General features: G+C 40.3%; 6 protein-coding genes across 14 annotated transcripts; 2 read left to right on the top strand and 4 right to left on the bottom strand.

Annotated features, from left to right (window-relative positions):
* Window positions 1-92,006: 92,006 nt before the first annotated feature.
* irf8 (interferon regulatory factor 8) lies at window positions 92,007-96,131 on the bottom strand. Its single transcript, XM_077589287.1, has 10 exons — window positions 95,982-96,131; window positions 95,443-95,919; window positions 95,174-95,359; window positions 94,743-94,926; window positions 94,526-94,623; window positions 94,395-94,452; window positions 94,100-94,147; window positions 92,691-93,080; window positions 92,497-92,612; window positions 92,007-92,417 (listed from the first exon to the last, which is right to left on the bottom strand). Exons 3-10 carry the CDS (start codon window positions 95,342-95,344, stop codon window positions 92,226-92,228), a joined length of 1,257 nt encoding a protein of 418 aa, XP_077445413.1. The 5' UTR covers window positions 95,345-95,359; window positions 95,443-95,919; window positions 95,982-96,131; the 3' UTR covers window positions 92,007-92,225.
* Window positions 95,957-103,590, bottom strand: dusp22a (dual specificity phosphatase 22a). Of its 4 annotated transcripts, none has more exons than XR_013297376.1 (8): window positions 103,319-103,583; window positions 102,253-102,360; window positions 101,937-102,019; window positions 101,213-101,262; window positions 98,268-98,342; window positions 97,990-98,161; window positions 96,935-97,202; window positions 95,957-96,291 (listed from the first exon to the last, which is right to left on the bottom strand). XR_013297376.1 is itself a non-coding variant. In XM_077589329.1 (8 exons), the coding sequence occupies exons 2-8, from the start codon at window positions 103,337-103,339 to the stop codon at window positions 97,020-97,022; spliced, it is 618 nt and encodes a 205-aa protein (XP_077445455.1). In that variant the 5' UTR covers window positions 103,340-103,374; window positions 103,517-103,590; the 3' UTR covers window positions 96,353-97,019. The 4 variants fall into 4 exon arrangements, 3 of the variants coding, with proteins under 3 accessions (XP_077445455.1, XP_077445437.1, XP_077445447.1); XM_077589329.1 differs by lacking the exon at window positions 95,957-96,291 and having other exon boundaries at window positions 96,353-97,202; window positions 102,253-102,286; window positions 103,319-103,374; window positions 103,517-103,590; XM_077589311.1 differs by lacking the exon at window positions 95,957-96,291 and having other exon boundaries at window positions 96,353-97,202; window positions 103,319-103,374; window positions 103,517-103,559.
* Window positions 103,591-103,998: 408 nt separating this feature from the next.
* cox4i1 (cytochrome c oxidase subunit 4I1) lies at window positions 103,999-110,652 on the bottom strand. 2 transcript variants are annotated; one of them, XM_077589375.1, is made up of 5 exons: window positions 110,433-110,652; window positions 105,218-105,294; window positions 104,629-104,793; window positions 104,406-104,537; window positions 103,999-104,314 (listed from the first exon to the last, which is right to left on the bottom strand). In XM_077589375.1, exons 2-5 carry the CDS (start codon window positions 105,291-105,293, stop codon window positions 104,178-104,180), a joined length of 510 nt encoding a protein of 169 aa, XP_077445501.1. In that variant the 5' UTR covers window position 105,294; window positions 110,433-110,652; the 3' UTR covers window positions 103,999-104,177. The 2 variants fall into 2 exon arrangements, with proteins under 2 accessions (XP_077445501.1, XP_077445494.1); XM_077589368.1 differs by lacking the exon at window positions 110,433-110,652 and adding an exon at window positions 105,996-106,094.
* Window positions 106,484-109,507, top strand: emc8 (ER membrane protein complex subunit 8). The gene is made up of 5 exons (XM_077589341.1): window positions 106,484-107,027; window positions 107,121-107,197; window positions 107,713-107,782; window positions 107,956-108,050; window positions 108,126-109,507. Exons 1-5 carry the CDS (start codon window positions 106,818-106,820, stop codon window positions 108,283-108,285), a joined length of 612 nt encoding a protein of 203 aa, XP_077445467.1. The 5' UTR covers window positions 106,484-106,817; the 3' UTR covers window positions 108,286-109,507.
* gins2 (GINS complex subunit 2) lies at window positions 110,153-112,058 on the top strand. Its single transcript, XM_077589354.1, has 5 exons — window positions 110,153-110,366; window positions 110,446-110,560; window positions 110,940-111,039; window positions 111,113-111,239; window positions 111,503-112,058. Exons 1-5 carry the CDS (start codon window positions 110,277-110,279, stop codon window positions 111,629-111,631), a joined length of 561 nt encoding a protein of 186 aa, XP_077445480.1. The 5' UTR covers window positions 110,153-110,276; the 3' UTR covers window positions 111,632-112,058.
* A 137-nt stretch (window positions 112,059-112,195) lies between these two features.
* Window positions 112,196-247,470, bottom strand: gse1b (Gse1 coiled-coil protein b). Of its 5 annotated transcripts, XM_077589239.1 has the most exons (17): window positions 244,756-247,469; window positions 213,326-213,464; window positions 134,595-134,792; window positions 128,924-129,132; window positions 124,770-124,933; window positions 124,474-124,677; window positions 123,440-123,607; window positions 122,779-123,140; window positions 122,369-122,699; window positions 120,687-121,297; window positions 119,371-119,483; window positions 119,029-119,293; window positions 117,832-117,945; window positions 117,012-117,392; window positions 115,604-115,951; window positions 115,140-115,243; window positions 112,196-114,031 (listed from the first exon to the last, which is right to left on the bottom strand). In XM_077589239.1, the coding sequence occupies exons 1-17, from the start codon at window positions 247,069-247,071 to the stop codon at window positions 113,891-113,893; spliced, it is 6,168 nt and encodes a 2,055-aa protein (XP_077445365.1). In that variant the 5' UTR covers window positions 247,072-247,469; the 3' UTR covers window positions 112,196-113,890. The 5 variants fall into 5 exon arrangements, with proteins under 5 accessions (XP_077445365.1, XP_077445374.1, XP_077445382.1 ...); XM_077589248.1 differs by lacking the exon at window positions 117,832-117,945 and having other exon boundaries at window positions 244,756-247,470; XM_077589256.1 differs by lacking the exons at window positions 213,326-213,464; window positions 244,756-247,469 and adding an exon at window positions 165,693-166,341.
* Between the last annotated feature and the right edge of the window lie 337 nt (window positions 247,471-247,807).

Here is a 247,807-nt window from a genome sequence, read left to right as displayed (position 1 = left end):
TTTCCCCACTGTTACTCGGAATACCCTAATAGTTTTGTAATTTATGTGTTACCTGATGAGATGACTAATTATCAGGAAGCCATTCTGTTCTTGTCACACTCGACTGATGCCATTTCAATCCCCAAACACTTCATTGAATGAACTCGACCGTATCAAATAGCGATTAACTTCCTCCAATCAATCTTTCCATCAGCTTTTGAGTCTGCGGGTTGCTTGGAGTAAGTATGCTAATTGTAAGACAATACTGGCTTGTCTCATCTTGGCTGGGATCCCCCGCGTGAGCCTCCTAAAGTAAGATCCTCTTCCTCACCGGGCTACCACCAAATCCAGAGCACAACAATGTTGTTGGCTCGTGGAAAAGCATACCGTGGCTTGAAGCGCGACAGGGGCTTAACATTTGGCTTGTTTTGTCTCTGGATAATTAATGGCTGTTTGTAAGTGCACGTAAAAATTGGGGTATTATCGACGTTGGTGCCACGAAGGTGATTGATTCCGATTGTGGTTGACTCCCGTCTCATGCACTTCAACAAATCACAGCCTGAGGTCTGGCCAGCCCCACACTGCACTTTGTCTGCGTCTCCCCCACATGACCCCCACAAAGATCCTGAGTGGACCCAGTGTAGGACGTCACTCAAGAGCTGCATTCACATGCAAATCATTTTACCTACATTTCTCGGGGAAACAAGATGATTTCTTCACACTTTGTTTCTTTTTCTGCCACTTTCTTGAAGTGCGCATGACAACAAATGCTGCAACTAAAGTCCAAGAGTGTGTTTTTGTGATAATCTCGTCGAACGTGGCCACCAGCAGTGCCGCCTGACCCAGGGGCTCAGGTGATAAGACCTCCATAACTCTACTTCATCCCTGCCGCTCATTATCTCCCTCCATCCCAGATTTACTTTGAGCCTAGAGGCTGTTTGCAAGACCGTCTTCCCCTCTCACATCCGCAGCCCTATTTGCCCCGGAGATTAGTTTGGAGACACGCAGGCTCAGTTGAACTAACCCCAGACACTTGACAACCTATTTCTGCGGGGGAAAGGGTTAAACATTTATTTTGACGTCACATAAATGAGAAAGAATTGAATTCGAACGTGTAATTGAGCGGTAAGTGACTTTTAATTCCAAAGTAATTTAAAAAGGAATTGAATCCGATTTTGAAACATAAACAGATGCTAGGCTATGTGTAGTTTCTTTAGCTGCGCTTGGGAAGTGAGGCTTTTTGGAGATCATCTTTGGAAAATATAGAATCACAAGTTTTCATCTTTCCTTGAGCTGATGACATTTTGCAGCATGTTGAAAGTAAAATGGGCAAATCTTGGTAGATTTGACTTGTTTTAAGGCAGTCGGTAACAAAGGTTTAAACCACTTCCTGACATTGTCTATTCATTTATTTTTCCGTGCCGCTTAACCTCAACAATGTGATGCATTTTTAAGTATCATATATGTTTTTATGGCTCTAATAGAATGTGGAATGTAAAAAAAAAAACACTGCTCTAAATTACACTGTTTCATAACTATCATTTTTTGTACGTCTCACAGTTACATTGTAATGTTGTTAATGCTTGATTTCTGAAAATCAATAGCCCTGCCAAAGGAGATGGACCCCACACAGCGTTGAGCTTTTCCTGTTAACCCCCCCCAGCCCACCCCCTTCTTAACCATCCACTGAATTACTGGCGAACCCCCAAAAGACAGCACTCAAAATCTTGGTTAAAACATAGACATCCTGTCATTTTTTCCCCCTTCCTGTTCAGCGAACACCAATGAGGGTCTCTCAGTACTAGTTATAAAATAAATTATAATCTCGCCAACAATTACCACATTTACTCATTTGTCCCAATTAATGATAGGCGGCAGGAGAGTGGGTGTAATGTGCATATTTCTTCTTTTAAATTCTCAACTGACTCTTAACTTTGGGGTCAAAGATCGGCTTAACACAACAGCTATGACAAGATAAGCACCTGTTTCTCTCTAGGAAAGTTATCCTATTACCTTCAATATGTAAACCTCTTAAAGGACCTGTACACATATGTGTAAACACTCACGTAAATACTGAAAAACACCCGGCCTGCTGCTGTCTCAGGGAAAACTCAAGCAAAGTCGACACAACCCGTCTTCGTAAGGTCGCGAGCCACTCCAAGTCACCTAAAAGTACGCTTCTCAATAAAGGCCACAGTTTGGAGCTTGATGGTTTGTTTGTGCGGAGACCTTTCCGTTGTCTATCATCGACTCGTTCAGGGTACTTACCGCACTTTGCTGGTCAAGTGAAGCATCTTATGTAAAAGATACTGGCATATCAGTTGAAGCATTTTTTTTCTGGATATGGCATTTTAAACTGAAGGGGAAAAAATCCCTTCCGACAAAACACAACAAATTTAGAACCTTGCCTGATTGGTTGTTTTGATATTGGTCCTATTGGCAGTGTAGCGTGTGATTGTGTGTTTGTGCCTCTGTTTCTCTTATGTAAGGTATTTAGACAACTGCAAACCATACTGGGCCTACAATCGCCAGAAAAAAAATTAGTCTGTTCAAGTGCTAACCAATTGCTAGTCAACTTATAATTTTTTTTTTAGGAAGGCAATCAGCTAGTTAGAGGCCTCACGTTCAACCCAGTTCTCTCGTCAGACTACTGCTCTGCTTTTTAAAAAAAAAATCACAATAGTATTTAACATACCTACCTTAAGAGCAATGTCACATTTGATAAAAATTTGGAAGAGTTTTCTGAGTGTGAGTCTTGGTGAAAGATTATTATATTTTTCTCAATTAAGTTTGCCAAAACCCCTAAAGCTAGATTCAAGAAAATGTCAAGCATGTCTTTGAAGCCATCTGTGGATCTTTTCAACTTTGATTGCTGTTTTTTTTTTGATTTTTTTTTTAATGACACCGATCATTTGATGCCACTGATTTCCTTTCCCAATCCTGGCTGTGACTTTCCCATACTTTTATTTGTCAACTTTCCACCTCGTATGGCATTTCTGCAAATAATTCTCATCCTCCTGTGGGATTTGCTACTGAGGCTCTGCTCCTCGTGTGCGGTATCCTCCTACGTGAGCAACTGTTTGCATCTCACAGGCATCGCTGCTAATCCATACATGAGTAAAAGGTCAGATTGCTCATGAGAGCATGCGTGCATGAGTCCCGCCACACCATTCGATGTTAATTAGGTCTGGAGATGTTGCAGGCGAGCATGTGATTAAACGCAGTAGCTTGAAAGTGAGGCTTCACAGAGACGTGAGGAAGCACTCGCGAAAGCCATGTGTGTGTGTGTGTGTGCGTGAGCCGTCACTCCTGGCCCGGGTGGAATGCTCCCCGCATGTTGTGGCCTTTCACTGAGCTTTATTAATCACCCTCCACAAGGCCTGATTTCTTGGCCTCCCGATCTGCAACCGTGGCCTTGACACAGGAGCGCGCTGTCCAAGAGCTCGGAGTCGGCACGCTTTTCTTTCCCACTGCATGTGGTTTCGCATGCGTGTCAGTGCAGGGGAAGGAAAAAAGAATTGACTGGTGCGGTTGATGGCAAGCGGGACCGAGGGGGAGGAGAGCGGGAGGGGTACCGAACTGGCAGAGCCGATAAGACGGGTCAGTCCAAATGAATGGGGGTCAGGGCTGGAGTGGTTTCAGACCCAGCCTGGCTAAGAAAGTCCCTGCAGGGCGCTCAGGGTCACTGAGTCACACAGACGGGGTGTGTGGACGTGCATTGTTTGGAGCTAGCCCGACCTGAAATGTGGCATCTCACACGGAAAGTATTTTCTCACAATTGTCCCTAAGAAAATGCCCATCCAGCTTTCATGGAACAACATTTTTAGCATGCAGGTTAGCTGTGGGTTTTAGGTGAATATGAAGATGGGCTTAATCAGGCAATTGATGCATATTGTGAAACGAATCATCATGCCTGTGAAGTAGTGCTAAGTGATAAATTTGTTAACTTTTTAATTTTTGGAATGTAAAAAATCAATAAGTTCTATACATTACTGTTAGGAAATGCGTATAATTTTTAACCTGAGCAATCCGGTCCGCATAATAAATATAACATAAATTTTCCTTCTATTACACTTAAGGGCTTTGTCGAAATTGACCTAAGAAGTTCAACTCCCGAGTGAATGTGGTTGTGGTAGGGCCCCTAAATGACGAGCCTTGAGCTGAGCCTTTCCCACCGGCTCGCTTGTCTGACATGAATGAACTGTAACTAGCGGCTTCGGCATTGATGAATAACTACGTGAACTTGCAAGACGCGTTGAATTTTGACGCTTCAAATGTACTAAGTCACAGTAATATGCTTCAATTTTGAGTCATTCGATGCATCAGTTGTTGTGGATTATTGAGTTGCGACTTTGCAATATCCGTAAAAAGAAAATTGTTATCCAACGAATCAATATCATATTATCATAATCAGTGATTTACACTCCTACCATTGCACTTATCTGCATCATACATGCTCCACAATGTGGGTGATCAATTTCATTTTCTTCAGGCAGGACTCTTTTCCCAGGCAAATTGTTCCTTGGAGAGCCACTGATTGTAGTTTCCACTTTCAGGACAGCTCAGCGACAAATACGTATGTTCATTGTCAGACCGTGTTTCTTTTTGCCTTTTACAAAGTGCTAAGTGTGCAGCTGGAACTCTAATCCTAAATGTCACACACTTAAAAATAAATAAAAAATCAAATTTCAACTTCATTTTTCCCCCTTCTTTGTATGTAAGTCAATGTTAATCGATAGTGGTAAGGTTGTAGTCCCAGTCATCGTGTCCGCAAAATCTGCACTCATGCGAAGTCTGTCAGAGCAATGAAATTTTGAAGCTTTAGTATAATATAAAATAAACGCGATAATCCTTTTTCCACATCAACGTTCAATGTTTTACCTATTTAATCGAGCTGATCTATTATTGTGCACAGGACTGTTGTCAATTTTCTCCTGTGAATAAACATTCATCAAGCCACTTTTCTGACTCGCAGGATTCCTGTAAATTTAGGAATGCTCACTTCTGACTTTCCAACTTGAATAGCATTGAATTGATTGGGGCACTTGTTCACATTTTGATTGGTAACGCTCCCTACTCCTCCACCGAGATTGCTCTTTTCGCCCAATCATAAATTGTGGCATAACAATGTCAGTTCAAGATTCTCAGTTTTCAGATGACGATATTTTGCAATTTTAGCAATGCATGTTTTGTTTTCTCTTACCAAGATTTTTGGCTGAGGATTCTTGTTATTGGCATTTGTGACCGTGTGATGTAGAAATGGTTTGTCTTGGCTGCTACTCTGCAGCTATTGGCGACAGATGTTCGCAGTGTGTGTTTCCCAATCAATTAAAGCATTAGTAATTCAAATCAATCCCAAATGATTGCACACGGTGCAGTGATGAACATACACGCGTTCACCTTTCTTTTCTTCTCACTTGAATTGTCTCTATCACCTCTTCACTCGTCCAGCGTTATCCGCATTGCTCCCTCCCGTTCATTGCGTTGATTACTCACTCCAGATTCCCCCGCCATGCATCAAACTGACGATGCATGTGTGAAATGTGGAAAAATTGACCATTCTGAGCAGCACGTTAAAATCCGATCCTCACTGACGGCCATTTGACGCTTGCAGCATTTCCAAGAGTTTTTTTTCTGGAGTGGGGTGTCCTTTTTTTCTTACAGCAGCTGCACTATACTGTATATTCCAAAGTCATTGAATACAAATACATATTTGGTGAGTGGTATGCCATTTATTGGGTTACAATCACATCTTCCAACCCCTTACGCAGCCCACCCACTCACACATGTTCAGGCCCCAAACATCCTGTTGGCGCGAATACTAACTCATCATGTGTACAAACAAATGTCTCAAAGAGGCAGCACATGCTTCGTCCAATGACACCCACCTGCATAGGTCTCTTCCTGACCTACTGAGATTTAGCTAATTTCAGTCTGCAGTGATGCAAGAGTCAATCTTAGCAAAATGCATGAAGGTCTAAAGTTTAGAACCTCAGCATTTTATCACGAACCTGAATTGCCTTCCTTCAATTGCAAGTATCTAACTGCATTTCTGTAAATTTTTGCACAACTTGCTCTTCACTAACAAAGCACTGATTGGAAAAATTAAAAACAGGTGTTTGATTCAGGAATCAACCCGTAAATTTCCTGCTTCATTTTGAGTTGTTCCGTCCTCTTCATCCACGCCTTACACATTTGGACACCAGGAGATCTAGATAAAACCTCATTTTCTCCATGCCAATAATTTTAATAAAAGAACCCCATGACGACAAACAGGCATCAAGATAAAACTTCATTTTCTCAATGCCAATCTTTTTAATTAAAGAACCCCATGACGACAAACCGGCATCAAATTAGGGTTGCTGTTGTGAAGCTCCAATAGGAAGTCAGTGAAGTGTCAAGCAGGATGCAGGAAAATTAAAAAAATAAATGAATAATGGACACAGGAAATCTATTTACGTTTTTAGGGGATTTTGTTACATGGATCCTGTTTTCGTATATTGGAACAGCCAAATGCATATCAGTGTTTTGTAACCTAAAATTTTTGTATTTGGAGGCATTTGTAACTGGTTGGACCCCACATTTGAACCCCCAACCTGAGAACTTCAAAGAAAATCTGCTAACCAAGTGCTGGGCTCCCTAATTCTTAACATCAAATTGTAAAAAGTGGTCATGAACTGAGAAATGCTTGCGTCCATTACAGCATTTTGTCTTGTGTTCTTTCTCTATATTTTATCAACTTTATTGTGAATCGCCTGTCGGTGGACAGGCTGAACTTGGCTGCCATATCATTGGACATTTTTCCGTGTCAGGCCACAGGAGTCAGTACAGCAGAGCCAGCTGCTGAGGCTCATAGCCCAGTCTCTAATTAAAACAGTGGAAAATGAGATAACTCGGCAGATCCATCACGGCCGCCGTTGGCTGTCAGAGCGCTCGGGGGCTGCCACCCACCGTATGTTTACATCAGGGCCACTCGGCCTCTATGCTCTCAGGGTGTTTTTAGAGTCCCGGCCTGATTTCTCTAATGGGCCGAGAGGTTTTTTTAGCCTCCTTCCACCCTTGCTTTGCTGCAAACCTCTCCTCGCTCCCACTACCCCCTCGCATTCAAGTGTTCTTGATGGAGTTGACAGAGCCATGAGGTGGCGGCACCCCCATCGCCTGCCTCTATTTCCCACCCACTCCGGCTAGTTAGGCCTTCATTTATTAGGCACTAATGGAAGCTGGGAGTGCTGTGATGTCATGCAATGGTGCATAGAGGACGTTTTTTTTCTTCATTTTTGTCCTCTTCCTTGTGTTAATCTGCAGCTTTTGCCAGCAGTTTTTTTGCTTCTGTTTATTGCGTTTGCTTAATGTTTGGCTTGAAGACTGGCCAGTTAGGTTGTTATTAACGTTTTGCGCTGAGCACAAAAGCCTGACTATCAAGCGGCCCCGTTGCAAGGTCGTCTGCAGAGTGCGATGGTGGCCATGGAGATCTTTAGCATACCAGGATCAGCAATCATATATGGACAGAGAATTGGAACATGTCTCTGCTGCCTTGCCGGTGTTATATGAACTATTTTGACAGCTGCCTTTTTCAAAAAAAGAGCATAAAACTGGCAGCGTGATTAGTTTCAGGGAAAAGCAGTGTTCATTTTTACTGGATAATAGTGGCATGTTCAGCAAATCTCTTTCGAGCACCCATGCCAGCCCCACTAATGATCTTAAGGCCTCTTCCACAACTTTTGCCAGGACAGGGGAGAGGAATCTGGCCTGTAGCTCCGTTTCCTCACCATTTTAAGAGAACAGAAGCTTTTATACTGGAAGGAATGTGGAGGTATAGAGTTGAAGGACTCTGCGGAGGAAAGTTGGCACTTTAAAACTTGGGGGTTCTTGCTCTTTCCCATTTTCAACAGGTACTTTTTAACTCATCCACCAGCTCTCCGGAAAGGGAGAAGGAAATTGTTGCTTTATTAACTGCTTCTAACAAACAAATGATCAAAAGCTCCATAGATTGAAGGTGCGGCCCGGTGAGGGGAGTGGGTCGAGGGTTCGAACCTCACTGTGTGGAGTTTGCATGTTCTTCCTGGGCTTGCGTGGGTTTTCTCTGGGTACTCTGGTTTCCTCCTCTATCCCCAAAACATGCAGGGTAGGCTGGTTGAACACTCTAAATTGCACTTGGGTTTGAGTGTAAGCGTGAATAGTTGTCCATCTCTTTGTGCCCTGCAATTGGCTGGCCACCAATTTAGGGTGTTCCGTGCCTGGTGCCCATAGTTAGCTGGGATAGGCTCCATATGTAAATGACAATGTATGTTTCAAAATATGTGTCTGTAGGGGTGTTTTAAAGGTGAATGTGTTTTTCTGCACATGCAGAAGAGTATGGGCCTTAGTGAATAGGGGGTATGCGTATGTGTGTGTATGTATGTGTGTCTGTTTGAGGTGTCCAGCAGGCCACCCAGCAGCAAAGCTCATTAGTTTCAGTAACACATGACTTCATGTTATCACCACACAAAGACCATTGATCAAACTGCAGCACACGCTGATGACAAAGACCACAAATGTGATACTTTGTTCTGTAATGGGATCCGTGTTTTTGTTCTCATTGCAGTGGCATGCACACCCAAAGCGTCATTTCAAAATCAAGCAGGGATCATTACAAGCGCCCTCTCGCCCATTCCGCTCTCCATTCCTCCCTCCCTCCCGCAGGGGTAGCTAATACATTTTCAGATGTCAGCAGATGTCAAATGACTCCACAATTAGGCCAATGAGCCTCACTTCACTACTACATGGTGGGCTTTTGCCAAATAAGAGACTGGTGGATCAAGCTTTTCATTCCTATTAAATGACTAGTCATCCATCACATTGAAAGCCCCCTCAGCCCTCCTCTCACTCCTTGTCGTAGGTGCTCTCCTTGCTGGCTCACTTTTGGGCTGACCTGATTTGCTCTTTTTCAGCACCCCGCCACTCCTTGATTCTATGCCCTCATCACTCAGGCAGCATAAAAAAAAGTCTGAATGAGAGCGAACAGGAGAGTAAACAGTGCATCGAGATCAAGAGCCTTTTACACCCGCTGTAAATATTTGCAAAAATGTGGTTGGAACACGTGGAACACACATGAAGAACATGAGTGACCCTGTCCAAATTTCTGCACATGTGGAGCCACACAAATATGTATCTATACACTAATCAGTGGCATTCATGTTGACTTTGGGGTGTTTTCTTTAGCAGTGTGGCCACACTCCCACCTCTAGTGTCAAAGTACTGGCTTCACTAACTTTCAGGTACAGTGGTTCTAAACACACCTTTTAGTAAGACTACTACAACATACTTATCTGGCATTAACGAGAGGCCATTAATATGGTCCCAGAAGTGTCTTGGCTTCTCGTAAGTTTAACGCACATCACTTGCGCGAAAATTTGTCAAAGATGCATGTATTTTGGTCTCCTTTTTTGTACCAGAATCCTATAATTTGCAAAGAAATGTGTGGACTAATAATATCAACTGGACATGTACACAAAAAGCTTCTGTTTTGCTGACACTTTCATTAAATAATAGATAATGCACTAATGCACACTGGAAACTTTAACGCAGTATAATGCCTCAATTTCACTTCCTATGCTATAACTTAAGGTCATTTGAGGTACACTGTTATAGTTAACCCGAACATGTTTACATTTGTGTCACAGTTCAATTTCTCACATTACCTTAACAATTATACACAGGTTAATAGTTTTATAGCTGTGACTGTTTGACCCTTGACTAGATTTCCCGTTTCCCTCCCCCATCAACTTAATCGGGGAAAATTGTTTCCAGTTTCCCATAATTTTTTTTGACCTTGGATGTTCTACTATACTTAATACCAAATGTAATGACAACTTGCCAATGAAAACATCCCAGTCTTTCTTTCTTTTTTTTAAATCAGACATTTCCAGAGGAAGAGATGATTTTACAATCCTCAATATATACGTATGTACGTACTGTACATATACTATGTACTGTATATATACATTTGGTAGTGAAGTAAGCTGTTATTCTTGAGGGGCTGCTTGAACAATGTCTTGATTATTGCATTACTGCCATATTTTTTGGACCAAAAAAACATCCAATGTGCATATCATATCATCTTTAGAGCTTACATCAGCTGGTCCAGTCTTGACTCAGCGCTCTAACACAGCTGGTTTCAGTCTGAACCCCCCTTACCCCCGCTGCCCTAATTGCTGATAAACACGTTGCGATACGTCTAGGTTGTGATGGATGGACAGGTGAGGAGATGCTGTCACCGAGGGTGTGATAGCTCTTGAAAGCAGTTGGGTGTTGACAGGGAGATAAAGTCTCCATGATGGATCACTTGACAATCTCGCCCAGTCTGACATGGGCTGTACATTTCTGCGAGTAGGAAGGTGATGAGGTCAACAAATCAATTTGTTTCAGCATAGAGCTCTTTTGCACCAAAGGTGGGGATGATATCTCAAGGTTTTTTTCTTCGTCGAATGGCTCTAGAGGAATGTGTGGCTTGATTCTGAAATCATAATTTCCAGGAAGGCTTTCTAAAGGCTTTGACCTAAGTGATGTTATAATGGACACCACAAGCAGTGGTGGCCTTTCTGAAACTCTTGCATATTATCGGGTAAAATACTTCTAGATTTAAAAAATGTCTCCTCACAGCAATTGTATCTACTTCTTGGAAATATAGCATTTTTGTGACTTTTCTCTGCTATTTCACATCATGAAAATGAAATGAAAGTTTTTTTTTTTTCAAGTTAGATTCTTTCTGGTGAAATGTGTTTTAGACAAAGCTTCCCTATTCCCTTAATGTGACATTGTTTCCTTTGTGTGAAATTATATAAGTCGTGAAACTCTGAGCTGTGCAATTCTACTAATTTGCCACAGCATCGGTGCAGAACAAAGCTCCCACACCAGTGTTGCCTTAAAAGGAGGGAACAAGAGACAGACAACATGTTCTCTTTGCTGTCCTCCCTGCCCCATCCACCGCAGTGGCACATTGTGATTTTAAATGGTCATGTATAATATCAAGCTGCATATTCTTGTCTTTTTAAAGTCCGTGAGAGCCTTCCTAAATGAGGGCCAGACAATATTTCTTACTAATAATGTATCTAACATCTGAGTAAATAATTCTTTCACATAATTTATTTCTGGCTAGCCTCAGAATAAAATTAAACCGGGTCACACTTGCTGTAACTCCACCACTAGCACAATATTTGTATTGAAATTACCTTTATTTTGCTAGGTAACCTGTTACTTATTTACTTGGAAAAAAAACTCAGTACTTTATAAAGGAAGAGGTTAAGACTACTCTAACAGGGTGCATTGTGGCCAAATGTTAAGGGATTGACTTTCTGTCGTAGAGAAACATGATGAACATGAGTTGACTCTTGTTCAGAAACTAAAGGGATCTTGAAAGGGCCATCAATAGCCTCTCAGTTCAACCTCCCCACAGGCTGCGTGTTTGAGGCTTCCAATACGCACTGTAATGCAGGGTAATTGAGTGGAGACCAGATAAGGAAACTGGCTGATGCGCTGCCATGGACAGAGAGACGACGACGGGGGATTAGGGATGCTTGTTGTTGTCGGGGTCATTTTGACTGCTCTCCCTGGGTTGGCAAAGGAATGTCTGCAGCAACAAAACACAGTTTATTGCCTCCATTCGCTCAACTCAGACTTCCTTTAAATGAGCATAGTTTGCTGGTACAAAAAAAGTTTTCTTAGTTGTAAAATAAGATTTTAGAATGACATTGGCACAGTTTCTTGGTGGGCATATCAAGGCTTGTAACTTTGTGCACTTTTCGAAACGATCGAGAGATTTTTTTTCAATGGAAAAAAAGTTGTTGCTCTTTATAATTGTGTGTGGCCTTTTTGATATAATATTAGATTTATATTTTTTGCTGAGTGGTTCGTTGCAGTGGTCGCCAATATGAGTTGTTGCCTGAAATGGAAGTTATTGTTAATGTCAACAAATCCTCATCCCAGTTTTTGCTTTTTCCTCATTATTTGTCATTGCAGTCCTGTTATTACATTTTGCATGTGGGTTAAAAATAATCTGTTTTCCCTGTAAAAATGAATGGATTCGTTTCTAATCTGTGATTTGAACTATGACACACATTCACATTATTTATGGGCTATATATTTGAAAGCTATAAAGATCAACCTGATGTTGCCTAGACTTAAACAACGGGGTGAGACAGTAGCGGCATAGGTGTCGCTACGTTTGACAAATGTGCAGCAACGCTTCACGATGATTTAGCATCACGGCTCAGATGGACGGCAGACTTTGGCAACTGTATTTCTATTCTGAAAATGTGTTTCTTCCATGTGCCACTTAACTCCAAAGCAGAATTTTACTTTCTACTTAACACCAAATAATTGTCACATCAATTCCTGTTTCCCTAAGCTTGTCTGTACTCGGACGCTTAATAGCATTGAATTGTTGCTTTTGTATCCAGCTGCTCCTTTTATCAGCTGTCATCACTTTCGTGAGTGTCGCTGCCAAATAATTATTTGGCTCTGCTATTCCAGGGCCAGAACGCCGTGATTTTATGTACTATTCTTGGGAGCTTCATCAGTAGCGTTCAAGGCTGTGACGTCACCTTGTCGGCAGCTGTTGACATCCTTCCTCAGTTGTCACGCCCACTTGCTTTGCTTGGCAAAATGCTGAGTAATACCTTAATGCTGCTCAGGATTAAGTGCACGTTCAGCCTCCTCCATTCTTGTAAAATTGGAGAAAAATACTGCGAAACCACTAAGGTCAATGTATTTGAGGATGCCAGATGAATTTGTTGTGATTTTGAGTCACACTTTTCCATCAGAAAAGATTTTTTTTCTAGCATGACTGAAAATGCTAAAACTTTTTAAATATTTAATAGCACCTGTATTGTTTTTCTGATGATTCTTGCTACAAATGTTTTTTTTTTTTTTTAAACGGCAATACATTTTAGCCACTCGAATCTTTCGACTATCAAGCGCCAATACCCTCTTAATTAGATTTAACTAACTTTCACAATGTTGACTGAGCGTTTTTTGTTTTTTTGTCTGTTTAATGGAAGCTGGTTTACAAAATGTTTTATCCAGCATTTTATTGTTTATGCATTAACCACCAAAATGTCAGTATAACGGCACCAATGGTTGGTGGTCTACGTGGTTCCTATTCTTAGAGATTCTTTAATATTCCAAATGACCGATTAGTCGTAATTAATATAATAATAGGGCGTAACTGAAGCTATAAGGTCTTTGTTGTGATACAGTCACACGGTGAGATTGGAGGAAAGGGCTAATGAACCCTAGGGTCCAGTGCTGGCCAACTAATGGTCCAGTTTTATCATCGTACAACTTCCTGTAGCCTCCTCTCCTGGGAAGGCCTGCTGGAAGACTGCTGATAAAAACCCTGGCTGTGGTTCACATGCCTCTGGGAATGAGAAAGGGAGAGAGAGAGAGGGCAGGAACAATTTGGTGAGAGAAAAGGAGTAGGTGAAAGACTGTTTAATAGTTACAGAATCACTGATGGGATTTTCTATTTTGTTGTAGCCATGTAAATGTTGTACGGTAGCAAATAAAGTGAGCCAGAGAGGGGAGGGAGGATGGTTATTTTGGTGTTTTGGGGCCCCCAGATGACAGTATAAGTCCAGTCAGAGGATCGGCATGCTGGACACCGGGCACGACAAAGCATGGGAGCAAGGACCAAGAAGAAGAGCAATTATACTCACAGAGCTTAAGAGGATCCCAGGGTACCACGTTGGCTTCGCATGCTGGGAAACATGAGCACTGACGCAAAAAGAAAGGAGTAAAGTTGGAAGTGCTGGAAACTAAATGTGAGAAATGTGTCAAAGGAGAAACACTGGAAATTCACTGGAGATTAAATACTCAGGAAAAAAAACAATTACAAATATCAATGATTAGCCAATTCAGACAAAATTGAACTTGACTGGTACAGTGTTGCCCCAAGGCCTGTTAACAAAATTGACTAGCATGCAGCTTTTTTTGATTTTTATTTTGAGTTAGCAGGCTACTTTCTGCTGCGATTGGCTGGCAACCAATTTAGGGTGTATGCCGCCTACCGCCTGTTGTTGGCTGGGATAGGCTTGAGCAATTTCACAACACGTGAGGATAGGCAGCAAGGAAAAGGAATGAATGAATGAAAGGCTACCTGCTTCATGGAGGAAGATGTTAGCAGTCATTTCGAAATTTAACGCTGGGCAAAATATGAAAATGAATCCTCAAAATCACATTGCATGATTTTCAAACTTTTTTTTAAATTCCACCTCATAGCTTCAGATAGGGACAGTATACTTTTCGGTCACCGATGCGGGTTTGACAACTGGAGCACAAAAACGTTTGAGCATCTGTTTTAATAATGAAGAAGCAAAACTGGATTTTCCAAACAGCATTTTAACAAATTAAAAAGCTTATGGGTGAGTGTCTTATTGGCAAGATTTCACTCGCCACTCAGGGCAAAAAAATCCACAGAGTGACGGGTCGTTTTTGGATTTATTCATAGCTCCAGTCACCACTGTGCTTGGGACACCAATGATATGGAAATATTTAAGACAATATATCATATGTATTCTATAGGCAACGCCAATTCAACCCAGTTTTTAAAAATCCAAAGCACTAGCACAGCACATTCAAACATTTTGTTAAGGGAACATTCAAAAATGATAAGTCGCTTTCATCACAATGATGAACTCTAAAGCATTGACCAAATATTGCACAGCCCTAAAGTTGGTGGTTCAAGCATAATTACTTTGAATAAACACATAAAATGGAATTCAAAGATCATGGGCGTTTTATGACTTTTCATGGCATACAGTACAAAGTTTGTTTTAGAAGTTCTTCTATTGATGTAGAGAGGGAGCCTTTGAATGTCTCCTGTGGATCGCAGAACAACATGAATAGAAGTTTTCGTATTGGGAAATGTTCTCACGTGTCTCAGGGAGTTCTGGGTTTCTTTTAAGATGATATATTCTGATACCGTCCATCATATTTGTCTGCGGCATTATAATTCAGTGTTATCACATTCACATGACTGTTTTACGCCATTAATAAACCATAACTTACAGGCCTGTTTCATTCCTTCAAATTAATGTGGAGGACATTTTAAGTACTGCTATATTTGTGCCAGTTACAGTAAACTGATGATCTATACTCCATTTATTTTTCTGTTTGATCAGAACTACAACTACTTTTTAATCATGGTTTTAGCCCTTATTTGTTGAGAGATACCCTACGTAGGCATGAAATAGCCACTTATAATCCTGCCAATGACAAAGGGCAGTATATTCCATGTGAAATATGACAATATATTTGCAGAACTCGCAGGTTTTTAGCTGCCACTATAAATCTTTCCTGGTCATGTTTTTATTTCTTCCAGGATGTTAAAAAGGCTTAAAGATCTCATATGTTTAAAAGCTGCTTACTATGTAGCCTAAAGTACTCCAGTAAAAAGTACAGCTATGTTGTACGTAAAGTCTTGCAATTTCACAAACAATGCGATATAAAACATTAATGTCTTGGGTGGGTAAAATTTTTGAGGATGTAAAAAAAAAAAATTCTGTCCAAAAGCAAATAAATCTTTGTGCTGTCTTTGGAGTTGTACATCAAAAATAGCAGGTTGCAGTAACCTCGTTTTTTTTGTATGCAAGTGATTTTTATTTTTTTCCAAGAATGGCGTAAGCAGAGGGCCCTCAGCGATGCTGTCTGCCTGCGTGGGCGGGGCTGACGCACAATGTTGAATGAATTCCATTAGAGCCTAAATTACCTTTAATAATACAACAACAGGCAATTAGTGAGGCGCCGTTAGCATGGTACCGAGGTGTTTGCTCGTGCGTGTGGCACAGGCCAAGCATATGGTTCGGCTCACGGCGAGCCCGCCGTTATAAAGCTAACATTGTCATGACTGATGTATGGTGGCGTGGTCGTGAGCTCTGAAAGATCCATTTGTCTTCTCAATTAAAACTGAGAGGGGGAAGACAGGAACGGGATATGGGGGCAGGGAGGTTGCCGTGGTAGGATTCTACCCCCTGTGCGGTCCGCACTTAGGAACATGTGGCGGGGGCCGAAGTCAACCCGTGTGTGTGTTTGTACGAGACTGAACAAGTGTGTGTCAGACCGTTGGATACTGGCCAGATGAAGCCTGGGAGTTGTTTTGGCAGTTTCTTCTTTCTTTAATTTTTTTTTTCGTTTTATTTTTTTAACCTAAAAATGTCCCCCGGCCCACATTAGCCTCCCCCTATCTTTTCCTCACCATATTTGCCATTTTGCCATGCAGTCAGGAATCTCTTCCCCGGGGCAGAGACCACTTTAATGTGGGAAGCCCGGCAAAGGCAATCAGAGACCCAGACTCTTCTACGCCACGCGTACATGCACACGCACACAAAAACACTCACCAACACACTGACATAAAAACACACTGTTATCAGACTACATGAAATGGCGTGTTGTTCTATATGCAACAATTGCACTCAAAAATATGCACACAAACACAAAAAAAATATAACCAAGCAGTTACTTATACACACAGGCAAGAAAAATCAAAAACACACACATTCCTTTTCTGACTTGATCACATGGCGTATATGTTCTCTACACTTAAACACACACAATGCTTATCTGACTTGATCACATGGCGTATATGTTCTCTACACACACACTCGCACTACAACAGGAAAACACGCAAACACACTTTTTATCTGACTTGACGACATAGCGTGTATGTTCTCCATTTCCCTCCTCCACCTCAGTGTCTCACCATCAAGTAACACAGATAAGCCCTAATTAGGGAAAGAGAAGAGGGCAATTTTTTTTAGGCTTAAAAATCAGCAAATCAGTATTCATCCATTAGGGCATCGTTCTTCAATAATTATTCTATCTACAAAGACATTCTTTGATGCTTGTCAGCTCATCCGGTTCATATGTGCTGTTTTTTTCCCCCCTCTTCTCCCTATCTGACTTTATCAGCGGAATTAACCTAAGCACCACACCACTTAGAATGGCTTATTTATAGACCCTTGTTTTTTTCTTTTTTTTTCTTCTGATGACGCAATTTTGGAATTTTACTGTGATTAAATTCACCTATGCCCCAATGGTGTCAATCATCTAAACAATGAAAATGGGCTTAAATGGGCAATGGCCAATTGGAAGATATTAGGGAGCCATTTTTCACAGCTATATTTAAATGAATCAAAACACACATTGATGATTGTATTTCTATCTTGCACACATTTACGGGTCTTGCCAACACTGTATTGTTCTCCAACTTTTCGGGCTCTCCAACAGCTGCTAATTGGGCCTCCTCTCATTATGCTGTACATCCTGGATGGCACAGTGCTGTTGGTATGCGCTGAAATCCAATCTCACTTCTAAGAGGCGTAGAGGAAGCTTACTGTATGCTCAGTGTGTGATGCTTTTTAATTCAAGGTCTCATCCAATTCCTCGCTGCACATGTGCTAGAACATCTGGAGCGTGCCTTCACTTTCCCTTAGTGTGAGTCTTGGCCACTCAACGTAATATATAGTTTAGGATGGATAAAATAGTAGCAGCAGTAATACCGGGTGTAAAAGGATATGATGAAAGCACTTGAGGTTTACGGATTTCTCATGTGAAATATCAATTTGCGATCAAGTTTCGTTGAGCTCTATTTCCATATTTTGTCCTTGGATTTTTGTTTCAAACAAAAGAAATAACATTTTAGAAGACCAAGTGTAAGTACAAGTTGTCGCCTGAATCTGAAAAGTATACTGTCAGAACGGCTATTTTTTTTACATTTAAATTAGGTTGTATTAAAGGTGGGGAGTAAAGAGTTACATTTACTCCATCATATTTACTTTAGTATCCTTCACATGAATTCTCAATCATTGTAGTTTTTAAATGTAACACTTATTTATTTAAGAGCCTGTATGCAGATTTAAATCCTTAATAAGTGCGGTATATAATCTACTACTTTCTTATAATTTATATCTTGAAAATGTAACATCCTGAAACCTCCTAGTTTTCTTCGTAGTGCGGATTGGCTTTTTTATTTATTTATTTCAAACACAATATTTGGCTAAAATTATGCAGGAAAAAAAGAGTCACAGGGATTTTTTTCTTCTTGTCAGTCAATATACTTTGCTTTTTTCTATTTTAAATTTTGTCCATTAACGTTTTGATGTAAATTTTTATTTTCATTGAGATATTAGAAAACTGTTATTCAAATAGAATACATGAAATATATTCTATATTGCTAACCAGATTCACAGATATTGTGATCATTGAAAATCTTTTAGTTGTTAAATTCCATTTAGTCAAAGTTAAATATTTTCAACTCCTCCTTGATTCCCTTATTTTCACTTGTGCCTATTTTTATATCTTTTTGGAGTACATTTTTTTCAATAATTAGATTAAGATACTCAAATGTGTACATTTGATTTTTGGCATTTTTATATTTTCGAGTGCTAGCCCACTGAAATTGTTTATGACACGTCCAAATCTGCAGCAATGAAATTGGACAGGAACAAATATAAAGACAGCCTATTTTGATTTCAATCAACTCCTTGACGGAAGGGATACGTTGCACTCGCCATTCTGTCAAAGCGTAAGGGAACACCCCGCGCTTTGACGTGGCTTTAGAGCCAACTTCCTTGAACGAGCCTCTGGCCACACTTGCCTTTTATATTTATTGTGAAAATGTCTAATAACTTAAACCAGTGGTTTATGGAGGAAATGGTTTGAACGTGCTCCTAGTGCGTGAAACGCAATCCTTTCCAGCATTTATGGAAATGTGAGGCTCGGAGTGAGCGCAAAGCAAACTGAGGCTGCTCTAATAGTGTGGTGCACACTAATGAAATCAGCGACCAGGCCGGCCTCATGAATGAGGTCCATGCATTGGCTGCGTCCTCACCCAAGTGGTCTCCTCAATTGGACGCTGTTGCGCTGGTGGGGAGAAGAAGAGGCCTCATGGTCTCGTTGGGCTAAAAGGATTGGAGGCCTATCTGGGAATCAGCTACACTTTGGGATTTTAGAGGCACCATATTTCCTATCCTGTATGACTACAGAGGCAACTGTAGAGTGCTGTTCTAAGAGGTGAAACTTTATCTGGATGAGACACAGGAACGATTTTTTTTGTGGTCTTAAAGCAACCGTGTCAAAATGCAACTATTAGTTTCGTCTTACCACCATGTGTTGGTCCAACAAATTACAGTTTAAGTGAACCTGCAGAACCCGCTACAATAAATTGCTTACTTTTTGAATGAAAAGAGAGAATTGCAAATGGCGCAGGATTTTTTTCGAAATCATAATGTTCTTGATTTCTTGTGGTGTCTGTTGACGGATTTTTATTGAATGTGCAAATTACTACAAATGCATCATTGTGAGCTTTTTAGTTGTCTGCTGGTTGTGGTGGTTCTCTGAAACAAAAATCAGAAGGGATCGATCTGTGTTTCCTAATCCTTTATCAAGCCATGAAGAAGTCAGCATTTTACACAAGCCAAATTTCATGTGTCATCACCAGTCAAAAATGGCAGAAAGAATTATTTAAACAAAACGGCAACACAACTGATGGTGGAGGGCACATGTGTCAAAGTGGCGGCCCGTGGGCCAAATCTGGCCCGCCGCATCATTTTGTTTGGCCCGGGAAAGTAAATCATGAGTGCCGACTTTCTGTTTTAGGATCAAATTAAAATGAAGAGTATAGATGTATATTAAATGTCCTGATTTTCCCCCTTTTAAATCAATAATTGTATTTTTTTCATTTTTTTCTGTTTTTAGTTCAAAAATCATTTTGTAAAATCTAAAAATATATAAAAAAAAGCTAAAATAAACATTGTTTTGGATGTATGAAAAACTGAATATTCAGGGCTTTTAATCCAGTTCTTTTAATCCATTTATTAAAAAAAATAAATCTAAATATTATATCTAAAATGCTCCGGCCCCCGTGAAATCAAGTTGACGGTAAAGCGGCCCGCGAACCAATCCGAGTCTGACACACTTGGGTAGGGGTTTGCTTGACTTTAGTGCGGGCGAGCGTGGTATCGATTCCCGCTTGGTATTGGTATGATTGGGCCTGAGAATGATTCTCCGACTCTGTGCTGCCTATGGCGGACTGGCATATGGAAAATGAATGAAAGAATGAAAAAAAAAAAAACAGCCAGTGGTTCGTTACACAGGTTTATTATTCCTCCTGCCATCTACTGGAATATTTCAATGTTCTGCCTGTCACCATATTTCAATGGGATGGATTGATTTTCAGTGAAAATTTTGTTCAATTATCGTGACAAACAATTATCTCTCACAACTCACCAGAATTCAGTTGTTTCATAACATTTGTAGAACAATTGTTCTTTTAAAAAGGCATAATTGAAATCAATACTTGCACAGTGTAGAAAAATCAATAGTGAACCTTGATTGGTTAACTTATTGGTCAACCATTTACTCTTATACAATTGTACTATTTGCTTGGTATTTTTTGTGTATGTTTATCAATTGAGGACTCTGACTCTCTCAGGCAAAGGAACTGGCAATGTAAAGACATCCACACTCCCCTAGAGACAGAGAAACTAAGGAAGCTCTGGGTTAATTAGATTTGTCCTACAACGGAGCAAAGCACGTTCCACTTCAAATATTTATGGATCACACGTCAGGAAAACAGAAATTCGAGACCTTTTTGGGCTCCGACTAGCGGGACTCCACGTCTTGCACACGCACGTAAAGCACATGTGCAAGCCAAAAAGTACTTGCGTAGTCAACAAAGAGATTTTATTGTGTTTTAATCTGGTGAATGGGTGATGCTGCTTTTCTCGCTTGAGTTGTTAGCGATCAGGATTGCAATTCCATTTGGATATCTTGAATATATTAAAACACTGTTGCTTCAAAAATAAACATAAGGATACCGCTTGCATTTACCGTACATAGTTTACTACAGAATCTAAATGACATATGTTACATGATTTTGGTTGACGCTCTTTTGTATGTACAATATAAAGTTTAATGAAGGATAAAATTGGTTAGATTAGACAGGAAATGTAATTAATGAGTGAACATGCCCTAATAAGACTCTTGGTGTTAGAAATTATGTGCAATGTTTTTACAAATGTTGTCGAATGATGATGATAGAACAGAAGAAGAAATCTAGTGCGCCCAGGAAAAATAGAATGATATCTATATATGACTGTGTATAATATACCGAATACTGTTGTGTATTATTCCCATACCTTCTGTCCTCTACATTCCTGAAACCTTTATGTTCTAGGTAATATTATATATTTTGTTAGGTGGAAGCTTAAATTGAGGCGTGAGAGGTTGAATGGTTCAAAGAATATAACACACGATGCAGACAGTCACAAGATGAAAGCCAAAGAGTAAATTAAGTCTTATGCCAGTTTTAAAAAATTACAGGGGCAAGTAGCAGCATTAAAGCTAATGAATTAAATATTATGAAAAAGACTACCTTGGAATGCATAATCAGTGAGTATTTCTGATTTTATTCACTTTGATCTTTTTAGTTGGAAAAAAAACCCAATATGAATTTGTACATATATATTGAATTGAATCCTTTTATCATAATTATACCAGTATGACTTTTAAAGCTTTCATGAAGTCACTTGCCCTGTAAATTGATTGGTTCATTGAAAAAAAAAGTACACTAATGAAGTTAATTTGTGTACAGAGCACAAGGTTCAAGTAAATCACACTTCAAAGATGTAAGGAAAAATTTGCCTATGCAGAAAAGCTTAAATATATCGGCACACATGACTTGCATGAAAAACACAATTGCCGGTCATCAACTTGCACTTGTAACTCTTAACTCTATAAAGTTGATTTGTGAATGGCAGCACGAGTTGCTGAACTCTACTGCATGACGGATCACAGAACAATCCGGAGTCCCCGTGAACCCATCCTGCACCTTCCGGCAACACACTCTGGTTACTGTTCCCCAGACTTTTGCCGTAACCCTCCACGCACAAACCCACGCACACACACGGCCGGCCGCACATCCTTAAATAGCCCTGTCAAGGCGTTCCTGCTTGCCTCTTTGGCCAGGAGAGCCACAGCGAAGCAAAACATTAAATGAGACGTCAGACAAAGGGAACAAATAAATAAATGCGAACAGCGGATAAAAGGACGGGCAAGCAAGGGGTAAAAACGAGGGCGACACGGGGGAAAAAGTGACGAGACAGAGCAGCGTTGAAGTCAGCCAGGCGCATGTTTGCAGCCTGAGAACAGGCCTGTCCCACTATCTCTAGTCGGTCCTTTACAGCTCTACAAGGCCTGGGAGACGTTTTATAGTAGCAATCACTCAGATCCCCTTGGCTTTTATTCCATCTCTGGATTCCACAGTATTCCATTTCACTTTCTATTAATAGATGAAGGAGAAATGTGGACACGGCAGCAATTATCGAGCTCCTTTTTAAGGTAGCTCACAATTGTTTTGCCCCAGGACAAGTGCAATATTGTCCAAGGTGTTGGCGTATTGGGGTGACACTGACCTTGTGTGTTTTGTAAAAGCTTTTTCTACCCGATATTGAGTGACATAACAGCTCTTTTGTACCGTGGTGAGATCTGATGTGGACTCCAGTGTTATGCTGCCATTTGATCTGCAGAATGAATGTTGTTTCTGTCCCAGAGGGGGGGCTGCCTTTCACTGAGTCTGCTGTGTCTGCTCAAGACCACACAGCCAAAAAGCTCAGGACCCCGGGACCCCGAATCATTAGATATAAGGACGCTGCGAGTCTGCCCACCCTCGTTCCTCTCTTCACACGACCGTTTTAGCGCAATCATGTGCTGCCAGCTGACAGACAGATGCATCAATTATGAGCATTTAGTGCAGCAGATATGTGAAAATATGTGAAAGGCCAACAGACACGTTAAAGTGTGTCTGACTGATGACCTGGTCATTGAATCTGTGTGTGTGTGTGTGCGTTTGTGTGTGTGTATATGTGTGCGTGTCAGAGAGAAAAAGATGTAGAGAGATATAAGCAGGCCGACATGGTCCTTATTAGAAAAACGTTTTAGTTTGTTAATCCAGTGTTGAATGTTAAAGTCTGTGCTGGGAAGAAACTAAATATTTTTTGGGAAAATCATTCAGATAATGATATAGTTAAAAAAAAATCAATTTAAACTAGTAATAGTGGCCAACCCAAAGAACCTTATAGGATGTCAACGCCCTCTAGAGGGTTTTGTCCGCAAGACTTTTAGTGCATTCATGACTGTTTGCCTGTGAATAAATAAATTGTAAATGATTTACGTCATCAGTATTTGACTGCATTTTCGTTTATTTATTATAGGTGGAATTATAGATTTAAAAATCGTAATGATTGGATTTCTCTTAAATGGGAAAAGTGTACCGTCAGGACTGGAATGTAGGTCCCAATGATCCCCCTGATAAAATATTTAGCTCGTCCATTGCCACCAAATTGGGCAACTTTAATTACCTAGTAGGCCCACAAATTAGGCAAAAATGATTTAGATTTTAATACTAAAATGGAAAAAAAGTGTACATAACATTATACAGTGTGAAAATTGAACAACCTGACTAAATACCGGAATACTTTAAAGCAAACCGTTTTACAGTGCTTATTTTTGTCAAAATGATATTCATAAAAAATGTGTAGTAATTCAAATGTTTTTTATTATTCTGTAAGCAGCACATATGTGTCACAGCTCTAATGTGGGTGCTATTTTGAGCGCAGACTGTAATGGTTTCATGCGTCATGTGTTGGTCATAAACCGTGCAAATCGTCTTGGTTGTGAACAAAACTAACTGAGAAATGGAAAATAGAAGCCACAGTGAAATCTCAGGGATGTTCCTCCACCCTATGATATTAGTTTGGAAGTCTAGAGGGATAAAATCCAAATATCATAAATCTTATAAATATTTGAATTGAATGCTTTTATTGTCATTATACAAGTATAATGAGATTTCAAGCTTTCACCTCGTAATGCACAAATAACAGCAACAAACAAATAAATAATTAAAGAAATAACAATATAAATATAAAACATTGAGACATATGGTAGGTAGACATTGACTACACTAGACAGCAAAACACAAAAAAATATTAAGAGTTTAATTGTATAGCTAAGACTCAGCCAAGGCCTGGAAAAATTCCACACTGTAAATCAACCTTTATTAATCTTCAACATTTAAATTAAAGCAGGAGTATTTTTATTTAATATTTATGAGGGCATGTTATCTTAGGTGTACCGGTTCTCCCCTGATTTATACAGGATGCATTAAATAATGAATTACATGTTACATAAAACAAAAATATTATTTCCACGTGTATTAAAAAAAGAGAACCATAATCAAGCTGTTTTTAATTATTTCATACTAAATACTCCCATGTGTTTTGTAGACACAGAAAATTGATACCGCTTAGATTTTCTGTTTTACTATTAACGTACAAACTAGCTAGTAGTTTGTGATATTTTCGTTGACATCAACCAGTCGTATCCAGATGACTCCTGTTTGTTGTTGGCCAAGGAGTCACAGGCTGCCAGTCGCTCTTCCGAAAAGGAACCTCAGGACAAGTTGGGGGGGATGTCTGGGTAGAAGGGAAGTGGCCTACGTGCAAGTCTCATAAAGGACTGATTTCCAATCTCCTGTTCCATTAAACAATAGAACAATCTGAGCCAAAATCCTTCAATCTCATTTCACTATTGAATGTCAGACTTCTGTGTTGCAAAGCATGTGCATCTTTTTTAAACCCTGAATTGCTTTGCCTTTAATTGATCCCTTGTTAAAATCCGTAAGGTGTTTAACGCATTGGCTCATTGACGGCTCCAGATGTCTAATCTTTTTTTTTTTTTGAATGGGAGAGGCTGGCAGAGATCATTCACAGTCAAAATGGATTGGACATCTAATGCCGTTAAGGGCACTGAAACATGAGCCTTCATAGCCAGTCCTCCCAGTTTCAATGAATTGGATGTCTGTTATTGTTAATGGAAAGCAATGAGTTAAGTTAATAATGGTCATCCATTTTCTTTACTGCGTATCAGTGTTAGGGTGTCATAGGGTTAGACTTGACTGATTTTGGCTAATAGATATGGATTTTCTTTGAACAGGTCTTCAGCCAATACAGCACACACGTCGGATTGAGAAACAACCAATCACACTGGCATCAAATATTAATAATAAATATATTTAAAAACGTATCACAAGAATTCCTGATATCAATCTTAAGTTTAGATTGTTTGCAAAAGCTGGTAATTATGCATTAAAAATATGAAATTCCAACTGTAATTACTATGCCAAATCAACATGAATTTTACTAAAATACACAACAGTTAGGAAATTGACTCCTACTTGTATTTATTAAATTTATTTTTTATTTTTTATCGGTTGATCAGTAGCAGCGTGTCTTGCCGTCGTGATTGCAGTCCTATTGTATTTCAACTACGTCTCAAAACTATATGTGCATTTTCCCCCTGCGTTGTGTTAGTATACGTTCATGCGTGAGAACCTCCCCTCAGTCTGAACAGGGCATGACCCCCATCCTGTCACCCGTCGGGGACCCAGACACTCTTGTGGCAAGCCAGGAAGGAGCCTGCATTCAACTTCCCTGGTACCTGACAGCCATATTTCACTTCTCTGTGTGACCTTGACCAACTCCTTGGCAGAAGATAACAAGCGTTCAGCTATACGTCTGAAAAACGCTGTTTCCACAATGCACGCCTCAAAACACTTGGCAAAACCCTGACCCCGACTTCGTCTGACTTTGGAGAGTGGTGCCCTTCCCCTCAAATGTTCATCCATGACCTCCTCTCTTAGCCACTTGTACCCCAGGTGACCCCCAACCTCCTGCCCAGACACTGAACCCTCCTCGTGTCCTTGCCAAGTGTGACCCCGACCCAAAAAATGCACGTCTGTTGCACTCACGATAATTTTCTCAAGCTACAACTATGCCAACGTCAGCGTCGACCTCATAGTTCAATTATAATGATTATTATTTCGAACAAAAAGGCCTGTAGCATTTCAACGTGCATGCAAAGTACCACCGAATCTTGCACTTCTTGCTCATCTTCTGAAAAACACATTCTAGGTAAGCTGCCCACCTTGTGACAAGGACACAGGATGGATTGCAGAGCCATGTGTTGGATGGAAGAATGCAGGCCGTACCATTATGAGATAAAGGCCAGCGGGGGAGAGATCCAGCCCCGGCTACCTGTCATTCGTTATCACAAATGCGGTATTAAATGTAGAGATAAGCGATGAAAGGGGAGGGAGGCAGGTTGCTGATAGGCCAAAGGGTGTGTGTTGGAAGCGGGCAGATGGCGCTGTCCGGCATGGCTCGGCCCGATCCAGCCGACAGCTGCGCGAGAACCCCATCCAAGGTGTGCTCGGACTCCGGAGCCAGACCTGGTTGCTTCGCACCATGCCGTGAGGAGGGAAAATACTGACCTTGTGCTGAAATTGGGTGTTCGGTGTGGACGGGACGCGGGGTAGCGGCTTGACTGGTGGCAGTAGGGAGTAATTGTGATTGAGAGCATTACGTACTCCTCACTCCACCCATGTGAATGTCAAACACACACACGCACGCACACACACACACATGCACACACGCGTGCTGCCTCTCCCATGGGTCATTCTGACACTGTCCAGATAAAGCAAGAGACGGATGATTCGAGGGAGAGAGAGAAAAGGAGAGCGTGTGTTTGGGCGGGTACATTTATTTTTGTTTAGCTTTTAATGTGTTAATGTGTTTGCCATCTCATTTCAGTTTATGTTTTAGGACAAGGCAGTGTTTAATGTATTACAGTAAAACCTCTTGGGTGAAACGCGATCTGTCAGGGACAGTCGTCGACCCCTTCCGAAACCTCGACTTCCGAATTTTGTTCCCATAGGAAATAATGGAAATGTATTCCTGGGTCAAATTGTTCCACTGAGACTCATAAAACCAAGATGAACTGTATTATAATTTAGTTACATTTCATCGTTTTTAATAATGTGAGTTTGCTCACGTCTGAAAATTTTGTATGACTAATCCATGTTTTTGAGGGCCATCCCACAAAATCTGTGCCGTTTGCGTACATAGGAAATCAAATGTTTAAACATTAAGTGAGCTTCATTTTTTTACTCCTTTCAAGCAAAATGTCCTGCACCTTTATGATTTTCTATTTATTAGATATAATTTTAAAGAGTTTGAAGTACCTTGACGCAAGAGAAATACATTTAACTCTTCTTGCTTATTAACCTTTAATTTTACCTCATGAAATCATTTCAGTCCTTTGTTTTATATATATATATATATATATATATATATATATATATATATATATATATATATATATAAATATAAATTTCTGTAAAGTTATTAGTTGGGATGTCACCATCATTAGGCTTATTTCAGATCCTCATCAGAATTACTTTTCAATTCTGACTAAATGTAATTTGTTCATTTAGAAAGAATAACTTTTGTTATGGAATAAATGTAATGTGCTTGGCAACAACATGCCATTATCTAATTTATGCTAAAACCTAATTTCTTGTTATTTTTAGTCCTGGTAAGCAAATATAAAGTTGGTGAAGAATAAAGTAGTGAAAGATCAGCCAGAATGAGTTGGACATCTATTGCCATCAATTGCCTTGAATTTGCTAAACAAGTAAGTACTTAAACAACAAGAAGCAAATGACAGCAATTTGGTGGAATGGCCACTTTTTTTTGGTTGTTGATTGATTCAAAAACAAAAAAACACCAAAGAAATCACATCCTTTGATTACCTTTACTCAACATAGTGATATTTTAATTTAAAGGTGTATATTTCCCCAGAATTCCATTTAGGTTTTCAAGCGGCTCCACCATTATTTTGATTGTATGTCTTAAATCTCTGGGGAAAAGCAACTCTATCCAAGAGCAGTGATTAAACAACAATTCAACTTGTTCAGTGCGGCTGCACATCCAGTCGGGGTATTTTGTCGTACAAACCACAAACATAAAACGCATTTTTGAAATATGCTTATATATGCCACAACTTGTAATTTTAGTTTGCAATGTCCCAGCTGACTCTGTCAAGAGGGCAATTTATGACCGTATGACAGTGGACGAGTAGCATACTTTGGAATCTTTTCAGGCTTAAAGAATTTGATTACTGCACCACAACTGTCAGTTTTGCGCTCGGAATGACTGGGCGACTCATGCGTCATCCACAAAGAGGCGACCATCTCCGTACCAGTCTGTTGTTTTACTATTCTAACCGGCGATGCTCCGCCCTGACCTGCAGCATGCTTTTGCCCACAGGGGAGCCTTGTTGATGGGGCGTGTGTTAGCGTGCGTAGGCCCCTGAGCCTCGGCCCTTGTGTGGTCCGCCTCCACGAGTATGTGTGTGGTCTTCCCGGCCCCCGGCTCATCTGTCCGAGGCCTGCTAACGGCCTGCCCAATGACCACGGCTGTTTACTTTACTTCTGTCTGCACCAACTGAACTCTGATCGCCCGCTTCCTCCAGCTGGGCCGAATCAGACCCCAGCTCAGAGTTTCAGCAGCCCGTGGAGAGCCCCCAGAGTCGAGGACATGACGGGACATTGGGTTGGGTGCGGGTGGATTAAGACACCTTCAAGACCCTCCGCCATGTTCCCTCTTAGCCTCCTTTTCATCTCCTGTTGACCACACCCTGGCATATGGTCTCCATGTTGAGATGATCTTGTCAGAGGCCTGGTCTCGTTTGAGTAGGATCATCATGTAATTGCTCAACAAGGGCAAACTACGCAATGGGGGCCTTCAAATTTTCTTCTTTCGACTCGTAGTGCAAAATCACAAAATTGTCTTTCCCCACTGAATTGATGACAAAATAATTTGTAACAAAAATAGAGCCCTACAGTATTATAAATACTACAAAAAGCCTTGTGTTGGCGATAACCCTTGGGGCTGTGTTTGAGACACAGGAGTCATCGTCATTGAGCAGAAATCCATAGTACGTTTGCATGCTAGCAACAGCCAAGTTGTCTTTTTTTGGATTCCTAAATCCTTTTCACATTGAACCTCAGTGTTTGCCAGGTCGGAATACTGTAATTTGTTTCCCCATTTCTTTCACAACAATACTGGGGTCACAGAAAGACTTGATAATCACACCACTTTACTTGCATCCATCATTACCAAAAATAAGTAATACTTTAGTTTTAATATACAGTACATGGAAAAACATTTATACTTTATAGAGACATCTGTTCAGTGGACATTTTGAAATGACACTGTAGGAAGTGCACATATGTTGTCTGGATGTGAAAACCGCTGGCAACAAAGTGAAGCACTTCCGATCTTTGCATTAAGAATTTGCTGTTAATCCACAACTGAGTTTCTTCCTATTCGTAGCCTAGCCTTGTATTTATTAATTTACATTTTTACAGTGAAGGTCAAGAAGTTAAGCGTCCAAGCGCGCCACATCACACAGTGCGTATTATCCTACATAAATCCACTGAGTAATGAGGCGGAGATGGCAGCATACCCGCTGCCCCTCCTCCGCTGTCCCTGCCCCGGGTAATTCCTCTCATTGAGGACGTACTATGTGTGTGCGTGTGTGTATTTGACTTCAGGTCCTAGTTTGGGATGGGGGAGACGAGGCAAGGGGGGGAATTTGAGGGAGGCTGGTAGTGTTTAAGACCTGTGTTTGGCCAGGGAAACCAGGAGAGGCCCTCTGGGGTCACCCTGTACCGCTTTACAAATTGAGGGCTGTGCCGGCAGGCGCCAGGGCAGGCTAGAATGAGCGAGCAGACTGACCTTTGACCACATCCCAGCCCTAGCGCAGGAGCCCCGGTAACCTAGGAGAGGGGACCGCTGACCTCCGGGGGTCACATATCTCCTCTTCCTCCACCAAAGCTGCAGGGGATTCAGAGTTCTCCCAGCACCCATCCTGCAGAAATTAGATTTAACGCAGACCATTGCAAAAATAAACAGCGTATTTATGCTTGAAATTGTCCTGAAGACCATGAAGTTGGATAAAATGACGCTCTGCGTAAGTCTGACACCAGGTTTTATTGACAAAGCGTGGGGAGTGGATGACCAGTATTTTGCTCAATAAGTAAAATACAAATGATGGAACTTTTGCATTTTGTGTTATTAAATGCATTGGAAAGGTGGAGTCCAAAATATTTATATTCTTTGTCTCAAGTCCTCTCTTCAAAATGTTCTCACTGTGTTTCATGCACGTGCGCTCTTACAATCAAACATTCTTGTTATCCATAATAAGGAAAACAGGAGTGGTAAATTCCACCACTCAGTAGGCTGATTGTGTGAATTTTTCTGGTACGCTCGTCACCAAAGCTTGGCCTCCCTCGTCGTGCGGCCCATCCACTGCTTCTTATTAGTAATTGCAACAGGAAGTGTGATCACCATGGTTCAAGGACTCCCTAATTCTATCACGGAGCAGGAGAAAGTTCCAGGGGTGGACGAGAAGGCCAAACGTGACGAGAGGCAATGTGAGAAAGGCTGGAAAGGCTTCAGTTGAGTGGCCCGGGAGTGAAAATGTGTGGCTAGTTTGTTGGACTCTGAAGGCTGCTTGTCACGCTCCATTAGGAACAGAAACACGCTCATATTCATGTCAGACGAAATCAACGTCCAGTGTGGTGGGAACAGTCGCAATCCTGTGAGGCCCATGAATGCTACTGACATTTTTATTGCGAGCGTATTGTCCCAGCATGACTGCAGTCATTCTGCTTGCTGAAAACAGGGTTGGTGTTAAAGTTGACATACACATAGTAGTTAAACTACCAACATGGTAGTTTTACTACATTTAAATTATTGGTTGCCAGTGATGACATTAGATATCCATCTTGACTCTTTAGGGGATGCCAGTCAAAATAAATTGGACGTCTCTCTCTCAATGGCACTGCGATATAATTAATCAATGCCAAGTATCGAATAAAAAATGAATTGGACGTCAATCGCCTTCATACTTTCTACTCACAGGATACAAGCCGACATGTACTAATTTAATAGAGTAGGATTCCATCAGTCACACTGAATAGTACTTATCCTTTTTTTACAATGAATTTAAAATACATTAGTGATGAATTTACTGTCTACCTTGCTATTTAAATCATCAGTTGTCAGTGACAGTGTGCGTCTAAATGTTTTTCTTCATGTAAACTCTGTGATTGGGGACCAGTCAAGTGCGCAATGCGCCATTTGTACATTGAAATTAACTACAGATAGGCCCCCTCTCACTCTCAACAAGATAAGTGGTAGAGAAAGTTGATGGACGGAACAGTTCCAGGTCCAAAATGTCCCTTTACGGTAACTGAACAGCCGATATTTTAAGTGGGATTTTGACATTCCTACCAGTCATTTCCACACCACTTTGTCATACTACAGTGGAAATAAAAAAATAATTAAATCCTGGCTTCAACTCCAACAGCAAACTATCTTGTATTAACAGCCCACAAGTTGGACACTTCACATTAATCCCAATATGGTTAATACGACGGTTTTTAATGATTAATGAACAGAAAATCAACACATGACAGTGACCCACATTGAACCCTGTTGATGCTAAAAGCCAGGATAGATTCCATCTGACGAGGATGGCTAATTCGAAGAAGAGACTCAAGTGCCAGGTGTGCTGTCTCATGGAGTGGAGTCCGATGTTTGGATAAGATGCGTGTGGCCAACAACTCCCGACACTCATGAAACAGAAAGGCCGTGGGCTGGTGCGAATTTCCTGCACAGGTCTCGGAGCATGTCCGCATGCACGGTTAAACCTCACCACTGGAAACGTACGCTTTCCCATCACGTCACTCTCCTGGGCGGTTGCGTTTGCCCGTGGCTGACGACAAAAAGCCAGCAGCGAGAGGTGTTAACCTGGAAGACTTGGGTGGCGAACCTTACGCTGTTAAACTGACCCAGCAGCTCCACATTCGTATCTCTTGTACGTGTTTGGGTTTTGTTTATTCATGTATATGCAGGCCAAGTATGTACATATGCTAAATCTCCCACCAGTGGAGGTCCTATAAATGTTCCAATTAAATTTTAGACAAGCCGGAAGAGGACACTGAGGGTTGTAGACATTTTTTTCCCCTACTCAGATGGTGCGTATCAGTGGTAGAGCAGTCATTCCCCAACCCAGACGAAGCTTGTCCAATTCCCCACCCTGGTGACTGTCAAAATAGCCTTGAGAAAGATATTGAACCTTACGTTGCTCCTGAAGGTGTGTCATCATAGGTTAATGACGAAATTGTCTCAAGACACAGGCATGAAGTTGAAAAGGTGTAGTACGAGTATAAGTCAAATTACCATTCATTAGAATACATCAGACTTCAAAATGGTGCACTACAAAAGTCATTTTAGTTTGTGCAGTTTTACTGTGTAATTGTATATCTCCATTTAACCAGTGCATTTTATTTATATTTCTTTCTAAATCTATCCTGCCTAATGGTGGCATTCTCTTTAAGTCATGGATACTTTGGTTAACTTTGATAGTGTCTTGACCTAAATGTAATATTAGAGCAAAGTCAGAAATGCTATCTGGACTTAAACTATTTCCTTCCTCTTAACAATTTGTTCCTATCACCCACTTCCTGCTTGCTCTCAGCCTTCATTTCAACTGGCTCTAACTTAGATACATGATACCATATCTCAATTATGATCCTGCAATTTAGATTATTGTGCTGCACAGTACAGTGCCGTCTCTTGGGTGAAGGGAGTCGTAAAATCTTCTGATCTGACCTGAGCAGTTCACAGCAAGCAGACATCCCTGTTGACCTTTTATTTCCAGTCAGCACATCCCAGTTCAAATGGATTTCACATTTATCACCATCAATGATGCCAATGAGGTAGTTCTACCTTGACATTCAATAATTTTTGCCTCACACTAACAACTGTAGTTTAATCATAGAAATTGTTAAAATCAATTCCATAATTCTACCTACATGACTATTTGTGGTGTTTACTCTTCTGACTTTTTTTTTCTATTAAGCCTGTTCATTTTAGACACTGAGAATGGGAATCTGAGTGTCTTCATGGGCTGGAGTGTTTTAATGTGCCACATGGGAGTTTGGTGTAGTCCCATTGTGGTTCTTTATATTTTGCTGTTTATGAGGGGGGAAAGCAGAGGTTTTTGAAGGGCAGAGAAACTACTGCCTTGTTTCACTAATATATTTTTAAATACATCTGGAGTGTAATTTGTTCTTCTTAATGCCATAATACTAGTTTTCTGGCCTACTGAGTTTGCACATTAAGGAAGAAGCTGATTTGCACTTAGTTGGAAGTTCCCCTCAAAATGTTGGCAAAGGAGTTCCTTGCTTCTCAATAACTCCCACTTTGTGTTCCAATCTTTGGTTTCTGATTGAAATGTGCTGCAATACATTTGACTCTAATCATAGAGTCCACATATTGGTTTGATTTGTGTAGATGACGCTCTAATGACCAAACACTCTCAGGGTTAGTCAGTGAGTGTGAGTCGACAGCTACATTTTGGGCCTCCAAACCACACAGGTTGCAGAATATGTATGCTTGCTTGTTCCAAATGTGTGGATGCAATAAAAACAAGAATCGTTCCATAATAACTTCAAATCACGTGTTTAAATTTACCAGGATAAAAGTTCCAGAGAAGCTCACCACTTTCATGAAAGAGTTAAGAGAATACATGATGACGTGCGATGGCATCCAACTGAGCATGCGCCAAAATATGTCAACAAAGATTCACCTACAAAGAGCAAATGCATTGTATTGAAATGAATGATCTCAAACTAATTTGAATCCTGATCCCTGTTCAGTGACTGCTCATGGATGTGTGAGGCGTGCCCTGCAGCAGGAGGAGCCTGCGTTCTGACATGGACCCAGCTGGATTTACAGTCCACTAATGTCCTGGCAGTGAAGACACCCCAGCTGCTTCCACAGCACAAATGAGCAGACTGCGGCACCGCCCACAAAGTAAAGGTCAGTGGTTCAGCTCAAGTTTAGCTTTGAGCTAACTGGAATTAAAAAAAAAAAATCATAACTGCTCAAACTCCTCAAAAGGCTCCATCAGATAGTATATTTATCATCAAGTGTTGCACAAAAATGTCTCTCCACACATTGTGCGACGCCTGCTTGACTATGGGAATTTAAAAGTCTCACAGTAATAACAAGCTTTGCTAGAGTTCCATGCCACCCACTGACGTTGTGCCCGTTTCAATTTAAGGAACTTTGGGGGAGAAAAAAAAACATGTCCCAGTCCGTTGTGGTCTTGGCTTTGGACACGGTGGTGGTTATATTGTGGTCTTATAGGTCATGCGTGTGTAAGCAAACAATGGAGATGGATGGATAGAATATATACGGCCCAGCAATGTACAAAATTTAAGGAATTGGTATGAAATGTTACCAGTCACTCACAGAGACCCTTACGGTTCAGGCTCTTGCTTACCTTGAAGATTTGGTGTTGTTTATTTATTTATTTATTTTGTCTTTTGTCTTTTCACTGCCAACTTTCTCAAAATACCTTGTATAGTGATTTCAGTGATTTGTTTCTAAGTTTGAAGAAAACATGAAAAGAATGAGAAATATGTATTTCTAAATTAAGGAGATACAGTACGGTGCTAAACATTTTTTCACTATCTGAAATTTCCTGATGTTGGGCCATAGAACAATTGTCAAACCTTTGCATCCTTTTTACATTAGAATTTCATATCAGTTCAATTCAGTGATTGTCTGATGGAATGCAATCAGCTGGCATGGACACTTTTAGAGCGCCTCGTTGTCAGCCGTGAGAGCATAAGGGAAGAAGAGCAGAGGAGAAAGGTCTGATGTAGATTTCTAGTAGTTTTGAAGTGACACATGTTGTGATTCTGCATTATATATATACCATGTATGACTGTTTTTGAAGATATGTCTTAGAGTCCTATCCAGCAAATACATTGGACGTATTGGATGAATTTTATTGTCGGCAGTGAAAAACCCTTGTGAGCAGGTTCATACCCCAGGAGAATATGAACCATAAATGGTATTTTTTTGGAGCATCACTAGGACTGTGACTGAAATACAACAGAACCATTCTGGCGTAGCGTTGCGGGCTATCGTTTTGCTGGATATAAATTCAAACAGCTTAAAACAATAACAGAGCAATGGCACTAGAGCGCAGACACTTGTTGCAGGAATGAAAAGGTCTAAAAAATGTTAAGTATTGCAGATACGAGAAGAAGGTCAGATTGTGTAAGCTAAAGTGAAATAAGCAGCAGGTCTGCTGTGTGGCCAAGCAGCAGTGAGGGAGTTTAAACAGATAATACGTCTTTCTTTTTGGGCGTGCGCACACACACACGCACGTAAGCACAAGCCTCTCATAGTAAAAGTGTTTATCCCAGTCCAGCCATGCGGCTATAAAACATGGTCACTGTCAGCGCCCGGGCTGTCAGTGAACTCCTGTTTACCTGACAAAGTACGTAGTCCGACCTGGGTAGCGTTGTTGGATCAACGGCCCCCTCCGCTGGAGGGCCTGGAGAGCTTTGCCTGATGGGCCGATGTGTGACAACGCGTGTTTATGCATTAGCCAGCTGAACTGGGGCTAAAGTGACAGTGAGGGTGATCCATGGACCAATCTTGGTCTCACACAGATAAATAAATGCAGAGCCAAATGCAGTAACACTAATTTAAAGGGCTTTCGGAGCACAAATGACTTTGTCGTCTAAGAGCCTATATGGAATGGTGTCCATAACAAAGTTGTTAATTTTGCGGTACTTCATCCTCTGTCACTTAGAGTGAGCCGAGGGTTTGACCTCAAGCACAAAACGCGTTAAATTATTTTACACAGTAAGTTCAATTACTCTAAAAAATATTTACTTTTTTTTTTCAAAATACACACTACCTTCTTTCCTGTCTGTTTAATATATCAAGAGCCATTTCAACATTTTGGCCAATCAGAAGCAATTAAAAAAAATATAACATATAAATGCACATCAAGGAAATTAGAACTGTAGTTACATCTCATTATAAATCAAATTATGAGGAGTGATATGATATTGATTCTTTGGACAATGATACGATTTTTCCAGTTGATTCCAGTTCGCATTTGAGTCATATTTATTGGATATTCATTTGTGTTTTGAAGTATAATTTGTGTGTATAAAAAGTGATGCATCCCAGGACTTGTAATCTTGTTACCATCTCTGGTGTGGGCATGGCTTTAACTTCTCGCCCTTTGGACAATAATTGAGGCCACAAAATGATGACGTCGGCAGTGTTGTGCATGTGTCGCCACATATTATTACTGTGCGCGTGCATTGTGAAGCTGCTGTTTATATGATTCAATGATTCATGTCGTCCAGGTGCTCTCCTTAGCAGAAATGATTCCGTGGCTTTTTCAGTTCGCTCACACATTTTCCTCTCCTGGCTCGGGCGCCACTATATTTACAGAGTTGGACAAGCCATGGCGCTCAACCCTTGACCGCCATTTACTCGTAAATGATGCTACTTCATGGAAAAGAGACCGCGTGAGCGCGGGCAAACGAGATGTGGGTGGGAAGAATTGGAAGAGGCTAGGGTGGCAAATAAAAGAAAGCAAGGTGCGTTACGAGGGTGTGACTGTACGCCTAAGAAGGAAGGAGTCGATGAAAGACGCCGCGGTCGACGTTCAGACAGCGTTCAGCTTTTTATTAACCCCATCTCCACAGGTCTAGACAGGAAAGGCTGGACCCGACCTGCATGCGGCAACTGCCCCGTAGGGGGAGGCCGATTTCTGGATCTGTGTTCAGCGTGTCCCTCAGACGAGCAAGGGAGTGTTTATTTTTTAACATGGCTGATGCGAGGTCCAACGTGTGTGCGCACAGACTATGCTTTAATATGGTCAGTGTGGCTTTTCACATTGACTGGACATCTTTGTGGCCACATATGTTGCTGACTCCGCAGATTAGAAAAAGACTGGAGGTGCAGGGGTCAAAAGAAGGTCAATAAAAGATCCAATGGGACTCAGTGGAATGTGTGCTAGTGCCAAAGTTAACTGCTTGGTTGTTTGGTCCAACCACTGTGGTGAGCGAGTTTTTGCAATATACATTGATTGAAATCGATTGATGGATTGGTTAAGAAACAATTAAGTCATATTTGGAATTGATAATAATGCAAAATATTGATCAAAGTTGTTTTATGTTTGCCGTTTTGTCAAATAATGGTTTTGATTCAAATGTCTACGATTGCCCAAAGTTGGCTGGGATAGGCTGCAGCACCTCCCGTGACCCTTGAGTGCCTAAGTGGAGTGGAAATTGAATGAATGCTCTCTCATAGCAACATAATGATGAAAAACGTCAAAGTTGTTTTGTGGGATTTATTGCTTTCGGTGAAATGCCACTGGTTTTGTTAAGTGTATTTAATATCCTAGGTCGAAAGCCCTTCAATCGATTCAAATTGAAATCGCTTGGTAGTCTTTGCAATGTTGTCTCATCATCCAAAGATTATATTATTAGTTGACGTTACTTCTCCTAACATGGAGAACAATATGACGATATAAATTTCATATTCTTCAGAGTAGGGAATTCTTCCCATTCTGACAGCAAAATTTAAAATATTCATTTCCATATTTCTATCCAAATCTCACCAAGTACCTTCTAGCCACCCACCAAGGTACATGGAGCTCAGTTGTTTAAAATAGATTTTTTTGTGTGTGCAATCCTCCTACTGGAAATCCAAACTCACCTGAGTAACTACCTTGTGAAATTATAATATTTCATTTAATTTATTTTAAAACGAATGGACATTTCTGTTAGTCTTCATGAAGAATCTAGGGGATAGGTTAGAGAACTTTTTTGGGGAAAAAAAGAATCTTACTAATTCCAATGGGAGCCAAGTGGAAAACATGTATAATTCACTGATATGTGAGGAACATTGCGTAACTGTTGGCAGTGGGGAAAACAGTGGTGTAATCGTTGGCGTTTAACACCAATGTCTCACTCCCACCCTGCATCAGCTTGATTATGCACCTGTGTTTTAGACATTTTACTGGAATATCAAAGTGTTTTAGGGTTGTTTTCCTTGGACTCGGTTTTATTAGGTCCAAAAATTGTCCATCATGCTATCTTGAAACGTACAAAATGTGAGGGAAAAAAGCATTTAAGTGTTGAGCTGTAATTCAATGCTGTGTGCTCATCTTTTTTCAGCACCCATGAATGCTAACTGTCTACGCCTTGCAAAAACAGCTCAATCAATTGTAGTTTTTTATTTATTACAATTTTTTCCCCCAAAATTGATCCATCAATTAATTATTCTTTTTTTTCCCCCCAAAACATTATTTGTATAATTTTTTTTATTGCTCATCGTAAAATACTGAAAGGCGCTAAACATTGTCCCTGGGCTGCAAGATTAAAAAAAAATATAGAAAAAAAAATCCTAATTCATTCATGAAAGTGTTCATACGTGCACCATTTTTGGAAATACAAAACAACAACCTATAATGTTCTTAATGAATTTTACTGCAACCGTTATTTTATGTTGCTGAAGTAGCCATTTAAAGGAAACTTCCCGGCAATGATGTGAATCTACTCCTAAAGTTGAATTTCCTAAAGATGAATTATCACAAACAAGATTCATTGATCAAAATCATATTAAAAAATCTGCTATCGCCAAAATCTGGCCCGAAAAGCACAACGCTGAGCATGCCAAACCAAGTGGTACTGACTTCCTCCTTGTAAAATAAATATGATGTAGAACAGATGTGGGTTATTAGTGGTGTGTGTTTTAATTGCCGGGGAGGAAGATTGGATCTGATTTCGGATGGAGATATCCTCGGAGATGAGAAACACTTTTACACACATGCTGCAATCAGTGACTCAGTAACACATATTTCACTGGCTCTTTTATTTATTCAGAGGCTGAATGGAACCACTAAGACGAGTTGACTTACTGGCTGACTGACTGGTCAGGCCAACCGTGCAATATTTCAGTATTGCTTTGTGTTTTGAGATGCAAGCTTTTGTTTGGACGATTTTTGCCTTTTAAGCCATGGACATTTGAACATAGACATTGGAAATCTCGTAGTCAGACCATAGTACTGCAACACGGCATACATACATATTTATCTGTAATTAAGTAAATTACAAAAGCATACTAGGATGGGTGTTGTAATACATTCTATAATTTGGGGGGCATGAAATGGGTAAATGTATTTTCTTTTTCTTTTTTTCAACACGGACAGAGTTTCAGGATTATATATTGATGAGAAAGTAATGTCGCAGATCAACTTCTGGTTTGCAGTTGTTTATAAGGGAAAAAAATGCCTGTCCACATGAAGCCATCCTATCGAAGCTTGACTATGCCCTTTGTGTTGGTAATCACTCTGCGTCGAGGAAACGAGTTTATTTTTTGCCATTACAGTTTTCACCACATGCACTTAAAGACAAATAAATGCTGCAACTGAACTCCAATGGTCTTCATTTGTGGTTTAACTGAATGTCACCGACATTCTCTCTTGAAAACACTACAACTTCCCTTTGCCATAAATCCAGGGCATTATGTATAAAAAACTAAATTGGCGGAACAGCAGTCTTTCCACCAATACTGTAACATTTAGTTACATTAGGCCATATATTTTTTTTGTTCCGCACCTAATAAAAATCTTCCCATCAAACTGCAGGGAAGCTTTAGCATCACGGTGGCGAGACCTCTCTCTCGGTGGTCCTCTCGCAGGGAAAGTCGGAGCTAAAAAAATAAACTGTTTCTGGCATTGAGGGTGGGCGATGCCACTCTGCAGCAAGGGGACGGTGGTCTCTGGTGAGTGTTACTGAACTGTCACTTTACCCCCTCCCTCCCATTGCTCCCCATCAGCGTCCCTCTGGAGAGGGTTGACCTAATGGGACATGTGGAGTTAGATTCCCGAACATTCCGGGCATTCCCGGTCAACGGCAGGTACGCACGCGCCTGAGCCCGGGTTCACGTGCACGCCTTAAGCATTCGACACTCGCTTCTAGTGTGGCAGGACGTCATTTGGTGTGTCGGATTAAACAAGACACACAGCTAAACCACGCCAGGTTCACTCAACAAGGGTCGACCTGCACCCTGCAACAGGCTCTCATCCTCCTTTTGTGAAAGAATAAGTGAAAGAAAACAGCTGGCTAATGTTTTAGAGCAGCAGCCCTTAGTGGACTCGGCATGGCCTGACACAGTTCATTTTGTGACGGAGCACTGATTACAACGATAGGCCAGGAATCATAACGTCTGCTCCCTGTACGTTCATAGCAGCAGAGTGTGAAACTACTTTGTGAACTCATCCTCTCTCACTGCTCTCTTGCCTTATTACTATATATCCAAGTGTAATTAGCTAAAATAGTTAGCTAATTCCATTGCGATTTAAGACAGATATCAGCCCCAGATTTAGGATTTGTCCTCTTTGTATCCAAGGATAGACCTTTCTCCTTAAAAAAAGAAATGTAATCCCGTTACATAACCTTTTTTTTCGGCGTGATAAAAGCTGAAATAAGCATCTGGACTTGCTTTGCATGAAACCTCATCTTATTAGCACTGATGAAGTTAACCTTCTGAACCCTCCACTCAATTGCAACACAAACCAAATGTGCATTAAGCGCAAAGCTCTCCCAGAAAAAATTGGTTTCATTCAAGAAACTCCGAGAAATCAAACTCCATCACCAGAAGAGCGTGATGCTGGTTTTCCCCGTTTCTCCTTATTCACCCGATCTAATCTCACCCCGTTTTGGCTTGTAGTGGTAAATGAATGTTGGCATACTACACTTACAAGTGTTCAACATTTTGAAGGCTTCGTGTAGAGGGCCATAACTGAATTGCCTGAGTGGTGTGTGTGTACTAAACGCACAAACAAACACACGCACACACACTATCTTCTCTTACTTTGGCTCTCTCCTGCATGCTAAACGTTATCCTTTGGGCTCCTAATTGTCTGTAATTTGCTCGTTGAAAGAATCCCCAGCTTGTCTGGAGCAGTGACGCATGGTAACCTGAGAAATCCTGCAGGGGAGGAAGAGTGGGGATTGGAGGAAGGAGTGGAAGTCAATTAAGAGGAGAGTGAAAAGGAATGGAAGGAACAGGGGCGCTGGTTGAAAGATTCTATTGAACATTTCGTAAATGGATGTCTAATTTGTATATAAGACTCTTATATTGAATTTCTTATCAATAATGAATGTACAAAATAGACACCAGTATATTACCCCTTGATTTTCTTTCCAATCATCCCCACTTACTCTTTAGTCTGTTATTTTTTTGTCTTTCAGTCTTTTTTCATTTACTGTTAGCGTGATTATCCTTTCATTTTACTTGACTCTTTCTCCACATCAATTATCCCTGATTGCGCTAATAATACCCTTGACTCACCCTTAACCTGGTTGACCTACCCTTGACTTACCTTTCCTGTAACCCTGTCTCCCCTAAACCTTACCCGTCAGCTTACCCTTAACTTTTATTGGATGCACCCTCATACCTGTCAACCTCTGCCGATAACTGCCCTTATAAATGATTACAGATTCCCCTTACAAACCCCCAAAAAAACTTACAAACACCGTACGAGTCGTACGGTGTTTGTAAGGTTATTTGGGGGTTTGTAAGGGGAATCTGTAATCATTTATAAGGGCAGTTATCGGCAGAGGTTGACAGGTATGCACCCTTAACCCTCTATAGGGCACTCATTTAACTCAATGGCTGCCATCGACGGCACCAGAGGTCCAATCCCTTTTCACTGGGAGAGGCTGGCGACCAATCATCGAACGACACTCCAATGCTAAGATGCCATCCATTCATTTTCTCTACTGCTTATCCTTAATAGGGTTGCGGGGGCCCTTGCGTTTGACTTTAAACCCAGATTTAACCTCGCTTTGACCTCCTCTCCTGGTCACTTACGATACCGAGTCTCCACCCTAAAATTCTATTCGAGTCACCAGAACACCACTGCATTCACAGATTTACATCCCACAAGCTGAGAAATACGCGGCGCTCACACACACCCGAGCATACAAAAAGTGTTGTGCTCGGAGCATCGTGCGGTCACGAGGACAGGATGTAAGGTCTTGATTGTTTGCTTTGATTTCCTGTGGTGAGGGATGATGAGCGCCTGCCAGGAGTCTCCGCTCACTTGACTCTCCTTGCCAATTCCGATGCTTCCCAGCGTGCCGCGGCGAGGGGAACACAAAGCCAGACGCGCACGTTTCCCAGCGTTCCTAAATCCCGACCGCACGACCCGACTAAACCCTGTCCTCGCGTCACCCACCGATGCTGCGAACGATTCACTGGCAGCACCGGCAACCTGTTTCAGTGTACAGTTGATTGCTTTGTGGTTCCGCTGAGCCGCTTCAGGAGGGGGTCAACATCCTCATGTTTGACAGTTGGAATCACGAGCAAATTGTGTCATTTCCTACTTCTTCTTGTGCTTACTCCATCAGATACGTGTGCTCGTGTGTCTGAGTCAGCAAACTGCCTTCCATTTCATTATATTCGCCTTTCGAGACAAGTGCACATATTGTAGAAGCTGATTCATTGCATTCCAGCAGTTTGCCATTTTTTTTCTTTAATTTTTGATCACATCTTGCCCCACTGTGGTGCGGAGCTGCTCTGCAGTTTATATCTGCTTGTCTGCCTCTTTTCTTTCCTTCGCCTAAGTAGGACCACCCAGAAGAACCGCCAAGATTTCCCCCTCTTACTTTCCACCACGCTCTCCATTGAGTTCTTGTCTTTCCCCGTGTCCTTTCTCCCCCATTTTCTTTGTAACACTATTCGCCGAATTGCTCGGGATGGTGTTTTGCCTCTCTAATTACGGAACGCAATTATATTCAATGATCAACACATGGAAGATTAATCAGCCGTCATGAAATTCACGTGTAACAAATAAACAGAAAAACAGAACAAAGTGGGGATCTCACGGGTGTTCTGTCGAGGTGCTTTGTGGCTAATTATACAACTATTCATCTGTCTAACAGGCATTTCTGCACATGAAAGGTGGACTTTGTGCTAAAAATGGATTCAGAACACAGATACTAACAAATCTCACATGCTTGGAGATATATCAGGAGCTAAGAATGCATTTATCTCGAGGCCCAGTGGTGTCAAAAATACGGCCCGCGGGACGGACGCCGCACACTAAGGGCGGTTCGATCTGACCTGCGGGGTTGTTCCGGGCTGAAAGGCAATTTGTAGCTCATTCCTACTGTACTGTACAGAATCAAATGCTTTTATTTTTTTCTTTTCCTATCCGCCGTCACATTCGTTCTTTCGACCGCTGCAGTCAAAATGGTGCCATCAATGGGTTGTCATTGATGAGTTATCAAGGAACCATAAAAGGAAGTAACCTGTAAATGCCCAAAAATCTATAGAACGCAACCCACAAAAAAAGAAATCCCCCCAAAGTCATTATTAGGAAATTATCCAAAAATCTTTACAAAAATTGACCTGTAAGTATCCCAAAATGAAAAAGGAGTGACACAAAATTAACTCATTACCTGCCACTGACAAAATAGATGTCTCCTTTCACTTAAACTGGCAGTGGATGCTTATTTTTCAATGCCATTGAGGCTAGTAAAATCTCCAAAACACTTGCAGAAAATATGTAATGTAAAAAAAAGGAATCAGTTTTTTGTCCAATGGAAATAAAGGGCTTCTGATTCTAATGTTAGGTGCACTCGTTGACACATAGTTGACTCTCAATTGTCATTTTTCGGTGATTTGGGCGGGTGCTGGGGTGGCAGTGTCGACTTGGCTGGGGCGGACCCTCGTGGTATTCGGTCCTCTCCTGTCTTAACACACCAGGCTCTGTTTACATTTTGGGTTCATGGACTCTGTAGATGGAGATACCGCTCATATTTTTCTGGGCTCTCCTTTTCTCTTGGGGTCTGGGAGGTGGGCACACGGGGCATAATTATAGTGAAAACCTCTGCTCTGCACTTGGCAGAAATTCAGAGTTTAATGGTGATACATTTTTGGTTTTGTTTTGAAGTGACCAAGATGTAACATTGACATCAGCAAGTTCAACCTTCTGTTTTGGTTATTTATTCTTTTTTTACCGTTGATTTACTGGAATTGCACACCCAACTGCAGTCGTATCGCCCTATGCATCATGCAGCAGACGCATGGCCACAATCTTATATTAGTGTTAGAGAGTGGGCTGAGTAGCCACTGCCAATACAAACAAAGAGATATTTTGTTTGGACATGCTTCCAAGACTGATAGGGCAGTCGTTCAGGCGACTTGATTGGGCTTGACTGAACTGGCACACGTCTGGCTTGCTGTTCTCTTGTCATGTCAATGTTATAATGTTTGATGGGTTGATTTATCACTCAAGTTTGTAAACCATATTTTTAATCACATTGTAAGTCATTGAATAGTTTTTTTTAAACAAAATCAATTCAGTGGAACAACATAATAAATATCTATGCTAAACATTAGGTACTTAATCCCATTATATTGTGTAAATGTAATTTAAAGGAGAGTAAGTCAGCAATAAATTACTGCAATATCCAGTAAAAAAACCAACCCCAGTTGAATGCATTTTGAAGTCATTATTTCATTTTTTTATTTTTTCATTTAAGAGAGATTTCAGAGTATCATTAATTTGAATATAACTGCATGTAGTATGTGTGTGTTTGATATGTGGCTATATAAAAAGAAAATGCGAGGACAGAAATGTTAAATTTGAGTGCCTATGATTATTTTTAGTACATTCAACTGGACACAATCATAATTTAACTTTAACTGTTTTTCTTCTTTAAAAAAAACACAAAGTCAAACGATAAAAGTGATCCTTGAATATCCAATTATTTTAATAAAACGAATCTGAGGCATAATGATGTATCTTGAAAGGTTAACACATCCAAGGCAATCTAATCAGCCTTTCGGATAAAAGAGGTCCAAGAGGAGCTCCTTAATTGCTCGTTTGTTGTGGAACTCCAAGCACTCAGCAGCGCTAACTGGCCCCAGTCTTTGCCCCTGAGCTCTCCCCTCCTCCTGACTAACTGTGAGCACACACGCACATGCCCACACAGTAGATGTTTACTTGCAATCATGGCATTTAGTTACAATAATTTATTTCCTCGCGTACATGACATGGAAAATCCAAATTACTGCCATCCCTGAACCTCAGAGCCAAGTCAGACATTTTGTAGTACGGTTGATTGAGTTACAGTTGACATGGTAACACATAGCAGCTTGTATAGGTGAATTGGCTGAGAGGCTCCCAACTCAGGATTTGGGTGCGATGTAGCATAGTATATATATGTGTATATATATATGTATATATATATATATATACATATACATATACACACATACATATATATATATATATATATATATATATATATATATATATATATATATATATATATATATATGTGTATGTGTGTGTGTGTGTGTGTGTGTGTATATGTATATGTATATATATGTATATGTGTGTATATATATGTATATATGTATGTATATGTACATATGCATGTATGTACATGTAACAAAACGTTTCCTATTTCTATTTTATTCCTATTTTCTATTCTATTTGTACAATGAAAAACTCATCCCTGGTGTGTCAACACATGCGCAAAAAAGGTTTGGGACAAGACTCCGGCGTGTATTCACTGGGTCACAGGGTTAACACAAGCCAATTACCAAAATAGTTAAGGAGGAGACAGGAAACACAATATTTACCAGATGACTGCCAGAGTGATGCAACACACACAAACACAGACAAATGCACACACACCTCCAGTTTTATTTTTTGACCTTTGCCTAGCCGCTCTCCACATTTTGATGGATTCACGCGTACGATTCTCAGAATGTCAATTTTCGGGCTGCATTTTTAAGACTGTCAGCCCAAACTCCATCCTTGCGCAGGGAGACAATGTTCATGCTCCATTTTGATGTTTTGACAGAGCCGATAAGTCTAAAGGTCCGTGTATCTGATATGTTTATATTGGGGATGTTTGCTATGACCCTGGCGTGTGGCTACGGGACGTTGCGGGAGGTCGCAAAGTTTCCTGTTTATCACATCTTCCCCCATGAATGTCAAACAGTTTACCTAACAAGGTACTCTGTGTCTCCTTTTTGTCACATACTCACACACGCAAAAAGTGCACTAATGTCATATACTACACTAAAATCCAATTTGACATACACTGAAAGTTCGGTTTGTGTGTTTTGTTGCGTTAAAGTCTGATAGTTGAGTTGAGTTTTTCCAAGTAGGAGGAACGTTGTCATCAATGAAAGAGCTGTTTGGATTCATTTAAATGGAATTGATTATCGTTATTGCCTTTTTGTTTTTGTTTGCTGTCAAAACATTCAATCGCCTTGATGTAGGAATTGCTGTTTGTGCTTTACGTGTGTCAACAATAGTAGTATTATCATAGTTGATGTCTTTGTTTCCAAGGACCAGCAATAAAAACAATGACATTAAGAAGCTTTTCTTGAACTCTGTTTTTCCTTGTCTTGGTTACATCTCGCTCTTGGCTTTTTACTGTCTTGTAAAGCATGCAAAAGCTGCACTATGTAACCTGAGAGAGAGAGAGAGAGCGTGTAACAGTGATGGAGGGGAGGGGGTTGTGGAGGGTTTTGGATTTGGGAGGAAGAAGAGGGTAAGCAGAAAGTATGCACGTGAAAGCTTGGAGGAGGTGATGGTAATTTGCAAGCTCCGTTTTAGAGACTTAGAGGATCTGTCATCTATCTGATATCTTCCATGACTGCAAAAGCCTCGATGGGTGGTTTGGCATGTGTGTATGTGTGTGTGTGTTGGGGGGACCCTATAAATTGCTAATTCTATTGCAACACACGTGGAATATACGTATGATTCTCTGAAAACTTCTCCAAAATTGTGGTTTTGTCAATAGTAATTTTTCCGCAAAAATTAGTTATAAAAAAGTTTTTTTTTAACAGTTGTCAAATGTCGTATTGTACGCTGCTCAGAATCTTTAGAAAAATATTTTTATTTTATTTTTGCCTGCCATCGATTCACATTGATTTCTTTACAATTACATGTGGCTGGTTTCCTAACTACCAGACTCTTTTTGTAGTTCCAGGTATGTGGTGGGCAAATATTATTAAAGTTTTATACAGTACAACACTCTTGTACATTTTCCTATCAAAACACTTGAAACAATCGTTTACTGTTGGAACAAATCACATATCTCAATGCATGACTTTTTACTGAAAAGCAAAGTATATTGCCTTCAACGACTTACTGCTAATTTTGTGCTAAAATTCATCCACCTACTATTGTCATTTTTATTCAGTACAGTATGGCTAAAAAAAACCAGTTCACAGCACAGTGGCTTCTGGGTTTACTTTAGATGTATTTTATTGTGTGCTCAATTTGGATGAAGTGACCCTTGATGCAACAATTCAAGGTTTGTTTAATAATAATGGTGAGCTGCGTGTCGCCCTCGGGGCCTCTGATAGCCATAACGGAGCGTATGCTCATCTTCATTCGACATCCTACTTGACGCTGGCTGCAGCCCCAGGCACGCAGAGCCAAGCAAGTGTGGGTGCAGGAGGTCAGAAATGTCCAAAAACATATGGACTCCATTGAGATTTAGTCTTAGAAGTCAAACATAGACACATGTCTTCTACACTTTTTATAATTGTTTTTACCTTTTGCCAAACAGGGCTATTTCTCTGTGATGGATAAACGTATTGAATCTCGTGTGTGTGTGTGTGTGTGTGTGTGTGTGAGCGGTGCAGGTTTCCATGCACTTAAAAGAGGCGGCGGCTAGGGAGCGAATGACACAGCCGATGAATGGAAGAGTGTGGGTGGTCTTCTCCGAGCCGAGCCCATGGACGTGGAAGTCAACTGTTAAAGGCCGCAGGAGTAGCTTGAGTGAAATCACAATATCGCCAAATGAGTAACCTACGTGCTGTAGAGCGGTGGTGGAGTTGGGGTGCAGAGGGTCTACTCCCCTCTACAAAGCGCTTCTTTCACAAGGGGAAACATACATATGTTGGCCGTTGCGCTTAATAAACTTTCAATAGATTTAAATTGCCAAAGAGGTTTGAAGTCAACTGACGAGAGTCTGCGTCTCAACCGTGGAGTGGTCTCACTATTCCGTATCTCCTGCCTGAATCGTTGTCAACTTGAAATGATTCACAATGGTCTTCAATTACTCATTTAGGTATTTATTGATTTTCATGAAGCCCCAAGCAAATGATGCCTAATCTAAAAGGTGTATTAAAAATTCTCATGTAATAACACTCAGTTTTTTGAAAACCATATCAAATAGGTTTTAATGGTAGTAAAAATAATTATACATTTTATTATTTTATTTTAAGTCACTTTCAAGACACACAAGGACAGTACACAAATAAAACCAGACAAATAAAAATCAAAACATTTAATAAATGATTCAATTGAGTTCCACTATTCCAGATGTTTTAATATTAAACAACAAATATTTAACTATCTCAGAAGGGCACACATAATATTGTATAATACTCCTAATTTAGTGTATGGTTTCCAGCAAAACTAAGGTTAATCATATTTTTAAAAGTGGGCAAAATGTGTAATATTTCAAGCTGGATTTATTTAGTCATGATAGATTTGAGTCTTTTCTAATTAGAATTTGTAAATGGCAGAATAGATAAACCAGCATCATTTGAAATCCTTTATTTTCCTCACACAACATATCATTCTACCACCTGCGCCGATTAATTTCATGCCATACCTTAAAAGCAAAGCTAATTACCCAAATAATTAATCGCACAATTTCTCCCTTTTTTAAGCGTATCAAATTATTGATTGATCATGATTTCAGTATGTTGGTGATGTGGCAATAGTATGCAGTATTTGACTGTATGATATCGGCATACTAAATAATAATATAAGCTAGTATAGAAACTTGAAGGATGCAAAAACATTGTTTTTGTTCATAACAGCTTTAGGTAACTAACAGCTGATGAAGGAAATGTGTTCATTTAGTGTTCCCAAAGTTGTAACATTCTGCGTTTAGTTTACCTTTTTCAATATGTTTTCCCAAATATTAACAAATTCACCACCTGCATTCCTGACCAGCGGGGGAAATCAGATTAAGATGTTGAATGTTAAACTTGATTGAATTCTCTGTCTACGTTGCTCTCATCTTCACTTTGCGTTCACGAAGACTCGTCTCGTGTAACAAATTAGACAGCAGCAGACAGTCTCACTCCGTTGCATTTTCCTTCACTTTCTTTAGCGTGCTTTGCTAGGACAGGCTTCACTCTCTCAGTCTGTCTGTCTCTGTGGATTTCCTGTGGCCTCAGGGCTCCTATGTGCACCTCTCTCCAGGGACCCAGCTTGTCTTCCACGCGCGCACACACACACGCACGCACACATAATCAGCACAGTGTCTCTGGGGCCACATTGATAAAGATCTCTAGCCTGGTCCACTACTTCCCATTTGGGCTCAGAATGCAAAAGATGTTGCCAGTAACACGATTTAGTTTGTGTGTATGCGCGCTTGCACGCCTCCCTCTGAAAGTTTATCTTCGGCGAATGGACATTTCTTCATGTAAAGGACGGCGAAGGTCAGAGCCGTGGAGGCTTTTGCCCTCTAAAAGCTGGATAAAGAGGGCAGAAGCTTTTTTAGCTGCAGGGCTTCAGCCGTTGACAATATTTTCCAGATGGGCTTCGTTTGCCCCCTCACTCCACCAATACACACGACACTTTCCTCTACTGAGGATATCGTACGTGCATGCACGCCTACGCACAAAAAGAAAAAGAATATTTCACTCATTTTCATGCATCTTTTTTCTAAAGGTTTAACTGTTAAACTGTCTGTCCTGTTAAACTTTAACAGGACAGACAGGATAGCCTATTATAGTGCTTTTTGTACAAAATCGGTATTAGCAGACTTTATGGACATGGTCATATTTGTATGATGAATTAATTCTTATGCTGCATTGTGGCTATTTATTTAAATTCACTGATTGTATTCATAATTTCGTTCAACTTTTATCATGCAAAACTTTTATGAATCTGTCCAAGTGTCTAGATTTCCGAGTGATCACGTCTTTTTAGGGTTGTCCTCAATCCAATCACGTGATCGGAAATTAGGCCTGATCAGGTTATTGTCAAATGATCGGAATCAGGTAGAAAAAAAGTTGAATTATAAAAACGTATTCATTCACATTTTTAAGTATTAACTTGTTGGCTGCAAATGACGGTGGGCGGCGTCCAATCCATTTTGACTTAGAGGGCTGACAGCAATTGAACAACCTCAGTCAAATTAAATTGAATGTCTCTCGCCATCAATGGCAGTGAAACATGATCACTTTTTTATGGCAGTTACCGATATAAGATAACAAAACAAGTCTTAAATAGTCCTAATACAAATATATATGTAGCATGTTTTATAATATTTGTATTGTTGTATTTACTCTTGAAACTTTCCTTGTAGAAAAAAGAAAATGTCCAGCGACAGCAAAATAATGTATACTTTAAAAGTACATTGTTTAAACATGCAACGTAATTTTTTAGTGCAATTGATTTTTAAAGAAGGGATTTGTGATTATTTTTGTCATGGATTTGTGTAATCTCAAAGCCCCTGTGTCCATCAGAAAGAAAATGTCTCGATAGTCAGCCATATGTCACTCAAAACACAATATTATGCTTTTAAAGACAATATTTGATACGACTCACACATATTAGGATCATATTTTGCTCATAGTGTTGTGGCTGGTTGGTGTTATTTGACTGGAAAGCTTAATGCTTGGCTAAGTTCCCATTTCCCTGCACTCCTGAATGCGGCATAAAATCCTCTCCATCATCAAGCATATCATTGAGGCGCACTTACAATGTGTGTTGTGCAGCAGAAGATCCTTCCCATGCGACGGTGTTGACGCACAAAGAGTCAGTGTTCGCGGGCCTCCGGTGTGACGAGCTGTGACGGGGCGGTGTGAAGCTGCCACAGAAATAGATTGGGGTCACAGGCAACAGCGTGCATGGAGGTTCAGCCTGCGCTTTCTTAGTAATGTGTGTGTGTGTGAGAGTGTATAGGGTGGAGGTGTGGGGAAGCGAGCGTGTGTCCATACCTCTGTATTTTTGGAAACCACATGGCAAAGACAGTATGCGTGCTTGCACACACGCACTGACGGCGTAGCATCAGTGAGTGTGGGTATCCGCTAAACGCGTACCCACCCACAAACCGCCACTATGGACAAACATATTCCACATACACACGCTGGTCTTCTCCAGCCACACGCCCATATGTACTTGCTAAACTGCCCACGGTATCGGGTTTAACCCTCTCCCTTCCCACCCTCAACCTCAAGTTCATCATCACTTAGCGATGACGACATGCGAGCGTGTGTAATTACCAAACGTTAACAGCCTCGCTATGTTTACCTCAATGATACACAATCTGGAGGAATGTCAAACAAGCAGTGTGAGTAAATAATACGTCTTCCAGGTGGCGCTATTGATCACTGGGTCTCGCCTACGCCACCTCAACTCAGCAAGACCCCAGGATCGATTGATACCATCATTAGGCGGCTGATTTTGGCCCACAACCTCACACAAACCCTGTTTGTTATTGTGAGAAATGTATTGGTCCACTGGGGTATATACTTGGCCTTGCTGATAAAAAGGCAGCAGTCCCTTTGACAAAAGGGAAATTAAAAGTGATGGGAGAAGGGGAAATTTGAGATGAAATAGGTTACTGAGGATAATCTATCATATAAAATTTCACTCATCAATGTACAGTACAACTGTTGGTAATAAGGGTAGTTTAAAATTTTCAGCAACATGAAAAAAACCCCAAGCAAATCCAGTACAAAATTGCATTATTTAAAAGTTCTATCATGGAGAAAAAACAATCCACAACGGAAGTCATAATTGATGTATCAGTCATTTCTTTTTGTAATAGCAGGCACACTTATTGAGGCTATACTGCTACCGCCTTAAATATTCAAAGTAACTTAGCCCAGTGTGAAAATGTAATTGTGCCTTGTTTAATCTATAATCAATTAACTGCGGTCAACGTTGGTTAGAAAGCTGAGTTCATTTTCTTTGACCACGCCCAAGCCTGATTACCTCCAGCTCTGTTCAAACAATACATCATTATAATAGAACCTGATTGACGAATTAAGCTCGCCAAAAGAGCTCGAAAATCAAAATACCACAATTCAAAGAAACTCAAGAATGGAGACATAATGCAATTAACATCCATCATTCTGGAAAGGGTTACAAAGCTATTTCTAAAGTTTTACGATTCCAGTGAATCAGGATGTGAGCCATTATCCTGAAATGGAGAAAACATGGATTAAGTGGTGAAACAAAAACGACCCCTAGAGCACTGCGATGATTCATCCAGTAGGTCACAGAAAAACGCAGGACAATATCTGAAAAACAGGCCTCCCTTTCCACTATTGAGGTTGACTCAACAATAGGGAAAAGACTGGGTGAAAATTGTATCTAAGATGAAAACTACTGTGACTTAAAAAAAAAAAAAAAAAATTAAAAAAAAAAAAAATATATATATATACATATACATACATACATACACGAAGGCTTGTCTTAATTTTGAAACCCCCACAATCCAATCCCAAGGAATTTTGAGGAACTATTGAATAGGCCTAATGCAAAGATTTATCTTCTAGTAAGTTTGTCATATCTCTCATAAACGTAGCACAACGTTTTAGAAGATAACAGTCAAAAAAGTGGACATTATCAAGTCTGGAACCGCTTGCTTTGATGGAACCATGAAATCTGAAGGCATGATTTTTAGGATGAAGCGCACAGGATTTTTTGGAGGACATCAATGCAAAATCTTAAACACGGACAATCTTAGAAGGCCAATCCTAGTCGGAAATCCTTCAGAAATCCTGAATTAAGATGTTTCTTTAAGGCAGAGTGAGCCCAAATATGCAATGTGAAAGACACCCTTGTCTGTTATAGAAAATGTTTTGATTACAGTGACTGCGGTTGTGGTGGCCCAACCAGTCACAATAGGGTGCAATAGCTTTTTCACACAGAGCTCAGAAAAAAAACACCAAAATCAATTTTATGTTTACTTGGTTTATCCTTAAATGTTTACATTTGTTCGTGACCTTAACCATAGTGTGGAAACTAGCTCGCCCCCTCCAAAAACAACAATATTTTTTCAGCACTCCGAATGACCAAGATTATACTCCAACCCTTTATTATGCAATGTTTGATGCAATATTTCCCCAAATATTCCCACTCCAAATTGTACGACCTCTGGGCCATTTTGCTTCGGAGGATCCACTGTACAAACAAAGATGTATTTGCGTACTGTGGCCCGACTCGAAAAACATCTGTTTTCCATGAGTCTCTGAGCTGGCTGGGAGCAGCCAAGTACATCACAGAGGGTATTAGGGGTAATTTACTTATTAGAGAAAAAAGACTCAATCTCAGGAGCTGTGATTGTAAATGGAGAAGGAGCTTATCTGGACGACTATCAGTCTTCCTGCAGGCAGGCAAGAGGCGGCTGTTTAACGCAGATGCACACGCGTGTGCATTTTATTGAATACAAATAAACACAAAGCAAACGTACGTCCGTAAGCTCGCGCCACACGACTGCGTTACGTTTAATTGTGCTCACAAATGGCTCCTCTGCCAAATCTTACATTCAATTTGGCACCAGAGGGCAAATGAGAGAAAGTTGTCAAATTTGAAACTATGTAAACAGAGGAAATGCTTGAAATTTCCTCAAAATGTGCCCGCTCTAATAGATGCCGTGCTTCAATTATATAGTCAGCAGGTATGTCATCTACTTAAGCAAATAAATGCCTCTCCCTAAATACACGGCTTTTACCCTCGGGGACAATAAAGTAACAGGTGCTGTCAGGAGGTAGCTATAATTACAAATAGCCACATTTCCACAAGGTGCTGTTCGGTTCACTTAATGTGGGCACGCTTCGATATGCTACACCCTAATTTGGTCAGCGTCTCCACCACGGCTGTGTGGTTGATGGCAGATTAGCATGGCAGAAAGCTTGACTTCCATAAATAGGAGTGACATCTGAACAGCTGGCCTGTAACTGGGTCTCATCACCCCCAAAAGTTACAATTTACTATTGAACTTCATTTTCATTGTGCAAGGCATTGCATACATTTTTGTTGTTAACCTAAGAAAAGAACATGGTAGGCTGTCACTCAATACGTTTCATATAAGATGCTTACTACATTCAACTACAGTACATAATGTGATTTATTATGATATAAATGTCTATTTTAAAGGGTACTCGGACTCGTTTGGTCGCCCGGACGTTTGGTCGCCGGACGTTTGGTCGCCGGACGTTTGGTCGCCGGACGTTTGGTCGCCGGACGTTTAGTCGCCAGACGTTTGACAACATGACAGAGTTTACTGTTGAAACCAGCTCTCAAAATTATATTCATGAGAGAGAGAGAGTTTAATATCTAAATATCTACTGTCCGGGCGACCAAACGTCCGGGCGACCATTTCAAAGTGCGTCATATTTGACCACAACAAGCAAGAAACCAGATGAGGAGCATTAATATTTGCAAAAAAAATCAAAATCACATTAAAATCACTCCCTTTTCTGATCTATGTCTAATAATATACTGCTACTGTCTTTAATCTCATTCATCACATTAACACTCATTTCTTATCCATTGCGTCACCTTTCATTTCTTAGCTTTCTGTCTTAAAATGTTGCGTGGCTCCATTTTCAGGGATGCGCTCATTGTTAGTGTCTGAAATAAAGTTGCGCTATCTATCTGCCTGAGTGATGACCTGTGCGTGTGTGGCATTAGTCACGACCAACCTGCGTCACTCCGCAGACGACTGCCGGCAATTTTGTGCAAGAGCGGCACTGCGGGGGCTAGGAAATGGAATCCAAATGGATACATTTGGGGAAAAAATGCTGCATCATCACGGCTCTAATCTTACAGCCAGTAATCCACCCACTCCTACAATCATCCTCAATCTTCCCTGAACTTTTCTTGAATAGATCCCCTACTCTGATCGTTGTCTTCCACTGATCTATGACTCTGGTTTACTCCCCTGCAGAAAAAGCTGTCGCCTCGACGACCGGCCTTCGGCACCAGTCGTGCGTGATTCAACTGAAATAATATCCCTGGAATAGAATAGGCTATACAGTGGCTAGTTATCATTTCAAAATTATCATTACTGGACCACCCACTTTTAGAGATTCTGGTCAAGTCAGGGCACTTTTTTAACTCATTGGCTGCCATTTTTGGCACCACACGTCCAATGCTCTTTGACTGGTAAGCGATCATTCAGCTGTCTAGCGGCGTCAATGACACTCAAACATGAGTATCCTCAGTTTAAATGAATTGCACCTCTGTCGACGTCAACGGCAGGCAATGAGTTGAAAAGCATAAAATTCCCACATGACCAGTATGTATCGATGCACGCTAGTTAAGAGTGTACACGGTCGATTGGTCGCCAGTCTTTTGGTTGCCGATCTTTTGGTCGCCGGTCTTTTGGTCGTCCGGAAGTTAAGTGATAATTACCATTTAAATCGTCGCTCAAATTCCCTAAATACAAACTGCGAATTACTATTTAGTCATACTTAATGCCATAGTAATTATTAGGCTAAAGAAAAGCTCCACATTTCCCAGACTTTTATTGTTTTTTGTTGGAGAACTTGTTAAGACCCTGACTGACGTAGCTTCTTAAAGGGACAACGCATGTACATACAAACTCTAATACACACACGTCGGCGCAGCGAAACTGCTCATGGCCACTGTTGGCTTTTATTGATGCGTAGACTGTGTTGTTTTACTTTGTTTTGTCGCCGGTCTTTTGGTCATCGGTCTTTTGGTCGCCTGTTGTCGCGGTCGGGGCGACCAAAAGACCGCGACCAAAAGACCGGCGACCAATCGACCGCACACGAGTTAAGAGCATGCAGGACAACATTGTGATGTGTGAGTGTCAGTGGGTGAAAAATGGGAGGTCGTTGGATTATGGAGGAGAGTTTTTCGCACCTAATCCTATGATTGATACAATCAGTTGGGTGGTCCGAGAGAAGTGCAATGGGTGATGTTTGTCTGATCTGACGCTTCTCTTTTGATCCCTCCTGACTCATTGATGGACGCACACACACCAAAACACTGACCTGATAAAGCATGTTACAATACACCCACGTTAAATTCCTACCATCACTTAGGTTGTGTGTGTGTGTTTGTGCAGAAAAGAATGTGTGTCTGTTATGTTGCATTATATGTGAGAGTGAATGCGTGAGTCGGGGTGTTTGAGTGAGAGAGAGGGACCGGTGAGTGAGTTTATGAAGGGAGCTTTCTGTCTGTTCTGTGTCAGGTTGACTTTACCACAGTGATCTGGCTCATTACCTCCCCATCCAGAACTCTGAAATGTTTGTTTCTAGTCCTCTATCAATGAAAAAGACCTCCTAAAATCAATAGTGGTCATCATACAAGTAGGCAGACTTGTGATTAGTACATTTCCAAACTTTAGGAGAATGCCACACACGCCAGTATTTGCACACTTGGCGAAGATGGTATTTCCTAGAAGTGTCCAACAGCGACCGGTCCATGTCAGGGTCCAAGGAGATGCTCCAACCGCTGCTGTCTGTGTGGCCTTCTTTGTTGTCACGTCAGGGCGCTGCTCCCTTTTCCAGTTCAAACCGCAGTGTGTCATGGCCACAGAAATAGGTCTCTGTTTACATCACCTTTGAGTCACCCCCGGGCTTATTTTCAAAGATGTTCTGTGGCAAATTTGGTGGAAAAATGTTTCTTTTCCTTTGGCTTGAGGAAAAGAAATGTGAGGTGTGAGTAAAATCTCATTGACGAGGGCGTGACATCACTGTTAAATCTGGGTTACAGTTGAATAAGTTGAAAGAAGAGCTATTTTACTGACTTTATGCCACGAATTGTTTTTAATCAAACGGGTCATGGTGATGTTGTCCTCCTGAGTGAGGGTGCCACTCGGTTTATTACACAGTGTAGGGCGCCGTGCTCAGGATATAACTGGCATTGCAGAAGTTAGTAAACCAATTTTACACGGACAAAATACATGCATTTCAATAAAATAGCTGTATGTCTTAATAAAGATGAGTTACGATATATATTGTTATGCTTGTATGTTAAATCTCTGTAGTAAAAAAAACGTTGGCCAAACATTAAATCCACAATATTTATCTGGCAGTTATCTCTATATTCTTAAATTTCCTGGAAATCTGTCAACTTTACATAAAAAAAAATGAAAATGTTTTCCTGTATTAATGTTATATGTAATGCAATTTGTCTGTAATCAATTTCAACCTTTATGTGACCAATATGGCCTTTTCAAACCAACAAAAACAACATTTTTGTCATCCGTCTAATTCACTATTTGTATATTTTGTTTTTAAATGCAGCAAAAAGCCAAAGAGTCAATAATTTTGAAAAAGCCAAATAAATAATGCTTTATATATTTTAGGTTAATATTTGAATATTTAGGAATACTACACAAATTGAATACATAACATAAAAACTCGTTTCAGATGGTCAATTTACGCTCTTCAGCAAAATGTCCGAGGTTTCTCCAACAAGTTGATGGGTGGCTGATAAGACAACTGGGGGTCAAATCGGAGTGGTCATCGCCTCTCCACTCAGTGTGCGCCACCATAAATCACACGATAGTGTCTGGGTGCTGTCAAGCCTGCCTTATACCCGCTAAGGTTAAACCAACAGCGGCCAAAGCAGTGTAGGGAGGGTGCCAGACATAAACGGAGCTTTGTCTTGTTCAATTTCACTGTCGGGCAGTTGCGTTAGGGAAGGAAGACTCTTCTACCGAACTGACATTGTATTCCAGATGCTGTCATATTTTAGTGCTGCATCCATTTTTACTACACTGCTCTGTCTTTCCTCACCTTTTGTCTTTAACTTAGAAAGTGCTGGGCAAGTGGGCTAAAGATAGAAGCTCTCCAAGGCGTCGTCTGTCTTTTGGTGACACTATTGTAATCAGGAGCAAAAAGATCCTATCCATACAGACCGGACTCGAAAGACTCGCTCGCGCAAATCGTCCTGAGTTGTTTGGATCGTGGCCAGGCGCGGAAGACGTGAGCGCAAACAGCAAAAGGCTCGCACTTGGTCTAATGTGGGAGCGCAGACAATGCATTTGTACAATAGTGCCTGCAGAGTGCTGTTGGGTAACATGATTAACATGCCATGACTTCTTGTGGGCCACCTATGCGTTTATGTTAAGTCAAGAGTGTCAAACTCGGGTTGGTTCGCGGGCCGCATTAACGTCAACTCCATTTCATGTGGGCCGGACCATTTTAGATCTAATATCTAGATTTTTAAAAATTGGATTAAAAGAACTGGATCAAAAGCCCTAAATAGTCCGTTTTTATAGATCTAAAGCAATGTTTATTTGAGCTGTATTTTATTAGTATTAGAAAATGTCTTTTAATCATGTTTTTTTAATTTCAAATGGAACAAAAAATATTTTTTTAAGTCGAAAACTGAAAATATTTGTATATTTAAACTAAAAACACAAAAGAAAAAAATTGGATTAAATAAATTGCAATGATTGATTTCAAAAAGGGGGAAATCAGGAAATGTAATATACATCTATAATCATTTGAATTTGATCCTAAAACAGAAAGTCGGCACTCATGATTTACTTTCTCGGGCCGTACAAAATGATGCAGCGGGCCAGATTTGGCCCCCGGGCTGCCACTTTGACACCTGTGTGTTAAGTAGAACATGTTGAGACTTTAAAATTGTATTGTTGTTGCCAAAGCTGCAAACTGCAAAGATTACATTTAAATACGAATCTGCTAGGTGTATTGAATATAATGTGACTGCTGATTTGAGATTGGATGTTTGTCAACAAGCTCCTTTAAAGAAAAGTTAACACATTCAAAAGGTGCCAGTTTTATGTAATCATGTACTGTAGTCACTAAATATTTGGAAATTGGCACAATTTTCATTATTTCAGCTCTGTTCCACAACACAATGGCTTTGAAATGAAATAACTAAGGGCAGACTTGGACCTTTGAAAACCAAGGGTGATAGATTCTCTCCCTCATCGTGAGTCTCATAACAAGGAGACCAGAAACATCTCAAAGTGCCAGTGCAGTTGTCGAACACGTAGATGCATTGTTTGGGGTGGAAGAACTATGAAATGGTACCAAAAAAAACAGCACAATTTGAGTGGCAAACTCATTTCATACATGTAATATTACATTTGTGCATCCATTTTAATTTTCGCACATGGTTACCATTTCATGGGACTTATTGCTTAACACTCCGGGCTTGTGTGGGTTTTCTTTGGGCTACTCCGGTTTCCTCCCACATCCCCAAAACATGCTTGGTAGGCTGCTTGAACACTTTAACATAGGTATGAGTGTGAGCATGAATGGTTGTCCGTGTCCTCGTGCCCTGCGATTGGCTGGCCACCAATTCAGAGTGTCCTAGTGGCCATAGTTAGCTGGGATAGGCTCCAGCACCCCCCTGCGACTCCCCTGATATTGCCTAACACTAAAAAAAGATTGATTTTGACACCTTTTGTTGTAGCCCCACATATACACACAAAAAGGGCTCAAACAAAAACTAGGGGGATTTTTCCCAACACTTTGCTGTGTGTCGCTACACGCGCATGCAAATGTGGAATTGATGCTGCAGATTTTTCAAACTTTATAACTTGCCCAGGTTGTGCCTCTCCGCATGCCGCTATCAATGGCTGGCATCAGTTGGCTTGCAGCACATCATCGCCAACTGCCCTTTTATTACAGGAAATGCCATGAGCAATGAGAGCACCAATCGGCCCCCTCTGACCGTTTTCGATGACGCGATGGAGGTGGTGGGTTGCGGTCCCTGTGAAAACCAGTCGCGTTTTCAACCCTCTGAATGAGGATGTTCTTGCAACACAAGACTATCTTTGCTGCCTGTGACATCTTTAAAAGGCTCGTCAAGCATTGCATTTCATTGAATTTAAGACATCGGCGCATTTATGGTTGCTTTTATCTTGAAGAAAAGCTGTTGTGGGCGAGGTTACAATCAAGAGGGGGTAACCTTAACCCTGGGATTTTTGTGAGTAAAATGCATGTGCGTGTGGTCCTGCCGGAGTGATAGATTTGTGGAAGGAGGAGCGTGAGGCGAGGCCCGGTAAACAGTGCTACATGCATGTAGGAGGTCTGGGGGCAGACCAAAGCCAGAGCTGTCAGGATTCCAGACAGAGATATAGACAGATCCAATGCCTCCACAAACAACCTTCCCATCTAGCAGCCATGTTTAACCCCTTCAGGGACAGTGGTCACCGGCTTACAATAGACTATGTATTGTAGTAGATAGTAAAAGACGGAAATGTAACATTAAATATATTACATTTATTGAAAACACCTATTGATGGCAAAAGATCACTCCCAGTTAAAAGGAGCGCACAAGTGTTGCCATCAATGGCAGTCTAAGAGTTAAGTGTGCGTGCCCGAGCAATTTGTAAAACAAAAAATGAAAAGTTGAATATAATCTGTCTGTCTACTTTTTCAATTTATTTATACGTTTGACCAAAACATGGGAGGAAAAAAATGGCCATTATAAAATACATGTGGGCAATACAAATTCTACAATTGGATGTCATATGTGGACCAAAAATGTAATTGATACATTCAAGAAAAAAAAGAAGTTAAAAAAAAAAAATTATATATATATATATATATATATATATATATATATATATATAAATATATATATATGTGTATTTTTATATATATATATATATATATATATATATATATATATATATATATATATATATATATATATATATCTCCATCCAAATATGACATCCAATTGTAGAATTTTTGTTGCCCACATGTATTTTATTTTATATATATTTTTCCCATTTTTTGGTCAAACGTATAAATAAATTAGAATATGTATATATAATCATAATTCGTGCACAAAAGGGCACTGTTAATCAAATTCTCCCTTTTAATGAAAATATAAATGCTTAGTTATAACAAGAACTGCCATTACTTCAACAGAATACTCATTGTGTTTGGAGCAAGGATGGATATGTTTGTGAGTATACAGTATTTGAGGTGTGACTGTCACTTTGTGTGGATAGTTAAGATCTATGTGTGCCTGTGAAGGTGGAAGTCACCCCTATAGTGACCCTCTTCAGGCACAGGGGTCAAACATTGTTCAGGAGGATGCAGACAAGCAGGCTGATGGATGACCATTCCCAGTGTTTCCCTGGCTTCAGCGCTACTCCGGAAATCGTAATTCACCCCTGGGGAGAGGCTGAAGGCGGCCCGGGTCCTCTGCTCCACACAATTTACGCCAGAATTCAGAAGTTGATGAGAAAGTTGTGAGCTCTAAGTGGTATTACAAAGGTGGAGTAAATCTTGGGGTGCAGCTGTATCCCTCCCTCACCAGTTTTCCGAGGCATGTAGAGGGCGGTTATAATAAATGGATTTTTGTGACGTTATTTCTAGTGTTAGTACGGTGATGGATAAAGATAACTGTGTCGTTTAGAGGTCTAAAATAAATATCGGTCACTAAAGAAGTTGGATTTTAGACTGTACATGTTATCAGTACAGTAGAAACATCTGTGTTGAAGTCAATTGAGGAGTTTCACTCACACAGTGTTTTACTGCCATCTTGTGGCGTCTTGGGCAATTGCAAAACCGGTTTAGAAATATTGGTCCTTGTGCTCCCTGAATTTTGGGAAGACATTGTGTTGTTGTTTCTTACAAAGTCTGGGGTAGAATAGTATTTCACACAATAACACTTCATGTCTACACGCCCTTGTTTCAAATGGTAGGTTTTGTGAGAAAAGAGGAAAGCAAAATGATTACATGATTACAAAGGTTTCTCCAACATTGATGTTACCTATTGTTCTTAATCTTTTTTGAAAGGGGAGGGAGGTATTAATGCCATTTAAAAAAATAAAAAAAGAGTGCACGCCCACTTACAGTATAGTGAATATTTGTTTTACTTGAAGCCATTCATAATTTTCTACTACACGTAGACATAAATTAGTACATGAATATATAGACACTGTTTTTAGGTGGTGTGAGACGGGGTGCAAGTGACCTGCTGATGACTGTGTGTGAGGGTATTCCTGCATGATGAGAATGTGTGAAAGTTTTGGGTGTTTCTGCAAAAATTTTGAGGGGCGACTTCCTCCAGGAAAAAGCTTGAACCTTTGCCCTGAGGTCATACTGTGTATTTGCTGTGTTTTGCAACATCAAAATATATCTCAAAATAAATTTTCATGTGAGGAGAAGAAAAAAAACACTTCCACTCTCACGGTAAACATAGCAGAAAGGTACTCTCACATCCCCAAACATTTGGGGAACTTTCTCAATTCTGCACACTAAATAACCCAAATCCCACTTTCTCACAGGCTTTTTGGGGGGTCATTATGTAAAAAAAAAACACTCATGGCACATCCTGTATTATTCCAAACACACAGAATGAATAAATATTTGTTAGTCACATTTCAATAAATTATGAGTAATTCTTTTGTTTCATTTTGTGGAATACTTTTCTTCCTCTGGCTAAAATCAACATGGATAAATATCTTTGTGGTTTTATCTGCCAGCTTGCCTTCAACCTCTCCTGTGACCTTCCCTTAATTCCCTCCACTGAGACTCTTACATGTGCTTCCAGCAACAATCTCTTCATAATTTATTTTTTCCTGTTTGCTTCTTCTTTGTGCTCAGCTGTAATTGTTGAAACAACTGCGATGCTTGACTGAAGAGTACACTTGTTAATTTGCTGTAATACCTGAGCTCTTTTGGTATGAGGATTTATTCATGCATTTTTCTTACATAAATAAGAGCCATATATTTTGTAAATACAGTGCATATTCATCACATTTCTGTGTTTATTTGAAGTCTTTTCAGGTTTGTGTGTAACATTTTCTGATCCAGAAACGAGATCTGTAGATAAAGACTAGTTTGACGCAACCCCCGGGCTTTAAATGCACCAGAAATTGCAAATAAACCATTTACTCACTAAGCACATAATTAGATCAAATCTGCTTTGTAATTTGAGGGAATTGAATTCTGGATTCCATGTTTATTTGCACAAATTCAGCAGGCATGCCCTAAGCCAGGGGTCGGGAACCTTTTTGACGAAGAGAGCCATAAACAATTCATATTTTCTAATGTTATTCCTTGAGAGCCATACTCCGAATTTAAAAGTCAAAATACATGGAAATGGATGTATTTTATTTTAGTAATTTCACCACTTTTAAAGTGGTAAAAAAAGAATACTTTTGACAACATTCTTATGCAGTTGCTAATCAATGAGAGTATGCATTCTAGCAGTTTAATGCAAAAAAGAAGACTAAAGCAGCACTGGACGTAGTATCTCAGTTCGGTCACCAGCGGGTTCCATATTTTAGCTAACAGGTTAGCGAAGAGCCAGATGCATCCATCGAAAGAGCCACATGTGGCTCCCGAGCCATAGGTTCCCTACCCCTGCCCTAAGCTGTGTAAATTTATCTCAATATTATTCACAATTGTTTCAATGTATTTATCAGAACACAAATGAACCTAGAATGCATTTTAAAGGCACAAGGCCTGTCAGGTAGCTTCCCATGTTGTTTTCGGTGGTGTGTACAATATTATTTGGATATTGTCCTCAGTTATTCGTGAATGGATCACAATGGAATTTGTTAGGCATGAGAATATACGCCAAATTTTTTTTAATTTTATTTTTTGGGTGAGGGCTAATTAATTAATTCTGGGCTTAAGTTAGCACTTATGTGAACTCTTTGTCGTGGCCTTCAGCCTGTAGATAAAAGTAGTGCTTGTTGGAAATGTCTCTCCTCTAAAATGATAATCATAGATGACCATAAATCTTTTCAACTCAATTTCGTTGCACCTTCACGCACTCTGATTTCTATTCTATTCTGAACTAGAAATGAGATCTTGATTTTATTTGCTTGGTGACATTTTACTTGGTTGTGTGCAACGTAAATATTACTCATGTAATCTGTCTTCTAAATGTGAAGAAACAACACTAACCGTTGACTTCCCTTGGGAAATTTATTTTTAGTCTAAAACAGTGTATATGATAATATACATGTAAATATGTACTGTTATTTTGAATATTGGATTTTTTTTTTGAGATGTATACATGTGCGAGGTGGTATATTCGAGGTATTCTTGTTTTTTTTCCCCATAATCTGCAGCTAGATGGAGACAGAAATGTTTATATGTCGTAATGAGTAATTCTAGCTGGTTTAAAAAAAGCCCTGTATTGTGTGATGAAATCTGATAAAAACATTTAGTCTTATTCGTACATGGTTGAATAAATTGGACAGCACTAATCTTTATTCTCATTATCCTTTAATCTTTTTGTGCTTACTCTGCTGTATTCTTCCGTCACCCCAGATGGAAACACGAGGTATTTCCCCTGAAGTACAATATTTGACTGCAAAATATCATGGTTAACCAGTCAAATACTATCCGCCTCAGTGATCGGTGCAAGTAACATGCAAAACACAAAGCAAAAGCGTTGAACAAAAATAGCGTTCACAAGACCGCAGCAGTTACACCTGCACAATTGTTTCCAAATCATTCCCCACTCATCCCTTAGAGAGATGCAAAACAGTAGAAATAACCTCAAATCTGCAGTTATTTTCCAAATAACTGAGGTTAACCACAGACATTTGAACTAATGTTCCTTTATAGAGTCAAATTCCAAATCGTGAGGGTTCAATTTTAAAGGGGGAAGTACGTACTATCCCCGCCACTTTCTGTCCAGATCTGTGGTTGGCAGTCACGGCCACTTCTCACCTTCACATGCGCTGGAGTCATTTTAGAGCCTCTTTAAATAATCTCCATCCCAGCAGCACCTGCATTCGTGCCAGCCGGCGTGCCGCTTGTTGCTCAGAAAGAGGTTGTGTAATCGACGTGACTAACGCTGTCGGTCTAACGTTGTAGTCAGACCAGCAGGGTTCTTCAAACCACAAACATCCTGTTCCTCAATCAACAGATTTACATGCAGTCGCTCACACATTACACAAACAACAATACAGTACATATTCATTATTAAATTAGGATTAAATTGTGCCCTGCAGCATAACCATTATTCCAGATGTGAATACATAATAGAAACTTGATTTATTTATAGTATATCTCATTTACTCCCTGTTCAAGTCCTGTTTACTCTAAATTTACAAATGCAATATCACTTGGTGGCACGGCCTAAAAAATACAATATAGATTCCAGGTATCAAGTGTCCACAAAAAAAAAACTATCTGTTAAATAACGGTAAATTTGTTCTTGGTTTTCATTTGTTTATATGAAGAACATGTTTACAGTTGAATTTTAAACACCTAGAAGATAAAGCGGTTCAGAAAATAAGATAAGATAAAATTTCCTCATCCTTGCGCTGCCAATCCTGAAAAACAAAGTTTTAACTGCAAAAAAGAAAAAATAGGCAAACAAATTCTCATTGACTAATTCAAATTTGAGAACACCGAGCCGTGATTTTTTTTCTTCCCAGTCTTCCCCGGGACGTTCATGCCCACCCGGCCGGGTCTTCCCCGATAATGTCAGCATCTCCTTCCTTCCTTCGCACTCAGTTTTGTTTCAGTTGAATGTGAAACCAGTCTTGAATTTTACAAAGCTCAGCAGTACTTTAGTTCCAATCATATTTGAAAATACTGTGATGTCATACAACATACTAAATACCATGAAGGCCTATATTCAGATTCTAGTGATCCTTATGAGAGTGATATCACCAAATTAAATACAACTCATGTATTCACATGTTTTAAAGTATTTTTTATCATAACAAAATGAGAAAAAAATAAGCAAACAAGAAACATAATAATGCAATGTAAAGCAACTTTGAGTGCCCTGAAAAGAGCCATATTAATGCACTGCATAATTCTTATTATTATTATGATTTAAAAAAATCCAAATTATATATGAATACAAGTTGCCAATGTGAATTTATTTATTTAGAATAATTCAACACAACATATTTCAAAGTGCTTTACATCACAGGAAAGTAAAAAAAAAAGTCATATTTATCGCAATTACATTATTGAGACAAAAACAAGTGAAAAAAGAAATAGAACTTAAAGATAAATGAAGAGCAGAATTTAGGATAGAAAATGACAATCACACTCCCATCTGACTGAGTTTTCCAAGTTTGAATTCAGATGTTTTCTGTTTCACTTATCATGAGTCTGCAAAGGGCAGGAGTTGTCCATCGCATGTCTACGTGTCTGTTCCTCTTTTTGGAGGAGAAGTTGTTCATCTTCCTGGCCTCCTTCCTGTCCACATCAGATCAGGCGGTCAAGGATCTCGCTGGAGTGCAGCAACTGACGCAACGTCCCACCCGCTGATTGGCCGCCACTGGACCAATCCTTGCTCCTTTCCTCCCTTCACCTTTTGTCAGTTACAGCCGATTCTGGCCCCCTGTGGACACTTGATACCTAGAATCTAATGTGAGATTTATACAAGAAGAGGGAGGGCTGACAGAGATTGACCATTTTCTGAGCCGTGGGAGTCATGAACTCTCGATGTCTATCGCCATCAAAAAACATTTACAATTTTCAAAATCTATCTAGTCCTTCGAAAGTGTACACTTAACATACCTGTCAACCTCTGCCGATAACTGCCATTATAAATGATTACGATTCCCCTTACAAACCCCCCAAAAACCTTACAAACACCGTACGAGTTTTTTGGGGGTTTGTAAGGGGAATCATAATCATTTATAAGGGCAGTTATCGGCAGAGGTTGACAGGTATGACTTAAGATAAAAGTTAACAAAATCAACTCCATTTTCATTCATTCCAAATGGCAAATTCTATTTGCCACTACAAAACAAATCCATCGGTTGAGGGTTCCAAACTAGGGTTTCACGCGACAAATTAGGTTTTGGTTTCAAACCGAGGTTTCAATTTATGGGTTAGGGACTGTAAACTAGGGTTAAAACAAAGGATACCATTCAAACTTTCGGATTAATAACCCAGCTCACATTTTCGTAGTACAATTTGACTGAGGAAATATTTTTGGGAGTAAAACCCCGTTTTCCATAGTTTTTGATCTTTTGCGGATTTTGCATTTTCGGGAAATACTGCATGCTTGCTACTCTTTTACCGAAGAGGTACTTTTAAGCGAGAACAAATCTAGGTTTGAACCGAAACCAATAAGAGGATATGAAGCTTGATAGGTGTTTTTGCGTGTTTGGTTGGCCTTCTCCTACGTTCCAGGATGTGGGATCTTTGTCCACCTGCGTTGGTTGTACTCTCTCCCACTTCCTCTCTACTTATCTATTCTAATCTTAGCCACACTTATTCTCCAGCAGTCCCCCTGACGGAAAGCCCACCTTGTGACAAAACGTGTCCCACATAAGAACTTTGAACACTGAAAAGAATCCACGTTCTGCCTGGCCGTGTTCTGCATCAGAATTTGATGAATCTGAGTCTGAACCAGGACTTTCTGAAATATATTAATAATTTGAGGAAATTCAAGAAAAACCTAGTGTTATAAAACAGAAACCAGCTTTTGAGATGCTGCCAGAATAACATACGTTTAACTGCAGTCTTCGAAAGCCCCTATCCAGAATTTCCTATCCTATCCTCAAGGACCGGAGATGGGCACTGATATAAAGTAATACTGTGAGAGATAAATATTATTTGGAATCATATCTTGTGAAACTTTTATTTTGAAAGACAGCAATATACTTTCACGCAAACCAAATACTGCCACTTGACAAAGTGGCACTTTGGCTGCCTAAATGTTGCAAACACTTCATCCCCATGCTGTTCTATACAAAATACGAACAATATTTCCTGGTGAATGAATGTATTTTTTTCCACAATTGATTCATTGAAGGGCCTTTTCCCTGTGAGATGAAATGATTCTCTCAAGTAGTTTGACATTTCACGGAGCAGATGGTCACGGATGGCAACGTGAGCTGTGTTGGTCGCCATTCTCTAATGGTAAATTGCGGGAAGCCTCAGACGCCACAAAGAGCTGTTGCAACACATAGACAACCACACTGCAGACACTGGACGTGAGCACAAAAGACACGCCGTTAGCAGAAACGCATCCTTCTCTTCATGCTGCATTCAGAAATACGGTGTACGAACATATGATTTCATTGGGATCTGATATCAAAATGTGTATTGAATAAACACAGGCCTGCATTTTGCGTGTACATTGTAGAAATCCAGTCTCAAATGTGAGCTGTGGGCGGTGGGGTTTGTTTGCTTCCTGTGACAACGTCTAAATAATGTTCCTGTTCTGTAGAATTGAGAAAAAAACTCCTCTGCACACAGACATTTATAAAGAATGTGAAAGTGTGGCCTTTCCAAGTGATTTCTTTTTCAGGTACAAAATAAATTAGAAATAGCAGATTGGACGAATACTTACTAATGATTATTGACACTTTTCTGCAATATCAATATAGATTGCAATCAGGTTTTGCATGTTTCTCCTTCATAGGTCAAATACGGAACAAACATGAATATTGAATCTGCACTGATTTAAAACATGATATAATATAAAATCAAGAGTGCAATTCATTGACAGCTGTGGTCTTTGGCAATACTATATGATATAGCAACAATGTGGACTCACTTGAATGTTTTTTCTGCTTTCAGGAGACGGAACCCTGCAAAATGAGCATCTTCACAAGCTGCACGTATTGGAGAGTTTTATCAAGGAGTGTTTGTGTTTCCACCCGGTGATGGATTTCACCATGCGCCGCACCCTGTCTGACGACATCGTCGACGGCTACAGGGTCTCCAAGGGGACCAATATCATTCTCAACACCGGCCGCATCCATCGCACCCAGCTCTTGAGAAGAATGTAAGTAAGGCATTCGGGGCGGGAACCTCCATTAACCGATGTATAATGACCACTATCTTACGATGCGGCGATACGACAATTATGGATACGAAAAAACCGCAAAGACCGCAAAGTGTCAAAAATTGGGGAATACTGTGAAAAAATATTTCTGCAGTAGTCCCCCAACTTTTGCTGCGACCCGCACATTTTTTTCAGGGTCAATTTTTTTGTTCTAGGTCATTTGGGTCTCAAGGTCATATTTTGTATAGTTTATAACAAGGGTGTCAGACTCGGGTTGGTCCGCCGGCCGCGTTAACGTCAACTCAATTTCATGTGGGCCGGACCATTTTAGATATAATATTTAGATTTTTTAAAATAAATGGATTAAAAGAACTGGATTAAAAGCCCTGAATATTCAGTTTTTTATAGATCTAAAACAATGTTTATTTTAGCTTTATTTCATCTTTTTTTTTATTTTACAAAATGATTTTTTAACTAAAAACACAGAAAAAAATGATTAAAAAATTACAATTATTGATTTAAAAGGGGGAAAATCAGGAAATTTAATATACATCTATACTCTTAATTTTAATTTGATCCTTAAAAGAGAAAGTCGGCACTCATGATTTACTTTCCGGGGCCACACAAAATGATGCGGCGGACCAGATTTGGCCCCCGGGCCGCCACTTTGACTCATGTGCTCTACAGGATAATGGCGGCCGAAGGTACCGTACTGAATGTTATATACATGTGCATGACCCGGGACTCGCACATTCACACATTCACGCTCATACTTCAAAAGTAAATAAATATTACTAAACATCTTCTTTCTCACACGCTAAACAGTGTATATTGCAAACCACAAACTCAACCGGCCTCTACAACAACCAGCATACCTTGAAACACAGGGAGAAATAATCACAATAGTGATTTGTTGTTGCTTCCTCAATGCAGCTTTACTGATATGAAGAAAATCTCCCGTGGTTCAAGCTATGTGCATCAAGGCATCAATAATCGAATACCGATATACATCCAGTCAAAACTAGTGGTATACACATCAAGGCATCAATAACCGAATATCGATATACATCCAATCCAAACTAGTTGCACATCCCCAAAATGCGATCGATAATGGGGTATAATTTAAACACTTTAGCATGTCACATATACATGGTCGTTTTTTTTAAAGAAAAAAAGCCTTACTATACATGGTCATTATTTAAAGAAAAAAAGCCTTACTATACATGGTCGTTTTTTAAGAAATAAAGCCTTACTATACATGGTCGTTTTTTTTAAGAAAAAAAGCCTTACTATATATACTATGTCGTTTTTCAAGAAAAAAAGACTTACAATACTATGTCATTTTTAAGAAACAAAGCCTTACTATACTATGTTGTTTTTTTAAAGAAAAAAACGTTACTATATTATGTCGTTTTTTAAGAAAAAAGCCTTACTATACTATCTTGTTTTTTTAAGAAAAAGCCTCACTATACTATGTCGTCTTTTTATTTATTTATGAAAAAGACTTACTATACTATGTTGTTTTTTAAAGAAAAAAGTCTTACTATACTATGTTGTTTTTAAAGAAAAAAACCTTACTATACTATGTCATTTTTCAAGAAAAAAGCCTTACTATACATGGTCATTTTTTAAAGAAAAAAGCCTTACTATACTATGTCGTTTTTTTAAGAAAAAACCCTTACTCTAATATGTCGTTTTTTGAGAAAAAAGCCTTACTATACTATGTCATTTTTTAAAGAAAAAAGCCTTACTATACATGGTCGTTTTTTTTAAGAAAAAAAGCCTTACTATACTACTTTGTCGTTTTTTAAAGAAAAAAGCTTTACTATACTATGCTTATTTTTAAAGAAAAAAGCCTTACTGAACTATGTCTTTTTTAAAGAAAAAAGCCTTACTATACTATGTCATTTTTTAAAGAAAAAAGCCTTACTATACTAGGTAGTTTTTTAAAGAAAAAAGCCTTACTATACTAGGTAGTTTTTTAAAGAAAAAAGCCTTACTATACAATGTAGTTTTTTTTAAAGAAAAAAGCCTTACTATACTATGTCATTATTTAAGAAATAAAGCCTTACTATATATACTATGTCGTTTTTAAAGAAAAAAGCCTTACTATACTATGTCGTTTTTTAAAGAAAAAAGCCTTACTATACATGGCCATTTTTTAAGAAAAAAGCCTTACTTTACTATGTCATTTTTTAAAGAAAAAAGCCTTACTATACATGGCCGTTTTTTAAGAAAAAAGCCTTACTATACTACTACGTCGTTTTTTTAAGAAAAAAACCTTACTACACTGTCTTTTTTTAAGAAAAAAGCCTTACTATACTATGTCGTTTTTCAAGAAACAAAGCCTTACTATACTGTCATTTTTAAAAGAAAAAAGGCTTACTATACTATGTAGTTTTTTAAAGAAAAAAGCCTTACTATACTGTGTAGTTTTTTTAAAGAAAAAAGCCTTACTTTACATGTTCGTTTTTTAGGAAAAAGCCTTACTATACTATGTCGTTTTTAAAGAAAAAAGCCTTTCTATACTATGTCGTTTTTTAAGAAAAAAACCTTACTATACTATGTCGTTTTTTAAGAAAAAAAAGCCTTACTATACATGGTCATTTTTTAAAGAAAAAAGCCTTACTATACTATGTCGTTTTTTAAAGAAAAAAAGCCTTACTATACTATGTCATTTTTTAAAGAAAAAAGCCTTACTATACATGGTCGTTTTTTTTAAAGAAAAAAACCCTTACTATACTACTATGTCGTTTTTTAAAGAAAAAAGCCTTACTATACTGTGTCTTTTTTAAAGAAAAAAGCCTTACTATACTAGGTAGTTTTTTAAAGAAAAAAGCCTTACTATACTATGTAGTTTTTTTTTAAAGAAAAAAGCCTAACTATACTGTGTCATTTTTTAAGAAAAAAGCGTTACTATACTATGTTGTTTTTTTAAAGCAAAAAGCCTTACTATACTATGTCACTTTTTAACAAAAAAGCCTTACTATACTATGTCGTTTTTAAAGAAAAAAGCCTTACTATACTATGTCGTTTTTAAAGAAAAAAGCCTTTCTATACTATGTCATTTTTTAAAGAAAAAAGCCTTACTATATACTGTCGTTTTTTAAGAAAAAAAAGCCTTACTTTACTGTCGTTTTTAAAGAAAAAAGCCTTACTATACTATGTCGTTATCTAAGAAATAAAGTCTTACTATATATACTATTTTGTTTTTAAGAAAAAAGCCTTACTATACTATGTCATTTTTTAAAGAAAAAAAGCCTTACTATAAATGGTCGTTTTTTTTAACAAAAAATCTTTATTATATTATGTCATTTTTAAAGAAAAAAGCTTTACTATACATGGTCGTTTTTTAAGAAAAAAAAGCCTTACTATACATGGTCGTTTTTTTAAGAAAAAAGCTTTATTATACTATGTTTTTTTTTAAAGAAAAAAGCCTTACTAGACTGTCATTTTTTAAAGAAAAAAGCCTTACTATACTAGGTAGTTTTTTTAAAGAAAAAAGCCTTACTATACTATGTAGTTTTTTTAAGAAAAAAGCCTTACTATACTATGTCGTTTTTTAAGAAAAAAAGCCTTACTTTACTATGACGTTTTTAAAGAAAAAAGCCTTACTATACTATGTCGTTATCTAAGAAATAAAGCCTTACTATATATACTATTTTGTTTTTAAGAAAAAAAAAGCCTTACTATACTATGTCATTTTTTAAGAAAAAAGCCTTACTATACTATGTTGTTTTTTAAGAAAAAAGCCTTACTATACTATGTTGTTTTTTAAGAAAAAAGCCTTACTATACTATGTCGTTTTTTTTTAAAGAAAAAAGCCTTACTATACTATGTAGTTATTTTAAGAAAAAAAGCCTTACTTTACATGGTCCCTTTTTTAGGAAAAAGCCTTACTATATACTATGTCGTTTTTTAAGAAAAAAAGCCTTACTATACATGGTCGTTTTTTAAGAAAAAAGCTTTATTATACTGTCGTTTTTTTAAATAAAAAAGCCTTACTATACTATGTCGTTTTTTTAAGAAACAAAGCCTTACTACATACACATGGTCGTTTTTTAAGAAAAAAGCCTTACTATACTATGTCGTTTTTCAAGAAAAAAAAGCCTTACTATACTATGTCGTTTTTTTAAGAAAAAAACTTTACTATACTATGTTGTTTTTTAAGAAACAAAGCCTTACTATACATGGTCGTTTTTTTAAGAAAAAAGCGATATTATACTATGTCGTTTTTTAAGAAAAAAGCCTTACTATACTATGTCGTTTTTTAAGAAACAAAGCCTTACTATACTATGTTGTTTTTTTAAGAAAAAAACGTTACTATATTATGTCGTTTTTTAAAAAAAAAAGCCTTACTATACTGTCATTTTTAAAGAAAAAAGCCTTACTATACATGGTCGTTTTTTAAGAAAAAAAGCCTTACTATACATGGTCGTTTTTTTAAGAAAAAAGCTTTAATATACTATGTCATTTTTTTAAAGAAAAAAGCCTTACTATACTATGTCTTGTTTTAAAGAAAAAAGCCTTACTATACTATGTCATTTTTTAAAGAAAAAAGCCTTACTATACTATGTCATTTTTTAAAGAAAAAAGCCTTACTATACTACTATGTTGTTTTTTTAAGAAAAAAGCCTTACTATACTATGTAGTTTTTTAAAAGAAAAAACTCTTACTTTACATGGTCATTTTTTTTTAGGAAAAAGCCTTACTATATTTTTTTACTATGTCGTTTTTTAAAGAAAAAACCCTTACTATACTATGTCGTTTTTAAAGAAAAAAGCCTTACTATATTATGCCTTTTTTTTAAAGAAAAAAGTCTCACTATACTATGTCATTTTTTAAAGAAAAAAGCCTTGCTACACATGGTCGTTTTTTTAAGAAAAAAAGCTTTATTATACTATGTCATTTTTTAAAGAAAAAAGCCTTACTATACATGGCCGTTTTTTAAGAAAAAAAAGCCTTACTATACATGGTCGTTTTTTTAAGAAAAAAGCTTTATTATACTATGTCATTTTTTAAAGAAAAAAGCCTTACTATACATGGTCGTTTTTTTAAGAAAAAAGCTTTATTATACTATGTCATTTTTTAAAGAAAAAAGCCTTACTATACTATGTCATTTTTAAAGAAAAAAGCCTTACTATACTATGTTGTTATCTAAGAAATAAAGCCTTACTATATATACTATTTTGTTTTTAAGAAAAAAGCCTTACTATACTATGTCATTTTTTAAGAAAAAAGCCTTACTATACTATGTTGTTTTTTTAAGAAAAAAGCCTTACTATACTATGTCGTTTTTTTAAAGAAAAAAGCCTTACTATACTATGTAGTTATTTTAAGAAAAAAAGCCTTACTTTACATGGTCGTTTTTTTAGGAAAAAGCTTTATTATACTGTCGTTTTTTTTAAGAAAAAAGCTTTACTATACTATGTTGTTTTGTGGAATACTTTTCTTCCTCTGGCTACTATACTACTACTATATGTCGTTTTTTAAGAAAAAAAGCCTTACTATACTATGTCGTTTTTTAAAGAAAAAAGCCTTACTATACTATGTCGTTTTTTACGAAAAAAAGCCTTACTATACTATGTCGTTTTTTTAGAAAAAAGCCTTACTATACTATGTCGTTTTTAAAGAAAAAAAGTCTTACTATACTATGTTGTTTTTTAAAGAAAAAACCCTTATTATACTATGTCGCTTTTTAAGACAAAAAGCCTTACTATACTATGTCGTTTTTTTTAATAGAAAAAAGCCTTATTATACTATGTCGCTTTTTAAGACAAAAAGCCTTACTATACTATGTCGCTTTTTTAAGAAAAAAAGCCTTACTATACTATGTCGTTTTTTAAGGAAAAAGCCTTACTATACTATGTCGTTTTTTAAGAAAAAAAAGCCTTACTATACTATGTCGTTTTTTAAGAAAAAAAAGCCTTACTATACTATGTAGTTTTTTTTTACAAAAAAAGCCTTACTATACTATGTCGTTTTTTAAGAAAAAAAGCCTTACTATACTATGTCGTTTTTTAAACAAAAAAGCCTTACTATACTATGTCGTTTTTTACGAAAAAAGCCTTACTATATTATGTCGTTTTCTAAAGAAAAAAGCCTTACTATACTATGTCATTTTTTTAGAAAAAAAGCCTTACTATACTATGTCGTTTTTTTAGAAAAAAGCCTTACTATACTATGTCGTTTTTTAAAGAAAAAAGCCTTACTATACTATGTCGTTTTCTAAAGAAAAAAGCCTTACTATACTATGTCGTTTTTTAGAAAAAAGCCTTACTATACTATGTCGTTTTTTAAGAAAAAAAGCCTTACTATACTATGTCGTTTTTTTAGAAAAAAGCCTTACTATACTATGTCGTTTTTTAAAGAAAAAAGCCTTACTATACTATGTCGTTTTCTAAAGAAAAAAGCCTTATTATACTATGTCGCTTTTTAAGACAAAAAGCCTTACTATACTATGTCGTTTTTTTTAATAGAAAAAAGCCTTATTATACTATGTCGCTTTTTAAGACAAAAAGCCCTACTATACTATGTCGCTTTTTTAAGAAAAAAAGCCTTACTATACTATGTCGTTTTTTAAGGAAAAAGCCTTACTATACTATGTCGTTTTTTAAGGAAAAAAAGCCTTACTATACTATGTCGTTTTTTAGAAAAAAGCCTTACTATACTATGTCATTTTTTTAGAAAAAAGCCTTACTATACTATGTCGTTTTTTTAGAAAAAAGCCTTACTATACTATGTCGTTTTTAAAGAAAAAAAGTCTTACTATACTATGTTGTTTTTTAAAGAAAAAAGCCTTATTATACTATGTCGCTTTTTAAGAAAAAAAGCCTTAATATACTATGTCGTTTTTTAGAAAAAAGCCTTACTATACTATGTCGTTTTTTAAGAAAAAAAGCCTTACTATACTATGTCGTTTTTTTAGAAAAAAGCCTTACTATACTATGTCGTTTTCTAAAGAAAAAAGCCTTACTATACTATGTCGTTTTTTAGAAAAAAGCCTTACTATACTATGTCATTTTTTTAGAAAAAAGCCTTACTATACTATGTCGTTTTTTTAGAAAAAAGCCTTACTATACTATGTCGTTTTTAAAGAAAAAAAGTCTTACTATACTATGTTGTTTTTTAAAGAAAAAAGCCTTATTATACTATGTCGCTTTTTAAGACAAAAAGCCTTACTATACTATGTCGTTTTTTAAAGAAAAAAGCCTTACTATACTATGTCGATTTTACGAAAAAAAGCCTTACTATATAATGTCGTTTTTTAAATAAAAAAATCCTTACTATACTATGTCGTTTTTTTAAGGAAAAAGCCTTACTATACTATGTCGTTTTTTAAGAAAAAAAAGCCTTACTAAACTATGTCGTTTTTTAAGAAAAAAGCCCTACTATACTATGTCGTTTTTTAAGAAAAAAAAAGCCTTACTATACTATGTAGTTTTTTTACAAAAAAAAGCCTTACTATACTATGTCGTTTTTCAAGAAAAAAAGCCTTACTATACTATGTCGTTTTTTAAAGAAAAAAGCCTTACTATACTATGTCGTTTTTTACGAAAAAAAGCCTTACTATACTATGTCGTTTTTAAAGAAAAAAAGTCTTACTATACTATGTTGTTTTTTAAAGAAAAAAGCCTTATTATACTATGTCGCTTTTTAAGACAAAAAGCCTTACTATACTATGTCGTTTTTTTTAATAGAAAAAAGCCTTATTATACTATGTCGCTTTTTAAGACAAAAAGCCTTACTATACTATGTCGCTTTTTTAAGAAAAAAAGCCTTACTATACTATGTCGTTTTTTAAGGAAAAAGCCTTACTATACTATGTCGTTTTTTAAGAAAAAAAAGCCTTACTATATTATGTCATTTTTTAAAGAAAAAAGCCTTACTATACTATGTCGTTTTCTAAAGAAAAAAGCCTTACTATACTATGTTATTTTTTTTAGAAAAAAGCCTTACTATACTATGTCGTTTTTTAAGAAAAAAAGCCTTACTATACTATGTCGTTTTTTAAACAAAAAAGCCTTACTATACTATGTCGTTTTTTACGAAAAAAGCCTTACTATATTATGTCATTTTTTAAAGAAAAAAGCCTTACTATACTATGTCGTTTTCTAAAGAAAAAAGCCTTACTATACTATGTTATTTTTTTTAGAAAAAAGCCTTACTATACTATGTCGTTTTTTAAGAAAAAAAGCCTTACTATACTATGTCGTTTTTTAAGTAAAAAAGCCTTACTATACTATGTCGTTTTTTAAAGAAAAAAGCCTTACTATACTATGTCGTTTTTTAAGAAAAAAAGCCTTACTATACTATGTCGTTTTTTTTAAGAAAAAAGCCTTACTATACTATGTCGTTTTCTAAAGAAAAAAGCCTTACTATACTATGTCATTTTTTTTGAAAAAAAGCCTTACTATACTATGTCGTTTTTTTAGAAAAAAGCCTTACAATACTATGTCGTTTTTTAAAGAAAAAAGCCTTACTATACTATGTCGTTTTCTAAAGAAAAAAGCCTTACTATACTATGTCGTTTTTTAGAAAAAAGCCTTACTATACTATGTCGTTTTTTAAGAAAAAAAGCCTTACTATACTATGTCGTTTTTTTAGAAAAAAGCCTTACTATACTATGTCGTTTTTTAAAGAAAAAAGCCTTACTATACTATGTCGTTTTCTAAAGAAAAAAGCCTTACTATACTATGTCGTTTTTTAGAAAAAAGCCTTACTATACTATGTCATTTTTTTAGAAAAAAGCCTTACTATACTATGTCGTTTTTTTAGAAAAAAGCCTTACTATACTATGTCGTTTTTAAAGAAAAAAAGTCTTACTATACTATGTTGTTTTTTAAAGAAAAAAGCCTTATTATACTATGTCGCTTTTTAAGACAAAAAGCCTTACTATACTATGTCGTTTTTTAAAGAAAAAAGCCTTACTATACTATGTCGATTTTACGAAAAAAAGCCTTACTATATAATGTCGTTTTTTAAATAAAAAAAGCCTTACTATACTATGTCGTTTTTTTAAGGAAAAAGCCTTACTATACTATGTCGTTTTTTAAGAAAAAAAGCCTTACTAAACTATGTCGTTTTTTAAGAAAAAAGCCCTACTATACTATGTCGTTTTTTAAGAAAAAAAGCCTTACTATACTATGTAGTTTTTTTTACAAAAAAAAGCCTTACTATACTATGTTGTTTTTTAAAGAAAAAAGCCTTATTATACTATGTCGCTTTTTAAGACAAAAAGCCTTACTATACTATGTCGATTTTACGAAAAAAAGCCTTACTATATAATGTCGTTTTTTAAATTAAAAAAGCCTTACTATACTATGTCGTTTTTTTAGAAAAAAAGCCTTACTAAACTATGTCGTTTTTTAAGAAAAAAGCCCTACTATACTATGTCGTTTTTTAAGAAAAAAAAAGCCTTACTATACTATGTAGTTTTTTTACAAAAAAAAACCTTACTATACTATGTCGTTTTTTAAGAAAAAAAGCCTTACTATACTATGTCGTTTTTTAAAGAAAAAAGCCTTACTATACTATGTCGTTTTTTACGAAAAAAAGCCTTACTATACTATGTCGTTTTTTTAGAAAAAAGCCTTACTATACTATGTCGTTTTTAAAGAAAAAAAGTCTTACTATACTATGTTGTTTTTTAAAGAAAAAAGCCTTATTATACTATGTCGCTTTTTAAGACAAAAAGCCTTACTATACTATGTCGTTTTTTTTAATAGAAAAAAGCCTTATTATACTATGTCGCTTTTTAAGACAAAAAGCCCTACTATACTATGTCGCTTTTTTAAGAAAAAAAGCCTTACTATACTATGTCGTTTTTTAAGGAAAAAGCCTTACTATACTATGTCGTTTTTTAAGGAAAAAAAGCCTTACTATACTATGTCGTTTTTTAAGAAAAAAAAGCCTTACTATACTATGTCGTTTTTTAAGAAAAAAAGCCTTACTATACTATGTAGTTTTTTTTACAAAAAAAGCCTTACTATACTATGTCGTTTTTTACGAAAAAAGCCTTACTATATTATGTCATTTTTTAAAGAAAAAAGCCTTACTATACTATGTCGTTTTCTAAAGAAAAAAGCCTTACTATACTATGTTATTTTTTTTAGAAAAAAGCCTTACTATACTATGTCGTTTTTTAAGAAAAAAAGCCTTACTATACTATGTCGTTTTTTAAGAAAAAAAGCCTTGCTATACTATGTCGTTTTCTAAAGAAAAAAGCCTTACTATACTATGTCATTTTTTTAGAAAAAAAGCCTTACTATACTATGTCGTTTTTTTAGAAAAAAGCCTTACTATACTATGTCGTTTTTTTAAAGAAAAAAGCCTTACTATACTATGTCGTTTTCTAAAGAAAAAAGCCTTACTATACTATGTCGTTTTTTGGAAAAAAGCCTTACTATACTATGTCGTTTTTTAAGAAAAAAAGCCTTACTATACTATGTCGTTTTTTTAGAAAAAAGCCTTACTATACTATGTCGTTTTTTTAAGGAAAAAGCCTTACTATACTATGTTGTTTTTTTAAATAAAAAAAGCCTGACTATACTATGTCGTTTCTAAAGAAAAAAGCCTTACTATACTATGTCATTTTTTTTAGAAAAAAGCCTTACTATACTATGTCGTTTTTTAAAAAAAAGCCTTACTATACTATGTCGTTTTTAAAGAAAAAAAGTCTTACTATACTATGTTGTTTTTTAAAGAAAAAAGCCTTATTATACTATGTCGCTTTTTAAGACAAAAAGCCTTACTATACTATGTCGCTTTTTTAAGAAAAAAAGCCTTTTTATACTATGTCGTTTTTTAAGAAAAAAAGCCTTACTATACTATGTCGTTTTTTAAAGAAAAAAGCCTTACTATACTATGTCGTTTTTTAATGAAAAAAGCCTTACTATACTATGTCGATTTTACGAAAAAAAGCCTTACTATATAATGTCGTTTTTTAAATAAAAAAAGCCTTACTATACTATGTCGTTTTTTTAAGGAAAAAGCCTTACTATACTATGTCGTTTTTTAAGAAAAAAAGCCTTACTAAACTATGTCGTTTTTTAAGAAAAAAGCCCTACTATACTATGTCGTTTTTTAAGAAAAAAAAGCCTTACTATACTATGTAGTTTTTTTACAAAAAAAAGCCTTACTATACTATGTCGTTTTTTAAGAAAAAAAGCCTTACTATACTATGTCGTTTTTTAAAGAAAAAAGCCTTACTATACTATGTCGTTTTTTACGAAAAAAAGCCTTACTATACTATGTCGTTTTTTTAGAAAAAAGCCTTACTATACTATGTCGTTTTTAAAGAAAAAAAGTCTTACTATACTATGTTGTTTTTTAAAGAAAAAAGCCTTATTATACTATGTCGCTTTTTAAGACAAAAAGCCTTACTATACTATGTCGTTTTTTAAAGAAAAAAGCCTTACTATACTATGTCGATTTTACGAAAAAAAGCCTTACTATATAATGTCGTTTTTTAAATAAAAAAATCCTTACTATACTATGTCGTTTTTTTAAGGAAAAAGCCTTACTATACTATGTCGTTTTTTAAGAAAAAAAGCCTTACTAAACTATGTCGTTTTTTAAGAAAAAAGCCCTACTATACTATGTCGTTTTTTAAGAAAAAAAAAGCCTTACTATACTATGTAGTTTTTTTACAAAAAAAAGCCTTACTATACTATGTCGTTTTTCAAGAAAAAAAGCCTTACTATACTATGTCGTTTTTTAAAGAAAAAAGCCTTACTATGTCGTTTTTTACGAAAAAAAGCCTTACTATACTATGTCGTTTTTTAAGAAAAAAAAGCCTTACTTTACTGTCGTTTTTAAAGAAAAAAGCCTTACTATACTATGTCGTTATCTAAGAAATAAAGTCTTACTATATATACTATTTTGTTTTTAAGAAAAAAGCCTTACTATACTATGTCATTTTTTAAAGAAAAAAAGCCTTACTATAAATGGTCGTTTTTTTTAACAAAAAATCTTTATTATATTATGTCATTTTTAAAGAAAAAAGCTTTACTATACATGGTCGTTTTTTAAGAAAAAAAAGCCTTACTATACATGGTCGTTTTTTTAAGAAAAAAGCTTTATTATACTATGTTTTTTTTTAAAGAAAAAAGCCTTACTAGACTGTCATTTTTTAAAGAAAAAAGCCTTACTATACTAGGTAGTTTTTTTAAAGAAAAAAGCCTTACTATACTATGTAGTTTTTTTAAGAAAAAAGCCTTACTATACTATGTCGTTTTTTAAGAAAAAAAGCCTTACTTTACTATGACGTTTTTAAAGAAAAAAGCCTTACTATACTATGTCGTTATCTAAGAAATAAAGCCTTACTATATATACTATTTTGTTTTTTAAAGAAAAAAGCCTTATTATACTATGTCGCTTTTTAAGACAAAAAGCCTTACTATACTATGTCGTTTTTTTTAATAGAAAAAAGCCTTATTATACTATGTCGCTTTTTAAGACAAAAAGCCTTACTATACTATGTCGCTTTTTTAAGAAAAAAAGCCTTACTATACTATGTCGTTTTTTAAGGAAAAAGCCTTACTATACTATGTCGTTTTTGAAGAAAAAAAAGCCTTACTATACTATGTCGTTTTTTAAGAAAAAAAAGCCTTACTATACTATGTAGTTTTTTTTACAAAAAAAGCCTTACTATACTATGTCGTTTTTTAAGAAAAAAAGCCTTACTATACTATGTCGTTTTTTAAACAAAAAAGCCTTACTATACTATGTCGTTTTTTACGAAAAAAGCCTTACTATATTATGTCATTTTTTAAAGAAAAAAGCCTTACTATACTATGTCGTTTTCTAAAGAAAAAAGCCTTACTATACTATGTTATTTTTTTTAGAAAAAAGCCTTACTATACTATGTCGTTTTTTAAGAAAAAAAGCCTTACTATACTATGTCGTTTTTTAAGAAAAAAAGCCTTGCTATACTATGTCGTTTTCTAAAGAAAAAAGCCTTACTATACTATGTCATTTTTTTAGAAAAAAAGCCTTACTATACTATGTCGTTTTTTTAGAAAAAAGCCTTACTATACTATGTCGTTTTTTAAAGAAAAAAGCCTTACTATACTATGTCGTTTTTAAAGAAAAAAAGTCTTACTATACTATGTTGTTTTTTAAAGAAAAAAGCCTTATTATACTATGTCGCTTTTTAAGACAAAAAGCCTTACTATACTATGTCGTTTTTTAAAGAAAAAAGCCTTACTATACTATGTCGATTTTACGAAAAAAAGCCTTACTATATAATGTCGTTTTTTAAATAAAAAAAGCCTTACTATACTATGTCGTTTTTTTAAGGAAAAAGCCTTACTATACTATGTCGTTTTTTAAGAAAAAAAGCCTTACTAAACTATGTCGTTTTTTAAGAAAAAAGCCCTACTATACTATGTCGTTTTTTAAGAAAAAAAAGCCTTACTATACTATGTAGTTTTTTTACAAAAAAAAGCCTTACTATACTATGTCGTTTTTTAAGAAAAAAAGCCTTACTATACTATGTCGTTTTTTAAAGAAAAAAGCCTTACTATACTATGTCGTTTTTTACGAAAAAAAGCCTTACTATACTATGTCGTTTTTTTTAGAAAAAAGCCTTACTATACTATGTCGTTTTTAAAGAAAAAAAGTCTTACTATACTATGTTGTTTTTTAAAGAAAAAAGCCTTATTATACTATGTCGCTTTTTAAGACAAAAAGCCTTACTATACTATGTCGATTTTACGAAAAAAAGCCTTACTATATAATGTCGTTTTTTAAATAAAAAAAGCCTTACTATACTATGTCGTTTTTTTAGAAAAAAAGCCTTACTAAACTATGTCGTTTTTTAAGAAAAAAGCCCTACTATACTATGTCGTTTTTTAAGAAAAAAAAAGCCTTACTATACTATGTAGTTTTTTTACAAAAAAAAACCTTACTATACTATGTCGTTTTTTAAGAAAAAAAGCCTTACTATACTATGTCGTTTTTTAAAGAAAAAAGCCTTACTATACTATGTCGTTTTTTACGAAAAAAAGCCTTACTATACTATGTCGTTTTTTTAGAAAAAAGCCTTACTATACTATGTCGTTTTTAAAGAAAAAAAGTCTTACTATACTATGTTGTTTTTTAAAGAAAAAAGCCTTATTGTACTATGTCGCTTTTTAAGACAAAAAGCCTTACTATACTATGTCGTTTTTTTAATAGAAAAAAGCCTTATTATACTATGTCGCTTTTTAAGACAAAAAGCCTTACTATACTATGTCGTTTTTTAAGGAAAAAGCCTTACTATACTATGTCGTTTTTTAAGGAAAAAAAGCCTTACTATACTATGTCGTTTTTTAAGAAAAAAAAGCCTTACTATACTATGTCGTTTTTTAAGAAAAAAAGCCTTACTATACTATGTAGTTTTTTTTACAAAAAAAGCCTTACTATACTATGTCGTTTTTTACGAAAAAAGCCTTACTATATTATGTCATTTTTTAAAGAAAAAAGCCTTACTATACTATGTCGTTTTCTAAAGAAAAAAGCCTTACTATACTATGTCGTTTTCTAAAGAAAAAAGCCTTACTATACTATGTTATTTTTTTTTTGAAAAAAGCCTTACTATACTATGTCGTTTTTTAAGAAAAAAAGCCTTACTATACTATGTCGTTTTTTAAGAAAAAAAGCCTTGCTATACTTTGTCGTTTTCTAAAGAAAAAAGCCTTACTATACTATGTCATTTTTTTAGAAAAAAAGCCTTACTATACTATGTCGTTTTTTTAGAAAAAAGCCTTACTATACTATGTCGTTTTTTAAAGAAAAAAGCCTTACTATACTATGTCGTTTTCTAAAGAAAAAAGCCTTACTATACTATGTCGTTTTTTAGAAAAAAGCCTTACTATACTATGTCGTTTTTTAAGAAAAAAAGCCTTACTATACTATGTCGTTTTTTTAGAAAAAAGCCTTACTATACTATGTCGTTTTTTTAAGGAAAAAGCCTTACTATACTATGTTGTTTTTTTAAATAAAAAAAGCCTGACTATACTATGTCGTTTCTAAAGAAAAAAGCCTTACTATACTATGTCATTTTTTTTAGAAAAAAGCCTTACTATACTATGTCGTTTTTTAAAAAAAAAGCCTTACTATACTATGTCGTTTTTAAAGAAAAAAAGTCTTACTATACTATGTTGTTTTTTAAAGAAAAAAGCCTTATTATACTATGTCGCTTTTTAAGACAAAAAGCCTTACTATACTGTCGCTTTTTTAAGAAAAAAAGCCTTTTTATACTATGTCGTTTTTTAAGAAAAAAAGCCTTACTATACTATGTCGTTTTTTAAAGAAAAAAGCCTTACTATACTATGTCGTTTTTTAAAGAAAAAAGCCTTACTATACTATGTCGATTTTACGAAAAAAAGCCTTACTATATAATGTCGTTTTTTAAATAAAAAAAAGCCTTACTATACTATGTCGTTTTTTAAGAAAAAAAGGCTTACTAAACTATGTCGTTTTTTTAAGAAAAAAGCCCTACTATACTATGTCGTTTTTTAAGAAAAAAAAGCCTTACTATACTATGTAGTTTTTTTACAAAAAAAAGCCTTACTATACTATGTCGTTTTTTAAGAAAAAAAGCCTTACTATACTATGTCGTTTTTTAAAGAAAAAAGCCTTACTATACTATGTCGTTTTTTACGAAAAAAAGCCTTACTATACTATGTCGTTTTTTTAGAAAAAAGCCTTACTATACTATGTCGTTTTTAAAGAAAAAAAGTCTTACTATACTATGTTGTTTTTTAAAGAAAAAAGCCTTATTATACTATGTCGCTTTTTAAGACAAAAAGCCTTACTATACTATGTCGTTTTTTAAAGAAAAAAGCCTTACTATACTATGTCGATTTTACGAAAAAAAGCCTTACTATATAATGTCGTTTTTTAAATAAAAAAATCCTTACTATACTATGTCGTTTTTTTAAGGAAAAGCCTTACTATACTATGTCGTTTTTTAAGAAAAAAAGCCTTACTAAACTATGTCGTTTTTTAAGAAAAAAGCCCTACTATACTATGTCGTTTTTTAAGAAAAAAAAAGCCTTACTATACTATGTAGTTTTTTTACCAAAAAAAGCCTTACTATACTATGTCGTTTTTCAAGAAAAAAAGCCTTACTATACTATGTCGTTTTTTAAAGAAAAAAGCCTTACTATACTATGTCGTTTTTTACGAAAAAAAGCCTTACTATACTATGTCGTTTTTAAAGAAAAAAAGTCTTACTATACTATGTTGTTTTTTAAAGAAAAAAGCCTTATTATACTATGTCGCTTTTTAAGACAAAAAGCCTTACTATACTATGTCGTTTTTTTTAATAGAAAAAAGCCTTATTATACTATGTCGCTTTTTAAGACAAAAAGCCTTACTATACTATGTCGCTTTTTTAAGAAAAAAAGCCTTACTATACTATGTCGTTTTTTAAGGAAAAAGCCTTACTATACTATGTCGTTTTTTAAGAAAAAAAAGCCTTACTATACTATGTCGTTTTTTAAGAAAAAAAAGCCTTACTATACTATGTAGTTTTTTTTACAAAAAAAGCCTTACTATACTATGTCGTTTTTTACGAAAAAAGCCTTACTATATTATGTCATTTTTTAAAGAAAAAAGCCTTACTATACTATGTCGTTTTCTAAAGAAAAAAGCCTTACTATACTATGTTATTTTTTTTAGAAAAAAGCCTTACTATACTATGTCGTTTTTTAAGAAAAAAAGCCTTACTATACTATGTCGTTTTTTAAGAAAAAAAGCCTTGCTATACTATGTCGTTTTCTAAAGAAAAAAGCCTTACTATACTATGTCGTTTTTTTGGAAAAAAGCCTTACTATACTATGTCGTTTTTTAAAGAAAAAAGCCTTACTATACTATGTCGTTTTCTAAAGAAAAAAGCCTTACTATACTATGTCGTTTTTTAGAAAAAAGCCTTACTATACTATGTCGTTTTTTAAGAAAAAAAGCCTTACTATACTATGTCGTTTTTTTAGAAAAAAGCCTTACTATACTATGTCGTTTTTTTAAGGAAAAAGCCTTACTATACTATGTTGTTTTTTTAAATAAAAAAAGCCTGACTATACTATGTCGTTTCTAAAGAAAAAAGCCTTACTATACTATGTCATTTTTTTTAGAAAAAAGCCTTACTATACTATGTCGTTTTCTAAAGAAAAAAGCCTTACTATACTATGTCGTTTTTTAGAAAAAAGCCTTACTATACTATGTCATTTTTTTAGAAAAAAGCCTTACTATACTATGTCGTTTTTTTAGAAAAAAGCCTTACTATACTATGTGGTTTTTAAAGAAAAAAAGTCTTACTATACTATGTTGTTTTTTAAAGAAAAAAGCCTTATTATACTATGTCGCTTTTTAAGACAAAAAGCCTTACTATACTATGTCGTTTTTTAAAGAAAAAAGCCTTACTATACTATGTCGATTTTACGAAAAAAAGCCTTACTATATAATGTCGTTTTTTAAATAAAAAAAGCCTTACTATACTATGTCGTTTTTTTAAGGAAAAAGCCTTACTATACTATGTCGTTTTTTAAGAAAAAAAGCCTTACTAAACTATGTCGTTTTTTAAGAAAAAAGCCCTACTATACTATGTCGTTTTTTAAGAAAAAAAAAGCCTTACTATACTATGTAGTTTTTTTACAAAAAAAAGCCTTACTATACTATGTCGTTTTTTAAGAAAAAAAGCCTTACTATACTATGTCGTTTTTTAAAGAAAAAACCCTTACTATACTATGTCGTTTTTTACGAAAAAAAGCCTTACTATACTATGTCCTTTTTTTTAGAAAAAAGCCTTACTATACTATGTCGTTTTTAAAGAAAAAAAGTCTTACTATACTATGTTGTTTTTTAAAGAAAAAAGCCTTATTATACTATGTCGCTTTTTAAGACAAAAAGCCTTACTATACTATGTCGATTTTACGAAAAAAAGCCTTACTATATAATGTCGTTTTTTAAATAAAAAAAGCCTTACTATACTATGTCGTTTTTTTAGAAAAAAAGCCTTACTAAACTATGTCGTTTTTTAAGAAAAAAGCCCTACTATACTATGTCGTTTTTTAAGAAAAAAAAAGCCTTACTATACTATGTAGTTTTTTTACAAAAAAAAACCTTACTATACTATGTCGTTTTTTACGAAAAAAAGCCTTACTATACTATGTCGTTTTTTTAGAAAAAAGCCTTACTATACTATGTCGTTTTTAAAGAAAAAAAGTCTTACTATACTATGTTGTTTTTTAAAGAAAAAAGCCTTATTATACTATGTCTCTTTTTAAGACAAAAAGCCTTACTATACTATGTCGTTTTTTTTAATAGAAAAAAGCCTTATTATACTATGTCGCTTTTTAAGACAAAAAGCCTTACTATACTATGTCGCTTTTTTAAGAAAAAAAGCCTTACTATACTATGTCGTTTTTTAAGGAAAAAGCCTTACTATACTATGTCGTTTTTTAAGGAAAAAAAGCCTTACTATACTATGTCGTTTTTTAAGAAAAAAAAGCCTTACTATACTATGTCGTTTTTTAAGAAAAAAAGCCTTACTATACTATGTAGTTTTTTTTACAAAAAAAGCCTTACTATACTATGTCGTTTTTTACGAAAAAAGCCTTACTATATTATGTCATTTTTTAAAGAAAAAAGCCTTCCTATACTATGTCGTTTTCTAAAGAAAAAAGCCTTACTATACTATGTTATTTTTTTTAGAAAAAAGCCTTACTATACTATGTCGTTTTTTAAGAAAAAAAGCCTTACTATACTATGTCGTTTTTTAAGAAAAAAAGCCTTGCTATACTATGTCGTTTTCTAAAGAAAAAAGCCTTACTATACTATGTCATTTTTTTAGAAAAAAAGCCTTACTATACTATGTCGTTTTTTTAGAAAAAAGCCTTACTATACTATGTCGTTTTTTAAAGAAAAAAGCCTTACTATACTATGTCGTTTTCTAAAGAAAAAAGCCTTACTATACTATGTCGTTTTTTAGAAAAAAGCCTTACTATACTATGTCGTTTTTTAAGAAAAAAAGCCTTACTATACTATGTCGTTTTTTTAGAAAAAAGCCTTACTATACTATGTCGTTTTTTTAAGGAAAAAGCCTTACTATACTATGTTGTTTTTTTAAATAAAAAAAGCCTGACTATACTATGTCGTTTCTAAAGAAAAAAGCCTTACTATACTATGTCATTTTTTTTAGAAAAAAGCCTTACTATACTATGTCGTTTTTTTAAAAAAAAGCCTTACTATACTATGTCGTTTTTAAAGAAAAAAAGTCTTACTATACTATGTTGTTTTTTAAAGAAAAAAGCCTTATTATACTATGTTGCTTTTTAAGACAAAAAGCCTTACTATACTATGTCGCTTTTTTAAGAAAAAAAGCCTTTTTATACTATGTCGTTTTTTAAGAAAAAAAGCCTTACTATACTATGTCGTTTTTTAAAGAAAAAAGCCTTACTATACTATGTCGTTTTTTAAAGAAAAAAGCCTTACTATACTATGTCGATTTTACGAAAAAAAGCCTTACTATATAATGTCGTTTTTTAAATAAAAAAAGCCTTAATATACTATGTCGTTTTTTTAAGGAAAAAGCCTTACTATACTATGTCGTTTTTTAAGACAAAAAGCCTTACTATACTATGTCGTTTTTTTTAATAGAAAAAAGCCTTATTATACTATGTCGCTTTTTAAGACAAAAAGCCTTACTATACTATGTCGCTTTTTTAAGAAAAAAAGCCTTACTATACTATGTCGTTTTTTAAGGAAAAAGCCTTACTATACTATGTCGTTTTTTAAGAAAAAAAAGCCTTACTATACTATGTCGTTTTTTAAGAAAAAAAAGCCTTACTATACTATGTAGTTTTTTTTACAAAAAAAGCCTTACTATACTATGTCGTTTTTTAAGAAAAAAAGCCTTACTATACTATGTCGTTTTTTAAACAAAAAAGCCTTACTATACTATGTCGTTTTTTACGAAAAAAGCCTTACTATATTATGTCGTTTTCTAAAGAAAAAAGCCTTACTATACTATGTCATTTTTTTAGAAAAAAAGCCTTACTATACTATGTCGTTTTTTTTAGAAAAAAGCCTTACTATACTATGTCGTTTTTTAAAGAAAAAAGCCTTACTATACTATGTCGTTTTCTAAAGAAAAAAGCCTTACTATACTATGTTGTTTTTTAGAAAAAAGCCTTCCTATACTATGTCGTTTTTTAAGAAAAAAAGCCTTACTATACTATGTCGTTTTTTTAGAAAAAAGCCTTACTATACTATGTCGTTTTTTAAAGAAAAAAGCCTTACTATACTATGTCGTTTTCTAAAGAAAAAAGCCTTACTATACTATGTCGTTTTTTAGAAAAAAGCCTTACTATACTATGTCATTTTTTTAGAAAAAAGCCTTACTATACTATGTCGTTTTTTTAGAAAAAAGCCTTACTATACTATGTCGTTTTTAAAGAAAAAAAGTCTTACTATACTATGTTGTTTTTTAAAGAAAAAAGCCTTATTATACTATGTCGCTTTTTAAGACAAAAAGCCTTACTATACTATGTCGTTTTTTAAAGAAAAAAGCCTTACTATACTATGTCGTTTTCTAAAGAAAAAAGCCTTACTATACTATGTCGTTTTTTAGAAAAAAGCCTTACTATACTATGTCATTTTTTTAGAAAAAAGCCTTACTATACTATGTCGTTTTTTTAGAAAAAAGCCTTACTATACTATGTCGTTTTTAAAGAAAAAAAGTCTTACTATACTATGTTGTTTTTTAAAGAAAAAAGCCTTATTATACTATGTCGCTTTTTAAGACAAAAAGCCTTACTATACTATGTCGTTTTTTTTTTAATAGAAAAAAGCCTTATTATACTATGTCGCTTTTTAAGACAAAAAGCCTTACTATACTATGTCGTTTTTTTTTAATAGAAAAAAGCCTTATTATACTATGTCGCTTTTTAAGACAAAAAGCCTTACTATACTATGTCGCTTTTTTAAGAAAAAAAGCCTTACTATACTATGTCGTTTTTTAAGGAAAAAGCCTTACTATACTATGTCGTTTTTTAAGAAAAAAAAGCCTTACTATACTATGTCGTTTTTTAAGAAAAAAAAGCCTTACTATACTATGTCGTTTTTTAAGAAAAAAAGCCTTACTATACTATGTAGTTTTTTTTACAAAAAAAGCCTTACTATACTATGTCGTTTTTTAAACAAAAAAGCCTTACTATACTATGTCGTTTTTTACGAAAAAAGCCTTACTATATTATGTCATTTTTTAAAGAAAAAAGCCTTACTATACTATGTCGTTTTCTAAAAAAAAAAGCCTTACTATACTATGTTATTTTTTTTAGAAAAAAGCCTTACTATACTATGTCGTTTTTTAAGAAAAAAAGCCTTACTATACTATGTCGTTTTCTAAAGAAAAAAGCCTTACTATACTATGTCATTTTTTTAGAAAAAAAGCCTTACTATACTATGTCGTTTTTTTAGAAAAAAAGCCTTACTATACTATGTCGTTTTTTAAAGAAAAAAGCCTTACTATACTATGTCGTTTTCTGAAGAAAAAAGCCTTACTATACTATGTCGTTTTTTAAGAAAAAAAGCCTTACTATACTATGTCGTTTTTTTAGAAAAAAGCCTTACTATACTATGTCGTTTTTTAAGGAAAAAGCCTTACTATACTATGTTGTTTTTTTAAATAAAAAAAGCCTGACTATACTATGTCGTTTCTAAAGAAAAAAGCCTTACTATACTATGTCATTTTTTTTTAGAAAAAAGCCTTACTATACTATGTCGTTTTTTTAAAAAAAAGCCTTACTATACTATGTCGTTTTTAAAGAAAAAAAGTCTTACTATACTATGTTGTTTTTTAAAGAAAAAAGCCTTATTATACTATGTCGCTTTTTAAGACAAAAAGCCTTACTATACTATGTCGCTTTTTTAAGAAAAAAAGCCTTTTTATACTATGTCGTTTTTTAAGAAAAAAAGCCTTACTATACTATGTCGTTTTTTAAAGAAAAAAGCCTTACTATACTATGTCGTTTTTTAAAGAAAAAAGCCTTACTATACTATGTTGTTTTTTACGAAAAAAAGCCTTACTATATAATGTCGTTTTTTAAATAAAAAAAGCCTTACTATACTATGTCGTTTTTTAAGAAAAAAAGCCTTACTAAACTATGTTGTTTTTTTAATAAAAGAGCCCTACTATACTATGTCGTTTTTTAAGAAAAAAAAAGCCTTACTATACTATGTAGTTTTTTTACAAAAAAAAGCCTTACTATACTATGTCGTTTTTAAAGAAAAAAGCCTTACTATACTATGTCATTTTTTAAGAAAAAAGCCTTACTATACTATGTCGTTTTTTAAGTAAAAAGCCTTACTATACTGTGTCGTTTTTTAAAGAAAAAAGCCTTACTATACAATGTCGTTTTTTAAGAAAAAAGCCTTACTATACTATGTCGTTTTTTAAAGAAAAAAGCCTTACTATATTATGTCGTTTTTTAAGAAAAAAAAGCCTTACTATACTATGTCGTTTTTCAAGAAAAGAAGCCTTACTATACTATGTCGTTTTTTAAGAAAAAAAAGCCTTACTATACTATGTCGTTTTTTAAGAAAAAAAAGCCTTACTATACTATGTCGTTTTTTAAAGAAAAAAGCCTTACTATACTATGTCGTTTTTTAAAGAAAAAAGCCTTACTATACTATGTCGTTTTTTAAAGAAAAAAGCCTTACTATACTATGTCGTTTTTTAAAGAAAAAAGCCTTACTCTACAATGTCGTTTTTTAAAGAAAAAAGCCTTACTTTACATGGTCATTTTTTTAAAGAAAAAAGCCTTACTATACTATGTCGTTTTTTTGGAAAAAAGCCTTACTATACTATGTCGTTTTTTAAAGAAAAAAGCCTTACTATACTATGTCGTTTTCTAAAGAAAAAAGCCTTACTATACTATGTCGTTTTTTAGAAAAAAGCCTTACTATACTATGTCGTTTTTTAAGAAAAAAAGCCTTACTATACTATGTCGTTTTTTTAAAGAAAAAAGCCTTACTATACTATGTCGTTTTTTTAAGAAAAAAACTTTACTATACTATGTTGTTTTTTAAGAAACAAAGCCTTACTATACATGGTCATTTTTTAAAGAAAAAAGCATTATTATACTACGTAGTTTTTAAGAGGAAAAAAAAAGCCTTACTATACTATGTCATATTTTAAGAAACAAAGCCTTAATATACATGGTCGTTTTTTAAGAAACAAAGCATTATTATACATGGTCGTTTTTTAAGAAAAAAGCCATACTATACTATGTCGTAGCTGCCACATTTTTTGTTGGGACTGTGCATAGCCCAATTGCTGTTTTTTCTAAATGTGGTTCCATTTATCCATGATACTTAAACCATTAATGCTTGAATTTACATTTACATTTTTACATACACCAAAAAGTAATCAAAATAAATGGAAATGGAGAAATGCAACAACAACAACAACAACAACATTTAAATGCCAAAAATATGTTTTAATTAAAAAAAATAGAGATTATTGACTTAAGTGAAATAAAACTTCACCGAGGGCCAGTTTAAAGTTGCTTATTGTATATAATACAAAAAAAAGCAAGTGTACAAAACTGAGGACATTTTAAATTTGTAAAGAAGCTCAGTCTGGAGGGAATAGAAAGAGCTTTTACAAACAGTTGCACGTTTGCTTTTGCTGACCCTCAGGCAGTAATGGGCATGTTTTCTCTATAACAAGCAGATCTCTGCGGAGAGCTGTAGCTGCACAGGTCCCGGTAGATGTTGGCCATCTGCTCGGCTGTGACGTCGTCGCACATCTCCATGTTGGCGCAGCACGGCTGAGAGCGCCGTAGATTCACCGCCTCCAGCAGCTGCTGACACTTCACCACCGTGATCTGCCTCAATACAGAGCATCAAGTGATTACGTTGGAGCAAAGTTGAAAAAGAAAAGCTCGCCGTGGATTATTTTCTCACCTGCACGATGATCAGCTTGTTCTTGGCGGCATTGAGATCATGGAGCTCCTCTCCAAAACACAAGGTCACCGTGGGATCAGGAGCTGGAAGCTGACCTTCCTGGTGCAGTTGCAGTGCTGCAGGACAAATTGTGGTGGTTTAGATGATATTTTTGGAGGGAGTTTCCAGAAAAAAAAAATGTAAAAAGGCCTCACCGTGAAGAAATTTCCCAGTGTCAAAAATCTTCACCACAGAGTCCCTCTCCAGTTTACAAGGCACCGGGCTATAATGCGAGTCGGCCAGCCCGCTCCAGAAGACTCTGCTCTGGCAAAGCCTCTTGATGAAAATGCCCTCCTGATTAGCCCTGAGCAGAAGCCCACGCTCCAAGTGGCCCAGGAGCTTTTGGGTAACGTGGCGCTGCCGTTCGAACTCGATGACTTCGGCAGGGGGGAAGTAAACGCTCTGCATGCTGTCCGAGCTGTAAGGGGTCCCACGCCCGAGGTGCTGCTGGGCCGGGGAGATGCGACAGCCTTCGGGATGAGTCACCAACGTGTTGTTCATCAACTTCCCTCCGTAGTAGAAGAAGATCATCATTTGGGAGAATGCTAGAAGATACAAGTATACCACAATGGGAATGTAAAAGAACAGCTAGTCATTGGACCAAAAAAATAGACAAGTGGCTCAACAATTAAAAAAGGAATCCATTTTGGACTACTTAAGTTATTGGCTATCCATTGATGGTAAGAGAAGAACCAGAGTTGCTTCAAAAATGAACAGTTTTTGCCTCAAGTAACTTTGGCGCAATACAAAAAAAACATATACTGTATGTCAACAATGTTTCTACATTTTAAAAGACTTTTTTAAAAATTAATAAACTCATAGGCTGCTACTGACAGTAATAGGTCAATACCAGAGCCAAGTGGATAACGCAAGAGTCCACAAAACCTACCCACACCACAAAGTTATTTATGTGTTGCTGACAACTATGGACGTGGGCAGCAAATTGTGCTAGGCCGTTTCTTGTAAATGCCCACAGTTAAAAGAAGGACACTGCCGTAGTAGGCGGAGCCTGTTGAGATTTTCTAATCAAGGCGACCAGTAATAAATTGTCACGACAATTCACAGCAATAAACTGGGCAAGGGAAACAGGAGGGGCTATCATTAATTAACATCTTACCTTTTTTTCTAAGTATTTGTCACTTAGTTAATAATTTGAAGTACACCCCTTTAAATATATTTCCAACTAATTTTAAATTTGGACATATCTAGCAAGGAATGAGTTAAGGTGAAACCTATTCAAAAAGAGGCTAAATGCTTCTTAGCAGTTTAAGGTGCCTGCGGACAGAAGCACGCTCAAAAACAAATTCAAGATGCAAGTCTTGAAGTGAGAGTTTCTCAGTTGAGAGATTTTTGTAAATCAAAAAATAGGTTTAAAATCTTGGGGGGAATCCTAAAGTGCACCTGTTCATAATACGCATCTTGGTTATGCCACACTTCAGAGCTCAAGAAAGGAGAAGTCCTCAATAACACATAAAAAGATAGATTTGCGAACAATATTTGAGTGATATAGTAACTTTACATTCACATGCAAGTACATTTGTGGAAATGAACACAAAATGATTACCTGAGCCATAAGTGCCAGAAGGTAAGGGATCCTGATGCAGTGAGAAGACTGTAAAAAAACAAACAAAAAACAAATAAATAAAAATGAAAGCTGTGAACACACTAATGGCTTTTAAACATGGTCTTGTGTCATTATGTTGCATCATCCTCAGATTTTTTTATACAACAACAGCTTTATCATCTTAGTCAGCAAAGTTCAACAGGATGTTAGTCAATTCTTCCATTGGAGACTTTGACTGTGCAGCTCACCAACAGCAGAAAAGCGCATTTGCCATTTATTTTCTAGTTTTTCTTACCGTTGGTACTCGTCTGTGGCCAATACTCGGGACTTGTCTGAATCCTGCAACCTTCTTCCTGCATGAGCAATGATAAATATCAACAAAGTAGTACTAACCATGACAACCACAACGACAAGAATGAGCTTGACCTCTTTAATCAGTCCCTCTATGTCTGGAGGACTGCAGTCCAAATCCAAGTTACCAGAGCTGCCGATAGTACCCGCTGACACCATGGAGCTTTTTCCTTCTGTACAACAATGGAAGAATACCCTTAATAATCTACGTTTTGACATTTCAGATGATGAATAATAACATGAGGAAATTTGACAACCATTTCACGATGTTCGAACTTGGCGACAAACTCACGTTTTTGTTCGTCGTCGGGTACGATTCGGTAAACTTTATAAGGCTCCGAGATGTCCAACTGGGAGCGTTCGGTCACCTCCTCGAAATCTGGACTTTTATTGAGTGCGCAACGCAGCCTGGTCTTCCAAGTGGCGGGTTCGGCCTTGTCGCCCTCCTTGAACTTGCCTTTAAACACGGCCCATGCCTGTAGTAAGTGGACAGCCAAAAATGTATTCCAGTTGAATACTACAGCATTGAATTGATGTTTTCTCCATAATTCCCATTAACGGCGATACACGTCAAATGATTCGTCTGTCACCAACAATGGGATTGAATGAGATTTTCCACATGGCCATGTAGAGTGAAAGATCACACTACTACTATGATGACGTGTATTTCCCATATAATTCTATTAGAATAAAATCTGTTGAAATTGTAGTGAAAGTACCGACCTTGAAAATGGATGCGTCTATTTCTTGATTGTAATCCTGTTTCCCCGCGTGTTTCCATGGAATTCGGAACATAATTCGGTTTCCATCCTCCCACAGGAGGCCCGCATACTGTCCACTCTGGATCTGCTCAATCAGCCACTGCTTGAGTCTGCGACCTCCCGAGTTCGACATCGTAAAATGTACTTGCTACGCAAAAAGTGGAATTGAAAAAAAATAGTTATTTGAAAGAAAATCAAAATAGAACGAAAAGCCAAAGTAAAGGCACTTACGAGTCAACGTTGAGACGTTCATAAATGTTTGCTCGGTCCTCAAACGTTCTTGTCAAGTTTATGTTGTGAATGGTCGTGACGGAGTTGACGTCACGAGGATTCCACCAATCGCCGTTGACTTGTCTCGACAGGCTCCGCCTACTACTACTGTAGTCCTTCTTTTAAATGTGGGCATTTACAAGAAATTGCTGCCCACGTCAAAAGTTGTCAGTCACACGCATCTTGTGGCGTGGGGATTTTCTTGTGTGTGGACCCCAGCATTACCCACTCTGCTCTGGTAATTTAGCTATAGGATTGAGCCATTTCCTTAGTTGGGGGCAGGTGAGGTCCTGGCAATTTCCCGTTTGGGTAAACGGAGATTGAGATGTTAAAATTCATTTAAACACTGTATCCCACGGGAAACTGAATTAGATGAGACAAGTAGCACACTATCAGTTTGGGGAATATGTAGAAATAGAATTCTCTTTCATGGGGATCCTGAAAAGTGAAAGAAAACATGAATATTCAGGAGAGCTAAGGTTAAAATGAAGTTTACTTACCAAAAACCAAGACAGCAGCACACAGAGTCAACACAAGCCCATTGGAAACAATAACCACCAACACGAATTACCTAAATCAACCGAGCAGCAGCAACACTTTAAATGCACATTTACAATCATTTGATTGTGTTAACGACGACCACCAAATAACACCCATAACTCTGCATCCATGCCGTTTACATTGGACAGGAGGCCCAAAGACAGCTTTACCTCGAAATACAAACAAATCAGGGCCAATCAAGGCAATACATGAAGCCCACAACCTGGAAACTCGCCGACCAATCAGCCACACGGTGCATTTAGGGACATCCTGTAAAAATAAAGATCCATACATCAACTCTGCTTTCAGAGATTGAGTTTACACACTTAGAGTAGGCGAAGACATTTAATCACTCGTCTATTAGGATGCGACAGTCGTTTCTGACCACCATAAAAAAAATTCCAACTCTCTACGACGATGCACGGTTTGGACAAACATAGTCTGAGAATCTTATAATATCCATCCATCCATAAATTACGCTTTATACGATTTTAAGAAAAACACAAATACAAAATTGTGCAATTAAAATGCTTGGCATGTATACTGTACCAATAAAATCCCAAGTAAATCATCTGCAAACACTAAAAATATTCATCAGAGCTTCATTCGATTCAGGAAGATGATTGTTTGGCCTTTAAAGATCCTTCATTAAAACTTTGAATTGTATAGTCAATAACACCGTTTATACATGAATTAAATGAACATGTTTATTTTCACCTTATTCTTTGACATCAAATCACTTAAAATCGATGTAGTCGGAGGTCTATAAGGCAAATGTTTAAGGCAGCTGAGCATATGACATTAAAATGGAAGCACAGGTGACGTCATCATGGCTAAGGTGCTGAGGTTTCCAGAGTAAGGTCTCTGAGAGGAGATGGTGAGGTGCAAGGACTGAGGTAAGACGAAGCCCTACCTGAATCGACCCATTACGAGAGGAGTAGCATGAAGTATAAATTAAGTATTTGGGGTGTTGATTTGCTGCTAGACTTGAGGGGCTTTCAGCTACTGCCATCGGGGTCAGCTGGAAGCGAGCACAGGTCTGTGTCCCGTTTTATCCGGCGGTGGTCTCCGGCTTCGTTCTGATGCTCCTGTTGCTCCGTAAACTGCTTCAATAGGGTGGCCACGTGCTCCTGGTCCTTAAACGGATTGGCTTGGAAACTGGACTCCAGCCACGCCCGGTACTGTGGGTATATTGGGGTAACTCAACATTCCTTCAATTTCAATTAACACGGAGAGAATCACCACTTTGTCTTACGTCACTGCATCCTTTCATCATATGTCAAATGATTGTTTCATGTTTTAGAGTTTTACAGTGGTGGATGTGTTAACCTTCCTTGATTGTCAAGTCAAGATTTTCACTTCCTTAAACATTACACAATTACAAATTACTGGTGAGTTTTAAGTCATTTGAAGTTTTGCTTTCAATGTTTCAATTCTTTCAACATGTGCATGGCAATTAAAACTGTTACTAGGAACTTTGTAAACTGCCTGTCAGGAGAATAAAGAATTTATGATAGCAACTGTTTGAAAGATTTGAGGTTTTTTTTGTCCTAGAACAGGCTTTTACACATAACTTCTGCGGCAGAGCCCTACGTGAGAAATAGATTCATCTTATTTCCGAAGGTATTTTTCCAAACCCGCCTCAGCCTTTGCCCTTTTAAAAATTCTCTCACAAAATTCTGTTTTATAAATGCATTCACTCTCGATTTTTCAAAAACAAATACAGTGGTTCCTCTATTTATGAGATTATTTGGTTCCAGAACTTGTTTTGTAAATAGGTTTTTTTCATAAGAAGGGCAGCATTTTACATTGAATTAATGACCTGAAAAATTTGTGAGTTGAAGCTTTTGTAAGTAAAGGCACCACTGTCGACGCAAACATGCTGTTTTTTAAAGTATAATTAAGTGACGTCATTCGGCTCTGCCGAAAGAAGTGGTCGCACTGGTAAACATCTTGTATAGTATATACCTCTGAGACTTGTGTTGTCTGGTACTCCTGCAGCTGCTCTTGGAAGCCACAGTTGGGTCCGACAAAAGAGCGGACGGCCTTGACTGCTGTGAGACACTCATCCCAGCTGTAGTGGGTGACGGTCATCAAGTAAGCGACTACCATGGTTGTACTGCGCGACACACCTGCAAGACTGAATGGTTGAGAAAATGAAGTGTCATGTTTCAGGATTTATCTCAATTTGACCTGCAACTATTAAGACCTAACACCAGAGCTAAATCACGTCAATGATGGCGTACCAGTGAACAAGACACGCTCCACCATTCAGGCGACATTCGTGGATGAACTGGATGCATTCTTTAAAATGTTGCAACCTGTAAAATAAACCCAAATAATTGAATTAATCATTTACACTGGACAACACCTTATTTTGTTTGTTTGAGGTCTGACAGCTATTTTTAAAAGGGACACATTGCACTTTGTATATATGACCATCTAAAAAAACATAAAATAGAATATAGATAAAATGTCTGCCCCTATGTCGGGTAGCGACTTCTTGCAAATACAGGCTTTTAAGCCATGTTTACACGATGACATTCTAAAAAAACGGCACAAGTGGCGTTTTGATACTTTAATTTCAGGATCCAAAACTGTTTTCTGTTCCCTCTTATGTCAGGTATTTGTGACTATAGATGTTTTCTTTCAAAAAATGAAATATTTAATACAAAATTCAATGGAAAGACAAGGCTGCAATGTTTTTAAGACTATTATGATTTTCTGAAACGTATGTCTAGTTGTGTGCATACAGTGGACAAAAAAAGCACTTTTTAAAATTGTTGCCTTGTGTTATAATCAAAAGTGCTCCTATTGTACATTAAATCAGGAAGTGGCCGCAATTGACAGGTAGTATCCTACCATATAATATCATCAAGCTAAAAATAGATGACCAATTAAAGGAATTGAGAAAAAGCAATCTTGAACTGAAACTACAAAAACTAGGCTCAAACTTGGTGTTTTCAGATTGTAAAACTGGGATACGCCAAACACATAATGACTTAAAGATAGTCAAACTCTTATTAACGGAGACACTATTTTGCCATAGATAATTGTCCCGACTCGGCTTGGGAAATACTGCTGGAACAGTGTGGTAGACCAGAGAGCACAACAAAACAATGGAAGTATATTTTGCTGTGTTCCATGTATAAAACAACAACTTAATTAATTCTCACCCGTGTGGAAAAAAAAGGAACCACAAGCCTCAAATGTTTTGGAAAAATAGTGAAGTTAACTAAAGACACAGACTAATGGGTTCTTGTTGTGGATGATGATCCCCCTTACGGAGAGTCTGGTAACACTGATAGTGTTTCACAGAATCAAGAAGTAGGTGGCTGATATAGCAGACTCTTGGGACCAGCTGCTGGTTACTCAACAGCAGGCAAAGTAACAGTCGCCGGCTAAAATAAACTTCTTCCGCAGACCCAAAGTCCACTTCAGAACTTGTCACCTCAGCACTTTGTTGTGTCTTCCCAGCATCGAGACTTCCGCTGATCTTGTTTAATATGCAGAAATGTATCTTGTGACAGAGAATTTTGGTTAAACTGGCTGAATCTGGTAAAAATCCTCAAAACAACTCAAGATCTGACGATAGTGCTGAATTAAAATATCCTAGGAAAAATCTCACACTAATGTGGAGTGCACTCATTCATTTCAAATGAACGAGGATTTTTACCAGACAAATGATTTGTAGTCTTTTGTCCCCCGCATCAGAGCTAAAGTGGAGTGGAATTTTTATTATACCAACCAAAGGGTTCCATAAATTTAAGGGGATATGTCTAGAAATAGTGATGTCTCAGCATCTGTATCAGGACCTAACACAGCTATTTGGTCACAATTTCCAATCCGATCCAGTATTAATGTGTTTTAAGCACCATTGTGATTTTTCTGTGCAGTAATTCAAACCATTAGACAAACTTTTCTTTCGTAACTAATGATATCAACGGAGCATTCTGTAATATTTGTAAACAGAGCATTTCTTGAGGAAGTATGGATACAAATACATTTTAAATACAAAAAAAGGATTTGATGAGCTAATCATTTTTTTTCAGGTGTGGTAGAGGAGGGAGATATGGAAAATAGAGCGGATAGTTGCTCTCGAGGACCGGAGTTGGCCACCCCTGCTCTAGTGTGGAATTTACGGTTTTGACACTATTTGCTGGTTGGTGGGGCGGCAGTTAGCTTTGCCAAGCGCATCAGTCAGAGTCGATATTGTGACAGAGAGGGGATCATTAAAGCATTGGGTGGTCAAAGGCAACAGCCAGATGTCACTGGGGTTTCCTTCCTCTGCTGCCTGAGGGAAGGTGCGTGATTGCAACATTGTAAGGAGGTCACACCTATCCAGGCTACTCAGCAGCATCTATCCAAGCTACAAATCCTTATTTCTTTTCTACTGACAGAATCATCATAATATTTTTGTGCATAAAATACGACATTTACCAGCGCATTTTTCATTGTACAGTTCTGAGCAGCCGTCAAACAGGATTTGCACATTTAGAAGACGCTCAAGAGCCAAAATGAGTCATGCTTGAGTGTCGTGCACAGAAGCTATGCCGAGAGGAACTCTTCATAACTTTTTAACACTCATTTTATATCATATTAAGCACTAATTTTAGGAATCTGTTGTGACAGCGTGGGAAAGAAAAATTAGCTTTCTGGAAATACTCTCAGATAGTACGAGGTGATGTCAAATTGTGTCAAAACTTCTATCTTGCTATTATGTTTGAAGTGATTAGAGAGTAAGTTAATTTAAAAAATCGTTTTAAAAATTACATTGACTTTTTTTAATAAAACCAAAAATCTTTTTTTTTTTAAATTTACAAAAGGGTATTTCAGTTTTTATTTATTTTAAATGTATTTTTATTTACATTTGCTCATTACGCTGTGAGTCATGGGACTACAGAAACGGTGGAGGACTAGCTCATGAAGATTTCAACACCAAGAAAATGACTCGTGGAATCAACCCATCAAGTATCGTTCATAAAAACCAATCAAAAAACAAAATTATACTGGATTACTACAAAATGACTGATTTCCCCATCCATATTATGGGTGATCAAATGTGGCTAATTGAAAAAGGTTTTCACAATATATAATCTTTCCTTCAATCATCGAGTTTTCAAATGTCAGGATATTTTAAACTTTATGAAAATGTCATAAAGTTGAAGGTTGCCTGAGGTATGATACTTACAAGTTCTGGGAGGAAGCATCAGCTGCATGAATACAAAGGTAGGTCTTGTCCTGCAAATCATTACCAAATAAAAAATACTAATCAGAGCAAATATTGCAAAGCCCACAGTAAGTTTTGTAAAAGAAATATTGCATTTCGTTATTTATCACGCGTGTTCCTTGCAGAATACTCTTTTACAACTACTTTTACTACAATTCAAAAACATAGTCATCTGAATGTGTCAATAAAAATGGAACATGAATAAGTTTAATTTAAGTTTGCGGGATTTAATAATGGCATGACTTTTGCTCTTCATAAAATACAAGTTAAAAAGGTCAACCGTCTAACCCCAAGGCCACTTTTGCACCAATTATAACTCATCACTTCCCTCTGCTGACCAACAAAAGACATCACATTTTTAAATACATGATAGAAAACATTCACCCATTAATTTTCCGTTCTGCTTATCCCAGTCAACTACGGACCCCAGGAGGGGGACACCCTGAATTGGTGACCAGCCAATCGCAGGGCACAAAGACACGGACAACTATTCATCCTCACACTTATACCTGCATGTTCAACTAGCCTAGCATGCATGTTTTTGGGATGTGGGAGGAAACCGAAGTACCCGGAGAAAACCCATGCAAGCCCAGGGAGAACTTGCAAATTCCAGTCCATTACAAAATCAGATCTGGGTGTATTTGGTTAATAAGGTGAGAGTTGGCAGTTCTTCTCTCGCACTAACCTCAAATACAGGTCTGGCATTGTTATACACAGAGAGGATGTGGGTGATGCCATTCTCTGACAAGCTCTGCCGGTTTTCTGCATCTGAGCAAAAGACAGAAAAGTGAAGGCGCTCCTTTACTGATAGATCATCGTGTAATAATAAAAGTTCATGTAGAATTGTAATTCCATTGAATGAATTCATCGTGCTGAGAAGATATATACCAAGCAAGATACCACTGTTCTGTTTGTCATGTAAAAAAATATATAAAAAATCACAGCAAAAACAGGACAATAAAATGAAGTGTGGCAATAACAAAACAAGGACATTTCCTTACCTCTTATATTCCCAAGGTAAAGGCCGTCAACGACCTGTGAAGCAAATGTCACAGACATGTTATACTCCTCTTCGTGTCTACATGATAGTTAGGCTTCGTACAGTTCCCCTAAAAAGGAACACATGTCCTGAGGTCAGTCTGATCGGATTTGAGGCTTAAAGCTTAAGAAAACATCGCGAGAAAGGCAACATTCGCCTCAAGGACATACAAGGCCTGAAGCACTGAAGCGATATTCCCAAGAACAAGTGATGAGAGTAAAGAATTTTTTACTCCAATACAGTAGCTCTCCTATTTAAATTACGCCCATAAAACTTAGCTCCCCAAATACCAATAAGATCACGGATATTCAAGTTCCGTGGAAAAGTAAGCAAAGTCATCTAAAAAAAGGAAGGGCAAATTATCACCTATTTTGAAAAAAAAATATTGAGGGGGAAATGCATAAGGATTAAAGATAATAGAAACTTGGAAAGATTAAAAGCAAATAGAAAAATCGGCTATGCTAAAGTACAGGAACATGATGTCAAATATATTTATTTGTTCCCCATTTGAGTCATCGTTCAAAGGTCAGGTGAGTCTAGAATTTGACATTTGGTGGGTTCGATCCACAGAAAGGAGTATTACATGGAGATGTTGGTCAAAGTGAGGGGGCTTGGAGTTGAATGTGCAATGAATACCATTTAATATAGTTGCGCTACATGTTTCAAATAGACTTTTCATTTTACAAATAGTTTTAAATGCAGTTTGCCGTGGTAAGAAAAAGTTTGGCTAGATAAGCCCTGTTTGTACTTAAGAATACACTAAAATTGATTGACTTTGAATACAAATTCTACATGGTAATTATGGAACATTTAGTGTTCCCTTGCAGTTCCATCTCAACTGTTCCTTAGCTATTTTTTGTTTATTTTCCAGAGGCAAACCCAATACACATATTTAGAATGTCATGCAACGTTATCAAAAATAACACGGCATGGACTAGGGCGGGCGTAAACTGCTCAAATCTGTCGTGATTCCCAACAGGAGTAAAAAGAGTGTTTTCCATAGCCACATGAAAACAGCTTTAACCTACCTTATTCATTCCATTGCCCATGAGTGCTAAGTCGTTCTGTTTACCGTGAAAATGATCTGAGGAAGGAAAGGTCTCTTAACACGGACTGTGGCTACAAAACACGAGGCGAGGCTACACTTTGACTTATTAAACTGCATTTACATATGAACAGTGCGATTGAATTACAGAAGCTAAAAAAATAAAGAATGTGTTACAGACATGCATCCAACAATTCCAACTTCCAACATGTATTGCCGTCTTCCGGATTGTTTTGACGTCACTATTTCATCCGGTAAGTGACGTCATATTAAGCGACGTTTCTACGACTTAAAAAAAACCCGCGATCATCGTTAATCGTATCCCTGTCTAAAAACTCTCAATTTCAGATTGATTTCAGGTCCTCTATATTGTTAAGAAAAAATATTTACCAATGTTAAAATATTGAAATTTTTGCAGGAATCTAAGGATAATAAACACTGCACGGCAGTCCAATTTCTCAGAAGTGGAAATAAACGTGTCGAGACCAAAACAATGGGTCTAGGGACAGTTGATGGATGACTGTACTGTGTAAAGTCATCTATATGGAAAATGTAAGTATGTTATCTTAAGCATCTATGTAATAAACACTGCAGTCTAAAGTCCATTGGCAGATTTAAGAGTCTGTATTTTTATCGCACATGCATCTTCAGACAGACACAAGGTAGGTTCAGAACTTTTTTTTTAATTTCTGGAATTTACAATAAACTTAAGAGGAAGAGGTCTTCCACATGGAGCACACCGAGGTAACAAGGATGGCTGAGAAATACAGTATTGCGGGCATTCTAGGAATTTTCAGTTGGTGCTTTTATTGTCAAATGTGTGACATGGTCCGCTTAGTATTTTACTTCTTCCATTGCTTGTTTTCGTAGTCCCAGTTTGATGAGAAGCCTTCCACTGGGTTAATTCTCATGTCTAGCATCCTCTGCAGCTCCTTCTCCTTGTACTCAGGTTCAAATGTGTGAGGAACTGGTCCATACACTGAAAATGTTCCCAAAAAACATGCTTGTCAGCAATGCACTTATGATACATTTCATCTTATAATCAAAGCAAGAACATGAACTCAACTTACCAAACTTCCTCTGCCAGAGCACCACCAAACCAGTGACACCAAAGAAGAAAAGCGCACCACCCACCACAGACTTCCACTCAGAAGATTTCTGGTTCATCTCTGCAAAGCTCTGCTTGAAGCTGATGCGGTACACTAAATCAAAAGCCATTGGATAAAAAGTTAGTATGCATTATTGCAATACTAGTTTATCGTCACATCTTTGCTCGGTAAATCAAAATATTACATGCAATCTTCTCCTCATCGGAGAGAGCGGCCCACGAGCCTTTCTCCTTCTCCTTTAGTGACTCCTGCTCTGCACTCAAGCTTTGCACATAGCTGATATCTGGAAGTGGGTTCTCCCTCCTGTCAAAGTAGGCAGGGAGCGTGTAGCTCTCCACTTTGGCGACACCTGTCACCGATATAAAAATAAAATAAAATAAAGACCGCTCCTGATATGGTCCATTTTACATCGGATAATGAGTTGCAACATTTAAAACGTTCTGTTTTATGTCAAAATATTACAACAATTGACAACTTTTTCCCTTCTATCTTTTTTGAATTAGCAAAACAGATCTGCAAAAAATTAAAACACAATCAGTAGTTTCCAATGTAAACAAAAGTGGCACACTTTTTGTCTAATTAGATTGTCTTGTTGAACCATCTGAAGATTTTGAATTTGGACTTAGGTGTGTGTAGATTATCCGTCATCCATTTTATGATATTCTGCAATTGTATAATTGAGGCACAGGGTGTTGTTTGTTGCTGTTTTTTCTTGCTGAATTCTGAAAGTAAAATATCAATGGCAAAATAAGACATTATTGTTTAATAATCACCATGACCACCGCGTAAGCAGACAGCTGTGGAAATGGCACGTTTGCCAACAACACTCAGGGCTCTGGTTGCCAACATTCTGTGGAATAAAAATAACAATAAAAAAATCATTAGCCTGAAATATTTAAAAAAGAAACCTGATCAAACATCTAAAACAGACCACAAATCACAACATGGGTTGTAGAGGGGAAACACCCAATCATTAAATGGCCTTTAATGTCAATTTTCGAGAAAATTTAAATATGACAAGATAAATTACAAGGCAAAATCTCGTTTACAATGATATTCAAATGGATAGAAAGGCAGTCTATTTTACATAATATCGCACCTATGTTCTACCTCGGGTATTACAGTTAAATCGTTGTGAAAACATTAATTGCTTGACATTTATTTAATTTGAGCTCTTGACCGTGATACTCGGCTAACGTTAGCATTAGCCGCAGACGCAAGGTCAAAGCGCCCGGCTTCATTCACGAATATCAATATTGTTACGGATTGTTCGTAACTCGGTTTCGCTTGTGAGAATCTTGGTCCTGCAATATTTCTGATCACGCGAAAAACACGCATACTTCTTCAATCGTGGCGTGGATTCGGTACCATAAGCGAATAAGCTCGTGCTAGCTTCGCTAGACGACCAAAGTCAATCGTAGATGTGAACTAACAAGCACAATGGGAGGATTAGTGCGTCCCTTTTAAAGGGAGGCATCTAACCAAACTTAGCACAATGAATGGGAATGTGAACGGAAGACCTCCAAGAAAGATGCAATTCAAGGCGCTTACTGTGTTTTCCTTGCTGTCGTCCACCGATGGATCTCAAAGGGAGTGCAGCAGGCCGGAAGGACTTAGTTGGCCTCGTACTGTTTACGACGGAGATTGACGCTTGATGGTAGAGTCCATATACATCACATTATATGGCAACTAGATGCATAATGCGCTTTCTGAGCTCACTGGGGCATCCGTATCTCTGTTTAGCCATATTCTGGCATAAACGTTCGCTAAACATTATCAAAAGAGAGGACACTTTGAAATATCTATACATTTCTCAAACGATATTTAAACGGGTCAGATTTTCATAAACGTGATATATGTAACAAAGTAACCGCTTATTTAAGATAATTATTAATACAATTTTAACACCCAGCCTGAATCGTAGACTTGTTAATACGTTTTTTTTATTTATAAATAAAAGTTTAAAAATCTGTCGAATATTCCTCAACTTACTTTGTGTTCGTTGTACGGGGACCCACAGGCGCGGACTGCTGTTCTAAAACAACTGACGCCGCCGACTCCTACTTTCCAAATCTAGGCTCTCTGTATGTAATATCTAAGGAAGCAACATTCTGGTTTACGACAGCGCCGGCTCAGATTCAGGAGCAGTCAGCAGTGTGCCCGAGAGAAGTAAGATTAAGTTGACACTCAACGCCTCTAGCTGAATTTAGACGTTCATTTTTCAAGATATGAACGAAAGAAATTAAAATGTTACACTTACTCGTATGAAAACTTAGCGTTCACCCGACTGTGTGATTTGAGCGTGCTGACATGCGGCAGTAGCTAACTTGCCCCGAGTAGTTTGACGTCAACCTGCCCAATTCCTTAACCAAAATGCCTATTCAACTGACAAGTCAGGCTTACTGTAAAATGCTCCTGCACGCCGCCAAGTACCCGCACAGTGCCGTCAACGGCTTGCTGGTCGCCGAGAAAAACAAGGAGAGAAAGAAGGACCACCATGAGCCCGTTTTGTGTGTGGACTGCGTGCCGCTCTTCCATGGCACTCTGGCGCTTGCGCCAATGTTAGAAGTTGCTTTAAATCTGGTGAGTACTTCCAATGGCAAACGATTTGGCTCAAACTCCCCAATAATTGAGTTTCTACGATAGCAAAAACTAAACTGCCTGTGTTCCTTACAGATTGACACTTGGTGTAAAGAAAACAATTACGTCATTTCCGGATACTATCAAGCCAATGAGCGTACAAAAGATACAAGGTATTGAGACGTCCCTGTAGTTCTGGGTGAGATTTCCAAAAGCACAGTATATTCTGTATTGTCAACATCATTAAATTCCAAAATATATTACAAAAAATGGCAGCCCAGTAGAAAAAGGGGTTAGCGTGTCGACCTCAGTTTGGAGATCGAGGGTTCAGTCCCAGGTTTGGCCCTTACTGTGTAGAGTTTGCATGTTCTCCCTGGGTTTGCGTGGGTTATCTCTCGGTACTGGGTACATCCCCCAAAACATGCATGGTAAGGCGGGTTGAGCACTCTTGTACCTTGCGATTGACTGACCACCAAATCAGGGTGTCCCCCGTCTGGTGCCTGAAGTCGGCTGGGATGGGCTCCAGCACCCCCAGAAAATAAATACATTATAAAAGATATATTGAACTCAACTCTACAGTGCTGACACATCGCAATCACGTCGCTAACATATTTCCTAGGAACTCTGTTTTATGTCATTTTTCAAACACGTCAAGTACTTTTGTAGTTTTTCCAAATGTTTTTTTCAGGCCCAACCAAGTTGCGGAAAAAGTGGCAGCAAGGATCGCTGAATGCTTCAGTGAAGCTGCAATTGTTATGGTACGAATGTTATTTTGGATTTATTATTTTACGCTGATTGAGATCCGAGCCAAAACAGGTTGGACGTCAATCACCATCAATGGCAATGATTGAGTTAATCTTTTATTTTTCTCACCCAAATCTGGCATTTATCCAGACTTTTTTTAACATGCATTTCGATCCGTTGTTTTCAGGTGGACAGCAGCAGATTAAAAATGAGTTGCCGTGAGCCCATTGTGCTTCTTTATGATCATCATGAAAATAAATGGAAAAGCAGAGATGTCACTCTGTAAGTGTCACATTTGGAGCGCTCAAATCATATTACGGTCTAAATAACACTCTGCCTGTTCGTCCACGTTTTCAGTGACTCCTTTGAGGACTGGGGGGAAGCGCAGAAGATTACATCAGCTTTACTGGAGGGAAGGTCCTACGAGAACTTGATGGACTTTGACAATCACCTCGACGACCTCAGGAATGATTGGACCAATCCGGTCATCAACAAGTCAGTTCTGGATCTGTGTTAAGACCATCCGATCTAAGGCGTACGGATGTTGCTTCCATAGCTACTTGTTGCACCGGAGCTCAACGGTGTCCTGGTTCCATCTGGAGTTCTGGTACTGTCCAGAATTCTGAGAACACTGACCTAAAATCGGCCAAATGAGCTCAAGGGCATGCACCTGATGTGTAATTTGAGCAGATATAGCAAACCTAATGTGAATCGATGCATTTTTTTTTTCCACGTGAATGCTGTTTTTATTTCAAATAAACATAGAAAATATTTGGTCAAATGTCTTAACATATGTATGAAGTAATCATACTGGTGCCTTGGGATAAGAACCGAATTCATTCCGTGACTGTGCTCACAACTCAACATTTCGTAATGGGATTAGCAAAAATAGCACTCCATTAATATAAATTTTATAGAAAGATAATCGTGACAAATTAAATAGAATGGAAATATTTTTTGGGGCTCAACATTTGTTGCTCATTTTATGTTGTAAGAAATATTGCTGACATGTCACAGGAAACTGTCGGCCTTTTTGCGAGGCAATGTTTTGCTTAAATACACATTTAATTTGACAATACACCTCATTTGGGAGTTGCAATAAACATCTTAAGGCTCTTTTTGAAGAACTGTTGGCTGTTTGCTAAGTTGAGTGTGCCACCATCATTTTAAAAGCTAAAAATGAGTTTAACAAGCTCATACAAAAAACACTGTCATATCTCAAGGCACCATTTTAAATTATTTGAATTTTGGGATTATACTGAGATATGTTTAACAATATAGATTTGCTCCATTGTTTTAATACACCCATATTTTTTCTTTAATAATCCTCTATTCTTTAGTAGAAGCACCAGCAATGATATACTTTGATAGTTTTAACTTAGTATTTTAAATTATTCTAAACATAACATTGCTGACTTACTTTTTTCGTGCCTCATTTGTTTGCCTTTTGTTTCAGTATTTTGTTTAATTCATCTTTCTCAAAATCATAAATCTATACTGTATGATTGGTAATATGTTTGAAAATACTGTTTGTCAGCAGTGGCCTGTAACGAGTCATTTGTCAACATGACATTTTTACAGATTTTTGAACCGAATTTACTTTTTGTAATAGCCTCTATGGTCCATGTCGAGCGCTGCAAAGAAGCTAATCAACTAATTCGCGTCAGCCTCAAGGGAACATTAAAAATTTGTAACTTGCTTTGATTTGTGTGGATTAAAATAATAAATAATTGCTTCTATTTCATGTGAGTTAACATTTTCTTTATTACTATAATAATGATTATAAATATTTCACGCAGACATAATTGTTTTAATCTACATGCTATGGTAATATTAAACTGATTAATTCTCAAATTTCAGCTGAATAATTGCATATTTTTATGAGAGCATAGAACATCAATTGTTAATTTAACTCCAAATGAGGACTTGATAATTGAATTAAAAGAACAAAAATAAAATATTTATCAAAATAAAATTACAGTATTGTCTGTTTTGTTAGTCAATAGTACTCGAAAGTATAATTCCAAAGCAAATGTAGAGAAATAGAAAGAAAAAAGAAAATTTGTTTACTATTAAGATAGTCATATCTTGTAAAACACTGACATCTGGTGGTGTCTCATAAACATTAATAAACGCCGCCTTGAGTAATTGAACCCCGCTTCCCCCACGTTAAGTATGGCCTATGTGACGGATACTTAATACAAGTAAAACTTTTATTCGCCAATTATATTTTAAAATATTGAATTCAAGTAAATAGAATTGCGCCCCACTTGGCCACATCCAAAATGGTCGCAAGGATGACGTGGATCAACACATTCTGTGCTTGGTTTGGATTGGTGGAAACGTTTCTCACGTCAACACGCACAGGCACCGTTTGGCCAATCACGGGTCTTTCTGATCCCGGGCTTCTATTTTGCCCTCTCTTCAACGCGCCAAATTCTTGCTAGCTTGCTGTGTCGTGCGACTAAAGTTTGCGGATGCATTTCTTCATCGCGTAAACAAACAACAATGGATCCTTCGGAGGTGGAGTTTCTCGCCGAGAAAGAGTTGGTGAAAATAATACCCAATTTTAATCTGGACAAGTTGTATCTGATCGGGGTGAGTGCGTCGGTTCTATTTGTATTGGTTGGACTGTATATTGTATATAATGAAAATGATAAATACCTTCTCTTAACAGGGGGATCTTGGACCTTTTAATCCCGGCCTCCCGTTGGATGTCCCCGTGTGGTTGGCCCTTAATCTCAAACAGAGACAGAAATGTAGAGTAGTTCCACCGGACTGGATGGACGTTGGTAAGATGACGACATTTGGCCATGTTGAGACAAGAGATGCACTTTACATTAGACCAGGGGTCTCCAACTCCGGTCCTCGAGGGCCCCTATCCAGTCTGTTGTACATATCTCCCTCCTCTACCACTCCTGAATCAAATGATCAACTCATCAGCAAGATGCCCAGTAGCTTGAGCGCATTCCTGATTATTTGATTCAGGTGTGTTGGTGGAGGGAGACATGGAAAACAGACTGGATCAGGGTCCTTGAGGATCGGAGTTGGAGACGCCTGCATTTGACAAATGTCACAAATATTGTATTTACTGAAATGACTGATTTTCCTTTTCTCAGCTGCTTTGTTCACTGGACTCACTATGTATTTTTTCACGTTTTGATGTTGCAGAGAAACTTGAGGAGATGCGAGAACTTGAGAGGAGTGAGGCCGCCTTCACGCCAGTTCCCAGTCCGTACTACATGGAGCTGACCAAACTGCTGCTCAACCAGTGAGTCGGCGAAGAATCAACTCTGAACATATTCATTTAAACAACACTGCTTTGTTGTTGTTGTTGTGTACAGCGCATCTGACAACATCCCTAAAGCCGACGAGATCCGCACGCTGATCAAAGACATCTGGGACACACGAATTGCCAAACTCCGCCTTTCTGCTGACAGCTTCATCAGTCAGCAGGAAGCGCATGCCAAGGTCAGGGCGTCAAAAATTAATTTTTGCTGCACATCTACTAACACAGCGACAGCAGAATCTCTAACCATTAATGATGCTTTGAGATGCCACATACAATCTGCTTTTCTTTTTTTTTAAATTGAACTCCAAAAACAACTTCTCACAGAAAAGCAGATTTCCACAAAACTAGAGAACGGGAAAGAAGGCTGTTAGGGACCCCCAGTTTGGTATTGTCATGAAACAGAATTGTCGCTCAGTGGGATCATTCCGCATTTTTTCTGCAGCTGGACAACCTGACCCTGATGGAGATTAACACCATTCGAGGGTTTCTCCTGGATTCACTCAACTGCATGTACAAGCTGCGCTCCAATCTGCAGCCGGGATCCAATAAAGGACAGTTTACAGATTATTGAAGAAGCGTGTCGCCATTCTCCAATCAATAATTACGTAATGTCTGGATTTCTGTGTTGGGATTATGACCCCTGAACGTCACCTTCAGACTTTCAATGGCCTTTCCCCATGTATCTAGTTGGCTCTTTTTTAGATTTACATAAACTGCATAAAGAAAGATGTGTGCTCACATGTTGTAAATAGTCCTTTCCATGAGATTTTTGTGAAATTGGCAGCACCCCTGCGCGGTGTAGTTTGTCGACACCTTTTTAAAAATGCTTAATGTTTTTTGTTCAATTTTTTTTATAAATACCAAATATTTAACAAATGGCTCAATCTTTTTTTAAAGGGAATGATCGTAATGCTGTTACGAAAAACACTCATTTTTTTGTGATTGAGCTGGATCCACTCACAAAAGTACACAACTATGATATTAAAAATTGAAGCAAATGTTTGAGGTTAGCCCATAATTTTGAAAACAAAGAAAATATAGTACTCACATTTCACAGGGGCGTCGTATCCGTTCAAGTAGTTTCTGTGGAATGAATCACGAAATGTTAAAATTAGAAGAGATTAAGAAATCAGAACATTTTTGAAATATTTTATTTTCTTTTTTTGTCTGAAATCACAGCCATATATTCATAAATACCTAATTACTACATTCAACAAAGAATATATTACATTACAATGGATTCAAATGAACAATTTTTCGAAAACAGGATTTCACAGCATCTAGACATCCTCCGCTGAGTAATGGCGCTCTGGCGTGGCCGTGCGTGGACGGTGAAAGATGAGGCGGGGCCTAGGCCGGCACGCTCACCCGGCCTTCCAATCAACAGGCTGAGATGCTGCCGACTTTTAGTTAGTTTTTCTCTCGGCAAAATGAAGGGACGTGATACATTTGAGCTACAGTTTGATCGATGACGGTCCAAAATAAACGAGGCACTTCTTCATATGCTGATAATGAACGAGACAGTGTTGTGCTTCCGTTTGAATGATTTTCCTTCCGCATGTTTTCCAGATTTGAGAGTGAAATTCCATGCAGGTGATTGGTCGCCACAAGTCCGAGAGTAGAGCCTCGGGCTAAGGCTGTAAACAGATTGGTAATTGTGTCATCTTCGTGTTTGTTGGCAACGGCTTGGATAATTAGGGCCCATCCTTGGACCTGCCGTAAGGGACAAGACGAGAATTTGTAGGCTTTTTAGAGCTTATTTCCATTCTGCATGTTTTTTTTTTTTTTTGGCTGAATCATTTAAATTTGAATGTATCGTTTGGCACTCGGCCCCCCGTGGTCGTGTATATAAAAGGCGTGGATCTGGCGAAGGCCTGTCGCTTGATGCTATTTGATGTGTGAGGAGGAGTCTTCGGGAAGCGGCAACATTGGCTGGCAACTTTACTTCATGTCTATTAAAAAATCAAAAATAAAATCAAGTCAAGCCAGTCAAGTAACAAAATGGGTGGTGTGCGCACTCCAGCGGGAGGCAAACATTGTGTAAAGTAAGCAGGGGAGGGGCTGAAATGGACGTCACGCTACGCTGTGAGTAAAAGGTGAAAAGGGAGGGAAGGACTTGACCCAATCCGGCGTTTTCTCTCTTGTCAGAAAAAGCTGTTCTGGCCAGCAGCAGTACAAACACTAAAAGCAAGGCTGTCTTTTGTAAACCCCAAAAAAGCATAAACATATCTTAAAAAAATGGCAGGCATTTTTGTCTTTTAAAAGAACAATGATTAAAATAATAAAATTACAAAATTCTTTTAAGTCTCCGTTCGTATTATGTACAATATAAGGCTGAAGCACCTTTTAAAATTCTTATTCTCAAATTTTCTCTCGAAATAAAACATTTCCTTAATTATTTCCCCAAAAATGTGCATTTCAACATTCCGTCCGAATTCCAAGATGTCTTTGTCTTTGTAACACAGTACCAACAGGTAGTTCTTCAGCTATTATTCTTAAGTGCACGTCCATTGGGAACGCCGCCGTGACGTCACTTACTGACTGGCCACGAGCGTTCCTCTGGACTTTTGGAGTGTCTCTTCTCCCTCGTTGGCAGGATTGTCTGTAATTGGGTGGCGGTGAAGAAGAAGACTAAGAAGAAAGGCGTGAGAAACGTAGGACTCCTTCTTCTCAGTGGCCATGTTGGCACACGCTGCCCTTACTTTGCTGTTCTATCAGCCTGGTTCTCCATCGTGCAGCCAAGTGGATTAGGAAAATCTACTGTCAGTCTGAGAGAAGAATTATCTGGGGGATGGGGGGCATCTGATGTCTTTATTTATTTATTTTGGGGTCACCTTGGAGGGTAGCCCTTGTAATGACCACCTCTGGGCCAGTGTGTCTGTGGCAGAGTCAAACACTTCCTGAAGTGCTCCAGCTCTGCTTGCAGCTTCTCCCTTTCCACCGCCAATTTTTGCCTCTGAGACATTAGATCCTGCAGGAACAGGAGACGCCATTTACATACAATGCTGACATGAACTTTTATCAAGAATCACGTGTGAAAATATCATCGCAATCTCGTTGGCGACAACAGACGTTCAATCTCTTCATCGTGGCAGCGCCTCCCATTCCAAAACGGAGTTAATGACACTGTGCAACATGACTTTTGCTGATGTAGCTCTAACAGTTGTATTTTAAAAAGAGTATATTTAAATTAAACGTTCGCGGTGGAATTCAAAACTGCTTTAAGTTTTTCTCCATCATGTCAAGTTATGAAAAATACTATACCCAACAGATATAGCATCTGTATGTTTTATAGAAGAAGAAAAAACAGACATGACTGCAATGTTTAACTATAGTGTTTTTGCAAAGCTACTGTTGTTACTTTGTATAATTGTGCACAAGTATCATACTTTCTAGTCTACGAGGCACGCATGACGAGAACCATACAAAATCTTACAAGAAAATACGATTTGTTCATTTAAAATGTATTGGAATGTAAGACGCGGGTGTACAGATTGTATTAGACCAAGGGTGTCAGACTCGGGTTGGTTCGCGGGCCGCTTTAACGTCAACTTGATTTCACGTGGGCCGGACCATTTTAGATATAATATTTAGATTTTTTTTAAATAAATGGATTAAAAGAACTGGATTAAAACACCTGAATATTCAGTTTTTTTATAGATCCATAACAATGTTTATTTTAGCTTTTATATATATATATATATATATATATATATATATATATATATATATATATATTTAGATTTTACAAAATGATTTTTGAACTAAAAACAGAAAAAAAAGATTAAAAAATTACAATTATTGATTTAAAAGGGGCAAAATCAGGAAATTTAATATACATCTATACTCTTCATTTCAATTTGATCCTAAAACAGAAAGTCGGCACTCATGATTTACTTTTCCAGGCCACACAAAATGATGCGGCGGGCCAGATTTGGCCCCCGGGCCACCACTTTGACATTGGTATTAGATTACTAGGGTATCCTCTGTGTGTTTTCAGTCTGGCATAGTGCAAATAGCCCTTGACATTCTGGAATGATCCAGGACTTGATCATTGAGTGAAGGTGCGTGTATCTTACCCCCATAGTATGCGAGAGCTGTTCAGCAGTGAGACTGAGGTTGTAGTTCTGAGCTTCTAGTCTTCGACATTGGTTCTGCAACACGTGTCGCTCAAGACTTTGTTCTAGCAAAAAAAAAAAAACTAATCAATAATCACAGCTGCAGATGATTGCATGCCGTTTGGACAGCTATCAACAGGGAACGGAAATAAGCGCTTTTTTTTTTACAGTACCATGTACAGCTGACTGCCATTTCGGGTCGGTCAACCAATGGTTGGAAAGTAAATCTCAGTATGTATTGCACGGCATGGCGTTGTTTTTTTAGCACTCTCTGATGACGTTATTTTAGAGCTAAACAATGTAGAATCAATATTGGTGCAACATTATTTAGCATTGAACTAAAGCGAGCACTGATCAAAATCCGGAATAAAATACAGAACAAACAACTACTGAGGCAAAGAGCCTAAAAGAGAATACATACGTACCTTCGACATATTCCTGATAAGCTTCAAATATGGATTCAATCCCTTGCCACTTGGAAGCTGGCGCCGCCCCTTCCTCCCCCTCCTCTTCTTCATCGTCCTCCTCCTCCGAGGCGGACGGGTCCTCCCTCGTCCCTGAAGTGTCGCGGCGGAGCGGTGCGGAGAAGTGCTGGCCGTTGGGCTGGGGGTGCCCGTGCGAGTGCGCCAACACCAGGGCTGGCGGATGCGTGCTGGAGTGCGACTGGGAGTGCGGGCGAGGCGGCCTGCCTGGGGCGCTCTGGAGTTCGGGGATGTTGTAATGAACGGACGACTCCTGCAGGGGAGATGTCGCCGACATCCCGGTAGCCCCGCCTGAAAAGCAGAATGACAGGGTTTTGAACTTCAGAAGGAATGAGGGGACTGAGCAAAATGAGACTTTTCATGACTTTAGCGAGTTAAAGTCCACTACTTTTCAAAGATGAATGTGAGAGAACACCATGATACTTGTCATAATCTCTCACAACCGAACGTCCCTTATCGAAATTAAAGCGCTCGTCAGTAATGTGAGCTCTGGGAAATAATGATAGGAATCTTTAAAAGGAATGTTCTCTTGATTCGAATGAAAGACACATTCACTGAAAGTCTTTCACAGACATCAAGACAGTTGATAGAAGCCCGAGGAAAAGAAAATGCCAATTATTGGACGACTTTGTAAGATGAGTTGAAGTACTCAGACTGTAAATGGAGCATCAAAGTGAATATATGATGCATACCTTCATTTCTGACCCATGGTTCAACACCTGATTAGTTGTACTATTCTATAATTGTGCTCACATAATATGATCTATTTTTGTCAAAATACCTTGGATTTCATATCTCCCCCTCCACCATTATCGTGTCTTTTATAAAGCATTCAAAAACACAAAATTTGATTTTTAGGATGTATACTAGTGGGGAAGAAAATGTAAATGTGAGCAGGAAATGACTGCCCAATATGGAGGATGACATTTAATGCCAGTACTAGTTTAGCCAATCAAATGCGAGTGCTAATGCATGTGAAAAAAATGACATCACAAAATCGCAATGCTCATGAGCAGTGTCATTTTTGTGTTTAAACATTGCTTCCTCCATTATCGGAAGTCTATGAAATTTGCCATTTATTTCAATAATCTTTCACATGAAGGTCATTGATGCTAAAGTGTTGTCTGTCCCTTTACATGATTTCTTTCTGTTATGATCTGTACGACCATGCAACGTCAACATCGTCCCATGAACAAAGCTATGTGAACCTGGAATATGTAAGTTATTTTTTTGCTTTTTAACGCATTCACTGTGATAAAATGTCCAATCAATTCAAAGCAGAGGGTGTAATCGCTGATGGCAGCTAAAAGTAGTTTAGGGACTGACTTTAAAAAAAAATCCCACTGCTTACCTTTGTGTTTCTGCAGCGCTTTCTGAGTGGACTGTAGCACCGATTCATGGAACTGCTGGGCAAATTCCTCCGGGGTGAAGCTATCCCAGGGTTTGGTGCGTCCGTTCACACTGTGGCCGCCCTCCTTGGCCTGTAACGGGAGCGGGGGCCGCAAGCTGTTCAGCAGGCTGGAATTCCGCTTGGAGATCGGGGTGTCAGGAGGCCCCCGGGCCTTGTCTGGGTAGACAGCTGGAGAAGGAGGATCCTTTGGTCTTAGCGTGTCCCCGAGGGGTTTTGGATGGCCGTTAGGGGACGGGGACAACGGGCGGTGTGAGGAGGGGCTGTGCGGCCTGATGCTGTGGTGGTCTTCTGATTCTGAGGTGGGCTGGGAACATGCCGAGTCTGGAATAAAGCAATATTTCAGGTCACAATCCGTAACTTTCATCCGTTATTTTTGTATCGTTCTCGCGTCTACTTGGAGCCCAGCTGTTGAAATATCGACTTCAATAGTTGCCAGTCTCAATCATAAGATAATTTTCATTTTTAGTTTCGGGCCCTGGTCAAAATAATACACTAGTATTCCTCTATCATTTTTTTTCTTCTTTTGCTTATGGGGATTTTTAAAAAAAAATGCTGTGATTTATGTTCGGGGGGAAAATGCATTAAGTCAGTGCTTCTCAAATAGTGGGGTGGGCTGCTGCTTGAATTTTTTTCAGCAAAAACATGGCAAATATTCTTCCTGGGTAGGGCACAACAGAAAATAATTGAGAAGCTCTGCATTAAGTGAATAAAGTTACTCATGTGACACTTAAGGAATAAGGAAGTGCTTCACGAGTCTCACCGGAGAGTTGCGCCGGAGGACTTTTGCACAGCGGATGAGGGGCATGTCTGATGGTATCCAAGGTTACGCTCTTCTCTTTAATGGCTTGAAGCAGCTCTACTGCCCTTTCATTATCTACCAGATGAGAAAAGTCAAGAATAAAATACCTGAATTTCACAAGCCCCTATTTTCATCCACCCATTCCTTGCCACTGGCGACAATTAGTGCTTGCTAACATAGAAAAAAAATCTACATATTACGCCATGTGTCATTTATATCAAGAAAACGATATGCCATTATTTACTGTATTTTAAATTTGATGAAATAAGTTATGAGAGAAATGTTATTCATAATCACGTTTGTCTTTAGTGGCTGATACTTTCTCAAAGTGGTGGTAGCGGCTACAGTTTACTTTCAATAACTTAATAACTCAATAACTAATAATCCTGCACGATGGCGATACTAGGCCTAAACTGTTTAGCGGTTAATATTTGACCAGAAAATACCCATAAGTGTATAAGAAGTAATCCCACGTAATTTCTTCAGAAACGTCCTTTGTCTAATATATGGCGGTTGTTACAATACAGGGGGCCCATTGGACGAGTGGTTAGCGCGTCCGGCAATTCCCGCGACCCTTGTGAGGATAAGAGGTACGGAAAAGGAATGGATAGTTACAATACACGCTCTAACAGCAACAAAGTAGTCTTTGGAACAGGTGAATGGTCACTTGCAGTCACCCTTATTTCAAATTGATCAGCTTGCTTAGGTCTATAGAATGCTTGTATTTTCAAGGAATACAGTCCTCCCTCCACTTAAACTAAGGAAGAAGGACATTATGCATGCAACTTAAATACGCTGTTAATGATACAGGAAATTGAGGGTGAGATGGCGACATCTGGAGTCAACACGTTAATGAGAGACGCCTGCATGTAAAGCAGACTGCGCTCAACTGAAGTGAAGCGTCAGCGAGCTACAGCGCCCGCTGAGAACCACTACAATGCCGAGAGAGCTAATGAGCAAGAGATGCTTCTGCTTTGCTCGGTTGGAATGAGTTGTAACACGGATATGAGTCACTGATGAAGATGTCAGCCTGGAGTGTAAAAGGGCGCCGGGTCGATGCTGCGAGGTTTAACATAACAGTGCTTAACACACGAGGGGAGTGGATGCACAATTACCACGCCAGGGATCAAACATTCTACAAATCCTGCAGTCTCTTGCCTCGTCTCTGCTGAAGGGTGACGTGGGAAAGGCGGAACATGGTGAGGAAGCGCTTCTTTTCCTCCAGCTCCGGCGCTCGGTCCATTTCCTCGGGGGTGAAGCGCGTGCTGAGTTGCGGGGGAGGAGGAGTGCGTTTGGACTGCGAGGCAGTTGGCGAGGGGCTGCGCTCCCTGAGCATCCTCCGCCGTTTTCTTCTCTTCTGCTGCACCAGCTCCTCCCGCCGGCCCCGAGTGGTTAGGCTAAACATTCCCAGGAAGTCCAATTTCTGGACAAAAATCGCATTCGGAAAAAAAATGTTACTGGCAGGTCAGCACCACTTGTTTGCGCTGCTATGTGTTTTACCTCTGTGGAATCATCAAGTTTGAGTGGGGGCTGCTCTACTACCCTTCGAAGATGAGCCCTAACCTCCTCCTCATCACTTTCGTCATATGAGTCATCCAGCTCATAGTAGTAACCTGTAGAAAAAAACAAAATGTCACAAAAGGTACTAAACAAAACTCAAATATTTTCACTAGGTGTGTAACAAAACTATTACATCGCTTGGTTAAAGCATAATCAAATCGAAATTGCCTTTGTGTATGGAAATCTGCGTGCATACGGAGACACGAGTGCACGAATGATGTAGTATGCATGCTCAGTGTGTAGGTGGCAGCACCACTGAAACTTGATGGCTGAAGGTAACTCTTCTCGTGTTCTAGAGCAGGGGTGTCAGACTCGGGTTGGTTCGCGGGCCGCTTTAACGTCAACTTGATTTCACGTGGGCCGGACCATTTTAGATATAATATTTGGATTTTTTTTATTTTTTATAAATGGATTAAAAGAACTGGATTAAAAACCCTGAATATTCAGTTTTTAATAGATCTAAAACAATGTTTATTTTAGCTTTTTAAAATATATTTTTAGATTTTACAAAATGATTTTTGAACTAAAAACACAGAAAAAATGATTTCAAAATCACAATTATTGATTTAAAAGAGGGAAAATCTGGAAATTTAATATACATCTATACTCCATTTTAATTTGATCCTAAAACAGAAAGTCATCACTCATGATTTACTTTCCCGGGCCACACAAAATGATGCGGCGGGCCAGATTTGGCCCCTGGGCCACCACTTTGACACATGTTCTAGAGTATACAATATGGACATTTTTGCTTCTTTGTTAGATTCCTCCCAATTAGGCTATTTTCAAACACTCGTGGCGGGAATGAAATGACTTGGACGGATTGATCAAATTCGGTCCACTTTTCAGAAAATATTTTAGGGGGTGGAAGGTATAGTTTGGGCTGCTTTTTATTGATCTGAGAAGGTTTTATGGTGTGATTTCGCTGGAGACTTTTCCGATCTGGCAATCCTGGAGCCATCTGCCACCAAAACAAATGTTTGTGTTTTCAACCGTTTAGATGGCGATGACAGGATGGAACGCTGCCGAAATTTCCACTCTGGAACGAGCGCTCAGATTTTTGCGTTTTCAGCCCCTCAATACGCCGTCTAAACAATATGGACATCTGGGAAAGTTTATTGCACTTTCCCCTTGTTATCGTTGTCGTGCAAACTCCCCCTAGCTTACAAGTTCAGACAAAGCGAATTCGAAATATAAGGAAATCTAAGACCCACCAGACAAAATTCAATATGTCCATTTAAGATGCTGATGAGTACCTTTCTCCTTGGCCTCCCTCTTTCTCTTCTCTTCCAAGTCCAGTTTACTGATTGGCCTTCTGTGCTGCTGAAGAAGCTCATCATAGATGAGCATTGTGTCTGGCGCCGTGTCCTGTCCCGCACTGGACCCAGACAACATGGCGACTGCTTGTCCGTGGCGACCGTGCCCTTGGCTGCTCTTCAGTCCAGCGTTGCTTTTGATGGCCCCTTCTAATTCATACTGGCTGGTCAGGGACATGGACGCTCGTTGCTGGCTGAAGAAAGAGTGGGTGGACTTTTCCAGATCGGCAAGGAATGTACTGGGCTCCTGCAGGCCAGGCAGGCCTCTGGGTTGGAGATACTTCTCCATTACTCCACTGTCTCTCCTCCTGGCCCCGTCCTCATATTTGGAGGAGCCGTGCGGTAGGCGACTGAGGTCGTAGTGTCCCATCCCCGAGGGATCGTGGGTGCGTCGGGACTCCGAGGGTGTCTCGATGAGAGAAGCTGGGTTCCACAGCGTTGTGGGAGGTGGAGGGTGATGTTCACGTGGGGGTTGAGAGGGTTTGGGGGAGATGAGAGGCGGAGGTGCGCCCAGGTGGGAATGGAGGCTTCCTGGTTCGTGGTTATTTGGTCTGTGAATATATCATGGAACATTGTTTAGAAAAAATGCTTTCTAAAAGTATAGGCATATTGTGAAGTACTGCTGCTTCACAATATTGAAGCTGCTGCAGACATGTATTCAGATGCTGCAGATTATTTCTGTACTTTTTGTCTGTTTGTGTGAAAAATGTGCTTTATCTACACTATGTAGCCTAAAGTATAATTCAGTGATTATAACATTCTATTAGTGATAGTAGACGGGATCTATCCCTGCTGTGCAACTAACTCGTTCAGCATCAATGCCAACAGTCTCTTAGACACACAAACAACGTCGGCAGTGGAACAAAGGAGAGGAAGTAGGAGGCTTATGTTGTGCAAGGTTGACAGGATTAGTCAAGAATCTGCCTTTGTGTAGCTTAGCCGTCCCACCCGCTGCCTGTCTGAAACCCTCCCAAGCAGAACTCATGAAACAACAGTTATCAGGACCCTACTTTGCACTCTGCATCATCGCCTAAACATAGCTGTCAGTCTTACCTCTGTGTCGGACACAGAAACTGGCGTGGACAGAAATAGAGTCAATGTGATTCTTCTGACAGTGTTGATCTTTTTCCAGTTCTGTCTGAAAACAACCTTCTGAAGCCCGCCAGTCTTAGAGACTGCAAAACACTAGCAACAGTGTCCCGAGCAAGGGCCTGACGCACACAAATCTGAGTAGCAGCTACACATAATCATTTGACAAATTCCTAAATTATTATTCAGGGGATAAAAATGACTCAGCCATTTTTTTAACCAAAACTAATTGTTCTAATTGTTAAAAACAGTTGCAAGTCACTAATAAATTCAGCCCCCAGTGTTAGCATTGGTAGGCTGATGGCTGCTGACTTTATGAATTATTTAACCTCAACCGTAACCCAGACTTAACACAGTGGCTCCTATTGACGACAATAGATGGCCAAGCCAATTAAGTCATTTGTCTACCAACGTATAGCGGCACTGAAACGTCATTCACTGCTAGTTAAACTGATTCAGTGTCTATCACCATCAATGGGAGCCAACCATTTAACGTGGCTGACTATTGTTACACTGAAATCAGTCCTCCTCACCTGTGCAAGTCTGTTCTATGTTCTGGTGCGTCAGGAGTCCGTCCCAAGTCCAGGTGCTGATCCAGAACCTGCTGGCGAAATTCCGACACCTGGTACTGGCGATCGGCTTTCTCTTGCCGCAGCTTACGTTGCCTTGCCAACCACCTCTCCTCTTCATTGTTCCTGGGAGCCATGATTGAGGTTGGGAGACCTGTCCCCAGAGCGCTGGGCCCCATGAAGAGGCTGTGGCCTGAGATTAGACCTGGGACTGGATGATGCGATTGTACAATTGCAGAATGGAGTCCAGGTGGGACCGGTTTTGGAGCTGGAAGAGGGGTCTCTTTGGTTTTATCTGGAGGGAGCAGAAAGATCAGTGTCTATATGGGGGAAGGTTTAATAGCTACAATAACCGTGGCAACATTGAGACATACCAGCCCGATTAGGGGTCAGTCTCTCTGGCTTGGGTCGGTCCTCCTGCCCTCTCATGGCATGGAGCTCTGCCAGGTAGTGGTTCTCTATAGCCTTAGAGGCTTGGATTTCTTTCTCTCTCAGCGCTCTCTCCTTTTGTCGCTCCAGTTCTTTTTCCCTTTCCCTCTCCTCTCGCTCTCTTTCTCGCTCTCTTTCCCGTTCTCGTTCTCTTTCGCGTTCCCGCTCTCGTTCCCTCTCCAGCTCTCGCTCCCTCTCGCGCTCCCGTTCTTTTTCTCGCTCAGCCTCCCGCTCCCGTTCCTTCTCCCGCTCCCGTTCTCGTTCTCGCTCTCTCTCGCGTTGCCGCAGCTCATCCTCCAGCTGAAGCCTTGAGGGAAAAGTAGACGGATTTGTTACCAATCTTGCAATTTACGCCATAAGATTTTACACGATGGTGAGCATAAAGGAAAATGCTACTATCTACACTGGAATGAAATTACATAAAATAAATAAATACACATAGGTAGCAGTTAATATTTGAAAAATGGTAGATTTTCTTAAATTTGTTGGCTTGCATCTGAAATATGTGGCTCCCAATTTGTGATTTTCCTTTCTTAATTGTCACAAAAAAGTGAGCGTTATGCTCGAAAATGGACATGCCAGTGTATTAAATCAGGGTAACATTACCTCTCAGACTGCAGTGCTGAAAGTGAAGGGTGTGTGAAGTCCCCAGGATAGCGGACCCCTGATAAGTGCATATGGACTGCCGATGGATGCATAGGGGGTAAAGCTCCCCCTGCTGGTAGCGGATAGAAAGGTGACCTCAAAGCGGAGAGGCAGAATGGGTCATCCATCCTGGGAGATGAGCGTTGCATGACAAAAAAATAGTATCAGTCTGGAAGAGCACACCACTCACAGTCATTAACCTTTGTGCCTCTGTCTCCTCAAAGAAGAAACAGAGTGTCTTCCATCTCTCAAGAAAGCCGCAGCAGTGACCGTCAACTAGCCTCAATCACTGCATAACAGCCGTCACAGACCGTGTTATACTACAAATGTGTGTTGCTTGTGTATATCGGCGACATTCACAGCTCATCCCCTCATTAAAGCCATTATGGCGTAGTACGTGATGGCTGCTGCACTTCTCTGATGTTGCAAGGCTGACAGGAGAAAGGAGGGGGCGCGGTTTATGTGAAGGCCTGAAGCAAGAAGGGCCCGACAACATACGCACTTCTAGCGCGCAGTCATACATAATGTAGCATCAAAATGATCCCATTTAGGGGGAAAAATCTGCTGCTGGTATTTTCCGAATGACCACTACTGACTGCTCTTGGAAAGATGGACACTACGTTAAAACTTCAAAGAAATGAAGTTTCCCTTGAAATGGATGTAATAATTTGCCTTGTAATACATTGAAACTTCAAAGAAATGTAGTTTCCCATAAAAGAGGTATAATCATTAGACATTTATTGTTTATTTTGGCGCTTTCAAGGTATATACTCCATAATTAGACATTTACACAATAATGTATTCTTTATCCTCTGCCAAAACAACTTTATTATTGCAGCCATCTGAATAAGTGTGTATAGCTCCATCTCTGTATTAATAAACCCTTTGAGTGTGGAGGGTGGCCATGGAAGAAATTATATTTGTATGTCTAAGTATTACTTGGCCTGTATGAGTTTGATTTTATTCCACGTCTCCCCCAAAAAAGTATGAAATACCTGTATGGGGTGAAGGAAGGGTGGGGCAGGTAGCTGGGATGGTAGTACGCAGCGGCAGCAGCAGCTGCAGTGGCGGGGTCGAGGCCCAATGGCAAAGAGGGCATGCGGAGGGCATCCTCAGTTGTGGCATAGGGCCGGAAACCACGGAGGTACTCTTCTGGTACTGGACCAGGCGGCACGGCATTAGACAACTGTCTGGGGAGGCTTTTTGAAAAAACAAAGGATGGAAATGAAGTTCATTCAGTGTTGGGGAAATTGTAACCGTTTGGGTAAATTCAATGCAGAGCAACACTCACTTGAGCGGCTGGAAACGTGAATCCTGCATTACAGCACCAGGGGGGAGACCAAAGGCGTATGGGTTTCCCAGGAGGTGGGCCGGGACCGAGGGGCCTTTTTCCTGGGGGAGTGTCCCCTCTGGACCTAGGCGTTCCCTGCTGGCCCCACGAGGCCCGGAATCAGCCTGGGGGAGAGAGGCAACGAGAGAGTCATTGTGTGAGCAGACATGTGACCGACACGCTTGTCAGTGTTGATGGAGCCCATCCCGTGAGGGGAAAAGAGCAATGTTTAGAATTCAGAAGCATCTCTCTCTCTCTCAAACGCCCAACACCTCAACATCATACAGCCGTTCCCTACAAATAAAAAACCCTTCACAATTGCTCGTAGATTACATTTTGTTGAATGAAAGAGTACATAGTCGGACCCAGATGAGACCAAAAGCCCACCATATCAAGCAAAAAAGAGCATTGCTCAGAAAGTAGTACTAATGTACTGCAGCAACACAAGAACAAGAACTTCCTGGATTGTGTGTTGTGTATACAGCTTACCGCACAAAAACATCCAGAGGGAAGGCAGCATGCAAAGAGAAACATTGTCGCTGCCTGTGTTTCTTGTCAATCACACATCTCTGTCACCTCCCTCTCATGCCTTTGGTAACACGCTTGGACTAACTTCTCCAATTCCACAACAAACACACACACACACACACACAGGAGTGCGAGCACACAGACACTATTTCTGAGCTACAAAGACACCCTGCTGTGGGAGTGGGAGTGCGCTTTCTGAAAGCTTTGGTTTCTCTTTGGCAACAAATGCAATTTCTTGAACAGAGAAGCCTGCAACCTTTGTAAGTTGTACAAGGAACCCATTTACGGGGGGTAGAGTGAGCACAGAAACAGCTAACTCACAAAAAATTATTCTTGGATAGTAATGACAATGGGAGAGGCAAAGATTGTTCTTGCCCCAGCTGAATTAACCTCTGGTCCAGGCAGGATTAGAGAAGAACCTCGCAACTACTCAAGTCTAACTGTCACTGATGAAGACAAATCCAATTTAGTGAGACATTACGCTCGCTATGTTTCTGCAACAAGTGACCCAAGCTGATGTGCAACATTCATCTTCAAATGCCCCCTACTGTTTGGTACTCACATCATTTTTAATCTCTTAGATCCATATTTACATAGTTTCACAAAACTGGAAGCTGCTTCAGTATCTCTAATATGTTTTTTTTCTTTTCTTTGTATTCTACAAGGTGAGAGGTATTTAGGTATTTATGTGCATGTATGTTTATTTATATGTATAATTTGGTGGTTATTTGAATGATCACCATACACACAATGAGGAATTATTATCGCAACTAAACAAACAATTTAGTTCAGTGAAACGACAATCCAACGCTGTTGAACATAAATTCCTGATGAATTTGGATCTTAGTTCATTTGAATGAAAATTGTGTTAACCAATATTCTGATTATACAATGTGTTGCGTGACATGGTTTTCATAATGATGGCAGTGACTCAGTAACTGGTGGTTTGTGCAATGCCCAGAAGATGATTACCAGTACGAATCAAGTGTTCCTTCCACCCAATTTCACAGAAATCCCATCATAAGAGAATGCAACAAAGCACTGAGGTGCACCTGCTCTTCTGTGATTGCCTTAACACCAGCACTGCACATCCTTGTTACGTTTCATCAAAACAACTAAAGCGCATATTAAATGAGAATATTTAAGCATGGTGATCAGGTCCTATGAAATGATCTCATATTTGCACAAACAAAATGGAGAATTTTGCAGTGCTCGATGTTCTCACTTCTACTCCGGGTCTCCCAGATGCGACCCCATAAATATAAACACATCCAATCTAGTTGAACTGTGATGGTAGGCAGTAAATGATCATGTTTCAGTGTCATCAACTGCGATAGATGTCCGAACTATTACAACTGTGACAGCTGGCGGTGAATGATCACTGCCACTCTCCCGGTCAAAATAGACTGCATGTCTATCACCATCAATGGCAGGCAACGAGTTAACAACCGAATAAGAAGCTGCTTCAATGCCATTTAGAGAGAAACCTTGATTCACCCAGGCATTATTACACACATAGAGACATTACACTTTGACCTTTGACATCTCTTTTTAACAGCAGCTTGTCACGCATGCACGCATACATACAAGTGCAGTCTCCAAGACACCATCCATTTACAGCCATCTTCCTTAGAGTGAGCCAGGCTCTGTAACCTTCAGCGGCGAGGAGACCCTGCACATTGTAGAGTGCTCGTTTACGCCTCTCAGATGGAGCACCGACTCTAAATTGCCAATTAAAAAGCAATTACTGGCCGCAGCGGGAGCAGAATCCTGCAGTCATTAAAGCAAAATGCCAACGCACCAAACCCTTATTCCATCACAGCCTTGGCCATTACCCCCGCTGGATGAAGAACTGCCTCATCTCGGGGACATTGAATAGAAAGGAGGGCACATATTGTATGTTAACACAGCAACAAAAAAGCTATTATTAGAGACTGTCAAGGGTTTTAGAGATAACAACATGGCCTCCATGCTCACTATTTCTTTGAAATGAGTCTCTGCCCTGGCCTTGTGACTCTCTGACCACAAGGGTCTTTGTGCTCACTGAAGTGGCATGGCCGCCAGACAGTGCTGTGACGCGATCTTTCGCACCCCGGGTGTTTCACTGGCCGGACCCCAGATCGTTATATTCACCAATTGCTCCAACTGCTTCATTATTCTGCTCCACAAAGCTTCTCAAGCCCCCACGAACCCGGTGAATGCCCTTTTAAATTCTAGCTTGACCTTTTTCCTACACAAGCATAAGCACACAAACATGAAAGGGAACTCTTTTATTGCCATTGACAGTGATAGACGCCCAGTCAGAACCGTACTCGGTTTTTGTATTAGTTTTATTTATTTCAATGAATTTATTTGAATCGTTTTATCATTTTTTCACATGCATATTTCTTTTCTTTGAAAATTGGGTAGTATTAATGATCGTGGAACAAATTATGCTAATTCAATGTAACATATGTCTACTTACAAAAAAAATTCAAGTTGAAAGCACTTAGGAGACGAATTAATTCTATAAGTAGAGGGACTAATTTACTTAAATTCAAGTCCTATTTACTTAGAAAGCTGAGTTCAAAACCTTAATTAGTTTTTCTTCGAAACGTGAAGAGGTAGTACGTAAAGTCTGTTGACTTGAAAGTTGTAGTTTGACCATATTTTAACGGTGGATTTACAAAAGCAAAAGTTTTTTTTGTTTTAACTTGGTGACGTAGTAATATTAATTTTGGCATCCAAATCCAATCTCTAAATGACTCTTGAACTACGCACTACGTTATTTTGCAAAAAGCCAATCACTAAAATGAGTGAATATAAGGGGGGAGTCTCGGCAAGAGTACAATGGCCTGAATACGCTCACAAATTTCAAGTTGACCTCCTCGCTGACTGTTTACTATGCCCTAATGCCTCTCGCCCTATCCCTTCAGATCTATCAAACAAAGTGTCCAGGCCAGTTTGTGCACTCTGCCAGGCAAGTGCTGTCCATAACCGTGTGCTTGGCCTCTACCATTAGCCCTGAGCCGAGATAAGAAGGCTTAGAGCAAGGCCATAATCCATAATCCACTCCTTATCAAAGCAAGCAGCTCTCCCAAACCTCCCTCCCTCTTTCTAATGCACTACTACATAACAGCAACTGTGCGTCAGGACTCATGAGGTGGAGGATCCACTTGACTGCGTGGGTGAGCAAGGTGGGACACATAGTGTAGATGGAGGGGGCTGAGGAGTGAAATCCTTTTGGACTATGCAGGAGTTACTCCAAGGGCAAGACGGTTAAGTATGGAGTCTGTGTTTTGGGGCAGAGGGCATTTTTTAAGGTCATGGACTCAAGCCGGATGCGAGAGGTGAATAAAGGTGGCAAGAGGGTGTCGTAAACTCCTTGAGACACTTATTGCTTAACGAACGCTATGTCAAATGTACAAGTATGTAAATAAATAAATATGTACTTTATGAGACTGTCTGCAGGTACACTAACTGGCAAGATAAAGAACAAACACTCCAATGCTAGTTAGACACAAGGAGAGGTCTAAAAATAGAACAGCTTTCGTCATGGGTTCTTTTTGCCGCATGGGTTTTAATTTATTTATTTATTTATTTTTTACCTGGCGTCCCTCGCTCCTCCAGAGGCCGTTGCTAGTCTTGGTTGGAGCAATGGTGACGACAGGTGGAGTGTTTGGCACACTGTGGCCTGCTGGGGGAACCAGGACAGGCCCTGGACCGAGAGGTCCCCTCTTGGGCGTACTGACTGGAGAACTGTGGTTGGTAGCTGGCGAAGACACCGGGGATGATTCACTGCTGATGGAGGAGGCAGCTGGGAAATGACAGGGAAGAGAAATTAGTGGAGTAAGGATTATGTTAGTGTTTGCACTAGAGTAAGTGGTTATTAGTCATAAATAGATAGCAAAAGTGTGATATACAAATCACATTTAGATTTTTAAAGATTCTTTCGCTCGTGGAATTTATTAATCCCTGGCAACATGCCTAAATTCCAACATCCAACAAAAGATGCCATTAATCATGGTTTATCCAAGCAGGTGTAAATAATTCGGCCCATTTGTTGATTGAAGTTGCTTGAAAACATCATAACAGAAAGTACAAACAGTTATGTGAAAGGGTTTAATTAGGAGTTTGGGGCTGTTGTTTTGTTGTATTTCTGGCAGTCACATGCTTGTCATTTTGAAGAGAATGCAATTTCTTGGAAAGTCCAGATCAAAGTGTGGAAAAACACAGAACTTTTTCAGAACTGTCTTTGATACAATTAATCCAATTAAGAATACATAGTACAGTTTTCCACTTTCCAGATTCATAAGTCAATAAATTTAAAATGCTAATCAAATACTAAAATAAACGGCATTGTAGCACTACAAGAGCAACAGAAACCAGACTAAATAGGCCGGCTGTATGCCCCCTCCCTCTATTATAAAGTGATAGCGATTAGGATGAACAGCACTATGAGAGTCAAGAGTGCACAACGGAAACTCAAGAGACCCACTTATAAAAAAGTGTGTGTGTGTGTGTGTGTGTGTACATAGGTATGCAATTCTGCTACATACTCTCACACAAAACACACAGCAGGTGGTTAGGAGGTGGCCCAATGAGCTTCTCTGCTGCACTGAGGCTTGTGCCACATTAACAAAACCCTCCAGGGACAGCCTGTAGCTCGGGGTCACAGGCTGGTCACATGCCTCACTTTCCTCACTTCACACTTACTCTCTTTGTACTCTTAAAGCCCCCAAATGATACGCTCTCAAATTCACACATCACAGCAGTTTCAGTTCCGAGAGCACACATACTATTTACTGCATCTGTCTGTTTGCCGATAACTTTTAATCCTCACAAGAGTGCCCCACTATCTTCATTCTTTCTTCTATAATCTTGATCGGCGGTTCGCCTGGGTTCAACAAAAGAGCAGCATTACGCAGACCAACTTGGTGAAAGCCATTTCAACGTAAAGATGAGCACAAAAGTGAATCCTTCAGCAGATAGTGTGAGCTTCTATGAACTGGTAGAGCAGATGCACAAAAGAAAGACAGCCGAAACCACAGGCTACTTTCAGGTCTACTTCCTTCGTACCATCAGAACGAAAAGTCTGGCCATTTCTTCCTAGCAACAGTTACCGCGGTAACGGAACAGACAACATCCTCTCATGTTGGGCGCGGTCAGGGAAATGACTGATTTTAACATCTCATTCTGACTAGTGATATAAATAATGGAAGGAATCAATAATGCCAGTAAGGCAACGGTGCAGAAATCTGAAAATCTATAGTACAAAGAGAGGTGGGGTTGGGATGTGTTCTTGGCAAGCAGACTGAGGTGAGAAATGAGCAGGGGGGGAAATGACAGGGGTGGTAACTGAGGTTGAAAAAATAAAGCCAGAGTGCAAAGGAGGTGTGAGGTAACGCAAAAGTGGAGCAGAAAGATAAAACGTGGAGCCCTGTGTTGGTGTGCGTATCTCGTCTACACAAAGGCAATTAGTAACGTAATCCTCCCCTCTCACCTCGGAGAGCCATTACTTTCCCTTACAAGACTTGGCCAATCAATAGCTGCCCACTCAGCCTGGGCAATGAAGGTACTCTTAATACAGCTCTTGTGTCACAGCCTATTCACCGACCACACATATGCACACTCACAATAATCTACAAGGATGGGGGAACAAATGAAGCTGGAAGGAGAGAAGAGGCAGAGATGAGCGGAGGGGAGCACTGATCACAATGATACTGTACTGCTAAGCAACAGACCTCCACTCCATTTATCTCTCCCGTCTGTCTGCCCCAAGCCTTCCTCTCATCTCCTCTGTTGCCTCCTCCTTTTTTGTGTTAAAGCAGAAAAGATTGGCAAGGAGGCAGAGGAGCCCTAAATAATTAAGTGATGGGAAACCAAGAAAAAAACTGGTAATTGGATAAAAGAATATCCAACCCTAAAACAACAATATATATAGACAAAATATTGCTGCCACTCATTTGACAATCAACATGATGACTAGCAACCCACTGCCATTTTCCAATAACCAATATAGAGTAAATGATCACCGCCACTCCCAGTCAAAACATATTGAACATTTCACACCATGAATGACACTAAAACATCAGCATTGACTATCAGTCCTCCCAGTTAAGATGAATTGGATTCATATTGCCATTAATAGCCGCCAATATTCTAAAATACATTCCTGTAGTTCAGGGAAAAAAAGGCAGAGGTTTTAGTTGGTTTGATAGGCAACCGTTTATACATGAACACTGTGCTTGCATTGAAAAAAAAATAGTAATGTTCTTAAGGATTCAGTTACATGGTAGTAGATGTATATATTTGAAAAATAACTAAATAAATACATTTGTATGAACATTGAATTCTGTAAATGTAGAGAGAATCTGGGTACCACTGGTGGTACTTGGACAACTGTTAAGAAAACACATTGTACCTTATAATGGTAGACGTGTACACCAGTCAATTTAATAATTTTTGGGAAAAACAACAGAACATTTTCAAATTATCTTCCCTGTAACTCGTGAAAGCACAGTTGTACAAACTTATTTGTAAGAATAACCTTGGCTATGTAACGCTGAGTAACAAGCTTTAAATACGTGATGTTGTTTGTGTTATGTTTGGTGTGAAGAGATTTATCATTTTGGAAAAAGATTTGACCCTTATCAGTATTTTGGCTCTAAAATGAATATACAAATCACATCTAAAGAAGCCAAGTGGAGTGGGAGAGAATTAGTGATTAGACAATGTGAGCACGGAGTCCTAGACTGTTTGATTTAGTATGTGAAGCTTCTTTCTGGATGGTGTCCTCCATTCCAACTCTCTGCTTTCCAAGACTTCCTCCACACTTGACCGCTCAAGCTGAGCCACACATGCGTGCACACATAAATGACAAACAACAAAACAAGCTGTTGTCATGGGCTATGTTCCCCGTGGAAGCTTTTTCCTTCATCCATTGACCTCATCTCATTTCAACAGAGAAAAAAAGGTTGATGATTCATGCAGTGTAGTAGGAATTGTTCCAGGGAAGGAAAAAGCAAAAATTAGGGGTAAACCAAGGAAATTCTGTCTTTTGCTGACTGTACAAAGTGTACATTGCTGTTAAATGCAGCATCAAAATCAAATCCAGTTATGTCATCTAAGGGAGGTTTGGCAGTAAAGTGGGCGGTAATATGGTGTCAAATGGGATAGTTTGTGAGTGTGTCAGTGACAGTCACAGCCTGAAGGCTTTTGCCTTGAAGATACATGCACAACACAGGCAGGCTGTGCAAGCTCCAGGCAGGCTCCAGATGGAGAGGTCACAGACACGCTGCCTCACTGTCCCAGCATGCTCCTAAAAAGGAGGAGAGCCTCCGGACACATGCGTAAAGACACGCATTTTACAAACACTTCCACAATTTGACAAAGATCTCAGGTTTCCCCAAATCAGCTAATTACCTTTGAAATCTTTTTTTTCCTCTCGCACTCGGCTATCTGTGTACCTTTGTTCTTTCTGCAGTCACTCCATTTTCAAGAAGGGCATAACCGTTTGGTAAAAAACCATTGATGAAATTCTGATGATGAATCTACAAGCGTGTGAGGGGGAAACAACTGCGAGGATTAAACGCAAATCTGCCTAATTAATCATATATCAGCGGGCTGAGATTTTTAAGGCGGCGTGTTATCATTGCTGCGTGTGAGTACCACCCCAGCCCCCCCACTCTGATGCTCATTATCCATCACCTCCTCTCTTCAGCACAACACTCAGTACACGGAACTATTCATTATGTTTGCCACAGACAAATGGCAATTCCTATGTCTGGCTTTGCATGTGAGCTCATAAACAGCGTCGGTGATCGCATTACTCAAACCGCGCTAATTCCTTCAGGCCACGGGACGGTGAGTCACACCATCCCATATACAGTATGCTGTAAAAGTCATTTTAACCACAGCAGGAGAAATTGAGTCCAGGCAGATCGTGAAAAGATGACAGGCTGCAGCTTGCTTGCAAGGTTGGAAAGACAACTATTTGTGTGTGTGCGTGTGTTGGGGGGGTGTAAATACAATCTTAGAAGGCACAGCCGTAGCTAGAGTTCTAGGGGTGAGAGGCCTGTACCCACCCTAGGGTCATGGCACAGAACACAAGCAGAGTGGCCCCTGATGAACTGATGGCTGACTCACAAGCAAATCACATCCTAGACCAGCCAGGCGGCACAGTCAGCAGGACGTAAAAATAGCAAACCAGCTTTTCTGTGCTTTTAATAAAATAAAGGTGCACCAGCAATTATCTTGTGTTTTTAACCTTGACAAAGAATAGAACTCTTGACCCTGACATTGACATATTCTCATATCGTGGCAGTATGGGAAGAATACAAAAAGCAAGTCACAGCAATAAAAACAACAACAACAACAACAACAAATAAAAACGCAAACACTAAAGAAAATCCTGACAGGAATAGCTTTTGGAAGAGGATTTCTACTTCGGAGATAGACAGAAGTAGAAAGTAATAGAGCATGCATGCTGGTTTGCGGGCATGAAGTGAGATGAAGGGGAGGAGGTGGTGATGAGAGCTGAGTCCTCTCTCTATCAGCAGTTAATAAATCATTTGCAGGGGAGCAATATGTCTAGGGACATCCAGGATGCAGATTTAAGATCCAGAGTAAGGATGGATAGAATGCTAGCTGGGGTTTCACACATGATAGGTACGGTATGGACACGCACATACACATACGGCCTCTCTTAAGCCCATAAATAAAGATGGCAAGGAATAAAGTCACTAAGCAGTTAGGCTGTAAAGTAAGTTCCAAAGGGCTAAGATTAACAATAAGGTTGGGAAAAAATACTGGCATTGCAATATGTACATATATACCTCTCATGGTATATAAGCTGTCATTCTGTATTCAAACCGCAACGTTGTCAAGATATCGATACTTAGCTATGCAATGCTCAAGTATGTCATCTTGCGCACTTGACGACAACTTGTGTGAGCTGTGGATTGTTCACTGAGAGCCTCATCAAGATCAACGAGACAAGTTGTTGAAAAAAATCTTGATCCTGTGAGCCAAAGTATGGAACACGTGCTGGCTGGCTGGCTGTGTCCTTTTAAATGTGTATTAAAAAAAGAAAAATGGAGCTGACTGATGAAGCTGGGTGTCATATTTGAGTTTTGCCAGCAGAGACTATTGTTTATTATTTATAGCAATGGTGGGAGTTGCAATCAATACGAAAAACCAAGAGAAACTGAGGGAACATGGGAAATAAAGTAGGACCAATGCAAAAACTAACTCGAACTTCTTGTGTTATGATTTTACCTCTTGGTTCTTCCGCCTGTTTTGCCAATTTTCGGAGGGCTGCAGCGAATCCGGAATGAGCCGACTGGGCAGCTGGGCTTCCATTGGCTACGATGGCGCCATTAAGAGGCGACGGGGTGAGAGGGCTGACCGTCGCCGTTGTACGGGTTGCTGTGGAAATCATTCCTATGGATGGCGACTTTGGCTCATGGCTCATGCCTGTAAATAAAAAGAAGAAAAAGAATAATTGCATTATTCAAAAGAGCTTTGAGGGAAAACTGTCAACTTTTTAGAGGATAATGAGTTACATTCACTCATTTATAACTTAAATAGGTGACAATATTGATATCATTTAAATCAGCTCCAACTTTCTTTGATCAAGATCTACTTTTCAACCTCCCGATACACTTTTTTCCAGGGCACTGACAAAGTGATCCCTCACTACTTTATACGCGAAAAAATGTTTCTTGCACCCTGACAGTATGGTGCTGAGTTTCAGTGACAGCTGGCGCTGATGGGGATTAGTGGTGTGAGGGGCAGAGGCCATTCATTGTATAGCTTGAGGTCAAAGTTTGGAGGTTACGAGGGCAGGTCAACCTTCCCAGCCGCGAACGTAAAAGTCTGGGTGCATGTCTGCTTGAGGTCAAAAGGTGAGACCATAGACAACACTGGAACGGCGACTGCTGCGACACAAGTTAAGTAACTGCGGTACCTAGCGTGTCGACTGTGAATATAATCACAGGTCAAGCGCTCATTAGATTTAGCCCAAGAGCAAAATGGAAAAGGTTGAGATCTTGTAGAAAAGAGTGGTAGAGGAATGAAGGGTTGGCTGCGGTTCTTTTCTTACTGTGTGTGTGCGCGTGTGTGAGTGTGCGTGTGCGTGTATGTGAGTGTGCGTGTGTGTGTTTGTGTTGAAAGGTGACACCGCGTTGACAGCCCTTCAGTCAGTGGAATCCCTAAATGCCAGGAGGGCGTGTGATAGCCTTACATGCTCTGACAATACACACACATTCACATGCATGCCCGACTCATGTTCATATTAGTATGGTTTATGGTTTTCATAAAATGAGCACCCAAAAGAATGACCTACTGACACAACAAAAATGTCAAGAACTTAGTTGTATGAATGGGCTTTATATCTGAGTTTACCCTGCAGGCTGAGTGTGCTAAAAATAGATTATATCCCACCGGAGGGAAGCGGCACGGCACCCCGCATGTGTCTGACACATACACAGCAGTGGATTCATGCATGAGAAAGAGAGAATAACATTTCCAACGGCTCACAGATAGTCCTGCCTGTAACCCTTCAGTTACCCGGTGCACTCCACGTGAACCCGGTGCACAATTAATAATGAAGTCAACAATGACTACCGGCTGAACAATACACACTGCGCCATTAGAAGGGCTGCCGGGTCCTCTAATGCTACTTAGTTAAGTCTCTTCCTGACAGAGAAATTCTAAAAAGGCAGAAAAAGTCAGTTAAACGGGAAAATCAAAGTCAGATGGAATATTTGTCAACTGTACAAATGAATAGACACAAAAAAACACAGAAGGCTGTACTAGGGCGACCGCACACATGAAGCCACATGGTGAAAGGAGACGGACGAGCATAAAGCTTGACAAACAAACAGACAAGCATACATCCGGAGGTCTGGCCCCGGTTCCTGTCACCTCCACTCATCGCAAACCCCCCTCCCTCTCCAAAATGCAAAGAGAAAGAAAGTGTAGTAGTAGTTCCTTACTGCACAAAGGAGCGGAAGCGCCTGGATCCCCCATGTCTGCATCTTCACATTTAGCCCACACAAGCGCGCACCGGCGGCCACTGAGAGGACGCACACCATCTTCCCGCTCGCGTCTCTTGCTCCCTCACGCCTCCGATCTATCGCCACTCGACCGCCCGTCCGGGTTGCTCTCCCACCGCCTGCCTCCCCGTCTTTGGTACTGCCCCTCACAAAGACCCTTCGGAGCTTATCTAACAAAGCAACGCACAGCACGCGCTCGCGCTGCCTATCTCTCCCCTCCGTGTCCTCGCTCTCTCCCTCTGAGTGAGAAAACAGAAATTCTTAGCCTAGCAGCTGCTGCGATGTCACATGACCTCAACCCCCCCGCGTCGCTGTCCCCCCAACCCACACAGACATAAACCTCCCTCCTTCACACTCTCCCTCCTCTTCCTCCACCCCTCAACCTATAATTCCTAAACCATTTGTAGATAACAGACACAGGCATGCATGGCTTGCCAAGGTAAGCTGGGGGAGGGGGACAGCGGGAGAAGATGCTCAGCCGCTTGCCACGCCTGACCCCTTTGCCGTGCGCGTATCTATTGATGCAAATCCAGAACTATGGGTTGTTCGATTCCCTTTCCTCCTTGGCACAAAAAAGGCATGTTGTGGCCTGTAACGAGCCCTCAAGCATTGAGGAACCATGGTGTTAGGAACTCTGCCCACAATGAGAGATCTAAATTAAGATTACTTTATAGGCATAATTGGTGCGTCGTAGCTAATTTGACAGCACAAAAAACAATGGAAACCAAGGAAAAGGGGATTTCCTTCAACTAAACTGAGATATGTTCTTGTTATGGGGATAATACTAGTGGAGTTTTTTGGGGAAAAGTACAAGAAAAGCTTCTGCCCTGCTCTCACTGCAAGTCTGTGAATAGGTCATTTTCTGTGACTTCCTGCTGTCTCTTCTTTTTTCCCTCAGAAAAGCTAGAGATGGTGGGTAACAGAGATGACAGCAGAAAGGCACTACCTTTGGGGCAGAGCTGCAGCAAAATGGAGGTGAGCACTGATCCAAAGGCCACCTAAAGGGCTCCTCTGTTCCTTAGGACATGCTCTTGCTCTATCTCCTCATCATCATACACCTCAGCTGTTCTTATCATGAGGACACCACAATCATAGATTTGACTCAGTTATATACTGTCAAAACAATCCAATATCCCAATGATTTGATCTTCAAACTCTTCATGAATCGATGAGGTCATTGCTGTGAAGACCATTAGCACCTTTTGCATCAGGTTTATCTTTTTCTGTGACATGAACACTATGACTGATGCTTATTTTACAAAACTAATTAAAAAAATAGAACTACCATGCAAAATTATGGTACCCAAACCCTGTCCAGTAATACACCAAGTGTGGCGGCTCTTGAAATGTGCAGCAGATGGCGTCATCTCCCAGTTAACTGGTAAATAGCCTTGCTTTTTTTAAATCCAGCTACATGCAAGACAGGAGGGAAGACACTGTGTGCCAGATAACACACAAGCGTCCAAGAAGATGTGGATACGTAATGCTTTGCGAATGGCACTTAACCTCAACAGTTGCACTGGCAATCTAATTATTAAAGAGGAATCTTTTACAAACCTAGTGTCCTTGTAGTTTAACATCCTCAGGGAAAACAAAAGTCTGAAAAATGGAATTTACTGTACATAATGATCCACACATGAATACATGCATGATCTAGACAGATTGACTACTATATGACATATAGTAAACACACAGTTTTAACATTGCCAGAGTAAACCAGATCACTAACCCTCTTCATCATATAAACACACAGTTGCACCTTTTAGCGGTTAGAATACAGATGACAGTATTCTCTCCATCACTCACAAAATAAATCCTCTTTGCTCCGGTCAGCGTGGAGATAATGCCATGGCAGCTTTGGAGAATGGTTAATCTTTAACCAGAAAGGGATTTGCCTATCAGCTTGTTAAAACTAGCGGCGGTAACCCAACGGACAGATCCATCCGTCTACCAACTAGTCTCTGCCAAGTTGAACAAAGTGACACTGGGAAAGGATCGCCGCCTCCAACTGTGAAAGCACCGCTCAGTTCAGTTTTAACAAGCTTGGCATACTTCGGTTTTAGCATCCGTCTCATTCTGGTCACACAAATATGACTGCAATTCACCGACTTCCCACATTTGGCAAGGAAGGTAGCGAAACACGTTTTCAAATCGAGCCATTGTACAACAATCTTAGTGTTTGTTGACTTCCCCACTGTATTCGTGGAACAAACGCACTATGTGCACTGTACTAGTTTTTCCAGTCATTTGCTTGAGGCGTTTGAATATTAGAGACTCTAGTTAATGATGTGAACTTTTCCAACTTGTCTTTGTTTGTGGAAGAGGTTTAACTACACAAGTTTTAATGTTTTTGTGTAACCATGGAACATTTTGTGACAGCAAGTTCAAAAAGAATGTTCAGGTCCAACAATTTGATAACTATTGAAAGGGGGGAAAAGAGTAGGGTAAGGCACAACCTCCATTCTCGAATAGATTCGCTTCCTGTCCTGATGAAATTAGCCAGCGTTAAGTAGCTCAGCCTCTCATAAGGGAGGGATTTTGGAGTTAGTGTGATGAGAGCATGTCATCCGTACCTAACAGCTTTGTTAGCTTTACAGACAAGGCTATCCAAGGGGCATGGGCATGTAAGAACACGTCTTACTTTAAAAACATGGGTGTCATAGAGGAATATAAGTGAGGTGGTCAATGTAATCATAAACAATGAGAAAAGGGTACTACTGCCTTCTGAAATAAGAATAAAGAGATTGTATGATTTTGCCCCCTCCATGTACCAAACTGAATTTGAAATAAAACACAACTTACAATACTTGAGTCAAGCGAGGACTTTGACATTATTGCTGGAAGGTTGTAAGAGTAAAAGTAAAGTAAGTGAATCAGATTTGAATTTGGGATTTGAAGGGACATGGAAAAACAATAATCACATCAGACTTTGTGAGTGTCAAATTATAGTAACGAATCTTAGAATATTGTTGGATCTATATCAATATATTTACTGGTTAAGTAAAATCACAACGGATTCTATCAAAATGGTCAAATACCTCAAGTTTTCTATTTTTTAAGGCGTAATGTGACCAGTCGTGCTAAATGTACATATTTACGTAAAATAGTAAGTGTTGTATTATAATGACGGGAGGCCCTTAAATTGGATCTTGTCAGACGCCGCAATGCGTATTGTTTTCCAACTGCTATAGTTTATCACTCACTCCCTCACAAAAAGGCAGGATAAACCTGCTCTGGGGGTTCCGGGTTTGTTTGACTTCAAAGATGAGATGTCAGGGCAATCTAGCCTCTAGCACGAAAAAACGGATGTGCCTGTTTGCGTGCTAGCAAATGCGCACACACCTGCAAGCACATGCACGCCACCTCATTTGCATGATGGCAAAGGCCAAGAAATCATATCAAGGAAATCCTGCAGCAGTAGCTTCTTGGCTGACGAGCTGAAGCGAGAGAAGGGAGACAATGAGAAACAAGAAAGGGAGGCGCAAAAGAATCAGGAAGCGAGCATTGCCTGTGTGAGGGCAGTCATTATACAGCAGGCCTCCATTATGCATGCTACAGCTAACAGAGTACATCTCCCTCTGACCTCACTTTCTCACTCTTTAGCACTTGCAGTCAAAGACCTACACACATACACCACCACGCACATTCCACAAAGGCAATATGTAAGGAAGGTTTAAGTGTGTTCGTGTTCTCATTGTTCAACCCTCACCTCTTCTCTTGCGCTGATCTAGTCACACTGCACACATCACACTACCACAACCACCACCACCACCACAGCCACCACTTCAACCTGCCTGCCAAGCGGCTTTCAACAAAAACGCACATTTCAAAAGACCAGCCGGCAATTCTTCTCTCGCATCACCTTCCTCTCCACAGAGAACCGGTGTCTTGGGTGGAGCCACGAACTCAGGTGATTTATTTTTCCTCCTCCCGACATCTGACTCACCCACCCCGACAGCGCCATTTCCTCTGTCTGTTAATTACATGCTGGCTGTGGAAGAGGTTGCTGCGTGTGTTTGTGAGCGTGCATGTCATTGAGGAGTGTGTGGCTATGTTCTCAAAGACACCAGCGTGGGTGCGTGACAGCACAGTCTGGTTACGCTTGACAACGCCGCTTAGGGTGCAAGCACACATATGCAGGCGCACGCAGTACCACGCGCACATTAGAGCCTTCTGTCTTCTCTGGCTCACATGGTCCAAGTCCCAGGAGTCAGGCTGCTGTCTGCGCTCTCTCGGCAACTTCTCGCTGAGGGGGACGCGGCCCCCGCTGCTCCCCTAATGAGGGGGCCAGCTTCAGCACCAGCCCAGCTGTTCGACTGAGAGGAAGCAGGGAGTCCACTCCTGACTCATCCGTCCTCGCCGTCATCATCTACACCGCAACAAGGCGCCCCTGACCTTGTCTCTTAAGCACCTGCTGGAGTGAGGCAGGAGAAGGTGGCAGTGCAACAAGACGTGACAGATGTTGAGCATGTGAACTCAAACGCCTAAATGGAAGCAAACAAGTCGAACAGAAGCATGCCGTTGAGCATAGTTCAGTTCATGTTTGATGCATCTGTGATCCTCTACACATAGGCTGCGACACGTTAAAAGGAGCAGTCACAATTTGAGTATTTTTACAGTTAGCGGATATTTCACTCTCCAACTCCACACCTGAAGTGAAGTGTGAAATAAATTAAAAAATTGAATACATTAAGTCATTCAAATGCTTGAATGTTGTAGAATGTTGTTCGCCTGAAATAAAAATGCCTCCACCTTTTTCATCCTGGGAAAATAAACAGGTGGTGGCACAAGGTGGTTGTAATTTTGTCATGACACACGACCCCATTAAAGAGATGATACCCTACAATTTCAATTTGTTAACTCTACCGTATCTGTAAGACACATTTCTAGTAAATTCTAATAATATAATATCGCATCATTAATTATGTGAGATGTGATTAATGAATTTTATTTTTAAAATGCAAAAATTCTTCTAACCGCTTGATCTTTAATAAATTTGCTTCATTAATGTTTTAACAATTATGCTAAAGACATTTTGGTTAAAATCTCACACACACATCCCACACTTTTATGTTCTCTTTAATGCTCAAGGTGTGATAAAAGTGCAATAGAAAATGTATAATAAATTCAATAGCATGACCTTCATGTCTTTAATGAATAGCGACACATGATATAGTCATTGAGAAATGGAATGAAGGACCACATTATCGCCAGGCTTTAGTTTAAATATGAGCAGTGATGAATAAAAGAACAGCTCTACCTGTGCAAACAGCAGCCAGATAAGACAAACAGGCAATACGGTGAACACGGAAAGTTTGTGTGCGTGTTGAGTCAAACACACAATATGACAGTCAGCTGATTTAGCTGATGTCACAAGGGGCTGGGGTGTATATGTGTGTGTGTTTCAAGTGGCAAACTGACAACCCATGTTCAGGCAAGATAGAGGCAGAAACAGCCAGGGGCGAAGGATAAAATGATGGCGTGATAGCAGTAGAAAAGGTCTTTGTTAAAAAAAAAAAAAAAAAAAAGCAATGTGCAGCGCAATGTTAGGTTCGACAAACGAGTAAAAAAATGTGCGTACACAAGTGGTATATAAGTTATGTAGTGAGCACGATCACATTAATAATAGGGAATGAGAAATCGGTGAGGGCAGGTAGTCAAGGATGGGTCACTGTTGAGTGTGTATCATTCCCTTATCTAGTGTGCTCATGTTGCTTACCCTGTTTGTTGAGCCACTGCTTATCAGCCCCCACGGCACGACAAAAGCCGGCTAACACAAACCAACCAATATCTACAGGTATCTAAATGCTTTGGTGTTGTGAATAGAGCAAGAAAAAAACTGGGTCTGCCTTAAGTAGTGGGGAAATTTGGCCTGTGGCTTTCTGTAAAAAAAATAATACTAATCCTTTAAAAAAAAAAGGAGTTTCAGTAACGCTGCAAAAACACAAGGTAAAGTGTGACAAACAAATGAAGGTTCCATTCTTAACTGCCTCGCAAGCAAATATTAACCACACCCTGCCCACATATGGACGAGTGAGTTTTGTTACGTGAAGTCACACAAGGACACATGTCCGTGACAGGGGGTCTATAAAGGAAGCACACGGAGGCCAGTAAACAAGCAGGGATGGACAACACTGGGAAATGTAAAACACAAAGCTGTATTTTTTTAAAGAACGGAAAGTGTCGGTTGTCTTGCGGTCTTGTTTGTCTCTAAATCTTATGACTTGCTTGTACAACCATTTCATTCAAGCGGGTAAAGCCACCAAACAATACCCAAAATGGCTCAAAATCCCAGACAGAGACAAAACCTAGAGAGAGGCGAACAAAAATGGTGACATGAGGGGAAAGAGTAGTGCGTTTTGGCCAAGCAAAACCTTCATTTCCTAAACATCCTATAGTGGTTTCTCCATTATTCCACAGGCAGACCACATAGCAACGCTGCCCTGACAGACAAAACGAGTGGTTTGCATGGGGAACCTTCTGCATACTATCTCAGGACAATGTTTTGAGATGCTAGTCAAATGGGATCTTCTCCCAGTAAAATAAATGCCGTCCTCTCCATTGAGGAACTATGCAAAGCCATGCAAAAGGCCATCTTTTCCTCTCGCTCACTTTACAGTCAATGCTATTCAAAGCCATCAATGGGTGCCGTTGATAAGGAAATGCAAAGTCAGTCACCTTTGACTCCATGGTTCCTTGTGTAAACACTACAGGGCGATGCTTGGGACTGTGCTAATCACTCTCTAAACAGCACCAGGTGCTGTCACCACAGACAAACTGTCACCGACACCCTCCTAAAAGCAGCTGCCGTCTTGCCCCCAGACACTTACCACCTTACCACATTGCAGGCTAGCTCAACGCCACAAACTGCACAAAAGGCTTCAGAAAAAAACACGGACGGTGTTAAGGAACGTCTTCAACGAATTTGAAATGCCACGTCAGGAGCGGGAAAAGCCAGCTTTTCATGCATCGCATCATCCACTTATAGTGCAGAAATCTGAGGAGAAATCCCAGACAGACAATATTTTTTCCCCTTTTATAAATGAGCACATTTACATACACTTAAAACTGAACAATAAAAACAAGACAAATGTTTGGAAACCAATGTCAGCATTTCAGTCTCATTCGCGGGCTATATCTTGCTATTCATGCTAGACTCTATGCAATTTGTATGCTTGGTCTTTGTTTCTGCTAAATTAAAAAGAATAACCCTCCCTATAATGCGACTTAAGGTCTGAAAAATACAATATTCCATCTTCGCTCAGAAAAAACCTAAAGTCACTAAAGTGACTAAAGCTTCAAATGCACATTTTATCTTACCTGATAATAATGATTGATAGTGAATGTATACACAACAATATATTGAATTAAGTCTGTTTTTTATTAAGTCACTATGTGAAAAAAAGGTCAGTGCACTTGATAACCAAGGTAGCACTGCACAGTTAGAGGTGTCAGAAACCAGACTAATATCACAAAACATATGTCTCAAATCCAACTGTAAGCTACAGCTTTTCCACTTCAAAATAATCCGATAAGATTTGAACAAACCTTTCTGACCTACTCTGTAACACCTTCACGTACAGGTACAATTTGTCAGGAATCTACCTCAGCTCTGTGACTTTAATGACCTTGATGGCATCCACATCTTCAAAAGGAGTGTCCTTGATTTTGGAAACGCGTATAAACAGCTACACTGAGACAGGCCAAGTCGGGTAGCAAGGTTTCTCCCGCACATTGATGTTCTTGGCCAGAAACTGTCGGATTCTCCACACATTGCCCACAACCCAATTTCCGGCCACAATTCTCCCTACCCCTTGCTCACAAAACACGGCAAAATGCAGATGAGCTAACTCACAACAAATTAAAACTCAGGAGATTGGGTTTGTAACATTGTGTGAAACCTGTTTCGGTACTTTTCCAATACACCTTGTCTGTCAGTTCAACAATAAAAATGATTAGTCAACAGTATCAAACTCACTTTGTTTTGGGGGCCACATTCCTGCCAACTTGATCTCATGTGGGGCGGACCGGTTTATTTTTGGCCATAAAAAGGTAACTTAATGGCACTGAAAGATAAGTATCCACAGTCATTTTAAGTGAATTTGACCTATATCCTTGACAAAGGGCAGTGAGTTAATTTTGAAACACTTCTTGATCATTTCAGGGTACTTAAAGGTCACTTCCTGTAAATTTTGGATCATTTTCTAATGAATTTGGGGAAATTTCTAGGCTGGTTCCTGTATGACGGATTTTTGCCCATTTTCAGGTTGCTTCCTGTCAGTTTTTCGGTATTTTAAGGTTCCTTGTTAACCCATTGGCTGAAAGAACAAATATGGCATTAGTTCAGAAAATGAGTTTTACAAATTTGATTTTTAGAGCGCCTGTGTCAAAAACATTTAATAAAATCATTTAATTTTCTATGTAGAGGATGAATGACCTACATTGCCACAAAGACAGTCAGAACATCCCTGTGGGCCAGATTGGACCACAGGCAGGCCGCTTCTGGCCCGCGGGCCTTATGCTTGGCACCTCTACTTACTAGACAGTAGTACGCCAGTGATGCAACAGCAGTGCGTATTTGCCTGCTGTGTGTTGCCAACCGCACTTGAGGAGAAAAAAAGCGTGCACGAGGTCCCGATGAGTGGCATGCGCGCGCCCCAAGAAGCAGCTGTTGAGCGTGCCCGCGCTTCAAGTGAAGTGAAGGCGCGCCCGTGGGAAGTGATTCAACACGCTCCACCTGCCGTGGGCGGACATACGTGCACACACTAAACACACGTCAACAAACAGGGTCATATCCTTCACTCCAAGGCACCCAATGGATCTTAACAACATGCATTTCCAGACGAGCACGCACAATTACATGAGCTTGAAACGAGCCAGTGTCGTGGAAAAGCTATACACATACTTTACTTCACATTAAAGGATCATTCAGTAAAAGCAAGGCGCGCGGTTGTGTTTTGCATAATAATCGCAAAAAGCCCTGCGGTCATTTGAAGTTAATTCGGGTGGCTGTGACGGAGGGGGGTATGGGGGTCATCCCTTCAGGCTAACCTGCTTTTAAAAGACAATTGTCTGGAAAGGAGCACGAGAACTAAAGGCTTCAGTTGCAATGGCTTTTGCTTCCCCTTCCGCACTTCTCGCAAAGAATGAGCGCTCGACGACGGTTGAAAGGGAAGGAAATTTAAAAAAAAAAGATTACTGCCGTTTGCTCGATGTCCTCCAGACTTCCTTTTACTACCCCTCGCCGCATGTTCGTTGAAGGCAAACAACATGCCCAAACATCCCCCTGAAAGGGCTTCCAAACACAGCAAGGTTTTTGCACTCACCGTAAACAGCGAGAACGGGCTAATTCCGGGGTTAACAATTTACAAACTTCCTGCCGTCGATGGCAGCGGAAACGCGGATACATCCATCCGTCGAATAGTCCGACTTTTGTTGTAACGCAGGAAGCTCCAGCGAGGAGCGGAGAGGAAGAAGAGAAGCTGGCCGGCTGCTGGGAGCCGAGCCGAGCCGGGCGCCGGTGGGTGGGGCTTCCTCGCAGGCGGGGGGGCGGACAGACGGACAGACAAGCTCAAGGGGGCGGGGTCATAAGCACCTGCTCCCCCGAAGCCACGCCCTCGGGACCAAAACACTGACCTCGCCCTGCGCCCCCTCCTACATGGAGTCAAGAAAGTAGCGACCACTTCTTAAACCACACACTTCTTGCTAGCAAAGTGCACAATTATTGGGGAAGTCACTACTTTTGTTCAATTATTTTACGTCAAAAAAGAAGGGTGACCCGGCGACCGAGTGGTTAGCACATCGGCCTCACAGTTCTGGTCTGTCCTCACTGCGTGGAGTTTGCGTGTTCTCCTTGGGTATGCGTGGGTTTTCTCCGGGTACTCCGGTTTCCTACGACATCCAAAAACATGCAGGTAGGCTGGTTGAACGCTCTAAATTGCCCTGTAGGTACGTGTGTGATTGTGAATGGCTGTCCTTTCTCCCCTTGTGCATTAAGGGTGTCCACTCCCTGGTGCCCGAAGTTAGGTGAGAAAGGCTCAGCACCCCCTGCGACCCTTGTGAGGATAAGCGGTTCAGAAAATGAATCAATGAATTAAATCAAAATTAATTACAACTTCAATGACTGAAAACAATATACTCAGGTTATTGCCCCGAAAATACTGTAAAGTAGATTTTCTTTCTAATTCCATAGAAATTAACTCATAACCTGTCATTGACAAGCTAGACATCCAATTCATTTAAAATGGGAAACATGGTTGAGAATATTCATCTTTCGATGTCATTCACAGCACAAGATGAGGAATCATTATGACTGGGAGTCCCAGTCAAAATGGATTGGACGCCTAGCGCCATCAATGGCAGTCAATGAGATAAAAGTGTCCTCTGAAGGGTGAATCCACAGTACTGTAAACGTATCATATTCAAATAAAGCCCACAGCATCACCTTTTATGGCTCAAAAGCAAATAGTATATCTACTTCCAACTTTCTTGCTAAACAGGTTTGTTCTTTCCATTTGGGCACACAATATGTACCGAAAAGCCACATTTTAAATTTGGTGAAAGTTAAACATACAGTATATAGTTGTATATTTAGAAACAAATGAAAAAATTCAACTTGCAGGGATTTGACTACTTTTTTAACACAGTATCTATAAGTGTGCAATAATTTCCCATGAAATCTGTCTTCAAATTCAAGGAGTGAAATATTTGAAGTACAAGCAAATGCAACTATATTATCACCTTTTCATATTATGAAATGGTTCTCAGTCATAATCCATGTTGTTCATAACAGTTGTTGTTGTTGTTATTTATTTATTATTCCTATTTTGTACATTATATCAATCCGAGAAAATCCTCATCTAATCTTGTAAATCTCTCAAAACATCTGAAAGCACCGAGATAATGGGAATGATGACTTAAACCAGATTAACTATTGAAATCACGTCTATTTGAAATAAGCAACAGCTGCCAGGTAAATGATATTTTTGTCAAGATAGTCAATCAATTACGGTGTAATAAACACACAGCAAGGAGAGGTAATACGTGAATTGTCCACAGGGGGACAGGCATTAACCAGGAGCACATATTGAATGCCTCAAACGACAAGCTTCATAAAACCTCACAACTCCTTCCTGGTTCATCAATGGTCTTACTGTGGATTAGATAGCATCGGGTCCACAGTTTGTGCAATCAAAGCCACTCTTGTAAGCGCTAAAGACGGACTGTTCTCCCAAAGCCAGGGATGGATATTTGGATTAGATAGGCAAGGTCTCAGTAGGAAGTAGGTGGAAGCTTTTTAAATGGCAGTGGATTCATTGTTAAGTAGAAATTGTGGGGCTCATTCTACAGCCTGCATGACACTCGTTAGTTAGAAGTAAAGATAGCTGACTGGAAAAAAATATAATACTAATTCAAATTCTTCAAGTAAAAATTGTGGGGCTCGTTCTACAGCCTGCATGACACTAGTTAGTTAGAAGTAAAGATAGCCGACTGGAAAAAATATAATACTAATTCAAATTCTTCAAGTAAAATAGGACAGATTACTTAGCCCGTTAACTGCCATTTTACGGCGATAGATGTCCAATCCATTTGAAAAGGGAGGTTGGGAATGACAATGGCAGTCAACGAGTCAAGAAAAAATACCACTTAACCCATAATAAGTCAAAAATATTTTGACAAAGTACATTTTGAATCGTTTTTTTTAGGTAATAAAAGTAAAAAGTCTTCCTAAAAATAAAAGCACAAACACGTGAAAACTCTACTTAAAAATAGGTACTACTTTTACTTGACTGCATCCCACCACTGACCCCAGCTAATGTAGGTGCTTTAGATGTCATGACCTTACTCTAAAATGTGTGTAAGGACGCACTTGTGCAGTGTGTTCTAATGACTGTGTGTCTTGTCTTTCATCCAAGTGCTAGTGTGTCCCTCACCTCTATTTGACCTGCCTGCCAGTGAGAGCGAGCAGGTACGATGCGGCAGAGAGACCTCCGTCTCTGATCTGCTTCGTGCCGTCTGTGCGCACGCTCCCACTTGGACAGCTTTCCCCACACTGACAGAGCCTCCTTCTGTTAATTTAGTCACACAGGCTCGTGTCAAAATGTCTTTTACTTAGTAATTAGTTTAATTTTGTCCTGCCCCTTCCCCATTCGCCACCAATAAGCTTTAGCAGTTGAGTAATTTCTGGTGATTAGTGTTTGCTTCAAGTGATAAATTGAGACTCATTTCACACTGCTACCACAAATGTATACTATTTCTGTCCACATTTTTTATCTTTGCATTGTATACGTGTAGCTAATGTTGTGGCCACCACCTTCAATTTTTTGCCTAGCCGACCCCCAACGTGATTACCTTCTATCGACCCTACTAACATCCTTCTTTAGTGCTGCAGCCTTTACCCTCACCCCAACTCCCCCCACCCGACTCTCCCCAGCAGCAGACCTGGCCCAAGGCATCGTTTGCTTAATTTAATAAAGGGGCTTAAGCTTTTGAGAGGCTTTTGAAGGATCTCGCTGCTGTTACATTCATTACAATCTATCAGGCACAGGAGACAGAGACAGTATGGCAGTGGAAGAGCAGGTTGAAAGAGCGAAGGCTGCAAAAAATAATTGTGCTAATTATTACATTTATGCCTATTTGTCCTGATATTATGGCAGCTCCCCCTACTCAGGATGCCTCAATTCACCTCCTTGAACTCCCTAATGCAACAACTTGATTATGGGGTTGACAAGTGGCAGCTCTTTTAGCCCTCCCCCGTGGGAGATTGGCTGAAAAATGAATATATGATAGTCTAGTATATAAAAGAAGTCACGCTTGTGGATTTTCATCAGCCATCCTCCCATCAGGCTTTCATCCAGATTATTCCACATCCAAATCAGAAAACAAGATTCACACCATTGGCTGCACAATATAATGCCGTCCAGTACACAACCTGCATCAAACAAGGGTAATAATAATTTCCAGTACCATTGGATTCATTCCACATATGTATTAGTGTGGTTGTAGTCCAGTATTGTTGAACTACACTGCATCAAATTGAGGGATGTTTTTCATATTTTCGTTAGCTTACAGCCATGAAAGAAACTTATAGTTGAGAATGCAGTGCATTTCCACGTTCAACTGCGACCGTGGTAATTTTTTTAAAAAAATGAATAGCTCTCCGACAATGTCAATCTTAACAGTGTTATATTTCTAATGGCACATATCCTGCTACAGCCTGTGGCTTTTATGTGTGTATGTAAATGAATATTTACCCAGCTACGGCTGGATGACTGGCTAGGCCACTGTGTGCTCCACGTTCTTCCCTGGCAGCTAATAGAGGTAATTAACATGCTGATGAGAAGTTGAACCAACAGCAGGGGAGGAGCCCGGCAATGTGACAGGTTAAACAAGGATGTGGTGGGAGAAAAGAAAGCCTTGTGTTTTTTTTTCCACCTCCGTGAAGAAGGACTGCCTTTCATCTCCAGTGTGTATAAAAATACACGCCAGGAATTTTGTGGGTCTAGCGAGATAATCTGCTTTAAATCTATTTGACATCACAGGAAAGTTGCATCTTAACTGCTGTCCCATCTATGTAATCATATACAGTAGGGTTGCCACAAAAGATTATTTTGATAATAAAATAAGCATTTTTTTTAGATTAGTCGACTAATTAGTTCATTTATAAGTCACCTTAGTTACTGTTTATATTACAGAAATCAGGAAACTGCTTTAAAATTAACTACATTTAAAATAGATTACAATAATATATTATAATTAAATTAAAAAATAAAATAAACTTGTAAGAATCTTTACAAAGTGCTGACCGGCATCCATCACCCTGAATTGCAGCAAATGAGTCTAGAAGCTAAAAAGCGTATTTTGATTATTATGATGTGTATACCATGTCTCTTAACGTTTGACTAGCAAAATAATTGGTTGTTGATTTGACCACTGATTACCATATTTTGCTGTTTAATATACCTTCCCATTTAATATACCCGGGTATATTAAACGGCAGGGGTACATTAAATGGCGCACAAATGGGAAGGTACGATCCACTATGCACTCTTTATGCCGTGACGGGTGCATCAACGTTTTGCACACTAAAACTACTTACTGCTCAGGTTAAAACTACTGACTGCTGAATAAAGTCTGACTTGGAATTTTAATGAACTTAATATCTATAATTATGCCCCCAAGAACACCATACAAATCTTGCCAAAAAAGCTGAGTTGCCATTTAATATACCCGGGTATATTAAACAGCAGGGGTATATTAAATGGCGCACAAACGGGAGGCTCAAAAACGCAAAAAATCATTTAATATACCCGGGTATATTAAACGGCAAAATACGATAGTTGTAAGTATACAGATAACATACAGATCTGAGATAACAATCTAAGCTTTGTGGATGAGACGTGGCTAAACAAAAGGAATAGGGAGGAAATGTATAGCTTGAACGTTTTTAGCTCTGATCCCTCCTGTCTACCCGCGTGGATTTGTGTGTGCAATAGGGGGAGTGTGGCGAGGCCTATTCACAGACATGGTGGTAATAGGCTGGGGGGAGCCAGGATGTGTCTGAGCCACTGACCTGCCCATTAGCTCTCTCCACTCCGTTAAGCCCTCACATCGATCACCCAGCCGCACATCATTGATCTGAAAAAACAGGCACACGAGCACTACACACTCTCTGCCTCTTGGTCATTGCGTCTGTGCGTGTGAGGGTAGGGGAGAAAGTAAAGATACTTTATACCTTTAGTTTTATATCTATGGATGATACAAATATGCTCGTAATGCCACTCACAAAAGGGATGAAGGGGGTATTTTAAAAAGCATGTTGTAACGTTCTCTAATTATTTAAAGGCATTCCAGCCTCAGCTGTGACAAAATGATCAATGTGTGCTCCTTTATTAGACATGTTGGTGGATGTTAATTGTTAGCTGTCAGTGTGAAGACTTCAAGTTCGGTGGCAGTCTTTTAACTTTGCTTGCGATTACACAACAGGAATGATCACACACTTACAGACTTTGGCGCTGCCTCCATATGAGTTTAGACATTTTATTGTACTCATTGCTGGTTCAGATTAAGGAAATGAAGGACGAAGCTCAGCGAATGAGAATACAGGTATAAAGAAGGGAATGATAATGAAGACAGGAGCGAACCAGATGGAGAAGCCGATGCAGACCGATCAACACAGCAGATGTGAATACCTACTTCTTTTAAAAGGATCTGTTTCCCTAAGCTATTGGTGTTATTTTTGCATATGTATCACTTTAAAAAGAGCTTCCAAATACAAGTAAAAAAAAATCTGTGTCCAAGTTATGAAGCCTCAAGCCTTGGAAATCATCTAATTGAAAGTCAAAATGATCAGGAAGTTTTTGTCAGTACAACTAATGATGAATGGCATTTTTTAAATACATTGCAAACAATTAAAAAAAACATTTATCATGTCTGCCTTCTAAGCACATCATGGAACATTCACACACCTCTCTAACAAGCAAAAAGATGGTGCAAGCCAAACCAATTATCTTTGTAATTATGAATTAACTGCAAAGCAAATTCTGCCCCCACACACTGTTAGTTCTCCAAATTGAGCTGATGAGTGGGGGTTACTCAAATCTAAACAAAATCATTTAGAAAAGACCTCCTCATGTGCCCACTCGAATGATCCGGCGATGAAAGTTACGAGCATGCGACTGTGCACTGCTTTTCTGGGTTGCCACACATCGCAATACAGCACTGTGTGCGGAGGAAATGCGCAGTTATAAGACACAGCGGAAGGGGTGTGTGTTGATGAGCCAGTGTGAGTTCAAGCCCATGCTAATAGGGTAATTGCATTGATTCCCATTTAGCGGCACCCTCTGATGTTATTTACAGCATTTAACCTAATGAAAAAAGGCCTTCCGCTCCTTTCTCAGCTCACTTTTTTTCAAGCTGTGACATGCCACTAAACAATTATCTCAAACATTCTGTACCTTTTCACAACTGGAAAAACTACTGCATATACATATTTTATCCAGTGGTGCATACAAGGCACTCATTGTTTCAGGTATCACATGTCCCTGTTGTATCAGGCCTGTTGGCAGAGGCAATGAGCTTGTTTGAAGTGGCCATGTTTATCTGATGAGCCGTACATGTCAGTTGTAGATGTCAAGAAGGAATTTGTTTATAGACGTTAGAGGGGTCAAATGTCAAAGAAAGTCATTGATTGATAAAGACTGCTTTCATTTTATCAGCTTCATTTACCATGTTTTTTCCCCTATAACCCGCTACTTTTTCCTCTCTAGTTGGACCCTGCAGCTTTAATTTAGAAGTGGCGTATTTACTGATTTTTGGGGAGCAAGTAACATCATTCATTCATTCATTTAGACCAACCTGGATTTGAACCCAAGACCTCCCTTGTTAGGCCAACGCGCAAACCACTCATCAACCGGGCCACCCGAACATCATTAATTCATGCAAAATTCTTCATTCATCCAATTTCGGCATCTCGACCCATCTTGATGTCATTACCACTTGGGGTGCGTTCAAAGTCTCCATCAGCTAGCACAAGTGCTCCATTATAACAGCACTCGAGGTCCTGTGTATTTGCAGCTGGTAGCACTACATTATCAAAAGAATCCTAGCCAGAGATAGCATTCCCCTGGTTATTCCCCTAGTAATTTCCAGGTACGTGATGACTTGTCAAGCAAAGAGCATTGGCGCGACTACATAACAACTAATTATGGCTAACGATGAATTCTAGGCCTAATTCAAAAGGAACTTGTCCATGACATGGCTCTCGGCTATTAAAAACAGTGTCTTAAGTGAGAAAAAGATTCATCACCGTGAGGTCTTAACAGCATTTATCTATCCATCTTATTCCTAAAAATATTTAAAATGAAAAACATTTTACCTGTAAAATACAAAGCAGCTACTAGGGTATGAGAGTCAATAGGATGAATCCAATTAATCTTCCAATGTCCTTTTTTTAAATGTGTACTCCTGCTTTTCATATATTATAGTATATGACTATTTCAGGGAGAGGGAGTGTAGGATTTATCACCATGCAGAGGACAGGTGTTGTAATAGCGCTACATTAATGTGGTGCTCACGTCCATAACACAGACACACTTCATCAGGCTCATCATCACTACTCTGCACACATCAAGTACAGTGCCAAGCATTTTGGTAAACAGGAAAGCACAATGGAAGGTCTGACTGGTTCATAAAGTAAATGACAAAAAGCAATCGGACACCTGGCCAGTACAAAAATAGAGAGCAAAAGAAAAAGGTCAGGACTTCAGTTCTTTCAAAGTACATTTACCAAAGCATTCCTATGTAGGGGCCACCAATTCAGGGTGTACCCCGCCTCCCCCCGATGTCAGCTTGGATAGGCTTAAGCACCCCCTGCGACCGTTGTGAGGATAAGTGGTTCAGAAAATGAATGAATGAATGTCTATGTAGCCTTAGCGATGTTTAACTAAGGAACATTGCTTTTGTCAATTATTGCTATGCATTTGGTAACTTAATCTTCACATATGATTCTCTCATTCTATTCAAGGGCTGTGTGGGTGATTTAGTGGCTTGTTATAACAGTGGAGAGTACATTTGTGTGTAAATGTGTGTAACAGTGTATGGAATGGAGCATATGTCATTTGGGTTTATTCAACAAGCGGCCTCTTAGAATTCAGATTATCACAAACTTTAGCAAACTCCACTAGAGTGCCTTGAAGTAGAAGTGAATCAACTTTTCAAGACAAGTCAAGTTTAATGGTGACTTTAATAAAGGCTTCAACCTATTTAATCCTTCTTCAGAAAAGTAGTGTGGAGTATGCTTATTTAATGGGGACATACATTAACACAATCTATTGATCAGCTACACACCATATGCAACATGAGTAGCGTTCTTAAGTATAGGCGAATGGAAAAAAGAAAAACAAAGCCAGTAGACTAAACTATTCATCAAACCCAATTGTAAAACATTGGAGGAATGTGGATGATGGAAAGTCTTATGATTAACAAGTGACAAGTGCTGTTATTAACTTTTGTGTTCTAAAAAGACCGGAAACTGCGGCAACATCCATCATTTTGTCGCAATAAGAAGTGAATGCTCTGGCCCGATTAAGTTCACAACTTAAGAATACTACAGAAGCAGAGGTGCTTCTATTACATTCCACAGAATACCCATTTAGAATGGTATGTCCAGCAGTTAGAACATAATATTAGACAAACAACAGCAAAAATCAGTTACACAGGAATTATTATTTTTTCTTTTTTTCCATTAAAGTATGATGATCACATAAAGCCAGGCAGCGTGACCTAGCCACTGTACTCTCTAATGACCTCTATTGTTTGTTGAAAAGGACAACAGTTTAATATTTTGCAAAGGTATAACACTTGAAATCCCATCTGTTGAGGCGGTAGCACATTTGAGTATCCTTTTTTGCCATTGGAAATCTTCACCAAGTAATGCTGAGGAGACACTCAAAAAGATCAACTAAGTGGGGACTAGTTTAAAACGAGCGAAAACCGAGACGAGTTAAGGATGAAAGAATGAGACTATATTTGTGAAAGATCAATCCCAATTTTCTATCCTCCCGTTAGCTGTCTTCACCTCAAACTGCCAATTCATCCGTCTTTTAATAACTGTCATCTTGCTCCTAAAACATTTTCTTTGGAGAACTGAGACATGATACATCAGGTGTTTGGTAACACTCTTTACATTCCAAAGCAACATAAGCTATGGCTATGAACATTAGAAACACATTCCCAAGCCAAGAACACACTTCTCACTCCTCCAACACACTTTGCCTGCATGCAGATGGTGCATGCTCAAAGCCAGCGGGGCAGCACTGTGCATGTCGGTAATGTGTGTGTGTGTGTGTGTGTGTGTGTGTGTGTGTGTGTGTGTGTGTGTGTGTGTATGTGCGCGTGTGTGTGTGTGTGGATGTGTCCGTATCCGTGGCACGTGTGAATCGAGGCGAGTGTGTAGCTGTGTACAGTATGTGAATGCTCAAGGTTTCACCTGGGGGTACGTGAAAATGAACACAAGCAAATTTTACTGCTTTCATTTTCATTTTGCTGGTAACAAGACCATCTGCTAACCATCCTGCTCTGCACGGAAAGCAGATTAAAAAAAGGGAAAAGAAATATAAGGCTGCGCAGCAATTATGGCCACAGTCCTTTACTGTTTTCCTCCCAATGTGCAGCACCATGTCTGCGGTCCCTGCTACACAGTGAGGGGGAGAGGTAACACCTCAAGGCTACGGAGCTGCTACCAGCCTTGAAAGTGCTCCGGATCCCCTATCTTGCCCTCTGCGGTGCTCATTATAAAAGAGGGGAGCCAGATCAGAGGAGTACAGGACAGCCCAAGGAATTGCATCGGGAGTCAAGGCTAACATGGAAGACCTATCGATGCCCTTTAACACTTTAGCTATAGAACATCGTCCTAAACAGCTGCCAAATGCCTCTATCTCTCTTTAAGACTAACTAAATCTTTTAATTATGCGTTGATGTTTCATCAATGTAAAATGTCATCTATGGTTCAAGCATTGGGTGATGTTCCATTTTGTGGAATTTCAATGAGACAAGCAAGTTCACACTCCTAACAAGGGACAAGTTTAGTGATCGACCAGATGTTTTTTGGGCAATTGGGAGGAAATCAGCGTACTCAGAGAAAAGCAACTGAGGCATGGAGAGAACATGCATATACACCCAGGAAAGTCGGAGTCCACCGGGTATTGAACCCTCAATCTCAGTACTGTGAGGTATGTAACGGTCCCAGTTCATATAATAGTTATATATAAAAACATGCAATAAATGATCAAATATAAAACTTCCTTAGATGGCGTTACAGCCCTTCCCAAAACTTTCGATGTACAGTAGCATTTAATTCATTCTGGGTTTCACATACAAAAACACTCAATTTATACAATCTTCCATTGGAGTAAATAAAAATGTGGTATAATACAGTACATTGGAAGACACAAATTACAAAGAGTTTCAATACCGAACGATTCGGTAAACTGCAGTAATATTAGTTATTTCTCCCAGAGGATAAACAATATATTCCCCATCGTAAAAAAAAATCAATTGCTTTAGAGCAATATAAAGCTACCACGTACAGTAGATATTCAATAGTCCGTGTCATTTTGCATTGTTTTCACATTAGGGAACTAGACATTCCAGATTTTAATATACAATTCTCTCTGTCTTATGTTTAGTTTTTATGAAAGCCGCTAGCCTTTTTATTTAGTATTGAGACACTATCATCCTGCTGAATGGTGAGGTGTCTCAAAACCTTTCATCCTGGGTGTATGTCACAGTCCTATATTAAATAGAAATGGACAGTTGCGGCATCTAAATGTTTTATTTTCTCCCTCTAAACTTGTGAAATCTAGCTGCTGCGCATTTTACCCATCTGAAATTACGGTCATTTGAATTCGATGCCACCATCTACAAAAAAAAAGAATAAATAAATCATAAGTGAAAGTACTACCTCAAGTTCTGATTCGTGAGTAACAAACAGAAACACAGATCGAGTCATTCCTGACGTTTCATGCTTGGTAATGGATAACAACTCAAAACACAAATAAAATATTGAAGATAGAAACAATGTTTTATGTAGCGTACATGTCTCACGTGCATGGTTTACTTGTGTGTTTGGGTCTCCTGTGTGATGTTACAAATTCTCTCTGGCAGCTGCCTAACGAGGGCAATGGCTTTTGGCTCCTGCATCTGTTCGTGCTGTGTCGTGCAGCCAACAACACCTAAACACGCTCATTAGAAAATGCTGAAACTACGCAACAAACATATCCTGTACATGCACCAACCCGCAGTTCACTTTGCATATGTGCTTACTTAGGACTTTTGATGCACGTGTTTGGCTGTATCATTGCTAGGAGATGAGTGAGCACATCCATACCTGTGAGCATGGATGTGCAGAGCCTACACAACTGTCTGATACGATTAAATTCCTCGTTATTTTTTTTTTTTACACTTCATCTTTAGGGACTGTTTCCAAGAGACCACACTGTGTATCAGTCGCCCCTCATCTCCTCCTCCCCCCCTTCGTCGACAGGTGCACGCTCCAGTGGCAGCCAAAATGCCACCGTGCCTCCCCCCCACACCCATGCCCGCCTCTGCTTTGCCAGCGTGCCTCTGACAGCTACTCGCTGACAAGATTCAGCTAGCCAGTCCTATGCAAATCTGCTCCTGACTTGCAGCAATCAACCTCCTTCACTCAACACCCGTTTTCCTCCTGATTTCATCCGTCACGTGTTTGTCATCAGTTTGATTCAGCGCCCAAAAAGCTTACTCCTCGCTCGCCTTAGCCTTTCCTCAGTCCTCTGACCTTCATCGGCTGCTCTCCCTACTCTGAAGTGGCCCCGAATCCTGTTTTCAAACCTCCCTTGACATGATGCAGAGAGAGAGCGGTGCAGACAGAGCCAGGAGCCAGGCCACATCAATCAGCACCAGAGTGCGGCGCGACTGTGTGTCAGATCAATGCATCATCCTTCAACCGGTTCTACTATGAGATTTATATTAGACCTCACTGCGTGTGTTGGATAGGGGCATGTTTTTCCCACAAGTCATGTCATGCGTGAGGAGGAAAAGCGTATGTTTGTCTACTCACTTAAGGTTACCAATACAAACGTTTCAGGTCTTGCAGTTTTAAGTCTGAGTTTGATATATTTGGCATTCCTGTGACCATTGACCCACATGTTCATGCTCTGACATGTAAATAGTCATGAAAACAAAGAAACTGCAGAAAAACTCACTAAGAGGCCCAGCATATTGCGCCTTTGCATACACGCTGGTAATACAAACACATAAATAAAAGAACACGACCAGAGTTATGAGCATGTGGGAAGAAATAGCATCAAAACCTTTGGCCCTATTGCTTTTTCTGTGTTCAAAAAATCCTCAACATAGGCAAAGACAAACACTTTGGGATTAGATTTATACAACGCTATGGCTCCGGTGCTATTTGTTTAGTGGTAACGTTAAGGCTTAAGCACATAGAATGATGGATCTGTAAGCCTGTGCTGTCTTCTCATTACTCCTCCTCCTCCTGAGGAAGCCATCTGACCAACTCCGAGCCATCTATTCAGGCCACAGCCATCATCTATCATCCATCACAGCTCCACGCTTCACACGTGTACACATAAACTGTACAGGGCCTATTTTAACACTGTCTTTTGAGGCCATCACTGATCACATGGCAACTTCGAAGAGGTGCAGACAGTCGGAAGATTTATGGAAGGTGTTAAAAAGGAAGAGTGAGAGGCAAGGAGATGCTTCTTTGGCTCTCTTCCTATTCTTTAAGAGGATGTGATGAGCTCTTGCCATTCCATTAATCTGCCTCCAATGATTAATTTCCATATCTTGTGTGCAGCAAGGCGGCAACTGGGCCCATAGGGGGATTACCAACAAACACAAACTCACTTGGACATACACAAGAAGCAAAAGCCTTGATGTAAAAAAAGAAAAAGACGGATGTGATTAATTCAGCACTCAGGATGCGGCCTCTGACCCTGCTCGCTTGTACTGTGCGTTAAATATAACACTCCATGCAGGAATCTGCTACCCCACTGGCCATTTGCACTTCTCACTGACACCCGGAGGTCATCCGCGTTTCATTCTTAACCTCTTCAACACCCATACAAGCGAGCTGAGAGAAGCTCCACGGCACAGGTATTTACAACCTCATTTGCAGCACTTTGCTTGCCTCCGTGAACCCTGCAGATGAGTAATAGGGAGGGAGACAGGGAGCGGGGCGCCTGCCACTCCACATGCAGCTTTAACACATGACAAACTGCATGGATAGGAGAATTTCAGCAACATCGCAAAGAAAGATTCATAACATTTCTTGTCTTAATCTTGCTTGGCTAAACTCCAAATCCCAATGACTAATGATTGGAAGGCTGTCAGATTAAAAGGCCTTCCCCACCCACCACACACACAACAAACATGCACGCAAACTCTACTCGCCGAATTAAAAAAAAGGAGAAAAAAAAGACAGAGCGGGTGGAAGCGAGCTGTATCCAAATCCCTATTACCCTCTCATTGGGTGGTACATCCCTTTTTGCCCTCCTCTTCCTCATAAATCTTCACCTCTTAATTACCCCGAGAAACGAGGGAGGATTACTGAGCTTCCACTGCTAACCTCATTTATCTTTTTTTTTGTGCGCTCGTTTCTCAGCACATTTATCTGGTGATAAAAGGGCATTACGGCTCAAAAGTGTTTTAATTTATTTATTAATTTTTTTGAATATATATGTGTATCTCTCTCTCTCTCACACTCATACCAATGCACAACAACCTTGCTAATCAAAATGGCTTCACCACCTTAAACCAATACAACATAAATGCAGTATTACACTGATTCACAATTGATTTACTATACTAAACAGCTGGTGGGTTGCTCATAAGCCAATGGCCATCTAAATGTTAAACCACAAGCCATCTCACTGCACATAAACGGAACATAATATCAAATGCATGTGCATGCATGTCTGAGTGCACACGAACCCAGAGCCATCAGATGCAGACAGGGTTTAATTAGAATTCTCTGTAGTCTAATTTTATTAGTGGAGGCAATAGAAGATGAAGGCAATTATAGCAAAGCAATCTTTGCTGTTGGAACAATATATCAGGCGAGAGGTGACAACACACATGAACAGGCAGAAACACACACACATGCTCGTCAGTTTTTGCGTTTCAAATGAGGTTCATGTAAGTTTACAGTCATTTCATGCAAAAGGGTGGAAGAGGGTGTCTGGAACAAGAGTCAATTGCTTGACACATGACTTGTTTCGCGACCTACTGTGGCACATAAACATGAGCTTTCCAACAAATCTGACATGTATCAATCACAGCAGCAGTCAACCGTTAATATTGTTAATAATGTTGTGTATTTGCACAATATTGCATGTGTATGTTGTGAATTACTGTTTGTCAATGCCAAGGTTTTCCAATCAGAGTATGAAATATGTTTGGACAATTCCACCATATAAAATTATTGAAGTAAAATCTTGAAATAAGAGAGAAAAGACACAGCTTTTATTGACAAGTATTATATCTGGCGCTTCACTGAAAACAGACGCTTATTGCACATGGTCAAAGTGAGATGACGCCTCCTTGATGTTATGATAGTGTAAGAAACACATGTTTATATATTTCAAATAATTTAATATTAAACTCTAACCTGAGAAATGTTCACTCTAATATCAAAATATTGTGCAAATTCCCACCTCAGTTATTCAAGCAATCTACTATAATAACATGAAGGTATAGATACAGTAGAAGACAGTGGGGTTTGTAGTTCTACCGTACATCCCCGGTGTGACACTTGAATCAAGCAAATGCGTAAGTGAGTGAGTGAGAGAGGGAGAAAAAGAGAGAGAGAGATAAAAGCTTGTGTGTCACTGGAGCTCTCCGACATGGCCGGTGGCTCGCATCCAGGCGAGAGTGCAGGCCGCAGGTGTGCAGGTTAGGGTTTAACAGCTCTGGGTTTACGAGGTGGCTAACGGGGGCAGCCGGTGAGACGCGGCACCTACAACCTTTACGGCCGTGACCGGAGAGGTGCCACCTGCGGACTGGCGTGGAACAGATGCCGCACACGGCTCGGGTCAGAGCTTTTATAGAGGGAGCGGGAGAGAGTAGGTGAGGGAGCCAGCAGTCTATCATTGTGACTGCTTTACTGCCACTACTGCCATCTAATGACAGAGCTGTCAGGGGGGCATGGAGTGGAAGGAATGGCGGGACGGATGGCGGGCCCGTGGAGTGGAGGGGGAGTAAAATAGATAAATGGAAACAATGATAGAGCGTACAAGGGGATAAAAGCATGGAGAAGGGAGGAGAAAGATGGCGAGAAAAGAGGGCGGTTGCATGGCATGCATTCACACACATATACAGAGCTTTTCAGGATTGATCCAGCTTCAGCACATAAGTAGGAGGAAGGAGATTGGGCTTCATAATCATTACAACACTGCAGAGATAATCTTTCCTAACGCAGTATGGACTCGGCTCTTCCAGTCAATGAATTGACAGGAACGACATGTCTGCCAATTTGAAAAATCCTTGACATACATTATCTTTCACTCCCTCCTAACAAGCTCTCAGTAATCACAATTAGCTTGTGCTAATGTGGAGCTCAACCTCCTTGCACACATATTGATCATCTCAACATGGAATCGGCGTTGGTCTCAGATTGATGGAAAATTGGAATAATGCACAATAAAAACTACAATAAAATAAGCAGGCGCAGTCTAGCATTTCATTTCCAAATATCATATCAAGTCAAAGAGGGCAAAGCATCTATTGAGGAAAATGCTTTCATGATTTATTGACGGTAATAAAAACTATGAAATACTAAAACCTAACTCTATTTTTTTTTAGTTTTATTCTGTTTGAAAATATATATTTCTGGGATAAATAATTACAGTCACCTACACTTTTGGATCGTCCCGTGGGGGGTCACGACAGCGAATTAACTTTTTCCATTTCACCCTGTCCTTTGCATCATCATTTTTTGCATCATTTCACGTCCTCCATCACTACATCCATGTATCTTCTCTTCAGTCGACCTTTAGCCGCTTTCCCTTGCAGTTCCACCCTCAATATCCTTCTACCGATATAATCTCTATCTCTCCTCTGGACATGCCCAAACCATCGAAGTCTGGTCTCTCTGACCTTGTCTCTAAAACGCCTAACCTTCACTGTCACTCTTATTGTTTCATGTCTAATTCTATCCAACCTGTTCACGCCAAAGGAGAACTTCAGCATCTTTATCTCAGCTGCTTCTAGTGTCTTTTCCTCAGGGAGGATAGAAAATAAGATAAAAAAATAATGTAATCCTAAAAGTGTTTAAAGCAAAACAAAAGACTATGACTTTCCATAACATTAGCCCTAAGGTTAGAGAGCAATTAGGGAGTTAGCTGCAATTCAGCTAATAGATGAATTTGTGTTGTGTTCATCATGGATTTGAAAAAAAAAAAAAAAAATAAAAAAAATAAATATATATATATATATATATATATATATGCATGTATATATATGTATGTGTATATACATATATGTATGTATATGTGTATATATATATATATATATATATATATATATATATATATATATATATATATATATATATATATATATATATTTATATATATATATATATATATAAAATAACCTGAGATATATATTTTGTTTCACTTTCCTTTGGACGATACTGGACTATACATAGAATCGTTGATACAAACAAAGAGTGACTTTAATCATTGATAAAAACACACAATATTAGTCTTTTCCTTGATTAAGTTAAGTGAAATTTGGTGGCAGTAAACAGTTTCATATGACTTTGTTCATCTCACCTGTTTTGTTGAAGCCAAGCAGCGCACGGAAATAAACGATTTTTTAAAATTCACCTATTCAACATAACAATGCATCAACCTCCAACAGGGAAACTAAAATTGATATTCATCCAATGTTTTGACAGGCCTGAAAGCAATCCAAAATATAAAAAAAATACTCCCCACTAAAATAGCAAACATTTAATGGCATGATCACCTACCTGGATTCTATACCATGCATCACCAGTATGTAGGATGCTTATTGTATTTCATGAACCAGCAGGTGTACTTTATCTTCCATATATCTTCACAACACACACAAAACAAAGCCCACACAGGATTTCATGTGAAATCACACCTTCATAGGGAGATGAATCAAGGGAGCAAGATGAGGCGGACAAGAACAGGATAACAGTAAGGAGTGAAAAGAAGAGTACAGTGAGGGAGTGACCGTGAGCCTCCATTTTGAAGTGGCTGCTCCCTGCCTGTGTGTACCTTCACTGGGATGTGAAGTTCAAGTGCTTCCTCTTGCCACCGTTATCTCCACGTCGCTTTCTGTTATACGCTCTTAATTTCTCTGTCCTCTCCCCCACCCTTTCAACCCAGACACCCCCACTCCGGGCCCATTAGTCTTTATTTAACCCCACTTTTTTTGCTGTTGTTGTCAAATAATCATGGGGAACTAGCATGTGTCTGACATGGTCTCCAAGGCAACGGCGGTTAAGACGGCAAAGCAGGCAGGGGCTCATTCAGTGGCTGAATAAGAGAGGGGGAGGGGGAAGAAGTAACCTGCAGTGCTTGAGTGCGTGCACACACACACATGCACACACACACACACAAAACCAGAGGTGAAAGGTGGTTACACACAACCTCTCCAGTGATGGCCACTGTTACAGCCCAAATCTTTTGTCCCCAAGTCTGAGTGACTTCTGAGTGTCTGATTTGCTTCTCCTCTTTTAATTTCTATCTCAGTTCTGTCCTTCTGACGTCTCGTCATCCTTGTCCCATCCATCACCTCAGGTTGAAAGAGAACACTGGGGCCAAAGGCTCTGACACAACCACCTTCCTCCTAAATACCATCCCTTGATACACATCCACTCAATCCTAGCCTTTCTGTCTTTATTTCTCACACTGCAGGAGCTCGGCTGCCTTTTACCAGCCCATCTCCATCACAAAACATTTCTTCTGAACACGGCATCCTGGTGAGGTAGAAGTGGGAGATGTGAGGGTGGGAAGCATGATGGAACAAGTCACTGTTTAGGTGCATTAGATCCGCTATAGTTAGTGTATGTCTAACCAAAGAGCGAAAACGATGTTAAAATTTGATGCGGACATTTATGGAATGTGACTCAGTGCCTCATCCAAGAAAGTCTTGTGCTCTTTTTGTTATTAGCAGGTTTAACACAGTAGTTATGTGGTTCAAGGAAGAAACCATTTATCTATCTTATGCCACTCTGGAAAACTGGGCAAATTAATTAACCAGGGTTGCGCTAAAAAATTGATTCTTTTTACATTGAACACAGAGTCTCTTACATGAAGAAAGAAATAGATCAACGTCAACCTTCCTACTGTAAAAACGGCTTTAATGTTATTTTATTATTAACGTTGCTTGCCCTAGAGGCGTTCAATCTAGAATTTGAATAGTAGGGGGCTTCTTCAATAATTAATTTTCTTTTAAAATGAAAATGTAATTTGTAAAAAAAAAAATAGAATGAAAAAGTAAAACTGCTTAAAACATAAAAAGTAAAAAAATATATGCTCTCAGATACTTGTAAAAATTGTATTTTAAATGTTTTGTAAACATTTTTAAAAATAGAAAAACAAGTGAAAAGCCGTAAATGTATTTTTAAAATGTATGTAATTAAAATTATCAATTTAAAAATTTTCTAAAAGAATGGGGCATGTAACAGATAAATGGAACTAAAACATGATTATTTAATGCCTGCAGGAGATATGGGTAAATGAAGAAAGAAGGTGTACAATTTGGGTCTCTGACAAATGTTTTTCTTTGCAGGCAAGAAAAGCAAAACCCATCCCTTTAAAGTTGTTACATGTTAAACTGTGGCATCTATTTCCTGTAAAGAATTAAGCACAAAGTAACAACGTAAAGCAATTCATTAAATTGTACAATAGTGATCATGTCTGCAATGAGCGCTCCGCATGAGGTGACCACTGGTTGTAGTGTGTCATATAGGATGTGGGACCAAGGTGTAGCAGTACTCATATGATTACCTGCTGACTAAATTGCATTCATGATTAATTTTTGCCTGAGAGTCAATCAAGCATTCCCATTTAAATTGGGAGCCGCCTTCACTCATGAAAGCCCCTTTTAACCAAAGCATTTTTGAAAATGCCTCCCATTCACATTGAGACAAACAACAACTGTAACCTTGCGTTTAAGGTGAAAGTAACAACAAGCCTAGTGTGATACATGAATTTTTAAAAGAAGCAAACATGGCCTGAAAAGTTCAACCCCCCCCATCACGCCTCCACCCCTCGTGTCTCTCTTGGTTATCCTCTCTACAATCAGTGCTCAGCGGGCCGTGAGACGCACTTAAGCTCCGACCGGCGGTAACCTCACGCCACCCGAGTCCTCGTTCATCTCCGCACTACCCGCCACACACACGCGCACACCCAGGCGCTCGCACTTACACGCTTCAAGCCACAAGCACGTCTCTGCAAACAGACACCAACAAAGCTTTCCATTTGTCAAATAGAGCCGACGCCACCACTTAAGTGTCCGGTTTACCTGGCGACTGGCGTGCTCTTAAAAGGGCTGAGAGCTTAACAAGGCGCAGTGAGAGCTGCTGTCACAGGGCATTACCCCGCGCGCATCTCAGGTTGCAACCTCAGGAACGGCATCACAAAAGACAAGTGTCTCCTCAGATGTAGTCCAAATCTACCCTCCGGTGCGCCCCTCTCCGGGAGGACACTGCCACCCAACAACACGTGAAGATGTGCAAGAATATTTGCCTGTAAAAAATTGTTCATTTCCTTACCTGGCAAGTAGTAAAGTGGCGCTTTTAGTCCAAACATGGTTGCTACGTAGGCTTCTCGCCCCGTCCCGGATGACTCGATATGGACAGGAGGAGGGGGAGGGGGGGCCGTGCCCTCGGCGGTCACCCAGAAACAAGGCTCTGTGTGGGGGCACACCGGGGTGGGACTCAGCCTGTCATCCCTGCTTTCTGGTCCTCGCTAACCAAGCATGAGGCTGGGACCGCCCAGCGAGCTAAGACAGACAGGCGCACACACTCGCACAAACGCACACAATCACACAGACGGATGCACACAAAGCGGTGCAAAGGGCAACTCCTGCTCTCGACCTCTCTCGCTCTCACTCCCCGGGGGCGAAGGGTCACACACTTGCTGTCTGTTTGCGAGCCGAGCAGCAGCAGGAAATGCGCTTTGCACAAACCTCTATCTGACACACATTCTCACACACTGACACACACGCAGACGGGACAAGCGGATAATTTTTGGTGGGCAAAAAAAGATAGCAGTCCTGTGCCAAATTGAGTCGAAAAAGAGGCAGCAGGGAATATAAAATACAGATTGGGTAAATCCTGCAGACTGGAGCGACGGCAGATTCCGACGGGACTGTCTTTTATCCCGCTATCCAAGAAAGATGATCAGAAGAGAGTGCACTGCTTCCTCTCCCTCCCTCTGTCTCTGTCTCTTTCTCTCTCTCTGTCTCTCTCTCTCTTTCTCTCTCTCTCTCTCTCTCTGTCTTTCACCCTCCCTCTCTTTCCCTGCTGATTCGGAGAGAAGGAGGTGGAGGAGAGGAGGGCAGAGTGAACTCCCTCCAGGCTACAACACAGCCAGATAGCGTGGGGAGCGTGCGTGCGTGCGTGTCCATGCACGCGCAAAAAAAATGAAGGGGGAGTATGGTTCGAGCTAGACAAGACACATGAGGTGCGGGTGCAGATGAGAGGAAAATGTTGCCCATTGCTGATCCACTACCCCGAGGACGTGGGTCTATGTGTGTGTGTCTGTGTTCACAGTTCAACTCCAAGTCTGGGTGACGGCTGATTGGACAGCCCCGGTGACAGCGAGGGGGCGCCGACTATCAAGGGAGCATCTGTTCACACTGTAACAGACAGAGGAGGGAAAGCGGCATCCAACTCCGAGCGCGCAAGGAAGCAGAAACGTTCGTAAAAGGGAAATGGAAGATCTCCGCCTCAGTCCTCCTTTAAAATGAGTATCATGGTCCAAGATTGAAGAAGTAATGTGTGGTTCCACACGTGTCAATCCAGGAGAGTGGGCATTCACCACCAGCCTGGCTTCTTTTACCCTCTCTTTCTTTTCTCCATCCATGTAAAACACGCACACCTTCTCTAAAATGTTATGCTCTGCTGGTGAGACCTACGGGTAAAGAGTTATCTGCCTTGTCAAAGTCTAAATCAGCAGGAGAGGGGCAAGAAAGAGAAGATGAGGACGAGAGGGGGGGGAAGAATGATACAGCGCGGAGAGGGTCTACAAGGACAGTTTGCCCTGGGGGTTGATTTGCTCTCAAATCCACTCGATGAAACGCTCAGTGGGGGAGAAAGAGTAGGAGGCGGTAGGGGGTTATTGGCAAGAGTGTCATACAGAAGGGAGCTGGACTAAGGGGGTCTATGCCTTTAGGAGAACTCAAATGGCATAAAGGAACACCATAAAATGAATCATAGAATTAGTGCACACAAGGAAGACTGTAATTGTCTGAAAGACAAAACATCGCTTATGGTGGGATTGCTGGTTTGGGTGTTGCTTGAAGAAAGACACCAAGTGGACTGGGAGGGAAAGGCATGGATTAAGAAGTGGAGGGAGGTGGGTGGTGGACCTTCTGGGAACATAGCCCTTTTATTAATACAAAGACAGTAAATCATTGACTGTTTAATTAAGACAAGTACATATACGCAGAGCATAGATGTCTATTCAGCTAGATAATCATGCTGTATATATGTATAAATACCCACACACACATCAACTATTAATGCAATATTTTTCAGGTTTCCAAGTGGGATAGAGCAGCAATTATTAAACCATCATATGGGGATCATAGCCTAAAATCTGGATCATGGAAGGAAATGAATATGTCTGCAGTGATTTACACTCTCATTTTGTGATAGACAGACACAAGCAGTATATACTTTAACTATAATTATTATTTTCTTTTTAAAATTCTCACAGAACACGGACAATTATGGCTAATTATGAATATTTTCAAAACAAGCTATACAAAAAACACTCCAAAGTAATCACATGTTGATTTGGAATAATTCCCAAATGGTCACAAAATGGGACTCTTAACTGCCAGTGTTCATATTTGCCATCTGGCTGCCCTCCTGCCTAACTCAGTACATGTAAATGTCATGTCATTAAAAGCCACATTTATTGCTACGGTTGGATCACTTGACTGTTTGCAGGAATTTCTCTTGCGAAGACTGTATTTTAAAATAAGCATAGTTTATTATAAGTGTATCTGGTCATGATCACACACATTCTCTCTCTTCTTCTCTCTTTCTCCCTTTTTGAGAGTAAAACCTCCCTAAGGACCGAAGCAGAGTGTGTCTGAAAACGTTACGATCAGAAAATAACAGGGAGACGACACAGAGGAGTGGACAAGAACAAAAATAAAAGTGAAAAGTGCCAGCAAAAAAGCAACTCCACCAACTCAAAGACGGAGGGATACTCTTCTTATTATCAAGATGGAAATTACTCTAATGATATTCGTAGAAGTCATAGGGCAAGGCTATGATTCAAATAATTCCATTTAATATGTGTTGTAACTCTTGGTGAAGTCAGGTGCAGAATTACCTACAAAAAAACGGATGTCTCGACATTTACCATTCATAAACACATTGAAAAATATGGTGGAAGTGACAAACAACTATAAACTGTATATATATCCCCATATTACCCAATGAATTAAAATAATGTCCAGGTAGCCAAAATATCTATTATTTTACACACTAAATGTAGAAAAAAGTGGAAAAGAAGTAATACCTTGCCTATGTTGATCAAGAATCACTTCTGCTTTAGTATTTTACTCACTTCTTTCCGTATGCTAATCACAGCCCAGTACGGAGAATTAATTTGCAAATGTGCCATTACCCATCAGGCAAGGCAGCAATAACCCTGCAATTACACTACTCTAGCCTGACCAGCTGAGCACCAGGCACATTTTGGCACATGCATGCACACACAGGACATTTTTGAAAACCGACACAGACACCAACGTGCTTTGAGCAATATTACATTTTGCTTAACAACAATTTAAAAAATGTTTTAACCCCATAACAACAAAAACAAGCATCTGTGAAGCGAGGGGTCACAGTGAAATGCGTAACAATCATGTGGAGGAGGATGGGAAAAAATGAAGTCAGATTCCACGCTTCATATTACAGATAATAAACTTCATAATATAAGGTGTTTAGGATAGATTTTGTAATTAAGTAGACTGGACAAACCACCAAAAAAGAAACAGAGAGGTTCTTATATCATTTGCTCATTTTCTCTAACAGGTATCAGAGCAGTGTCAATCAAAACAGAGTTATGAACACAGTGGCTACCATTGACAGTGATGGACACTTAAAATTGTTGAATATAACAATTTCTCGTGTATAAGCCGCCTCCTGATTCACAATTTTCAGCTCCACAATTTTTTTCTTGAATTTCATTAATTGACGTAAAAATAAATTTTGTTTAGCGTTTTATCTGTTTATCTTTTCTCTATTTTGAAATAAAAGACCATATCGTCCGCATTGTCTTGCATAATGGCGTCATGGTGCCATGACGTTATGGTCTTATAACTTGCAGTTTCGTGCATGTTGTGTTTTTATGCTAATAAGCCATACCTTTGATTCAGTCATCATTTTTTGTCCGACAAAAGCGGCTTATATGAAAGTAAATACGGTGTGTGTATATATATATATATATATATATATATATATATATATATATATATATATATATATATATATTCTGCAGGTTGAACTTTTTCTGCTTTCACCGTTGTTCACTGAGATACTAGATACATTCCCCTTGTAGTGGACATTTTTGTGGTTAGGGAAGGGAGGGTCTGCCTCACTTAGTACAGCACAAAAGAAGGTGTAATTGGTTATTAATTAGCTTCAGGAATTGTGTGGCCCCTCCTTGTCTTTATGAGAAAAGATCGTGAAAAATGTTTAAATGGTGACAGGATGCCAGCTATCTGTTTTTCCCACCTTTATCATTCTCAAGTGACAATACCGCTTCACACACCTCTTAGTAATTTTTTGCCAAGTAGCCGCAAGTGTCACACATTTAAGACATGCCAGCCATGCTCCTCACACACTTGTTCAACAAGCACACAAATAGTCTGCCTTACTTGAACCAGCAGTAAGCCTGATATTACACACGATAGGAAAATATAGTGATATTTAAGATCACTAATGTGGATGATCTGGGGTCTCGTGGCAGCAACAGGACTCAGTTTTGAACAGGTTTTAAAAGCTACAGGTACTACATTCTGCCTCACACTGTGTGACACATTGAAAATGGCAGACATCTATCTGAATAAACTCATTAAAATTGATGATTTCTGAAGTGTGAAAATATTCTCCGGAGTTGCTCTTGATGGCATCTTCAGGAGCCTCTTGCCACTTGCATGTTGTGCTTTGAGTCCCCATTTTAATATTCACGAATCAAGCCTGCACTCTCCCTCTCCTCCTGCTCGCTCCACTGCTGTCACACCTGATTCAGAATGGATTTCCCTTTTAAATGTCTGTGAGCCGTTATTGTGGCTGACACACACCAACACACACACCCGCGCCCAAATACTTCTATGTGGGGTGGGGGTGGGGCTGGCCAGAGCTGCCAAAGTGATGTGCCGTCATACCATAACAACCCTCCCAGAATGCCTTGTGGCGCACCTGCTTTCAAACATTGACAACACAAGCGTCGCCACTGCCGAGCCGAGGGAACACATCAACGCAACGCATCTCGGCTCTGATGAGGCTTTTTATAGTCACTCAGCCCTTACCTGCATCTCCCAACTCTTCATGTGTCGCCCTATCAAACGCGCAAGATTTGCTGCCTCTCACCGAGCCCCGTTGTTAGGAGTAAAGTGCATATAGTCAGAGACCAAGGATAGAACCAGAAAAGGAGTACCGTGCTCATTAACAGCATTGCTTAATCGATTAAAAAAAACGTCTGTGCATGCACACGGTGTGCTGGTACAGTGGCCAGACATCCTGATTTATGCAGGACAGTCTTTCATTTACGTTATCCCTCACACAGTATGCTACAAAGCCCGCTTCGAGTTGCACATGAACGTAACACACTTCATTGTAGTCACGAGTGTTTGCTGCATTGAGAGCTGCTACAGGTAGGCATGTTAAGCACTATCGGTTGTGGTTTAACTATTTATTTTTATATGCCCCTGATATATATTTTCCTAATTCTCTATTAAGTTCTATTAAGAAATGAGATCTATATTTTGTTTTGGACATTAAATGCTATAAATTATTTGCATGGATGCACTCCACTTTTCCAAAGGAAAAACATATCGTCAACAACATCAGAATATCGACTATATCCAAATTAACTCTGGGGGTCTGTGTCCTGGTTTTTGTTTCAACTGATCCACCACAGACCCTTTAACCAATGACGTTTCTGCTTGAACAAGCAGCACGTGACTACAATCCCTACAAAAACATCAGAGTGGTGAAAAGGTGTTGTCTTATTTGGTTAGAATGAAATCCTCCATCCACTGCAGCCTTTTGTGGAATACTTTGGAGACTACTGGCCTAATCCAGGAAATATATATATGTATATATATTTTTTTATAAATAAAAGTCCTGCAATTAACAATTTGTCCTCGGATCCTTGCAATATTGTGTGCACAATTGAAATGCTGCCATTTTTCTTTCCTCACTAAATGCCACGGTGTCCCCCTTTTTGGTGTTATACAAATGGCCACCCTATAGGCAGGTGAGCGGTACACAAATGCACCAAAAGAATCCCATTTCATGGGAACATTGCATATACACACACTCACACAGGAACAGCATCTTAATATTTAATTTGATGGATCCCTGCTTAAAGCCTACGTAACACACAGAGCTGCTGGCAGTGTTTTCTACTTGACTCTGTGACATTTCCTCATTGGCTCGTTTGTCTCAATTAACTCTGCTGATTGGACAGAGGTGGTTAGCACCATCCACTCACACATGAGCAGCAGGAGGAGGCGAGAGAGAACAAGTGAGCCAGTTAGATTATAGTCTGACCTGCCTGAGGCGTGTTGTGAATCATACAACCGCGCGAGGCCGCAAACAAGCGCCGGTCTGGCCGCGCGCCAATGGAACGCACACGTTGCGCCGCACGCACTCACGCACAAACAAAAGCGCCGAAGAGCAGCTGAGGGGTCGTCGGAGCGTCGGCACCGAGGGCGACGCCGCGAGGCACGATCTGACCTTCTCTGCTCGGAACCCGTGAGGACGTTGTGCGTGTGCGACGAAGGGAGTAAACGTACCACGAGAAGTGTGCGCACGCGCGTGTGTGTGTCTGTGTGTGTGTGTGTTGCCCTCTGTCGGGCCTCTGCTGTGTTCAGTAAGTGAGGCGTGCTGATGCTGCGTGTGCTCAGGTTTCACGCATCAGCACGCCGTCCAAGAGACTTAACCGAGGTCACGGATTGTCGAACTCCCCCTCCGCATGATTCAACCCGCCCCTCCACTATATCACTAAATGCTTTACCTTTAGCACCTTATCTTTACCCTCCCCCTCACATGCCACCCCTCTCTTTCTCTCCTTATCCCGCTGCCACTCCTTCCTCCCGAGGACTGCATCATGCTCGGTCTTTTAGTGTCTTTCATGTCTTTTACCTGTCAACAGAGGAGCGAATATGCAAGCAGCTCACCAACAAAGGAAAAACACCTTCCTGTCATCTTAGCAAATGCTGTGTGGAGGAAGGGCGCCAGGAAGGAGAGCGACAGTGAGAGAGCCAGATAAGATAGTGAAGAAGGGAGGAAAACCAGGAAGAAAGAATCACTGCGCTGTAAAGCCGTGGTGGCCGAGTATGCAGAAAAAAATCTGAGGAGGCATAATGTGATTGATTGAATCGGAAGAATCTAAATGCCATCAGCTAGACTCTTGGGTCGATACCAAAGGTTGTGGATCAACATCAGCTATCTTTCAGATTGCAGATCATGCTTTGGATTCACTCCCCAAAATAACTACTACAACCACAATCAATTGAAAAACATGGAATACATTTTGAAGTTATACTCCAGACGTGTCCAAGATAGAATTTTGTAGTGTTTTACAATTTTCAAATATTGCGTTCTAATCTAAGGGCCCTTTTTTTTAAAATCAGCCAGTACATCACTTGTATTAGATTGGCGCTGGTGTTTCATGCAGGGAGCTGCAGTATCCGATACTACTCGGATGGCATTGAAGATGCACCAAATACCAATTAAAAGCACAGTAAAAAGGGGGATATGAAATATCTAACTTTAACTTGTGAGACGGACGATGGCAATCCTCTTTTGTCCTCTAGCTTTAGCCAACTGGAAAATATTCAGCAGCCCTACCACAGCATTACCAGTACCACACAAATCATATGGGATAAATCCATAATCCGTGCAATCCAATAGGTGACTTTCTGTAACATGCCCACTGTGTTTGTGTGAATAAATCCTTTTGCTGGCGCTAATCTGCTGGTAACACTTCCCTTCTCCCCCATGGCCTTGCCTTTGCATAATTCTGGGTTATCTAATGTGTTAGCCTAGTAGCGCCCTAAAGTCCAAAATTGGGAGCGACAATCTCAGAACAATGTCCATTGATGAAACTCAAAGAGGTTTGATTGGATATATAATCTCCGCTTCACATTCTGTCTGTTTTCTTAACCACTTAGATCACGGTCTATACTTCAGAGTGGCATTTGATTCGAGGTTTGAGGGCTTTGCTTTTAGTTTCCAGTGACAAAAGAATAATGCATAGACTAGATGCTGCTTCAACACAAAATATGAATGTCAGCCATTACTTTTAAAGTCATTTTTCCCACTCCAAGGCAGGGTCTCAAACCGATTCCAACAAGTGCTTATTTTTATCCCAACAGATCTAGCACAGACATTTTAACCAATGACATTTCTGCTTAAACAAAAAGCACCTGTCTACCATCAACCAATTGCACTTATAAGACACATAACATTTCTAAGACAGATTAGTGAAAAGGTGCCCTCTTGCTTCGGTTCGTTGTGTATGTATTGTTTGACTAAATGGCAAGGCGGCCAATTGTGATTGTGAGGCAAATTGTAAGAGACCCAAAACAATTTGCTGAAATTCCAAAGTGGTTCTATGTTATCTGCAGTATACTAAACTATTGAACTAAGCTTAGAAACTTTTAAAAATGAAAGGTTAGACATGAAGAAATGAAAAAAAGGTTATGCCTTCCTGCTTCTTTTAAGTGTCACAACTTACTCACAAGATTTGGGAGTAGTTAAAAGCCACAAATCACTATTGCTATGGTTATTTATGTCCCATCATTGAAGTCACCTGACATCACGGCTATTCATTGTACAGAGTGTCTTGGTTCACCACCACAAAGACTCAAGAGCCTTTCAAGAATACCTCCTTTCTGTCTTTTTCCGCACACAAATCGGTTCAGCAGCCGTATAAATCTCATCTCGCTGGGGATAAATGCTCGATTTGCATCATTTTAGTATGACACAAAACCTGAATATAATCCTGAGTTTCAGTACAAAAAAACCCAAACTATGTTCTGTCTAAGTGTCAGTGTGCAGGAAGGCTCACATGCTTTTGAACTTGTACATTGTCTAGTTTACGATAGTTAATGTGTCTGGATCATTTGGTTACGAGAGCAAAGGAGCCTTGCCTTGGCCCTATGATGTGAGGAAAAGTATGAATGGGGACAAAAAGAGCAAAAAAGAGCAAGGGATTGGTAGGAACTGGGAAAGCTTCAAACGGAACTGCCACAATGGCGCTGCTAGAACTTGGTCACCGTGGGAACTGGCCCTCTATAATTTGAAGGAAACGACAACTCGCCTGTCCAATATGTCGCTTTAATTGCAGCCCACAAGCCCATGATTCAAATTTAACTTACTTACATGAAGATGCATGTTTTCCAGGTGTTCTGGCCGCTTCCCACTTTCCCAAAAGATGCACACTACCATGTCAACTGAGATCGGCTCTAGTAGGGCACCCACAAGCAAAATCAGGACAATCCGTAAAGAATGGGTAGACCAGCAAAAATGTAAAATCGTAACATTTATGCTCCTAATTGAGTTTTCGAATGTAGGCTAGAAATGCACTCATACACAGTGGTTTGGTTGTTAAATAGCATTGTGACAAAGAGCTCATGCTGTTAGAAACAATTACATCATGCTTCACAACTGCTTTTTCTGACAAACGTTTGGTGTTGAAAATGTCAAACATAATGGCACATAGTCGTTTGTAAGTAAAGCTCCATGCAACCCTTAAGTAGAGACATTTTGGCCCTAACATTTGACACAGTGCAATAAAAATAGTAATTTACTCTTTTTATTTTACTATATTAATCATTCAGTGAATGCAATTTTAGATGTTCACACTTTTGTTCCGTTAACACAATATTTATTTATTTATTTACTAATTTATTACCTATTTATTTATGTCTACAATGTCTTTTCCTGTGTCTGTGTTCTCGCCTTCTTACTACTGCGACAGTAAATTTCCCGAGTACGGGATGAATAAAGTTTATCTAATCTAATCTTTATATCAGACAACACTATGGTAAATATGTTATTATAAGCTGTTGTTGTGCTGCATTTTTGTTTGTGTTATTCTTTCATTACTATATTAGTATTGGTAGCAAAAAAGTTTCCCTATTTTATTGTTGTTGTTTTTTGTTTGTTTTTTTACAATATTACTAGGAATGAAATGAATAATTTACTAGCATTTTTGTGAGGCAATTTTATGATGGCACACTACAACCTGGCAATACTGAATAGCATTGCAAAATATGATAAAATGAAGGCTGGTCTGTTTTGGGAGAGTTTTTTTTTATTTTTTATAACAAAATTAGCTCCATCAATCTCACTGACTGCTATTAGAAAGCTCTGCAGTTTGTCTACCTGTTTGTGTGTGTCTGCTGTCCCAACAGACTAAGCAACAGAACCATCTGACTGCATGATTCAGGTGATTTGTGCTCAAGTGTGTGGTTGTGCGCTTGATAGATTCCCTGTCAGACTAAACAAACCAGATGAATCAATGGAAAAGAGAGGACAAACACTTCTGTGGGTGATGACAGTATCAGGATTTACACAAAACATATTGATTGCATCCCCAATTAGGATGATAGCCAATCATGCACGTGTGTGTGATAAAAGATCACACAGGATAAGTGCCACAATTCTTTGATTTTCAGTTCTTCTTGTGATGTCACAAAACGGATTACTAGAACCTGCTGAAGACCATACAGTTGCCATAAATCAAACATGATGGGTATTTGCGTGTGTCCCTGCAAGGAAGGGAACCTAACAGGGAGATAGATGACGGATGGCTAGGCTTTTTCAAGAGCCAATGTGAGCTGGTTTTCTGCCTCCTCTGCTCGGATAGATAACAAACACAGTGGCACCTTGATGATGCTGATGGTCACGTTGCAGATAAGCTCCACATAGATGATCCCTCAGCTGTCACACAGCAGCAGGTGAAATGGACATCGCAGTTCTGACATGGCTAGTGACTTCCACGTGCAGCGAGGGTTATATTGGAGAGGGGGCTTCCACTTAAAGTGGAGCATGGAGAGTAGGCGGGGGCAGTGGAAGTGACCAGAAGAGAGAGCAATTACCTCGGTACACTCAAGGTGCTCGAAATGATCTGTGACCTGTCCAAAGTACTCCAGCTAGCAGGGAGAGGTGACACGCATAGAAAATGTACGAGATGAAGAGGAGCCAAGGTTGCAAAGGCCCATTTCCCGTCGCCACCGGGGTCACGCTCGAGGGCTAAGGCAAGTGCGAGACGGAACGTTAAGGTGGAATAACGGTGGGATAATCTTGTCTGAGCTGCAGCGAAAGAGGGCAGGGGGCTTGTTGGAAGAAAATGAAAGAGGAGCCAGAGCAGAAAAGTAGAGCCACGGGCCAGAATGGCAACCAAGATATACACATGAACGCAAGTCGCTCGGAAAGCTTCCAGTGAGAGCCAGACATAGACAGAGAGAGGGAGAGAGGGGACTATAGAGCAGATGCAGCCTTCTACAGTGGACCTTGAGAATAGAGCACATTTTGATTCAGGAGGCCATCTGACAATCACTTTTAAAATGCATTAGGAATACTGAAAGTAGTCTATTCAATGTAGCTCATAAAGTAAATAAACTAGTAAATAAAATAGTCTAAGAACCATAATGAGACCATAACGGAATTCATTCGCAGCATCAAATTGCATGACTCGAACATTTGCTCTGCTTTCTGCTGTGTCAAGGTCCGATTTATGAAACATGTACCACTTGACACAAATTGACCTTAAAAGATTGGCAGTTAAGTATAGTTTTCTTATGAATTTGGAGATTCTGCAACTGCTTGGAGCTATTGGAGGGGACTCAAGGCCAACACACAATACGGAAATCAAAAAATATTTGCTTATCACTGAAAGGTCTGTACACAGATGCTTTGTAATGATATAATATAGCTAAGTTTAATGTTCACATATGCAAGGGTTAGTTTCGCATATTGGACAAAAATAAGGCAAAGAGCATTGTTGTTTTTGGCCACTATGAAAGTGCCAACATTTTGTTAATGGCCCTTTTAGCTCTTTGATGTTACAATCCTCCTGACACGGGAAATATTTTGTCGACAAGACAAGATTGATATCGAAGCTATTTTGAGTAGACTAACGTGAGTTAAGATTTCTTCAAAAACCACGTCTTTTATTCCATGTTTACAGTGTAATTTTAAAATTGAAACTAACGTGCAATCAATAGAAGCTGAAATTACACTTTCAGCATATGTGACCCTTCAGATCATAACAAGGGTGGAACTGATTTCAATTTCCTACCTTAATGTCTTGAAAAAGTACTTTGACAGAGAGTGAGGTTATAATTCCATGAAAAGAGAGAAACAGCCCAAGAAATCAGGTTCAGATCACGACGGTCACGTCAAATTCCTACAAGAAGCTTTGCATTCGATGCAGTTGATGATGTCATTCTTTAATCCATCGTGTTGTAAACAACACAGTTTGTTTTCATACTAATGCTGAACGTCTGAGTGATTACAATGTTTTTCTGCAGGCCCAGAAAATCAGTGAAACCTCCTGATACAAGTTTTATCTTGTTAGAAGATAACAACCTAACTTTTAAAATATTATTTGTAAGCTCAAATATTTTGATTCTGTTTTTTGTGCACCATTGAAAGATGTGCCAAAACATACATTTTCCTCAAAATTAGAGGTTCCAAGCTGGCAACATTAAGATGGTTGTCACTTAATAATTTCCTACTAATTACATGACTTGTAAATTTTTCCATACAACTGTAAAGGTGTGTGTGTGTGTTTATTTCACTATGAGATACTGACTGGTTTTCTGATCCCGTAGTACTATAAAACTGTTATTATTATGTTTAAGAGCCAATTTCATGAGACAATCCACTTTTACCTTCCAGACGATAGAGCCACAAATAATCATTGGTGTCCAAATGCCCTTGTGCTGACTCACCTACACGTTGTTTGCACCGCAAGTGCAAATTGAGAGAGTATCAAGTTCCAAGAGTGTCATGGAGAAAGTAAACCTGGAGTTTCTGGTCGGATACAAAGGTGCCAATTTGCACAGCATCACTTCAGAATAAGAACCCTGCAGGGTTTTGCAGCTGGTACAGGACATATGTTATGTTGTGTACTTTATCTCAGCGTGAATGTTTCTGATATAATTTGCACAAACCAAGGAAAGGGACCTTGTTAGTACACTTGGAGGGAGAACAAAGGGTGACTCTAGCTTGCCCTGTAAACAAATGTAATGTACAACATACACATGCTTTCCCAAAAATTATTTAATATGTAAAGGGTAGACAAAGTTAAACACTGTTTAGGCACTTTTTCATGACAAACTATTGCTGACAAATCTGTCAAAGTATGTGTAAAATGTGGAGCTATATGCAGTAGTAATACACAGCTAACTTCAATGCTTCCATTGTGTTAAGTACCCTTGACTGTCAGTTTGTCATGCTCGGTGAAAAATATATTTATTTAAAAATCAGAAAACCTTAGCAAGCCAGCTTTTGAACAGTCATTTGGCAATGAATACAATATTAGGATAATATTGCATGTAAATGGTGGCGTTACCATGCCAACTCATTATAGATGAGGTACTTAGAAGTATTGATGTCAAATCTTTATAGAAGGCATCGAGTCCACTGAACTGTTAAATACATACAAACATCTATCCTAGTTAGGCAAGGGGTTATTGATGAATGCTCTCACAAAGCCAAGGTCTTGGCCATGAATAACAAAACAGCGGAAAGCAGAGCTTTCATACATTACCAGTCTCAGATACAACATGAAGGGTGGTTTGCATTAAAGAACCCTAAGATTGTCTCTCCTCCCTACAAAAACATACCCACAGTACACTTACATCAAACTACACAGCTACATTCATTAGTGATGCCACGCTAATAAAAAAACATGAGCAAACAGAGACCTTTTACTGAACTTCATGTTGATCGAGGACACAAAAGGTCCTGTGCGTGTGACAGACTGCCGCTTCCAGCTATGACCTCAGAGGTGGAGTTCAGAGGTCAAACCGAAGGCTCTAAATCTGCTGCCACTGGTAACATCCACAGCAGACAGCAGACAGCAACAGGCTCTTTTGGCCTTTGACCATTTAGCTCACTCTCGAGGAAATCGTGCCATGCACCAGAACCAAAACTGCTAAACAATTTTAAGCTTCAAATTGATTGTTTGCCAGCACTGGTGGAAGAGTGGTTTTCAAGTCCGCTACACAGTTATGAGATCAAGGATTTACTCTTGCCACCCTGTGAGGAGTTTGCATGTTCTCCACGTGCTTGCGTGGGATTTCTCAGGGGACTCCCACTTCCCAAAAACATGCACGTTAATTGTACGTGGGTGGCTGGATACAAGTTCAGGTTATACCCCACATATGCTCTTAGTTTGGGACGTGAAAGTTCAGAAGAAGGGGAAAAAATATATAAATTTTTTCTCTGTCTCTTTGGAGTTCAGCTCTGAACAGATTTAAAAAAGAGGGTGCCTCAATACAATTTAGATTGATAACCACTAGAGTGGTGGTCCAAACATAAAGGCTCTAGTAGTAGGCTTGCCTCCTACACAAAGAAGTAATTAATCACCCTTGTAACATTTATTTGTAAAGGATCATATTGTACAGAAGGAAACATCCTTAGCCTATGTCAAAAATAATATTTATATATACGCAAACAGTATATGTGTACATGTATGGTGTAGAGAGGGAAAACTGATAGTAAATTTCAATGTGTTCATTTTAATGTGGTATAAATGCTCAAATGATTCATTGGAAAAGGTTTTGTGAAACACAGGGATGAATCCACCGCAACTTGTAATGAACTGAGGAATGAGCAATCAGATTTTAGTTTAGAGCCCGAAATAATAAAACACTTGTGAGAAATGCCATCTCTCACTTGTCTGATTGTCCTTGATGATTGCATCTTCATGCTCCCAGCAAGTGCACAAGGACATGCAGGATCTCTCTGCTTTTGTAATGACTCTTTTCTTGTCATGCCCCAGTGCCGCAGATCGTTCTTGATTGGAGTTATTATGTGATGGGGTGTCATCTGAGTGCAAGCGGGCATGTGAATGAATAAACCTCCTTGTCATGCAAGCACACATACACTCACTTGCTCGGCCAAGCTTGATCATCAGCGGCGAGCTTTTTCATTATTTAATCAGAAGCACTCTTTGCAGTTGCTAAATTATTCATCTTTAATGTTCACACAATCCCTCGCCAAAAGGGAGCGCCGGCTTTTTAGAAAAGCCAGAACTTCTCAACACAGCAAAGCCCACTCTCGCTCTATTCGGGATGGGCAGAGAAATTACAAGCAAACTAGGGAGGTTAATTAACTGATGTGTTAAACATGCACCATGTCATATTCAGACTAGAGGGTCTCTCAGGCAAATTGATGCGAGGCCACAAAAACAGTCATTGTTTGCTCTGACTACCATCGTGGAAATATAGCATCAAGCATCAGAACGTCGAAATAATTGGCAACTTAAAGTGAGCACTACAAATGAACAGCAAAGTGAAATTAAAATGGGCTTTCAAAATAAAAATAAGGGTATATTCCCTTTCATTTGCCATCATTACGCCCCAATTCAAGCACGTTCTTCACATTCCAGCTAAGGAATTATAAAAGTGTTAAAAGTAATTATTAAAGTGAGGTATGTTTATGCTCCCTCCCTCTTGTAGTAGGTGAAAGACTGAAAACTTGCAATTTGGTTGTATTTAACTTGTATTTTACTCATTTACTGCCATTGATCATTAATTATTTTAACTGCGATGGCTGGCATTGAATGATCCAGTTTCAGAGACATTGTTAGCAATAGATGGGGCAAATATATGGCAACTCTGGTTCGCGCATCACTGTATAAGTTAAGGAGTGTTTCCTTTGAAAAGTAGTTTAAGTGCATTATATGAAAGCAAAAAGGCAGTTAAAATGTAATAATGAAGAAAGCAGATGGACAGGCAATCAGACAGACTGAGGGAAGCAGAGACATATTGGCTCGGTGGTTGCCCCAGTCTGACCGTCTCTTCTCCCGATCTGGAGGACCAGAAGCACAAATTGCCCTTGCTTGCACTCCTCCTCCAAAGGTACAAATGACACCCAACCTTCATCCCACACACAAAGTGCAAAGGACCCACATGGATGCACTACATTCTCCACCGCAGAGGAGACGCTCTCTGCAGGGGTGCGGTGACTCTTCCAAGGACCAGACAGGTGGTGGAAGCTGAATGGGCATCTGAATGCCAACCCACTGCCAGAGGGGCTCGGTGCCAATTGGCCCACATGAGTTAACCGGCACACTCCCTCAATGTGGAGCACAGAGCACACAAACAGATACCATAACCGCCTACACATACACATAATTCATCTATTCATGGGGACACTTCATCACTGCATGCTGGACCTTTACGTTAACCTCTTGGCTGATCTCACTGTGAGTCCAGTACTAGACCAAACTGAACACATTTACTTGTGCTGGAATAAATCTCCACGTGTTATATTGGGCATTCATGGATGGATATTTTCAGAGGTTATGCAGGTAAATGCAAAAGTACAATACTACACGCAAGCGCACATAGAATTATAAGAAGTGATAGTGTGGGACAGCATACATTTTAATTCTATGTCCTGAAGATCGTTTAAAGTGGTTTTCAATCATCCTCCTTGAAAATCACATTTACACGCTGTCAGTCTCAGCTTTTTCTAATATGCAAATTTATGAATGTAATTTCCCTCCTTTATTTAGATCACACGGGATTCCGAACGATAAGGCAGAACACAAAATAATACGGCAGTGAGGCTCAAATACATCACATTCATACCCATTTTCCTTTAGAGTTGATATCTATAAAAACAAAAGGATTTGCTATACTAGTTCATTGTTCATTAATACTACAGAGAAAGAGCGTTTTTTGACCTGGAAAGATAGATATGTCAATGTTCCTTTTAATTTACTAGTAGTCATGTAAGACAAAAAATAAATAAATGATTTTTTTTTTAAACATTCCTTTGCGTGAACCTAAAGAGTTTCATGGCAGACAATGTGAGTGCCATTATTTTCAGTTCTTTTCTATCTAAGCTCAACTTACTACTATACTGCTAATAATGAATGGCTTTTTTGTCAAACTACAAGGAAAAAGAAACACTCGCTGCACTTATTTTCCCGGCAGGACTTTGTTCTCCAGCAACACATCTGTAATATATCTCATATTTGGGTTGAAAATCACTTAATTTTGCAAAAATTAGCCCATCAGAACCAGCCGTGGCACAATAGGCAACTCCATGCCCAGTGTATGGAATTGAGATTACAGTGAATTGGTAAACCATTGTGACAGTTGTACTACACCAGTATTGAACTTGAAGAAATGAGCCATAGCTTGTCTTTTTGACTTACACAGTACATGAACTAAATGATTGTGAAAATGGGCAAATAAATGCCATGGTTATTTTGCTTCATTGGCCACTCCAAATAACTGAATGCTGACACATTGTCTCTCAAATGTCACGTCCAAAATTACATTTCCCTACTGGCTTAGAAAAAAAATATTACAGCGCCATTTCAATTCAGTCGATTGATCAGACAATTGTCTTTTCTAACATCCCTAGGATCCATCCTATTTATGCAGTCATGGATACCCCATCACATATGTCACGAGGAGATTTTTCGTCAATTTTGGTTACAAACTAGAATGAAATCAAAAGAGACAGTCATTCAGCACTCACAGCAGTGCAATTTTATCCACTCCTTTTCCGTATTGCTAATCATTACAAGGTTTGCAGGGGGTGCTGGAGCCTATCCCAGTTAACAAGGGGCCCACAGTCAACAAATTAAAAATATATATATTTAGTTAAAATGTTGAACTGTGTATTCACTTTCTTATAATTCCATCATTAGTAAGTGAAATAATGAGAGGGAATAAAACAGCACTTGACCTTTTAAAGTCTAATGACTTTTTTTCGTGGGACGGTAATATCAATAAAACAAAATTTGCCCGCTTACTTTACATTAAATTTTAACATCGGAAAGTGCACAATTAGTCGAGTAAAAAGCCTTATCATGAACTTTTTTTAAACAGGATTGTGGGAAAGTAATCTACCCTTACGGCATTTATTCTCCTTCTAGTAGCTCCGACAAAGTAATTTTATTAGGCAAGCATTATGACAGCTTTTATCTTGCATATGCAATCGTGTTTTGAATAGGTTGGCTGACATCCACACGCACTGCTATTCTAACATTACTGTACGTTGTTAAACTTAAAAAGATCAAGCCAAATCTCCCTGACATTTGCTTTAAAGTATGAATGTTGCAGGATTGTCGAAAATGGACAAAGGGAAAGTGAGAAGACTGAATTTTCACCTCCATGTACACTAACGAATAGAAACTCGGAGAACATGCAAATGTGGCAAACAAGTGCAAAACCAATTATCTTAGTTTTACATTTTAATAACACAATTTGTGTAAAATAGTAAAACAATTAAGATGCTTTGTCTGTCGATGTGAGGCTGACACTTTGGCTGGTTAGCATGTCGCACTATATGCCCTTATATACTGTATGTAGTATTTCAAATGGTGCTTTAGCAGGTATAGGTTTGCATATGATGGAATGCAGTCATGACAGTTCAATAGACTGTGCAAGAAGCCTCTAATTATAAACAGGCCTACTTTTCCCCTCAACCCAAGATGACAAACTGACAGGGAACAACTGTCGCCAACCCCCTGTCGGGACATTATACTTTGATAAAGATAGTGCTTTTTCAGCTCACAAGAGACACAGAACATGTCATAATAGCGTTCGTCAACAGTTGTGGATGTGACAGGACAACTACCAGAGGTTTTAAGAGATGGAGAGCTCTTGTTTTGTCCCTTTACTAATTCATATTTACTGATACACACTAGAAAGAGGCCAATGTGGTGTAGTAAAACATAATGACATGGGGATTCACAATGTGCTGCAAATGAGACGGCTGAACAGACAGACTGAGTCTACATCGCTACTGTGTTTAAGTCTTTAAAGTGCAACTAATTTCTGAGGGTGAAACAATCCACGAATTAAGAAAACCCCCAAAAGCTTGTCAAAAGGACAATGCCTTTTTTAAAGCGATGACATCAAGTGGCCAAATGCACTGAACTTGCTGAACACTTGTGAAAACTCCTTACCCCCTGAACTCCCCACACACATAGCCTACTGTATAAACACGCACACACATACTGTTCAGCAGTAAGTATGTTGACATATGCTAGCACAGACAGAGTGGGGACGCAAACCGCTACTAAACTAACACAGCTTAATGCCTTTCTGTTCTCTCCTGTTTGAGTCAGGAGCCTCCTCCAGCTGGTTGCTTCATCCCCCTCCGCACTTACTCCACCCCTCCTTTTAAACTCCCGGCACCTCTTCTTTGCTCTTGAGAGCGAGGTCTCGTCCTGGGCCAGCAGAATTGTGGCTGACCTTTCACCCTCGCTTGCTAATTACCGCTCCATGGCGACGCTTCAAGTGGTCCGGCCTCCAGGGTGTACAAAAAGTGAGCGCGTGTGCACACAAAGAAATGCACTGACACACAAACATTCCCTTGAGACTTACATTCCATGAAGTCTCAGTGCTCAGATAGAAAATAATATGTTCTTGCACAAATTTAAGAGGATATCATACGCCAGTGAAGAAACATAATTCCCCTAGACAGTGCCAGTCAAAAACTACATTGTCAATTGGATAACACAGGACAGCATTAAAAAAAAACGCCAAATACAAATAAGACACTTAAATGCAATGAATAACATCAATGCATGTGTGGCTGACTGAACTGAATACAAAGGCTTGTGCATCCAGCGTAAAGCCAACAAAAGGTAGAAATAAATCAAACATCCATATCACAACAACCATGTCATACGAATTGTCAAATTAATACCACGCGGGCTGTTTTCAATAAAAATGGAGCACAATTACTTTTGTGAATCAAACATTATAACAGAGCTAAAAAAAACTCATTGTACCGTTGACCAGTTTATTACAGAAAAAAAAAACAAGTTAGTAAAGTATTCCAAGGGTCTAAGACCAGACCAATAAGGAGAATATGCCAAGTTAAGATACAGATGTACAAGAAGCATATGACATTCATAATGTCTTTAATAAAGTGTACTTTCACTTGGAGGATTTAATATTAACTTTGCACCCTGTGACTTCAATTCTTTTTGCTTCTGATGTGTTTAAACTGCATTATGGTAACCCAGTGACCTTTTTTGTATTAACAAAGAGGTCACGCAACCTCTTCAGACCAAAACAAATAGCAGCAGCCTCTGTCATCATGACCAGCAGGCTCAGAAGAGAATAACAAGCTTTGAAATGCTGCAACCTGGAAACAAGCCAGTGGCCTAAGAGAGAGCGAGTGAGAGAGAGAAAGCATACACAGGAGGTGTGTGTCACTGGATAATGTGCAATATTCAGGGACTCCTGAGGAACTAGCTCAAGTGTGTGCGCAGCCACGCTATCGGTGTCTAACAGGTGGGAGACTCTGGCTGCTCCTCATTGGAACAGTTCACGAAACAAATGGTATTTTTTACTCCAGAAAACAGGGGCTAGGGGGAGGAAGCACAGCCTTTTTGAAGCGCTTGAGATGCAATTATACAGATGAGGAGTTGATGCCAAGGTGTGGGGCTGAGGGATTAGCTTTGGAGGATGGGGATGTTTGAAACAGGAACCCACAAAAAGATATATTGGAGCATTTCTCTCAACTATGAAGGGAGTCTCCTATTGTGTCTAAGAATAAAGGCAAAATAGGCAGTGTGATTTTTTGTTATTTTCACAACAACCTTCCTTTAACAACCTTTTTTTTTAATAAAACCAACTCAACCAAAGGGTTAATGCAGCAGTGGTTTAAAACAAGCAAAAACTAAAAAAAGAATATAACCCCTCTTTGCATACGAGTTGCGCAGCACAACATAAGGTTGCAAAACATATTAGAGTAATCAGTTCTAAATAAATCAGTCAATGAAGTGTTGGAAATTCCAACGTTTTGAAAAATATCTCAAAAGGTCAAAATATCAATTTTACATTTTAGAACTTAACTGTTTCTTACGCAATCTTTTTCATGCGATTCAGATCCTCTGAAAATGACGCGATCGGGCCTGATTTCCTATGACGTGATTGGACGGGAGACATCTTTAGCATATTCCAATTATATCTGCCAAAACTGCTCATATCGCAAGTTTGTACTCACCCTTAATATACAATTCAAGCATACGGACAGCAAATATCAGCAAAAAACATAATATCAACGGCTCCAAAATCTTGTAGGTCACTTGCATCTCAAGACAAAGCATCACTACTAGCGACAATATAAGATTAATGGAAATATCCAATATATTCTACTGTACATTTTGGGAATTCAAAAGCCTTCCATCACGGATGGCAGATAGCACGCCCAGTATGGACGCACACAAACTTTCCCTTGACATGGGTCGCCATTGCATGTACCCGAGCACAATTGGGGGGGGGGGGGGGGGGGGGGGGGGGGCACACAAACATGAAGGGGAATACACTCGAGAACATAGCCGGCAGACACCCGTTTCTTTAGTCAAATGCCAAGAAAGCTGCCACGAGGGATAAAACCCTGTCAGTCTGACACACAGTTATACACGCATTCAGTCCCTCACACATCGTTTTCCTTAGACGTCTTTCTCTATGCTAAACAACCTACTGGCAGAGATATAAGGCGAAATGTGAGGCATCAAGACAGACAAGTGGCAAAAACGTAAGAATCAATTAGTAATACCCGAGGAATGATTCCTGTTGAAGGAAAAGAAAGAATCAAAGCAAATTGTTCGGCAAGTAAAAAATGCATCATCGACTAGAGCCTCAGCACCCCCCCACCTAATTTTTTTACAACCGCCCATCGTTCCCTTGCTTCGAAAAAGCAGGTAGAGATGATGCTTGCGGGCTTTTATCTTTCTTTGAGCAGATACTACGCCTTCCCTATGCAGGCCAACACTGTGATATCCATGTTTCTCTATTATCTTTGTCAATCCGCCGCTGCTCTATTCTGTGCTCCCCCTCTCTGTCTCACCATTGCTGAATGTCCTCATTCTCCTTCTCTATTGTGCTGACAGCACTGCCAGAGGAGGCACGCTGTGTGTGTGCGTGCATGTGCGTGTCGACGCTTTGACCCTTTAATCAGCGTGAGGAGAAACAGAGGAGGACTTACGCGGCCCAGCAAGGTCAGGGGCCGCGGAGAGTCAGCCATTACCCTCTTTTACGCAGACACACATAAATGCGCACATGCTACACGCACCCGAGCCATTGCCTGCCTAGAAATACACACCAGCTCGTGCATGGTTTTCCCGTTCCATTTCAAGGTAAATAAATGCTTCCTGTGTTCCCAAATGTCTACAAAACCTCTACTGGAATCCTATCCTAACACTCATAAATGTGTCAGAAGGTGAAAATCAGTCAGCATATCCAAATACACTCATAGATGTACACAGACATGCACACTAGAGGGATAAATAGGAAAGGCCAAGACCCTCTTTATCTTCGCAATGTTTGACTGCTCCCACCGCGGGTCGTCTTATCAGCTGTCTCTCATCTATCACAGGCTTGCAGATATAACTCTCACTTTACACACACGCATACACGATCATGCTCCTTTTCGGAGGCCGTTTCCGTCGGCGTTGACACAGCTCCAGCTTCTCCCTCGGACTGCCTTGGTGGGATACACTTTGTGTAAATAACAGCTAATATAACTCACCCACTTCCAAAGGAATCATATGCACGCACTAAATCAGGATCAGTTTGCAGCAGCTCTTTTGAGTCCTTTAATGCGTGACCGCTTTCAGTTCTTCGCAAACAGTTCTCAGGTCATTGAAAGTCCACATTACACATGCAGGCTTTGTTATAATAAATCAGTTAGTATTTACTGTACGAGCTGCCTCGAGATAAGACTAATTCATTCCGTGTCTCAACTCAAATTAATAAGTACCTCAAACAATCTTTGCTATTTAAATCAATGGGAATTTCATTAAAGGAATGCACAACACCTTTATCATGCTAGTGAAAAGATTCTTATTGAATAAAAAAGCAAAAAAAACAAAGAATTTAATTTTTCTGATGTGCAATGGAATTGTCTGTCTGCTTTTTTAGCTACTGTATATTTGTTTTGAGTGTAGCAGTTTTTATGTGCTGTATGAGTATGCGTGTAACTGATGTCCAAATTGTCACACAACGTTTACGCTCACAAGAAGAGTCATTTTTGTGTTTGACTGTTATCTTCTCCTTCATCAGAGGTCAAAAGAATGCATGATATGCATACTTCAGTACTTGGAGGAACCCTCATTCACATCAAGGTCATTTATACTATAGGTTGTTTTTCCCATTAATCTGTTATAGGTGAAAGGTTAAATGAGTTGGTGCGATACCAGTTTCTTAAAAGGTTATATTTGTGTATCAGCATAAAGCATTGCACATTAATCAATTAAGCCTTGGACAAAAGCAGTGTCTCTTAACCTTGCTTACCAATGCAAGTTTCACGTGTGTTCACCGAAGCCTTGGTAAGAAGATAATAGGAAAATGATGCCATCTTTCAAATTCAAAGCAAGTATTTATTTAGTGGACAAACTGTTTATGAAAAAGTTCCATGCGTTCAAAGAGGACAACAAATAAACAAGCCAAAAGCCTACAACAGCGTGAAACAGAATGCCCGTTGGGTCTGCTGTACTCTCAAACATGTGTGTGTGTGTGTGTGTGTGTGTGTGTGTGTGTGTGTGTGTGTGTGTGTGTGTGTGTGTGTGTGTGGTGTGTGTGTGTGTGTGTATGTTTGTGTGTGTGTCAACATTCTAAAACAGTCCAGTGTCTACTCCAATACGAAACGCATGTTTTAACCTTTACCAAACCTTTGGGATTTGACCGAACCCAGTCTAAGAACAACTGGACTAAAGGCTAAACTATATGGCCATTTTAACTAAAAGGCTGCATTGAAGAAGGTTGCAAATGCATTGGATGTCTATCGCCATCAAGGGTAGCCAAGGAGTTAAAGGAAGACCCATTGTGGTTCCCGCTTTTGCCACACGGTCTGTAAGTCCACCTCCACTCCATGCATTCAAGTCAACAATTAGGGTGACACGGCTTGTTGGGCTTCAGGGTTAACACTTATGGCCATAAATGATGGCTATTAAGCCTCCAAGGCTTAAATGCAATTAAGCTCAATGCGGCGTCCTGCCCAGATGAGAGAGAGCAGGAAGCATTTCACAGTGTAGTGAGCATGCAGGAGGATACGTGTCATCATTCTATACACATTGCAACGTTCATACATATCTTCAAACTATTGCATAGCCTTTTGTGCCATGTTTAATCTCTCCTGTCTTCTGTAGAGTCATCTGTCCCCTCCCCCTTTTCAAATCGCCCCCTCAACATTCTCCGTCGCTCCTTTCCTTCCCCCTTTGACGGTCCCACACTGTTCCCTATAGACTCAAAGAAAGGCCAGCTTAACATTGTAGCAGCTTGGCAACCAGGCACTAAGAAGGGGGTGTAAAAACACACACACACACACACACACACACACTGTTTTCCCTCGAGCCTCTTCTTCCCTCCATCTCTGACCCCCGTCTCGCTGCCCTCTCTCGTCTCTCTGATTCTCTCCTCTAAGCTGGCTGATGGCGATGGGGTCGGGGACCTTGGCTGAGTGGAACTCATTACAGACTCCCTTCATTTCCATTCTGAGTGGGGCCTGCAGAGAGAACGCACACCGGGGCATTGAGGTGCACTCGCACCGGGGACGAGGCGAACACATTGAGCAAGACACCACTTATGAAGACTGACGGCCAGCAGAACCAGTCGTTAATGCCGCGACTACGGGGAAGATGGAAAGCGGCGACGGCGGGCAATAGCGGGACGAGGCAGAGAGCTGTGGGGCTGACACAACAAGAAGCCTTATTTAATAAACATGAGCTCGAGCCCGGCGCAATCGAGCTGCACAACAGCGAGCTTATGCAGATGAGAGGCGACCTAATGACTAAATGGAGTGGACGGAGAACAGAAAAGAAAGAGGAGGGAGAGATTAAAGCGGGGATGCAAGGCAGTAGTGTTTAAGTGGCTGTGATGGAGTGTAAACAGAGGAGTTCCTCTGCCGTGTTACAGAAAGGCTTTGTCGAACAACAACGCGGGAGGAGGAGCGAGCACAGCTTTGCACGTTATGTGGCTGTGCTAAGTGAAACAAAACATGGAAGGCTATCATGGCTGGGGTCATGTGTCTTTAAGCGTGTGGGCACACACCATGTACTGCCCTAGCCCGTTTAGGCGTCGCAGACATTGCGCTGTGGTAATGAGTAAAATAAACAAAATAAATCTCTTATAAACGCCCACTTACCTGGACAGGTGCCTAATCTACTTTGACTGGGAGGGACTGGGTGGCAATGATCACGTTCAGCCCCCCCAGTCAAAATAGATTTGACACCTATCGAAGTGAATGGAAGCCACTCAGTTATGAAGTTATAAAGTTACAGTAAGAAGTTTGAGTAGCAAGCTTTTTGATCGGTTTCTTGAATTTGAGTTTTGTATCCGGGTCAATATAAAAACAGCTCACGTGAACTCTTTCATGCACCAATTATTATGACCTAAATTATTTTTGTTACATCACATTTTCGCAAGTTTTCATAAGGCTTGATGCAAAAATAATAGCCGGTCTGTCCACTCTTGTGACCACTGTCCCTGAAAGGGTGAAGAGCATATCTGATTATTATATCACTGTCAGATGTGTCCTCCATTTTACCATTCCACTTGATATAGAGGCAACATATAAACACTATACCCTCTACCGGCTTGATATACGAGTGAGTCAACAATCATAATAAAAAAAGAGGCTTGAAGATGGTTAATCCGAAGTTGAAGAACATTGTCCAGCAAAACCAAAAAAAAGAATATTTATGTTTAAAACAACCACATAGCCTAGCTCCCAGCCAAAAAAGCCCGCCTACTTGTAAAGAAAAAGTACTGGTTACATTCAACAAATTCCTATCTCAACACATAGTGTCATCCCATTGCAGTAATATGGAAAATGCAGTTGGTTTGTGACAGAAAACTGACGTGGTTACGCGAATAATTGCCGTCCTTGTAAAATGTCACCATCGAGGAATGATTTCCTCAATTCATCAAATTCCGCTAGTAAATTAAGAGTCCCACAAAATGACCATCTGTGTTCAGTTTACAAATGCCCAACAGTCTATTAAAATGTATACAGTACTATTATTCACTTAATGCTGGGATCTTGATACAAACTTAAGGCAATAAGCAATTAGACAAACACAATCACTCAAATGTTTGTGAGATCGGCTCATCAGTGGAAATTGAGCAGACATCTGGCTGATTCACAACAATTAGAGAGCAGCGTTTGCGCATCGGTGACTTGCATTAGTCACGAGGGGCCTTGAGCTTGAAGCAAGAAGGAGGTTTTGAAGTCGTATGCAAAAGGGAGCTTTTGATGCTGTGTGCGAGAGGAGTGGGCCCAAGCTTTTGGAGGAAGAAAGCTGTTTACCTGGAACAAGGGATTATGGGACAAGTCCCTGTGGCATTTTGGAAGCTGTGGGGGTTTGGAAGGGCCGCCCCTTAAATCTGTTTAGAGAACAGACACACCTCTAGAAGTTCCTCCTTATCAATGTCTGCTACTTTTTTCTTCCTCATGGATCAACATACTTAATGTAACCCCCAAATATTCACCCTCGCTATTGTCCTTAACCTTTAATTACAGTCCTACTCCAACTATCCCCACATTCGTTATTCATACTTTCCAAATTTCTCTTTGCAAACTGAAGTCTGACTAAGAACCCTTGAAATGATTGAAATCAAACAGTTAGCATTGTTGCATTCACTTTGTTAGTTATTAGTGCAAAGAAAACATTAGCTGCGCATAGATTTGGGGCCTATTTTCATTAACAAAGGATTTTCCAGGGAAAAGCAAAGTTGTTTTTGTTGACACAAGTCAGGTGTTTTTCCGAGAACTGCCCTGAATTAAGACCAGACATTGGCTTACATAAATCTTAAAGCCTTTCAAGGAAGAAATACTACAAAGATAGCCCCAAGAATGTGTTTTACGATCTCCTAAAAGTCTTTGTATGGTGGGGGGGGGGTGGATTTAGAGAAACGAACCAAGAAGATAAGACGATACTTCCTGTGAACTCACATTTTCTATTGCAAGGACCTGAAAAATAGGCACATGGTGAGACCACAAGTGTGACAGGATCAGAAACAAATTATTGAGAAATAATGAAGTAAAATATTAATTGTCCAACACACAGCCCTAGAATTCTAAAACCAGGATCCAAAGATAAAGTCTCCAGAGAGCACTATGTACAGTGAAACGATGAGTATATTCCAACTGACAAGAACATATGACTGGATGATATTGATGGGAAGGAATAGGACAACAGGGGACTACTAAAACGATGCATTGGGATGAAAGAGAGGAGTAGTGAGCCAAATAGAACGCCTCTACAGTAAAACGGGACATTGTGTTGGCAGCGAGAAGCCTGAGCGTGCACGTTCGAGAGACGCATAATTGTTGTTTCCACGTTACAAAATGTTTGCATTCCACACCGTGTCTTCGTGTCGTACAGAGCGAGTGGGCGGATGACATTTTTGTTTCTATTTGTGTTATTAATTTAAATACAAATTCACACGTTTGATACGAAGTGGCGTGCCGGTGTCTCACTGTGAGTGGGAGGAAGAAGCGAAGAGCCCGCCACGCTGAGTTTAATTAGGCAGCTTGCTGGTGGCGGCAGCCTGGTCATAGAGGGCTCTGGAGGGGTGAAAGGGAGCACGTGGCCTATGCTACCTGGGGGAGACAGAATTATGGACACACACATACACATGCACACCCACTCACCTTACACATACTTAACCTTGGCTTGGAGTGATTGGGATAGAGGGCTAACCTGCATTTGCAGTTGTACACATACACACGGTCCTTTGCTTATATATGTATGTATATATGTATATATATATATATATATATATATATATATATATATATATATATATATATATATATATATATATATATATATATATATATATATATATATATAATAGTACTACATTTTACATGTTTGTGGCATAGCGTTTGCAAATTTTCCTCTAAATGGGTTAGCAAGAAACGCTAAAATAACATTTCTTTGTCACTATTTTATGGCATTTATTTGCCTAAGCATTAGAAGTCATTCGATATCAAAAGGTGACATCATCATCTTTACCACTTGATTTTTCAGTCTGATTGTCAACTTGTTTTGTCCTAATAATAACATAGTGGTTCCGATTCCTCTCATTCTCCAATGTTGAAGTCACCGAATTAAACAGTATGTGACATTTTCATGTGAAATTCTGTCACAAAACTGCCACTCAAAACATTTCACCAAACTCGACTCTCACTGCGCCCTAATATAGTTCATTCCTGTGGAGTGAAGACTTTACAATAGTGGATAGTCTATGCCAGTCACTGCAGGGGTGTGCGGTTGAGGATGAGGTCAAGAGCCCATAGCAATATCCTGGCGCAGATGAAGAGAAAGGCGGAGCGAGGGGTAGCACAAGGGCAGGTGCCGAGTGCCAGGTGGCAGCAGTGGCATGTCCCGCCACCTGTCCCGGGGAATATGAAGCTCGCCCGTCCCGCCTGTTCGCTCGCTATGGGATGACACCGGCTCCCCGTCTGCCCAGTTGGAGCGCTGGCCGTCGGCCCGTCCGTCCGTCCGGCTGTCTGCTCAGCTGTCGGCCCAAAGCGTCGGTTAGTCAGTCGCCTTGCCTGCCTTCCTGCCAGAACCCGTTCAGCTCAGCAATCTTTTATTTTTGAAGATTTTTCTAGTCCAAAATCAATGACTTTTATGTTTCTAATGGGTGATTCACCGGGGCCACCCCTGAGGGGACATCCCATGTAACAGTATATATCTATATGAAATAATACGCTTTCATTTAGATGACATATTTCCTTCGCCTAATTGTTTGTAGCTCCACCCATTTCTCTCTCGTTCCTCCTTTTCCCTCTCCTTCACCTTCATCGTCCTTTTAAGTAAACCAAACACTCTGACAATATTTAAATATTCAAAAGCTATCACTGTATGCAGTCATTTCAATTACACGTACATTAAAAAAAAACAATACTTCCAGGAAGGATACAAGACTGCGTTTCAGCGTTTCATTCACTGCCAGCTATTCATCTTCAAACAAGTGTTCCATTTAAAATGCGAAGCTTCCACTCGGTGGCCTCTTAGAAGGGAAACGACTTACAAAACACTGCACTACTGGCATGAAAACCATCTTTGAAGAAGCGCGGGTCGCTGCGGGGGTAACGTTTCCTGACACCTCACTTGGCAATGGGAGGCGGTCGGGAAGTGACGTGCCCGTCGAGAGTGTCTGCTCCGCTGGTGTGTGTATGGCAGACAAGCTTCACAAGCACGTCAACAATCGCAGGCGCACGAGGACAGCAGAAACTCCTCCTGCCAGGCCTTCACCATCTGTCTCTATGTCTGTGCCTCACAGCCGGGCCCAAAGCGGGCCCCAGCAGAGCCGGCGTGAAATTAGCTGCCTTTGTGGAGCTTTGTCTGCTTGTGTGCATGCATGTTTGGGTGCACCAGCACGCTTGGATGGGACGCATATTTTGTACCATATTTGTCACCAGGCTGTCAAGAGGTAACCCGCATTGTTGGTGAATGCAATAAAATGCACGGGTGGAATCCTCAGTCTGATCTAACGCAGTGACCTTAGCCTGCACGCACTCAACTCTACTAATGACGTGAGCGCAGTTAGCGTGTTTATGTGCTTTTGTCGGGCCGGCCAACCCCTGGTAGCCTATAGGTCACATTTAGGTCCTGGGATGCTCTTTGATATCCACTCAGCACACTGACCCTTCAAGACCTTTGGCTTGACCTTTTGACCTCTGACGTTAGCAGGAACTGTCCTCCTCTCCGACAAATGTGTGATAAATAGAGTCTAGCCCAACACACACACACACCAATTATCCCAGCCACATTATCACCCCACAGCCTTCGTATTAATGAGCCCAGAGGTTAAAGGTTGTTGACATTCTTCACAAACTGCTGAACACTGTGAATCTGCACACACGTGCAAACACAGCACAACCACAGCATGAGGGGAACGCTCACCCGGAATCTTTCAAAGTCAAACAGAGACAAGCCCAATGTAAACATGCCGAAACACACGACAAAAAGAACGAGCTAACATTTTAACGAAAGCCGAGTGAAGAAAGACCCAAAATGTGGCTCGGTTTGCGGTCGGAGGTGCGGACATGGTGGTCACGGTTGACCAGATGAAGAATGCTCCCACCATGTGACGGATAATTATTGTATTCTTCCCGGCTGCAGAGTCTTGGCTGGGAGATAAACCGTCTGGCAAACAGACAGCATCACAGCGCGAAGCTCCATCAAACTGTCTCTGCCCAATGGTAAACACACAAACACAAGCGGGATTACATGCACATATGCATGCACATAACGAGGAAGCTATCCTTGAGACTCAGAATGTTCACAGGAACAAACCAACCAATCTATCCCCCTTGCACACACCACTAGCCTAGGTTCATCACCGCTTAAATATTGATTGGTCAATAACTTTCTTGGCTAATTAATTTCACAAAGTGACTATTAACATTGCATAGTGGTTGACTTGGCTTTTAATGGGAATGAAGGCTCATCTATGTTAAGCACCCTCTGCTGGATCGCAAAAGTACAACACACCGCTCCACTGCTAGTCCCTTGCTTCCAGAAGAAGTTGGCAACACGTTCAAAGCGGATGAGCTGAGCTGCACTCCTAAAACAAGTGATCCAATTCCCTGGGAGGGATGGGCTTCTCGCTAAGAACACAAAAGAGGAATAACGGCTGGAAAAGATCTCAGACAGTCTGCAGTCTACAGCGCAGTACATAACACGTGTCGCCTGTGCGTGTGATGTGAGGACGGAAAAGTGACCAATGGGATAAAAATATGAAAAACAGACAAAATATGGTGAGTTATTTAGCCTATATAGTGTTTACACGAGTGAGGTCCCAGGTTTGCGAGATCAATCTCTAATGCTTGGCCTCATCATCGAATCCGGACCCTGCAACAATTGTTTTGTCCCCCTAGCCCCTGACAATACTGTAATGACCACCGATAGGTATATACCCAGTGACATTTGAGGCAAAAGGGACTTAAAAAAGACCAGACAAGATTATCATATATGAATCTGCATTGAAAGGGGAAATACCTCAAATTACCAAGAATGAGTTTTATGCAATGACTTAGGTCAAAACATTGCATTCGGATTGACATTGAAGTTGTGGAATAACAGATAAATATACCCCAATTACATGGCCCTTAGCGAATTGAATTATCATTCATAGACGCCAATTTGCTAGCCTCCCTCTACCGACCGAAGTTACAGTCGTCACAGGCTATAAATCTATTTTCTGGGTTTGGTCACATGACATCCCAGTTTTAGAACATTCAGGAGACACGGGAAGGCGGCGTTGGACAAACTGGCGCCACGCTGAGATGTAGAAAAATTGAAGAAATTTCCTGTGAATTTATTATTTCACCAATGCCATGTTTTTTTACACGTGACGGAACATACAAAGTTTTGAAGGAAACAAAAGTGTTTAGATCCCTTTTAACAAGTGCAAGCCAAATCAAACCACTTCGGATCAGTTTATATGCTCCTCTAATGATGACTGGCCAAATTGCATTGTGTTAATGAATTTAGGAGGTCTCTAATCCAATCTGTGTGATCTGGCTGCCTGACTGACGTCCATGTGTGCCCCTTTGTGTGATCATAGACGTGACTTTAGTCATAGCAAGATAAAATAAATCTTCGCGGAAGCAGAAAAAAAAACAGCCTACAGGCTCCTGTTACAAATACTGCGCGTCAGGGTTTCACTAAATATCAAAGACAAAAAGCATAAGAGCAAATAAATGCTCACGCGCATTGGGCAGCCCCAAACGGATGGAGACTGACCTTATTAAGCTCTCTGGCTAACTAACACGTTCACATTTTGTGTGTGTTCTATCCGCAACTCCCGTTATGCTGTATTTAAACATGAGAGAGCTCTTTGAGACAAGAGGGAGTTCAGACGCACAGAAAACACTCCGATAACTACACTGGCAGTGCCGCGCACACCCACGAGGAGCCGCAAAAAACACCCCCTTCCGCTGCTCTGATTAATAAAGGTCAATTAGCAATTATAATTTCCATATTTAATCAGTCCCCTGCGGTGTCGCTCCGTGGCCTGTGCTTTGACAACCAACTCTCTTCTCTCTCTTCTCCCGCTTTAGCTCCATGTCACGCTCCCGTCATTAGCATCCGAGCATCCCTGCCTCCTCCTCCGCCTCCTCTCTCAGCCCCTCCCTCATTACCGTATCATCTGTACAATCTCTCTCTTCCTTCGCCGCCCTCTCTTGATCCCCTCCCTCTCTCGCGGATGCCTCCCCTCATTAATCTCTTCGCTTTTCCTCTCGCTGTGTTCTTCTACGGGCCTTCAAACCTCTCGCTAATTGCAATTAATCACCGAGGGAAACAGATGCAGGGAACAAAAGGCAACCTGGGGAGAGGCACATGCATGTGCAGGTTTACAATGTGTGGGTCTGCATGCGTCCAACAGGGAGGAGGTTTGATTAAGTTGTCGCTCAGGGTGCCACAAAAAAAAATAAGGGTTGTGACTCCAGGTTGTATTTGGGCATGTTTTGCGTACGTGATGACACTGTTACAATTCACTAAAGCTGTACCTGCCTGACACCATTACCTGTTGGTAACAATGAAAGCTAATAAAAAGATGAACGGTTTCATATAAAATGATGCGGAACACATAGCACAAGTGCATACAAACCTAGTAGAGAAATGAGTGTTTGATATTAGGTCTTATTATTTGTGTCATCACATTTTGGTCATCGCACAACTTCATGTATAGCGACACTTATGCTCAAATTTCAGAACAGTAAAGGCTGTTTGCGCATTAAATTGTCATCAAGTACATGACTGGTCAGCAAATTGTTCATTAAAAATCTCGTTTAACCTTGACAGCACAGTGCCACATGGAAATTGTTTCAATACTGTACAGTTCAAAAATGGCAAAAAGAGCAGTGTCAGTTTTAGTTTGTTTTTAACGTCCCTACGATCACTAAGACCTGAACCCTTTCCCCTTGTCCAGTAAAGTCTGCATTTTGTGAATTGTTTTTCCAGTTTTTTGCCCATTTTTAGCCATCTTTGACAATTAGAGTTATTGCTATGATGCTGCCTTGAAATAGTCATTAACAATCTTCTTCCAAGATGAACATCTATAGAATAAGTGAACTTATAAAATTCAAATTTTGCCTTTTTGATTTTTATATTTTCAGCAATTTTGCATTTTACCAGGATGTAGTGTGGTGAGGCGGAAAAATGAAGAAATCTAGTCGTTTTCCAGTCACAAAAGCTCATGTGCCAATAAAATAGGGCAAGCAATGAAAGTGTTTAAAGAATCTGTGATGTCCGCGTGGTATTTATGACAACAAAAAAACCATCAACAGTTTACTACAACAGCTACCATTCCAAATCATGCAACCTGACTTCCTCAGGTTCACCCATGGCATATGGTGTTTGCACCTGTTACAACACCCCCCACCCACTCCCCTAATCTGCATGCTGAATATGTGCCACCTCAAGGCCCTTTGCTGTGGTCACAAAACTCTAAAGGACACACGATGTTGAAGAACGAAAGAGTGCTGACACACGAACAATAAAGACAGCGGTTTAAACGTGTTGGGTAGTATTCATCCATCACGGCTATCTGCTTCACTTATCAGCCACGAGCAAGAAGAGACAAAATGAAAAGGAACCATAACACAGACGTATATAACGCCTGAGGAGCGGAAACTCATTGGTCCCAGGCATATGCATCGAAAACCTTTTCAAAATAGTCATTGCTCGTTCTGCTCCATATCCTCCCTCAGATATAGCAAGAGTCCAAAGTACAAAGTAATTCACCACATCTTATTTCCCCACATTGCTGTGAGAGGATCATTTAATGCCCCCCCCCTTTCCCTATAGGAGTACATGTAGGGCATCATAGGGACAATAATGAAATCAAGCTGATCTGATATGTTCCAGAGGATTAACACAATACGGTGACCCGCACATGACCTCAGGCATCAGATGGATAAAGAGGGAGGAGCCTTTGAGAGCGTAGCAGCTCATGAATTGCTAAGAAGACACAAAGCAGGTGTTGTGTTTGTGCTCTTGGCCGACAGAGTGAGCCTGTTCAGGCTTTTTTCATACTTTACGAAAACGTCTCCAGGATACTCTGAGGACACTCTGAAGGAGACAGGAAATTAAAAGGGGTATTCCAAACAAAAATTCAGTTTCCTTAATATCAGTGATTAGCAATTGTGACACAGCCACGTTTGACGGCAGGTCTTTATGGGGTTGTTGTTGTTTAAATACCGAAAATAGTCACTTACCCTAAAAAGGGTTAAAATAGCAAAACATAAGGAGCTACTGTATTTCTTTTTTTTTTTTTTTGAGTGAAAGTGAAGCATTAACGAAAGCCCAAGGGAGGCTATATTAGTTGGTGACTGTTCTTTACCTGCCGATCCAGTGATACAAAAAAGCCTACCTCCCCGTCTCATACACACGAATACGCAGAACAACACCCTCCCCTGACGATCCCTTCCCAGCAGGTAGCTCATCCTTTATTCATATTTTTTTTATGTATTACCTCCTTCGAGTCGGCTGCTTGGCACGCAGCAATCGCAGCACTTAACCCATTATGCTGGGTAACGCTCCCAAGAACAGTCGCTCCCTCCACGAGATAAATTATTAACTTCCTTCACATCCCACTATTTATCACCGAGCCCCATCGTGCGGAACCATTGCTCATATCCATGGCAACAAGGGCCCATTTGTGCTTCCGTCGGATGCTGCCGATGGTGGGGCGGGGAGGAGATGAAGGAAGAAAAATACCTGCTTTTGGCAAGATCGCCATTGTTAACATGGCACCACCCTTTTGCCCGCTTATAAACATCTTGACCTCTTAACGTAGTCCGTATTTTTGATGGGCTAGCAGCCCTCGGGTTTGGAAATGGCAGCAGCGGGGTTAATTAGATCAGCGCTTTTCTCGTCTCCATGGAGATGAATCGTACAGCCGGGGTGACAGTCAGAGCCTTAGCGCGACGCTGTAACCTAATCACAATGCTGAACCCCAGCGAGAGTGGCGACATAACTCAATAATACCCACGTGAACCTACCGTGACCCGCATCACTGACAGCGTGCAAACACACACACACACACACACGCACAGGGTGATGAGCCCGGCCGGTTAAACACACAGGGTTACGTCCCATGATGCATCGTGCGTATGCGCGCTGGAAAGGAGAAGACCCTCACAGGTGTCCTAATTCATGAGCGTTTGCTGCTCATGAATAATTAAACAGAAAATGCTAATGCTCTCCTTTGATCATTTACATTCATGTCTAACAGCATTAATTAATCAAACAAACCTTTTCTTCATCCCAAGGAAAAGAAGGAAAAGGCTAGTAGGCAGTAAAAGTGTGCAAAACACAAGATGCAGACAAATATGCAAAACAGACAATTCACACAACAAACAAGTTGACTAATCACACCACTTAAGACACATGTGAGGAGACAATTACTTGTGATGCATGGTCGCGTGACTCAACTTCGACAAGTGAAGGTGACTTCTTCAAGCGAGATTACTCTTACCGCCTTGGAGAAGTGACACAGTATGCTAATGCACTAAAACAACAACAACACAAAACTGTTACAAGTCGTGCCTCTATTTTTACAGTATTGCCTGTGATGCTGCTTTTCTAACACACACACTATCAGAGGGATAGAGAGTGTAGTCCCCTAAGTGATGTGGGTTGTCTTCTCCTCCATTCCTGAATTCTATATCCAATACAAAGGAGTGTAAAGGTCATGTCTAGGCTTATGAACGTATCCTTATCATGTTTGTGGTGTCTTCTCTATGACCAAACATGGAAACCTGATGACAAACAACATTGAAATGTGTTTAGTTATAATTTTTGATGATGTGACTGCTGATAAAAGCAAGCAGCAAAAGAAATTGGATTTGCTGGACAACCACTGCAAAAGCTACTAAAGAGCCAAATGTAAAGTCAACTCAGTGATCCGACCTGAGCCCAATTGAGCATGTAATTTACTTGCTGAAGCAAAAATTTGGATTAAAAACAACTTCTTAGCCATTAACACCCAGGATCAAAGCTTCTGAGACAATCTATCTTATGAGGGTTCTCAAAAATTTGACCGCCACTGTAGACATCCAACTTATTTAAATTGTGAATGCTGACTGTGAATGCTCATTTTGAGTGCCATTGATTTATTGGTACTAGATGCCCAAACCATTTTGAGTGGGCGATCATTTCCTGCCAACCTCTCCCAGTCAAGGATTAGATTTCTAGTGCTGTCAATGTCAGTAAATTCCATTCATTCCAATTGAGAAAGACAATTTTTCCAACATGATTCTTTGTGTAATGGCCTTGGTACCACAGTAAAACAGAGCACCAAGTGCAACATTGATCCTGGTGTGAAGCCTTTGAGTGCAACTACACAACACAAGCTACAGTTACACGCACGCTGATGAGCATTTCACAGGCCTTTTGATACATTCACCTGAAGGCAAAGACCTTGTAAAGATCCAGTCATTAGCCGTTTATAGTAACCGTATCACAGAGAGCTCATGAACAGAGTTGTACTTCTCATCTCTGACTATGTTCCCGCTCAATTAGCACACTTCTCCTTTGCTTAACCTGCCGCTTCTCCAAACCAACTCCTCTCATTTCCTTAATGAACCCGTTTACATGCGAGGCACACTCGCAAAGGACTCGTCTTATACAAACACAGAAGCCAATACGTACACTGACAAGGAGTACCCAGCAGACTACTTGCACTCCCCTGCCGTCATCAATTTTCAGGAAACAGAGAAAGGCACGTCCGACTGGTGGACCATATCAATATCTTCTCATATAAAAGGGGAAGAGAGAGATAGGCAGCCCCCCGCTTCCCAGGATTCTTTCAGCACACCTCGTAAAACTAAATGATAGTTGAAGTGGATGAGGGTAGGTATGTGTGTTTATATGTAGGGAGATATTTGGGGCCACGGGGATGTTGGGAGGGAAAGTAGGTGGTCAAAATAATGGCAGGAAGTCATAAAGAAATGAGATATAGATTGTCAACATTTGTGTGCGTGTCTGTCACTTTATGCCTGTGTGGTCATCACTGTGTGGAGTTTGCATGTTCTCCCTAGCTTGCGTGGGTTTTCTCCAGGTACTTTGGTCTCCTCCCACATCCAAAAACATGCAGGGTAGGCTGGTTGAACACTCTAAATGGTACTCGGTCGTTTGGTTGCCGGTCATTTGGTCGCCGGTCTTTTGGTCGCCGGTCTTTTGGTTGCCAGTCTTTTGGTCGCCCGGAAGGTTATTGATAACTACCATTTAAATCGTTGCTCAAATTCCCAAATACAAACTGCAAATTATTATTTAGTCATACTTAATGCCCTATTAATTATTAGGCTAAAGAGCTCCAAATTTTCCGTACTTTTATTGTGTTTTGTTAGAGAACTTCTTAAGACCCTGACTGACGTCCCTTCCTAAGGGGACAACTCATGTACATACAAACTCTTATACACTCACACGTCGGCTCAGTGAAACTGCTCATGGCCATTGTTGGCTTTTATTGATGCGTAGACCGTGTTGTTTCACCTTGTTTTGTCGCCGGTCTTTTGGTCGCCGGTCTTTTGGTCGCCGGTCTTTTGGTCGCCCGTTGTTTGGGTCCGGGCGACCAAAAGACGGCGACCAAACGACCACACACGCTATAAATTGCCACTAGCTATGATTGGTTGTCCGTCACCTTGTGCCCTGCGATTGGCTGGCCGCCGATTTGGGGGTTGTTCCCTGCCTGATACCCGTGGTTGGCTGGGATAAGCTCCAGCACCCCCCGACCCTTGTGAGGATATGCGGTATGGAAGATGAATGAATGAAAAGACTGTAAAATTGGCAAGTATTGTATTTCTGTCACATTCTCATTTGTATTAGAGCTCAATATATTGTTCAAGTGTTCACAATGAACCATTTTTAATGTGGGGTTATAAGTTCGGTAGCTATGATATTATACTACGCAAGCTCATTAGAATGTTAGCCGAACATGAACATCTTTGTTGTTCACGTTTAAATATGCATGATGTGGTTGAGAGTGGAAAGGTCGACAACAGTTGAGATCATCCGCCAGGGTGATAAACAGATACACTGCACCATGGTCGAGCCTTTGACACACAAACGTACGGCGTTGTTGACATGCATAGGTGTCGAGGCGTTGCTGAGAGGATCAATAGAGCAGAGTGTTTGTGCAACCCTTTTCCTTTCCTCTCTTCAAATCCTTTTTTTCCCTCTGCACAAAGCCGTACGGCAGCTGAGAAGTTGCAATTAAAAATAAGCATTTAACCTGGCGTATATGCATTAAAACAAAAAAAAATCTTTGTATACAAAAGCAGTCGCCCCGTATTCATGAGTGTCCCAGAGGCTGCATGCTTATGAAGGAAATACAATGCCGAGTGAGACCGACTCGCCAGCACCCCACCGGCAAGAGCTCGGATGAGATAGACAGATGAAACAGAAACAAGGCGGTGACAGAACCGTGAGCCGAGGAAGAGGCAGAGAGAACATGTGAAAGGACAAAATGCTTTCTTCCCGGCTTGGGAGCATCTCATTTTTTCTCATTACGAGCTCCGTGGATAAAAGGAGGCCTGATAGCCGTGTATTTCTCCCCTCCACTCCTCCTCTTTTCTCTCCCACTGTGCAGACGCCACCTAATTAATTACACCTTATCATCATATTGCTATAACAACCACTGGCGGCTAATTAACAGCACGCCTCCGCCGTGACCCCGTATTCAAGGGCCACGCGAGTGTTTGTGCGAGAAACACCCAGCAGGGGCGGAAGAAATGCGGCAAGCTAGGAGCAGTGGTGACAACCTAGGTAAGAAAAGAAGAAAAAAAAGCAATGTAGAAATGAGGAGTTCTTTGAAGTGACAGACACAAGGAGAGAGGAGGTAGAAACGGAGGGGGCCTGGGGGGCTTATGAGAGATAGATGGAGCGCCGCCTCTCCCTCTCCACGCCATGCTGGACTCCAACCACCCGCCTGGAGCCAGAAAGGCTGCTTGGGAGTCCCAACTAGGGGGCGTTGCACCCCAAAATGCGTCACTTGCAATCCCCCCTGAGCCTGCCTGAGCCTGGCCAGATTGCAACGCCAGGCTCCTATGGCCCCAAACGCACTCATACTGATTTTATCATGGAGGAAGAAGGTGGGAGGGAATTGTTGAAGTGAGGCAGAGCCTAGAAAAACACGCAGCCTGCACAAGTTGAAAACCATGTAGACCACATGAAACACCCTCATGGCTGGACAGAGAGAGAGGGAAATGAAGAGCGAGAAACTGGGTGCGCTGAAGCTGTAATTTGCTTAGTGGATGTGATTGGATTAGTGTTGGGGTCATATTATTCTTCACCCACATCACACACACACACACGCTTCCCGAAGCTGAGTGCCACAGTCAAGGCAATAATAGTGTTTGACTGTGCTTAAGCAGAATGCGGGGCATTTATTTTCAGTGTCTGTTCATCAGTTTTTTCAGGAGTATGGCCAGAATGGTAGAAAGCAAAAACAAATCAGAATTTCTGTAGAATGAGGGCAACTTTTTGTTTTAGCAAACAAAGATGAAATATATCTTTGCGATTAGAATGTTTAAAATTGTAATCAGACTGTGCATTGAACCCCTTTAAAAATATTTGGGGAGGAAATGTTAAATAATGTTTTTTTTTAATTCCCTTACATTTAAAACATTTACTGTAAATGTATACAACGCATCCCCTTCAACTGCAACCTTGAAGTAGTGCCTCAAGGTACACATTTCATGCAGTCCAACAACACACTCAAAACGTCTCAAAAATACTCTTCTTAAATCTTGCTGGTGTAAATAGTATTGCTCTATTTTTTTTCCTCTATGGAGAATTTTCCTGCGAAAAATAATACTTCTACTACTAAACTGTTTAGCATATGTGCACAACTGCCTTTTTTTAACTTAGAAAACAGCTAGTATTTTGAGAAATAAAGTCCTTTGCATCACAAGGATCCACTGTACTCAACATAAAGCAATCCTTGAATTCTGATTGTCCGAAACGCACTAAAATACTTTTTACATGACACAAAAAGGAGAAAAAAGGTGAGAGTGAAAACAAATCAACCACCAGTTATCCATCAACAGAGTAGAAAGGCCATGTTCTCTGTCAACAGTTAACATGGCCACAACTAAATTATTAAAAACACACTGTCATTGTGTGTGTGGCTGTGCGTGTTTGTGTGTGTCACTGGGGACTCTGAAGACTACACGGAGGTCTTCTCAAAAGAATAAGGTTAGTGTTGCCATCATGTGGCTACTGCAAATAAAACTGCACACTGAAATAGATTCATGGCCACATACTGTGAGCACACTTAACACAGAGAGAACCAAAAAGCTCTGATGTGAGTCATGCATGCATCCGGTTAGGAGCACAATAGTGAAAGCAACTGATTTTGCCCCACAATTGCCTATTCAAGGAGAAAGTTGATTTTGATATGTGACTTAAATAAATCAACAGTGATCACATACTTTTATAACTGTTAACTCATTTATGCTTAATGACATTAAAAAAACACTTGTATTTAGTGGGATGGGGTGTGAGGGATCATTTAGTTGATAAAATTGTCAATTTCCTTACATTTGCCTGCCCCAATGTGCAGCAAAGTTTTAATTGTTGTTTGTTTGAGCAAACGTATTTCACAAGGTCATTTATATACGAGCGCTTGTCTTTCCCTTTCAAGTGGGTGATCGAGGGTCGTCACGGCAACAATAGAGATGCTATTCTTCCCATTACAACAGTGTATCATCTCGATAATGAAGCAGCAGGTTGTTAGTTCCTTAACTCATTCACTGTCATTCATTTATATGTTTTTTTTTTTCCTTTTTACAGTCCACTGTCACAAAAGTCATATGACGTAGGTTGTGATGTCGAAAAGGGGGCATGTCTTGTGCCAGCTTGTAAGGAAATCACAAGAGTGAAAGGACATGAAAGATGAAACCATCCATTTTGCTCTGAAGAGCAAGATGGGTGCAAAAAAAGCAAATAAGGGGAAATGAAAGCCGAAGATGTGAGTAGAGTAGTGCTGATGGTAGGTAGGGATGAAATGGAGGGTTTAGGGAGTTAACAAGAGCATATGACAGTACGACCCATGTCTTCTCCTGACAGGCTTTATTACAGTGCCACCTGCAGAGAAACAGCAAAAAGCACTTAGGCACAGCCAAGAGAGGAGGAGAGAGGAGGAATAGATGGGGGAGGGGGAAATTGCCATTACTTGGTTGAACGAAAGCAACAAAAAGGAGGAAGACGTATCAGCATGAAGGAGGGGGGATGAAAATATATTAATAGTGTGATTTTGATGTGTTAATCACAATCACTCAGTCAGTTCCTTTGATTGAGGGTGAAACTTTACACAGAGGGAAAAGAAATACACGCCATATTATTTACGTTGTAGTCAGATGTGTTCAAGAAAGGTCCACTTTTGTCATTTCAGTAATTGATAGTACACCAAGGATTTTTTTGTCTGGATTTATACCCAAATGCCATGTGTCACACACCCACACACCTTTGTGGAAATTGTCTAAATAAACATAATTCTTTTATTATACACAATTGGCCTAATTGCTCTTTTAACAACAATTTTATACTTAAGAACAATTATGGATCACTGCCTTCAGTTCCTACTAGTCTAACCCTTTAAAAAGGTTGACAAAGAAATACAATGCAGCACTGAATGACATGTCTAATATTGCTCCAACACCTGTTTCCTTGTGCCTGCGAGGTCAAAGTTGAGCGTCAAAGGGTATTTACTAAGTGGTCATCTTAGGTTTGGCGCTAGAACCTGATCTCACTGCTTAACACTGGGCTGTGACCTCGCACTGATTTGAAAAGCTAAAATATATAGTCCCCTAATCCCTTTGTGCATATATGCATTCTATATTCATGAAGTTAAACAGCTGAATTCTGGTTGTGTTTTATTCATTTCCCGTCATTGTTTGGTCCAATTATGCAGGCCATGAGAAGGAAATAATTAAGAGGATGAAATGAAGGAAGGTTCATTACTTCCTGAATAGTGGTGGTTCACATCCATTAGCACTTTGTCCTGTTGATGTATTTGCTGATGAGCTCGAGCCAAGAAATGACGTGCTCCGCTGGCTGTGAATCTATAGGTCTCTCCCTAAATCTACTGCTGTTGGCTCCCAGGCTGTGGATGGAAAACCACAGTCACTAAATCAAATCCATCCGCAGAAAAGTGGAGAGAGCGTTAGTGGTGGGGGGCTCTGGGGCGGTGAAAGTGAGGAGGGCGAAGGGTCTGTTTCTCAGCCTATTGGAGAGGAATGTGTTGGAGAGTGGACAAATCAAGCAGGAGTGACTGCACAATGAGGTCAGTGTGACCAGAGGAGGTTGACTCGCATGCAGACAAACAAACACTTTGCAGGCACACACACATACAAAGTGAACGATTGAACGAGGCCATAACCCCGTGCCCACCCTCAGTGTGGCTAATAACTATGGCGTAGTGCCAAACCCACTGTCTCCTGACTAATTCCTCCCCCAAAGCAGCCAGGACTGGCGCCACTCTGCAGGAACAGGCCTCTGATTCTCCCCCCACCCTTCAAGAAAAGTCCTGCAAGGAGTATTACTGAATTATTTAAAAAATAAATAAATCAGAGTCTTTGGCTCTTTGAGGAAGATACATTATGGAATAATTAGGAGGAATGTTGCACATTTAGGGTTTCTGTATGTCAAGATAGAGAAGGATCAAAATGGGACTTTTCCAGTCACAAGGAAGATGGCAATTTTCCAAATTGTTTTCTCTCCCCATAAATTTGATGCAGTCTCGAATAATGAATGGAGAAAATCACACTATCTTATGTAAACTTTTCAAAACCCCAAACACAGTCAGTCATGCTTTCGATGACCTGACTTAGTAGCTTTTCGAAAAAAATGCCATGACAAGCAGCAGCTTGGCAGATTGTAAACGATTCTTCCAAGAAAGAGCTTTTTAATGTCACTTCCCGTTCACTTACTGTCAAACTGAACATAAATCAAAGGCTTTCATGGGGGTAACAATCACAGTGCTATGGCTCACCAAGAGAAGAACTAGATAAAATGTTGTTGTCTTGTGTTTATAACAAAAGTCAACAGTAAAACTGAAATGAACCATCTAGCTGAATTTTTTTTATAGTATCTCTCACCTCTACTGTGATTTATAATGACTACTGAGCCTAATCTTAACTTTACCTGGTGGTATAAAGAGGATAGTGAGGTGGCACCTTGCCTAGATGCTGGCTTTATTTGGTTTTATCAGCTTTTTGAGAGATGTGACAAGCCTTGACAGCCTAACCTCACCCTCGACTGGAGGTGGGACGCAAGAGAATAAAAGACAAGTAAGAGAATGGGTGTGTGCAATCAGTGTCATCCATCCCTATCCGTCTCCGAATTGGTTGCCACTATTCACTCGATCGCCTGCCCTGTCATCACTCTCATATGAGGCAGACGTTTTTCCTTATGATGTGTTTCCTCAAAGCTCAGATAACATGACTAAGACAGACTGGGGTTATCTCTGCTCAAGGCAGTGGAGTCCTCCTCCTAAAAGCAAATGCAAAATATCCTGAAATATCCAGTGGTGCTCAACACACAAACAGCGGGTAATTGCTATTGTATCAATCTGGCCGGCAGCCAGATTGCAAGCACTGCCAAGTCCAGCTGCAATGTTGCCCTCACAATAAAACTGAAAGCGCCATCTCATTGCAATTACATCGGTAGCATGATTAATGCTGAGACAAACACATGTCAAGGATGCAGACGTGATTAAAGTGAAAGCTCTAAATTAAAAAGCTCCTGTGTTGTTCTTTATTATAACGTCATACACCAAGTGAGTGCAAATTACATTGTTGACCACAAATTCCAAGCACACAAGCACAAATAGAAAAAATGAGAAACCCATGCTCTGTTCAAGTGTGTGATCAGGTCCGTTTTTCCACAAGAGTAGAGAAAAAGGACATGCCATGTTAAAGTGAGCTACAATCCAACAAACCTGATGGAGAGTACTTAAATAACTCATGAAAATGCAGCTCTCATGCCCCCCCTGAGACCACTGGAAGTCATGTTAGATCAGACTGCAAACGTGCATGTCTGCGTTCATTCTGCGGCCTTTGTCACGACTCTTTAGCCAAGCGCCAGAGATCTACTTGTGGTTAAGATGATGGGTCGGCATGTGTGCATTTGGCTGCTGTGTGCTGGTTGGTTCTGTGTGAGTGACTTCTGTAAACGATCGAGGGGCCCATGGCTAAACAGAAAATAGCCTAAGAGGGGGAAAAAACGCGATAGCCCGAGCAGGTCGGAACGTTGATCAAAAGAGGCTGATAGGAAAGTGATAAATAAGGGTGCTGGAAGAGAAAGATAAAGAAGAATATGTGGGTGGAGGAATAAGAAAATTTACATTTTTACAAGAAACAGACCTGGTGGTGACAGTATACAAATACCCTTAAGACAAGCATCCACCGCAACATATCTTAAGGCAAAGGCCTCTTAAAGCATGTTATGATATCATTTTTTAGCCCATCAATACAAGCTCTATTGGCTTCCATTTCACATGACTGCCAAATTGTAACAGCATTTTAAAGAGATTCTAGCAAAGAAACATGGATAAGAAATTAAGTTTCCAGCACTAACCAAATGAAAGAGTAATTAAGTGGCAAAAGCTAGAGGAATATAAGCTAAAAAGAACGGGTTGAATCAACAACGTATTCAGTACAACCTGACATCCTCCAATCATCTATGCTACTCCAACCACTTCACTGCATGAAGAAATCTGAACAACAAAACCCTAAGTCAGTTACCCAAATATGACCCAAGTTTATGTATCCATTACTCACATCTTTGTAGTCAATTATTGCAGAACAACGGCCAAGTGTGGAGACAGAAATGCCCAAAGTTTGGGCTTAAAAAACTGCTTTCATCTATAGCAGGGGTCTCAAACTTGCGGCCCGCGGGCCAACTGCGGCCCGCGGGACGATAATTTGCGGCCCCCGTCTTAATATGAAATATATTTTTTTTTTTATTTATTTATTTATTTATTTTTTTTTTTTTTTTTTTTTTTTTTTTTTTTTTTTTACCCCTTTCCCCATGATGGCGCCGTTTAAGTGGCAGCCAGTGGCAGTAGCTCTGTCCACTCATGTTTTTCTTGTTTTACATGAAAAATTAGAGGGAACATTGACATGCACCTGCTTGTGGCAGGTGTGATACTGGTGTGCCGATAGCGAGCAATGATGATGTCGTGACCGGATGATTCGCCTAAAGACGTTTCGCCGACGGACGTTTCACAGACGGACTCGTACTAGTATTTGTTAGTTTAATGATTAAATACAAATACTAGTATTTGTATTTAATCATTAAACGCTGTTTTCAGCTGGATTTGACCGAATTTGAGAGCATTTTGAGCCGTTTGGCGAATGGACGTCTATAGACGTTTTTTTGCCTCCATCGCGATATCATCCAGTATTTGTATTTAATCATTAAATGCTGTTTTAGGATGGATTTGACCCGATTGCTGTCATTTTACGGCTCGGTTCTGCTACATCTGCCTGCCCAAGAGTGCTTATTCCCGGACTGCCATTGATGGTAGACGAACATTGATTTTTACTATAATTTGGAAAACACCGGCGGCGGGCCGGATTAAAAATCCTAACGGGCCGTATATGGCCCGCGGGCCGAGGTTGAAAAACTTGTACACACACGATCCGGCGGGGCGAGCGTTCGAATCCCGTTTCGGCGAAACCTCCGTTCGGCCGAATGAACGTTCGGTGGAACGTCCATTCGGCGACCTGCCCGTCTGTCAAACGTCCGTCGGCGAAACGTCTTTAAGCGAATCATCCGAGTACCGATGATGTCGCTCACACTGGTACTCAGTGCGCTCAGGGAGGTTGTCTTTCTGCTCAGACCAACAAAAAATTAGAGGGAACTTTGGTTCGGAGCTGAATGAACCAATCACGGTGAGGTATACGGCTCTGGAGGGCGGGACATCGGCCGGGCTGTCCAGTGCCTCGCTCACTCACTCATTCATTCCTCCAATCAGCTGGGCGGAGGAGAAGCCGTGAGGCCGATCACTCCGCTCGGCGCGCACACTCCTCCACTGCTCTCAGCATAGAACTGAATGAGGCGCTATGATCCGTGATCCAGCCTGTGTCAGTGTCTGTAGCCATCTCCGCGATTGAAACGGAGAGCGAAAGTGCACATGCGCCACAAACCCGCGCGACTGAATGTGAAAGATCAACCCGAGACTCATTCCAAGTGGAAAAACATATTACAGAGCCCCAGAGATGTCTCTTTCAAAGCCTGCCGTGAAGAGAAAGGTCGGTGATGAGCACAGACAGTTTCAAGAAAAGTGGGGAGTGCAATATTTCTTTGTTGAACACAGGGGCACCCCGATGTGTCTCATTTACACTGAAAAAGTTGCGGTGCACAAGGAATACAATTTGAAACGTAATTGTACTATGAGACATGCTGAGGAGTACGAAAAATACCAGGGAGATGAGAGAGCCAACCAGGTTGCCAGTCTTAAAACACGTCTTCTGAGGCAACAGGATCTCTTCAAGAAGGCTACCAAAGACAGTAATGCAGCAGTCAAAGCTAGCTACGCCGTTTGTGAGTTGATTGATCCTGTGCTAAGTGATCCCAAATGGCTCATGGACTTGGCTTTTCTTGTTGATATCACACATGAGCTTAATGTACTGAACAAGAAGCTACAAGGCCAGGGGCAACTTGTCAGTGCTGCCTATGACAACGTGAGAGCATTCTGCACTAAACTTGTGTTATGGAAAGCCCAGCTCTCTCAGACAAACCTTTGCCATTTCCCAGCATGCAAGGCTCTCGTGGATGCAGGCACACCATTCAGTGGTGAGAAGTATGTTGAGGCCATTTCGAAGCTACAGGAGGAATTTGATCACAGATTTGCAGACTTCAAGACACACAAAGCGACATTTCAAATTTTTGCGGACCCCTTCTCCTTTGATGTGCAAGATGCCCCTCCTGAGCTTCAAATGGAGCTCATTGACCTGCAGTGCAACTCTGCACTCAAAGCCAAGTTCAGGGAGGTGAGTGGAGAAGCAGACAAGCTTGGGCAATTTTTGAGAGAGTTGACCCCCAGCTTCCCTGAACTTTCCCGAAGGTTCAAGCGGACCATGTGCCTTTTTGGGAGCACATACTTGTGTGAGAAGCTCTTCTCCACCTTGAACTTCAATAAGTCCAAGTACAGGTCCAGACTTACTGATGAGCATCTTCAAGCTCTACTGAGGGTCTCCACTGCTTCCTCCCTCAAGCCAAATGTGACTATGTGAGAAGAAGCGCTGCCAGGTCTCTAGCAGCAAGGAGTAGGCAAAAGAAGCCGTGTTCAGAATATTTCATGTTCAATGTTCCATTCAAGTTCAGAAAGTTAAAGGTTAAAGAGCTGTTAATACAGACATTTGAAATGGAATAAAAATAATTCATTTTCTCTACTTAGCCAGCCAGTGTATATCTACTGTATGCTCATTAGTATTATTTGGTTTTATATTACTGATTGATTTATTTTTTATTCATCTTTAAGTTAATTTATTTAATTCATTATTTTTTGTTAAAAAATAAAGATATTTGATAACGTTGGAAAGTTTTATCAGTGCTTTTCTTGTGGAAATCCTGATGCGGCCCAGTCTCACCCAGACTCGGCCTCTAGCGGCCCCCAGGTAAATTGAGTTCGAGACCCCTGATCTATAGTATTCAAGACAGCATGACTCACTGGAACATGGGCGGTCGACTGGCTCATATATCTCTGGCTCCGAGGTCACGGTTGTAGGAGTGAGGTCGCTTGCAGGTTGGGGGGTCTTTGAGTTTGCTTCCTCGCCGCTTCTGTTCGGCTCCTCTGTCAGAGTGTAGGCCTGAAAGATAAAAAGTTTCACCTTGTAACAGACGTCGAAATCATAGAGAGATGAGAGGCAAAAAAATAGAGTGTGAATGGGCAGGCTGTGAGGAACATTTTAACTCATTGGCTGTCATTGATGCAAGAAATGTCTGATCCCTTTTGGATGGCGATCATTTGCAATGAGTGTACAGTCTCTGCTCCTCCGCATCGAAATGAGCTCGGTGAGGTGGCTCGGGCTTATGACTAGAATGGCTCCTGGGCGTAACACCGAGAAGTTCCAGGTATTTCCCACCGGAGGGAGGCCACAGGGCCGACGCCAGACAGGCTGGAGAGACTATGTCTTGGCCCAGGAACGCCTTGGGATCCTGCCGGAAGACCGGGATGAAGTGGCTAGGGAGAGGGAAGGCTGCTGACCGACCTCCGATAAGCGACAAAATCCATGAATGGATGGATATGCATCGGAGTTAACAATATTACCAAACAGTAAAAAGAGTACATTTTCCTATGGGGTTTCTCTTAAAAATGTTCCATAATCACTTCCATTGCAAACAAATTACAGAGGACTGTAATTTACTTTTTTTCATGACGAGTCCTGAGGTATCCTCTCTTGATTAAAAGTGCCCATAGACAAAAATAAAAAAAGACCTGTTGTTTAAATAATTCCCACTAAATGCTAGAACAGATGGTTGGTTATAACACAACATATTGGCCCTAAAAAATGCATTACGCTGTTGCTACTATTGCTCTCACATGACTCATCTTCGACCATCACACTTGTTATTTACAGTGTGTCATGTGGCACAACATGAGTGTCTTGTGGGCACAAACTACTTCAGAGAGCTTCAGTTAAGAAAGAAATGCCATTAAAGGTCTCATTTTGAAGAGTGTTATTAAGTGCACACTCACGTTGAGTCACAATGGAAGAGAGTTGTGTAAGACGCAGCACAGGAGTCAGGAGGTGAAATGAGAAATATCAACGGTGGTAGTGCTAATTGAGGTTAATTCCACTGTTGAGCAAATTCTCTTATAATCGCCAAGACTCGCTACTAATGGAGGATTTTTAACCACAGGAGATTTCAGCTCTCAATGGATCAAACATTATTAGCTTGAGTACCAATAAACACTGGTGAGCCTGCAAACTTGCACAAATATTGATTGTGTTATGCCTGTCAATCCATTCAGGCATGACATTGATGGAGCTGTCTCAACCAAAACTTTAAGTCAAATATTTTTTTTTTAAATGCCTGCAAATTCCCCCCAAAAATTTCCCTATTAGGAACACCGTGTGCGGTCTTTTGGTCGCCGGTCTTTTGGTCACAGTCTTTTGGTCGCGGTCTTTTGGTCGCCGTCTTTTGGTCGCCGTCTTTTGGTCGCCGGTCTTTTGGTCGCAGTCTTTTGGTCGCCCGGACAGCGACAATGGGCGACCAAAAGACTGGCGACAAAACAAGGTGAAACAACACGGTCTACGCATCAATAAAAGCCAACAATGGCCCTGAGCAGTTTCACTGAGCTGACGTGTGAGTGTATAAGAGTTTGTATTTACATGAGTTGTCCCCTTAGTCAGTCGGGGTCTTAACAAGTACTCCAACAAAAAACAATAAAAGTCCGGGAAATTTGGAGCTTTTCTTTAGCCTAATAATTATTAGGGCATTAAGTATGACTAAATAGTAATTCGCAGTTTGTATTTAGGGAAGTTGAGCAACGATTTAAATGGTAATTATCAATAACCTTCCGGGCGACCAAAAGACCGGCGACCAAAAGATCGGTGACCACAAGACCGGCGACCAATCGACCGTGTACCAGGAACACAATCTTAAGACCATTGGACTTAATCATACACAACTTTAGTGACTTAAGCTTCCAATACAGTGTATGGCACATCGTCCTTGTCCACTCAAGGGATGAGCACTTTCTTCAGAGCTGAGGTAATCGATAGCTGAGCGCCATGCAGCATCTGCCGTGCGACAACTGCAAGATTAATTGACGGGGATGGACACGATGGTTTGGGAGAGTGTCACCAGCAGGGGGTTGGCAGTCCAGAAAAACTGACAAAGGTCTAAACAGGAAGTGTACTCAAGGAGATCGATAAGTTAGTCAGCGTGGGAGCGGAGGGGATCAATGGCAAACCGAGATGTCAGCTGGTGCATCACAGGAGGAGTCTGTGGGTGTACACAAAACGTTGATGGTTGAGTTGACCCTAGACACTCCTTTAAACACATCTGAACACTCCATTGACAGATGATGCAATAGCTTGGATTTTATTATTCAGTTTTTACTGAAGAACACAGTCTACATATCGATACTCTATATTCACTATATTATTTATAATGGTAAGTCTTGTAGGGAGGTCTGATTCTGTGGGTCCTCAGTGTGTGGAGTTTGCATGTTCTCCCCGGGCTTGCGTGCGTTTTCTCCGGGTACTCGGCTTTTCTCCCACATCCCAAAAACATGCTGGTTTGTCTGGTTGAACGCTAAATTGCCCCTAAGTAAGGATCAAGCATGAATGGTTATCCATTTCCTTGTGCCCTGCGATTGAATTACCTCTGTACTGGCTCATTTAAACAAAATCATCATTCATTGAAGCAAATCTACAATCACGGTGTCCCGCATAAAAATGAATTTCATTCCCTTACGAAGGTAGCCTTGATTTATAGTTTAAGTCATTGTGACATATTGTGTATTAAATCACTAAGCCTCAATGATGGAAATACCATTGTATTGTGTCCTATACCCCCCCAAAAGTCCAAAACACCAAAAATTCAATCACGTTTAAAGAAAAGAACACATTATATATCCACCACTGAAAAAATACATATAACATAATCAAATAAAAAAAATACACATTGTCATGCGTAAATGACTATTGAAACTGTCTGCCTTCAAATTTCCCTACAAAGATTTCTGAATATGTCAAATGCAATAGCCTTTACATTTGTATGCATAGTCATTATAAAATATTTGCACATTGATATGTAATGAGAAAATAATCTAAAGTCAGATGAAAAGGCAAATAATCCAATTAAACCAGCTGGACGATCGTTGCTTGGCATTAGAGAAGAGCAAAGCAGATGTTTGGCATGTAAAAATGTCATGGATTACTGTTATAGTAACAGCATTGGGAATATATTCCTCCAGAGGGATACAGTGACTCTCCCTTTGGGATTTGGGAAGTGGAGGCAGATGTCACCCACAGGACGTGACTGCCCTACAATGCAATGCAGCCACGCTGGTGCGAGTACGTGCCAGCGTGTGCGGCGCCCGCGTGTTTGTGTGCGTCTCTACTGACATTTCATCAAACGTGCTTGACATTTCCAGGGGATTTAAAGATTTGATCCCTTCTGTGTTCGGGAAGTTGCGCGCTGCCCTCCTCGACACCGAGGGACGCCGGCGGCGCATTTCGCCCCGGAGGCCCCACCGCACACCATTTGGCGATCCCGCTCACCCATTGAGCGACCGCTGCACTATCCGCTGCCAGCCTTTTAGAGATGACTGGTTCACTGCTCTGTCTTTTAGCTTCTATTCTCCCCTGAGCTGCTGAGTTTTTTTCTGCTCGCCTCAACGCAGGCAGAAGAGCGAGGACCAGGAGATATGAGGACGCGGATGTGCTGTGGGAGGCGAGGAAAGCAAGAAAGTGTGAGCCAGAGATCTGTTTCTCCAGCTACAGGCTGGTTAGTGGAGCGAACTGACACACACTGACATCTCTCTTCCACTAAAATAGACTGAAAAGAGCGTGCAAGACCTTGTCCTCTCTCTCTCTCTGTAGTTTGTTCAACTGTCGCTCCATCGCTCTCCTCTCTTCTTTCCATCAGCCCTGTGGCTCCAATGTTGCTTTTTCTGCCTGGATGGGTACTACAGCAGTGCTGTCCTCGCCACAGGCTCAGATTGCAGTCCACTACACTATGTCGAGCACACACATTTTTCAAATGAGAACAAATACAAAATGTACATTTTGGCCATGAGGGAGCCAGAGGTCTGGTTGCGATCAATAGGGGGCAAAGTTATAGGATGATCCAAAAAAAATCTCACATGCTGACACTAGATGCAAATGTTTATTTGCTGCAACAGTGCAGCAGCACGCATACAATTTCTAGTGCATAAACTACAACTACTGTACTGTACTAAACGCAACAACATAATCAGACTTCATCATGTGGCAAATGGCTCAATTTCTGGGAAGTGAAACACTGACACCATTGTGGTTTGACCACATGTCAAACTTCAAACACACGCCTTTAAATAATGAACATGAACATAGGAGAAACATCCTTAGAGCAAGTGTTACAAATGTTAATGAGATTCAGATTTAATTAGCAGTGCATTAAACATGAGGATGATTAAGACATCTGACAAGAGACCAGAGGTCAGTCAGTTTTGCTGTCAAAATGTTACTTTGACCTCATTCTCATGTCCTCCTGTGCACAGTGTTGGCCATAGCAAAATAAACATGTCCTTTCCTTTGTCCCCTGAGGTCAGGATGTGGGCTTTAATTTGTATTGAACTTCATTGAACCTTGTAAGGAACATGCATACAAGCTTATAGAACGTTCTTATCCCTTTACATAGTATTCTTTCAATTCATTTGAATCATTCTCTTACCGATTAATTTTGGTCAATGGTCAACCTAGTCTCTTTTTGACAAGTTCTTGAAGTAAATCGGGGGGGTTAGGTGAAGAGACAAACACATAGCCATTACAGTATATTCTCACACAGCTGGCAAACACACAGCTGGTGACAACTCGAGGTCCGCAGTGTTTCTCTTCCAGGTCTATTAGGGAGTCTAACAGGAAAAGGGTAAGTGGAATCGATTGGCCTCGTGGACAGAACAAAAACAACCTGACTATTAGAGCACCTTCTTTTGAGCTGAGCATTGCAGGCACACACACACATACGTACACACACACATGCAAAATGCTCGCACATATGCCGGTCGTGATGTGAGAAGAATTTTAAGTCCGAAGAAGAGATATGAATGGCCTGGTATGATTGTTGATCAACTGATTTGGGACATTTGTATTGGCACACAAGACCACCGACATAACGGCATTAAAGGTACGCTTTAAATATTGACCTTTAAAGGTGATTGTAAGCCATGAGGCAATCTCCTTGAGAACTTCTACTTCACAAATGTTCATCTTTTCACGAAACCGCAGGCTGCAAAGTTGCTATTATTTTCCCTTGCTTTCAGTTTAATGACCAGGTGTCCCCATAGTTTTGTCCATCTAGTGCATTTACCCAGAGGTGCATTGAAAGCTCTTTTTCATTTTTTTTTTTTTGTGGAGGCATTACAGCACAAGTTAAGCAATGTGAAAGGCTGGTGTCAGCCCAAAAATACAGCTCAGCTCATATATCTGTTGTCAGGCTCGAGGAAAATGTATACAGTGCTTAATATATTGAGCAGAGCACAGCAGAACAACCGTATCCTCCAGAGGGCGAGCAGTAAAGATGGAGAGAGGCATACATAAACAGAGGGAGAGAGGCCACAGCACAAAGAGCTGTTTTCTGCTGGGTTGGTAAAGTGTGTCCAGGGGCACACACAACTTGTCATTAGAAGCAGCTTCCTGCAGATGCAAGGTGGTGTGGGTGTGCGTGAACCTTTGAGTTGAAGTTTTATGTTTGAGACAAAAGCACATGTTGTTCTCTCTGATGTAGACCTCCATCCATGTCACAACCTGACACAATCAACACTTGTTTGATGAGTTCAAAGCCCCCCCACTTGGTCCTCCATTCACCCACCTCCCCCCGTATCTTCCTCACACATTTAGCCTCAGCCTTCTGTCTACCAGCTGCCGTTTTTGCAGTCATTCATCAGAACTATGATTAGCCAGCAGAGGAATGTCTTGTCGCTACAGACGACTCCTCACCCCGACCCTGACCTATAACCCCGAGGCGACCCCGTCGGCGGCAGCTGCTTTGACGCGGCGGTCGACACACTCCATTAGGTCTGACACCTGCTTTTTACACATGCACCACTTTGAAATACGCACGCGCGCGCAAGATTTAAGACTGTTACTTGCACACGCACGGACAAAGGCACACGTACAAAAGGCCTTTACACATGCTAATGTAGTGAGGTGGCCCTTTTATGAGATTACATAGTCATTACAGAAAGAGGGGTCACCAGGGGCACCTGTAGAGGAGTGTCTCCAAGGCTTGGATGTATAAGTGCGCGAGAATAAAAGGAGACTGCCGCACAGTAAACATATCATATAAACTGTGAAAGAGGCAATAGCAGCATTCAGTGGACACTCCGCATATGTTCTGTGTGCAATAAGACACTCTTTGTGTAGGCGACTCGCTTGTGTGTGTGTGTGTGCATGCATGTGTGTGGGCCCCGGGCCCACTGACAGCTCAGTGCTAGCCATCTGCTGGCAGTCACACCAAGAGAAAGCAAGCACAGCCAAACAATAGAGAGCAATGACAGGCCAGGATTTGTCGGGAGTTTAATGTGTGTGTGTTTGTGTGCGCGTGCGTGTGTGTGTGTGTGTGTATGTGTGTGTGTATGTGTTGGGGGGGTGATGTATTTGCAAAGATTCAAATCAGCCCCGCTCTATGAGCATGTGGGCAGGGGCGTGGCGGTTGTTGATAGGCTGCTTTTGTTGCCAGGCGATAGATTAACAAGCACAAATGGCCATCTGAAGTGGACAGATAGCATTGAGGGAATGTTAGCCTACGTTGCTGTCATTCTAAGTTTGGGCAACAAGCACACATTTCCCAACCGGGTGTGTGCATGCGCTTTCAAGATTTCTCTTTAGAGTTCTTCGAGTGCTGTTGCGGATGCAAACAGATGGTCAGGTGTTGGTAGTGAAGTCGCCTGGCTGCATTTGACGCCAGCCTGACAGAAAGCACGATCCAGCTGGGAAGAAGCCGGCGGCAAGTCCTTAAAACCCGGCCAGGTGGTCAGTAATCAAGCTCGAGTCACAGAACGCTAGTTTATCATTTTATTAGAATATTTGTACCAATAAATGCAGTCTGGCTTCTGTTTATCCATTTTTTAGATTCTGTTTCAAATGTTAGATTGAAGCCAGTTGGGAAAAGTTTCTAGAGTTGTACCTTGAGATGTGGCATCAGATAGTGCTTGTATCTCAAATCTGGGCTTTCAAGCAAACAAACTTCAAGCCCTTATCTTAAAAAAGTGCCCAGGAGTCACACATACAGCTTTATGAGAATTTGTCATTAGTATGCTTCTGTTGTTATCGTATGCTGGCTCCCAGTTCTATTCAAGCATCTCCTGCTATGTCGTGTGTGTATGCGTGTGAATGTGTGTATGCGTGTGTATGTGTGTGTACGTGTGTGTGTGTGCGCACGTATGTGTGTGTGAGAAGCAGCTAGGGGCCCTGGCTGATCCCTGCGACCGCGTCCAGGCTGGCATGGCTCGCCCGCTGGCGCAAAAACAGGGCACACACCTATTTACACAGCGGCAGCCTGAATGGCAAGCGTTGTCTGGGTGAGAATGCAACACTTAAGCTCCTGATTAAGGCAGAACAAAGCCTGAGGGGCAAGAGTGATGAATGTGTGGAGGCAGACTGCGAGAGAGGGAGAGGTTTGCACCAGCGGAAAGCTTTCTGGAAAGGTTTCGGATTCTCTTCCGCTTTTGCAAAGGAACAATGAGGCTAAGAGTGTTAGGAAGGAGAAGGAGGGATGGGGAAATGGCCGGGGGCAGGAATTGGAAGGTGTCCCTGCTTGAAACAAGGGGAGAGGCAGGGAAGAAGGGATGAGGATGAGCAGGGATCCCAAAAACCAAGGCGAGCCGTCAGAACCTAAAGCGATGAGTCCCCGCTCAATACAACAACGTAAATAGACAGCTAGCGCCCTCTCACGGTTCTTATACACAGTCAATGCAGCCTTCATCCTGCCCTCTCCTGCCTAGGGAACATATGTCAGAAACCCTTTGAAGCAAATGATCCGTAAATACGATGCTTAACAGATGAAATGAATTTAAGTGGGGTAGAGGGAAATGACCATTTTGTGTACTGTACAGCGAGCGGCGAGTTTTTAGGGACACTAACATGTTTATGTTGGACAAGGGGTGAGCTGCTCCCTCAGTATCTGTGTGTGCACGTGTGTGTATCCTAGCAACAAGGCCGATAGAAGCATTGTGGTGAGCAGCTGGCAGAATGGGACACACAGGCCAAGGTGGGGTTTTTGTACCATGTGTGTGTTGTATTAAAAAGCTGTGAGGGATTTACGTGTACTCCTACATCCCAGGCACCCAAGCTTGCTTAAACGCAGATCGACGTGTCAGGTTGCCCATTATGACAGCCAATAAACATCCGTATGACATCATATGATCATGTCCATCAAGCAGCCATAATTAGAAAATAAAACCAACACAAACCCACAAGGGCCTTGGCATTTTGACTCTCATAGAAATTAAATGACAGGTTATCATTCCGTGCAGTGATGCATTTACTTAAGAGTTTAATACATAATAAGTAATGTGTTTCTACTAAAATAGTGATTTCCGCTATGGGCAAGCAAAAACAAACAAAAAAACGTGTTCACGGAGCAAAAATACATTAAACAGACACTAGTAAAACAACGCTGTAATGTAGTGCAATACCATTTACTGAAGCCATGCCTAGGGTTGACACGACTACATATCTCAACAGATTTATGCATTAATGGGGGAAAATGTCAACACAAACCACATTTGCAGTTCCGTATGATGCAAGGAGGAATGCTTATCATTATGAAGTAGCCACGTGTAAAGAATGTGCGGTGGTGAAAAAGTGCAACTATGGTCAAATATATTAAAAATAGTCAAACATTCAAAAGGTTGAGGCAGATATAGTAGGTATGCCATTGCATCGTCTTCCATCCACTCTGCTTAATTTGTTTCTCTCCAGGCTGTCCTGCCTGATAAGTGTGATAGCTTTTTAAATGGCGCCAGCTTCTTGCATTTTTATGCGTGCTCTTAAAAAGCGGCGGCTTTCCTTTAAAGGCTCCGCTCACCGACGACTCCCACTTTCACTGTCGGACGAGTGATGAGCTGCAGTGGGAGCCGGCGGGAGTGTCTGGAAGAAATTCAGAATGCCAAAAAACAAGCCAGGAAGATACATCAGTAAAAAACAATTCTTCAGATCATCTCCTCGTGTGCTCTCCTTCATCAAATTTCTTTCTTGCACACGTTCCTTTTAGTCCACCTGGTGTTGACCTCAGCTGGAACTACTGAGGGTTGTAATGTGTTTAAGGCCACATTAAAAGCAACTTAGTACAGCCCCGAGACCACATTAAGAGACTATAATCACACCTCCCCTCCAGCTGTCTCTCTGCCCCTTTCAGTGCAAAAACTGTCATGTCTTCAGTAATTGTGTGTGAATGCTGGGAGGTGTTAAAATAAATGCATAGAATTCAGCCATAAAAAAACATGTTCTATTCTTAAAAATTCACAGCAGTTATCATAATGCTACATATTACCATGCAAATAGGTAGCATTGGTTTTAGAACCTTTAACACAGGGGTCGGGAACCTTTTTGAAAGAGAGAGACATAAACAATTCCTATTTTCAAATATTATTCCTTGAGAGCCATAATCACAATTTAAAAGTCAAAACACATGAAAATGTGCGATTTTTTAGTCATTTTAAAACTTTTAAAGTACAAAAAGTCTCTTAATTATTTTGACAACATTGTTAAGCTGTTGCTAATCAATGAATGTCAATGAGTTCAATGAGTATCAATGAGAGAATGAATGCAGAAGACTAATGAAAAAAAAATCAATGCCACAGTGCCGACGTGACGTTCCTATTGGTGCGTTCAAGACTCTTTTCTCTCACCACCGGTTTCCATATTTTAGCTCAGAGCCATATGCACCCATCAAAAGAGCCACATGTGGCTCCCGAGCCATAGGTTCCCTACCCCTGCTTTAACGCAATGCATATTTAAACACAAATAGTCGAACAACAAAGATAGATGGATAACATATCGCTATTCAAAGTAATAGTAATAGTTAAACATTAAAAAAAAAAAGTAATATTACAAATCAGTGAGTAGCAAAGTCAAATTTTCTTCCCTAGTGTCTGCATAGCTATATTAAACAATACTACCTCCCGGTGGTCGCAGTACGTTAAACATGTTTTTGATCAATAGTTTCATGAAGTGCGTCATTATAGAGTCAATAAAGAAACAGCTTAGGCTGGAACTTTCATCCATTCTATCGGAGAAAGACCACTTAAGAAGACGATTATGTGTTTTGCTTTTTTGAGCACCAAATAGAACATTTGTAGAAATGGACAATCAATCTTAATCTCAAATTAAGCAGGTTGCGTCTACCACTGTTAATAATGAAACTTTCATGCAACAATGGTGCAATTCTCCAGTTCTCCAGCAATTCATATCAGAGATACATCTCACCTCATTTTTAACATTCTTGTCACACAAGTATGGGGAGAAAAAAAAGTTTGGGGCACAGCTGGAATCGTTCTATTTCAATGATCACAGACTTCTTGTCTCTTCAGGTGTTCAGCTTTCGGCTTCTCTTATACTTATTGTCTTAATACCACATGTTGAGGTGGCTCATCATACACAGAAAACTCAAAAGATGCACAGTGAAAGATTTATTGCTTGCTCAACAGAGCTCTCCTGAGCTTATCAGGTTTGAGGCGTCGGAATGCATGCCGTCAAGGTTTGTGTGACTTTAAAGGCATATTTTTCATGAAATTATTTGCCCGAAATTGCACAACCGCAGAGGCCATCAACTTCAAAGGCTCCACTGTAACATGAGTTTGAACGTTTCAGTCTCTCAGTATAGCCACATTTATCGAATAAATACAAATCTAATAATAAATAATCAGCTATAATTTGGGTGGGCATCAGTTATGGGAAGAAAGGGGGACAGATTGTGCGTGTGTGTGTGTGTGTGCGAGGGGGTGCTCTGGGGCTCTGCATGGATGTCTGTGTGAGAAAGAGACTGAGTGAGTATGCCAAAAATGAGCCAAACCTCGCCGCTGACTTGGCCAGGGCCTCTGGAGCCAGAGAGAAATCCTCGCAAACCACAAACCTCTCGTTCCACTAAGTCTCTCCCTCACACATACGTACAAACGCTTGCTGGATGAAAACGTCATTTTGGTACATGTGTTACTGACCAGAAGGAGTGAGTGAGAGGTAATACCCGACTGACTCAACTGACCAAAGAATAAATGTCAAAAGCTAGGATAAGCCAAGCACAGTGAAAAACCCTCATTCTGAGGAAAGCAAGGTAAGAAGGGAGTAGAACCATTATGTTGTATTTCAATTCTTGCCACTGGGAGTAGGCTATCTTTCCCACAAAACACTGGCGTAGTTGTGTGACAACAACAGGACTGCAGACGCATGAAAATGAAAAAGGATAGTAGCTCTGAAAATGGGCCCTGGGAGTGCTAATATGTAGTTCATAATATTTCACAATGACACTACAGCAAAGCTGCTGCCTGCGGATGAGCGCTCAGCCCGCAAACACTGCTTCTTATCCTGCGAGCACAACACATGAGAAGGTCATAGTGCAGTTATTGGGATGCAAAGCGCGGGAGGGACACACCCACGGCAACAGCACAAACAAAAACACCAAGGAACGACAGAGTTGGGAAAGAAAAATGGAGGTCGGAGCGGGGGAAAAAAGGTGTCTAACCTCAAGCGGGTCAGTCTGTCGCCTCAATACACCTCCGCCTCACAGACGGCTTGGCTGACAATAAATACACACACGCACGTCCTGGCATAATCACGCAAACACACACCTCTGTCTGTGTCAACATGCTGGAGGGGAGGTGGGCGGAGGCTTTCGTTGGCATGTTTGTTTTTTGGGGTTGATGCGATGCTACGTGTGTGCGTGTGTGGGTAAAGGCGGAGACAAAAGGAACATATGGCAGCGGCAGCCGAGGCTGTAAATTAAACATGGAGGAAGATTAGATAATGACTGTGTGCTTTGAGACTGCACTGAGCCAGGGGCGGAGCAGACCATGGTGCCGCTACAGCCTGATTAGGAGGGCGAGGGATTGTATGGCGGCGGTGGTGGGGGTGGTAAAGCACACATTAAATACAACCAATAAATGTGACGGCCATCGAAATACAATAGTACCTAGACTTCAAAGGGCCGCCTCAGCTTAAGAATTGTTTCCTCAGTTACATGTCATCACTTGTTAGATTTTTCATATTGTACTTTGTTTTGTGAGCCAAATTTGAACTACAGGTGAAATCTATACAAACTATAATCATCTCTTTAGTATGATGTCACATTTGACTGCCCATTTGGTGAGGAGGGCGTCTACTATATAAACTCCACAGCTTTAAGGAGCTGCGATTGGCTGGCAGGGTGTTGTGTATTGGAGTGGTCCTATGCATATCAAAGTGTTTCGTAACCTGAAATTTTTGTATGAAGAGGCATTCGTAAGTAGAGTATATATAAAACAACGGACACCAGAAAATGCACTCCTGCAGCTCATGCTTAGCTTGCATATTCTCCCCAGCTCTGTCAAAATTAGGCCTATGGTCGACTTTCTGACTTTCACTAAGTGGGGGAGAAATGAGTGTGGAGGTATATAAAAGGGTTGTGGGTAATCTGTCACTGTCATTATTGCACCCCATTAAAGCAGGGAGGGAGAGTTAAGGAGGTGGAGATAATACAATGGTATTAAAACCAAGAGGAAGACAGAGATGGAGGACGGCCAGGTTATCCTAATTCAATCGAAGGAATCAGTCGAGAGCAGGCTAAATTGGGTTGTACTTAAATGAGGATGAATGTGACAACAGCAATTCCTTTAGCAGAAGAATGCGATTCACCTCTACACTTCACTAAATTGAATTGAAATAATTATACGGTATGTATGGTGCTGTGCAGAAATCTGACGCCGTGATAAACTTGTTTGCCTTTTTTGTTACGTTGATTTTGAGGCATTAAAAAAAAATCACAAATTAAAGGAATTTGAAAAAAAATAGATTTGTGAGTCAACCATTTTTTTTACATATTGAATATTCTTTGAACTGTATATATTCTCTTTTGTATTGGGCAGAAAGAAAGAAAAGAAAATTACACAGATGCAAATAGTGGTGCGCCTGTAGAAGTGTGAATAAGAGAATATGCCCTGCTCATGGGCACCTGGGCGGAAGCCAGAAAGCAAACCACCAAATAGTAACCCTCCAAAGGTGGTGCAGCAGTGCTTTTGAGTGTACTACTATGTTCCGTGAATATACTTGAAACTGGAAACAATTACAGCTCAAAATCTATTTCCCCATTGAAATGAACGGCATAAACAATAAACATCAAGTTGTACACATTATTAATAAGGAAAATAGCATGCAAACTTGTAATGTACTTTATAAAAACAGTACAGACTAGACCACTAAGTCACCAGTGCATCCATCATGAGTGATTTATGTATGTGTATTTTTTTCTTGTTTATTCACTTTGTGTTACAAAATGATAAATAAGTATTTTTATTGTCCGTCTAGCTGCAATACTTAATCATCCGGAGTGGCATTAAACAGGTGGAAGCCTCTTTCTTAGAAGATTTGTTTACTCGTCTATCTTTCTTTAAAGATATGGCATGCCCCCTTGTAGAACACCCATATGTTAAATTTCTGCTGGCCAACGTCACATCACATTCTACTTTCTCTGCAAATCCTGCAGTTCCAAACTTCAACTCTTAATAAATTTAAAAGTGCCATTGCTATTTCTTTACAGTTGCATTTTTTCATCGGAGCAGAGTATGTATTTACTACAGACTAGAGTGCTGTAACTGTGGTTTAATGCTTATTGTTGTATTATATTAAAGATTTGCTTGTTCCAAACCCGCACATTTTGTTTACATCGCCCGTCAGTGTATCACGGGGGAGTCCGTAATCACACGCGCAGTAAGTAAAGGTGATATGCCGACGCCATAATCAGGAAACACTGTTGTTGTGATCGTCACATTGCAGCTCTGATTACAGAAGCCGGTGTTTCGTTTCCACGCCAGGAGGATGCCCATGAGAAAAACCAACACTACAATAATGTACACGAGCTCCCACATGCACCCACGTATAGGTGGATGCACCGTGCTTACAGATGCAGAACAAGAAAGCTGTGAGCCAAGTGATGCACGAGGCCCCCGTGTGTAAGTTTAGTAGGCTGCAGTCGCTCAGCACACACCCCTGTCCCCCGCTCGCCGTCTGTTTCTTCAAAAGACAAAAGCTCCTACTCGTACTCTGCTCGTTAGCGATGGCGGCGAAGGAGACAAACAACACAATTTCTTTTACACACCCGGGCCTCGCAGTCATCAAGACACGCTACGGGCTTTTTAATTTGATTGTCACGCCGCTGCAAACGAGCATTCTCCGCATGCCGCGATCGACACACGGCAGTGAAGAACTAATTGTGCTCCCGCTGCTTGTGATTTGTGACAAAAAGCAGGTTGTTGTGTTGTTTACACCAGCCCTCCAGCAATCCACAATGGCGCCGCGTGTAAACTACAATGTGGCTTTTTACTGCCTGACAGTGGCATTACAGAGCTTCCTGTCTGCCACCGGGGATTAGCGCAATGTTCAATTCTCCACTCAATTTCACCACTGCACATGCTCTATAAGTGGATCTTTGTGTGCGTGTGTGCACTTTTGCGGAAACTGTTATACACAAAGGGATGATATTAGTTAATCATAGCCTTCACTCAGCATAAATAAAGAGCAATTACGTACTCTGCTTCCCAATGGGCTTTTCACTATTAGCACACTAAAGACTCAAAAGGACATTGCATGGCCCATAGCTGATAGTCAGTCGGCTTGCTGAACGATGATGAAGTACCGCAGAGGCTAAATATATGCGGACATCACTACATTCATACGCATTGAATGTGCAGAAAGACAAAACTGAAGAACAACAACAATTAGCATGACGTATTAGATTAAGAGGCAGTGCGGTTTTGTTTAAGAAGGAAGGTAATAGTTTGCATTCAATCTTGTTCCAAAAATGACCTCTTTTTATTCATCTATGTAGTTTTGGCCCCTTTCTGCCAGGGAAAAAAAAAGGCACAAAAGACCGAATGAGCAGATATGGCTGATTTGAAATCTATTGTTGCAATCGATATAAAATTAACTGTGATATTGAGGGTATTGCAAAAAACTAATATTACCACATCTACACAATGTACATGCAATCTCATTGTCACAATAAGCAGTCAAGCCACTACGTGACTAAGTACGGAGCAGCTTTGTATCGAAAAGCTCAACATAGCTCAAGGTCAAATTGAAGGTTTATTGAAGGACACATGTCGGATCTTAAATTATGAAACGGAAAAGGTGATTGAATTTTGGGGTCAAAGGTCACAGAGGTCGGAAAAGGAATTTGGGGAAAACTTGATACATTTACAGGATAGGTAGTATGATGAGGAGAGCATGGGTCAAAGTTCACAGAGGTCACAAATACGGCTGGGGAAGTCATAAGGCACCCACGGTGCTAGAAGTAGTTGAATGGAAAAGGGAAACTACGACGGTGGTCCTGCCTTTGCAGCTCTAATGACTTCCATTCTTCTGGAAAGACTTTTCAAAAGATGGTAACATTTCTATTTATATTTTCAAAAGCACATTCGATCCTTTATTTTCTCTCATTCTGGTTATTTGTGAACGCACCAGACTTCAGAGAGACAGCAAAAAACACCCTGGACTGGTCGCCAGTCAATCGCAGCTCACATTTACCTTGTGACAAGTGGGGAAATTCAATGACTTTTTGTGCTTAGTCCACTGATAAAGGTCACATTTAGATGTGCCTGTATCAAACAAAAAGTGTAAAAATGGGGTTCGCAGTGCATGCAGGCACTTACTGTAGTATGTGCAAACACATACGAGCACTAGCTGGCAGCCACTCATCACCCAGAGAAGCCAACCTAATTTGGAGGACAGTCTCCTTTCCGCCTGCTGGGGAGGCAGCAGGGATTATGAGCCTTTATACACTCTAATCTAGTTTAGCCATGCTGGGAGGACGCGTACACATGCATAGAATTGTGTGTGTGTGTGTGCATGTGTGGGGGTGTGTGTGAACAGAAAGACAACAAAAGGCACATTTTGCCATAATCATAAACGGAAAATAAGGATTGTGCAATTTTACATACAGTGTGTGTGCCTAACATCTCAGTCTGTGTGTGAACAGGGTTAGGGTAGTTCTCAAACAGGCACAAAATGTGACTTAGCCTCTTGTCCTCCAGTGTCAGATGGGAGTTTTCACACAAATAGGAGTACCAAAAAAAAAATCGATGTGTGTGTGTGTCCTAATGCGTCTCATGGCGTTGGACAGCAAGGCACTATCAGTGCCAAAATCAAGGTTGTGAGTATCCTTTCAAAATAACAGAGGCAATTAAGAATGCACTGCAAGAGCAATCAAGACAATCGAGATGGGTAAAATTTGGCTGACATTAATGGGTACAACTCCGAAAAACCTGGGGTGTCCAGGTTGAAAACATTCATCCGTGTAATCTTGGTTTACAATGTCAATAAAGAAACACGTTAGGCCCTAAATGTGTGTCTACTGTGCCCAGTAAGGAAGGGTGAGTATGAGGGTGGATTGGCCAGGACACACGGACATATTCCAAAACACAGGAGACACGTCTGGAGGCCAAACCAGAACCGGGACCGCACTGGGAATCACAGAGGAAGAGTTTAGACAGCGAGAAGGAGAGAGCGGACCACAGATGCTACAAGCCCACACTGTGTAGGAGCTCTGGCTTGACTAATTACAGACTCGCCTGCTGCGTGGAGCCGAGAGTCTACCACAACACAAGCCCCAGTGATGACACTAAACACTGTACGCAAACACACAAATACACACACTCCCAAACACACACGTAACAGCAATTATTGCACAAAGCCGTTTCACAGCTGCTTTATATCCCAATTCCTCAAAACCACACACAAATTCACGTAAATTTTCCAAGCCACCAGGCACTACACAATGTCTTAAACGGTTGCACTTTGAACACCCCCTTCTCCGACACACATATTCAGTTCCCATGCTCCCTATATTGCCTTTTTTGTGTGCGTGATTGCGCTTCACTCGTATAAACAGGATGCTAAAAGTTGCTTAAGTAGACCACTGGCACCATCTGGTGGCCAAAGATACCATTACATATTTGACATCTACCATAAAGTCACCAAAGTACTCACTGGGAATGTGTTGTTCTCTGTTTGTTCTTTCTAAAGCCTTCACGTGTGGTGGAGCTATACAGTATATGGGAAAAGGCTACATTTACAGCTAACAATGCTTGATTAGGTATGTGGATGAGTCTCTACCATGGTACAAACAGCTATGACGACTGATGTACTGTATTTTCAAGCAATTACTAACTACAGCTACTATTATTAGGCACATGGGAAAGGAAAGTTATTGAAAGTGAGAGCAACTTCATCTGTACTGATTAATACAATTGGCCAAAAATGTGAAGATACTGATAACTAATTACAGTATGTCTCACAACAATTATCAGTGATTGAAGAAGGTAGGAAACGTGTGATTATTACTATGAAAAATATAGAGCAATTCACAAGAGAAGTCATCGCAAGGCAAATGACCAAGCACATTGACCAGGTCATGACTCATACTCATCTGGCTTGGAAGAAAAGCAACTAAACCTCACAAGAGGAAACACTTGTTTGTGGCACAGGCTAAGAAAACATCCCTCTAGCGTCCAACCTCAGTTATCTTTCAAGGGGATTAACTCATTCACAGCCCTTGACCAATGCCGCCCTCCTAGATAAAACTGATTGAACATCTGTCGGAATCAATCAGGGTGGAACCAGTTTAGAAAAAAATCTATATAATACAAATATGATACAGTGATTTTTATTTGATTTAAGTTTTTTATTTTTTTAAACAAGCTTCACTGCAAAATTCATCTTCTGCCCTGGCTACTTTCCATAGTTAGCTGGGCTAGACTCCAGCACCCCTGCAACCTTTATGGGGATAAGTTGCATAGATGAATGAGCAATCATATTTTTCTGAATGTGAATTATTTATATAGGAAATGAAAATATTGCCTGTTAAAGAGGGCAGAAATGAGAAGTTATTAACAACAGATCCTTGGGTCAGTGAATCACAGATGGGGGGGAAAATGAAGGCATGGGCAAGTAAAAAATTGCCATATCTAAATTCATGATTTTCAAGGTAAACTAATCTACCCTGGAAGACAGTGAATGAGTTAATGTACAAATGTAGTGTGAATGAGGACACCCATATGTGATCCTTGACCTTGTTCAGCTGGATAGGGAGGAAAAAAAGTGGGAGGAAAGAGAAAGAGCAGTTCAAGGAACGAGGAGCACCCTCTCGACAACAGTCTGCACAGTGTGCGCGTCTATGTGCGCGTGTGCTCCTGGCAGACAGACTAGGCATTAAAATTATTGGTGCCGCCAGTGTGCCGCGGCCCCCGCTGAAAAGAGGGAGCGAAGGAGGGAGGCGAGCGGGGAAGTCAGGGGGAGAAGGCTGTGTGGAGTCACCAAGTGCTAATCGGATACATGTGTGTGTGTGTGGCCAGCGCTGCTCTGAACAGCTGTTCCCATTCTGAGGAGATGGTCGTCAAGCTTACCCCCCCAGCCCCCCTGCTGAAACCCCAAACCACACACACACATATGCTCTATTTTTTGGGAAGCGAAGGTCAGGAATGGGAGTTGGAGTAGAGCTCCAGATAACGATGAAGCAAAGATAACAGTGAGAGGTGTGGAAGTGCTCTTTTCCCCATCCATCAAGAGAACAACAGGAAGCATGTGAAAGCAAAGAGAGGAAGACCCGCTATTAATTTTATCCACGGAAGGAAGGAAGGAAGGGAGCCTCATTTTCCAGTACCAACACACACTTTAGATGAATGCAGTGACAGCATTACAGTAAGGGTTTCAAATTCGGAGTGTGCGTGTGTTACAGGGCAGAGCACGGTGATAGGCCTCAAGGGAGTGTGTCTCTTTGTAGCGGGCAGGGAAGTAGAAGAATGTCAGGAATCTCCTCTGAAGGATGATGAAGGGTCTGTCTGCTCAGCTCAGCCCTTTCTTCCACATTATTGTTGGACCTCTCACTGAGTCACGGTCATCGGGGCTGTAATGTGTGCAATTGTGACTGGTGAGAGCACAGCAGAAATGCAGGAGGAAAAACGAATTTGAGCCAGCGGGTGTTCGAAGGGTTGAAAGTGGTCAGGCATAGAATAAATCATTTGTTTATGTGCAAATACAGTGAAACACATTTTTAATGTTTGACTTTCTTTAGTAAAACGGGAAATTATTTTCCAACCCGGCATGTGAAATTGGATGATTTGATGAGGGATTTTATTTTTATTTTACCCTTTCATTGTTATTCCCTCAAAACAATGGATCAGGGAACCCCCACTTTTCCCAGCAATTCTGATGGTGACACCACAACCAGAATTGATGATCCATGCATGCTTTTTATTGTTGTGCTCGTACGTTTAAACAGAATAGCACAACTGTGGATTGAATGCCAGCAGCCGGCAAAAATCTGTATTCTAGGTGTGACATCATCTGTTAGGAGTTTTTCGTTAGTGGGCAGCGTAAAGGAAGGTGAGAAAGGAAGACTAATGTTATTATTTTGCCTTTTTGCATGGATTCATGTCCAAAATATTTTCTGCTATCATTTTAATAATTTACTGCCGTATTTCATAGCAGCTTTAAATTCAGCAGGGCACAAATAGTTTTGTCAACAGCAGTACCACAACATAATACTGCTTATTCTATTTATATGTGCGCACAAGATGAGGTGAATGATGAATGCAGCAGTTCAGAGGAAGCCAATTGGAACAGTGATGGGACTGCGTGATGGGAGAAATTCAGCTCATGAGATAAAAGGGAAGAGAGTTGGTATGCGTAATGAGCATTCATCGGTGTCCACACACGGATCACAAAAGGTGAGTCATCGTGTCAATTGGTTCTCCTACAAGAAAAACAGCAGTGATTGTCCCTTCATGTTTACCATACATCAGTTGTGTGTAAATAGTATGAAAGAACAATGGCTGAGTGTGACAGAGTAGAATTGCATGCAGGAGAAAACAAGAAGAAAAATATGAGATACACTCACACGTTGTGTGGGTGACAAGGTCAGAAAATTGAGAAGCTGAATAGAGATGAGGGACGTGTGCAGACTCAGCAGCAGATGTTAAGCCATGCCGAGGTTCTTGCAAGAATAATAATCATCTTTATTGTGAATGTTGAAATGAAGACATGTTCTTGAACGTTGTCCTCGCTATTAAACGCTCACAGTAGTGAACACGGGAAGCATTGAAAACAGATTCGTTTTATATGCCCTGCATAGCACCAAAGAAATGTGTGTGAACTTGGGGTCCTCCCAGTGACATGCAATCACTATAAAAATACAGCTGATTCTTTATCTTTTTGCAGTTGTTGAATTGATAGTACAACCATCTTATCTTTAGTGAGGGAAAATCTTCAAGGTCAAAAATCCCAATATAAAAGAAGGTGCTATGACTAAGTACTGTAAAGACAGGCAGTCAGAAAATTGAAGATATTTTTCCCCCAGAAAAACACAAACATAATGAAATATGAATGAGAAAAGGCAAACATTTATATTCTATATTGGATTTTTTTTTAAAAAACAATCCGGTCATCATCGGCTTTAGGGTCAAGAGGGCATCTTGATGTTGGCCCTGAAAGTAAAGGATGCTGCGGGGTCTAAGGGCATGCACCAGCAGAAACAGTGATTAGGTCCACAACACACAAGCACAACTTGAGCACGTGTGCCTGCGAGTTAGAAATACACAGCTTACTCAGCAGGAAAAAAAATCCATGGGCAGATACGGTGGAAATCCTGTAGTGTGTAATACTAACCACTTATCATCCATCTGTAGCAGCTAACAGCTACTTCCAGGTGTTAAGTCTGGTAATGACAACACTGATGCACTCCAGATAAGACACTAGACACAAATCTGTCAACAACGCAAAGATGGCTAAACTGGGCTAAATGACTATTTTTTTCAATATTCATTTAGCATGACAGACATTTTCTTGCAAACATTGAAGGGATTCAAATCACAACTCAACCATCATGGAAGTTAAGACATGACTGGCTCACAAAGAAACTAAGCCCTCCCATACCCTGACAGACGTAGTTGATGTGGACCACCAAGTTACAGATGCTGACTCTTCAAAGCTGGGGCAGGTGATTCCATATTTTTTGACAGGGATCATATAACCACAAAGTGATCATTTAATTAGGTGTCACAAATTTTCAAGTTCTCATCTTGTTTCATCATTTTGTTCCCCTGGTACCAGGCCACAATAGAGCCAAAAGTAAAACCTGCAATTTGCAACCATCAGCGTGGATTTTCACATTTTTATGAAGTTAAATTTTTTTTTTTAATAATATCAGAAAAAAAAATCACAAAGAAGGGAGTTTGTGATAAGTGAAGTCGCAACAATTGAGGGAAGACTGATGATCAGATGACCCAAAAACAATATTAATTTTGAACTTCAGTAATGATGTAATCATGTCTAAATCCCGGCTCATATTTACACAAATGATAAAAATGACAAAATGTATCCAGTTATTCAATTGCAATTGTGACCAATACAGAGCTAAACCTGGTCTCACACTTTAAAACCAGCCATTTAACCAAGGTCAGGTTACACAGGAAGAATTGTATCCATACAGAATCCTTGCAGGATTAAGAAAAAAAATACTCCTCGCGGGGGGGTACGTTGAAGCTACACCAAATAGCGTATTGCGTTGGTGTGGAAAAGGTGGGAGTAAAAAGGGGAAAAGGGGGGGCTAGAGGAAGAAAAACAGGTCCCACTGAGCTACCGTGCAGGCGCCAGCAAAGACAGCATGGGTGGAAGAGCAGGAAGGAGGTGGGGTGCAGTGCGGGGTGTGTGGAGCGGACTACCCTGGTGAAACTCTCAACAGATGCGTGAAGCTCTTGTCAGCATTCCTGCTAGGTAACGCAAGGTCAGGAGCGAGCAGGAAGACAATATGAGGACTATTTGGGCTCCCTGAGCGCCAGATGTGTTTTAATAAGACGGCTGCCCTCCGAGCTAATAAGGTCAGCCTCTGGCTCCAGCCAGACGAGCAAACAAGTAGACTCTTGGCAGGAATTCAGCTCCAGCTTGGCACAGCCTCCTTTTCTGTTTCCTGCTTTGCTCTCTCACTCTTACAAGCTGTGGAGACCGAGCGAGGCCAAAATCATGGCACTCTGCATGCGTGTGTATGTGTTTCTGATACCGACACGCACACACCCCTTCTATTAGACACTTCCCTTTTTTCTCTAAGAGGAGAGGCAACAGTGCGCCATTAAATCCAGAGCCTTTGAAAACATCTGTGCCTGAATTGTGCACTTTCTTGGATGCAAATAAACACACACATACGCACAGAGCGAGTCATCGCTATCTTCCGTGACTGTAAAAAGCCAATGATAAAAATGTTAAAAGACTAAAATTTGTCAACAACAAAAAAGCAATAAATTATTCTCCTCAAGAGAGAGGAAACTAAAAAGCCAGCTACAGCGCCAGTTAGATTGGCTTGCGCTGTACTGGAACAGAGACGAGAAGATGCAAAGAATGAAGGGGAGGGAGAAGATTTAGGGTTGAGAATAAGAGCGTTAATTAAGGAATAGACAAAGTTCAGGAAATCAAAAGCAAAGCCCAGGCGAGCATTTAATTATACAAGTCACATGGCAAAACAAATCCAAACAGCATTAGGAATGCAGACTCTTATGGGACTAAGAAACTTTTTGGGAAAAGTAACAGATACAGACCGCCGGTTACCTATTGTTCAAATGCAAAAAGCGCGTTTGGGAGGAAAAGCTGACCTCATCTTCAGCTTTGCAAGACATTGGTGTATCAAGCAGAGCTTGTCCTAATGGTGAGTGCACTTCTCAAATATTTACCTCAGGCCGGAGCCACAGGATCACACAGACAGTAGCTCCCCCATAAACATGGACCCCGCTCTCACCTATGTCTCTTGTTCACTCACAAGCGAGCGAGTTGGAAAATGTGGCAGGAATATAAAGAGTAAGGTCGTCTTTTCGTGTTTATAGAATATATTGTGTTTAGTTTGGTGGAGGTTGAACTGGGAAATGGGATTCGGTTTTTTTATTAGAAAATTATCAGTTGACTTATTCTAAAATGGCTGGAAAAATATGCCTCAGCAGTAAAATGAGCCATTATAACAACATTTGGATTTTTTTTATAATACCACAAAGGAAGCATAACTTTAAAGACACATAAATCTTTGATTACATGTTTAAAACAAAATAAACAACTGTGAGATCTATAATTCGAGTTTAACTAGATTTTCATCAATTAAAGCCTTTTGAGAAGAATCTAAGTCTTTCAATTAACTTGTATACACTTATTAATTTTACAAACACATTGCACCCAAATGTAACCACTTTACAATGTGTAAAGAGGTTAAAATTCAGTCAACTCAGGGATGAGAAAGCAGGTTTCCCCCTAAATTCAACAGATGCTTTCATATGAAGTAAACACTATAAATATTACTAAGCATGACATTGGACTCCCAGCCAAGGAACAAGTTAGCTGGACAAAATCCCATCATCCATCAGTGATCTCTGAGTAGCCCCCAGAGATTACACCTTCCTGTTTTAATGCAGAAAGACAGGGAACATTAGGACCAATGAAATTTGAGACAACTTCATCACAGAGAGTTTGTGGTCACGAGGTCAAGCAGGCCTGGTCGTTGAGCAGCGAGTTATGTACCAGCACCAAGCTGACCACCTTTTGTTGCTCACTCACAAACGTCTGCCTTTCCCACGGTTTCAGCGGATCCACAGGTTGACGTATGGCAGCTTTTAAAGAACGATTGTCAGTCGAGTTTTACGGCCTATCGCGGAGATCCAACAGGACCGCTGCCAAGTAATGCAGCTGGAGACCACTGACCAGCTCAGTAACACTCAATAAAAGATGCCCTAGTACCAAGAGTAACCTGTAAAAGGCAGCATGGTGCCACAATGCATCTAGGCTGCAGGAAAATACAAATAACTTAAGTAATAAAAGAAGATAGGAAAGTTGTGCTTGGGAAATTTGAAATGGAAAACAAATCCGTAATAGCGATAGCTCTAACAGCACAAAGTTACGTAGCTTGCCTGAACTTGGTGTTGAGCCCAGAAATGGATTTGCCATCGCGAATATTGTACAGGTTTAAACTACAGTCTTTGGGCTTGGCAGTTTTTAGACTAATTTCCCTACCACACCCAAAACTTGAAGTGAATAAGGCCTGGTTGGAAAAATTGGCTCAATTGCCAGTTCAAGTATGATTATACCCCTCTTAACATGTACTAGCATACTTGACCTGGCTACAAACCTGCCGTGATCAGAGTCTGACCTTGAGAAATAAATATTCATTAGCGCGCTTATAAATTACCTGACCTATGACCTCCCTTCTCACTTCCTGCTCCTGCAGGCGGAAATGAATTCTCTTCACCTGTGTGCCCCTTGCCCTGTTTGATGTGATACTCGTGCGTGTTTGAAGAAGCTTTCAAAAAGATGCGTGAGAGGCCATGTCGTACAAGAGAGGTCTCCTCCAACATCACAGGAATAATCAACTTTGATTGGGGTCACAATTTCAATTGAATGGCTGAATGAAGAAACCCAGCTGCAGTAACTATGACAACCAGCATAAGCATTGTTGTAATTTAGCACTAAAAACACTTGTCATGTGCTTGTTATTGTACCGTCAGCATTGCCATATCTCAAGACATTAGACAGAGAGCTGAAACTTGGCTGCAAATGGGTCAATGACCTCAAGCATACAGCCAACATTGTTAAAAAGTGGCTTGAGTATAAAAAAAAGTTAAGTAATGTTTTGGCTTGCCCATGGTCTATCCTTGTCAATGTCAGGCAATTCAATTTAAATTAAATCAAATGACATGCACAATTTAAAATAGAAAAGAAAAAGGTTTGGTTTGAGCCAAAAGAAGGACTGTTTATGCACAAGTATGCAAATGATGTGTATGGTTACAGGCCTTCCTAAAATTGAGCCAGGAAAAACCCAAAACCAAATGTTTTCTTTCAAAAGTCCTAAGAAACAAACATCAAATTTAGCTGTGTTTAACTTTAGCGATTCCACTGGCATGTTCATTTAGTCATTGTAACTAGAATGATAAGTTAGAGCTCACAGTGATAAAAAAAAATCTATATCTAAACTCAACTTCTCCAAAATGGAAACGTCATAAATGGATGAGATGTAAAGTGCATATCAACAGCAGGGATGCTGCAGACAAAACTGTGTGTGTGTGTGAGTACCTGTGTGTGCAGTCCCATGTAAGCATGTCTGAAACAGATGGGAGGAAAAAGAGAGAGAGAGAGAGAGAGAAATAAGAGAGGGGTAAAAGGAGAATAGCGACAGCAAGTCTGCAACGGCTTGTGTGCATGTGTGTGTGTTGACTGGGGGGGTGGGAAGGGGGACGACAAGAGGGAGTAGTGTGGTTAGGCATCCAGAGTCACTGAACATTTTTCTGGCAGGCCCTTGCTATGCTCCTGGCCGCTTGCCCAGCTCTGAAGCAAACTTAAACAAACTCCTGTTGCAGCCATCTGCTGGGCCCGCGGGATAAATCACAGCACTGCTTCACTCTGTACTGCTCAGCCACACCGCTATCAGGTTACTGTGTTAGCGGCCGCACACATACACACACACACGGACACACACACACACTTTCACACAGGCAGACACACTCACACCGAACTACGCGTCAGCCTGGAGCCAGAGCCTGCCATGGGGCTCACACCACCAGGAGAGGCCAGCAACATGTGGCCCCTCTAATACCACAGGGAGAGATGAAGCGGAAGGGGGAGAAAAAAGGAGGGGAAGAGGAACAAAAGAGGGCAGGATTGGATGAGGGGGGCAAAAAAAAAAGATGGCGGGGGAAAGTGAACGAAGCGAGTGAGGAGAATCCCTCCGACGGCAAACGTGATGCGCCAAGAGCTATTTTTATTGTGCCCTGTGGAGAAGGGGAACATAAAAACATATTGAAGCCTCCTGCCTGTGCTTCCCAAACAACTTAAGCTTTTAAAATTGATGTCAATTGAGGGAGGAAACCTAATTCTTGATATATTGTGTTTACACTAACTTGTCACTGATCTCTCACTGACGCTGCTGCTATTTACGTATCAGATGTGCGATAAGGTGACATTCAACCCTTAACAATGACACCAGCTTTACATGTGAAATCATGTCCTCCTAAAGTGGCTACATTACTGCAGCCTCGAATGAACAACAAAAGGCATTACGGAAGGCATGTGCAGCATCTATCTGCCGCACAGATGGTGACGCTGTATGTGTATTTCTGATTCATCGCAAAGTCATGCCAGTAAAAGATGTGCAAGAGTGAAAACAAACCTCAACACGTGAAAAATCTGTTAAGTGTGCTTGAATTACTAAAATTAGTTTAACAATCATAAATTTGACGCACTAGTTTTAAAATCTTCAAGTCCATAAATATTATTCCAAACCAGTCCCATAGAGGGCATCACAGTGGAAGGGAAGTGCAATGATGCTTTGAGATACGAGTGATCTAACTGTGCTAGGGAAGTCATAAAACAGAGTAAAACGTGTTTAACGCAACTCCCAGTTCAAGTTTAAAATCAGAGTAAACAAAACAAAGTGAAGCAGACATTTTGTCTCAGAGTTCATTGGATTGATGCTAACACATTGGGAAATGCAATACCTCGCATAATGAAAGCGTCTACTATAATATGGGGGTATTGTAATGCTTTTAAGGGACAGAACATCTGTGCAAACAATCAGAAGTAATTTTATTTAATGAATCGAAACAATGTTTGATTTCAGTTTTCTGATGTGTAAGTCATGATTGTGTGTTTTCTGAATCTTAAAGTAACAGTCATTAAAGACAATTGTGCATCAAGCACTTATTATCAAATGTTAAAATCAAAGCTGAGCATACTTGCGTGTTTATTTTTGATTGCTTGCAACTCACACTGGACAAAATGACAGATTCACAACTTGACTGTTCACACTGAGATTCTTGACACTAATTTCAATCACCTTGAGTGACGGGCAAAGCGTTTGAAAATTCAAGCAACTCTTTTTCAACTGTCCGACCTGGTCAAATTTCTGATACAGCCAAAAATTCTTTAAATGCATAAGGAATCAACCCTGATTCTGTATTTCTTGATTCAGTCAAGCAAAGCATGGCTTCTTAGTTTGTGCTGATTATGACCAGCTTCAGACAGAAGTATAGTTAGTGTCTTAAGAGAACCATTCAGAAAAAAAAATGTTATTTGTTGAGGAGCATTCTGAAGCAAACGGAAAGGGTCATGTGTTCTGATGAATACAGGGTGACATTGTTTGGGAGCTTTATCAAGATAAAATGAATGTGATGCGAGTCTCTGGAGGCATTTATGCAATTTGTTTTTGTTTTTAAATTTGGTTTGTTTTGTTTTTTGCAGTAGGTCAGCTCTTACTTCAATGAAGTCAAAATAAATGATGTCTCCTGACTATAGCAAATCAAGAATTTATTACTTCTGTGGCCTTTGGTGTATTCTCAATGGTACTGAAGCATTAAAAAGACAAAGAAAGGATTCAAATTTAAAAGTCTGGTACAAGTTACATGCCTCTAGGACACTGTGTGCAGACTACTTCACTTCAGTCATCATGGCTTCCGCCTGAATTTCATGCAACACTCTGACATCAAACTCCGACCAAAAACTCCCTGCTCTGTCTGTCACACAACCCAGCTGTCCTGCTAGAGCAAGCTGTCAGAGACCAGGTGGTTGGTCCGCACCAGGGGGCAGTGGGGTCATGGCTAGAGGGGATGCTAATGGAAGGAAAGAGTCATCCAAGGAGGGAACGACTTCCCAAGCCAAAAATGGATCCCTCAAGATGACCACTACAGTTGATTATCCCTCCTCTGATTGGCCGACAGAAAGAAAGTAAACAAATCCACCGTCTGGTTGCTTGGAGTCAAGCACGCTGAGTGAAGGGTGCCAAGTAAATTTAGCCCACGACATGCTATTCAGGGTTCCATCTGACATCTACAGTTTTTCCTGACAGCAGGGTGACGTCTTCTTTAATCCAGTTTAAATGATCACCGCGAGACGGAGAAAACGCACGAGTGACGCGACAACGGCACTGAAACAAGAGAAACAGAGGGCAAAAAAAGGAAGACGGAGTGAAAAAAAAGCTAGAAACATATGTTAAGTTACATGTTAAAAATAGTACCAAGAGTGGCTACCGTGTAAGCGCACACATGCACACAATCGGCCCTGCACACTGACAGCTGTGGCACAATCCAGCTGCATTTGGGAGCACAAGAGCAAACACCTGCCAGTGCGGCAGGCCACCTGGCAAACACACGTGCACAAACACACTTGCAGCTGTTGTGAATTTAGATGCAGATCAAAGATTATATATTATACGTGTCCGAGTGGAGGCAGGTTTCCATGGGTGTGTATATGTGTGTGTGGGGGTGTGCGTCTCTGTGTGTCTTACAGCAAGGGGGCAGCTGGAGGAGAGCAGAGTTGTAGTTGCTTTGCACTCTGTCCTCTATAATTACGCCAGTTAAACCTGGTTTACTACTGTAAAACATGCACTCTAAATTTCAGGGGAGCACTGCATAACAGGCTTAAGTACAAACATCACTATAATCACCGCAAGCTATCAAAATCAAATATTTACTATATTTTTCAGACTGAGTAGCAACAGCCAAAGAATCAACAATGAACGGGAACAAAATACGTATGTTATTCCTCCCATTTCTCTATCCACAGAAGGCTAACACCTAGTGGCCAACTCCTAACTTTAAGTCCTCAGCTGATTAATAAAAATATTTTTTTTAAAAACTACATTAAGCTCCAAGTATTTGTATATACTGGCCCAAGCTAAATAACTACCAAGTTTGAAGATGATCAGTTCTCAAATGACGAAAGAGTAAGACTTTGAGGTCAGATTTCACAAGAACAACTACTACTACTACTTGAGCCTGTAATAACAAACACGTTTGAGGCTTAGTGTTGCTACTGTTTTAGTTCCTGATTTGCCCCCCTGGGAAAATTAATGCCCACCTTTGCACTTCAGATGAAAAAGGTCAATATTTTCCTGATATACACTGAACTCCATTCTGGCACTTGAGGTGCTGACGTCAAACCCCTGAACACCAGCTTTGTTTTCCCATTGTCTGCCCATGACGTTAATGTCAGAAGGGGAAAACAACAAGCCATAAGCAGACGCGTGACGCTGTAATTCTTCATTCATTCTCTACTCTCAATGGCATTCCTTTCTCTGGAACAGGAAGTGAGGAAGAATCTCGACTGGAAACCCTTGATCAGATCTTAATGAGCTTGAGTTAGTAATTGATCTTCCTAGGAAGTTAACATTCACAGAAATGTAATGCTTAAGCAACACGTTACAAATTTTGGAATTCCATAATATATACACTACTATGCTGGCCACCAATTCAGGGTGTCCCCTGCGTCTGGCCTGAATCAGCTGGGATAGGCGCCACCACCACCCGCAACCCTAGTGAGGATAAAGCGGTTCAGAAAATGATATGAGATAAGAATACAAATAACCCATTCAAAAAAATCTATCATGCGCCTCTTTTTTCCCCTCTGTTCGTTCATGAAAAGGACATTTTAGATATTTCTGTTAAATCTATTAAATCTCAGCAAAATGCCATGCATAAAACATGACCCAAGAAGACAAAACACCTGTTGCCTGTTGCCCCCTCTTTTTCTCGCTCTCTCTCTCTCACTCACTCACTCACTCACTCACTAACTAACTCGCTGGCTCTCAGTCCCACTTCCCAACAGAGACAATGTCACTTAATACAGCTTATTAACTCACACAGGCCAAAATGAGCCAAGCCACCTGCAAGCACCCTGGTCCAAAATGATCACCCGAAACCTTACCACACATGACACTTCTCCCATTCTGCAACACCTCGGTCTCAATAAGCAAAAGCCGATCCCATAATTAGACTCTATGTTAGGAGTACCCGCTATGAGCTCATCAGAGAGCATGTGTGACTATACTCAACCGTATAAAAACAAGTTGTAAGAACACCAGTAGACTTTTGTCCTAAATATTTGCTAAACGTTGCCGCGTATCAGAGAATTTCGAAGGAAGTGCAAAACTTCCGTTATCTTCAGGGACAGATAGAGAATGCAGTGGACAGCTCCCGACAGCTGGCGTGAGTGTGCTTCCATTTTGAGATTGCCGAGTGCGAATGGCATCCACAGATGTTTGTCTTATGTCCTGCGAGGCTGTACAGTCGGTAACTGTTTGCATGAGAGAGCGGTTCATGAGGCCAACTGGCGGTCTAAAGGCTCCTCAGCGCTTCATTAAAACATCACAAGCACTTGCACAACCCCACTGGCTCCCATTTCCATTCTCCACCCTCAGCTTTAAAACAGCAGGATGAACATTTTTACTCAAGAATGACATTTAAGTATGGTAAGAAGGGGTATTAGAGTTAAATATGAAATATTTCTATTTTTGGAAGTGGATCGAGTGTGAAAAAATGACAGTACTTTTTTTTTAAATCTCAAACTGGACACAAAATTAAGTTTTGGCTTTCAGATGCTTCAATGACTAGTGTCGTGAATTCTAAATCCTTAATTGAGTGATGTATATCTTGATATATATATATACATATACATACATACATATAGATATACATACATATATACACACATATATATATAATATATACACACATATATATATAATATATACACACATATATATATAATATATACAATATACACACACATATATACACATATATACATACACATACATATATATATACATACACATATATACATACACATATATATATATATATATATATATACACATACATATATATATATATATATATATACATATATATATATATACACATATATATATATATTTATATACATCACTCAACTAAGGATTTAGAAAGAGTGAAAAAGTTCTTAAGGGAGACAAATGCTATCCTTTTTGTTCAAGAAAACACAATGATGGCATTGGCCTTCAAAACCCAAACTTTGCTTCAAGTGTTTACAAAGGTTTGTTGCTGTTTCTGTCATCATGGTTCACAAAAGAAGTTTCAAACCTCACTATATAAACAAATAGATTGAGTGAAATTACTAAACAAGCCATTTTCAAACTCAAGTTTACAAAGGAATATAAAATGAAAACCTTTCATGTTACCTTGGATGTGACAACAATTCAATTCACAAATTGTCAGCATCACTTGCTACGTGAAAACGGAGGTCACTCCAGTGCAAATTCATTGACAATGAAAATTCTAAGGAAAATAGGGAGCTAAAAAGCATCATTTACCAAGGCTGGCAGCTTTTATGCATGGTGAAAAAGAAATATCTAAAAATAACCAACCTGTTGTCCAGGCTTTGGTGAGGTTAATTGTACTTCCTCTCGCTCCCCATCTGATGTTCCATGTCGCATCCTCTCTCTCTCCTCCGGTACGCTTTGTCCCACCTGAACCATGGCCTTGCAATCCACACACGAGCCGACCATCAGTCTCCTTCCATCATCCACCATGAGCGTGTGAGCACTACGGGGGGCATATAGGAAGACAGGTAGCCTAGCCACAGTGACCGTAGAAAGCCGCCCTTGCCTGCGCTGCTCCTGCCTGCAGAAGAAGCACGCAAACACCTCACAAGTGTACTGGCGAGCCCAAGGAGAGCTTGAAGGGCCCGATGTCGAGGGTGCGGTAGGGCCTGGGCCTCGGCTTTCATGCCGGGCCCACTGATTGTGCAGGTCGTGGTAGCAAAGTGCACAGGCCGAAACCAGGCCCGTGGTATCCACCGGCTTGGCTCGAGGAGCAGGCGGATGCACAGTGAGGAACGGGAAGAATGGCTCCTTCTCGCCACAACGTCCAGGCGGGTTGACGTGAAGCTGGAACTCACAGCTCGTAGATAAGTCTGATCCACATAAGTAACACACTGACGCGGGCTTCTTAGACGAAGCCCCTGCTTGAGATCCGAACCCTTCGATAGCCATGACGGAATGGTACCTGACCAGGAAGGAGCTGACGGAGGTGATGAGGTCCTCGCTGAGACAAAGGCGATATGCACTCCAGATGTCCTCAAGGATTAAAAGGCACTGTGGGCAGCAGTGCACACATCCATTTCGCATTGGCCTGGCATTGGGTGGGCAGGGGAGCATATTGATGAAGGGAAAATACATGACACCGCGTGACTTCCCTACGCTAGCTTGCGCGTGCACTACTTTATCTGCCGTGCACTCTTGGCCGCATAGAAAACACGCCTCACGGGCAGTTTCCATCGGCTGAGTGGGCTTGTTCTGCAAGTTTAGTGGGACGACGTAGAGGCGTTGAAGCACGGGAACATCGGCCGTTTGGAAGTTGTGCCACTGCTGCATGAGGGAGGCGTGGCAGCTGCCGCACACCAGGGTCGCACCTGCAGGACTGATGGCTAGCGCACCTGGAGGGGGGCTGTGCAGCCACAGGAAGGGAAAGAAAGGTTCCCCTTGTGCCGTTTCCTGCTTTTGAACACTCACTTGATAACTCCCACCTCGTCCAAACTCAGTGCCGCAAATGAAGCATGCGGATCCGTCTGCGCTCGACTCTACACTGTGGTGCAGTTTTGCTACCTTTTGGGTCAAAAGGTCACCGGTAGGAATACGGTGTTTGACATTTTTACTATGGCGAAGGTCCATATCTTCATCACTGGTGATGTTAATCTCATCTTCATCTGAGTTGCTCCCTCTCGGAGCATCTCGATTACATTTAGGCTGAGCGGCGGAGGTGGCGGGGGAATAACCAGGTGTGACGTGTCTCTGGTTCCCGTCCTCCAACCACGACCTGTTGCGCATGATGACTCCGTTGTCCTGCACTGATGACTCGGGGAAATGATGATCACGGCTCCGCTGGGGAACACTCTCCTGGAACTTTGCCAAAGAAAAGCTTGTCTGACACACATTGTTCATCAGTTTAGGGGCACGTCTGATAGGCGGTGCGCTTTCTGCTTTGGGTGACCCTGGCGCCCCGTAGACTCCGACCGAATAGCGTGGAAGTGTCCTGGGTGAATCGGGGCTGTTTTTAACACAGTTTTTCCTGTTCACCTCCCTCTGCGATTTCCCAGCTGCTCTCGGGCACTTGTCCTTGTTCCCGGCACCCCTGTCCAACACGTCCATCTCCTGGTCTGACAGGTTGTCAGAGAAGGAGGAGAAATCCGACTCGGCGCCTCCGTCATAGTTGTGGCTCCCGGTGCTGATTCTCCTCTCCAACTCGTAGGAGATGTTCCACTCCTGGGGGACCCGACGGGAGTCGCACTGGTAGGGCCGTTTGAGCCAATACATGCGCTTCTCGACGGGCGTCCTGCTCCTCTCGAAGGAGTTCCATTGCTCCGCGAGGAAGCAGTGACACACGGCGCACACCAGCGCGTGACCCTCCGGGCTCAGCTCACTCGCACCTGGAGCTGGCTCCTGGTTTTGAAGGAAGGGGAAAAATGGGAAGCGTTCCTTCTGATATGTCACTTGCAGCCTGAGCTCCTTCCCAGTCGTTACCCCGCTTCCGCATATGAAACAGTGCACCAGTCCCCCCAGGCCGTAGCGGTCGGCTCTGGACGCGTTGACCGGCAAAGGGCTCTCCTCGCCGGGCATGGCCGCAGCCACGAGTCGGTGTTTCCGAGACGCGAGCGCCAGATCCTTGTCACGGGGGGAATGCATTGTGTTCCAAAAGAACCGACGCCAGGCTACACGGCATATGTGCTCCCCGTGCTCCCTCTCTCGTATCTCCGAGTTAGGCAATACATTTCAGTCCAGTGGATGATAAGAGCGACGACAGTCCATTGAAAAGTACGGCAGCGTGCAGCCAAGGTAGCAAAGCGGCGACTCGGCTCTCCCACTGATAAATCCACTTTAACGAGACGGCAACCCACGCGGGTTTTGGACGTGGTACTCCATACGCTGCTTTACGCGAGAGGTCCGGGAGAAACATGGCAGCGAAAATCAGCCTCCCCGGCGAACTTTTTTCTGCTTTGCCTCCGCGCTGCAAAGTTTGGCTGCGAACTCGCTCACAGTTCAGCGGCATCCCAGACGCACGGCACCCGCCGAGACACCCCGAAGGCAACCCCCCACACCCCCGATGACTCCCCCTTTCGAACAGCCCCCCAGCCGTTCTGCTCGTTTATGATTCGGGAGATTATTCTCATGCAAGCTGCCCGCATGCGTCAACACACGCAGCGTGTACACACGGCATTTCCACTGAAGCATACGTGATGCACATCATAGGGGAAGTTGCTTGCCAGTCATTTATATCGCTCTTAAAAACAAGTGCATCATATTGTATATCCCAGATGTTCAGTATTCATCAATGCAACATGCATTGTATTTGGATTTTATGTATCAAATGTGATTCAAAATATTAAAGGAATCTAAAGAAAGGGTGGGCAAACTATTCCAC

This window comes from Stigmatopora argus, chromosome 2, assembly GCF_051989625.1.
Source record: "Stigmatopora argus isolate UIUO_Sarg chromosome 2, RoL_Sarg_1.0, whole genome shotgun sequence".
Taxonomy (NCBI): domain Eukaryota; kingdom Metazoa; phylum Chordata; class Actinopteri; order Syngnathiformes; family Syngnathidae; genus Stigmatopora; species Stigmatopora argus.
The sequence above is the reverse complement of the archived record's forward strand: the minus strand, read 5'-3'. Positions and strand labels throughout refer to the sequence as shown.

Excerpts from the sequence above, each read along its gene's own strand:
- irf8 (XM_077589287.1), bottom strand. The coding sequence starts at position 95,344 with ATGTCGAACTCGGGAGGTCGCAGACTCAAGCAGTGGCTGATTGAGCAG. Across the intron at positions 94,148-94,394 it reads GCCACAGACGAGTACCAACG|TCTTCTCACTGCATCAGGAT; the intron begins GTAAGAAAAACT and ends GTTTTTTTACAG. Across the intron at positions 92,613-92,690 it reads CACTGGGAAATTTCTTCACG|CACTGCAACTGCACCAGGAA; the intron begins GTGAGGCCTTTT and ends TTTGTCCTGCAG.
- dusp22a (XM_077589311.1), bottom strand. The coding sequence starts at position 102,310 with ATGTCTGTGACATTTGCTTCACAGGTCGTTGACGGCCTTTACCTTGGG. Across the intron at positions 98,343-101,212 it reads GATGCTTCCTCCCAGAACTT|GTTGCAACATTTTAAAGAAT; the intron begins GTAAGTATCATA and ends TTTATTTTACAG. Across the intron at positions 97,203-97,989 it reads AGACAACACAAGTCTCAGAG|TACCGGGCGTGGCTGGAGTC; the intron begins GTATATACTATA and ends ATATACCCACAG.
- cox4i1 (XM_077589375.1), bottom strand. The coding sequence starts at position 105,293 with ATGTTGGCAACCAGAGCCCTGAGTGTTGTTGGCAAACGTGCCATTTCC. Across the intron at positions 104,794-105,217 it reads CTGCTTACGCGGTGGTCATG|GTGTCGCCAAAGTGGAGAGC; the intron begins GTGATTATTAAA and ends TATCGGTGACAG. Across the intron at positions 104,315-104,405 it reads GCTCTGGCAGAGGAAGTTTG|TGTATGGACCAGTTCCTCAC; the intron begins GTAAGTTGAGTT and ends GAACATTTTCAG.
- emc8 (XM_077589341.1), top strand. The coding sequence starts at position 106,818 with ATGCCTATTCAACTGACAAGTCAGGCTTACTGTAAAATGCTCCTGCAC. Across the intron at positions 107,783-107,955 it reads GTGAAGCTGCAATTGTTATG|GTGGACAGCAGCAGATTAAA; the intron begins GTACGAATGTTA and ends CGTTGTTTTCAG. Across the intron at positions 108,051-108,125 it reads AAAAGCAGAGATGTCACTCT|TGACTCCTTTGAGGACTGGG; the intron begins GTAAGTGTCACA and ends CCACGTTTTCAG.
- gins2 (XM_077589354.1), top strand. The coding sequence starts at position 110,277 with ATGGATCCTTCGGAGGTGGAGTTTCTCGCCGAGAAAGAGTTGGTGAAA. Across the intron at positions 110,367-110,445 it reads ACAAGTTGTATCTGATCGGG|GGGGATCTTGGACCTTTTAA; the intron begins GTGAGTGCGTCG and ends TTCTCTTAACAG. Across the intron at positions 111,240-111,502 it reads AGCAGGAAGCGCATGCCAAG|CTGGACAACCTGACCCTGAT; the intron begins GTCAGGGCGTCA and ends TTTTTTCTGCAG.
- gse1b (XM_077589239.1), bottom strand. The coding sequence starts at position 247,071 with ATGCATTCCCCCCGTGACAAGGATCTGGCGCTCGCGTCTCGGAAACAC. Across the intron at positions 122,700-122,778 it reads ACTGACCCCTAATCGGGCTG|ATAAAACCAAAGAGACCCCT; the intron begins GTATGTCTCAAT and ends TGCTCCCTCCAG. Across the intron at positions 119,484-120,686 it reads GAGGGAGGCCAAGGAGAAAG|GTTACTACTATGAGCTGGAT; the intron begins GTACTCATCAGC and ends TTTTTTCTACAG.